The 245,381-nt window shown below is 39.3% G+C and overlaps 2 protein-coding genes across 3 annotated transcripts; both read right to left on the bottom strand.

The window, feature by feature from the left end:
• Nucleotides 1-19,160: 19,160 nt before the first annotated feature.
• syt9b (synaptotagmin IXb) lies at nt 19,161-77,889 on the bottom strand. 2 transcript variants are annotated; one of them, XM_053506594.1, is made up of 8 exons: nt 77,474-77,889; nt 56,929-57,295; nt 54,157-54,703; nt 31,436-31,556; nt 30,314-30,485; nt 24,767-24,896; nt 23,563-23,649; nt 19,784-19,863 (listed from the first exon to the last, which is right to left on the bottom strand). In XM_053506594.1, exons 1-7 carry the CDS (start codon nt 77,619-77,621, stop codon nt 23,602-23,604), a joined length of 1,533 nt encoding a protein of 510 aa, XP_053362569.1. In that variant the 5' UTR covers nt 77,622-77,889; the 3' UTR covers nt 19,784-19,863; nt 23,563-23,601. The 2 variants fall into 2 exon arrangements, with proteins under 2 accessions (XP_053362568.1, XP_053362569.1); XM_053506593.1 differs by lacking the exon at nt 23,563-23,649 and having other exon boundaries at nt 19,161-19,863.
• A 38,772-nt stretch (nt 77,890-116,661) lies between these two features.
• spon1b (spondin 1b) lies at nt 116,662-244,972 on the bottom strand. Its single transcript, XM_053505694.1, has 16 exons — nt 244,433-244,972; nt 243,085-243,191; nt 229,338-229,471; nt 213,851-213,924; nt 213,521-213,637; nt 206,085-206,233; nt 151,088-151,152; nt 146,711-146,912; nt 144,364-144,504; nt 142,106-142,181; nt 139,562-139,744; nt 130,409-130,579; nt 128,590-128,757; nt 123,292-123,456; nt 121,884-122,150; nt 116,662-120,420 (listed from the first exon to the last, which is right to left on the bottom strand). Exons 1-16 carry the CDS (start codon nt 244,632-244,634, stop codon nt 120,266-120,268), a joined length of 2,376 nt encoding a protein of 791 aa, XP_053361669.1. The 5' UTR covers nt 244,635-244,972; the 3' UTR covers nt 116,662-120,265.
• Between the last annotated feature and the right edge of the window lie 409 nt (nt 244,973-245,381).

Genomic DNA, 245,381 nt, shown 5'->3' with positions numbered 1-245,381 from the left:
GCGCATCTCACCGCGAGTCAAACCGCGTAGGTGAGATAGGGGTATAATATTCGCAAAATTCGCTATAAAGTAATTTTCATGTCCTTACAAAGTTATTTAAATCATTAATGGCTTGATGTGGAGTAAATACGCTTGAAAAAATTTACTAAATTAGCAATGACTGCAGCGACTTCAGAGCTGATTTCGAATTGGAAAACGTCGGGAGACATCAATAGCAAATTCAACTAAGTGAAAAGGGAGTATCAAAAACCAGGAAGTGCACAGGACGTAATTGTTAGAGGTTGTGATTAAACTCTGATGGCTGCCCCCTCTGCTGGCAGGGAGGAGATGTGTCCTGTCGTCAAAACATTGTGGTTACACTCATTTGTAACCACATTGTTACGGATATCTGGATAACACTGGTATTAGGTTGTTTTTGAAAGTTTGAGTTACTTTGAGAAATTGAAGTTGAAACAACTTTTAGTACATGACAGTTGTGTAACGCTGCCCCATAACAATTTCAAAACAATATTACTATGGCCTAAACAGAAGAGAACACCAAATGCAGAATGTGGACCATAGATAGTATGGACAACGGCAATCTTAATTAAGTATTACATTGAATAGCAGCCACACCCGATTATATATGGAATATAGGAAGCTGTTGTGTCCGTCCTTATCTGTGATCGATTACAATTTTGTTGATTTTGTATTTGTAACATTGGGTTTGGGTCATTCATTCAACATCTGATTTCATCAAAGTCAATTTATCTTTAAATGTGAAGTCAACGCATTAGACTCAGAGGAAAGTCCTCACTACAGATATAATAAAACTTCAGTTTTCAGCGCTTTCCATTCAAGGCTACTGTCTCCCTGGTCACTGCTGTGCAGGTGTGAACATGTTATATCAGTTTCTTTTGTAATTGCATTTAAAAATGGATGCCCACTTGTGAAATGCTTGATAGAAGTGCAGCGGACAAATTATTCGTTTTTTGTGGTTTAAAGGTGTACTAAATGGGCGATGGTATTTTGGTAATTATTTTGATTACATGTTTAGTTCAGTTCACCTGCATCAGCCTCCACAATTTTGTTCCATGTAACGTCCTTCAAATTGCATACAGAACTTAATAGACAGTCATGAGGGTTTTTTTTTTTTTTTAAATCAGACCATAAAGAAAAAAACTTTATAGTTTACATAAAATATGGTTGTGGCATTTACAAAAAAACATGAATACTGCTGCAAACATTAATACTGTTGCTGTGGCTATACCGAAGGGGCACATATGCCTTATCCTCTGATCCTTTAGTTCTTAATCAACATGATCATTTGACTTGGTGAGTGCTGCTACAAAAAAACAAAACAAAAAAATCCTGTTTGTGTTATTTGTGGTTTTATATACCTACATGAAACTTTATTAATATATGTAATTGATAATCAATTCATTAGTCAGACACTCAATCAAGTGCAAAAGAATCACACACTTCACATGGAATAGCACAAAGGCTTGTTTACCCCTGTATAAGAGCTATAACAAAAAGATAAAACTATTTCTTCTGAGCTTCGCACCGATCCTTAATCACACTTCCTGTATCGTACAGTACCTCAGGGCCGGTGGGAAGACGAGCGCTCTACTTTCTCCCATTTGAATATTCATGATGTATACAGATGCTTACACGCACCCAGGTTTTGTTGCAAATGTTCGCCTAAATTATTGCAGAAAAGACTGAAATAACTTGTCCAGGTCGCAGAGTTGCGTTAGGGCTCCCACTGCTGTCATTGTGGCATTATGACTGTCTGAATTTGTCTTGTGGGTAATGAAAGGTGTAAGAGACGATGACAGATGTCTATACAGGTAGCACACATCACACACTTGTATAGTATTGAGAGTTATGAACATCGTCCTGACCCTTATTGCTTTCACGGAGGCTGAAAGTTCTTCCCCTAGGTGTGACTGAGTATTATTAATGACCTGTGAGAGTTCACGCCGTGCCTCACGACCGTGCTGCGTCTGCAGCGGGAAGCCTGAATCGACTGGCTTTTATTTCACCATTTGTCAAAAACTAATACAAAACTTTGCTTTGCTTTCTTAATACATTATTTATGACCTAGGGTGTTTTAACGCTACTAAATCCTTATATACAGTAAAACTTTCTTTTAGTCAAACCTGTACTACCTGCCCACTCCTAACACAGCGTTTAATTCATTGTCTTATAATGACTAACCTGATATCGACTCCTCTGTGCATTATACCTTATCCTCTCTACTGCCTGCCTTGCAGGTAATATGAACACACTTTAGACATTTATCTGTGAAGAAAGGTGAGAACTTGTTTGAGATTTGGTTTGAGAGAGTGCTGATAAAAGACTGCTTGTAGTCTAAAGCTGCAAAGATCACTCACTCTGCGTCTATACCGCGTTATCCTGTATACAGGGGGAGCCTATCCCAGGACACACACACACACACACACTACTGGTAATTTGGGAATGCCAATGGGCCTAATCAACCCTAATCTTGAAAGGTCTCGTTAAAGGTCTTTAACTCTGTTATTCTAACTATTCAATTCTTTAACAAGCTAACACAGATCTCAGAGCTTCCACAAAGTGTATGTGTGTTAATGCAAAAGGTGAAATACCCCATAGATAACGATTTTTTTTGTTAACCGTTAGATTCACTCCCTATCCAAACATGCCATTTCAGTGTCTATTTAAATGAGATTCCTGAGCCACACCCCTCTAACAGCAGTGCTAAGCAGCCAGCCTGGAAGGATTTCCCTTTTAGATGAGGTTACATTTGGGGTACAAAAATTACAAAAATATTATTTTTTTTTGTCAAAAATAACTAAAAAGCAAGTTTGTCCGTCCTTAGAAACCCTTCTGTCCTGTTGCCCTAGACAGCTGCCTGCCTTACCTGAAGCTATACTCTTAATTTGTCCTTCAAACACATTTTAGAGGGAACAAAAACTCTTAAAAAACACTTTTTTTAATTTTTATTTTTTTTTTTACCATTATTACACCTGAAACTGTGACTGGAAAAAAAGGGGTCATAAATGTTAGCCTCTAACACCTAAGGGTGTTTCACTCTTTTTAATCACCTCTCATGACTGTCACTGATTGGCTGAATGAATCGGTTTCATTATGCTTGTTATGGCTAATTGGTCCTAGCCCTCAGCATCATTTTATAGAATACTGATTTACCTTAAAACTGGTGGTGGTGTTGTTGTGCTCAGTTCTGGACAGGTCCGAACTAATCTACTGGTTAACCACTGATAACCTGATGTAAAGATAAACAAATGATTGAAAATATTATTAGTTTAAAAAAGAAATCTTTGCAAATTTCTTATGAGCACTCTTAATGTAGCTGTGATGCAACAGATGCAATAGTTTTCACGATCGTGCCATCACGTTCACCGTGTTTAGAAAGTGACAGCATGGGATTTAAATGCATCTCATTTGTTTTTGCTTTGCTTAAGTGAGAGTGAAAGGCTTTTGACGGAACATAAATCTAACACATTTATCGCCTGTCTAATAAAGCCATTGTATTTTGTTAAAGTGGACAAATAACTGTGTGTGATGCATGTCTTTTGTGCATTGTGAATTGGCCTTAAGTGAAGTCATTAATCACAATATTTTAGCACGTCTGAGTGCTTTAACGACAGATTTACTGTTAGACGACTACTCCATATACTCAATTTTATGAAGGACTAGGTGCTGGTAATGGCTCAAATAGTATATCTGTCACCCCCGGGCCACACATTAGCTTAATGTCATAGCTTAAGCACATTAACCCTGGTGCCACGTAAAGTCAAAATCTTTCTAATTTGGATAGATAAGTACTGACACCTTTGAAGTCTAGTGCCATCATTAAGTAGCAGTTTCCTCCAGCATTTGGGAATTGATGCCTCATTTAAGATAAATTCCTCCCAGAGTCTCAGTATTTCTTTATTTCTTTATTTTTTTTTTTTTGGAGTTGTGTGTCTGATTTTTTATGAATACCTCATTTCTTTGGTGTAAAGGATTTATCAAAAGTGAGGCCCTTGGATACTTTGGTCCTGGATCTAAAGAACAGAGGACTTTGATCTGGACTGAAGAGCCTCTGATTGGACACACTGATGATTAAATATATAGAGCTCTTCAAGATGGACCTCAGGACCCTTCATTGAAAACAAATCTGTGTCTGTGAAGTCGTTTTTCCCAGGTCTGGGAAAAGTCCAAGCATCAGGTGTACACTGTATGTACAGTATGTGTGTGTCATCTCTGAGTCCTTCTTCATGAACTAAATTTGGTTCTGAGGTTTTTGGAACTAATGACTCACTGAGCAAACACATAATGATATTCATGAAAGATTGTTGTGGCATTTTCAAGAAATATTAATAGCACATCTTTCTTTGAGGTTTCATTTTTTTTCTTGACCCTGGAGAAAAACAAAGGTCTTAGTCTTTTGAGACTCTATGTGAGAATGTTAATAAAGCAGCAGTCAAAAGTAGATATAATTTACTTATTAATAATACTACATATAGTTTTATATAATTTTAAAGAGATTTCTACTTTACGTATATCTAAAAAAATCTATTACTTACAAACACATCTTACCTTTTGTATTTATGTATTTAGATTTTTATCCCATGTACTAATTAAATCACTTGTATTTTCAATTTAATCACATAAGAAGTAATTATATGAAAGTGTAGAAATGTAAAAATATAGTGTTGAGTTTGTTAGCAACAGTATGATTTAAAACATGAAACGATATGAGATGTGTGTCAGCAGCAGTGCCTTAAAGTACAAGATAGTCTGCATTTTATGTCCAATTACATGCAAAAAAAGTTTATGCGAGAAATGTGCTACATCATAATTCTGATGTCTTAGCAGGAATGTAGGGTTTGTGTGTTAATTGCGTAAAAAATGTAAATATACATAACACATTAAATATAAATCATGTATAATAAAATAATATATAAAATAATACAATAGTGCATGGTGGCCTAGTGGTTAGTGGTGTCGCCTTGCACATTCAGCGTCCGGGTTCGATCTTCAGGTCTGTTTGCATAGAGTTTTACGGGATAAAGCGGTATAGAAGATGAATAGATGAATCAATAAAATATTACATAATACAGTAAAGATAAAAAAATACTTTTATATATTATGCTTAAACATTTCTGTCGATTTAATTGTGGACACTTAGAAACAATTAAATTCTTTATAAAAAGGTATGGCGTACTGTACGAAAATCATGACTAAATATTTTGACTTTTACTTATGTTTTTAATTTAATACCTATAATGTGACATAGCTTTTTATTCATTTCATAAAATCACAAGACACAAAAAACATCCCCAGCATTTATTAAACATTTTAGGGCTATTACGTTATTAAGCTAGCCACCTAGCTAGCTTTTGTTGTTTCCATTTTCAGTGTGAGATTTTTTTCTCTCTATTTTGAGACACTTCATGCTATGACAAGTTAAATTATTTCTTTTCCTTGTGTAATTGCTTTTTACAGTATTTTCAGAGCAATTTTATGCTGTTTGGAGAAAACCCTGCTAGCTAAGATAACCTGGCTCTCCTGAGGTAAACATTCGGTTATAAAGATTAAAGATCATGCTAGCTTGATTTAGCAACAGGCAACAAATATTTGAGTTTGGTCATGTGTGTGTGTGTGTGTGTGTGTGTCCTGTTTATGTGTGTATTAGCACTGCAGTTAGTCACTAATGGCAGTTATTGGCTAACTGTGGGCTGCCCTGGTGGTTAAAATGGAAATCTGTGCATTCTGGCTAAGTGACACATGCTAATGGCAAAGGCCCAATTTCCTATAATCCTCTCTGAGTTATATGTCATAAACTCATTCACATAAACATTATAAAACCACAGGTCTATTTATGCTGCACTGTATGGTGAGAGCTAACAGGGCCACACTTCCCTTTTTAATCTGTAACGAGGGAAGAGTCGGGCATGGAGATGACAACCCATTAAAAACACGATGAGAGGGGGAGATAAAGCTATAAAGGCTCCAGATGTGCTAAGTGAAGGGTCTCACTGAGAAATTGGATTTGTTTAAATGGAACACTTTCATACCACTAAGATGCGGAGAGGCAAGTACGTGTGTAAGAACTCAATATTCATAAAACCGGCAGCATGTGTGTCTGTGTGTGTGCGTGTGAGATTGAGATGATCCTCCCAGAGGTGAACTATAATTCCCATGGAACAAATTTTTTCAAGTTTTTCACCAGTTGATGACAGTGACCCAGCTAAGCTTATTATAGCGTGTATTATTATTATTATTATTATTATTATTATTAAATAACTTTACAGACAAAGTTACATTGGGTTATTTGGATTTACTCATTTGGATTATTTTTTTTTTCATTAAGACCTTACCTTGTGTCAATTTTAATTATTTTAAAAGTTGATAAGCTAATTTCACTCATTCTCTATATCGCTTATCCTGTACAGATATCGCAGGAAGCCTGAAGCCTACAGTATGCCAGGGACTCAGATCGGTACACTCTGGATTGGGTGCTATTCAACAGGACACACATGTCCACTACCCTAATCTGCATGTCTTTGGAATGTGGGGAAAAAACGGAGCACCCGGAGGAAACCCACCCAGAGCAGGGAAGAACATGAAAACTCCATGCACGCAGACCCGAGCTGGGAATCAAACCCGAACCCCGAAAGTGCATGATCATAGTGCTAACTGCTAGACTACTGTGCCGCTTTAAACAGGATGTTTGTTTGTTTGTTTAGATTTGTACTATTAAATGCCTGGAAACACTGGAAAACAAAAGGCCATTGGGGCAAAACCCATCAGTAGAAACGTCAGCATTGCCCTGAGCATGCATTAATTAAGAATTAATAAATGATAAATGCACCCAATTGACATCCTAAACTTTCAAAAAATATTTTAACGACAGTTTTTCGATTTGAATCACTGTGCATCTGTTCTCGAAAGCCTTTGAACAAGCTGGTCTTAGCTCTTTTCCTGTGTTGTGCACAGCAAAAATATGCTTTTTTTCTCATTTCACCTTCCTAATTAGATCTTTTCTAATCACGCTTAACATTTCCTTCCTCAAAAATGTAATAATCATTTTCTAACTACATTTTGAAAGACACTATAAGCCCAGAGTAGATTTTTTTATGGCTTAATTAGATAATTCCCTCACTCAGAGCGGCTTTAATTTGGATTTGTAAGAGCAGAAATATAAAAGTAATTGCACCCGACATCCAGGGAAATGGCATCCAAATCCTGGCACAAACAGAACACACATGCAGTTCTGCTGTTCAAGGAGGCCTCAGGACACTTTGTATGAAGCACATATAAATAGAAATCATTATAATGGCTTTAATTATTCTTTACAATCATCAGTAATGCTTTAGAAATCTCTATGAATATTATAATGAATTCTTTAATGCCATGTTCTGTAGTACACAATTTTCATAAACAATATTGTCTGTATAGTGCATAATTACACTGAAAGTAATACTAAACAGATTAATAACATTTACAATGTCATCATTATGTAAATCAAGTAAACAAGCAATTGCATTCTTTATTATTTAAGGGGTAAGATGGTATTTATTTATTTATTTATTTATTTATGGGTGGTATTATATGTGATGCTGTATATAACCGGCAAACATCTTTTTAATCAACCTCACTCATTTTTTTATAGCGCTTATTCTGTACAGGGTCACAGGAGGCCTGGAGCCTATCCCAGGAGACTCAGGACACTAACAGGCAGGGTGCATCCTGGAAGGGGTCTCAATACATCTAGGGAACAAGCACACCCACACTGTGGGAGATAACCGGAGTACCAGGAGGAAAACCACCAAGCAGGCACACAGACCCTGGAGGTGCAAGGGCACAAAGCTAACCACTATGCCGCCATTTTTTAAATAATTTAAATCCTAATTATTCTAAACATTTAATTTCATACTAATTGTAAAAAAAACAAAAAAAACATACACCTACGAATACAGATGAGTAGTTAAAAGATGGATTAATCTGAAAGTGCTGTTTTTGTCCTTGATATTTAAGGTTATTGGGTTATTAAAAAGTGCAATATTGTATTCATATGTGATTTTCTGTTTCTAATACTTATATTTTTTATTGCACAATATTGCATTGTAAAACTAATGTATAATTATAATACTTTAGTTTATAAGGTACTAAGCTATAATGAGACATCATATCTCATTAATTTTACTCAAATGATTCAATCATGACAAGTAAATATTACATGTGATCAGGGGTGAGCAAAGTACACAAATCCTGTACTTAAAAGTAAATAAACATATATATTCCCTAGGGCAAATATTACTCAAGTACAAGTAGAAGTCCTCCATTTACTTATGTACTTGAGTAAAAGTACAGAAGTATTAGTTTTAATATTAAGTTAAATATCAAATTGTTTGGGATTGTATTAACTCACAAAAGCTTTTTCATAATTAAAATCCTCAGTTTTTTCCCTCTTCTCCTGAACATGCTGCTTTTATCACTAGTTGCATAATTATATATTGATAGACGCCATGCAGAAATGTCGTTAAATAAAAAGTACAGATATCTGCTGTTATATCTGCTGCTATATGTTGTTCTTAAGAAGTGTTACTGTACGTGCTGACTCTTCCTCATCCAAAGTCTCACTAATGTCAGAGCGCCATAACCTAATGCTCCAGAGACCACCGTAAAAGCCAGCCTGTTAATGGTGTTCTGTGTGACTGTGCTCTTCTTTAGCTCCAGGGCGCCGCTTTTCCACTTTGAGGTACTGTATCACAGAGGAGACAGCCCTGCTATCCAGCATGGGGAAAGAATAACGTGGAAATTGAGCTCCCTAAATCGCTCACAGCCCCGCCACCTGAGTAATTGAAGTAGTAGGCCTATTGAAGTGTAAGCCTCTGTCCTGCTGATTGCCCGTGAATCATCAAGCTGCTCGTGGAGATCCATCCTCCTGCTGAGATTAGCTCAAACCCCAATATAACACATTCTGATGTTGCTGAAAATTATAGTCGGATCAAATATGTTAGATCGGGGCTCGAGCCAAATCCTGAAGGATAGAAGCTGTCGAGCAAGTGTCCTGGGTGGTTTGTTAAATATAATGGAATTTTAATTCAGTGTAAACCTTGGAGATTTATGTCATGCTGCACCATCTGCATACTGCCAAATGTGCAAATGTTTATAATTTATACTACAGCACTGGTCTTTTTTTTTTTGTCTGAATGACCAGAAGGTGATGATTAATTTTGTATGCAAGTAATAGCATGAAGTGATTGTCTAACAGATGTTTCACAACATTAAATATAACCATGGATTGATTCAAAATCATGACGTTTCAATAGATTTATTTTATTTATTTTATAAAAAATTTTCTGAGAATTGTCTTTGCACAGGTTTTTGCGCTGGATGCCCTTCCTGTCACAACCCACCTACTGTAATTTCTCTTGACTTGGGACTGGTACTGAGTCTCAGAGGCTGGGTATACATTTAAGCAGTTAAGAGTTAAGGACCTTGGCTCAAGGGCCAAGAAGTGGCAACCTGGTGATGGCGTAGTCACCACTGCCCCCTTCACTGCCTAATTCATTGTTAATTGAGTTCCCATAACAAAACCATAAATAGCGTTATTCCTTTCTTAATCAAATACATTACACTTACGAGTGTTTTAGTTCGGCTATCTTTTACCAAGGGCTTCGGAAATACGCATAAATTGTATGTTTTTTATATTTATTATTAGGCCAGATACTGATTATCGTGGACGCCATGTCTGTATCATTTTCTTTATACATTTAAAAATGGATTTGATGATTCCCCATGAGGTTGGATTTTCTTCTCTTTTCTGAATGACCTTTCTCTGGTTGATACTTTCTTCCCCCCAGACAGTTCTTGTTGTGATAGCCCTTGGTCTTCAGGATGATGACATACTCTAACAAACTTTCACTTGCACATTAACGGCCACCTTTTTTTTTTCTTTCTTTCCCAGCAACAGGTGCATTTATATTAAGGTTGTATCACTGAGCCACTTTTATTGCACACAGATTGACTCTATTCAAGTGAAATGACTGAAGGAATTCACCGTAATGGGGTTGAATACTTTTGCAACCACACCTTCTAATTTAAAATGATAATGAATATTATTTGTGCCAACATTTCCCATTTCCCCCCAACATTCAAGAGTTATGTTAATTAAATTAAATAATAAATTAAGGCAATTTCAGCCTGTTACTTTGTACGTTGTTCGATTACAAAATATAAGGGATGAAGTTTAAAGATGGTGAATACGTCATCTACAAGGCACTGCACCTACAAGACCCGGACTCTGTGGACCATCTGTGGAAAGAGATCACCACAGGACCACCCTCAGGAACCCTGCCACTGCTGATACACTCACACACTCTCACCACACACTGCTGTGCTGAAAATGAACCGCGGTGTTCTGTGATAGCCCAGTGCTGGTCACTTTTTGATGACGGACAGGGTGGGGAGGAGGTGGGATGGTGGGTGTTGAGCTTGGCAAGCCCTCAAAGCAACAAATGAAGCAACAGGCTCATCACTGTACACCTACAAAGTGCATTATTCATATATTATTCATGTACAATAAATAATACTCTAAAAAAAAAAACACACACATTCAAAAAAAAAAAAAAAAAACATGAATGCATTATGTAATATTGCTGTAATTATTACCAGAAAAGCAGATTTAGCCTGAACATGATTTCAAACGGCAGTGTAGGAGGAGATCAGAAAATATGAATGTTTTCTCTCCCACGCAGCATCATTCATCATTGTTATTTGGTTCAGACAAACTGAGATGACTTTCCCGTTGATGGGACTCGCCATCAGTGAGCTGCATTCAAGCCGAACCACACAACATTATTCACCCAAAATGAGCACCACTTTAGCGAAGTGCTCAGCTGCACAATTTCGACAAATCGCCCGAACGGTTAGCTGCTTGTTTTTTCCCCATTCAGGATCATTTGTTTCCGTTAAGCATCCAGCCGCAGCGTTCGAGTAGCGATTCAAACCGGGGCCTTGTACTGTATCCCTGTGGCCTGTAAGCCATGCGCTCATAAAGACCCTGACCCGTCCAGGATTATTGCTTTCCTGAGTACTGCTCACACTCTGCAGGAATGATTCCACAGATCAGAGATATCTCATAGTATTTTTGAGTGTACAAGGCGTCAGATGATGATGATAATGATGATGATGCTTAAGATGCTTACGCTCCCACAGGCTCTGTGCTAAATACGCAGCCAAGAGCGGCGCATCAGGGCTGACAAACCACTTTAGCAGGGCACATATTTGTCTGGATATTTGCACTTCACAGAGATGGCTTCGTTAAATAATTCATGTCTCGAGTAGTTAGCGGTGGTGCCTACAGAGTAAAGTCCTTAATGGGAACAGGGTTACTCTCTCAACCAGATGATGGTCCTCATCATGAGCCACTAGCGTTCAGGCCTGTTGCATGTATTTCCAAATCACATAATGGAAGATGATTGTTCTTCCCATGTTTGGTGGGTTTCCTCCGGGTACTCCGGTTTCCTCCCACAGTCTCCCCAGACATGTAGATCAGGCTAACTGGCTTTCCCAAATTGCCTGTAGTGTGTGAACGTTTACTGGAGGTCCTACCACAGGCATGAAAAAATGGGAATAAATACAACAGTAAGCACCACTGTCCTAGTTTCTAGATGGATGGATGGATGGATGGATGAAGTGTAAGACGATACTATTATTTAACTAACTGCCATTTTGGTGGTGTGATGGTACTGTACAAGCGGTAGTCTGACTTCACTGTGGCAGATTCAAGCTCAGGTTAATGTCTGACTGCAGTAACATATGGTCTTCCTGTGGCCATGTGGGTTGCTCATAAGTGGACCAATGACTCTAAGTTCTCATTCTAAGCCATGTTTGTTTTGTTCAGATATGATTTGTGTGTCATAACAGTTCACATTCCTAAATGCAAGTGACTTTTATCTGACTCTAATGTGGATGCGTCTGTCCCCTAAAATGCCATGCATGCACACACATCCATACGTGTTGTCTTAGGGAAATTGTCTCAGACTGCGCTATTTCTGTAGGTTCTCGCTTGGACAGATTAATTGCCCCAAATATCGATTCGATAATTTATCTGCTGTCCTCTATTATTGAAATAAAATTTCCGCGCTGCCAGTGCTGACTGATGACGTCAGTAGGTGCACCAAGTATTTGCAGAGGCAAAACGTCACATGAATTCCGACCTGACCTTTCTCCTTCAAGTTGCATGACCACTTATCGAATTGAACCAAACTAAACGTCGTGCATATATATGGAAGCAGTTCAAAACTTGTTTGCATCAGTGGAAAGCCAAGCAAAGCAAGTTTACATGTTTTTTTTTGTTTTTTTTTTGTGTTATTGTGCAAGATTTAGTAAAGACATAGCACCATGGGCCCCAAGAATGTTAGCAACCACGGTAGTAAAAAGAAAACGGAACCACTTTGGGGTTTTTTTGTATTTAAAGCAGCCGGGGCCAAGAGGAATCATAAATTAAGGTTAAGTGATGTTTAATGTCTGTCTGTTTTATATTTTACGTAATTTATGTCTTTTCTAAATGTTTTGATCGTTTTATATGCAAAAATATGATTATAGTGTTGGAAATTGGTAATATAACAATTTTTGACTGGCTGCAACAAATGATCTGCATTTACATTATTTCATATGGAAAAATGAATTTCTCATTGCAAAATTTGACCTGGAGTACTAAAATACCTGTGTCGATGAAACAGTATAATATAATGCACACAGAAACAGACAGGTTGAAATTCTTGCTAAATAAACACTATTTCATTTCCCAGATTGCACTAAAATCACATAAAACCGGAATGCATTTAAACAGACCACTGCATTTACTTTCTCATGCTAAAAACAACTCCACACTACATGGCTGATGGTATGCTTTTAGAGTTAACTGTCTTGCTGAGGTTTTCTGTAAGTGTTGATTCCTAGCGTTCCGGGAAAGATCTTGAAAATGGACCTGGCCAATATGATTTTACTCCCAAAGCACTCATAAACCCTGTGCACACATTTCTGTGTCTAATGTATCAGTGTTATGTTAGCCTAAATATCCCCCTAGCAATTTTACAGAACTTATGAACATCATAAATAAATTTGAAATGTACAGTACCTGACTCGAGCATCGACCAATATTACTTTAGCTAAATAAATAATAAAAAAAAAACAAGCTTAACTAATACAACTGTTTAGTCATGTAATGCTGTCTGTCAAGCCAGACATGTACAACCTATAAAAGGTTTACACTGTACTCTGTTACAGTAAATTAACTATACCAAATGAGAAACGCCATTTGGTGCATTTTGACACTTAGGATTGCTTGAAAAAAAAAACATGCACATGTGGTGTTTGAATCAAATGTGCTTAATAGCAATAAGGGAAGGGAGAAAAAATTTACACAAGAGCAAAACGCAGTTACCTTCTGTATATGGCTTAATGGACAGTTCAGGACTGGTTCCGGTAAATCTCCTTTACTTATAACCTAATCAGGTCGCTCACCATGTTCCCGCAGATACAGTCGTAATTCGCTGTGAGTGAACCTGGCTGTTAATTTGAAATAAGCTATAAGTTTCCGCTCAAAAGCAGTGCAAGTAGTGGGGAGCAGAGCGCTTGTGAAAGGCATCACATGAAATCATTGCCACTAGGGTTGATAGTTAAATAAATGTAAATGTCTTAGACCTGAAAAAAAAACAACAACATAAAAACAATGCAATATATGGCCAAAAATACACTATATTGGCAAAAGTATTCACGTGCCTGCCTTCACATGCATTTTTGACCATTCCTCCGGAAGCGCATCAGAAACTGATGTAGGACGAGAAGGCCTGTCTCCGCTCTAATTCGTCCCAAATATGTTCAGGTTGCAGGCCATTCAAGTTCTTTTACACCAAACTTGCCTTTATGGACCTTGCCTTGTGCACTGGTGTGAAGTCATGTTGGAACTGGTTTCAGCTCCGTACCTTCAGTAAAAGGAACTCTTAATGCTTCAGCATACAGTAGTAAGACATTTTGGACAACTTCATGCTCCCAAATTTTAGGAAGAGTAAAGGGATGGACCCTTCCTGTTCCAACATGACTGTGCACTTTAAACTTCGGTTCGGTTTCATTTTACATAGATAGATATCCAAGCGTACCATATTGCTTCACTATGAGTCATGTGAGAATGGATGCGCTCATTGATTAAATGAGTCTGGGGGAAATGATGACAACATAAAGACAGCATTCACGTTCTGTACTTGTGAATATTCCTGTGAAAGAAATTTGCTTTGCAACATGTGAAAAGACGCAAATGGCATTTGCTCATAACTGTTGTAATTATATGGGCCGCTACAGAATGCTGAATTGACGTCAGGATGAAGTCTTGAAAATACAAGGCTGTTTTACACTTGGCAAAGAAGATGTCCAGCCTAAAACTGATTGATCAACTTAATGATAATATTTATGTACTGTAGTACGGCACCATTGTATGTGTACAACACTAATAAAATACCTACCATGGTGTTCAAGTCTGGTGGTACATATGGTAGTACTGCCATCTTACCCAATGAAATGCCATTGAACACACCCTGGTACTCTAAAAAGCCCTATGGTAATGTCTAAAGTACCATGGGAATAATATGGTACATTCTGGTATGTTTACTATAGTACGTTATAGTACATACATACGGTACAAACCACAATCAAATTTTGTTCGGGTGTGTTTAAACTTGCTTAAAACAAGCTGCAATAAGACGATATTGAACCAGAGTTTGATTCAACTGGACTAACCAAAGCAGGGCAGCAAGACAGCGCCGACGGGCACAAAGCAGGCTCCATGAAGCTTCAGGACGTGTGAAGGTTGGAAAAGAAGAACTCAAGTGTCCTGCACAGAGCCCTCACCTTATTCCCTTTGGGATAAACTGAAATGCTGACTGCTCCCCTGGCATTTTCACTTGACAGCATTGTTTAAGAGGATGAGTGAGAAAATTCCTCATAGCCACATTTCAAACAGTATAGTAGTGGAAAGCCTTACAAGAAGATTAGAGCTTATTATAAGAGCAAAGGGGAACTAAATCTGGAATGGAATGTTCAACAAGCACATATGGGGGGTGATGGTTGGGTGTCCCCAAACTTTAGGCTATAAAAATATTTGAAAAATATCTTGTACCACTATCTATTAATTGATCAACAATAGCCATTTAACAAAAGCAGTTAATTTATATTACTCAATTAAATTTTATTCAATTTTATTTATATAGCGCTTTTAACAATGGTCATTGTCTCAAAGCAGCTTCACAAAAATATATATATATATTTTTTTTTTTTAGAAAAGAAAAGAAAATATTTGGAAGTGTGTATGTGTGAGAAAAATGTGTCTAGATAATAATTAGATGAATGAATGATGAATGAAATGTCTCTGATGAGCAAGCCAAGGGTGACGGCGACGGTGGCAAGGAAAAACTCCCTGAGATGGCAATAGGAAGAAACCTTGAGAGGAACCAGACTCAATCAGGGAACCCATCCTCATCTGGGTGATAACAGATAGAAATAACATCATGTGTGTTGTGCAGGTGAAAGTTCAATATAACAGAAGTTGTGTAGATTAACATGAAGTCCAGTTCAGCACAGGGAGTCAGTAGGTGCTATTACACTCTCTAATTGGTATCAGGTACAGTATAAGGTACATTAGTAGGTTATGCTTTGTAATTTATTTTAGTATATTATATTGTCAATTTAATTTCCAATTATACAGTGTTTCATCAATCCTTATAGTTTTCCTTTGGTAGGACCTAGAGCGATCATGGTGAAGAAGGTCTTTTTGTACAAACCATGACTTATGATGAAATTTCTTATTAATGGCGGCATAAAGCCAATTGACATTTACAGAAGACTTCAAACACAGTACTTGATGAGACTCTTAGCCGGAATAAAACATTTAAATGGTGCAATTTTTTAAAGGAGGCTGTACGTCCATAAATGACGAACCTGGTTTACGGTAGGTGGACATTACCGTGACATTCAGCGAGTGTAATGCCTAATTCTTGAAAATCTATTACAAACACAGACTCATTCATGAATGCCATTTGCACATTACCGTAACTCCGCTTGGTGTTATTGCCATATTCCCCGTACAGTCCAAGCCATTTCCATTATCATTCTGCGGTTTGACATGAACACTCCTTGCATGTAGTACATAGTAGAAATCCATTGAAGAAAAACTCATCAACTAACAAGAATCTCGGAAGGATGCATGAATGCTCAGGCAAATTTAAAGTCATATGGCTGCTTTCCTGTAGTCCCCGAAATTCTATTATTTGATTACATAATTTGTTGTTGGGTTGGTGATTCAAAAATACCATGATCACAAAAATAAATAAATAAATAAATCACAATTAAAGTTATCGTGTGAAAAACATGAGGCTAGCATACAAACTAAAAAGTTTTATGCCTGATTTACAGTACTTATGACTTCCTAAACATTGAGAAAACCAGAATAAAAAAAAAAACCCACTACTTTGGGCCTTGATGGTACACCTGCTACTTGGGCATCTTATTTATTGTTCAGGATGTGGTTTGAGACACAGCTCTGCATTTTCGTTGACTGTGCATTTCTTGTCTTTCGACCTTCAGATTAGTCCAACATGCTAAGAACAACAGTATGAAGCACAACACCAATTGACTTCCAGCATCTTTATATTGAACCTACTGTATATATTATCGTTGCCTGTATAGCGAGGATTGTTTCTGCACTTTGGAAACACTGGGACGTTTCAGTTAGGAGATTTTCAGACTGATGTGGTTAATCAGCGAACATGCACTACCTGCTGTCTGTAATTGTGTGCACCACCTGTTTAATGGCAGGAATACATCCGCCATCTCCCGCTGACCCCGGTACAGCGCAGCGTGTGATTGATGTTATTCTAAAAAGCTTCCATTCTTCCTGTGGATCTGAACCCACGTTGCAAAACACATCCGTCACCCTTTGTGCCTAAGGACTTTGATGAAAGGTCGTGGATGACAATTTGATTGGCACCTCTAATCCTAATCACAGTTTATAACCCACTCAGTTCAGTTACCCAATTCAAAGTGTGTCCACTAGCCAGGAATGTTTTTTTTTGGATTTCCCAGTGCGAGTTAAACCCGGAAACACAATTGACCAATTTGGCGACATTGCAGGTGTTTGTGACTGAGGTTTGATCGCATAATTAAAAAAAGGACAAATGACTTTACGGAAGTAAAGGTGCTTGAAGAAATTGAATTGTGATTAGAGAAAAGTCGTGCTAAGCGAGGACACACAGAAGGCTTCAGTCTTTTTTCATCAGAGTCTATTGTGACTGTACTACATGTAATACAATCAAGCAAGGACATCTCATTCAGCAAATACTATCTTATCCTTGGAGCCCTTCGGAGGGACGCATCCTCAGAGGGAGAAACGACGACGTGAGACGAGGACACAAACAAATAAAATGAAGTAGTAAAAAAAGGAAGAGCAGAACACAAAGTCTTGACAGTAAAGTAAGCAAGGAGTGAAATGATGTCAGTACTGCCTGTGAAAGGAATAAGTCACAATGCTCCCAAGATGGAAATATGATTTCATAATTATTTCATATAGATATGGGATGTGATCAGAAACTTGGATTTTGGCAAGGTCATGGATAGCAGATATGCCTCCCTGATGAGAAAGGTCAGAGGTGAAGATAAATGGGTCAGAAATATGAATCTGAGGCGACAGTGAGCACAGGCTCACAAAGAATCTAGATAGACTGGAAGAAAGAATAAAAAAACATCAAGCAGTCTTCAGGTTGGTGAGGAAATCACAGTGCGTTTTAGACAATTAAACTGTGGGATTTTTTTATATTTTGTGTAAATAACAGATTGCGGTGGTAAGCAATTTGTTATTTCATTACGTGAAATAAAAAAAAATCATGATACCAATCAGTTGTATCACTGAAGCTGGTACACAGTGAAATGCAATTAGGCAAGAAAGGTATTCGCTAGACAACCATGAATAACATATTAGAACTTTAATTAAATATTTCTGCTATGTAACTACATGATGGCACATTTTTTTGTTCCGGTTATAAAAGTTGTTTGGCACATTACTGACATTCCTTCGTCGAGGCGGCTTTAAGCTTCTACTGTATACTGCCTGGCTGAAAAAAAGTCACACACTTCACTTAACATTTCATTCGACCTTCTTTAGCTTTTCTGGATGTTGAGTCATGTCAACTGGACGTCATAGTTGAGTTTAGTAAAAATGTTCCATCCAAGCAGCTTCTTCACTCTAAGATAAGTTGGAAAGTTCCTGGTATTTAATAAGTCCCCCAAGGTCAAATGGTCCTCCCCTATATGAAAGGTCTTGTTTACGTGAACAATGGAGAAGGTGAGAATAGGAGGGAGGATCGTTAGAGAGTAGAGTGGAGAGAGCTGTCATGGAGACAATAGAGAGAGATTAGAGAGAGTCGTTAAGGTGTAACGACCAAAAAGTGTGAGGGGAGTCCTGAAGCGTGGCTTTCTCAGTGGATTTGTGAGGAGCTCTCGATCTTCCATGGGATAGATGAAACGGCAGCATGAAAAATAGGAGACAGGTTGTGTTGAAGACCTTCACCTCTGTTGAGTGAAAGGTTGCACATAATTGGACTCCCTAATAGACTGCTCAATGTACTGTACATAAATGATGACTCTTCTCACTATTTCTGGCCAATTCATGTGTAAAAACCTTTAGATGTGAAGCAGACTCTGATCATGGCTCGGGCATACTGGGAAAACGCTCTACCTTGATGGTATCCAACACTGGGATGAGTGCATTAGTGTAACAGGGAATTATATAAAGAAATAAACTGACAGTTTGTTTTTAATCTCATAACCGTGTGCTGTTATTCTGCTTAATCAAAAATCCCAGTTTGTTTTGAACGCACCCCATATTGACCTGCCTAGTTCCATTATAGCATTATAGGTCCAGTACTGACAAATTAATTTACAAATCATTGTTTTATACTGTTTTTTTTACATTACAACAAATATTATTCAGCAATTACAATTATTATTATTTTTTTATTAAATTTGAATAGGTTGTAGAAGGTTGTAGATAGTTCACATGTATTTCCATTAAATGTAATACTGTAATTTACATCTATAACCAACGCTGAAAACTTGTAGCTCCATGTAAAGGCTTAGTGTGACACCAAAATTCAAATTAACCAAAAATACCCATAGTGTTGCTTGTGTAGATGGATTTGTGGCTCATCTGGCGAGACAATTTATTACTGATAACGCAAAGAATACTCCAATATCATCCAGGCGAGTTTTGTCTGAAGAGTGTGTTTCGATACGCAGTAATCACAACCAGCAACTCTGCTATTGAACTTCTTATGTATTTTCATACAGAATGATTTAACACTGTAAAATCTGATACCATAAGAACAAAATTACACAAAATAGATGCCATGCACTGCACTCGAAAAACATCAAGAAGTTATTACAAGGTGTTATACAGATACAGAAAACATGTCAAAAATACTTACCTCTCAAATAGAGTTTGAACCAAACTGTAACCATGTAAGGATTTTTTTTTTGTTTAAACAGAAGCCTACAGACACGGTCACTTTGGCATGCAGTAGAACAGACACACACCATTTCCCCATGAGAAAAAAAGTCCAGTGTCATTTTTTTTTTCGCGCGCACCACTTTATCAAGCATGTGCACAGGTTTTCAGTGACCTTTAGCTGAAATGTCTAACTCTCTTTACTCCCCCAGCATTTCCTCCACAGAGCTGTGCGCCGTGATCAGATGGATGCGTCAGGGTGACGGTGGTGTTTTGAGGGAGTTGCAGGAGCCCTGGCTTCCTCCTGGATTTCCCTCGCTGCTCCACTGAAAAGAAAAAAGAGTAAATTGGTTGGTTTAGGAGTTCCAAGGATCTGCTTAGACCACTGGGAAAAGGGAAGAAATCTTGTTGTAGAAAGGTGGTAGACTAAACTTTCCTTCTGATTATGAGATAACGAGTCTGATTTTTCCACTGGTCAACCTTTAAAAGTCCACGATTAGTATCTTTTTGGATTAGATTTACTGCTTTGGTTTTGGTTCTGTTCACTCTCTTGCCAGAATTCCCTCTACACCTACTGTACGATCAGCTCGCAGCTGCGTCACACACTTCCAGGTAGGGATTTCCCTATATGTGAACAAAAGCAGTTGGAGTTTCAAGGTATTGTTGTCTACTATCCTGTCAACACAGACTTATCCCCGACTGACTTTAATACAGCGGTACCACAGCACACAAATACAATCCATTCCTGAGGCGAGTTCTTAAGGCGAAAATTCTTATTGTGAAACGCATTTCCTCATAGGAAATAATGTAAATGCAGATAATCCGTTCCAGCCACCCAAAAATATTACCAATATTACCAAATTCCAACATTATAACCATATTTCAGCATATAAAACAATTAAAACATTTAGAAAAACATGTAAATGAAGTAAAATATGAAATAAATAGACATTAAACCTTACTAAATTTATGATTCCTCTTGGCACTGGCTGCTTTAAAAACTAAACTGAAAGCTGCTCTTTTTTACTTGCTACCATCATTGCTAACATTTCTGGTGCACACTGTGCTATGTCTTCACGAAATTTTTCACAAAATGCAAAAAAAAACAAAAAAACAAAACAAAAAAAACACAAAAAATATGTAAACTTGCTTTGCTCGGCTTCCCACTGACACAAACAAGTTTTAAACATCTCCTGGACGTACGCGCAACTTAGCCGGCGTTGCAATATTTCAGTTCTTAAGGAGAAAATACTTAAGACTATCGAGTTCGTATGCCAAGATATCACTGTACACTTTTGAAGATTATTTGTGCTTCAATGTCTGCTATCGAGTCAACCTGATCTATCTGGAAAAGCCGGACCTTGACAGCTAGAAGATGCGACAGGTTATCTGGTTAACACATATCTTTCAGGCATCCTCTGAATATTTTTGAGAGCTATTTGAAAGGCCAATCTGTGAATACATATAAAGGCTTAAACCCAGTGGGTATGGACAGGATTACAGGATCATCCTAACTCACGGGGGACCTAACGGGGACGCCCATTAATGTTAACACATTTTCAGGACTAAATTTCTCATAAAGGTCCTCATAAAAAAGTCATCTTTATGGTGTCCTTCAATTTAATAGAGTTATTAGTAATAGCTTATTTCTGTGATGATGACCTAAAGTCGGTTTAAGGAGTCTTTAGTTTTAAAGACCTTCTCCAGATGACATGAGGGTTAGAGCCCTGGTTATTGGAAAAGCCTTCTCAGCTTCATGTCCTCCTCTGAATAATGCACTGGACCTTAAAATACTCTGTGTCTGGCTCCACACACCAAAGAGAGCAATGAGCCTGTGCAATATAACGATCAACTCAGCACTTTAACTCAATTTTTTTAAATCACCCTTGGGGTGCTGAGATCTTTAGCAGGTGTTATTTCAGCCCTCATCCTAAATTGTCCATTGCGCTTGTGGGGAAAGTCCATGATAGCCCCCACCTCCCTTCTTCTCCTTTTAGCCAAGCAAACAACATCCCTTATTTGATTTGCCTTCTTTTTTTCCCGGCTTCACTTTGGTCTTCTCGGCGGTGCTCAGCTTTTTCAGAGCTTGTGTTATGAATAGAGCTCGAGCAGACATCAAAATAAAGTCCCTTTTATAAGCCGAAGAAAGACGAGGTGCAGAGTATTTAACCTTGGCTTGAGTAGCTAGGGAATTGAATGATCAAGAAACACAGACTAAGGTTATGAGAGGGCAGCTCAGCACATGGCTAAGATTTCCAGACAGGCAGTGTGTGAAAAGCCTTGAAAGGGAAAGATGAAAAGGTGTGAGGAGTCCTTTTGGGGTTGTTCAGTGTGGAACGAGCTCAGAGGCAAATACAGCCTTCAAGCCCACGAGAGCCTTCTTCATGGTTAACATCAGTGTTTTGAAACTACAGTCATGTTCAAAGGTTAGCATTTAATTCAATGCTTTTTTTTTGGTAAAAACATAATAAAAATAATCTGATCGTAGCAGGTCTCTGAATTAGGCAGATGCAACCTCAGACGAACAGCAACATGTACCTTTTTTTTACATTGCCATTACAAAAACGAAGCATGTTGGCAATACCAAGTATGATTTAATAGCTTTTAGATCCACCATTAGCAGCAATAACGAGAAGTAAATATTTTCTATATGACTTTATCAGTCTCTCACATCGTTGTTGAGGAATTTTGGCCCAACATTGAACTTAGTTGAGTTCATTGTGGTTTTTGAGCATTCGCTTATACACAGCTCTCTTCAGGTTCTGCCACAGCATTTCAATTGGGTTAAGATCTGGACTTTGACTTGACCATTCCAAAGCCTTGATTCTTTTATTTTTCAGTCATTCTGATGTAGATTTACTGGTGTGCTTCAGATCATTCTCCTGTTGCATGACCCATGCTTTAGCTGTTGGACAGACATATTTGCCTATAAGAATACTTTGGATACAGAGAAGTTAATGCTTAACTCAATGACTGCAAGATGCCCTGAACCTGTGGCTGAAAAAAAAGAAAAAGAAAAAAAAACAGGGCCAGGGGTAGCTCAGAGGTTAAGGCATTGGACTACGGTTTGGAAGATCCCAGGTTCAAACCCCACAACCACCAAGTTGCCACTGTTGGGCCCTTGAGCAAGGCCCTTAACCCTCAACTGCTCAGATGTGTAATGAGATAAAAATGTAAGGTGCTCTGGATAAGAGCGTCTGCCAAATGCCTAAATGTAAATGTACCCCATCGCTGTGCATGACCTGGCACGGGTTAATACATAACGTTACATCAGTCTACTGCTTAAGCACTGCAGTATATGTGAGAGTGCAACAGAACATTATAAGACATGGTTATCTGTCTAAAGCTCTATTTGGACCTCATAAGTTTTACACTGGTGAAAAACATATGTTCCATAATGTTAATAATTTTCACAGACTGCATGTTTCTGCTTATGGAAAGATTTCCTGTTTTATTCCTTCTATAAAAGTCTATGTAGAAACAAGAACAGATAATGTATAGTACGCATACGGTATACTGTATATATCACGTGGCAATGCTCCTTGAAGCTATAGGTCAAAAACGGTCAAATCAGTCAGTTTGTATTAAAGATACAAATGGTATAGAGTCCGTGTGTACACTACGAAGACAATCGTAATCCTGTGATTTAGCCAGAGATGACCTGTCCTGTGTGAATCGATCCTAATTATTACAGACAACCTCCCGTAGCGCAGACATACATCCGGTAATCTGATTCCGGTCTGAACAGAACTAAATGTAGGACTGCATGCATACGTTACTTGTAACATAATAAGATTTGTATGAAATGTTTATGGTATGTTTAATTAACCTTCTTTATTCATCCATAACCCGAAACTATGTAAATTTCTAGCTTACGCTGCATACAGTAATGCGTAACGCTGCAAAATGATGCACTAATGTTTTCTTAGGTCCCACTGTTCCCACTGAGGTGTTCACATGATGCAGTTCGATTCGGGATGTAATTCTGATTGTTATTGGAATATTAGCGTCCATGTAAAACGCACCTATTGGTTCGGATTGCAGCTAGCTTTTCATTTTTCATTTCATCTGAAGCGTGTCCAGGTGAAGTCATTTGTATCTAGGAAACACATCTGCCAAAACAACAGATGATAACAACACATGGGAGCTTAAATGAATTCAGACTGAAAAATACATGTAATAAATGATGAAAGAAAGCACATGAGGATTAAAAAAAACACATGCACATTGAGGCACTATACTGTACATGAGGAAAATACAAACACTAGTGTACATGTACCAAAAATCACTGCACTATACACATGGCATGGTTTGATATACAAAGAGTTTTAAGTTTATTTATTATTTTGTTTTTAGAAATAATGACCTCATTTAAGCCATTTGGTCATTTAGTCAATTCCTAACGACTATTTAACAACTGTATGCTATAGGAGAAGTCTAGCATGTGCTCCCCTTGAGAAATGTGTAGCCAGCTGTAAAACAGCTGGAGGAAAGCGCTGTCTGCTCTCTTCTGCACAGACAAGATCACAGATGGAAAAAAATGAATGTCTGACCCTATGATTGACAGAAGAGAGAGCGCTACTGTCTGTCCCACCCATTTTGCGCCAATTAAAAATAGTGATTTATTAATGATAAGGCCTTTTTCTTTTTATTTGAGCTACTAAGGAGCAGAGGTAGTGAAGTACAATTATCCGTTACTGTAGATCGGTTAGCGCGCCAATGTGATTGGTGGTTACCCAGGCAACAGATCCTACCCACTTGGTCTCTGGGCTGCAGATAAAATCAGGTAAAATCAGAAGTGATCAACTTAACTAGCTAACACAGTGAACAAAAGAGTTATAAACTCTCAGGCAATCTGATTTGTTTTTCATGCCATCGTTGCTTCCTTAACATAAATTAGGCCCATAATGATATTTTTTTTTGGTGCATCCTTTAACCGTGCTGTAATCGGGATGATTGCAGCATGCCCATGTTTAACGGCTTAGGTACTTTTGTATTTAAAGTACATTGTAGAGCATGTACTGTACCTCAAGTGGAATACATTTTTAAGCGAGTACTTAAACTTCTACCCGAGTATGGATTTTGTGTACTTCTGCCACCTCTGTTCAGGAGTCTGGATTAAAGATTGTGAGACAGGGTTGGGTACCAGGAGCTTACAAACTAATAGTGTTAACCAAGTAAAGTCACAACCCTTAAGCCATGTGGTGTGAGGTTGTGTTTCATCATTACCTCTACGAGCGAGTGCCAGTGGGCGATGGGTTTCCGTGGGTACGTCAGCATCTCGTTCCAGTGATCCCGGCCCAGGCCCTCAGCCATGTTCCCCACTCGACACACACCGATGATCTCGTTATGGCCGACACTATGGACAAACAGAGGATTTTGTTCATTTGAGACCTCAAACTTCACTTTGTTATAAAGCTACAAAAGGTAAATACTGTACGAATAACCCCCGTGGAATTGTGAGGCGCACAGAGCACAATTTACTGAAGTTGTTTAATAGTTTTGTGTCATAGTGAAATCGATATGAGGCTAATCAATTCAGTCTGTAATCAGATACCCGCTGTCTGCAATGTTCTTGTACCACACATCATCATCATCATCATCATCATCATCATTATCATTTTGTTTAGACAGCAAAACATTTTTTTTTAATTTAAGAAATTAAACCAACAGATCAGAACTGAGTGTAAAACTCCAGTCAACTGAAGAGATTTAGAAAGAGGACATTCGGTAGTATTGTAGAGAACATAAACGTCACGGCAGGCATGGAGTCTTTGAGAGGAATCACAAAATATTTAAATGCAAATTTCTCTGTCTTTTTACTTTTGTAACCTGATTTCAAGAATTTTTTTTAAAAAATTTGCTTTTTTTTTTTTTACAATTTGCATAATTTCATTGTACTATAATGCCAAATAAACTAAATAACATCGATTATCAATTAACCTGATAATGTGGGAACCAAAGGCCAACCCATCTGCTCTGATCTCACAGAAAAACCAATGTAGCAAAAAAAAAAAAAAACAACGTTAATGCTGTCTATTATAGAAAGGTACCAGAACTCCCGGTGCATCACAGCCTGGTGTGTATGAGGCCAAAGGTTGTTAACCCATCAGTTCTCAATCCTACTGAGCACCCACATGGGATTCACCGGATAAACAAGCCCAATCCCTGGAGCCCCCACCGCGCAACCCACAGCACACACCCAGAGATCCTGTAGAGCCTCAGCTACCCAAGTGGCACAAGGAGGACTTACACAATGCCGATCTTAATGCTTCGGGGGTTAATGTTATGGCTGATCGGTATATTTTACATAAAATGATATACAATATATGTGTTATCATTTTAATGGCTGAATTTTCAAACAATAATTAAAACAATTTGTGCAACATTAAAAGTCCCCGCAAAATTAATATGGTTAAAAAAAAAAAAATTGGTTATTTATTATTTAAAAAGTGACAAATTTTTTTTTTACAAACAATTCCAAAAGGCCTATTTAGTCATGTAAGGCCTCATTATAATATTATAATAATATTTGAGACAGAAATACAGCCAAAGAGCTGAAAAGAAAAAGACAGAGTACCAGTACCAGATTCTGCCCCCCGCACACTTTTTTAATTTGTTTATTTTTTTAAAGAGTTTACACAGGAGAGCAATTTGAAAGATGCCGATTGAGGGATTTTTACTCACTTTGCATATATTTGCATTAATTGATATTGCACGATACTTTCCGTTTAGGGCAAATCCTGCAAGTCAGGGACATTTTGCAATAAAAATGCAACGTTTTTATGCCTGTGTCGTATTTATCTCGTACATTTACTATCCCAAAGCATTTTAGGTGCTGTATATGTGAAAACCTGTCAAGATAAACTGAATGCACGTTTAACATTAACTGTTGCATGCTTGTGCCTGTTTTAGCCTGTCCTCTGTCTTGTTTTCGCTTTAACCTTCCGGGACCCAGAGTGTGTATTTACATTTAAACATTTTGGCAGACGCCCTTATCCAGAGCGAGCTCCTACATTTTCATCTCTTTATACACCTGTGCAGTTGAGGGTTAAGGGCCTTGCTCAAGGGCGCAACAGGGACCGTAGTGGGATTTGAACCTAGGACCTTCTGAACCGTAGTCCACTGAGCACTACCCCTGACATATTTTGTCTTCATAGGTGGATTTTTGGGTCTGAAGTGGTTAAATCCCATTTGTTCTCTTTTCAGTTCACGGTTGTAGTGCAATGTCTTGAAAAAATGCTTCAAGTTGTGTTTTTGTGTGTATTTTCTTCAATAGTAATGGTGCATTATCCTTATGTATCTTTTTCCCTATGCCAAGGGTTATGACACACCCATTCTTCATAGACAGCCTGCTAACTTTATATGCTTTTATCTTGTCTTTTCAACTTACAACACATTACAAGAACCCCATAACAGAAGCCTTATTGTATGAGAGGGTTCCAAGTAAAACCGTTCTGACATGCCTAAGACTTTCCAAAAAAAAAAAAACCCTTTGAGGAACTCTGCTTCTCCAAGGGTGAAGGTTTTCTATGTGGTATTAAATATATATAAGCACGGGTATTGTATTATTGGCATGTCCGATTCAATACAACGGTGTGACATTTTAAAGGTTGCCATGGAGAGTCCGGATTGTGCACTGAAATGCATCCTCATCATTAATTTAAAAACCCTGTTTCCATCAGCCTTGATTGCGTTTTCTCTTAAACACCAGGCCAATATGAAATATTTAGGACATTCTTGACATCTGTCCAGGTGTCCTCACATGCAGAATAAAAGGTCACGTATAAATATGTGCATAATTAACCGTTCTTTAGGAATACAACTGTGCAGGCTCTGGCTTGTGAACGATGCCGTAGTTCCGCTATCCTTTAAGAGCCATGGGAGGCTTTAAATGCTCCTCTCTTACACAGGGTTTCCTCAGAATGCTCTTTACTCTCCCCAGACATCAGAGAGTCCATCTCGTTCGAAAGACTAGCAGCACTTCTTGATTGAGACCTTAATGTGTGTTTTCCCAGTGAGCGCTGTGGGCTGAGGCTGAGTGGCCTTGAGGATGGGAGCACAGGGATGTTCGCCGGATGATATCATCTCATAAAATATTCACTCTTAACAATGCTTTAGCTGACGCCCACATCATTTCCTTTCCTTTATCTCGGTGTGCGTTTCTTCCTTTCTTCCTTTCGTGCATTCGAGATCTTACGCTGGAAATAGTAATTCAGAGATCAATGTACATTTAAATTAAGGACTGAATTTCCACTTAAGTAAAGCATTAGTTCTGGAATGACCCACTGATTGCATAAAAATGAAGGGCGTTCATGTCAACCAGGAAATTTCAGATAAATGAAGGCTTTAAACCAGTAGACAAGAGTTCAAACATCGTACGGTGATGAGACTCTCAGTAAGCCACAGTAAGGCATTTATACGGTGAAAACGTTTAAAGAGGGCCGTACTTCCATGATCGTTGAAAATAGACGGATACCTTGTCACCAACTTGCGAAGAGACGCGTCTGTCTGTGGGAACTCAACACACAATCATTCACCAACACCACGTGTACATTACAGGAACTCGGGAAGAGCTGACTTTCAGACAATAACTCGATGGACGACTCACTAAAGCAGATGCTAATTGCATTTGCAAGTTGTAAGCAGATTGTTTATGCACATATAGACTTATAAAAACTAAGCAACTTAGCTTCCCGGTAACAGTACACTGTAACTTAATGTACGCATTAAAGCAATGCATTTCCGATTACAATCAGCACTGGCTATGGAATATATATATATATACTATCGTTCGAAAGTTTGGTGTCACTTGCAAATTTCTTTGTTTTTGTTTGGTGATTTATTTTCTACATTCTACAACAATACTGGGGATTTCAAAACTATAAAATAACACATATGGGATTAGGTAATTACGTAACAACAACAAAAACAACAGTTAGTTGTTATTTTAAGACACAGAGGTCAGCCTTTCTGTAATAGTTCTTGCAAGAACAGTATTGTCAAGTGCATTTGCGAAATCCGTCAAGCACCATAATGAAACTGGCTCTCATGAAGTTCATTTAGAGTTATCGGCCTGAAAAATGACCAATTAACAGCACCTCAGATTAGAGGCGTTATGAAGTCTTTACAGAGCAGAAGTAGCAGAAACATCTCATTATTAACTGTTCAAAGGAGATTAATGCGTTTTTTGGACGCCTTCAGCATTCCTTTACAATGTAGAAAGAAATAAAAATCAGGAACGAAAGTGACCCCAAACTTTTGAACGGTAGTGTATGTATGTATATATATATGAAAACGCGCACCACACACACATGCAAATATGTATATAATATATATACTTTAATGAAAAGAAATATTGACTTTGTAATGCAATATTTAGTCCATTAAACATATTTATAGTATTTAATTAAAATATATAATATACTTATAATATATAATAATATAATAATATATATTTATAGCATTTAAGAGAAAATGCTTAAATAAAAGGTTGAAATGGTAGAAACAGAAGAACAGAAAATCATGGTCATATCACCTGGAAAATAATTAATTAATCAATAAAATGTGTACCTTTATGAAATGTATATTAAACAATAAGGCAAATTATGGCAGGTTTAACTTAAATTCCTTTGACAGATATTATATGTTCATTTATGAACTTAATTTACTGTAGTAACATGGACTCTACATAAAAATAAAATGGTGTAATGCTGTATAAGGATATATAAAAAAAAGACTTTTTATTTGGTCTTATTAAATTTAATAGAACGCTTTATATTGTACTAAGTGTAAGTGATAACAGGAACCCGTTTTCTGGATGTTCCACAACATGAAATATTTTTTAATTACAAAAGGATAAAAAGTCTAACCTGGTATTAGTTCATAAGTAACAGGTGTACGGTAACTGTTGTTCATTTACAGTAATATGTAAGCAATAAAGCATCTAAAGCACAGTGGTTTACTGTTCTAAGACCGTACTTTATTGAGATTTAATGGCGGAGGGATTTAATTGACGGAGCTAACTTCATATATTTTTTTTAAATGTCCATCTATTACGTCTTGTGCATGTAACGAGACAGCAACCGACACATCTGTTGGCCCTTCTGTGCCTTTCCAGATCATTAGGTCCTGCTGTTTCCTTCCAGTTTACTCAATACTGTATGATACAGCTGGAACCTTTGGGATTAGATGAGCAGTCTGTAGAAACATCTGACCCATAAGAAATTTTACCATGATTTTGATGGTATTAGATACCATGGTGGACTAATAATACCATTTTTGACAGTACCATCAAGTGTTAATATAGTTTTTATACTCCACTATGGTACGGTGGATCACAAGATAATACTAATATGGTACCCACCAAAGTGCCATAGTACTAGCCCTAGTATTCTATAGTCCTATGGTGCCTACTATGGTATTGTCCAAGGTACCACTGTAATACTACAGTATATTATGATATATACCATAATATATATTTACCCTGGTGCACTATTGTATATACCATAATAAACCATAGTATCAGTGTGATACCTCATTACCACCATGGTAGGCAGTTTACCATGAGAGTGAATGTTTTGCTCACTTTGTGTTAGAAGTAAAGGAGTACATCTGCCACTGCTACTAAATCCTAGGCTGAGCCAAAAGATTTTTAAATGAGACGCCTCCACACTTCTGGCTTTGACCCTGGGCAGAATTTATCGGCTTCTGAGGGAAAAAAAAAAAAAGGAAAAATCTTGGCATGGCAAGTGTTGCGGCTATAGGATTTCTTACCGATCGTAGTCCATCACTGCTATTAACAGACTTATTTGGTCTATGTTCTCGGGAGGGACATCGAAAACTATGGCTTCGTTGTAAATGGGGTTCAGGGTGTTCCTCTTGGTCGACGTTTTCCGCTTTTTTAATCTCCGTCCATCACACATGAGGGAGACTTTCACGTAAGGGTCTGCAACGGATCATAAACATCAAAAGTTTGCACACACTTAAAACAAAAATAAATAAATAAATAAATAAATAAATAAAATAATGATCATAGCATGCTAGGTTTTGATGATGATGTTCGTGCATTTATTGTTACTTTGTTTCTCTTTTTTTTTTGATCGAATAACATGTCTGTCTACTCATCGCTCGAACCACCTGTCTCGATCCGCTGGGCAGCTTTTGACTGAATGACATTTGAGCTAGCATTATCACTTCACAGCTCCAGGGTCCCTGGTTCAGCCATGACTTTGGGTTATTGTCACATGTCGCCTCTGGTTTCCCACTCACTCATTATGTATACCGCTTTATCTTATATTCAGGGTCGCCGGGGGCCTCATTCACACACTACGGGCAATTTGGGAACATCAAACAGCATAACCTGCATGTCTTTGAACTGTGGGATTAAACCGAGTACCTTGAGGAAACCCACTAAGCGCCGTGAGAACATGCAAACTCCATGCATACAGACCTGAGGTGGGAATCGAACCATGACCCTGGAGGTGCAAGCGACAGAGATGACCACTATGTCACCGTGCCACCCAACCAGACGTGAATAAATTTGTTGCCATATATATTTTTTATACAAAGACTCACACACTCATTCATCTTCTATACCGCTTAATCCTGTATTTAGGGTCGCGAGGACCTGGAGCCTATTTCAGGAGGCTTAGGGCACGAGGCAGGGAACACCCTCATAGGACAGGCACACACACATACACTCACTCACACATTCATTCACACACTTCGGGCAATTTGGGAACGCCAATTAGCCTAACCTGCATATCTTTGGGAGGAAACCGGAGAATCCGGAGGAAACCCACCAAGAACGAGGAGAACATGCTAAACAAAGACTAATACGCAAAGTATCACGGTTAGTATCAGGTTGATTGAGATATTAACGAAGACTTAGAATACCTGAGGCTCCTGTGATGTCCATGGCTTTCAGGTTTCTGGCTTTGATGATCGTAATGGTCAGTCGGCCCGCGGTCGGGAGATAGCAGAGTGAAAACATCAGGTCTCCCAAGTCCACGTTATCCTGCAACACACACAGATTTCCTTAACAACTAACGCCTTCTAATATGATAGAAGTATTACAGTACAACATATCAAAGCAAATGATTTCCATTACGCCATAAAACAAATTGCTCTGAGCTCATTATCAGTGCCAGATAAACAACGACACCTTCTCACGCTTTCTTCAGAAGGTGTCAGGAATCCAGATGAGATCCCTGATCTGATCAGAAGTAAAGAAAAAAAACAAAAAGAAACCACCCAGCTGCTGGAACACCCAAGCCCTGGAGCTACGGATGCCCTTCTGAGAGATTCTGACCCGAGGACGAGAGGAGGAGGAGGTAATCGGGCCTGTGTTAACCTGACCGGTTGGTTGTGTTTAAACGCTTTCTGTTAATCAGGGAATCCTGCACCTTTGCCTACTTTCGATTTCCATTTGACACCCACAGGAGGAGCGGGGCTCTCTTATTAATTAACGCCTGTTTAAAAATAGGACAATTTTCACAAGAACACCAGACAATGGATTCACAGAAACACAGAAGTGCTTTGATTACGAATAAAAAGGTAAGCAGTCCATAAGTAACGAGCGCTGGGGCTGTCTGACGTGGTACCTTATGAGGGATTCAGCATTTGTGCTAAAATTTGATTTGTGAGCTGAAGGTTTTGGAATGGCCATCGCCGCTCCCTGATTGAAACATCCTTGAAAATTTGTGGGTAGATCTTTAAAAAAAACTGTGCATGCAATACGACCAAAGAACATTTCAGAACTAGAAGCCTTTTGCAAGGAAGAATGGGAGAAAATCCCAAGTACAAGAACTAAAAAACTTAGGAGGAAACTACATACTGATTATGAAGGGTGCCCAAACTTTTGCACAGTGCCAGGGTAATGTTTTAATTTTTTATCTTTGCTTAAATTATGACATAAAAAGTAACTATGCATTGATGTTTGCTGAAAATATTGTGCATTTTTTTCATTTCCAACACCAAAATGTTATTTATTAAGGGGTGCCTAAACTTTTGCATAAGACTGCATAATGATGGAACCTATCTCAAGAATTTTTTGGGAAAGAAATGACGGCAAACACAGAACCCGAAGACATGCATTATATGAAAATGAAGTACAACTTTTTTATAATAAATAACTTACATGAAAATGACTTAATGAGAGACACGTTTTCATAAAATATGGTGCGCTTATACGTGTACGACATCGACGTCTGCGTCCGACCTAGGCCAATATATTAACTATGATCTTTGTGATTTTACAGATAATTTATATAGCACTTTATATATTTTACTGACACGACTGTAGGACCATAAACATCTGGGCTGGTGAGACAAGTAGGAAGTCCTCCATAGTCAGCAAAGACCATTTCCCTATGAAGACCGTGTTCTTTGACGGATACGATCCCCAGGTTGAGACATACCAAAAGAGTCTTGAACCTGGCTTTGTAAAATTCTTATTGTGTCTTGCATTTGGTAAAAATCTTGGCCTTCAGGCCCCCAAGTGCTCGCGCTATCATCAGGAGGTCGCTGGTTCGCTTCCCGGGTGTTGCTGTAGCCTCTCGCAGCCGGGAGCCTAGAGAGAGCTGATTGGCCGAGCTCTCTCAGCAGGGTGGGATGGGATGGGAGATCACATTGTCATCAGACAGTCTTCAGCCATCCCTGACTGACTAGAAGTAGTAGCCTTAATGTGGGCGCCCCCTAGTGACGGGGAGGAATTGGACACGACTAAATTAGGGAGAAAATCTGAGAAAAAACAAAAAAAAAACAATCTTGGCCTTTAACTCAACAGAGATATCCTCAAGCTTTGAATTGTCCATCCGCATCCTGGCTGTGCATCAGTGCATAAGTTGTAAATCATTCTGCCCTTAAGCTTAAATTGCTTTCTAATGCGCACTTGCACAAGCACACAGATATAGTAGCAGAACTTCCACTGGCTCCTAATTTTTCACTGATACACCTACATTAATGGAAACCACAAGATTAGAGCAGATGATAATGTTCCTAAGAGCAGATTAGATCTCGTTTTATGAATATTACCGAGAGTCGGCTCGGTCTGTACCATCCTAATGCAGTCCTATGTGAAAGCCTTTCTCGTGCTGTATATCTCAAGGCACTCATACAGAATACAAATATCAATTCAAAAGGCCAACTTCTACAGAGATTCCGGACTCCTGCCTCACACATCCATCTCCTGCGTGTACCCGGAGAGCTCCAAGGGTGGATTAAGGTAAATGATCCCCTCGTTATGGGGGTTCGCGGAGGTCTGGGACCCTCAGGTCTTTCTCTCAGTAGGATATTTTATTTATTATCAGTAGTGAAAGGTCATGCAGGCCTAGGCGCAGAGACAGACTCATTATCAGGATGGGTCCCCCTGACTGTGCCTGTCAGACTGGGAACAACGCTTATTACCACCCAACAGGGGGGATATCCTGCTGCAGCTGCAGTCAGGTACAATACATGTAGATTAATTTATAGCAACATTTAAACACAGAATATCTTTATTTGGGATGGCTGAAATTGTTCACGAAAGTTTCTATGAACCTTTAAAAGTCTGACAACAAAACAAAAAAAATGCCCACATCCAGGACTTTGCGTCCGCCAGGGTGAGTCTGGTTCGAACGCAAAAATCCTATTAAATAATATATAATGTTTTCTGTAAGTTCAGTTGTGGGTCGGAAGTCAGTTGTTTGGCGTGTTAAATAAAGAGCAAGAGTTCACATCATTATTACAAACACTAATCACTAAGTAAATTTGATCATTTTGTATCATTGTAATTAAAGTCTAAAAGCGTGTCTATGAAGTGACTCTAATCTGTGATGTGTTTTCCATCATAAACAAAAGAGCAAAGGGTTGCTTCATTTTCAACAAGTTAAAAATAGAGAATAAAGCACTCATATGCCGTTGCTGCCTACTCTATTCTAATGTCGAGTGGGAACCCAGGGGAGGATATAACTTCAGCTATTCTGAACTCCAAACTATGAATGTAACAGTGTGAAATGAATTATATGTTATACAGCACATAACCGGTCTACTCCGAAAGTATTGGAACAGCAAGGCCAATATAGAGGTACCTCGGCAAGCAAAAAAAAAAAAAATTTCGGCATGCGAAAATTTGAAAGAAATTTGTCTCGGCATACAAAGCACTTTTGGCATACCAGCGAACAAAACAAACACCGGCTAAGTTGTGTCAATGGGAAACCAAGCGAAGGGAGTTTACATATTTCATGATAATTTTTTTGAGTATTTTTTACTTTTTGTGCAAGATTTAGAGAAGACATAGCATCATGGGTGCCAAGAATGTTAGCAAGGACGATAGCAAGAATAAAGGGAGCCACTTTCTGTTTTGTTTTTAAAGCAGCCGGTGCCAAGTGGAGTCATAAATTAACATTAAGTGAAATTTAATATCTTCTTATTCCATATTTCAGTTAATTTACAATTAACGTTTTGATTGTTTTTAACATGCAAAAATAGGATTGTAATGTTGAAAATTGGAATAATTGGTAATATTTTTGTGTTGCTGGAACAAATTATTGGCATTTACATCATTTCCTACGGGAAAATGCATTTCGCAATAAATGGTACCCATATTTTGTGGGTAATTACGCTTATGATCTACTATTCTAATGAACCAAATGTATACCGTATGATATAGTGTGCCATTCCCATGATTTTGGAGGGTACTGTACTTTTATAAAAGCCTGGATGCTCCACACATAGGCTACATGTTTATTTACAGTAACATACCTCCCCGTTGTTGATTCTTTTCCTATAACATAACGCAACAAACATATTTAGTACGAATGCAGAGTGCCAGTTTTTTGTAACTGCGTAAACGTTTCCAGCCTCTTTCTGCCCGCTTGGCGAATCCAAGGGCTGGGCTTCTGCAAATCCACCGCTCCTCTCAGTCTCGCTAATTCAATCACGCCCTTCCGTCTGTAGACTATAGGATAACAGTCGCCTCCATTCTCATAAGCACTTAAATCAAGTCAGCTGTGAAATTATGGTCACTCGCGAGCTGTCAATGAGATTACAGCACGGTTGTGCAGAGGTTCAATATTGGCTAAGAGAGAGTGCAGGCAGTCCATCTTGGGTGATTATCTGGACTCACAAGTCCCTCTGGAGCTCCTCAAACACTTCTAGTCTGTTTTAAGAACCCTTTAAAGGTGTGCGTCATCGCAAAATACTGACACGGACTGCTTATGATAAGCGCAAATGAATAGGGGTATGTACTGTAAGAATAATATAAATGTAACCAGGCTACTGTATGTTCATATCACTGACTCTACAGTGGAAGGTGTTTATGTGATCTAATAAATATATCTATGCACATAGGATTTATTAAAACAATACATAGTGTTCAAAAGGCTTATAAGTCAAAACAGTTACGACCTATTATTGAGGATTTGTTTTTCTTGATTTTAATTAAATGTTTTTTTTTCTGTTGATTTTGCTATTTTTGTAATATCATTTTATGTATATACTGTAGTTACAAAGCTGTTTATTAATACAAAACACTAAATAAAGCAAACAAACAAAAAACTTAGCTACAAATATGTTACAATTTAAATTCTGAGATTCAATCTAACATTTCAGCAATTTGGAATAGACATTAACTATATTTAACTACATTTCTTCTCAGCAAAAAAAGCTCAAATTTACCATTAGCGCCTTAAATTAATGTGCGATCTGAAGTTTATGTTTTTGTTATATATTTTTCTTTAAGTAAATTTTAAACAAACAAAATGTTAAGTAAAAGTGATGTTATGAACAGTTACAGTTATGTGCTGGATAATAATCTACTCTAAAATTAGCTACAAATGAGATACTTTCTCAATGTAAACAAACACCTGCTTCCATTGATATTAATTAGAAAGCTAAACAGAGATCTTTTTTTTTTTTTTTTAGATTAATTTTTACTGGGAGAAGTTAATGGTTTCACCACGAAAATAATAGTGATTTTTTTTTTTTTTTACGTGTTGGTGTAAGGGTCCTCCACTAGAGGTCACTGTTTTTATTTTGTAGTTTTTGTTGGCCGACTCAGTTTCCCAGCAGGCACCTCGGTCAGGTGATGCAGTGCACACCTGAACCGAGGTAGCCATCAATTAATCTATAAATAGCTGTTTAAACTGGGAAACTGGGTCGAGCATTTTTTGGGTATTACCACTGTCACATGTGTGGGCTTTTTGTTCTGTTTAGTTATATGTTTAGTTTGTGTTTTGATTTTAGTTGTGTTGACTTGGGCTCTTTTACCGGCAATGTCTCTGTGTATGTTTTGTGTGTCTGTGTTGGTGGAGCTGATTCAGTCCTGTCCTCCTGTGTTCTTGTGGTTAGCTAGAGCAGGTAAGTAGTTAGGTGTGTGTGTGGCTAGGAGCGTGCTTAGCTAAGATCTATATGGTGTTACAGTAACTAGCATGCTTCTAGCCATAACCCCTTTGTGTCTCTAGCTATCCTGTGTTTCCTCTCCCCCGAGTTGCCCAGTGAGCCTAGCCTTTAGGTGTCCCCTAGCCTAGCCTTTGATGTGTCCTCAGCCTAGCCTTTGATGTTTCCTGAACCTAGCCTTTGATGTGTCCTGAGCCTAGCCTTTGCTGGTCCCCTAGCTTAGCCTATGATGGTCCCCTAGCCTAGCCTATGATGGTCCCCTAGCCTAGCCTTGGATGGTCCCCTAGCCTAGCCTTGGATGGTCCCCTAGCCTAGCATATGATGGTCCCCTAGCCTAGCCTTTGATGGTCCCCTAGCCTAGCCTATGATGGTCCCCTAGCCTAGCCTTTGATGGTCCCCTAGCCTAGCCTGTGAGGGCCCCCTAGCCTAGCCACTGGGTATCCCTTGTCTGTGTTTCCTCTCCCCCTAGCGTCCCAGTGTGCCTAGGTTTAGAGTGCGGTCCCTCCGGGCTTTGGAGTAACGACTAGCTTGTGAGTGCTGCCTCGCTTAGCCTTGGAGGGCTGCCTCGCCTAGCCACTGGGTAGTCTTTGTCTGTGTTTCTGTGCCCCTATTCCCTAGTGTGTTTAAGCTAGTAGGTAAGTATAGCTTAGTGCATGTTGGGGCTGAAGACATGCTTAGCTAGGTGTATGTGTAGCTAACTGCCATGGTTAAGCAATGCTTAACCATGTTTAGCTAGAAGCCATGCCTAGCTGATTGCCATGTCTTTAGCCCTTGTCCTGTCCCTCTCTTGGTCTCTCGTCTCGTCTTTACGTGTCTCCTGTCCTCTCCAGTGTCTCCCGTGTCTCCCGTGTCTCCCGTGTCTCCAGTGTCTCCAGTGTCTCCCGTGTCTCCAGTGTCTCGTTTCAGCTCCACACCTCGTTTATGTCCTGTTGTGTTTGTCCCCCTGTTATGTGTCTCGCCGCAGGGCGTGTTATGTGTCTCGCCGCAGGGCGTGTTATGTGTCTCGCCGCAGGGCGTGTTATGTGTCTCGCCGCAGGGCGTGTTATGTGTCTCGCCGCAGGGCGTGTTATGTGTCTCGCCGCAGGGCGTGTTATGTGTCTCGCCGCAGGGCGTGTTATGTGTCTCGCCGCAGGGCGTGTTATGTGTCTCGCCGCAGGGCGTGTTATGTGTCTCGCCGCAGGGCGTGTTATGTGTCTCGCCGCAGGGCGTGTTATGTGTCTCGCCGCAGGGCGTGTTATGTGTCTCGCCGCAGGGCGTGTTATGTGTCTCGCCGCAGGGCGTGTTATGTGTCTCGCCGCAGGGCGTGTTATGTGTCTCGCCGCAGGGCGTGTTATGTGTCTCGCCGCAGGGCGTGTTATGTGTCTCGCCGCAGGGCGTGTTATGTGTCTCGCCGCAGGGCGTGTTATGTGTCTTGCCCTGTCTGTGTCTTACCAGAGAGCCCCTGTCAGCACAAAGTTAAGTATCGTTTAAGTTTGTTTGTTTCTTTGTTTGTATCTTTATTTATATTTTGTTTAATTATTATTAAAAAGACTCTTTTTTGATTACACCACCCCTCTGCCTCTATGCCTGCTCCTTCCGCCCACGGCGTCAACACCTGCCGATACACCCAGATCGTGACAGAATGCTCGACCTTCAAGGCATAGCAGAGGGGGCTGGGACTTTAAAGCGAGCGCCTCACGGGGAGGTCCCGGCTGCAGCGTCGTCGTGCGCCTCACGGGGAGGTCCCGGCTGCAGCGTCGTCGAGCGCCTCACGGGGAGGTCCCGGCTGCAGCGTCGTGGTGCGCCTCACGGGGAGGTCCCGGCTGCAGCGTCGTCGAGCGCCTCACGGGGAGGTCCCGGCTGCAGCGTCGTCGAGCGCCTCACGGGGAGGTCCCGGCTGCAGCGTCGTGGAGCGCCTCACGGGGAGGTCCCGGCTGCAGCGTCGTGGTGCGCCTCACGGGGAGGTCCCGGCTGCAGCGTCGTCGAGCGCCTCACGTGGAGGTCCCGGCTGCAGCGTCGTGGTGCGCCTCACGGGGAGGTCCCGGCTGCAGCGTCGTCGAGCGCCTCACGGGGAGGTCCCGGCTGCAGCGTCGTCGAGCGCCTCACGGGGAGGTCCCGGCTGCAGCGTCGTGGTGCGCCTCACGTGGAGGTCCCGGCTGCAGCGTCGTCGTGCGCCTCACGGGGAGGTCCCAGCAACACCAGCAGGCCTCATGTGGAGGTCCCCACCTTCGTCCAGTAGCCCTTATTCAAGGCTCGCCGCCTTCGGAGCAACACCCCAGCACAGCGTCCAGCACCCGGCTTCGAGGTCGGGCACCCACCACTGCACGGCGGAGGAAAAGCCAGTACTGCATCGGCCGCCCGGATTGGGGGACAACACAGCACTGTCTTCAGGGGCTCTACTTCTCAGAGCAATACAGTGCTGCCCCCTCCGCCCGGCCTACAACAGCGATCCGGTGCTGCCTCCGCCACACAGTTGACTACGGGAGCTAGCCCATCGGGTGAAGGGACACCAGGGAAGTGCCTTGGGACCACCAATAGCGCTCCGGAGGAGCGGTTTAAGGGGGGGGGGTACTGTAAGGGTCCTCCACTAGAGGTCACTGTTTTTATTTTGTAGTTTTTGTTGGCCGACTCAGTTTCCCAGCAGGCACCTCGGTCAGGTGATGCAGTGCACACCTGAACCGAGGTAGCAATCAATTAATCTATAAATAGCTGTTTAAACTGGGAAACTGGGTCGAGCATTTTTTGGGTATTACCACTGTCACATGTGTGGGCTTTTTGTTCTGTTTAGTTATATGTTTAGTTTGTGTTTTGATTTTAGTTGTGTTGACTTGGGCTCTTTTACCGGCAATGTCTCTGTGTATGTTTTGTGTGTCTGTGTTGGTGGAGCTGATTCAGTCCTGTCCTCCTGTGTTCTTGTGGTTAGCTAGAGCAGGTAAGTAGTTAGGTGTGTGTGTGGCTAGGAGCGTGCTTAGCTAAGATCTATATGGTGTTACAGTAACTAGCATGCTCCTAGCCATAACCCCTTTGTGTCTCTAGCTATCCTGTGTTTCCTCTCCCCCGAGTTGCCCAGTGAGCCTAGCCTTTGATGTGTCCTCAGCCTAGCCTTTGATGTTTCCTGAACCTAGCCTTTGATGTTTCCTGAACCTAGCCTTTGATGTTTCCTGAACCTAGCCTTTGATGTGTCCTGAACCTAGCCTTTGATGTGTCCTGAGCCTAGCCTTTGATGTGTCCTGAGCCTAGCCTTTGCTGGTCCCCTAGCTTAGCCTTTGATGGTCCCCTAGCTTAGCCTATGATGGTCCCCTAGCCTAGCCTATGATGGTCCCCTAGCCTAGCATATGATGGTCCCCTAGCCTAGCCTATGATGGTCCCCTAGCCTAGCCTATGATGGTCCCCTAGCCTAGCCTTTGATGGTCCCCTAGCCTAGCCTGTGAGGGCCCCCTAGCCTAGCCACTGGGTATCCCTTGTCTGTGTTTCCTCTCCCCCTAGCGTCCCAGTGTGCCTAGGTTTAGAGTGCGGTCCCTCCGGGCTTTGGAGTAACGACTAGCTTGTGAGTGCTGCCTCGCTTAGCCTTGGAGGGCTGCCTCGCCTAGCCACTGGGTAGTCTTTGTCTGTGTTTCTGTGCCCCTATTCCCTAGTGTGTTTAAGCTAGTAGGTAAGTATAGCTTAGTGCATGTTGGGGCTGAAGACATGCTTAGCTAGGTGTATGTGTAGCTAACTGCCATGGTTAAGCAATGCTTAACCATGTTTAGCTAGAAGCCATGCCTAGCTGATTGCCATGTCTTTAGCCCTTGTCCTGTCCCTCTCTTGGTCTCTCGTCTCGTCTTTACGTGTCTCCTGTCCTCTCCAGTGTCTCCAGTGTCTCCAGTGTCTCCAGTGTCTCCCGTTCTCCCTAGTGTCTCGTTTCAGCTCCACACCTCGTTTATGTCCTGTTGTGTTTGTCCCCCTGTTATGTGTCTCGCCGCAGGGCGTGTTATGTGTCTCGCCGCAGGGCGTGTTATGTGTCTCGCCGCAGGGCGTGTTATGTGTCTCGCCGCAGGGCGTGTTATGTGTCTCGCCGCAGGGCGTGTTATGTGTCTCGCCGCAGGGCGTGTTATGTGTCTCGCCGCAGGGCGTGTTATGTGTCTTGCCCTGTCTGTGTCTTACCAGAGAGCCCCTGTCAGCACAAAGTTAAGTATCGTTTAAGTTTGTTTGTTTCTTTGTTTGTATCTTTATTTATATTTTGTTTAATTATTATTAAAAAGACTCTTTTTTGATTACACCACCCCTCTGCCTCTATGTCTGCTCCTTCCGCCCACGGCGTCAACACCTGCCGATACACCCAGATCGTGACAGTTGGAGAGTCGTTTAAGACAAAACTTTTTCTGATCTAATTTTTAGATTACTCCTCTGTGTGTATGTCTGACGATAAAAGTACAACTTAGCAGATTCAAAATCTTGCTGTGAAATAGGTAAGGTTTGTACAATTTCATAATATTTTGCCACCAATCCATTGGAAACCAAAACCATATAATAGAGTCACACCAAACAAAATTTGGTAAAATTACAGTATACCCCTTATAAAAAATTAAGGGGTTCACCTTAGTTACAGACAGACATGTACTGTACATGGGCTTTAACCTTAAATAATGATTCAATTATTAAATAACTACATTTGCTTTGTTGTTGCCCGGGTTGCCAGATCACACCGATAGAATTCTGCATAGGCAGTGTTAAAAAAAAAACACGCACTCTAAAATATAAATAAATAAATAAACACTTTGAATAATAGATACCTCAGTATTATAACTCATAGCATAGGTTAATTATGTATATGTACATACATTGTTTCATTCAAATTTGCCTTTTTGTAACCCACCGGAAACAGATTATTCCAGCAGAAGATGAGAACAAAGCAGCCTAATTACTTGGAAACCACCCAAGTAGACACAGGCCATTTTTCTATTATTTTCATTTCATTGCTGTTCAAAGCAAAAAGGTTCTGACCTCGTTCCTTTGAACAACACAGAATGAAAAAATAACGCGTCTACATCATCTTCAAAAAAAAAAAAAAAAAAACAACAAAGGGAAAAAGGCATTATGCCTTATGTCGTCATGCCCCGTCAAATTTTAGAATATTTTAATAAATAAAATACTGGATGTCTTAAATGTTGATTTCATTTAAGAACATGGACAAAATTTTTTTTTTTTTTTTACACTATGCAAGTAAGAAAGGGAATGAAAAGTGAAGACCTTTAGAACTTTTGACCTCTGAACATTTCATCCAGTAGTCCTGACGTCTGTCGTTGCTTAAACACAGCCATATACTGGTCCTGCAGGGAGCGTCTCTGTATATGTATGCGAATATAATTCCTGCAGAATGTCATCATGTATCTTAGGGCTGGAAAATATCCCTTTTTGCAGATGTGAACATTCCTGACAACTCATTCGGTATCAGTAAATCATCCTGATTGACCTTTCACTCGTCCTTCAATATCTGTCTTTGTGTCTCCTTCTCTCTAGCTGGGGGTAATGGATTGACCTTTACCTATATTAACTGTGTTGTCTTTTATTTATAGGTGGCCCCAGGATTACAGGATAAATGCGACTGATCAAACACGATGATTTACATGCGGTACAGCAGAACGTTATTACAGATTTTGTGTCTGGGTTTGAAATGTCAGTAAGGAAAGTATTCATTTATTTTAAAAGCATTTTTATCTCTTTAAATTGACTTGCCATGCTAAATACAAATCAGTCTTATTTATACCAATACAAAGGATGAATAAAAGCTTAACTACGTCAATACAATTGATTAGACCAGATTGGTGGAAATAAAAGGACATATACTCTTAGAATCTTTTTTCCAATAATGTAAACAGAGTGCAAAGTAAAGAGTCAGGTTTGTTAATGGGTGATGATTGATTATTTAAAATAGTCTTTATAAAAAGACTTTTGGACTAAAGTCTTTGTAAATTATTGCTTGTCAAAACTGAGATGATCCTAATTAAGATCTTTTCTGCATTCTATAAAACACTGTGTAATAACTTTTACTCCATGTTGATGAAGCTCGATAACGTTCACCTAATGATAGACAAGACAATAATTACGGAGTACAAAGTAAAGCCGGCTTTACAAATCTTCTGCTCTATTCTCTGCCTAAGAGATCAAAACCGGTCCTGGTTCTATGATATTTGATAGTAACAGCATCACAGAATATAAATCTTTTATCGCTCTCTAATTACACACTAATGCTAGTCACAACGTACAAAATAAATCATTATCATTCAGTTCTGGTTTATCCAGTGTTTCATCAGCGGTACCTCTGCATAGGAAATTGGTCTGTTATGTAGGCAAGTTCATATGGCGAAATTTTGTTTTGCGAAGCGCATTTTGCCATAGGAAATAATGTAAAAGCAGATAATCCGCTCCAGCCACCCAAATATATTACCAATATTACCTATTTCCAACACTATAATCATATTTTTGCATATAATAACAGTCAAAACATTTTCATATTTAATGAAGTAAAATATGATTTAAATAGGCATTAAACCTCACTTAACCTTAATTTTTGATTCCTCTTGCAACTGAATGCTTTAAAAACCAAACTGAAAGTGGCTCCCCAGTTTTTCTTGCTGATGTGCTTCATAACTTTCTAGGGATCCATGCTGCTGTGTTTTCACAAAATCTTGCACAAAATGCAAAATGCAAAAAAAAAAAAAATTGGAAACTCTTTTCTCTTGGCTGTCCACTGACCAAAACTAGTTTTGAACAGCTCCTGGACGCACACGAAACTGCATGCATGCACGCTCAGGTGGACGGCTCACATTTCTCGAGAATGCTTCGTATGCAGAAGCAGGTTTCTTGCAAAATTACAGTTCTTAAGGGGAAAATTAAAAAGGCCGGGTGATTAAATGCCGTGGTACCCCCGTGTTGTTTTTCTTTGTAGGGGGAGTGGTGTCTCAATGTGTTAAGGCGCTGAGTTTCTGATCAGAAGGTCAGCAGTTCGAGCCCCAGATTTACTAGGTTGCTACTATTGGCCCCTAGAGCAAGACCCTTAACCCTGTCTGCTCCAGGGGTGCCGTAAATCCTGTTTTATGACCTTAAACTAATCAAAGCTGGAATATGTAAAAAATAAATAATTTCACTGTGTATTAATGTATATGTGAAGAAGAATAAAGCCTGAGCTTGAGAACTATAGGGCTCAGAATTGTGCAGTATAGAGTCACATCCTTTTGACCTATGCTGTTGCCGACACAGAACTGTCCCGCTTAAATTTAACACAACCCACCTATCATACAAACATTTTAACATTTTTTCCTGCTTCTAAAAGCTGTCTACTCATGACTTGGAGGGGACTAGACTTGTTTTAACCTCTAAATGTGAAAATGAGGACGATTAAAGTGCACTAAAACCTTAATCATAGAATTGAGAACTGTGTACAAAGGGTGTGAAAAGCACGTGCGAACACCAAGCGTTTTCGTCTTCCTCAACAGACCTGACATCACTTTCATCTTTCGGAGGAACAGGGAAACACTTTCCTCTGTAGTATTACCGTCGGGGATCTTACGCCCACTTGTGCCATGCGACTGTGAAAGTAGAAAAAGTGTAACTAAGGAAAACCACAAGCAAATTTCAAATATCCTCTGATGACTTCTGATAAACGAGCGTTAGCATGTGCACACTTCAAATCAATACATTTAACCTATTTATGTCTAATATAATAATTACTTAATGCAGATACAGTATGAAGCCAAATCCAAAATATAGGGTTTTCTTTTGCATGTAGGGCATCATATACATAATCAGGTCTCTTGAAAAATGATTTATGTATTTATGAAGATAATCTAGCTGGTCTAAATCAGCATGTCCCAACAGATATGACCTATATATGAGCCCTGGAAAGGTCTCAGATGCTTGCTTCTGTAAGACTTTGAAGCAAACATCTGGGATGCCGAACAAGACGCCATTGCCTGTTTAGAAGGCTGCAACACATTAAAATCAAACCCTGTATAACTATCCCCAGTGGTTTTCGTCCCTTTTGTGTCTTGCTTTGCCAGCCGTCCCATTGGTCTTAACCCTAAATCCCTCTACGGCAACCTCCATTTCTTCACCATGATGGTAGAAACTGCACTGTAGTACATTTACGCAGGGTTTTACATTTACATTTAGGCATTTGGCAGACGCTCTTATCCAGAGCGACTTACATTTTTTATCTTCTTATACATCTGAGCAGTTGAGGGTTAAGGGCCTTGCTCAAGGGCCCAACAGTGGCAACTTGGTGGTTGTGGGATTCGATCCTGGGATCTTCCGAACCGTAGTCCAATGCCTTAACCACTGAGCTACCCCTGGCCCATGTACCTACCTGGGTTTTAGGTGCTCATGGGAAAAAAAAAACATTCTCCAAGTACCGTGCAATCCGCTACTGCATTAAACATGTTTCATTGCCACTTCTTGCTGCTGTTTAGAGAATGTTCCTGACTTTATCAAACAAAGAAAATGTTGCTCCAGACCAAGTGTAAGAGATTTCCTAAGAAAAGTTATTACATCGTGTATAAGATTGTGAAAAAAAAGATCGTTTGTTCAACCAGCTTGTGTGATACTATGGACACCGTTATACATTTTTTTTAGACCAGGTTATCAGACCATGAATACAGTATTTCACACACTCCTACTACGCTCTCGCACGTTTCACAAGTGCTAACAGATGCTAAGGGGTGAGCCATCAATGCTGGATGAAGGCAAGCGACGGTACCGACATATGTTCAGGAATCTAGCCAACTGTTTTTAATAACCATCCTGTGTAATCTTATGTGGGAGGTTTTTGTACTGTAAGTGGATCTCCTCTCCTATCTTCTCCACAACCCAGATCAGCCTGAATATGTAGACGGTTACTGATAGCAGCAGAAAGAGAGGGGATTGGTATTTGCACAGGGTTTGGCTCGATGGGCAAATTAATCGCCTTGCTGGCACATTTCCATAGGAAAAGTGGATCCTCACTTATCTCAGTTAGAGCCACTTATCTCAGCCATAAACAAGACAGTTTCCCATTTGTGTTTAAGAGCTTCATGGACCAGGAAGTGTTCAAATTGGACAGAAACAGCGACTTTTATTGCCGTTTGACTTTTATCACCATTTAAGTATATCCGAACTACCACGCAGTATAAAATATACAGTACTCTATACTCATAACATATCGCCTTTGCGCTCCCCTCTCCAGTACTATGGATAGCACCTGAATCATACATGTAATGGTATGTGTTGAATTGGTGCAACCTAGTACAAAATATCTTATTAAATGCTGTACAGGTAAATAGTTTAAGTTGTTGTGATAGTGAGAAACTCTTGCCAACCCCAAGCCCTTTACGTTAGTAAAGTCGGCGGCAGACCAGCAGATTTTTTTGTGCTAAGAATCAACTCTGTTGCTGTAGCAATGAACGAGGCCACCGGAGAACTCCTGCTGAACCCTTGAGCAAGACTCTCAACTCTAAGCTGTAAAGCTCGATGAAAATGTACAGTACGCTATACAAAAAAAAATAATAAAATAAAAGCACTAGAGGGCTTCTCGAAGAAGAGCTTTTAAAAGGTAGAAAGGCCAAACCATTATTTTATAATGTAAACAGAATATCTTGGGTTTCTGTTTGCCTGAATGTCTGTCAAGTGAATATATTTAATTTCTAAATCTTTTATCAATTATGCAGTTATTCATCATACAGCATAATAATAATGTGGGGAAAAAATGACTTGTCAGTGTAAAGACTTTTAAGAACGAGTTATAAAATATTGGAAAGACAATGACCTATAAATTGAATGCATGGTAAATAGTTACATTTTATATATAATATCCGTATTTTATCTTTAACCTGAATCTCAAAAACAAGTGCTTTATTAATGAGTCCATTAATGAGGTGTCCCCCTGCTATACTGTACTGTTCAAAGGAAATTCGGAACTTAGAAGCAATTACTAAAGAGACAAAGTGTTATATACAGCGGTGTGAAAAACTATTTGCCCCCTTCCTGATTTCTTATTCTTTTGCATGTTTGTCACACAAAATGTTTCTGATCGTCAAACACATTTAACTATTAGTCAAAGATAACACAAGTAAACACAAAATGCAGTTTTTAAATGATGGTTTTTATTATTTAGGGAGAAAAAAAAAAAAAACCTGTGTGAAAAAGTAATTGCCCCCTGAACCTAATAACTGGTTGGGCCACCCTTAGCAGCAATAACTGCAATCAAGCGTTTGCGATAACTTGCAGCGAGTCTTTTACAGCGCTCTGGAGGAATTTTGGCCCACTCATCTTTGCAGAATTGTTGTAATTCAGCTTTATTCGAGGGTTTTTTTTTTAGCATGAACCGCCTTTTTAAGGTCATGCCACAACATCTCAATAGGATTCAGGTCAGGACTTTGACTAGGCCACTCCAAAGTCTTCATTTTGTTTTTCTTCAGCCATTCAGAGGTGGATTTGCTGGTGTGTTTTGGGTCATTGTCCTGCTGCAGCACCTAAGATCGCTTCAGTTTGAGTTGACGAACAGATGGCCGGACTTTCTCCTTTAGGATTTTTTGGTAGACAGTAGAATTCATGGTTCCATCTATCACAGCAAGCCTTCCAGGTCCTGAAGCAGCAAAACAACCCCAGACCATCACACTACCACCACCATATTATGATGTTCTTTTTCTGAAATGCTGTGTGACTTTTACGCCAGATGTAACGGGACATGCACCTTCCAAAAAGTTCAACTTTTGTCTCGTCGGTCCACAAGGTATTTTCCCAAAAGTCTTGGCAATCATTGAAATGTTTTTTAGCAAAATTGAGACGAGCCTTAATGTTCTTTTTGCTTAAAAGTGGTTTGCGCCTTGGAAATCTGCCATGCAGGCCGTTTTTGCCCAGTCTCTTTCTTATGGTGGAGTCGTGAACACTGACCTTAATTGAGGCAAGTGAGGCCTGCAGTTCTTCAGATGTTGTCCTGGGGTCTTTTGTGGCCTCTTGGATGAGTTGTCCCTGGGGTAATTTTGGTCGGCCGGCCACTCCTGGGAAGGTTCACCACTGTTCCATGTTTTTGCCATTTGTGGATAATGGCTCTCACTGTGGGTCGCTGGAGTCCCAAAGCTTTAGAAATGGCTTTATGTCCTTTACCAGACTGATAGATCTCAATTACTTTTGTTCTCATTTGTTCCTGAATTTCTTTGGATCTTGGCATGATGTCTAGCTTTTAAGGTGCTTTTGGTCTACTTCTCTGTGTCAGGTAGCTCATATTTAAGTGATTTCTTGATTGAAACAGGTGTGGCAGTAATCAGGCCTGGGGGTGACTACAGAAATTTGAACTCAGGTGTGATAAACCACAGTTAAGTTATTTTTTAACAAGGGGGGCAATCACTTTTTCACACAGGGCCATGTAGATTTGGAGATTTTTTCTCCCTTAATAACGTAAACCTTCATTTAAAAACTGCATTTTGTGTTCAATTATGTTATCTTTGACTAATAGTTAACGGTTTTTGATGAGCAGAAACATTTAAGTGTGACAAACATGCAAAAGAATAAGAAATCAGGAAGGGGGCAAATAGTTTTTCACACCACTATATATAGGATGACATAACATTATCAGATGTGTTTTCTTGCTGAAAGTGCTTCTGTGGTTAGTTTTGAATGGGTGTTTTGGCAGGTACCTGCTCTCCCCTCTTTCCAGTACTATGGACAGCAACTAAATCTTTTACTGCTACACAGTACTGGGCCGTCCAGGTTTTACTTTCACCTGTGTTGCTACAGCATTTTAAACAATGTGTGAATATATACCATTTATAACACTCTTGCTTGAAATATCCCTTTTTCATGAGTCATCTATTATAAATAATGTACTTTTTGATTTATTTCACCTTGCTACCTGAACACATTTAGCCCTAGAATAATATTCTAAAATATTTTACAAGGCATTCAAATTTTCTTAAGATCACATTGAAGATTCAACCCATCGTCAGTCAGTTTTTATTATATCACTGAAAAATACTTTTACTTTCCACTGATATTAAGAAATTGACTGATGGTGGGTTGAGTGGAATGAATGGGTTCAAACCCATTACCCAAATTATACGCTGATTTATTGATTTAACAAATTAAATAACAAACGATTAGACTGTCCCTGAATGTCTTTAGTACGTTAACAAGGATGCTAATTTTGTGTAATTCTTAAAATCTTTTTCAAACATGATTAGTTATTTTAAAGCAAAGTAAATTAAACACATTTTGTGTGTGTGTGTGTGTGTGTGTGTCATAATACCTTTACTACAAGTTGTGTTATATACAGTATGTTTATCATGTCTGTATTATTATGTACAAAACCATTCTTTTCTTTCCAACATAACTTAAAACTTGATAAATAAATAACATTACAGAAGAATATTTAATGAAATAACTTCTAGAACATATTAACTTAAACATTCTAACACAAAGTATGACAGAAAAAAAAATCTCTGCCATCCATTATCACCTTAATGAGGATCCTGTTGAGGCTGGTTTCTCTCAAGGTTTCTCTCCTTTGACATCTCAGGGTGTTTTTCCTTGCCACCATCGTCCTCGGCTTGCTCATCAGTGGGAAACTGATAACTATAATTTATACATTTTTCCTTACACTTTTTAAACTCATTTCCTTAGAGAGGAATAGAAATATAATATTTGCATAACGCGGTCTAGAGAGAGCTGATTGGCCAAGCTCTCTCAGCGGGGAGGGATGAGTGCTGAGTGCTCCCACATTAATCACGGCTCTACAGCCAATCAGAGCTCACCCAAACGAAAGGGGCGGATAGCGCTGTCCTCCGAGTGTGTTACGCCACCCCCAATGATGCGTGAGCAAACAGTTTCAAAAGATGCCAGATGGGCCAGGGGTAGCTCAGTGGATAAGGCATTGGACTACGGTTCAGAAGATCCCAGGTTCAAACCCCACAACCACCAAGTTGCCACTGTTGGGCCCTTGAGCGTGGCCCTTAACCCTCAACTGCTCAGATGTATAATAAGATAAAAATGTAAGTTGCTCTGGATAAGAGCGTCTGCCAAATGCCTAAATGTAAAAGATGCGATCGGCTGGCGTCAGGTCGTTCGGAGGAAACATGTGAAACACGGCCCTCCTGACTGAGTGGTAATCAGGAAAAATAAAATCAAAAATCAAAAATCAACATATTAAAGGACTGACCAGTTTTCAGATGAAACAAAAAACACCTAACAGCAAGAAGCAAGTATAATAAAGTTACCAAAAGAACTCATATTCTCCAGCACGTTTAGCAAAACCTACTCACTGTTTAAATCGCAGTACTGTGCAAACATCCTGGGAACATTAAAACAAAATTATTTAAGTGAAGATGCTTTTGAAAACATTTAAAAACATAAAAGAAACTTCTATAAAGTGCACTAAAGAGTGAGAGTCAATAATTGGTATGAAAGCTCTTCGCTTGGTAATGGTGTCAAATACAGATTTGTTCCGTTTTACAAGCACAACAGCTAGTAGGTTTTACTGAGCATGCTGGAGAAAATGCGGAAGTTCTTCAGGTAACTTTGTCAAATTTGATGCTTTCTGTTTTCATGGATTTCACTAATTTTTTGAAATAGTGAATGGTTTTGTACATAAAAATGCAGACATAATAAACACATTTTATATAGTTCTATGCCTGTTTTCAAAGACTGGAAAATATTTGTAAGAATTCAATCGCAGTATGCAATCACTCAATTCTCAAGCCAAACCACTAAGCCATCGTTCCTTCCAGTAGTAACCTTCCAAATACTTTTATTTCTTTAAGCACGAGAGTGATCAGGGAGGGACAGACACCTAGCATCACTTCTACGGTTCTTCCTGAACATGGTTTAGATGAGATTCTGTACTGCTTTTTACACACAGTTACACATGATCCTCTATTGTACAAAATGGTCAGGATGACTAACAAGCTGAAGGCAGGAGTCTGTGACACTAATTGGCTGAGCTGTCACGTTTGCGAAACCTACCAAGCTCTCATTATAAGAAGTCTTGTGGGTAAACTGCTCCTAAATGTTTATACGGCATATTGTTTCCGCTCGGAATGTGTCCTGTTTAATGATAAAAAAATAAAAATAAAAAATAAATAAAAACTTGACACCTCTAAGCACCCGGAGTCTCATTACGGCCCCATTAGCTTTCCGACATTCGCAGTCCGCGGTGAAATAACGCTGAGAGCTGCTAGCATCACAACAGTGTAATTAGCATAATTTCATGGCCAGTCTCCATTTTTATTGCTTAACAAGGATGTGTTTGAGAACGCCACAGTGACTTGGCCTCGTAATCATGATGCTAATTAAAAAATAATTAAGAAATAATCCATGCCCTTCAAGCAACAGCGATAAATAAATAAATAAATAAATAAATAAACAAACACTCTCATTTCCGTCGCTGTAAACCCTCAGCGCTCGTTTTAGCCCGGATCTTGGATTCATTCAGACCTTTGCTTCCTTTTAATGTCAGTTGATGACCTCATTTCCTGTAATTAAGAGCAAACAACATATATTCAAACTCTATATGGAACAGTAACAGCCTTTTACAGGACCGCTGATGAAACGATGAATGAAGACGCGCTATACGCCATCTCTCTGGTAATTACCCTCTTCATGATGTCACACAGAGACGATTCCTTTAAAGCGGTGCAGCATTAAGCTGCATCCATTCTACAAGTCCTTCAGCAATTATCGATCTGGTTGTAATATCTCCATGCCGGTGTCAGCTGGCTTTGCGCCTTCTCTGAAAAAGTTGTTTTTAAAATTAAATAAAAACAATCGAGAGCCATTAAGGCATCCTTCCGTATTATTGACCCAATTATGCATCGATTCTTTTGCATGCTGCCGTCAAAGTATGCAATTTTTTTTTGTGGTTTGTATAATCATACCTGGCACTTATGTCAATGCACAGATTCATCCTATCGATTTCCAATACGTGTTCGAGGCACAGACTAGGCTGGATAATAACGTAACATCAGCTTTCTTAAAACTGTTATATGGTACTGTTGATGCAAACACCTCTAATGAAAACTGAAAAGGACTCCAACAAAGATAAAGTCTCGAGTAGCTACCTCTTTTGATCTTAGATCAAAATATTTCATAGTTAGCAGTTGTTTTTTTTAACGCTGTTGTGACGGTGCATGCTTCACACACAGCTTAAATCTGTGTTTATGAGACAATTTATCAAGTGGTGCAACATACGGTTAAAGCATTAAAGGGACAGCAAATTCCTAAATCAGAATTGAGGTGCATATAAAGTGCATTACAATAGGTCTTGGTCGTTATAAGTTTACCTTCTTAGCACAAAGAGCGTGCAGTTTGTAACCCGGAACGTGAGTACAATGTTAGTAAAGAGGGCAAAAATCCACAACCCTCATTCCTTGCAAAAATGCGTTCCAAAGTTCAGCTGAGACTCAAACTAAGCTTCTGCAGACTTACTGTATTTAAAAATGTATTTAGTGTGGATTTAATGTTTTTTTTTCTCTAGACATACTGTAGCTGTGTGGCTAACTGGAACTAGATAAGATTTAACTAAATACACCATAAGCTCTGAAAGCTCTGAACTGGACTTAGCTCAGAAGGAGTGCAGAAGCTCCATATGTCCCTCAGATAAACTTTGGAATGCATTTCTGAATTTGGCCCCAATCACTTACATTGCAGAGGTGTCAAGTAACGAAGTACAAATACTTCGTTACTTTACTTAAGTAGAAATGTTGGGTATCTATACTTTACTGGAGTAATTAATTTTCAGCCGACTTTTTATTTCTACTCCTTACATTTTAAAAATAGTTACTCTTGTTACTCCTATTTTATTTCAGCTCGCCATTCAAAAAACAAACAAAAAAACAACAACAACCGGATAAATCGCGCCATCCTGATGGAGTAAATTTGATTGTGGTTGGATGAGAAGTATAAACATACCATTCCGACACCCTATTGGTTGGTGCGCGATCCATCGCACCTGCACATGACGTCACGTCACACACTCCAGCAAGGACGTTAGAATAAAATAGCATTTTGATAAGAGCATTTGAATAGATGTCCGTGATAGAGACTCAAGATTCGAGCGAAATGGCAAAACCAAGCACCAGCAAGGAACGTAACAGGAATGATATATATATATATATATATTTTTTTTTTATTATTTTTTTTTATTAATTACTTGGATTACTTTTACTTTTATACTTTAAGTAGTTTTGAAACCAGTACTTTTACACTTTTACTTGAGTAACAAGCTTGAGTTGATACTTCAACTTCTAAAGAAGTCTTTTTAAACCCTAGCATCTATACTTCTACTCAAGTAATGAATGTGAATACTTTCGACACCACCTCACTCACAAACTTCACAATCGGTGCGCAGAACATACAACACCTATGGTAATGTACTTACATGCACCTAGATTTTGATTTAAGACAGACTTGAAAAAATACTTTCTCACTTTAACCCTAAATTATGAGTTTAAATCTGAATGATGCCAAAGCGTTCCATGGCTAGGGGTACAAGAAAGCAAATTTGGCCCAGTGCTCAGAGAGGGAGGAGTGGCGTACTGTCTCTGCCCTTTAGCCGCAGCGATACTAGCCAGTCATGGACATCTTTAAACTTATGAGCAGACAATCTATTCCTGATACTGTATAATAGTCTTCCCTCTCTTATTGTTATATGATACGTTAGACATCCAATGAACTGGAGAGGAAATCAGGAACCAACAAAAAACTAAACAAACCAGTGCTCATTTTTATGAAGTTAACTTTAGGGGTGTGATCATGCAATCAATGTTTCATTTAAAACTTTCCACATTAATATCCAATTGTAATTTTAGAAAACTTTCTAATTACGGAGGCATCCTGTCGAGAAGGGTTCTTAATACAACAAGCCATGTCAAATTGGTTTCTAACAGTTCAATACTTGCCCTTCAGGTGTATTCATTTACACACACAATTAAATCAATTTGTGCAGAAAACATCCTCTATTTAGTTAAAAGCCCCAATTTGCATATTCATTAAGGCCAGCGTGCACACGAGGGAGGCTATTTCGCTCATTTGTAACACAATCCTGCGTACATTCTCTTAGTACATCAGCTTCAACTTGTGTTCCCCTAAATAAAGTTTGGACATGCTTTTAATCTCTCTGTGTACCGTGTTTGTTGGCATGGCTCTCACCCTCAGTTAGTTGATTTGATCCACATTATGCATATCGCCTTTTAACAAACGTGAAAAAAAAAGTAAAGCACACCAAGCACCAGCTCTAACTGAGAAAAAAAAAGACCTACCGCAGTGACGTAGATAATTTCTCTGCAGAGTTTTGTCTCTCCGGGGAAGTCTGGCAAATCCAGGAAGTTGTCCACCACTACTTGGCCAATGAGATCGTGCCGTGAGAAGCGGTCAAAATCATAGACGCTGAAGTGCAGCTTGCGTGAATGTAGCTCGCCGTACGCAACGGGAAATAAGAAGACCTCGTCGAACACAGGGTTCAGGGTCTTGCGGTGCACTTTGGTCTGATGTTTGGTCTTGCGCTCAGGCAGTAGATAGATCTTCACGTACGGATCCGACGTTCCCGAGAAGTCCTTGGCTGGAAGATCCTCAGCTTTGTGGATCTTTACGATCAGTTGTTCCAGGTCACAGTCATACTTAAGGACGAAGTGTAGACGACCACAGCTGTCCGGTCTCCTACTGTCATCCGTGTCCACCGAGCGTTGCTTGTAGAGTTCTGGCTTAATCCGGCCCAGACCTGGCCCGGATAATGATTCCTGTCTCTGGAACTGACCCGGGCTGAACTCGGGGCTTGAAAGGTTCATTTGTCTCCGGATGGAGTTATGTCTGCAGGAAAGAGACAAACAGTTCTGTTAGTTATTCACAGTCCTTTACATCAAGAAATCTTTTTAAGCCAAGTTTTATTTTTGCTAATGGACATCTAACATCAGTCAGCCTGACAGAAATTACCAGATAGACAAGTCGGTATGTTTTCAATCTACACATTAGCAATGTACTATTGTCAGAGGTGAAATCAGTTGTAAACTCTTGCCGCTGTTATGTAGCTAAAAGGCGACCATGTTGATGGTGGACCATCTCGTAAATCTCATAAGTTTTTTAGTTATGTCTACACTTAGTCCTCTTTAGAATAGCCTCGGCTAACTAACTATTGTTGAATCAGAAACAGTGTAAAGTGGAAAGTAGTGCCCTTGTTCAGGGGTTAAATAGGGATTTGGTACCAAATAGTACGCTTGTTCAGAGGTAAAAAAAAAAAAAGGGATTTGGTACCAAGTAGTGCCCTTGTTCAGGGGTTAAATAATGATTTGGTACCAAGTAGTGCTCTTGTTCAGGGGTTAAATAGGGATTTGGGACCAACCCCTGAACAAGAGCACTACTTGGTATATGGAACAAGGGATTGTAAAGTGCCCTTGTTCAGGGGTAAAAAGGGATTTGGGATTCAGCCTTGTGTCAAGTTAGCTTTGTAGAACACATTGGACATGGGGCCTCCGAGTGGCGCAGTGGTAAAGTGCTCGTCCTATCATTCGGAAATTGCTGGTTCGATTCCCGGGTGATGCTGTGACCTCTCACAGGCCTAGAGAGAGCTGATTGCCCCCCCCCCCCGCTAATTTAGTGCTCCCACATTAATCACGGCTCTACAGCCAATCAGGGGCGTCTGTAAGCTCGCGCACGCGGAAGAAGCGGCTAGCGCTTTCCTCCGAGTGTGTTACTCCGCCCCTAACGGTGCGTGAGCAAGCAGTTCGAAAAGATGTGGTCGGCTGGCGTCACGCGGTTTAGAGGAAACACGTGATAATCTTCGGTCCTCCCGGCTGAATGGTAGTAGTAGCCTTAATGTGGGAGCCCCCTAGTGACGGGGAGGAATTGGCCACGACTAAATTAGGGAGAAAAAAAAAAAAACACATTGGCCATAAACAAAGCCATGAAGTGAGTCATGAACCTTTGATCGTGTTGCCATAAGCTCGCACTCAAACTAACTAGAAGAAATTAAAGATACAACATTGATGGTTCGGAGGCAAGGCGAAACAACTTAGGAGCAATTACTAGACAAGAGACAAGTGTTGATTAAGATATGTTTAGGCAGTCGTTCCTACACATGAGCGGGCCACCCAAGTATATTGACGTCCAGGTATATTTGATCCTTTTTAAAAATCTGTCTTTTCGCCATTGATTAACTAGTAGTGGACAGTTACCGCTTGCGCTAGCAGAATAAACAGGTACAGGAGCAGTAGCGAAAGCACGGTGTACTGAGACACAGTAAACACAGCAGATGCCAGCTGCCTGAAAATGCATAAACATCCATCACACACTTCTTTTTAAAAAAAACTTAAAGACTTAAAACTCAAGCAGCGGATCTGTGCTGCAACACAGTACTGGACAGGTTTACAAAAAACAACCGCTCTTGCTTCAGACATCACATTGTGCACTTGGGTTTCCTGAAAAAAAAATGTTGAGTGCTGTTTGTTTCCCCATTTTCCCCAGAAAATAGTTAATCAGTAGTTTAAACAGAGTTTAATGTAGTTTTGCTCTTTGAACAACCCTAAATTTCTCTTTTCTTAATGAACACTGGTTTCATTTTGTGCAAAGAGTTCAGAGCTAGCCTAAAGCTAACGTTAGCAAATTATATTATGACTCAGCGTTTAACATGAAAATAATATACCCTTAGTATTTACCCTCTGTAATTGCTATTTGAAAATGAAAAGCCTAATAGAAGTCTATAGCCTAATGGCAAGGTTTAATGCAAGTGTACAAGTTATTGTGTAACCTTGACATTCCTGGTGTGTACAGTAGCTGCATTGCAAAATTGTCTTACCAAACTTTAGATACTAAACTCCGCTTGGCCAAATGATGAACTATAGGGTGAACGGAAAACCGATTAAATTATTTTTTTTAAATCTTTCTGGGATTAATGTGCACACTGTCGCTCAAGTTGTTCAATGTCAATTTTCTGAATGTATTTGCTTCCCGATAATGACAATCAATGTCCAGCAACCAAACGATCCTAGAGTACAAATATTATTTTATTCAGGTTTTAGAAACGCACCACCAGGGCTTACCGGACGGATGAAGTGGGGTCGGTGATCTGCCTCTGCACACGTGCAATGTGCACATGGTTGTGCTCCTTGGCTTTGGTCTGTGCCTCCAGTTGGATGTCCGGTGACGTGTGGCTGATCTTCATGGCCGACTCGGGCACCAACGTGGCCACTGAGTTGTCCTTGTAGAAGTCTGCGCTGTACTCGCGCTCCAAAAGTTCCTCCTCGGTCAGCACAGGCTGCTGCTCGCCATGCTGCTCCTTCAGGCTGGACGGCCAGAAGCGGTCGCGCCACGGTACCCAAAACAACTTCCATGACACGAAGAGCGAGACACCAAACAGGGCCAGGCCACATGAGGTCACCATCAATGACAGCAGGCTCACAGACACATCTGGCCACAAAAAAACGGAGGACATGATAACTTGTTATTTACTGTTAGACACTTTGTGTATGAGCAAATTCAAATCCTAATCCAATTTATAAATCCAAAAATAAATGCTTTTAATTGAAGCATCTTACATACTGAGGAATATAAATTCCTATATAAATTGAGGAATCTACCAATAGTAATAAAAAATAAATAACAAGAAACAGAACCAGTACTCGAGTTAAGTGAAGTCACTGAAGTTGTTCCCTCACGAGCCCTCAATTTCTATGCCTTAAAGTTAATTTTAAAAACAACCAACAAACAAACATAGAAATCATGTTATGGAGAATCAATAAGAAAAAGCACAAACTCAAAGACATTTCTGTCTATACAAATGCTGAACATAACAATATTTGGTCAATATTCCTTCTAAAAAGGATCATCATGAATCCGTTTGATCTATTTTAACCTCCATTTGTGTACAAATTAGTTGTGATTAGTTAGAAATAGTGCATTAATATAACCCTGTCCAGAGTGTTAGAGATGCTGTTAGAAAATTAACCAACTAATCAGAATAGAAAGTTTTTGGAATATTAAGAAATGTATCAAAGGTTGTAAACATTAACTTTAAAAGAAAGAAAAGTATGAGCAATATGTTCTGCTGCACACGCAATGTACCATCTGAGATGTGTCACAACGGATACTGCCCTGTTTGATGTATCTGAGCCAGAATATTAATGATTCGGTTGATCTCAGAGGAAATGAGACTAGCAAGAGCATAAGTCATTCATCCAGCACATACTGATTTACATATGTACATTTGCATTTAGTCATTAGGCAAAACAAAGCACAACAGAGGCGGAACACAGCTTCAACATCATACTGTTTCGAGGGAATCAAACCTACTATAAAGTAGCCATGTATTAACATATATCAACCATAGCCAGTGTGCAGAAAGACTTTTAACATATTTCACTTGACCTGCTCTAACACTAGGCTTCACATTGACTTAATGCATAGAACTGATTGTATTAGTTTTTTGTTTTAGGTATTAACGTCAATCACTATTCAGAAGTAATATATTAATTTATACACTATTATTTCAGACATAATACAGATTGTAAAAAGCAGTTTAGGTTATGAATGTGTATATTAGAAAAAAGAAAAATGCATGAACAAACAAAACATACTGGGGCTGTTCAAGTCAAACCAAGACGTTTAATTGTCCTTAATAACAGAACACAATTATGAAAGTAAAAACGCCCTTAATTTCTCTAAACTAATGCACTTATTCCAGCGTTTTACTAGTGCTTGTATACCATTGCGGTAGAAAGTTTTCTGGTTCTGGTTCACAGCTGAAACGCTGGCCTCTCAGGAAGTCGTTTAATGGACCAATTATATGGAAATGGCTTAGAGTGAGGTCAATGTGGCAATAACTGTAAAAAATAATTTTTTTTCCAGTATACATAGAGTTTAGTGCTTTATTACTGTAAGTCTGTAATATAAAAGATAAACCTATGCACTAACTTTCCACTATGATACTTAAGGGTATATACTGTATACTACTAAATATCAGCGGTGCAAAGTAAAGAATTACATTTACCTGCGTTACAGTAATTGAGTAGTTTTTGGTGTACTTCTACTTCTTAAAGTAGTTTTTAAAAATGTAATTTTACTTTTACTTAAGTATGTTTTGTTAGAAGTATTGTACTTCGCTACATTTTAAATCATATTTGTCACTGAGTAAAAAATAAATGAATAAATGAAATGAAAAAATGGTAACTTTACTTGTACTTCACTGACGTAACAGTACTTTTACTTGAGTACAACATTTCATTACTCTTTCCACCTCTGCTAAATATCAAGTATTACTCTGTGTATTTACTTTAGTATGTAGAACGTATTTGAAGGTTGTATGCAATTTAAAACCTTGCCTTTTAATTGACCACACTTTTTTCTTGGGCTTATTTCCTTTCTCTGAGTTGCCACAATCAGATCATTCGAGCCGCAAGTTGTAAGTAAGCCGGATGCCCTTCTTGCCGCAACCCACCTATTTCCCAAGGCCTAGGACTGGCACTGAGGATGCCCAGAAGATCAAGTGGCTGGGTAATTTAGATAGACCTAGGGTTAAGGGCCTTGCCCAAGGGCCAACAGTGGCAACCCACGGGGGCGAGACTCGAACCGATGACCCTTCAATCAGTAATCCAGAGAATCTACCACCTGAATCTCCTTGATTACCCACATGAGCTATATTAAAACAGGCAATACTGGAAATGCTGTAAAAATAAACATCTCCAGAAATAGAGGTAGGTAGCCATGACATCAGGACATCTCTCTAAACAAACAGAAATAAATATTATCTTTGCTTGTTATTCATCGCCCCCCTACCGTCTCTCTTTCACTCGTCCTTCCTTCTCGTCTCGTCTTACTTCCTCTTCCTTCCGTTTCAAGCTTCTTTCTTTCCCTCATTCAAAATAACCCTCCTTCGTTCTGCCACACGTCTTTCTTCATCTTTCTTCTCGCACCCTTCCCTGTGTGTGCATCCATTCATCCCGGCAACTCACTCACACCCCTTCCTTCTCTTCCTCCCGCCACTATCTATTCCACCATCGTCTACTCCCATGCATCTTTCCCTCTGTTCCTCTCCATTCATGGCATTTGGCCACTCTCGAGAGATGCTCGCTCTCTGAATTAGGGCACACAGACAGAGAACCAGCTTATAGTGTGGACTGAATGAGCCACAGTCTCTCCCATCCTTTCATCTCTGTATCTCTTCTCACTCTTTTATAAACCAGAGGAAGAGACCGAGCTTTGTGCTTGGCTCTGTGTCTAGAGATGAGAAAGGATACAGGGCATCCACAGTGAATCACAATAGCTATAACATCCCTGGTATAAAGATCAAAGAGAGCAAGAGAGAGATAATTACACTGTGTTTCAAAGCGTAAGTTACCGAACTATGTAAAAGCCTGAACATGGATGTGGCATGGGTCAGGTCCACCTTATAGCCATGAATCCGGCAATCAAAGTCTGGAGAAATGAACATGACCTATAATACTGCTCTGTGCATCTCAATCAGAATGGTTCTTTTAATATTTTTAGCTTGGGATACACCCTGGACAGGGTGCCAATCCACTGCAGGCCACACACACATACTATGGACAATTTGGGAATGCCTGTTAACCTTATCTCCATGTCTTTGTACTGAGGGATGAAAACCGGAGTACCCGGACAAAACCCACCAAGCAAGGGCGAGTGAGTGAAAACTCAGACGCTGAGGCGGGAATCGAACCCAGATCCTGGAGGTGCAAGGCGACAGTGCTAATCACTAAGCCACTGTGACGCCCTTTATAAGTAATCTCATCATTTTAATTAATAGATAAATAGCTTTCTGAAGGTTTATAAGGTAAAAATAAATGAATAAACTAAAAACCCACTAAAACAGAACTAGTGCTGGATTTGAGTCTCAATTAGTAGCAGCACCAGATTGTGGTGCAGAAAGCACAGTTGCTCAGCATGCTCTCCAGTGAGATGGCTTCTGTTCCTCTTTTACATTGTAGAGAGTTCGCTAAAGACGTGCTCACTCTGAACAAAAATCGATCCCGATAAAAAAAATTGCTGATATTGATAATTGTAAAAATGCTAATTATCGGTCAAGTCGATAATCGGTCGACCCCTAATAAATTAAGATCATTATTTGTCACATGTACTGTACCATACAGGCACAGTGAAAGTTTTTTGTTTTTACCACATATCCCAGTTAGGAAGCTCGAGTCAGAGTGTAGGGTCAGCCAGGAAAGGGTTAAGTCCCTTGCTCAAGGGCTTACAGTGACTGAGTGGTGGTGGGGCTCGAAACCCCAACTTTCCGAACAGGGACCCAGAGCCTCAACCGTTTGAGCCACCCCTGTCCTTATTGTAGACCTGCTTGTGAAGTGGGAATAAACAATAGAAGAACATGAAGACATTTACTATACAAGTAGCAGTGATTTAGCATGAATAATCCACCAACTGGCATATTTTTGAGAGGTGGGATGAAACAAGAAAACCCAGAAGAAACTGATGAGTTTTATATCGCCACTTCTTTATCCTCCATAGGTGCTTCACTTTCTTGTCTTTAGCACTTAATGTGACTTTTATACAATTTAGAATCTCTGCTTAGGAGACATAAAAAGAAAATATGACAGCAACCTCACAGAGGATACACACTGCACACTAGGTGAGGATTAAGACCACTGAGTGAACTAACAAGAACATAGACCTGGGCTTGCAAAACACACTGTGAGGTTTTACAACATTATGAGATCAGGACACGTGGTCCGATCTGGTTTCTGCAGCCACAATAAGATGAAGCGTCTGAATAAACCAAGCTGACAGCGAGGTTTCTGTTCCTCCAAAAAAACAGAGCTGCACAATATTTAAGGTTCAGTAAATATTGTTTAAATGCAATTCCTTTAGAAAGGCCAGGGCATCTACCAGACCTCTGGATGATGTTCATTTAAGGTTGTATACAGTGTATATGATTAATGGTCCCTCCTTTTTCTTTCTTTCTATTTTTTCTGCTCTTGACTTCATGGTGTCAGGATGGCCAAGTGGCCTAAGGCACTGCATTAAGTCACGCTTCTGACAACAGCTCTGTTTTTTAGAGGCGGTGGTGTTTCAGTGTTCTACACAGATCTCATTAAATGTTGAAATGGTAAATGGTTTAAGAATGAGCGGATTTCTTACGGATTGGCTAATACACTCATTAGCATATGGCATCCGCAACTGGGTAAAAAGGAAATAATTTATTACACATCGAGAAGACCGGGCCGGATCAAACAGCATGTAAAAATCAGCAATAAGATGTAATGGGTTTTGGTGTCAACAGCGTCGTGCTGTGGTTTCATATAAAAGTCTTATTAATGTTGTTGGGGCACTACTCAGCAGCCCATAAACCATAAAAATGTGTCACTTAGGCTTTTTAACTGACGCAGTGTGAAATTTGTAGGAAGTGTTATTGCCGCTGCTGTTCCAAAGCCACTATGAATGCTACCTAAAGACGATCCTGTCTGGTCTTGTGCTTTAGATCATATTTATAAGGAAGTTGGGATGGGGGGGGGCGGGGGGGGGAGTATAGAGGGTGTAAACCCTGTCACCCACGCACTTTCTTTTGTAATGCATGACAAGGTGTTATCGACCTAATTAAACAAAGTACCGGTCTCCGACAGAAAAGGGACCCGGGAATTCAGTGAGCTTTACTAATTGCATGCTACGTCTGGAGAAAAGCAAAGACAAGTTTAATTGCCTTAACTTAATTTGCATAGAAAATGCATTGTTTCTAATGAATGGATACTCATCAAAGAGGAAAAGCAACAATGAAGCACTTCAAGCTCAGACAGGAGCGTGATCTGAATGAAGCGTCTGAGAGTAGGGTTCTCATCAATTAAATTCTACTAAGAGCTTTTTAACTGAGTTATTCAATCTTGGATATTTTGTACATATACATTTATATAGACATGCGACCATGCACGTCAATCTCAGTGGACGCATGATGTGGCTTTTGTTAGTGGCGTGGAGGCGTGGCCAATGTCAATGTCAGTTAAGGTGAAGAGGCATGGCCAGGGTTTATATGAGAAGAGCTTCAGAGAAGAAGATGTGGCCAATGTCTTTACTGGACAGTTTTAATGTCAGTTCCAGTGAAGAAGGCATGGCCAGTATTCTTAGTAAGATGTGTGGCACGGAAGTTCAATGTCAGTTCTAGTAAAGGAGAAGGGGACAGTTTTAATGTTAGTTCTAGCAGAAAAGAAGGGGACAGTGTTCATGTTAGTTCCAGTAAAAAAGGAGAAATCAATGTCTTTGCAAGTTCCAGGAAAGTAGAAGGGGACAGAGTTAAAGAAAAAGTCAATGTCAGTCCTAGTACAGAAGGTGTGGCCAAGGTTCATGTTAGTTCCAGTAAAGAAGGAGTAGTCAATGTCCTTGACAGTTCCAGTGAAGAAGCTCATGTTAGTGTCCAGTATTCATGTCAAGTTTATTACAGTAGCCTTAGTACCTGCCCCACTCACTAAAGATGGGGCCTGTGTCTCTGTCAGTTCAAGGGACGGAGACATGGTCACTGTCCATGTTAGTTTCCGTGAAGAGAGCATTGTCAAGTGTGTACCTTAGTTACAGTAAAGTGGGTGTGGCCTTAGTGCCTAAGTGAATAAGGCATGAATTCTAGTAAAAATGACATCATTCCATTAGTGTAGGACAGGTGGCTGTTTAGTCTCAGTACAGCAGGCGTGGCCTCTGTTTTGACCAAATGAAGTAGGTGTGGCCTCTGTTCTATCCTCCCTAAAGAACAAAGTTTGGTCTATGTGGTGGTCTATGAGCGAGGTGTCACTTTCAATTAAAAACACTGTTGTTAAGAAATTACTTTTTCTTTCGTGTACATTATGTGCTTAACGTTTACCAAAATCTGCTTTGTATAATGTCTGAAGAAGGGACACACCCCATCCTGTAATGACACTGTTGTTAGTGTTTAATAGTCTTGATCCCCCTTTCAACCAGTACAAGGTAACAAGTCTCAGCAGACTTCCTCAACTCCACTATCATCAGTAAAAGAAACCTCAGATCACATTAATAATTGAAACAGTCAGAAAAGCCAGCTTTAAGAATTTGCCATTACTGCAGGCTACCTGTTCAGCACAGCGCATCTAGCATTCACGTGCCGCTGTTTTCAGGGGGCGATTAACAAAGTACTGCACGGCAACAGTGAGAATCATAGGAACTAGACAACAGCATGCCGGCTATAAAAATGTCTCTATCATCTCAGACTCATGCAGATTAGTTCCTAGAGGACACGGCAATTGCAGTGATTATGATTATGGCTGACATGAGAGCAGATAAATAAATCTACCAATCGATAAGAAGGAAGAGGAAATAAATCATTAAATAAGTGTATAAAAAAAAAGAAAGAGAAAATGCAAATAAACAACATTTATTTGCATTTGCATTTTAAATAATACAATGGAAGCTCGGCATATGAACTTGCTAACACTATTCTGTGATAAAGTCTCTCGAGGGTTAAAACGTAGAAGCAGAACAACTGATAGGGCAATACATCATATGAGGGAACAGATTATAAAGTATACAACACCATATAAAAAAAATTATTGACAGCTTTATAAAAAAAAAATCTGTTATGTGGCTGCGCTACATGTTAACCAGGACGGCATCAAGAGGAAAACAGAGCCGCTTTCAGTTTGGTTTTTAAAGCAGCCGGTGCCAAGAGGAATCATAAATTAAGCCTAAGTAAGGTTTAATATGTGCTTATTTCATATTTTACTTCATTTACATTTCTTTTCTAAATGTTTTTGATTGTTATTAAATGCAGAAATATGATTATAGTGTTAGAAATTGGTAATATTTTTGGGTGGCTGGAACGGATTATCTGCATTTACCATCTTGCCTAAGGGAAAATGCAATTCGCAATACAAAACTCGCCACCGGAATACATTAAATTTCTATTCTGTATTATGAAAAGCAGCGTTTATAGATAAATGATAAAAAAGATTTAGATGATTAATGAAACCCTAAAGCTACATTTAGACCTCATTAAACATCTGAGCAGTTAAGGGCCTTGCTCGAGGGCCCAACAGGGACAACTTGGTGGTCATGGGATTTGAACCTAGGACCTTCCTGAACCATAGTCCAATGTCTTAACCACTGATCTAACCCTGACCCCTCTTAGACTCTGGATGGTTTGAATTTTTTTCTACATACGACAGAAATTAACAGCCAAATCACTTGGCAACAGGAGATCCTCAGTTAATTTAACCCTGCGTTTAGTTTGCGTATTCTTCACTGCTAGCTCTGTGCTGTTCTTGGTGCTAGCACTTACTTTTAGTAGCTGATATTTCCATTAAACATTTTTAACCAGGCATCTTATTGAACACATTTTTATGATTCAATATTAAATTAATCATTGCTTTTCCTTGGATACCTTTGAAAGAACATCTCAAAATCTCGCTAAGCATAAAAAGAGCGTATAAACGCCATGAAAGCTAGCTTTGTTCCAGGTTCGGGGATGATTAACATGCCTTTTGAGCTGTACTTCAAAGAGGTCTCTGTGTTTCCGTCTTTATCTCCCTCTCACCCACACCGCTCCCAAAACCAGCACAGGCATGCACTGTGCTCTGTAAAGAGAACACCAGCGGCCTCGCTAAAGCTGGTATATTTCCTTAAAGCCTTGACTCTAAACACCACTTTAAATTCAAATGCATTCAAGTGCCTCTCACCTCCTTATTTATTGCCTACGGAAGACCCGGAGTGCAAAACAAATGAATAATCCGGAGAGAAAAAGACATCAGCAAATCCAAAGGCAATGATTAAGGCTGCTAGGAAATCTCAGATAAATAGAATAAAAGGTTAAACCACAGCAACAAATTTTTAAGATAAGAGCAGCAAATCAAATTTTTAAGATAAGAGCAGCAAATCAGCAAAAAAACATCGTCAAGTCGCTCAATTCGCTTGTATTGTAGTTACTCTCTTTTTTGGTGTGTAGCGATCGCTAACACTGTCATGTGCATTCTTTTATCTAAAAACGTAGATACTATTCATCCCACTATACATTATATACACACTATTTATATACATTAGCTTCGTACTTACTTCATATTGAGATTAACAAAGCAAGCTAACTAGCGGCCTAGCTACATAATGGAGATGAGGAAAATCAATTCACTTATTTATCGCAGGTCTTTCATGTCGCAATTTATTTAGCACACTCACTCACTTATTGTATATACGGCTCTGTTCTGTACAGGGTAGCAGGGGGTGTGGAGCCTATCCCACACATACATGCTCTTTAACATACTACGGGCGATTTTAGGAACCCCAATTAGCCTAATTTGCATATCTTTAGACAGTGGGAGGAAACTGGAGAAAATCCACCAAGCATGGGGAGAACATGCAAACTCCATGCACGCAGACCCGAGGTGGGAATCGAACCCAACCCCTAGTGCTCCAAGGCCACAATGCTGACCACTACGTCACCGTGTCGCCTCCATTTTTGCAAATTCATTTTTAATCTAATTTGCATTTAAGGTGGCAAAGAGTTGTAGTTGCTTTATAATCCTGTAGGTGGCATGCTCTTAAATATTCACACAGCACAGCATCCTGTGTGGTGTGAGTAAATTATTTACCATGTTTGTTTAGAATTGTAACAAAATCTAAAACAAAAATTTATATTCAGTCAAAATTACAATACAACTCAAATTCACAGCAAGGTATCGTTATGATATAGTTTCAGGTGATCCCTGATGATTCCTCCCTTCTACTGTACGTACACTCAGAGATCCATCGTTCCAAGCTTTATTTCTCTTTCATAATGTTTCTCGTCACATATACAGCAATAAAAGGCTGTATTTAACACCAAACCATGAACCCAAGCTCTACAGTATTTCCTTTACTGCATAACAAGCAGTAAATAGAACCAGATTACAAGTATTAAGTGAAGAACTGAGGAAACAACGGACAATAAGCAAAAGGATTAGTTGTAGGATTAGTAAGGATTAGTCGGAGAAATCATTTGAGCCAATTATTTTCATTTGCCGCTTCACCATGTTGTAACTAATTTGCATAGAATTGAATTAAACCCAGTGCTGATGCCGCTTGTCATTTGTATTGTAATTGTGCCTGATTTTGCTCGTGTATACAGGATAGGAAATGAATGATCACTTGTCGCTGTTGCATTTTGTCACAATTTCCCTCATTGTGTGGTGTTACTCACTTCGTTTCCGACACAAAGTGGTGGCCAATTCATGTGTGTAAATGATTCCTCATGCTCCCAGAAACCCTCCCACACATTCCTGGAGTGCTGGGATATACTCATGGCATCATGGGAGGACTCTATAGATGTGATGATCTGGTCATTCAGTACATTCAGGTCGTCAGCTGACTTCATTTTATTGCCACATAATGTTGTTGAGTCTAGACCTGAGCGACTGATCAACCCCAGATCATAACACTGTCTCCAGAGGCTCGTACAGTGAACACTATGTATGATGGGTACACCGCTCTATGAGCTTCCCTTCTTACCCTGACACGCCCATCACTCTGGAAAAGGGTCTCATCGGACCACGTGACCTTTTTCCATTTCTGCAAAGTCCAATATTTATGCCCCCCAGCAAGTGAAGCCTTTCTTCCTGATTAGTTCACTAACAAGTGGTTTTCTTTTGGCCACACAGCTGTTTAGTCCTGATCCTTTAAGTTCTCTTCACATTATGTGTGTATGAAAATGCTCTTACTTTTCCTATTAAACTTAACTCTGATTCCTACTGGTGATTTTTTTTTTACTATGCAACATCACATAAGTATTTAAGTGATCTTAATTAATGTTTGCGTCAATTGAAAGCCAAGTAAAGTGAGTTTACTTTTTTTTGGTTTAGATTTAGAGAATATATTGCAAAATTGAAAGAAGCAAGAACAAAACTAAGCCACTTTCAGTTTGGTTTTTAAACGGTGCCAAGAGGAATCACAAATTAAGGTTATGTCCATTTATTTCATATTGCACTTAATTAACATGTTTTTTGTAAATGTTTTCGATTGTTTTTATATGCAAAAATATGATTAGAGTGTTGATATTGGTAATATTGGTCATATTTATTGGGTGGCTGGAACGGATTATCTGCATTTACATTACTTCCTATGGGAAAATGTCTTTCGCAATAAAAATAATTTTGCCTTATGTGCAGAGGTCCCACTATAATTTGTTTTACAGAAATTGCATAATGTTAACATTATAAACATGGTGTTCTAAACACTGGCAAATAGCTGTAGTAATTGCACCACTATTCTATTGATTATGTTCTTATAAAATTCACGATTAAGCTTTATTCCTCACTTAACAAACATTTATGCACAACCTATTCTTGTCCAACTCATTTATAAATTAATAAAGTAGTTTTATAAATGAACATCTAAATCTAGAGCACAGACTACTATACTATACTATACTATACTATACTATACTTTAGATAAATGAAGCTTGGGAAGGCCCAGAAGTGGCATTATGTAATAATGTATTTCAAATATTTAACCACTTCCCCCAGGAAGTACTCTATAAGTGAAATTTTAAGTAAATGGGCTTTCTTAGGTACAGAGAAATGTGACGGTTTTTATGACGGATGCTATAGAGACTATGATGAAAAACCCTCGGGGTCATAAAAGCACTCTGGATTTCACACGCCAGCTCTCTTTTGAAGGTGCTACTGTACATTTTATCTTTACACACAGCCTGCATTCACAAAAAAAAAAAAAAAAAAGCTGCTTGACGAACCAAACACAGATCATTTCCCACAGTCTCCAAACAGGTAAAATTCTCACTCACGCCCCACTAAATAATTCACACGAAACACAATCATAACGTTTAAAAGTTTTCTGTAGGCCAAAGCAGGTAAAAAGGGAACACATCGGAATTGTGAATTGCAGCTTTTATTGCAATCATTCTGAAGGTCGTTGAGAGAAAGGTGTACAATGAGGGATGAGACCTTGCATGCTCATAACATGCACTGCTTTGAAGGAGCTTAAAAAATTAAATAAAGTATAAATAATTCAGATGCTCTTTTGGTGTATTGGTGCCAAAGGCTGCAGCTTGGCCTTCAAAGCTTGGGTATTTGAATGCCTACAATAAAGTCTGAAAGCTTTTTTTTTTTTTTTAATGCAAATGATTAATCTTTTACTTAAATGTACACTGTACTGTATGACTGTTTTTTATGCATTTTAATGATAAAGGAATAAAACACTTTTATTGGAAATTAGTCAATGGTGAGGTCATGTGATCTGGCCAGGAATACTGTTCTGTGGATTCTTTTCCTAAATTCCTACCTGAATTGGTTAATTCCCTTCTAATATCCACAGCGATTTGCAGAATCGACTTAATTTAAGTCGAAATTAGTTTCTGATTTCATTTATGCACCAGGCTCACATTTTCCCTCTTAAAGTTATTAAAATGTTATTTACTGTATCTTGAACTTACAACCAAAAAACCTGGTATTTGGTGCTAAAAAGTTAAGCTTTTCACCTAGGTGAAAAGGTGAATTATTTGTTAGGATAACACCATTTTTCTATATTTAAAGCTACTTATCTCCCGATCCATGTTTCGTTTTTTTTGTAAATGTAGTATACTTCACATTTATATTTTTATCAGATAAAAAGCAACACATTTGTTAAATATAAAACAGTTTCATGCCCTTTTATGTCTGTTGTGTCAGTTACATTTTTGGAATTTAAATCCTTCAACAGTCTTAACTGTCATTCAGATGAAACTTGGCCGATTTAGATTTCACATGAAAAGACATAAACCTGAAAAGTGTACTATTTTAAATAGTTAAGATATCGCAACATGAAATTGACCAGTGTTGGGTGTAATACATTATAAACTAACGCGTTAGAGCACTTGGATTACTTTTTTGATGTAATGAGTAATCTAACGCGGTTGGTCCTCCATTTAAGTACTCACTTATTTAGTTACTTTTTCAAAAATGTAATCCGTTTTTAGACAATTTATAAAATCCGTGAACCAGACAGCAGTCATTCCCAATCCATTAGTGTATGTGTGTGTATGTAAAAGTCATCCTACAAGCCCCGCCCCCTCTGTTATAGGACGTGCGGAAAGAGGGAAACCTAATCACAGCGCCAAAACTGGCGGTGAATCATGATGAACCATACTTACGGCCACCGCGCTAAACTGTGTACGTGTGATGGGGGTATTAGTAGTTAACAGATTATGGGCCAAACTTGGCTGAGTGATGATGGTAGAATAAATATAAAGGTCTAGACTAAAACAACATGCATGAGGAATCACAAAGGAGTTTTCATTTTCTGCAATAGAAAAAGTACTTGAACTAATTACTTTCATCCGAAAGTAACGCTGTAATGTAACTGATAACTTTTTAAAGACAGTAATTTTGTAATGTAATTAATTACTTTAAAAATTAACGTCCCCCAACACTAAATTTGACATGGTTACGGACACTACAAATTTTATTTACTTTTTAGGCTTTTACCAAAAACAAATTTAAGCAACAATTTTTGCGGGTCATATGCTTCTAGAAGCCAATTTAAGTATTAATACTTATATGAACACAGGATGCTGTGCGGCCGGCCAGTTTGTGAATAGTTTAGAGTGCTCCACCTGTAGGTTAATAAAGGAACAGCAACATTTTACCACCTTAAACGCAAAAAAATATATATATTGCTTTTGGAGCGTGGCGAGAGGTGAGAATCGCAATAGGTTTCTGAATCGTTTTTTTTCCCATGTCTACTATATAGTATCAATGCTTATACGTTTGTATCCCACATAATGTTACATTCATTTGCCAAACAATTTTTTATGACTGAGATATTACAGTATAATAGAAAAAAAATACTTTTAGACCAGCTCCTATAGAAAATAATGCCTTCTGACCAATGACCTTCTTTTGTCAGAGTAAATATTCTGTGCATGTTAGGGTAACATTATGTAAGGTGACGAGGTAGGACATTTTGGATAGAGCACTGATTGGCTCACATTTCACATGCAGTAAATTATCTAACCAATCACAGATGAGACTAAATTCTTGTAACCAATCATAACACAAAAGGCGGGATTTATCAAGAAAAGATGGCAAGCCTAATCTAACCTCAAAGTTGGGGAAAACTACTTCTTCTTCTTCTTCTTCCTCCTCCTTTTTTTTACCTTGTGTTATATTTCCACAGATAAAACACTTCACAGAGAGCGAAGCCACATGTCAAAGAAATTACCTTCTGATTAAATTCCTTGAGCATGTAAACACTCAGCGACATCGGAATCACTAACTGGATCGGATTCAATCAAATTGAAGAAACATTGTCTGTGTACACATAGCAAATCATAGGCAGTGAATAAGACATTACGATGCCCTTTTTTCCCCCATATAGTGGCATGCAGAGCCCAAATTTAAACAAGGAATTAAATCAGTGTTCGCTATTTGCTTAAGTGTCTTTTATTTGTTTTATGTGTTTTTGATTTGCTGATGTGTTTTTTTTTCTTCACGCAAATTTTAACTGAAAATATGATGTATATATAGGTCTTCACCCACAGCCCTGCTTGATCATATGGTGTTGCATAAAACAACGTTCCCGGAGTTCAATCCCTTATCATCAGCTGCTGTGAATTTTCCCACCTCTGTCAACCGCTGATCTAAATTTGAACGTGTGACGTGAGACGTAAATCGAATCGCATCACGTGTTCAGTAGCAATGCCGATTCTGGGAGATTTTCAGTCACACCAGGAAATAAGACTAGCTCTCACCCTTTATATTAAATACACAGCTTAAAGAAATAAAAACCATTCACTGCCTTGTATACAAAATGCTGTCTTTGTATTGTGATTTCTTTGCAGTGAAGTTATAACTGTATGATATCGAGTCAGATTACAATACATAGCGTCTCAAGCCAGATTATTATTCTGTTGTAGTAGTAGTATTACTATTATTAATTTATTATTAAATGATTGCCCAGAATTATCATTTTGTTATATATGTTATAATTCATAATTCTTCAGGACTAAATAATATCTACTCAGTCCCATGTCAGGTCAGCCTCAGCTGCACGCTTTAATTAAAGTGTACCTCTTCTTATGGGAAATGAACGATGTGCACGGTTCACTGGCGGCGGTCACATCTGGGAGACATGCAGTGCACTCTCTACTGACAAAATGAAGACGTGATCCAGTATACAATCACAAAGAACTAAACATGACACTATGAAAGGTTTTTTGTTTTGCCTATAAAAATCATTGATGTAATTCAAATAATTTCGTATAATCATTGATACTGTACAGTAAAAATAAGAAGAAAAAAAACATTAATTCAGTAATGTATTGTGATTCATTTGTGTGAAAATTGACAATTAAAAAAAATTTCTAATTACGCCTTTGAGGTAGTAAAATGTTGCTGTTCCTTTATAATCCTGCAGGTGGCGCACTCTAAACTATTTACACATTGGCAGGCAGTGCAGCATTCTGTGTGGTCGGAGCAATTTAATTTTTTAACCTTGTTTAAAATTGTAACAAAAGCTATCAGAATATCATCAAAATCAGCTCTTACTAGTTTCCTGATTTAATAGGCTTCATTTCGATATTAAATTTATTACCCCACTATATCATGTTTGGTTCCTGAGATACGGCCAGTGAAAGTTTTGTATCGAGGATGGCCTCGGAAAAACGGTTAAAATCCTTTTAATAGAAAAATTATGTGACGTAATAAGAAAGAGGGAACGCTCTCTCTCTCAGTTTGGCTCCAGGATTCCCCTGCTCCTCCTAAAAATAACTGCCAGCAGTACCAATTTTATAGTGAAAAAATATGCCTAATTCTCTAACACAGATTAAACAACCAGTCTGGATATGGTTCATGTGTTCAAGAGCTTTAAAACTATATTCAAAATGTAAACATTCTCAATTCAAAATAAGAATGTATCAACATATCTCTGCTGACATTGAAGATTTCACCTCCTGCACTCGATCAGCCGTAGCACAAAACTAACCTGTGCAACTTAATATCTGATTCGATATGATGGGTCACATTTATGATGACACCAAAAAAAAAGCTCACAGAAAAACAAAACAACGTACAAGAACAAACAAGTTCCACTTTGAATTGCTAGTCTTAATTTTCCTTTTTAAGTCCATCCATTTGTCTATGACTCTTATCCTGTGTAGTGGCACATGGGGCACATCTCAAGTAACCTTGGGCACAAGGCAGGGTACGCTCTTAAACGTGTGCCAACTCATCACAAGCCCACACACTCACACACCCAATCATATACAGTTCCATGAACAATTTCTTAACTTTCTTATTAACAATTTCTTATTATTACACTGACTTTAAAATCAATTTTGCAAATAATGTTTGAGGCGGTAATATGTGGAAATATATATCTACATTCTTAAAGATGGCACACTTTATACTATGTTCACATTGGCACTTAATACAGCAACCTGGAGAGAATGAGTTGCTGAGTTTGTTTAGAATTGTAACAGAATCTAAAAGGATTAAGAATAAATATATTAATAATATAATATATGTATATATATATATAATATATATATATATATATATATATATATATATACCAACTTTGGCGCTGTGACTTAGTTGGTTAAAGCGCCTGTCTAGTATACAGGAGATCCTGGTGGTGCCTTTCCTAGAAGTATAATAACTTTTTAGAGTTGTTCATTTTATGGTGCAGTGGTGACTTAAATGATTAAGGCTCTGGGTTATTAATTGCAAGGTTGGGGGTTCAAGCCCCAGAAATGCCAAGTTGCCACTATTGGGCCCTTGGCCGAGGCTGTTAACCCTTTCTGCTCCAGTGATGCTGTATCCTGGCTGACCCTGTGCTCTGATCCCAGCTTTCCTACTGGGATATGCAGAAAAAAAAACATTTGAATGTGCTGTAGGGTATATGTGACAAAGTATTGAATCTTATATTATATATAAATCAGGATGTTTATAAAATTGTGGTACAGAATCGATTCGGCACCTAGGTGTGATGATTTATATAGTATCAAAAGGTCACTGTCGTTTCACTAAACTACCTCCGTCCACAACATCGTTAATATAAAATAAGTATTTTAGTAAGTTTTATATTAACGGTGATGGCCAAAATTGTTGGCACCCCTGAAATTTTTCCAGAAAGTCAAGTATTTCTCACAGAAAATTATTGCATTATTACATTTTTCTATACACATGTTTATTCCCTTTGTGTGTATTTGAACAAAACAAAAATGGAAGGAAAAAAGCTAATTTGACATAAAGTCACATAAAACTCCAAAATGGGCTGGACATAATTATTGGCACCCTTTCAGAAATGTGGATAAATAAAATAGTTTCAGGCATGTGATGCCTCTTTAAACTCACCTGGGGCAAGTAACAGAAGAGGGCAATATAAAAATCAGTGAGAGAGAAGTGTGTCTGTGTGTGCCACACTAAGCATGGACAACAGAAAGTGGAAAAGAGAACCGTGTGAGGACCTGAGAACCAAAATTGTGGAAAAATATCAACAATCTCAAGGTTACAAGTCCATCTCCAGAGATCTAGATTTGCCTTTGTCCACAGTGCGCAAAATTATCAAGACGTTCGCAACCCATGGCACTGTAGCTAATCTCCCTGGGCGTGGACGGAAGAGAAAAATTGATGAAAGGTTGCAACGCAGGATAGTCCGGATGGTAGATAAGCAGCCCCAAACAAGATCCAAAGAAATTGCACACGGAAGGAGGCCTACAAAGAAAAGGACACAGTACCTAGAGTCAAATGTGGTGGAGGTTCAAAGATGTTTTGGGGTTTGTTTTGCTTCCTCTGGCACTGGGTGCCTTGACTGTGTCCAAGGCATCATGAAATCTGAGGATTACCAAAGGATTTTGGGTCGCACTGTAGGGCTCAGTGTCAGAAAGCTGGGTTTGCGTCCGAGATCTTGGGTCTTCCAGCAGGACGATGACCTCAAATATACTTCAAAAATAACCCAGAAATGGATGGCAACAAATCACTGCGGAGATCTGAAGAGTCCAGATCTAAATCCCATTGAACACCTGTGGAGAGATCTTAAAATTGCTGTTGGAAAAAGGCGCACTTCCAATATGAGAGACCTGGAGCAGTTTGCAAAGGAAGAGTGGTGCAAAATTCTGTGTGAGAGGTGTAAGAAGCTTATTAATGATTATAGGAAGCGACTGATTTCAGTTATTTTTTTCCAAAGGGTGTGCAACCAAATATTAAGTTAAGGGTGCCAATAATTTTGTCCAGTTTTGTGTGACATTAGGTCAAATTAGCTTTTTTCCCCTTTTTTTTGTTTTGTTCCAAAACACACAAAGAGAATAATCATGTTTACAGCAAAACATGTGTTAATGCAATACTTTTCTGTAAGAAATACTTGATTTTCTGAAGAACAAAAAATAAAAAATTCAGGGGTGCCAACAATTTTGGCCATGACTGTATACAAAACTCACCAATCCCACAACTGAAAAATGATCAACGAAGCTCTCTTTTAAAGTGACATAAATTAAGGTGTTCTCTTTAATGAGACAAATTTATTTAAATCTCCTCCAACAGTTTATTCATCATTTACAAGATGATAAATGAGGCCCATGGAGCAGCATTTTACTAATGAAAACAAAAAAAGTTTACAACTATGTTCTGAAGGCAACCTAATGTAATAAGAGCTGATCATTTCTTTGGATCGAGGCGAATAAAAAGCAATGAACGCGTCTCAAATCTGAGCCAATATTAGACCATTGCATTCGCACGTTTCTTATCTATCACACTCAGCAGTACACCACAACTGATGAAAATTGATTTGACAATGTGTGTGTGTGTGTGTGTGTGTGTGTTTCGTTTTTTCTTTTTTTTTTCTTGTGTTCTCTTGTTGCATCATCCGGGTGTGACCCTGCATAAATCCGGCTGTAAAAGATTGTGAATAAAAGATGATGACCTTTTAAAGACATGAATCAAGAGTAGTTTAAACTGCTGACAATTTTCTGATAAAGTTCAAGTACAAATTGTCAGAGTGCAGGAATAAGGATTGTTGCTCTTCTGCTCAGCTTTCTAACATTATAATGATGATATTAAGCAGTTTTCATTTAGAAAGCTTTTACAAAATGTGCAAACAGCTACACACAGGACAAGGATAATATTGCTCATCTGCATGCATGAAATGATTTGTTAGTATGTCAGAATAAAAAACTAAGCTCAGGATTTCTCATGATTGAGTTGAATGAAGGGCAATTGATTCTTCTTATCTTGAATCAAGTGATAAAACTCCGCAGTTTGGCACTGTTGTATCATACGTTTCTGAAAAATCATACTGCATGGGTGTGCATTAAAATATATAAGATGGTTACATGGGAATGGACAAAATTGTGGCCAGATTTTTAAAAGGATTAGTAGTATTTTCATGTCAGGATGTTGGACAAGTGTCCAAAAAGGTTCCATCTTCCTTTAGGAGCAATTACACTATATAAAGATCCATTCATTCATTAATCTTCAGTCAGCGCTTTATCCTAGTCAGAGTTTTGCTGGATCCGGAGCCTATCCCATTACCAATTAAGATGAGGCGGAGAGAGTTTGAAGGAGACACACCCTGGAAGGGATATGAGTCTATCACAAGGCACCATGCACATACACATTCGTACATGCATTTAATTCAGAGTACTTCACTTACAGACATGTTTTTGGGAAATAGGAGGAAACCCAAGCAGATATATGAAGAACATATGAAACCCTACCCAGGCAATAGAGGATGAGCTCAGGATTGCATCTGGTACAGGTTTATACATTATAATATATATTGCTATAAATTGCTATAATTTTTTTTTTCTTCTCTGCATAAAGCTATTTGTATTAGTTTTTTAGAAAGGTCGCGAAAAAAGAATCAGGAACACTAATGAACCTTTGTTAGCTGCTTTATCCTCTGTTCTGGTTGCCAGTTCATCTGCTGGCATGTTTTATGAGGTAGGAAGAAACCGGAAAGGCCCAGAGGAACTTCAAGCTTAGGATCAAGGATCAAACCAGAGGTAAAAGCTTAGAGGAAACATTAAGAAGAAGAAAGAGGAAAGCCAGGAACATGGAGGACACCCAAGCAGATACGTGGAAAATACAGTATATGAAACTCTATACAGAGAGTATAATGACTCAGGATTGCATCTGGTGGATGCAATCTAATTATGTAGAGATGTACATCTAGTAAAATAATATCATGCAAAAACAAATTAAATATTTATCTATAATAATAATTTTTCTGCATAATGCTATATGCATTAGTTTTAGGGAGTTTGCAAAAAGGAAACAGGGATAGTAATGTTGCTATAAAGCATGATGAGATGTTTGAAAGCATATTAATGGTCAGCAAAAGGGTGTGGCTTTCACTACTCTACAAAGTCCATCCTCAGTCTTGCAGACTTTAATAGCTTTTGTGATTTTGTTTTTTTTTCCTGGAGCTGAGAGAAGCATGTAAGAAAGAGACAAAATCTAATCCAGCATCAGTTTCAATAGGTTTTCCACCCTATGCTTGATTTTTTTTTTTTTTTACATATCAAGCATAGAGTTGGAGACCTATGAATCTTAAAGAACAAAAACTATGCATGCACTATTTAGGAATGCCAATGCATCAGTGTTAAAACTCAATGGACAACTCTATGGCTGGGAGGGAAAAGTGAAAGCTTTGAGAGTCGGAACTTACCGGAGTCTGAGTAGTCCGGTCTGCCCAGATCGCGGAAAGAGTAGATGAAGTCGGCGCACTTGTCGCTTTGCACCTCTCCACGTGAGCAGAGCTCAGAGAGCAGCTCGAGCGCCTTCCCGCACATCTCATCCTCCCTTCCCGCAGGCATTTCCACGCAGCATCCTCGTGAAGCGCGCGCGCCGCTCCGGCTCGGCCGCGCTCATCCAAAAGCGCAGTACCGGAGTCGCTCCTACGGCGGGCACGCGCTGTCACAGCCGGTCCGTCCAAACCACATAGCGCGGGCAAAGGACAAGAAGTTTTATTTTTTTTTAATAAAAATTTTAATTAGTTTTATTAAATTACTAAAGTGCGAAAAGTAGCGCGGGCGGTCGAATCGGCGGTGCGCTCGTGCTGCTGGACGAGCGCGCGACGGGAACTGCGCGAGCGCACGAGGAAGGGAGTGGAATGAAGAAGCCCGCGCGGGCGCGCGAGAGTTATTTCCAAACGCACGAGCCCTGGAGTCCCCGGTCTGCGCGACTCAACAGCGAGGCTCCGCCCCTCACCTCCCCCCACCCCCCATCCCCCCATCCTTTGCTCCTCCTGTTGATGTTTTATCATCTGCTGTATTACTGTTACAAAAACATGTCATTTCAGCTCATCATGCCTACTACAAGACTTGTGCATTGGATCTGAGCAAACAATATTAACCCAAACAACAATAACAGCAATAATAATAATAATATAATCTTTTGTAGCTGCTTCATCCTGGGTTAGGGGTTGGCTACTGGTTACCTATTGGCATGTTTTTTTCGAGTTAGGAGAAAACAGGAAATCCCAGAGGAACTCCAAGCTCAGGATCAAGCCAAAAATAAAGATCAGGGATAATAATCATAATAATAATAATATAATCTTTTGTAGCTGCTTCATCCTGGGTTAGGGGTTGGGTCAGTTTACCTTTTGGCATTTTTTGTGAGATGGGAGGAAACCGGAAAGCCCAGGGGATAAAGCGCAGGAATAAGAAGGAGAAGAAGAAGAAGAATGAGAAAAATAATTAATCAGTTCATTCATCTATATCGCTTATCTTGTACAGGATTGCAGGGGTGGGGGCGGATAGGGGGGCTGCGGGGACTGGAGCCTTTCCCGGGACACTTAGGGCACGAGGCGGGGTACACCCTGGACGGAGTGCCAATCAATAATAATAATAATAATAATAATAATAATAATCCCACTACCTCCATCAATTATACTTAAAGTTACCTTATTTGTGTAAAACACAAAGTGAAATTGATACCGCAGTGATTTTAAAATAAATAACATCAAAGTCCTGCCTCAGGTATGTGTGTGTAGAGTTTGCATGTTCTCCCCATGCTTGGTGGGTTTCCTCCAGGTACTCTGATTTCCTCCCACAGTCCAGTGTAGGCTAATTGGCATTTCCAAATTGCCCCTAGTGTGTGACTCAGTGTGACTCAGTTAGAGAGAGAGAGAGAGAGAGAGAGAGTGTGTGTGTGTGTGTGTGTGTGTGTGTGTGTGTGTGCCCGGCAATGGATTGGCACCCTACTGCCACACGGCCCCTGGGACGGTTTCCAAGCCTCCCGCAACCCAGCAGATAAGCAGTATAGTAGATGAAAGAGTAAAATAAACATTCCCAAACTCCTTTTGCTTTGCAATGACAGTAGATGTTTATTTAGATTTTTATGGTTATTGTATGCAAATTGCGAACAATGTTATCCTTCTTCAAGCTGTTTTTATTTCATTACAAACATGGAAACATTTTGTTTCTCTTTGCTGTTGCTTACATACAGTATGAGCAAGTTTCTGTCAGATAGAAAAGCACAAAGAAGTGTGTACAGCCAGAGTGTCACATGGTACTACAGTGTGATGTTACTTTTTATTTCCGTCATTTCATACCAATTAAATAAATGCTTTATTGAAAATATGCTAACAAAGAAAGTTTTGTAGTGGAGCTTCCTATTTGTATATTCATAGTGTCAGCAAACAGAATGGTGGATCAGTCAGACCGAACTTTAATAACTGCGAACAAATACATGAATCAGAACTTGGAAACATTACACAGCAGTCAGGAGAGCAGTATGAAAGCGTAGTAATAACTGAAACCAATGAATGCAGGATGCATAATCAACATGATTATGGATGTGAAAGTCCTTTTGTGCTGTGTCTTTTAGTGTGTGATAGAGTTTGGGTGTTTTGGAACATGTTCCCTCCATCCATCTATTACATATCTATACTGCTTATCCTGTGTAGGCTGGCAAGGGTTTTAAAGTCTATACCTGGGAATTTAGGGTTTACAATGCAGGAAACACCAATCAGCCCACATTGCATGTCTTTAGACTGTGGGAGGAAATCTGAAAAAACCCACCAAGAACGGGAAGAAAACACACAACCTTCACACTCACAGGACTGGAAGTGAGATTCACACCTGCATCCCTGGAAGTGGAAGGTGATAGTGCCAACCACTAAGCTGTCATGCCATCCCTATTCAATTCAAAAAGGAATTGTCTCCAAGCAAACTATGTCTGATAATCCCTGCGTTTTCTCATTATTGATTTAACAATTGTGCATGTCCGGTAAGTGAAAACTGCCCCAAAATCGAATCACGGAGGCGATTAGCAGATTAGTCGCTTCTAATTGATGTGAGTATAAATAATGTTATGGTGAGCGGGTTAGTGTATTAGTGCATGTGTGATGTTGAGGCAAAATAGAAGATAAGTAAAGAAGAAAAAAGCTTATTTAAAAAAAATTTTTTATAAAAAATACCCAGACAAAGACTGTGTGTGATACAAACTATCACAAGTAGTTTTATTTATCTTTTAATACATTCGCATGAAAATGTTTTCATAGGTCAAACCCACAGACTGTATTAAAAAAACTGGACTAACCCACTGTGACATCACCCACAGGCTTTTTGAAGAGCGCTTTTGAAGCTCAACTGTGGGAACTGTGGGAAGACACCAGCTTAGCAGGAGCCGACTCCAGCTAAACCCAGTTTAATCCATAAATGGGCATATGGGCGGAGCAAACAGAGCCTGGTTGTTGGCTGGAACATGCTTACCTTCTTCAGTTACCACAAGCCAGCTAGCTTAGCTTTAGCTTAGTTAAAATGCTAAAGTGGATAATATTGATTAATATGCTAACATGACTTTGCATTTGATTGAACACCATCATACATAACTGACCAGTATGGTATTTTATTATGGTATGGGGATTGACTCACTTCTGGAGCCAGCAACCAGTGGTCATTTGTGGAACTGCACTTTTTGGGGCTTCAATGCTGGCTTCATTTTTTAAGAACCAGACCAAACCAAACCAAACCAGAACCAGACCCTTGACCAAAACAAAGAAACAAACGAACGAACGAACAAACAAACAAACAAAAACATTTCTGCTTGTTCCTTGTAATCCAAAATGTATATTTATAAATGCCAATCAGCTCTAAAATTCCAAAGCATGTTTATGGCACAGCTGATTTTAATATAATGACTCAGACAAAGCAATATAAAGGCAGAGCTCACAGAAGAGTGAAACCTTGGATTACTAACATAAGTCGTTCCGGAAGTGGGCTCGTATTCCAAAACACTCGTAAAGCAAATTTAATTTTCCCATAAGAAATAATGAAAACTTAAATTATTCGTTCTACAGCCCAAAAAATAAATACATAAAAATAATTAATACAAAATATAAAGTAAAAATAAAACAAATTAACCTGCACTTTACCTTTCAAAAAAGTAAAAAATAAATGCCGGCAGATAAGTGTTTCCATTTTTGCACGCAGGCGCTGTGTGTGTTTCTTGCTTTCAGACCCTCCTGTCTCCCCCTCCTCATCATACACATTAAAACTTTCTCCTCTCGTTTAAACACACACACACATTAACAGAAAGACTGTTGTTCTCTACTAAATTATTAAAGCTTCTCTAATTTATTTTAATGTTTCTCACGACAGCGTAACAGTCCGTTAATTTATGCTGGTGTAATGATGAGATGGACAACCTGGTTGATGCCCGTTCTTTTATTTGCTACATTGTCAGGTTATAGAACAAACTTCCGGCTGGTTCCTGCACTTAAATTCAACTAAAAAAACTACTGAAGAACAAAACTTAGACTCTATATCCTAGCTTACATCTCGCATTCGCGTTCACACACACACAGGACTGCATTACCCACCATGCTTCTCCCGCACTGGACAGTTCGCTCAGTTGTGATCACGTGATGCTCGGTGTCAAAACAAGAAGCGCATGCGTGAAACATTATACTCGGTGCTCGTAAACCAAGACAATGCTCGTTTTTCAAGTAAAAATGTATTAAAAATCTTTGCTCGTCTTGCGGAACACTCGTAAACCGTGTTACCCGTAATCCGAGGTTCCACTGTAAACTGTGCTCTGGGATCGCCCCCTAAGTGAGGGGTGCACCAAATCATCTAATATTGCAACTCAACCATTGCAGCGCTTGCAGCCACAGACAACCAACAACTGTCTTCTTTTGTCCTAGTTTAAGGTTTTTTACCTGTTTTCTTACAAATAATTTATGAGTTTCACAAACTCTTTGTTAAATTAGTGTATGTGTGTGATTGAAATAAATATGTGATTTACTGTAGATCAAAGTAACTTTTCAAATTTGTTAGTTTTCTTAGCAATTTTCTGAACAAATCACAAAAAGAAAGTTTTTCTGAACAATCATATTGTCATGAATACCGCAAATGCTCCTCTGAATGCTTCAGGAATAAATCGATTTATATCTAGTCTGATAAATGACACCCACTATGTCTGGTCCAACCTGCAGCTACAGTACATAAATATGATAATGACTCTCTAAGTGAACTCAGACATTTAACGTGCACATGTACTATATCCTAATGTATTACTTTGACAAATGCATTTTGTTTGTTTTGTGATTTTCTATCTGACTCTCATTCATCTCTTGTTGTCTATGGCAACTAACAGAGTGAACTTCCACACAGAGAGATTCCCTGAGCTGCTACATAAACTATTCATGGCTGACACTGACACACACACACACACACACACACACAAATTCAAATTCAAATTTTATTTGTCACATACACAAACATACACAGTACGAAATGTAGTGAAATGCATTATACGACTGCCATTGACCCTAAAAGAGAGTTAAATTTTACAAATAAGAAATAAATATGAATAAAAGAAATACAATAGAAATTAAATTAAAAAATTAAATTAAACTAGGAAAAATAGAACTAAAAATAAAAATAGAAATGTGCTAGGAAAAAAATAGAACTAGAAATAAAAATAGAAATATGATGTACAAAATAGAAATATACTGTGCAAATTGAAATATACTGTACGGTGTGTGCAAATATGCATAGAGCAAAGTGTCTTAGTGCAGAGGTTATTAAAGTGTCTTTGTGCACTGGTCCAGGATGTAAACGTAAAACTGTAAAATGTAGTGTAGTTGTGAAGGTAGGTGTGCAAGGTTATTAAAGTGTCTTTGTGCAATGGTCCAGGATGTAACGTACGACATGTAGTGTATATATGAAGGAAGGTGAGCGTGTAATTGTCCATAGTGTTCATGGATGTAAGAAGATTGATAGGTTTGACCAATTATGAAAATATTGTGTAGTTCTGCATAGTGGTGTGGTTGTGGTTGAGAGACCTTATCGCCTGCGGGAAGAAGCTCCTCCTCAGTCTCTCTGTGTTGGCCTTCAAGGAGCGGAATCGCTTCCCAGACCGCAACAGAGTAAACAGTCCATTATTGGAGTGGCTGAGGTCCTTCACGATCTTCCTGGCCTTGGTCAAGCACCGCTTGCTGTAAATCGATTGCAGGTCAGGGAGCTCGATGCGGATGATGCGCTCAGCTGATCGCACCACCCTCTGTAGAGCTCGTCTGTCCTGCATGGTGCTGTTCCCGAACCAGGTCGTGATATTTCCCGTCAGGATGCTCTCGATGGTGCAGGAGTAGAAGTTCCTGAGCACCTTGGAGGGCAGTCTAAAGTCTCTCAAGCGTCTGAGGTGGTAGAGACGCTGTCGGGCCTTTTTTACCACGGTGTTGATGTGACAGGACCATGCCAGGTCCTGCGTGATGTGAACACCGAGGTATCTGAAGCTGTCCACTCTCTCCACTGGGCTCCTGTTGATGACGGGGGTCTGGTAGTTCCTCACCTGCTTTGTACTAAAGTCCACTATCAGCTCCTTTGTCTTACTGACGTTCAGGAGGAGATTGTTTCTCTGGCACCAGTTCTCCAGATTTCCAACCTCCTCCAGGTAGGCCGTCTCATCGTTGTTCGTGATCAGGCCCACCACAACAGTGTCGTCAGCAAACTTGATGATGGTGGTGGAGCTGGTAGTGGCCACGCAGTCGTGGGTGTACAGAGAGTACAGCAGGGGGCTCAGAACACAACCCTGGGGGGCTCCAGTGCTGAGAGTGAGGGAGGCTGAGACATGTCCGCCCATCCTTACTGCCTGTGGTCTGCCAGTTAGGAAGTTGGAGATCCACTGACATATAGATGAGCTGAGTCCCAGGTGCTCCAGCTTGGTGGTAAGTGTGGAGGCAATTATGGTATTAAATGCAGAACTGTAGTCGATGAAGAGCATTTTCACATAATTCCCCCTCCGAGTGTCCAGGTGAGTGAGAGATGTATGGAGGAGATGAGAGATTGCATCGTCCGTGGAACGGTTTGGACGATAAGCAAACTGTAGTGGGTCGAGTGTGTCTGGTAGTGAAGAGATGATGAAGTCTCTGACCAGGCGTTCAAAGCACTTCATCACTACTGAGGTGAGGGCTACAGGGCGATAGTCATTAAGGGAAGCAGGATGAGGTTTCTTTGGGACAGGAACAATGATGGATTCTTTGAAGCATGTGGGGATCACCGACTGAGATAAAGAGATGTTGAATATCTCAGTGAACACAGGTGCTAGCTGGTCTGCGCAGGCTCTGAGGATCCGTCCTGAGATGCCGTCTGGTCCTGCTGCTTTCCTGGTGTTCACTCTCTTGAAGGCTCTCCTCACGTCATGCTCGGTGATGATGAACGCGCTTCCGGTGCTGGCAGTGACTTCCTGTCTGCAGCCGTTAGCGCCGCTAGCATTAGCATCGCTAGCGTCCTTAGCTGCAGCCTCGAAGCGAGCATAGAAAGTTTTCAGCTCGTCTGCCAGAGACACGTCTGCGTTTATCATACCGGATGTTGGTGCTTTATAATCCGTTATTGTCCTTAGTCCCTGCCACAGGCTCCTAGAGTCACTCTGTTGGAGCTGTGACTCTAGTTTCCTCCCGTAGCGCTGCTTCGCCTCTTTCACCGCCTTCCGGACGCTGTATGACGCAGCCTTGTACGGTTCCATGTCCCCCGACGCGAGTCCCGTGTTGTAAGCAGCGGTGCGAGATCTCAGAGCGTCGCGGATGGTTTTATCCACCCACGGCTTCTGGTTGGGAAACGTTTTAATAGTCTTTTTTTCTACGGTATCGTCCGCTAATTTCCCGATGAATCCCACAACCGCTTCCGTAAACACGCTGACGTCACCATCGGAGCTGTTTCTGAACATGTCCCAGTCTGCGTCATCGAGTGCGTCCTGTAACGCGGCCACCGATTGGTCCGTCCAGCGCGCGACCTCCCTCTGAACCGGAACTTCCTGTTTCAGCCTTTGTTTGTATTTTGGCATGAGGAAGATGGCGGCATGGTCGGATTTACCAAACGGTGGACAAGATTGTGCCTTGTAACCGTCCTTGACTGTGGTGTAGCAATGATCCAGTGTCCTTTCGCCCCTGGTGGGGCAGGTGATGTGCTGATAAAAGTTTGGCGCTGCACGTTTGAGGTTGGCACTATTAAAGTCCCCTGCCACAATAAGCGCAGCGTCCCGATGTTGTGTCTGGTGCTGTGTGAGTGCCTCATGCAGTTCGCATAAGGCAGTGTCCGTGTCCGCTTGTGGTGGAATATAAACGGCGCTGATTATGACCGATGTAAACTCCCGAGGAAGGTAAAAAGGACGACACATGATGGACAGTAGTTCCAGGTTTGGTGTGCAGGAGCGTGTGAGAGGAACAACGCTCGCGCTGTTGCACCAGCTGCTGTTCACCATTAAACACACGCCGCCTCCCCTTGACTTCCCCGAGTCCCGCGTCCTGTCCATGCGGTGAACCGAGAAGAACTCGGCCGGCTGGATGGCGTGGTCCGGCACCGCTGGGTTCAGCCATGTCTCGGTGAAGCAGAGGAGATTGCAGTCCCGAATGTCTCTCTGGAACTTTATCCTGGCCCTGAGGTCATCGAGCTTGTTTTCCAGTGACTGGACGTTGGCGAGCAGGATGCTAGGCAGAGGTGTGCGGTGTGCACGTGCTCTCAGCCTGTTCCTGACGCCGGCTCGTTTCCCTCGGGGCCGCCGCTTCGCGTCGCGTCCTTTGTTGTCCCTCAGGATCTCACTCTGCCAGCTCGGATCCGGAGTTAAAAACGTCGAATTGTGAGTACATTGTATACCAATAGAAACAAGAGTGTCTCTATCATAACTAATGTACCCCATGGTGGTAATTTTGCCGGTTTTAAAACGCTATAAACTAACTTAACACACACACACACACACTCTTCCCTTGTCTGTATAAACAGAGTCTATAGTTTACAGTCTAATGTACTGTATGTCACGTGATCATTTAAATTATGTGATGTAATGACATTCTTTAAAAAGTAAACTGCAACAACAGCCAATTACTTTGTCTAGCCTAAACAAATTAAATACTTAAACTTCCTACTTAAAAAAAAACTTCACTTGAATTTCATACTTAAAAAAATGTTTGGCACTGTCACCTTGTACCGCCAGGGTTCGGGTTCAAACTTTGCATTCGGTCTAAGTTTTCTTGTTTGACCCATAGACTGTATTTAAAAAACTGGACAAACCCTCCATGGCGTTAACCACAGGTTTTCTAAAGCTTTTGAGGCTCAACTCTGGGACCTCTGGTTGTCGCCATCTTGGCAATAACAGATTCAGTGTACATTAAACCCCGGCTAACACGCCTACTTACCCCAGTTACCACAAACTAGCTATAGTGGAGGCTGCCTCCTGTGCTCCCTCATCTCTTACTTCTCTGTTGTGCCTTCCGTTGACACTACATGCTCCATCATATTCCAAAAATACTATAGTTAAAGCCAGTCTTAAGATCTGGACCCAATTTAGGCGACACTTTGGACTCCAGGCCATACCTTTGTCATCTTCCCTACACTTACATCCTTTATTCCCCCCCTCTCTTACAGATGAAACGTTTGGGATTTGGAAAGATTATGGGATTGTTTCAGTTGAGCATCTGTACATTAATGGTATCTTGCTTCTTTCGACCAATTAAAAGATGCTTTTTAACTACCGAGCACTCACTTTTTCAGATACTTACAGGCCCGGGATTTTACTCGAACTCATTTTTCCACTTTCCATGCTATTCCTTCTTCTAACCCACTTGATTCTGTTCTTAAACTGGATCCTAACCTTAAAGGTGCGATCTCAGAATTATATTCTATTGCCCTCTCACTTCATTCTTCTGTTTCAGACGGTCTGCGATATGTTTGGTCCATAGACCTTGGTATTGATATTAGTCTTTCGGTTTGGCAGCTAGTCTTAAAAAGAATACATACCTCTTCTATTTGTGCTCATCATGGAGTTCTGCAGTGCAAAGTGGTGCACAGAGTCCACTGGTCCAAAAGTAAACTGGCCCGTATATATCCTGGCACTGTCTCTAACTGTGATAAACGTCATTGCGGTCCTACTGATCTCATCCATATGTTTTGGGCCTGACCGGTTATATTCTCATTTTGGACATCTGTTTTTGACTCTCTGTCAGCCATTACCTCAGTTAAGATCCTCCCAGAACCTTTGATTGGCCTGTTTGGGGTTTTACTCAGTGGGTACTCCATGCCCTCTTACTTTGTTGAACTTGTTGCATTTCTTACTCTCCTGGCAAGACGTGTTATTTTAATGCACTGGAAGGTCTCTAACCCTCCACTACTCACTCTCTCTGGATAAAAGATGCCCTTACTTTTATGAAGTTGGAGAAGATTAAACACTCACTGCATGATACTCAGGGTAAATTTTCTAAAATTTGGCAACCCGTTCTTAATTATGTTGATTCTGCAGTAGTTTAGGAAGACTTTGGCATGTATGTCTGTGCTCCACCCCCCTCCCCCCCTCCCCCCCTTGTACTCTCTGTTTCACTTGTCCTTATAATGGTATTCATTCCAATATTACTGTTTTTGTAATTTTCTCCATAACTTTTCATTGTAGCGTATCTTTCTAATGTCTTGTGTAATTGTGTTTTTTGTATGTTTTGATTGTTTATTTTTGTGTTGTGTATTTGTTATAAATAAATCATACATAAAAAAACTAGCTATAGTGGTGTAAATAATAATGGAGGGAGCTGAAAGCGACAGGCCGACAAGACACCTTAAGGATTTAGACTTTTTTTTATTTTTTTAAAGAAGATTGGACCTAAATCCCTTTTGAGTTCTGTTCAAACCTGGTAAACCAACTACAAGTAACATTATCTCTATGCTTGCCAACGAGGGTTTCTCCACCAAGTACTAAGTCATGTTATGCTCTGGGATCAAATATTTATTTTCATCACTGAAATGCAAATCATTTATAACATTTGTATCATGTGCTTTTTCTGTTTGATATTCTGTCTCTATCCTTTATAACAAACCAGGATAAAAATTAAAGACCTTAAATTTCTTTGTAAGTGGGCGAGCTTGCAAAATCCGCATGGGATCAAATAATTATTTTCCTCACTGTAGCTTAGCCTTAGCTTAGTGACAATGCTAAGGTGGCTAATATTAATTTATATTCTAATGTTATTGTGCATTTCATGGACCATTAATAAAAATTCAATAGAATTTGTTGCCTGTACCTTATACACCATCCTGCATCAACTCCTACATTTCTTGTGTTAAGTTAAACTACAATGAGTTCAGCTAACTGCTTAGCTAAAGTGATGCATGGCAGACAGCTAGCGGTTTAACACCTGCACTTCAACTGTCTTGCAAATTATCCACACCCATACATTTACATTTAAAAAATGACATACAAATGGCAGCTGTTTGTTTTTATGTCTGTTGTAAAGTTGGCCATTTTAACATGGGAATTGACTCAGTTGTAAATCCTGGTGGTGATTCAAGGAACTGCATGTTTTGGCAGTCCATTTTGGACTCATTTTTTAGAACTTAAGGTTCCTTGGTTCTACTCTGTGTCTTGTGAGATTACTTTGGTTTCCTTCCACAGGGTGTACCCCGATCTGTGTCCTGAGGTACCTGGGTAAGACATAAGGGCCCCTCACAACCTACACAGGATAAGTGGTTCAGAACATGGATGGATGGATGGATCCCAACCTTTAGTATTTCAGGCAAGGATGAAGAGCTGTTTGTTTAGCCAGGCCTCAATAGAGTTGAATGTTGAATGATGAACTTGCAAATTGTTTGCAACTGGAGCATCTTCAACTATAAGATAAGCATGCTATAATACTGCTGGGAATTTATTCCCTTTTGCTGATGCTGCCCTGTCATAGTGGGGAGTGCAGTGAGCAGCAGACATGGCTGCTCCAGGCAGGAGCAGAAACAGGTGAAAGACTTGGTGTTCTGATCCACTGATAGGTAAAGGGTAAGTGCCTATACTGCATTACAATGCAGAGTAGAGGACCTGGCAGTGGGCATGAGGCAAGAGCTGTCAGTGGGAATGCACCGCTCTAATGAGGGGCAGAGCTTGGAGAAGATTAGTGTAGACAGAAATGGGCCCAGATGCACTTTTTAACAGCTGCATCTTTTTCTCGAAGCGGTAGGTAGGCCAGGAGTCTGGTGACTGGAGCACAATTAAGAAGTCCAACTTAACAGTAAGTTGGAAATACAGTAAGTGTGGCGATTGGCACAAATAAAACTTGCACATATACAACCGTATTCTTCACCTGACATAATACCTGAACCAAGATGCTAAAAATTGTATGCATCATAATTAAAAAGAGATCTCAGCTCATTGACCTGATAATAGTAATAATAATAATAATAGCAACATGGCATGTGTATTGTCTGTGATGGCAGATGATGAACTGATATTATAACTGATATTAATACTTCTGGCGGAGAAACTGGTCGTCCCACTAGTGGTATACAGTACAGTATGTAAATACATCCTGTATAATGTTCTCTATACAGCTTGAATACAAAACACCTAAAAAAGAATATGACACACTGGTTTATGCTAAGAATATGATACTCTAGGAGCCATAGCAACGAAGTGCACTAAATGACTGGGTCTGTTAAAATAGAGAGAGAAGACAAGTTTGGCTGGCCGAAATGCCACTGAGGAGCATGATTCATCAAAAGTTTACCCTTCAGCAACTGAAACACTGGAGTTTGATAACATCAGTGCGCTGGCTATTCAGTATGGTGCCCATGGGGGGGGGGAGGTTATTGCATTGTCAAAGTGTTGGGTAATGGGTGCAACATCCAAGCCATCTAGTTACACAGCCTGCACAAGTGCAATTGCTAGTTTTAAAGAGGACCAGAGTTTGAGTGTTTTTCAAGATACTGTCTCATTCTTAAAAACGAGACCGTAATTACAAGTTCCTGAAGAGCACATGAAACCCCATGGCCAGTGTGGTCTCTCTTATCTTATCTGGATGGACTGGTGCGTAGACTTTACAACTACAAATCATGAGGCAGACAGAGTTCTTGATCTTATATTTACAGGCTCTCAGGCGAAAAAAGGCAGAGTGATTTGACTCGCACAAGTTCAGAGGCACCTGGCTTGACTAACATGGACTCCAATCCACCTTGATAGCCCGACCCACCTTGGTCACAGATGCAGTTGAGAAATTATGAATGGCCATAGGTAGCTTTTGAACATTTGGCTTAAATGTTGCAGCAGCAACTACAGAAGTAATGCTGCACCTCGGGGTCATTTCAGTGTTGAATTCCCGTCAGCAATGTCACAGATGAATGTGTCAGTAAAAGTGACAGAATCATGTGTGTGAATCTTATGGGTTTGCTCTAGGGCATGTTTTCTCCTTAGCTGCATGCCCTTAGGTGTTCTCCTTGAAACAAATTGATGTAATAACCACAGATCACTCCCATAGAAAGACTATGTGGGAAAAATGTGTGTGAGAGGGAATGAGTGGTCTAAAATCATCAACACTTTCAAGCTCCTGAGTGGTGTTTTAAAAGGTTCCATAATTTATATATTATTCAAAAAAAAGTTCTCTCACTTTGTGCCTGTTTCTGGTCCTTTATTTAAACTCCCCTTATTTCACTCCTTCTCTAAATTAAGATGTAAATGAGCTGGGGGGAGGGGATCTTCTTATATGAGGTCACAACAGGGGAAAGATTTAATTGGCTTGTTTAAATCCCGGCCAATACAAAAATAGATAAAGGACTAAAAGCAGGAATATTATCAGAATCAGAATCAGAATTACTTTATTGATCCCCGTGGGGAAATTCTCTTTTATTACAGAACAAACTCCTGATGAAAATCAAGATTTAAGAAGACATATAAAGATGGTAGAAAAGATTTAAATAAAAATAAAACAATAAAGTAATTAAAATAAAAATAATAAAAATAGAATAATATAAACATAAAAATGAAATAAAAATAATAAAGAAATAGTCAAATAACCAATAAAAGTAAAACCTATAGCAACCTATTATGTGTGAACAAACATTTTTGTATGTTTATTTATGCAAACTTGATACCCATCTGAATGTCTAAAAATGACTTAAAAGTACATTTTGTATAAGGGGTCCCATTTTAGTCAAGCACCATGGATGGGTCCCAAACGCATATGCTCTGCTGAAGTGAGGAAGTTCTTGAAGTTAGCAGATCCTCATTTCCATTCTCTAAGACTGGATTATTTTAGAAGCCAAGCTCAAATATTGCCAAATTCACAAGACACATGAACAAAATATCTATTGTAGTGCACGGGGAGGTCAGAGACAGATGCTCTAGGCCTACACCACTGGGCAAATCTTCCGCTTTGTAATTCTTTAGTTTATCCAACAGTCTATAGAACCAATGCTACTGTATATTCTGGCCAAACTGGTCATGGTTCTACCTGAAATTGAGGTTATTAATAGGCTGCAAGTTTTGAGACAATACAATACAATTGAATTCCTCAAACATACTGTATACTTGTACTGTATTTTGTATTAAATCTAAAGTGTTAATGCAATTAATCTATAATAATCTCTCCATCTTTATCTGTAAACAGTATGTTTAATGCATAATCCATAATTTTCATTTTTAAGTCCCAATGCTGAACCTTTCTGGCTGGTACAAACATGAACACGGCACCTTTTCATATTTGTATCATTGAACACTGGACATCATCTGTTCATTTTAAATAATGTATTTATATTAGGTTACATAATGCAACCACGGGGGGGCGCAATCCAGTGTCTTCTTGTGCCAGTCCCAAGTCTGGATAAATGCAGAGGGTTGTGTCAGGAAGGGCATCCGACGTAAAACATTTGCCAAATCAACGATGCGAATCAAGAATATAATTCCCATACCGGATCGGTCGTGGCCCGGGTTAACAACGACCGCCACTGGTGCTGTTGACCTACAGGGTGCTGGTGGAAATTGGGCTACTGTTGGTCGAAGAAGGAGAGGAGGAAGGCGTGTTCGTAAGCAGAGAGAGAAGAGGAAAGGCAGGAGTTTAGGAGTGATAGTAGGGACTTTGAATGTTGGGACCATGACAGGAAAGGGAAGAGAGTTAATTGATATGATGCAGAGAAGAAAGGTGGATATACTGTGTGTACAGGAGACCAGGTGGAAAGGTAGCAAGGCTAGAAGCTTAGGATCAGGGTTCAAATTGTTTTACCATGGTGTGGATAGGAAAAGAAATGGAGTAGGAGTTATCCTAAAAGAGGAGTTTGTAAGGAATGTTCTAGAGGTGAAGAGAGTATCAGATAGGGTGATGAGTCTGAAGCTGGAAATTGAAGGGATAATGTTCAATGTTGTTAGTGGTTATGCCCCACAGGTAGGATGTGAGTTAAAAGAGAAGGAGAAATTCTGGATTGAGTTAGATGAAGTAATGCAGAGCATCCCCAGAGGTGAGAGAGTGGTGATTGGTGCAGACTTCAATGGACATGTTGGGGAAGGGAACAGAGGTGATGAAAATGTGATGGGCAGGTTTGGTCTTCAGGACAGGAATGTAGAAGGACAGATGGTGGTGGACTTTGCAAAGAGGATGGAAATGGCAGTAGTAAATACTTTCTTCCAGAAGAGGCAGGAACATAGGGTGACATATAAGAGTGGAGGCAGAAGCACTCAGGTCGACTACATCTTGTGTCGACGTTGTAACCTGAAAGAGATCAGTGACTGCAAAGTGTTGGTAGGGGAGAGTGTAGCCAGACAACACAGAATGGTGGTGTGTAAAATAACCCTGGTGGTGAGGAAGGCGAAGAGGACAAAGGCAGAGCAGAGGACAAAGTGGTGGAAGCTGAGAAAGGAAGAATGTTGTGAAGTCTTTAGGGAGGAGTTGAGACAGGCTATGGGTGGTCAGGAGGTGCTTTCAGTTGACTGGACAACTACAGCCAATGTGATCAGGGAGACAGGTAGGAGGGTACTTGGTGTATCATCAGGTAAGGGGAAAGTGGACAAGGAGACTTGGTGGTGGAATGAGGAAGTCCAGGAGTGTATACAGGGAAAGAGGCTAGCTAAGAAGAAGTGGGACACTGAGAGGACTGAAGAGAGTAGACGGGAGTACAGGGAGATGCAGAGTAAGGTGAAGGTAGAGGTGGCAAAGGCCAAACAAAGAGCATATGAGGACTTGTATGCTAGGCTTGACAGTAAGGAGGGAGAGGTGGATCTGTACAGGTTGGCAAGGCAGAGAGATATAGATGGGAAGGATGTGCAGCAGGTTAGAGTGATTAAAGATAGAGATGGAAATGTACTGACAGATGCCAGGAGGGTGATGGGAAGATGGAAGGAGTACTTTAAGGAGTTGATGAATGAGGAAAACGAAAGAGAACAAAGAGTAGAAGAGGTGACTGTTGTGGAACAGGAAGTAGCAAATATTGGTAGAAGTGAGGTGAGAAGGGCGTTGAAGAGGATGAAGAGTGGAAAGGCTGTTGGTCCTGATGACATACCTGTGGAGGTATGGAAGTGCTTAGGAGAGGTGGCAGTAGAGTTTTTGACAAGTTTGTTTAACAAGATCTTGGAGAGTGAGAGGATTCCAGAGGAATGGAGGAGAAGTGTATTGGTGCCAATTTTTAAGAACAAGGGAGATGTGCAAAGCTGTGGCAATTATAGAGGTATAAAGCTAATGAGCCAGACAATGAAGCTGTGGGAAAGAGTAGTGGAAGCTAGGTTAAGGGCAGAGGTGAGCATTTGTGAGCAGCAATATGGTTTTATGCCTAGAAAAAGTACATCAGATGCATTATTTGCTTTGAGGATGCTGGCGGAGAAGTACAGAGAAGGTAACAGGGAGTTGCATTGTGTCTTTTTAGATTTAGAGAAAGCGTATGACAGGGTGCCAAGAGAGGAGCTGTGGTATTGTATGAGGAAGTCTGGAGTGGCAGAGAAGTATGTTAGAGTGGTGCAGGACATGTATGAGAGCTGTAAGACAGTGGTAAGATGTGCTGTAGGTGTGACAGAAGAGTTTAAGGTGGAGGTGGGTCTGCATCAAGGATCGGCTCTAAGCCCCTTTTTGTTTGCTCTGGTGATGGACAGGATGACAGATGAGGTAAGACAGGAGTCCCCATGGACTATGATGTTTGCAGATGACATTGTGCTCTGTAGCGAGAGCAGGGAACAGGTGGAGGAAAATTTGGAGAGGTGGAGGTATGCTCTGGAAAGCAGAGGAATGAAGGTTAGCCGCAGCAAGACGGAATACATGTGTGTAAATGAGAGGGACCCAGGAGGATCGGTGAGGCTACAGGGAGCAGAGGTAAAGAAGGTGCAGGATTTTAAGTACTTAGGGTCAACGGTCCAGAGCAACGGAGAGTGTGAAAAGGAGGTGAAGAGGCGGGTACAGGCAGGTTGGAATGGGTGGAGAAAAGTGTCAGGTGTGTTGTGCGATAAAAGAGTATCAGCGAGAATGAAAGGTAAGGTGTACAGGACAGTGGTGAGACCAGCGATGCTCTACGGCTTAGAGACAGTGGCGCTGAAGAAAAGACAGGAGGCAGAGTTGGAGGTAGCAGAGCTGAAGATGTTGAGGTTCTCTTTGGGAGTGACAAGGATGGATAGGATTAAGAATGAGTTTATCAGAGGGACAACCCACGTTAGATGTTTTGGAGATAAAGTCAGAGAGGCCAGATTGAGGTGGTTTGGGCATGTTCAGAGAAGAGATTGCGAATATATCGGTAGAAAGATGCTGAGGTTGGAACTGCCAGGCAGGAGGTCTAGAGGAAGACCAAAGAGGAGATTTATGGATGCAGTGAGAGAGGACATGAAGTTAGTTGGTGTGAGAGAAGAGGATGCAGAGGATAGGGTTAGATGGAGGCAGATAATTCGCTGTGGCGACCCCTGAAAGGGAACAGCCGAAAGACAAAGAAGAAGATTTATATTAGGTTACATGCCTAGGATTACTTGTGCATTCACGATATTATTATATTTGAGCACCAAGCTTCTCCTTCTAAAAATACAATTATTTAAATACCTTCCCCAGCGTTTTAATTAGACAGCATAAAGTCCTTAGTAAAAACCCATCATCAGTCTAAATAGACAGGACAGGCACAGCTTCTCTCTGTGGCAATAAAGATGCAGCAGATCCTCCTGGATTATTTATAGAAAGAGCAGCCAGACCATTTTTAGCCCAGAACAGATGATCCTAGATCAGTTTGATGGCCTGATATTGAGCACCTCTGTCTTTGGTTCGAGCATTATTCAGTTTAACACGAGACTTGCAAGACATGACATTTCAGCTATATTGATATACACCTGTACCTCACTACATTTTATTTTATCGACACAGCTGACAAAGTTGTTCATTTTATTTGTAGCATGATGTTTTTCTTATTTCACTGGGTGGCCCAGAAGGACAGGTCGCTTTCAAAATGACTTTGATCTATTCTGGGAGAGAGCAATTAGAGCCGTAATTCTAGATGAAGCTCAGTTTTTTGTGCTCTGTAAGGTTGCGCTCGACTACGTGGAAGACACCAACATGAATTGTAAGATGTGCATGAAAGAGTTTGAGTCCTTTGAATTCTGCTCTAATAAACGATCGCTTTTTTAATGAAGTGCCTCATGTTGATAAGAACAGCCGATCTGGTTAGAAATTCATTCACTGCATAACAAGTCGCTGCTTTGTTGGCACTGGATCACCAAAGTGCACCTCTAAATCTGGCACTTCTTATAGTATTTTCCTTGGTAGAAAAGGACAAATTGTCCAGGTTTGTTCTTGCAACACTCTGGTGACTGTAATAACCCGACCGAGTACACGGCATGCTTGTGGGCATGCTTAGCCGCCCAGACAGATAGCTGTCACTTATTCATACAGAATGTGAGGACCTGGAACGACTCTGATCAACATTTTGTGTACCTGAACTTGTAAACCCAGATAAGGTCTGGTTATAAAACAAACAATGGATAAAAGATCATGGAATCATGTCCATATACAGTAAATGCAAATCCTTGCAACAATTTACTGTAGATCGTTTACGAAGCATGCAAATTTAGAAAAAAAAAACAGCTGTTTGACATCACTAACACTCTGCAAAAAATCATTTATCTCATTAAAACTTTTATTTATAAAGGTTACCCAACTCACACGACCGGTGAACTAGATTCAGTTTTTGCCCTGTTTTATATCACGACAAGACTCTCCCAACAGATTTCTACTAGCTCTAAGCTAGGTGCAGAGTCATATTTTAAAACCAGTTTAAACCAGTCAGGGGAATGCTTTTTTCTCTTTTTCATAATCCCTATGGACTCATTAAATTTGCATTGCCTGAAGTACAAACAGACATCTAAATGCTATTACTTCTGCCAGTTTGGATGTCGTACGATAAGGGAGGGAGGAACTGTGTATTTGCTTTATGCTCTGAATGAAAAGACTTAAGAACACAACAAGGTGCTGGAAACATTGCTTAAAGATTTCAGTCTATGTTGACATGATAGCATCACACGGGTGCTGCACATGCATGATGCGAGTCATCGTTCCACCACATCCAAATGGTTCTCTGTTGGATGGAGATCTGTTAACTGTGGAGGTCGTTGGAGTACAGTGAACTCATTGTCATGTTCAAGAATACTAATCTGAGATGAGTTTTTATGCTTTGAAACAAGGCGTGTTATTCTTGGCCCAAAGTGTGCCAAGAAATATCGCCAAACCATTACACCACCACCAGCCTGAAACGTTGCTACAAGGCAGGATTGATTCGTGCTTTCATGTTTCTGTATTTACGCCAAATTCTGACCCTACCATCTGATTGGCACCATAGAAATCTTAGACTTAGACTTAAGGAATCAGACCAGGAAACGTTTTTCCAATCTTCTGTTGTCCAAGTATGGTGAACCCATGCAAAGTGTAGTCTCGTTTGGTCTTCTAATACTGTAGGGCATCTGCTTCAAGGTGTGACGTGTTGTATATACCTCAGTTGCAGTGAGATGTTATTTGAGTTAATATTGCCTTTCAATCAGCTTGAACCAGTCTGGACATTTTTCTCTGACCTCTGCTATCAACATTGCATTTTCTTCCAGAGAACTGCCCTCACAGGATTTTCACTTTTTTTAGACCATTCTCTAAAAACCCTAGAGATGAATATGCATAACAATTCCAGCAGGTCAGCAATTTCATAAATCCTCAGACCAAACCATGCCACATTCAAAGTCACCTTTCTTCTGCATTCCGATTCTTGGTTTGTTCTTCCGCAGATCATCTTGACCATGCCTACATGCCTAAGTGCACTGAGTTGCTGCCATATGATTGACTGATTAGATATTCAGAGTAATGACCAATTGAACAGTGAACCTAATGAAGTCCTTGGTGAGGGTAAACCAAACAACAAATACATGTATAGGTTTCTGTCCCTATTGTGTAAGTTGGAGGCGATGGTGTTGATGACCTGACATGAGAAACAAACTAAGAGAAACCAGATTCAAAAGCAAGCCCATTCTCATTTGGGTGATACGAACATTAACTTTTTTATAATGTTGTTTTACTGAGGTGCTTAACATTAAGTGAGTCTTTATTCAAATGAAGCATCCTTACAATAGAACTTGTGCAATCAGTACAATTTGGTAATTGGATTTAGATGCATAACCTATACTGTACAGTATGCATAACATCATTAACTTTGTTGTGTAATAAAGTGTAACGAGGACTTTTTACATCTCCGTCTTCAAGGAACAGACAAAGTCGGTTCATTTTTGACCTTTCATAAATTCTCCAACAATACATTATAACTTATTTATGCAGTGCATATAAATGTGAAACAAAGGCCATATTTATAGTAGGTACTTCAAATAAAGTGCAGGCTTGGAAAAAACTGGTTTAAAAAAAAAGCTTGGAATGTCTTCCAGTCTTCAGGCCTAATCAAAAGTGTGTGCATTTGATGAATTTCAAAAACCTAAAAAGCTGCCCGAAGGATCCAAAACATGTTGTAAGCAGAGTTATAAGGAAAAGATTGAACATACTGTATTGTATAATAATTGCAAACAGACATGGTGTATAGTAGCATATTGAATTGAGCGTTAAACAGCTTTATTTATTTGCCTTCTTTGGTATTTACATTTGGAATGCGTCATTCGGCTCCCGCGTGTATGTGAGTCTTATTTAGTTTGCCTTATACCTCGTGTTCAGTAAAGCTCCTGAAAGGACAAATCCCGCGAGAAGCTGAAAGATGCCATGGCCATGCTTCGTTACCATGGCAACAGAGTCTCTTCTGCCAGAGGTGCATCTGCGGCTAACAAGGTTAAAACATATTTTCCTATTCTAATCATTTGTTCCCATAGCACCCATGTTCATTCAGCAATACAGCATGATTCATAAAACAAACCCTCAATGAAAGAATCTAACATACTGTAAAGAGCTAGTCACTGCACTCAGAAACATCAAATAGGACAACCTGGCTTTGCAAAGTAGCTATCATGTCGGTCTGGTCAATGGCTGAGGGCCAAAAGAGCTCTCTTTCTATTGAGAGTTTCTCTGGAAACAAGTTCAGGCTTCTGTTGTATTTTTATATTTCCATGGAAACAGGTTTTAACATGTGCTGAAGCTCGAGAAGCTCTTCCTCGAAACTATTTAAAAAAATAAAACAAAGTGAAAAAAGTATACATTTATAAGCCTAAAATAGCGCATTTCAAGTGATTTTATGAATCATCATTAAAAAAAAAAATAAATAAATAAAAAGATAAGAACAATCTACAAAACCGATAAGTCAAGAGTGTTGGTGTACGTATCCGGCTGCTTCGGATGATTATTCATCGTGTCTGTGGTGTTTTATGATTTATCCTTCCTTTGGCAGTTTGACTTACAGTTTGGGGGTGGAAACAGTCAATCCAATTTGGCAACTGTTCACCGACAAGCCTGGAGCAGGCTGTGTGCTTTTTTTGTTTGTTTGTTTGTTCGTTTCTTGCACAGATTTGTCCTCAAATTGCGAATCTCCGTATGCATCAAACCTACAGTAAATGTCACATGTTGTCCAAGCTAAACTCGTTTCTGTTATTATTATCCCCCCTCAAATGTCATCTCAGCTGCAGCACCAGAGCCTGACATTTGCTAAAAAACAAAAAACAAACCATTCAGAGGAAAACAGTCTAGGTATTTAGTTAATGCTTAACTGCAACAAGTGATGAATACATGGACGATGTGGTGGTCTGTTCATGTGTGGAATTTACGGGGGATGTGGCACTAACTCCCAGCCATGTGTTCCTGTAATGTGTAAGTAGTGTTTGTGAATGACTGTGTGTACAGTTCCTACAGAGAGAGAGAGAGAGAGAGACGCATCCCAGACAGGGTTGGACACTCACACGCTACGGGCAATTCGGGAGCACCAATTTGCCTAAACGCCATGTCTTTGGACTGTGAGAGGAAACCGGAGTACCCAGAGGAGACCAACCAAACCTGGGGGAAGAACATACTGTACAACACCATGCACACAAACCCTTGACCATGGAGATGCGAAGAGAAAGGGCCAACCACTACGCCACCATACCTCCCAGGCGACAAGTTATCCATCGATTTTCAAGAATCAGGCGTTCCACTCGCTGAACATTCACGGGAACGGCGGCAGTGGGTTCTGCGTCACCTTGACCGAGATCATTCACAGACGTAATGCTTCTTTAACACGTTTACACCATTGAAATGTTTTACTATGACTAAGAGCCTGATCATTTTACTGTGCTTAAAGTAAATGTCAATCACTTTTACATCTTTATTCACAAGAAATTTCATCACAAGTCGCGGTTTGACCTGAACGTCCCTCGTATATACTGTATGAAGCTAAATGGTAGACTCTTAGTGGACCTCAGACGTGACATCTGCGAAAAATCCAGGAAAAGCTCTCAAGTTACTGGTTAGGAATTCTCAAGTCACCATTCAACTGTTAAAGACTGCTAAGAGTCGCTGTTGACAGGGTTTGTGACATAACCATGCCTGCACAAAATAGCCACAATTAGAGAGGAAAGTATCCTACCCAGGAGATCAACAACCCCCTGATGTAGTGGATCCAATTACTGCGAACTGCCCGGAAGGCAGGGGCTGTGAGACAAGTCACTGCTGAATTATTTCCCGAAAAGTTACTTTTAGACATCAGACATTCAACTGTCAAAAATATTGAGGAATATATATATAATATACAAAAATAACATAGCCCAATTCAATATATCTTTTTTACATGCTCCTAAGTCCAGCTTTTATTGAATGTTTAACACCAAAGGCTTTTCTTCCACTGACGAATCCAAGCTTTAAAGAAAATCAATGCAGCATTTCATATTAGAAGTTTAAAGGTTTGAAACTCCAGCTCTACTGGATACTTAAACCTGATTGGTCAAAAAGTGTTGATTCATAATGGATGTAAGGCAACCAATAGGTTTATACATTGTCTTGGCAAAAATAAATGAATGAATAAATAAATAATCCCCATTTCAGGAAGGTTATTGATCTGCATCAAACAAAGAAAACAAATAAGGAGATTTAAAAGTACTGGAACTGGGTTAAGAACCCTTCAACACATTATTAAATGCTGGAAGGATATTGCTAAACCATTAACATTATGGAAGAAATGTGGTCAGAAAAAATAAATCATAAATGGAGATCATTTATTAAACAATTAATGAAGAGTTTTACAGTTTTACTACAGTATGTTCAATCATAAACATAGAAGGATTTCCATAGACACACAATGTGATGAGAACTCACAGGATCGGAACTAAACAGCTGTGTGTCCGTAAGAAAACCACTTGTTTCAGAAAAAAAAAATGCTCTAAATTGCTATGGAGCGTAAAGATTGGACTTTGGAGCAACCGAAACAAGTCATGTGGCTGATGAGTTCAGACTGACCCTATTCCAGAGTGATGGGCGCATCAGGGTACAGTAAGAAGGAAAGTGCATGAAGCGATATCATGCATAGTGTCCACTGTACAAGCCTCTGAAGACAGTGTTATGATCTGGGGTTGCTTCAGTTACTCAGGTCTACTGTAGACTCTAGACAGCTGAAGACCTGAATGTACTGAATGACCAGGTTATCACATCCATGTAGTTTTCTTCCCTGATAGAAAGAGTATATCCCAAAACACAAATTGTGAAAAAGTGGTTCTGGGAGCATGATGAACTATTTTCACACATGAACTGGCCCACATTGTGTGCTTTGAATGAAATCTCAGAGTGTACTTTTTTTTTTTTGACCAGGCACTGCGCTGTACTAATGCACTTGTTCTAATACATTAGTATTTTATAGTAATCGCCAAGTCAAGGTTCTATAACAGACATACATCATCAGTTCTCAGAAGTGCATTGATACAAATGTGTTACAGAATTTCCTGGAAAATTAGTCTGGTTTCACTAACTTAAAGTGACATAACAGTCAAACATATTGGTGTTACTTCAAAAGTACAGAAGACACCTGAGACCTGATATATTTTACAAAATCAAGCATTTTCAAAGACTTTTAAGGATCAGTACAAACCCTGTTAATATGGAACCGGTGACTGACTCTTCCTAACAGCTTCTCAGAGCACAAAATGATCCCAGTTCTCATCCTGTTCAGATAGTTCCTCCTTTAATCAACACTGAAGAAAAATGCACTGATGACACATCCTTGCGTCCTACAAAAGATCTCAGTCAATTCTGAATGGAAACCCGGTTCAGTTTGACTGTAGCATGTGGGTTGGCCTTGGACTGCAAATAAAGAAAAGTAATTTACAACTGATTTTTGTAAGAAATTTGTGCCCTTATAACTCCCACTCGATGAAAGACTGATTGCTCTGGTCGTTGCTTTATTGTGGAATGACCATGATTTTTTGCCAAGGTCCTAAGGTCAAATAGTGCGTAATCTAGAGGTGGACATTTGTCTCTCTGTTGGCTGAAATGCTCAGGCAAGATTTCACCACATTGTATATTTCTGGTCTGAATATTTCTGCTGCCAAAACCATGGAATTTATTTGTACTATGCAAGGGATTCATATACTCCATAGTTTTCACATAACATTAAACATCAACATTCATTCATTAGACTGTGTGATATACTGTACTGTACACTGCCTGGCTCTTAGAGAAGAACAACTCCACACTAGGTAATAACCAAAGATCATAACACTGCCTCCAGAGGCCTGTACAGTGGGCACTATGCATGATGGTTCATGCACTTCCCTTCTTACGCACTCATCGCTCTGGAACAGTTTCCATCTAGTTTTATCAGATCACATGACTAGTATCTTTATGTCTTCTACTGTACCAAACTGAAACCACTGAATCCTTGATTGTTCAACTCAATGTGTGGAAATGCGGTCACTATCACTATAAAGCATTGCTCTGATTTCTATTGATGTTTTTTATTTATGATGCAACTTCACCAAGCATTTAAGTAATCTCAGATCAAGCTCATTCATGATTTTTGTCACCCATTTTATGCTTATACATTGAATTTCTTTTCTCAATATTGTCACATTTTACTGTTTTTAAAACAGTTCAAGACCCTGTGAAGCAAGAAAAATTATTATGTTACTCCTGTCCCAGGCCACACCCAGTACCTATAGGTTCTCTGAAAGGTAGGCAAATAATTACTATAGAGATAAGGTGTTTACTCCACTAGATAGATGGATGGATGGATAGATAGATAGATAGATAGATGGATGGATGGATGGATGGATGGATGGATGGATGGATAGATAGATAGATAGATAGATAGATAGATAGATAGATAGATAGATAGATAGATAGATGGATGGATGGATGGATAGATAGATAGATGGATAGATGGATGGATAGATGGATGGATAGATAGATAGATGGATAGATGGATAGATGGATGGATAGATGGATAGATAGATGGATGACTAACACTGGCTTCCTTCGAGACACATGAAGCCAGTAAGCCACATCTTTCCAAACCAGGTCATTTCCTGGAGCAGTGTGACGCCCTCAGAGTAAAGTGCTATTTATCCTCTTCTACATACCCGAGTTCACAGATGCCCATGAATGGAAAGGAGAAGTTATAAAATTGTACATGAATGTAATAAAGCCATAATTGCATGCATGAATTTACAGAATTGTCTCAGCCCTCTTATAGGTTGTGCATTTACACTATTAGCTATTTTCCCCCAAATGTATTATTGCCTTTAGGTATTGCTGTTGTAAAATCTTTAAACTCTTACTGGCTGTGTATTATTATTATTGACTTCTTTAATATTCTTCATTTTCCAGCAACCACTTAAGTCAGGATAAGGTTATGAAAGGACTTGTTTAAAAAAATCTTGGGGGCATTAATTAAATCATTAGATAAGCGGATGCAAAGAAATGCTGTTTTTTTTTCTTTCCTTTTCTTTTGAGCTTCCCTCATGGAATCGTCCTCTGGAGCATTTTATCCATCCGACTGCCAGAACCAAATGTACGCGTGAAATGTTTTGGCTCCGGGTTCAACCTTTACTCGATGTACTTCAACTGCACAGCTCAAGCTGTCTATAAAGACACAGAGCCTCTTCTCTGCAATGTGCCTTCTGGAATGGAATAGTGGATTTGGGACACGGAAAAGATGAGATTTCTTTTCCCCCATGCAGAAAGTAAACAATAAAAAAAAGGGAGAGAGCAGCAGACAATTTATCCCGCGAGACAGATAGTGAGTTACGGTGCAATTAAGTTTAACTTTACCCAGTACACTTGAAGCAAAGAGAAATTATTTTAAAAGAAAGATGGATAGAGAGAGAGAGAGAGAGAGAGAGAGAGAGAGAGAGAGAGAGTCACTATTGTCTGCATGGAATAACAAAGAGGATTCATTAAAAGATGTACCTACTGACACAATCATCATCATCATCATCATCATCATCAAGAGTGACTCCAGTCTCACTTCACAATTACAATAAATCATAGAATAAACATAGATCCAGATTGTTAAGTTTTGTAGTATAGTATAAGCACAATTATCTTCCACAGTGCTGTGCCAGGGCTATAACACAATTTCCCGCACTTGTCTTGAGCCACCCCATATTTCTTCATATTCAATTTAATTAAATGATTTAATAAAGAGATTAAATAAAAGAAATGTTTTACTGCGACAGTGTGCTTAAATTATGAAAAAGATAAAAAAAAAAATTCCTGGTTTATGTAACAACCTCAGCAGCAACCTCATTTCCCGTCTCGTCTGTTCCAACCACTCAGCATCCAGCATCACCAGTATACTAATCACCGGCCTGATCATCTCTCATCATCTGGACCTGTTTCTCACTGGTTAAGTTAAAAGTTTTTTTTTATTTTATATGTCTGTATGATTCACTGTGTGGAAAAACATTCCTCTGTAACTGCTCAGGCACAGACTGAAAATGTGAGCAAAAAGGCCTTCAGGAATACTGGAGAACTTTTCCTCAAGGCTACATTAAAAAATTCAGGAAAGTCTGGTTCGTTAGAAGCAAAATATGAAGAAATTGTTTTCTCAAAGCTGAAACAAACACAATGCAGGATAACGAGTTTTCTTAGTCTGTATTTATTAACTTAATTAGCAAACCATTTATCTTGCATTACACTACAGTACATTATCCTTTCCCCCCCTTGGTTTGTTACGTTTCCCAACAAGTCATGGGACTAGAGCTTGTACTTTCCCAGTGACCAAGCTAACGGATTTTTGATTTATGGTACATACATGTGCGCCACAGAGCTTTGACCGTGATTCTATCAGGGAAAAAAAAGAATAAACCACCATAAATAAAACATGCTATGAACGTGTCATGTACGCAGTCTTGGGCTGTAACTTATTTAAAATACAAGACAAAAAGTCTTAGAGTTAAACTTACAGTTGAAAAAAGTTTACTTTATCATTACTAAACTCAATATTATTACCATCATTACTTGATATTTTTGTAATATTGCATGCATGTAATATTCTCCGTCATTTTCCTGCTGCTGTAATGCAGGATGATCTATTTATCTTTCCCAAAATTATTGCCCACTTTTACATGCTCCCCACTGCTTCGCCGTGTACATAGTCCTCGAGTCGCCATGAATTATGACCTGATTCAGGTATTTCTGCGGCGCCCTGCTTTTTTCCGGAGGAGTCTCAGGCCGAACAATAAAAGCGAAATTACTCTGAACATGTGGCCTGCTGAAATGACGAGGAAACCTTATTCCCTCCAAAGCTCATATTCATAAATCACACCAGGTCATTCCATGGTTTTGGCTTAAAAAGAAAAGAAAAAAAGAATTAATCAACTATCAAGAAGCGCCTTACGAACCATCTGTATTAATTCTACCAGCTTCTGTATTTACATAGGGGTCTGTGTAAAGCTTGAGAGGGCGTCTTGCAGATTTCCCACTTGTTCGTCAGTCATGGGGTTTGTCAACATAAGGACTTGGAAGGTGCCAGACGTCTTGGAGCTGTACCTTACGAGCTGAAAAACTCTCAAGACTCAATCAGCACACCTGGGACGTGGCCTTCAAGTGGATCTCTGGTTTATGGTAGAACTATTACACTGATGCTTGTCTTATTGAAGGCAAGAACACATGACCTAATGAATACTGTATATGGACAGGTACTGAAAATCCCCCAAGCAACAATTCACTCAACTCAATATGCATGCAAGTAATGTATTTTATAGCTTTCCTTCATCTCTGTTCATATGAAAAACACCGATCAGCCACAACAGTGGCAGGTTAATTGAATAATCTTAATTATCAATTACATGCCAGTAAACTGGTGACAGAATCAGGGACACCCACGGCTCATGGGGTGGGAACCAAAGCCCAACACAATAGTAATGGATCGTTCATACGTAAATGATTCGTTCTTTTTGAACAAGTCTTTAACATGACTCAAAAGAACGAATAGTCTCTGAGAGTAATTCGTTAATTTTCCACTGGGCGTTTCAACCTCCGTAGGTTAAGCACAGAAAACAGAAATAAAGAGTTACCTTTAAGTCTTTTGGTCCGAATCATTAATTATTTTGTCACGTGACTTCCATAGACGCTATGCAGTGCAATAGATTTAAAAGAACGAACGACTCAGACTAGAAGATGTAAGAGATGAGCTGCTCATTCTGTTTAATATAATATTTCCTTAGCTGCATTGTAATATTTTCGTTACTGGAACTATAGCCAAAATTTGTGTATGTAGACACTTTGGAGGGTCTGTTTATTAAAAATTTTTACATTTTATTTTATTTCTGAAAAAACTAAATGATCTAAACGACTCAAAAATTATTTGCTCATTTTAGTGAGCCGAGTCATAAAATGATTCAAACGTCCCATCACTACAGCATGACTGGTTTAATCCCACAGAAATGCTAATGCAGCACAAATTGCTGAAGAAAATGGATGCTGGCTATGATAGAAAGGTATCAGAACTCCAAGTGCATCATACTGTAGCTTGCTGTGTAGCCGGAAAAGTGTCGAAGGTTGTTGATCCAGCCTCCAAATTCCCAAGATCTCAATCCAACCGAACATCCATGGGGATCCTAATGCCATGACTTCAGAGGTGGAATCATGCCGGAGGAGTCAGAGTCAGACTCAGGCTTTAATGTTAATGTCTGTCTTGTTTAAGCCAGTTATAGCCACTTGATCTTCTCTCTCTCTCTCTCTCTCTCTCTCTCTCACACACACACACAGTTAATAAAGCAATAACATGAAGCTTGTCATGTTACCAAGAACGCTTCCTGTTGCAAAGACTTTCTCACGTTACCGCATACATAGGAGTTACAGCTTTATCATCTCTGTCTGTTCCACAGCAATGAAATTTGAGACTCCTTCCATGACCCTATTGACTTATATCTTGAGAAATCAATATTTGCATTTGTTCTAAATTGGTTTATAAGGAGCATACACCATACATGTAATGTGTTACTTTTGAAACGATAAAGTATCAGAATAAAAGCATTAATACACTTTTAGCAGACATCAAAATCAAAAGCATTTTAAATGCACAATCCTAGAGTGTGATTTGTGATATTTCATGGCAGGACATCTCTTCCCACTTTCCACACTGGGAAATATCAGGTGAGCATGACTGCATGGAGAATTGCATTAGTGTGTCATGATGCTATAACTACATGGGTAAGATTTCAAATAAGGTTTCCAGCAAAGGGCTTTTTGTCTCCTCAGTGTCTAACACTTCTTCCATATGTTTCTGTCCTGTGTCCCGCTACATGACACATACAAAGATGTATATTTTATTAAAATGAGTCTAAATCAGCTTGATTTATATTTATATTCGTTCATAAGGCACTTTTTTTGTGCTGAATGGTGCCATCCTGTGTTCAAAGTGAATTTCGGATTTAAAGCACAGTATGTCCGTTTGGCTTCGCAGTTTGCATGAAGCACAGCCTCTTCAGGTAGATGAGACATGCACTACCTAGCTTGTCTCTTCATATCCAGACATGCTATTGATTTCTGTGTGTTTCCAAACAGATAATGAAATATTTAGAGCCTATGGTTATGTCTGTTCAAGGTCAACATGCACGAAATGGTTATTCAGGAACTGACAGCTTAAATTGATCTGTGCAAAATGTCCATAATGTAGATGTCTGTCAGGTAAAAAATAAAACACTTGGGATGTGCTGTAGAGGGAAATACTGTATATGGAAAAATAACAATTGACTGATGTGTTTAAGAGTTACTGTGACAACCCTAAAGTTGAGTATTTTGAATACTTTTAAATAAGTGTTGCATTTCCTTAAACCAATAATTACCGTTAGTTAGGTAATAAATACAGTACATCTGTTACTTATGCTCTGGAAAGCCTTTATAGCGGCTCTAATCCAAGATGCTGTTTATTTGTGATTTTCTAAATATAATAGGGTTTTGCTTTCCTGGGATGGTCTTGATGAGAGCGAGTTTCATCATGGTGCTTGATGGGTTTTGCCAATGCACTTGACAATACTGTTCTTGCAAGAGCTATTGCAGAACCGCTGACCTTTATGTCTTAAACTAACGACTTTTTGTTGTTGACGTTGTTGTTGTTTTTAGTTATAATGCAATATGTGTTATTTGATAGTTTTAAAAAAATTCATTATTGTTCTAGGAAGTACAATTTACAACATTAGAAACATTAACATTAAAACCAACTAGGTTTTGTGTTCACTGGCTCCTGAAGGTAGATGTGCTGTGGTGACCAAAACCAGGACATTGGCAGAGGATACTTTCATTATTTCATTACAGCACTTGGCACATCTACTTATCCAGAGCGACTTACATTTGTATCTCATTATACATTTGAGCAGTTGAAGGTTAAGGGCCTTGCTCAAGGGCCCAACAGTGGCATCTTGGTGGTCGTGGGGTTTGGACCTGGGACCTTCTGAACCATAGTCCAATGCCTTAACCTCAGAGCTACCCCTGAACCCCAATGGGTTGTCTAGTGGTGCCTTAATGGACTGGACTTGTTTTCTTGTGCATCCAACAAGCCCTTAATCGGATCGGGATCTGGGGTGTTTGAAGCCCAAGGGTTGACAGCCTTGCGCTTTTTACCTGCTGGGCGCTGTGTGTGGTGAACTGCTCTGGATGTTCTTCTGCCTTTCTATTATGGCCAACACCGACTTTTTCAGCAATTTGCATTGGCTTGTCCGGACAGGCTGACCTATGGTCCAAACGGGCATGGGTTTGCCTTGGGTGTCCATGATCCTGTCACTGGTACTGTCTGAACTGATAATCAATGTTATTCAATTCTCTTGACTGTGGTGTTAGTGTTGTGGCTGATCAATTTTTCATATGAAACAAAATGAAGAAAAGCTATAAAAGTTCTTCATGTACGTACATGAGTTGGAGGAATTTTCAGCACCAGTTCATATACAGTAGAAGAATAGTTTATTACTCAGGTCTAATATACGAAATCCACATGTGTACTTAAAGATGAATCTTTTAAAAGACGAAAGACAAACTTTTAAAAGTCTAAAAAAAGCTAAAAAAAAAAAAAAAAAGAAGCAAAACCACCCATATTATTGAAACCTGCAATCAGAAACCCTATTATGTCAAATTCAATTGCTCAAATTTCAATGAAATTGCCAGTATCTAATTTTTCTATGGTAATCTCTGCATTGCCAGAAATGCTGTATTCATCATTATCTCCCTTACGTTTTAGGGGGAAAAAAAAAAACCTTAAAGAACCAAGTATTGTGATTTCCTCGATCAACCAATGCTTTTTTTTTTTTTTTAGCTGAATTAAAAAGCTTACCTTATTACTTATAAAGATGTGGCTTGAATTCCTCAAGCAGAGTCCACAACTGACCGATCACTACATCCTTTAAATAATAGAATGTATGACACTGTTGACTAGAACTAAATAATTTATGTGCTTCAGACCTCAAATCTGTGCCAGCAGTGCAGATCTGGGGCAAATTATCATCCAAGAGCGTACTAACAATTATGTGCAGAGATGCGTTATGATTCATTCAAAAATCATTTATTTCATCTGGGTTGCCTTCACTTGATTTAGATGTGTCAATCAATGCTTGTTTAATACATTAAGCAGACATTTTTTTAATTTCAATATCCTGAATTAATAGGGCATTGCAGGCTCCTGTTGTTTTTTTAAGCACCAGGGTTAAATGTGAAAATTACTTCATCGCATGCACACAATAAACCAAGGTAAAAGCTTTCTGGATGATATATCCTGTCAGTTAGCCTGCTATAGGTTTTCACTCTGTGTGCTCTGATCACAAGTGTACATTCTTTCAAGCCACTGCAGGATAAGATCACACCTAATAATTTGTCCAGTCTCTTTTATTTAAGCTGACGCAGTGAAGATGCTTCATATACTGTAAGGTCATCGTGAGATCATAATACACTTCAACTGCTGTGCCTGATCCATCTTGATGCTCCACTTCTGCACCCTGGCTTACTTTTTAGTGCTGTGGATCCCCATAGATCCCCAAACTGAACTTCCTCTTCACAGTTTCATCTGGCTTGCTTATTAGGAATCTAATTCCAGACTGATTCAAACTGAAGCATCTCAGTACTTTTGTCTGTCACACTTATTGTAAGTATAGCATAAGCGGCTGCTTTTAGCACAACTGTAGGATTATGTATACATTTTAAATTGGTGATATTGATTTGATTTGATATTTTGATTTGGTGTTTTTAGAGAATCGCCATTGACAGCAAACACAACTTAAAAGATACATAAGAAATGGCCAAACAGGGGGGTTCTGCCATTTCTAGCATCTTTAATTCAAAACCTTTTTTTTCATTGCTACACTCCATTCCAGTTCATCCAAAAGGTGCTCAATGGGGTTGAGGTCAGGGTTTTGTTTGGGCCAGTCAAGTTCTTTCACACTAACCCTATTAAACCATTGAACTTTTGTCTTTATAGTCCTTGCTTGTGTGCTGGGGCACAGTCATGTTGAAATAAAAAAGGGCCCTCCCAAAACTGATTGCACAAAGTTGGAAGCATACATCTGGTATGCTGACGCATTAAATTTGCCCTTCATAAGGGGCCTGATTGAAACACCTGAATTCAATTATCAACAGGTTTGGCCAAATACTTTGGTCCATAAAGCGTATCTTGGAGATTAAGGCCATGTCCACACGTAGCCGGGTATTTTTTTAAAACTGTGATTTTTCTTTGTGGTTTTCATTTTCGTCCACACGCAAACGCCGTTTTCATCATTTAAATGCATGCACAGTTACTTACACATTATGTTAATGAACAGAGAGGCCTGACTGTACAACTAAGCTCAATGCTGCTACATACTGTACAAAACTCTGACCACACACAGACTCCGCAGACAGTGACTGCTGTTTCGGACAAGACCCGTCGAATTTCTACAAAGCGAAACAGGTACAGTATTGACATTTAGTCTAGGCTTCCTGTTGAATAGGGAGGCTCCTAATAGCAGTTAACAGGGTGTTTTGCGTTTTCATGTGGACAAATATATTTTTAAAATGCAAATCATGTGGACAGAATTATTTTTAAAAATGAAGAAGAAAAATCTACGTTTTTAAACGTTGAACATGGCCTAACCCACACTGAAATCACTTTCCACCACAAAACTCCCTTTGCTTAATTTGCATTTATTTATTTTCATATTTCTGAAATTACAAGTGTAACTGAATTCCTAATGGAAATAGTGTTAATTGTCTGGGATTTAACCATCTGAACAGTTAAAAGCTCCAACATTTGATGCTGAAATGAAATTACTAATGCTTTGGTAATGAGATTGGTTTGGTAGTCTATTGATAACTAGCTGGTAACAAACTAAAGTGCCAGCTTGCTAGATTTCCACCCACGATAAATACCAGCTTGAGTTCATCCTAGCCTTTTTGGTAACTAGTTAGTGTTTATTATAACCTGTTAAGTAACTAGTTCGTTCTCATTCTAGCCTTGGTAGCTAGTGTTGGTTAATTCTAGCCTGTTTGGAAACTAGTGTTCATCCTAGCTAGGGCCAGTGGTAGCTTAGTGGTTAAAGCATTGGATTACAGTACTATCACCAGAAGGTCCCAGGTTCAAACCCTTAACATCAACAAGTTGCTGCTATTGGGCCCATGAGCAAGGCCCTCAACTGCTCAGATGTATAATAAGATAAAACATAAGTCGCTTTGAAGTGTAACAATCTATCGTGTTTGGTAACTAGTAAGTGTTCATTTTAGCCTAGTGTCCTAATTAGCTTTTACTCAACCTAGCCTGTTGGGTAAAAAATGGCAAAGGGTATTCGATGTTTTGAAATGATAACAGTACTGGACTTTATAAACAGCATTCGAAAATTATAAAAAAAATAAATAAAAAAAATTTAAAAACCAAATAGGATTTCCTTATAACATGACTGTTTAACCAGTTGTTATCTGTCGTGCAATTAACATTTGTTTATTGAGCTTTTAATACTTTGAGTCACATGGAGGAATGAAAAGATGCTACGGTAACTTTATGTTTAAAAAATATTATAAATCAACTTATATAAAAGAATGGGTAACTTAATAACTTTGACTTTCTGACTGTTACTGTAGCTTTTGTTGTGGTTTGTCTATTTTTCGGTTTTAAATGTTTTCCACTTCTTTCTTTTCTTGTTCTGCTTTAGTTCTTCCTCTGCTGTGATATAAGTCCTGCCTGCTTATGGCGCCCCCAGTGGCTCGGAGGTCACAAAGTTACTGCTTACACAGTGATACAGCATTCCCCTGACAATAGAATAGAACATACATATTTCCAGACTAATTTTTCTTTTATTTGTGGTCAGTTATTTCTGCTTTGTCACTCAGGTCCAGTGAGGAATGTGGTTTGCTCTGTGCACTTTGCACATGATGCTTCCTTCATTCTCCTTCCTCTCAGTAGATGCTTCTACCTCGGCCTTGATATTTATACATAATGCATTAGGAAAATGTCTCGCAGTGAATGTTTCATGAGCTTGCAGTGTGGGCCTCTGTCTCTCTGTGTGTGTGTGTGTGTGTGTGGATGCAGTAAGAGGTGATTGTGTGTGATGAGCAGCACAGTCACAGGTCATGACTTCAGCATTATGTAGGCCTATGCTGAGATCTTTTTTCCGGAAACATCTGGGTTAAAAGTTTTTGAGCAACCACTAATTAGCACTAAATTATCATCCAAGGACACAAGGGTTAAAATGAGCAGCTTTTATTAACCTGAGAAATGTAAAACCTTTTTCTCTTTTGTGTTGCTTGTTTGCCTTTTCAGTTGCTTTATTGATTTTTTTGCATTTAGATTGTATTTTTCTCGTGTTTGGTTTTTCTTTCTCTTTTCTCTTTGACTTACTTTAATTTATTACTTTTTTTCCTTGATTGCTTTTTTATTTTTGCTATGCTTGTTCACTTTTTTAGTTATTTTTTGTACTTATTTGTTGCACTTACATTTTATTTCTCTTTTTGCTTTTCTTTCTATCTTATTGATTATTTTTGTTACTTTCTTTTGTATTTGTTTGTCTTTTATATTTTTTTCTCTCACTTTCTCTTAATTACTCTTCTGTGGATTTTTTTTTTTTTTTACACAATTTTCTCAGTTAAAAAACCTTTTATTGATTGCTCTTTCTTGTTTATTTTTGTTCCTCTTTTTTGGTATTGCTTTACTTTTTCTTTCTTTCTTTCTTTCTTTCTTTCCTTGTTTAATTGTTCTGTTACTCCTTTTTCCTTCTTTATCTTTTTAGCTAAAAAAGGATGTGTTCATAGCTTTACTTCCAGCTTCTTTCTTCCTCCGAGTGCACCAGACTGAGCACAGAAATCAACTTCTATTAACCGCACACAGGTGTAGACATTTTCTCATTATCTGCTTGCCACCATGACTCCTTCCCAATTACTGCTCTTACACTATTAATGTAGATAAAGAATTAATTCACTGTGAATTCCTCACTATGTGAGACTTGGTTCTAGGGTTTTCAAAAACATCCTCATCTGTAAATCTGGGCAAAGCGTACTGTATATTGCAAACTGTTGCTTTCGGTCCCATTTTGCACATAAGTCCTTTAACGTTCGGAAATAAAATTGGCTTAAAGAGTATGTGCATGTTTAAAGCAATGAGTGTACACTCCTATGCTACAGCAATTTAATGGAGACAAGGACAAATGTCCCAGTGTTTCTGTCACTATACAAGATACATTTTCTTTGTTCCTTAAGTTGATAAACTGTAAAATACACTATATCTGTCAGAAACTGTAGTAAACAATACATATCACAGAAATGTCTTAATGTGCTTTGTGGGAAACATAACTGTACTAAAATAAAAAACATTTAAAAAGAGTATTAGTCCCTGTGTAATTTTTTTTTTATCTAAATTTAATGAAATTTTTTATTTCTACCTGCCGGTGCAGAGCTTTAATCCACCTTTATTCCAACTAGTACCTGTCTTAAAATTAATTGCTTATAAATAAAATAAAGTTGTGTAGTTCAGTGCAAGAAATTTTATAAAGCAAAGACACCTTCAAAAACATTTTAATAACAAAAAAAAAGAAACATTTGTGTATACAAAAATTATCAAAGGCAATAATAAGTATTAGACTTAAATTTGGTCAATATTAAGTGTAAAAAAGGAAATTATGCCAAGTTCTTCTGAGCAGTTTTACGTACTGTATCTGCTACAGTGTTCTGTTTTTGCAGATGAATTCTGTATAGACATTTGTCTGAAAAGTACTGTATTATCTAATACACTGCCTGTCCAAAAATTAATCAAATCACCCTTAGCTTTGATTACATACATATATGGTGTTCTGTTCATGTGTGTAACTGATTCCTCGTGCTCCCAGAACCTCTCTGTCACAATTTGAATCCTGGAATATGCCACCAGGGAAGAAAAACTCTGGTAATAGATCTGATAACCTCGTCATTTAGTGCATTCAGGTCGTCAGCTGACGTTATTTTATTGCCACATTACGTTGCTGAGTCTAGACCTGAGCAACTGAAGCAACCCCAGATCATAACCCTGTCTCCAGAGGCTTGTACAGTGGACCCTATGCATGATGAATTTTAATAACAATAGGAAAAAGTAATTTTAACAACAATAGGAAACTTATGTTGTTGGTCTTTTGGCTGCTCCTGTCAAGGGGTCACCACAGCGGACCATCCGGTCCATACAACAACTTGCCACAAGTTTTACACCAGATGCCCTTCCTGATGCAGCTCTGACATTTTATTCGGGTTTGGGAACGGCACTGCATACAGGGGCTGAGGTTTGGGCATTGGGTGGGAATTGAACGCGGGCCTTCCACATAGCAGGAGAGCAACCCACTGTGCCACTACAGTACCCTAATAGTAAACTTCTGTGACAGTTAAGCAAGTTATTTGAGCTTTTTTTTTTTTTTTTTTTTTTTAAATATGAACGTTAACATCGCAGTTAAATTTCATTTTATACAGTATTTATATTGATTTTGGATGATTGATTTATTTAAACAGCCTCCATGTGACCAGTCAGTTAGGTCTTCAGTTATGTTAGCTAAAAATACTTACTTATTCAAAGAAAGTAACATAATAATTATAAGGGGTGAAAAGGATTTAATAATATTACAATATTTAATGTAATATTCTGTGCATTTCCCTTTTTGTGTGCTGTATCCACTGTCTAAGAAGTGCAGTGCTTAAATACCTTTACTGTACTGCCATCTGCTGGAGAATGATAAATTTACAGGAAAATGGAATAATGTTACTTATTATATTTTAAGCTTTGTCTCCATCTAGCGGCCAAGCTGTAATACCACACCCAGTACATTAGCAGATAAAGAATTTAAAAAAAAAAATTCCTTGGACTTGCTTTTATACTGTATCTGTAGTTTCAGCAAAGTTTTGTAATAAATGGTGCCAAGGAATCAATCCACAAACATTCTGGCTATTAGATAAGGTTAGACAGTATAGGTGGAAATGACAATTCTGAGTAATTCTGAGTAATTGTCAGGATTATTTAAAGCATCTACTGTATAATAAACTGTAGTAATAAAATGTTCAGGACTTTAACAGAAATTGGTTTCATATTATACACGTGTATTGCACGTCAATATTGGTACTAAATAAATGTTACAGATTTTACGCAACATACTGTGTAGGGAAAATACATTACTGTTGAGATCTTTCAGTGTCTGAAGCCTAGTAACCTTGAGTAACCTTATGTTTAAAAAGCCCTGTTACAATAACTTTGCCAACCAAAATTACATAATACAGCTGTGAAAATATTTGTAACAGTACAAATGATATCATTACACAATAGACAGTGATTTAGCCAATTTGTAAGTAAAGGAAAATAATATTTATTTTCATCTTTTCTGGAAGCCATTAAATTAAAATTTTCTTCGATTATTATTTTTTTTCCTTTTTGCTAGTCCTAAAGATTTTTGCATGGTGCTGTATGCGAGTGTATGTGTCTTTATGATATACAAAGCCTGGTTAAAAAAAAAGTTGCCATTTGGATTTAAATATCCAAATACTTAAGAGTTTTTAAATAAGATAATTACTGTTGTGATTGATGTTTTAGCTGGATAGAATTCTTTTAACCCTAACTGATGTATTGAGTAGCTTCTTTGATGTTTCCTGTGGTTTTGAAAAAGATGTTACTGTGTTTCAGAAAAGTTCAATTATTACCTCTTATATTTATATTAATTATTAACTCTAATAATTATAGTATAATTATTGTTAGTGTCCCAACCTTAACCCCATTAAAAGTGAGAAGACATTTCAGAGTGGTTCGACTCCTCTCCCATCCTCACTATAGTATTAGGACTAAAAACGAATGCACTGAAATGTACATATATGGATTACATGTGCTATCGGATTGGTCTTGTCATTTCATTGCATAATAATCATTTTTCTTTTAATGAAACATGTTAGTGTTAACGAGGGGTAAATTATATATAATATTGTGTGATCAGTCATTATTTTGTGTAGAATTGTAGGTAACATGATTCACGGTAACCTTGGGGCAAGGGTGTCTTGGTGGTTAAGGTGCTGGCCTGCTGATCAGAAGGTCGCTGAATCAAACCCCAGTGCCACGAAGCTCGATCCCTTAAGCAACATCCTTCATCCTCAACCGCTGCAGCTACAATCAAGCATCAAGATGGCCACTGAAATAAGGGATATCTCTCAGGCCTGGAGAGCCTAATGGCATGTGGATGGACCCTCACTTAAACCGCGATCAGATTTATCAACTCTTATTAAACAGAATAGTGATAGTAAGGCTTGGTAAAGCACGGTAAACAAGAAGAAGCAATACGCTGAGACTTTGTCACATTTACTTTTATTGTAAAGGTGATTTATTCCAAAATAGTAATATATTGTAGAGGAGAGGGGAAAAAAAAACAACAACAGAGAGATTGACAAAGAGATCTACACATGACCTTGGCGAGTCCTGGGTGTTGGATATATCAAAATTCCACAGCAAAAGTTATAAAGTGTCTAAAATGAATACTGTACTCTACGTCCTACAGCTGAGAGATACTGTGCCTCTACATGGATTACGGAGGATTAAAAAGGTCACAACATAGCTATTTTCAGGCTAAAATAATAAAAAAAAAAAATTTTTACACAAGTCTTGGAACTATTGTTCTTACCTGTGCTTTCTGTTTAGCAGTGTCATTTTGCACCATCCATGGGTTATTATATATATATATATGTGTGTGTGTGTGTGTTCCCCTTTGTACATGTAACCACAAGAAAGAAAGAACCCGTTTGTCAGCTGCGAATCTTTTGAGAGGATATGACAAAACTGCTTTGTAGTGACAGGAGAAAATCGATCCTTCCTCGCCAGATGGTCGCTGTCCAAATCGATCGGTCATTGATCACGGCCGACCCACCTTGATAGTGCTCGATAGAGGAGGCTCGATAGAGGAGGCTTGATGTGGCGCCGCTCACCTCGGATTAGAGGCAGGGATGGGACAAGTGGATGAGTTTAGGGTGGAGGAGGGGACTCGATTGAAATGCAAATTCTGCCCGGTGTCCTTGACCAAGAAGAGCACAGTGCAGCGTTTGTCATTCTACTGAAACTCTATCATGATTGTAGAAACTCAGTTGTACGGATAATGGAATAGAAATAAAACTCAACTTGACTAGGATGGGTCCACATTTGGGAGAGATGATAAGATTATTCTTAGAATGTTTCCAATGGTGGTCTTTTGGTCATCACTTGAGTCCTCAGAGACAAACTGTAACTAGCATTATAAATATAGTTGACTTGTAAGTGGTCAAATAAATGGTGCTTCTTTTAAGGGGCTACATCTGCCCCAATAGCGCCATTTGGTGACGCCTGTGTCGATACAGTATCCATGCTGTATTGGTTGGGACCAGTGATGGTGGGTAAGGGTTTTAAAAGCACAAAGCAACTTCATCAACAATATTAAATATGTGATATTAGTAATTCCTCCTACGGTGTCTTATATGATCACTTTAACTTAATTTTATCATTGGATTTAATTTCTAATTTAAAGGTTCAAACTCCATAACAGCCCTCCATGAAGCCTACACTGATACTAACCTGTAGGTTGGTAGGAATCAAGTCTGATGAGTTTGTTAAGCGCAAAGAGCACCAATGTAAACCAACACTAATGAAGGCAAAGCTATATAAATGGGTTTTGAAGTGTTTCATCATCAATCTGACCTGACACTTCTCCTTTTGGTGGTCAGAGGGTGGTTCTAAGTGGCCATGTGTGCCCTAAAATGTGCCTTTTGGTGAATACTACAGTATATCGATACTTACTTTATCTGAAAACCTTCGTGGAACTGGTTGAGACCAATCATGGCAGATGAGACCAAGATATTCAAGCGGGTCTCTTATCACTATGCATTTCTTATATTTTCTTGGTCCAATTAGTGCTCCTGAGCCCTAAACATAAGACTAATTAAACATACATCAACTCTAACTTAACTGCAGTCTGTTATAACCGAAATCCCTTGTAGTACTGGTTGGGAGCAATCACGGCAGCACAGAAAGCCTCACAGCGGTAAAGAACGATACTCCGAATGAGTGTGTGGATGAGTTAAAGTCCATTTCCAGGACTGATGCTGCATCCGAGATTACTGTAATGAATTCTTCTGCCTTTCTCAGGATAGACTCCAGATCCACTGACCAGGATCACGCCTTTACTAATGAACGACTGAATAAATTCATAGTAGTTTTATTTTATCCCATGGTGCGGTAAATTCTCGAATCTGATTGGTCAGAAGGCTGCAAAGCAAATCACAGGTTTACACGAGGGGGTTCAAGTCAAACCGGGACTTTTGATCGTAGACAGTAGACATAAGACAGTTAAAAGAGAAAAAAACTCTCTTTATTTCTCTACACTAATGCACTTATCCCAGCGTTTCACTAGTGCTTGGATACCATCAAGGTAGAAAGTTTTCTCCATATGCCGGAGCCATGATCATAATGCCTGCTTCATGTATGAAACGCTGGCCTCCCAGGAACTCCTTTAATGTGGAAAACATGTGGAAATAGCTTAGTGCGAGGTCAGGACTGCACAGGGGATGTGGCAATAACTCCCAGACGAGTTCCTGTAATGTGCAAGTGGTGTTTGTGAATGAGTGTGTGTACAGTTCACACAGATAGACGCGTCTCTTTTACAAGTTAGTAACAAGTTATCTGTCGAATTTTCAAGGATCAGGCGTTCCACTCGTGGGAATCTCGTGGCGGATCATCATTCACGGACATTCGGTCTTCAAAATGTCTGCACAGTTCACCGTACTGTGCCTGACGTCTTCTGTAAATGTCGATCGCTTTTATGCCAAGTTTGACTTGAATGCCCCATGCATTAATGCACTCACTCTGATATGTACAGTAATCATCTTGATGGCAGCCGCTAATTTATAAAAAAACAACAACATTAAAGTATTTTCTATGTAAAGATTTTTGTTTGGAATGAGTCTCCAGTGTTAGCACTTTGGAACACTTTGTTATCCGCCATAGCAATGGATGAAGTGTTTAGGATGGAGGAGTTACTTAATACCCTGACAAGCTCAATTTTTTTGTCCTATCAATTAATTAGAGAGAAAAAAAACCAAGGAAAATGATAAAGGTGACAACATGAAATAACGTGTTAGGCAACAAGTGCGGTAACTATAAACTATAAACAGGGCACAAAAAAAGGAAGAAAAAAAACAGGTTGGTGTCGATGTGGCAGGTTGCTGTAGTATAAGAGGAACATGCTGTTATGGTAAAATAATCAACTTGAACGGGGTAACAGTAAATCTTTCCCAACTTTACGGCACAATTTGTGATTCCGGTAACATTTAAGCGTTTAATTCCTTTCTTGTATTTCTTCTTCTTCTTATTATTATTATTCTTATATAAAATTACAACTATGAATTGTTTAGTACAGCTTAACTAAAAGCACAGGCGTAGAGTTACAAGAGCAGGGACTGCACTGATGTCCGGACCCATGGTGGGAGTTTTGGAAGTTTAATACCATGATCTTCAGGCTAGACCTAATCAGGATTAGGATGGGAATTTAGCCCTTTCAGCACTGCAATGCTGTCTGTGTAAATGGGCAACTTATGGTGTAAAAAGCAGACTTTAATATCATCAGTACTGTAAATGTAAACAGAGAATTAGTGTAATTAAAATACCAAAAACAAAATAATATTAATTAAAGAAAGCTCGGTGTCTTACTGTGATATTGGCTGGTTAGATAGTAATACATATAGCTGCTAAAAAGGCAACTAAAACTAATCACAGACGTCTGTGTGGTCTTCTCTAGCCGTATGTGTACTAGTCTAAAATCCTCCAGACACCATCTAAACATCCCGGAATGACCGCTCCTCTGTGTGTTTGTGTGTGTGTGTGTGTGTGTGTGTGTTTGGTGTTATGTCTGTGTTTAGGAAATGCAGAGTTCTTTAGCAGGAATGCTCATTGCACATCCGCTTCTCTATGAGGGGTCTGCATTTGTCTTTGTTTTTCTTCTTCACAGGCCTCACACGATCCTGGACCCCCCCGCCGCACTGCTTGGTACACTCCGACCAGCTGGACCACTGGCCTAGTTTGCAACCTTCTGGAGGATGTACAGAGAAAGGCGATTAATGTCACATACGGTACAGTGGTGCTGAAATGTATTAAGACAGTACATAACATGTATTATAGTTCTCATCTGTGCACAAAACGGGTGATGTCACTCATTACAGTACTTCTAGATTGAATAGTTGTTAAATTAACTTAATTATTATTGATAAACTGTATGTGACAGTGATATTCAGCTTCTAAATCTGAGCCATGGCCTAAATCACCTCCAGACCTAAACCCGATAGACAATTGCTGGACCGTTGTGAAGAATTAAGATCTTCAAGAAGTAATCAAACAGGCATGGATCAAACAAGTGACACCAGAGTACTGAAGACCTCTTTTTGACTTCTTCAACCGGATCCAGCAGGTTTTGAAGGATAAATAACTTTGTATTAAATATTATTTGGTAGAGAGCAATCAATTTCATTGCATAAAAGAACACATTATTTTTATGTTCTTAGTTGGTATTATTTAAAAAATTTGAGAACGTCATTTCAAAATTTTATTTCACTTTAGTCTCAGCACTGCACATTAAAAGAAAGCAATAGTCACTTCTCTCTCTTTTCTTCACGCTCTTTAAAGAAATAATAAAAAAAATAATATATATATATATTCTGTACTTTAACCTTTTTGAAGTTTAAAGCCACAGTGGTACCTTGCTATACGAACACCACGCCTTGTGAATTTTCTCCTTAAAACCTAAAATTTTGCCTCTGCATACATTTTTTGACCGAGCTGGTCGCATGTACTTTTGGTCACACGTACATCCGTTCGCATGTCCTGTATGTCTGGTAGGTGAACCAGAAACTTGTTTGTGTCAGTGCAAAACCAAGTTTTTTGTGCAAGATTCAGTGAACACATAGCACCATGGGTCTCAAGAATGTTATCAAGGACGGTGGCAAGAAGAGAAGGGAGCAGCTTTCAGTTTGGTTTTTAAAGCAGCCGGTGCCATAAATCCATAAACAGGAATCATAAATTAAGGTTAAGTGAGGCTTAATGTCTATTTATTCCATGATTTGCTCTTGTTTAAATGATTTAATTTTTTTTAATATTATGATTATATTTTTGGGTGGCTGGAATGGATTATCAGCATTTACATTATTTCCTATGGGACAACGCATTTCGCAATACAAAATTTCACCGTAAGAACTTGCCTCAGGAACTAATTAAATTCATATACCGAGGTACAACTGTAATTAAGGTGATCAGTTTTTTTTTTAAAGATTGGTGCTAATGACAAAAAGCCTGAGTTCTAATCCTTGTCCAATTAATAAATAAATCAATCTCTATTTTACATGTTATTGTAAGCTGATGTTAAACACCATTTTTGCCTCATTATAATAAATAACTTTTAAACAATTTGACAAATTGTCTATAAAGAAAATAATTAAAAAAACTGTATTCATTTATTAATTTTTACATGTGCTTCTTTGAGGAAACTGTTAAATGTCAGACCTGGTATGGCCTCAAACTCAAACTCCCGTTCCACTTTTCCTCTCCGCCGCTCTGTGGCGTCTTGCTTGGCCTTTTTGTGGTTGCTGGCTCGTGGGCCCCGTGTGCACTTCCTGATCTTACATTTCTTCCTCTGCACCGTTTCAGGACACGGGAGTCCGCCGAACTCAGGTTCTTGCTTCACCATGCGAGAGCGGATCATGTGACCCTTCCCACAAGACTTATTACATTCGGACCACTCGCTCCACTCAGACAGCATACAGTCCACAGCTGGAGGAGAGACAAAGGAAAGGCAAAGGGGATTAGGGCGACATATGAAGACGTTAATATCACACTAATGGTGTGGTCCATGATGAATTGATGGTGTCTTAACCCCTGCAAATCCTTGTATTAAGAACTTTGATGAGTCCTTTACTGCAAGTAAAGGAAAGAGAAATTAACAGTGAGAGCACGTCATTGCTGAGCCAGTTGGACTGTTGCAGAATCAGTTAATTTGTCTACTGATAATGATATGGAATTTTTGAAAAAAGTTCTCTAAGCAACAGATACAGTATTACACTGGGAACACCTGGTTCATCACCTGGTTATAGGTCTTCCTGAATGTTATAATTTATGTAATTGATAAAATATAATATAATGGTTATAACATAGTAAAGCATATTTAAAAAAGAAAAACTCGAACTCGTCTTTCTACATATTAATATAAATGAGATTGAAGCAAACATATGATGAAATTCATGTATGAGGCAGATGCAACTTGCAAAACACATTATTGGTGCTGATTTAATTATTTTTTTAGTTATACAGTATAATACAGAAAATGTGTGTGGCCAAAGAAGCTATTTCTGAAGCTAATGCAACATGGAAGTGACCGATCTTGCTTCCCTAAAAATTTCAAGTTGCTCACTTCAGCCATTTTCGAGAGATGTGCCCCACAAAAAGCCAATTTTTCACCATTATTATGTCTCCCTTCAAACAACAATTATTAAAAATGCTAATTATTCATATTTCTTTATGAGTATTGACACTAAAACTGCTGTAAGCCTCTAGAAGCATACGACCAGTACAATTATTGCTTAAATGAAAGCATTCCGTGCAAAATTAGGGTCCCCCCTCCAAAAAAAAAAAGCTGTAGTGTCCGTAACCATGTCAAATTCATGTTTCAATATCTGTTCAATTTTGCATTATAGAATAATATACTTTTTCATTTTTTTTTATATCTGAATGACAGTTAAGATCGTTAAAAGATTTGAATATGGAAAGGTTACGGACACTACGCCTACAGTAGGTGAGACACTTTAGCACCAATACCACATTTTGGCACATTTGGGAATTAGGCTGAAAATGGTGGAGTATTCCTTTTAATTTTATTGGGTTACATATTGTGTGCATGTTTTTGTGCGTTACTCACGGCACTCGGGCATCATGCACTTCTCCACTTGCTCCAGCTGTTCTGTGCACTGGCCGGGCAGCGCCGGAGTCTTCAACATGCGGCGCCGCACGCGCATCCCCACCCCACACGACACGCTGCAGTGACCCCAGTCTGACCACTCTGACACCATACAGGACAAGGCATCTACACACACACACACACACACACGTAAACACATTACTAATACATCATAAAAGTGCATCCCCTGTCTTCCCTCATTCATTCCGCTGACCTTCACTAAGTTTGGTTAATTTCTGTCAAACAGTCTGCGATCATTTTATTTGATGTGGAACAGCAATTTCATACACAAGCTATAAAAAGAAGAACAAAGCTAATAAAGACACCAGCAAGAAAATAACAAATCAATAAAACATTACAGACCTGAAACAGAACAGTTACTCACTGTCAGGTTTTTAAATCAGAGGCAGTCAAGTGATTCTGGCTCACAGCGAGATAGTTAATAATTTGCTCGACTGCAGGGGGGATTGGGGACAGTGTGCTGAGGTGACTGAGGATAAGGGTGGATAAATCAGTGTTCAGTTTACTGGTAAAGTGATGCATATTTCGAGGAAAATGCCAAACGGGACTCTCTTATAAACATAGTTAAAACCATTCTTCTTTACTTTCACGACAAGCTATCAGGACAGTCAACCTTCTAACCTATTCTGAGCCCACTTCTCTTCCCAACTTTATCACACACACACACACACACACACACACACACACACACACACACACACACACACACACACACAGCTATTGGCTTGTGCTAGGACACACAAATTTTTTTAAGAGCTGTCCAAATCAATAATGCAACTCGATCAAACATTTTTTGTTCGACTAATTAAATCAATAAGTAATTTTTCGAATCCAAAATAAAAAAAAAACAAAAAAAACAATTGGATGTAAACATTAAAATATTAAATACTTAAAGTGTTAAATTGACAAACTCCTTAAAAATATACCACAATTTTTTGCAAAAAAAGCGAAACTACTTCTGTCTTTTGAGAAACACAAGTATCCCTTCTATGGACAGAATCACCAGGGACCACCCGATATGATAAAATCACGATACCTACTCGCTGAAACAATTTGTTTGGAGATTCTGTAAGTATCACGATTTTATAAATATTTATATCTTTTTTTCCACTTCTTCCATAAAGGATGCTGTGCTGCCTGTCGATGTGTGAATAGTATAAGCACTCAAGATTATGGCTGTGGGTTACTAATCGGAAGGTCAGGGGTTCCAGCCCCATCACCGTCAAGTCGAGCCCTTGAGCAAGTCAGTGGTGCTGTATCCTGACAGTTAGCACTGTCGCCTTACAGCTCCAGGGTCTGTCTTTGATTCCCGGCTCGAAAAGTTGAGTTGAATTTAACAGCAGTGATAGCTTAGAGGGTTAAGGCACTACGTTACTGAAGGTCGGCGGTTCGAGTCCCAGCTCCAGCAGGTTGCTGATATTAGGTCCTTAACCCTCTATACTCCAGGGGCTGACCCTGCGCTCTGAATGCAGCTACACTAAGATATGAGGAAAAAAAAAAAAGTACAAATAAATGTTTGATTTGGTGCAATGCTGCCACCTACTGGACTGGAGAGGTGTGAGGAGGAAAAACGTTCTGACTTTGTACAAGATGTGACGTTTAAAAACAATCAACAATGAAAGTTACACAGGATTCCAATCCATTTTAATTAAGTTTAGTAGATTTTAATACTTAAAAGCCTGGAAAACATTTAAAGAATTACGGCGGTTTGTGAGAAATAAATAAAGTGCAATATGAATCAAATTGAATAGAAAATCGGCATTGATTCATTTGAATTGGATTAAATTAAGTGTTTTCTATGTTTGGTTTCTGGGTAAACCTAGAACATCATTAAAGGATTACTGAAATATGTGTCGTGTAAATAATAACAATAAAAACAAAAATCCCTCAAAATGCCTCCAATTACATTGTTTATTACAGTAGGTAAAACTTTAAACATAACTTTCATACTGTAGTTACGTTTACGTTACAGTCGCTTCTGTTATCAGTCACGTTATAGCAGCTATAAACAGTCCCGACTTCACCAGCATCTTTTTTTCCTTCATTAATTAGTAAAAAGTTCCAGCTTGTCATGTTACCCTGAAACAGAGTCTGTTGCGTCTGAAAATCCCCGGAGATTTGCAGTTTCTGAAATACTCAAACCGGCCCATCTGGCAAGCGCCACTCGTGCTAACTTTTTCTTCATTTTGATGTTTGATGTAAAAACTACCTAAAACTCTTGACCCATATGTGTGAAATGTGCTGCTGCCACATAATTAACTGATTAGGTAACTGCATGAACATGTGTGTGTGTGTGTGTGTGTGTGTGTGTGTGTGTGTGTGCGCGCAGGTGTTCCTAATAAAGTGGACGATGTGTGTAACATCTATAAGTCTGTCGAATTGACTTTAAATTCCATGTAGACTTTCACAAAAAACACTGCAAACCAAAGCGGTGCTACATGAATGTTTAATTTTAAGTTAAATTGCTGGTCACGATTTGCTTCACAAGTTGCAAATTAAAAAAAAAAAGAAACAATCACAGAAACAGTCTTAAACACAAAAACAAAATAATAACAGTTACTATCACAAATAGCGAAGCTCATTAAACAGAGAGCCTCATGGTTTTTACTTGAAATAAAATCAATACCAGAAATGGAAGGTTTTTATAAAGTATATGGTGCGGATCTCCTCATCTTAAAGACGAGCTGCTACACATGGATTGTTTGTTAAGGAAAGTAATCAGCCACTTTGTCCGAATGCTCATTCATGTAATTATCTAAATAGCTAACAACTATGTGACAGCGATGCATGTAGATACAGGACAAGCGTTTTTAATTAATGTATACAACAACACACCAGACAAGCCTGAAGAAGGACGGCTAGACTACGTCAAGGTAAAAGGAAGTAAACAGTAAATCCTAAATCAACAGTCTTTACAACCATGCTGAGCATCTCAAACTACACAACACTATTTTACTCACCAATTAGCCTAATGTGCATGTCTTTGGAAGTGGGCGGAAACCAGAGCACCCAGAGGAACCCCACCAAGCACAGGGAGAACATGCAAACTCCATGCACACAGACCTGAGTCAGGACTTGACCCTGTGCTAATCAACATGCCACCGTGGTAAATCTTAAAGTGACTGCAGTCATGAGCCATTACACCAAAACTTGTTTGTATCTAATGAGGTCCAAATAGCCATCTTTATGGTTTCCAAGTTGAACCGTCCTGTATCTTTAAAGAGAACATACACTGATCAGCCATAACATTAAGCCAGGTGATTTAAATAACACTTACTGTAGTAGCAATTACACTACCGCTTAAAAGTTTGGGATCACTTGCAAATTTCTTCATTTTTGTTCAAACTCAAAACCCTGGTGCTTGCCTACAAGGCTAAAAAGGGCCCAGCACCCACCCACATACCTCTCAGCTCTAATCACACAACCTTCCCTCCAATCCTCCAGCACTGCCCGGCTGGTCCCACCATCTCTCAGAGATCAAGGAAGACGTGAATCTAGACTCTTTTCTGCTCTGGCACCTACGTAGGTGGTGGAATGAACATCCTGTAGGTGTCCGTACAGCTGAGTCTCTGGAAATCGTTAAACGACGACTTAAAATAAATATCTGTTTCTTCAATACTTGGGTTAAGCCCTATCCCTTTCAAAAATTTCAATACTTAACAGTGTTTTAACTGGTTCTTATTTAGTAACCAAGTAACCCAGTGTAAGGATCTATCCAATAATGGAAACTTACCAGTTTTGTAAGTCGCTCTACATAAGAGCGTCTGCTACTATAAATGCCTAAATGTAAATCTTCTACTTCCTACTGTATATAGCAATACTGGGAATTTCAAAACTATAAAATAACATATATGAAATTAGGTAATTATGGAACAACAAGAACAACAGCCAGGTGTTATTTCAAGACACTGATGTCAGCCTTTCTGGGACAGTTCTTGCCAGAACAGTATTGTGTCAAGTGCATGTGCGAAACCCATCAAGCTCCATGATGAACCGTCTCTCATGAAGACCTTCCCAGGAAAGCAAGACCAAAACTTACCTCGGCTGCAGAGGAGAAGTTCATTTAGAGTCACCAGCCTTAGAAATCACCAATTAACAAACAGCACCTCAGATTAGAGACGTTATGAAGACTTCACAGAACATAAGAAAAAGATACGTCTTAATATCGACTGTTCAAAGGGAAGATCATGGACATCCAATGCTTATCTATTCCTCAGGAGACCGAAGGCCAGCCTGACTGGTCTGATCCCATACTGGAGAAAACCCAGGGCATCACAGTTTGCTGTGTACAGGGCTTAGCAGGCAAAGAGTTCAAGATGTTGACTCGTCCTCATGGTCTGATCCATGGAGGCCCTACCTTGTAATCTACAGCACTGCTGCTCACATCATGGTGCCATCAGATATGACAGCACAGCACTCCTCTAGCTTGCAGAAAAAACGAAAAGAAACCTTTTCTAAAACGTAATTAAAGTTCTTTTCAGATATCTTGTGTGTGTGTGTGTGTGACAGCGAAATGTTTGTTGTAAGTGATGGTGCGGCCAAACAGGCAGACTTGTGGGCAACCAGACACACTACATGATTCTCATACCGACTATATCCTATATAAAACACAATGTCAACCCCATTCTTAACACACACACACATATATACACACACGCGCACGCACCACCCTGGCCGAAGCACTCTAGACATCACTCCTTTTAAACGGACATGTTTAGTGGCAAGCATTACAATTCAGGGTGTCTATGAACTCAAGGGCATCTCTGCAGTAACGTCAGTCTACGAGACAAGTGTTGTTTTTTTGTAGCGCGGTTGCATGGCTGAGTGTCTTTTAGATAAAGCGTGTGTTGAGATAAGCAAGAAGGAATGCCATTTTGCTGAGCGCAGATTCAAACAGATGGGAAAAAACAAGGCAGTTATACAGTCAAGTAATATAACCGCACTAAGAGCTTCTCGCACTGAAGGCTACAATCACTTGTCTGCCTTTCATTTTAAATGAGACTCATACAACGAGAGTGCTCAACCCTGAGAAAACATGATGAGAGTTCAAGCTTGGCTAGCGAGCGTACTTGGGAAAGGGCCAAAGCAAAATATATATATATATATACGACGTAGGTAATTTTTCCCAGATTTGAGGGAATCTCGACCCGTGAACCACATTAAATATGTTTATTTACAAGAAATATCTCATATCTCTGATAGTAGTGGTTCTGGTGAGAGCGTGTTGGCGATACTCACTGCACTCGGGCATCATGCACTTCTCCACCTGCTCCAGCTCGGCTCGGCACTGAGAGCCGTCAGACGCAGGCATCTTCATCATCCTCGCCCTTTTCTTCATCCCTACTCCGCAGCTCACGCTGCACGGCTCCCAGTCGGCCCACTCCGTCACGATACAGCTACTGGGAGCTAGTACATGCAACACACACACACACACATGCTTTTAGCCACCAAGTACGGTACATAATATACATTGTGAGCAATTCTTTCTTGGTCAAACTTTTTATGAAGTGAATAAAACATCCAGCACAAGCGAAACAATGTGTCTGGTGATTAGTTTGTTCAGTTACATCATAAACATCAGCCTTCTGTGTTTCTACTGATTACAGCTTTCATTTGTGTAGGATAGGGTGAGGGATGTGTGTAGGAAGAAGAGCCATTAATGACAGCCTGAAGAAAGAAATCGCTGCGGTGATGTTGAGTTTCAGGTTCACTGAGTAAACACTTGGAACACTTGCCAGAATTTATGTTACTTGATTATTTTAGGATGAGAATGTTATGAAATCAGAATGTGAAATCCAATTCTTTGTGTATCTCAAGCAGGGTCAGACCTCATACAGCGCCGAGAGGGTTACGGAGCTTGCTCAGGAGCCCGACAATGGTAGTTTGGCTATGCCGGGGTTTGAACCAACCAACCTTCTGACCCTTAAAGGGATATACATATACAGTATACACTACCAGTCAAATGGTTTAATCACACCTTCTAATTCCATGGTCTTTCCTAATTTCTTTTCTTTCTACATTCTAAAGCAAAGCTAAATGTGTCCAAAAAATGCAACAATTTCCTTTGAACTGTTAATATTGAGATGCGTCTGCTACTTACTGTATGCTCTGTCATCCGAGGTGTTGTTTGGTAAAGTGGTAATTTCTAAAGTTTTGGTCTTGCTTTCCTGCAAAGGTCTTTATGGTGTCCGGTTTCATCATGGTGTTTGATGGGTTTTGGAAACGCACTTGACACAATACTGTTCTTGCAAGAACTATTCCAGAACAGCTGATCTTCATCTCTTAAAATAACACCTGACTATTGTTGTTCTGCTGTTATTTAATTTCCCGCTGCCGTATTTTTTTTATATAGTTTTGAAATCTCCAAACTATAATTGTACTAGAGTGTAGCAAATAAATAAAAAAAACTTTAAATTAGAAGGTGTGTCCAAACTTTTGACTGGCACTGTACAGTATGTACTGTACATTATAGCAGGCTTCCTGCTGTGCACACCGATCATGAAACTTCTGATAGAAAGCTTTTGTAGTCCAACTGGTATCTTTCAAAGTTCCAGTTCCCAGGAAAGAAAATAATTTATATTATACTAAATAGATTTAGCTCAGTGGGTGTCATATAGCTCATGAAAAAAATTGCCTAGTTATAGGCTAGCTTAAAAACATCTTAATTTATTCAGTTAAGGATAAAAATTTATGTAACCGTATTAAAGTAACTATAAATAGCCTGCAACCTATCTCTGAATTGTTTAATCATGCAGCTGTTCCACGCTTTTTTCTACTGTTGTCACTTTTCTCCACAGATTATTTTTATTCGAAAATGTACGAAATACTTGTATGAGTTCACTACCTAAATATGTTTTAATACTGTACCAAACTGATTGATTAAAAATCAGCTTATGATTAACAAAAAAACATGTACTTTATGTATGATATCTAATTATAAAGTATGTTTATAATTTCTAGGAATGGTAACAAAAAGAGACACTCAAATGACTTTACAAGTGTATTTTTGTTTGTGCTTAATCAAACTTTACAAACACAAACTAGCATCTTGACTCACAGCAGTCCTCGTTGACCACACACTTCTCTGTTTCCTCCGTGGGCTCCCTGCAGCTCGAGCCGTCCTCGGGAAACACTTTAATGTAGCGCTCTCTGGATCTCATGCCCATCCCACACGTCGCACTGCACGGAGACCAGCTGATCCACTCGGACAGCATGCACGGAGACGCCTCTGCACAACAGCACACATGTTTGCTTATTGCTCCGTAAAGGTCACAAGGTCTTGTACAAACCCAGAGGAAAGCCTGAAGCAAAACTTGTCTATCATAAGAGATAAAGGAGAAATTACTCATTTATAATGCAGAAAACATGCAATGAAAAAAAACCCAGGGACCGTCTGACAGCATGCCACTGTAGGATTGTCAGGATCATGGATAAATCTTTTGCATAATAATGTGCAATGTGTACTCATGAGGTTTACAACACATGCGGAATATAACACATATACAGAGTTAGTTCAAACATTTCAGATATTTTCTCCATGCACCATCACAAACACGTGTCCTATTATTTTCTGCATGTATACTGATGTCAGGATGAATCTGCACGACAATGCAATGCATAATACCATTTTTGCACTAGCCTAATTGCAATAAACCTAGGGGAGTGTTTTCACTGCAGACATTCTGCTGGCAATTACAGGAAGATGTAAAATGTGAAAATGCATGGTACTATTAGATTGGTGCTAATAAAACCAGAAATTAGTGTTATTAATACAGCGGTGATAAAATCTCCAAATAAAGGGAATTGAGTTTAATTGAAGTTTTTATTAAGCACTGCAATATATTTGCTTATTTGTATAGTTTAATTTAAATATAGATAAGTATTACAGCAAAGACTTTTCAGCTCTAATCGGCAACAATAATGGGACAAAACCTATACTGCACTGGTGTCACAATATTGAAAGGGTTCCTGTTATGTAAAATCCACTATTTAGTCATTTTAGACATTTTTATGTACAATCATGACCAACCAAAAATGTCAGGAAAAATATATTTCCTGTATTTTGTCATTTTTTTCTTTTGCTAGAACGTACTACACAAACCAGTTACATTTCTCCCTAATGTGACCTCATATACAGTAAGAAGATGGGGGGGCAGTGGTGATTCAAATGATTAAGGCTCTGGGTTACTGATTGCAATGTTGGGGGTTCAAGCCCCAGCAATGCCAAGCTGCCACTGTTGAGCCCTTAAGCAAAGCCCATAACCTTATCTGCTCCAGTGGAGCTGTGTCTTGGCTAATCCTGCATTCTGAACCCAGCTTCCCAACTAGGATATATAAAAAAAAATGTGACAAAAAAATAATATTAATAATAAAAATGCCTTATCTGATGGGTATTTCAGCTGGGATATTAAAACACACACACACACACACACCAGAGGAGCTTTTTGTTTTGTTACTATTTTTGAACTTAGCAAGCCAATTAGATTTTCACTCTAATGTGACATCATACGGGGGCAGCCCTTCCCTGGCTTCTCCCTTCTGTTCTGTAAGGGGCGGGGCTAAGCAGTAGCTCATTTACATAAACACTGAAATAGTGTGTCTGGAAGAGGAAGAAAAGTGAAACAGAAAGAGTTGTGGGTTTAAAACTATCTGATGGAGTATTAACAGACAAACTTTCTATGCTAACTTGTTAAAGAAATAGTACAATACTAGATGTGCTTTTTCTCGTGGAATTTAATTGCACACTCATAAGCACATTTTTGTTTTATTTTAATAAATGTACAACACCTGTTAATGCCATTTAAAATGAACTAAAATTATTACGTGTTACTGTGAACTGCACGGAATGAAGAGGTGAGATCACGTTTATTAAATAGATTTCAATCGCCCACTTATAAGCATGTATTAAAAAATGTACAGCGCCATCTGCTGAGTTCTAAAATGAAGTATTGATTTTTTTTTAATTAGCAAATATTCTCTTCCTGTGGGCCGAGTGCGATGCAACAAAGCCTATATGTTACCTCAAGCTCTGCCAAATACATTTGTGAAAACCCTGGAAAAATTCCTTCAGTAGTTTTTACATGATGCATGCACAAAGAAACAGACAAACGGAGACAAAAATTTAACTTACATTCTCCCAATTTTTTTTCTTTCAAAAATATCTTCAATGTACAGACACGCCAACTTTACAGTTTTATTATATGTATAGATGTGACCTTTAAAAAGTCCACGAAAATGCATTCAATAGCACAGAATAACATTTTCGTGTAACTCTCAACTTTGTACGCCAAATTAATACGGCTGTAACATTCATTGTAAAAGTAACCGATTATGTAATTTGGAAACTGCTTTAGGACATGTGAGTAATGTTGTAATAACTGCACTTCACCACTTTCTTCCCTGAAGCAAAGACGCTCAAAATGTGCTAATGAACGCTGCATTACAACAGCTATTTAGATTAACATGTGAGACAACAAAGCACTCCTAACACCCTGATGGAAACCATATCAATTATTTCGCTTTCTTTCTTTTTTCTTGTATAAAACATACTCAGCTTATCTCTGTGGAGCCTTTCCCAAAGCCCAAAGCCAGAGCTTGTAAATAGATTTCACATCGCACAGAATGAATGAACTTTGGCCAACTCTCAATAGATTTCCCCATACTGTTGCCTTATGGGACTGACTGGCAAGCTGCATTAATGAAGCACAACTAAGAGAATCATTAATAAGAGATGTAGATTAATAATGCCTTGCCGTGTAGGGACTCCAGTAGCAGTCCCACCATCCCCAGTGCCAGTCATGGCCATCATGAATCAATATGACCAGCTAACGGACCATTAAATAAAAACACAAAGCAACACAGCTTGCAGTGTCAATCGATGGGGAGCTTCAGAGGGAAAACTAAAGCCTCCAATGACTGGAACAGGACACAGAGGAGAAGCTGAAACAATGTGGACAAATAGCTGGGTCAAAGGACAGAGAGAGTCAAAGATGCACTAAGAATAACAAAATGGGTCTGGGACTTTAACATCTTAGAAAGCATATGCGAATGTCTATGTGTAACTACAGAATTTACCAATCATTTGTGATAAACTCATACAAAGGTTGCACAAGTCAAACCAGGACTTGTAGTGAAATTTCTAGTGAATATAAAGCATAAAGCACAGTGTGGATAACCTGTTTGTGGGAACAGCACACATCATCATCCAAGAACATCACTAGCACGGCTGGGAGTTATTGCCACATCCCTGTATAGTCCTGACCTTGCTCCAAGCCATTTGCACATGTTTGGGCAATTAACAGAATTCCTTAGAGGCCAGTGTTTCAGACATGAAGCAGGTAGTCCAAGATCATGGCACCGTCGTACTGAGAAAAGTTTCTACCTTGAAGGTATCCAAGCACTAGTGAAACACTGGGATAAATGCATTAGTGTAGCAGGGGATTATATAGAAAAATAAAGGTTGTTTCAGAACTGAACAGAAACGAATGCAGGCTAAGTTGTGCGTACGCCCGGGAGCCGTTCAAAACTTGATTACATCAGAGAAAAGCCAAGCAAAGCAAGGGTTTTTGCTGTTTTTTTGCATTTTGTGCAAGATTTAATAAAAATGTACTGTAGCACCATGGATCCCGAGAAAGTTAGCAAGGACAGTTGATGAAGATGTAGCCAAAGAATTATTATTTTCATCACTTTGTCCAAAAACTGAAGTGATTGTTCGTTGATTTGTGTCAGATTTTAATTTATTTTTTGATGGCATGATGATAACTGAAGAAGTAAGCAAAAAAACAAATCTTACTTTAAATCGCAGAGCGATTTCATTGGCTGAAACTAGGAGATTGACCAATCAAAAAGTACATTCCATCAGCCTAAAACCACACAACCACCTCGGAGGATAAAAGAGCCGGTTATGTTGTGTTACTGCCATCTGTACTTCAGTTCTTGTAGGAATGTGTCTCACAGGAGGCAGGTACTGTAAACTTACTTAAAAAAAATGTATATATATATAATTTTTTTTTTTTTTACAAATTTATGTGTGAAATCCAGGATGCATATGGAAAAGTATCACTGTACTAGTAAAAATCTCTGCTAAGCTGCTAGCATGTGCAAATTTCTGCAGGGAAAAACAGCAAACTCTATATTGAAAAACAGCTAACATGACCTAGATTAACATGGATTCTGAGAAGACTTTCAATTTATAATGACTAATAATCTCTTCTAATGCTATAGTCAGTTAGCTAACATGAAATAACCTGAAAGGATTGCTAATCGGATTTTCAAGTCATATTCTTTAATGTTATTAATCATTTAATGCTAGTAAGATAGCTAAAATGAACCACAAGTTTGAGTGTCCTACAGTAGATATTAGGAGATTTAATTGATTTTTCTGGTCATATTTTCTGGTCATATTTCCAGTTTTAACTGCTAAAAGGTTAGGCAAAGCGACATTTTGCCAAAGGTTTGCTAACATCACATTCGTAAATCTCTTTTAACAATAGTCAGCTGCCTAGCATGACAATCTGACAGGATTTTCAACTAGCTAACATAAAACTGACAAGATGAAAGTGAATTTTTAATATTTAATATTAAGATTTAGGAATTAATAATAAAATACTTAGTTTTATACACAATATACAGTAAGTTCCTAATACTTTGGCTAATTATTTCATAATTTCAACAAGTCCTGAATGCAGTCCATGGCTTGAATGCAGAAAAAGCAAATTTTTAGTTCTTAAGGTAAACATTTGTGAGGCGGGGCATTCACATGTCCTTAAGTACCACTGTATCATGATGTTGGTATATGTTAAGAAGTTAGTGTACAAGTATTCCTTGCCTATGAAATCTCTTTTAATTTCCACTACCTGAATTTTTATGAATGAAATTTTAAACCAATTTAGTATGATATCATGGTGCTATTTTGGCTTGAACTCAAAGTGTCTAAAATTTATTCTCTTTTTAATACATACATTTAAACATTAAAAAAAACATCTTTTCCAGAAAAATGCTTGTTTTAGCTTCCATGCAGAGTACTTTGAATTAGTATTCAGTTCATTGAACTTTGGCAGATTTTCTAGCATTACAACCTGGATATTACATTTCCTGGGGAATAGATATCATGAGTCTCATAATGAGTATGAAATGGTTGTGTGTGCGCGTGTGTGTGTGTGTTAATGTTTAGGAGAGTATACTTATTCACTCATCGTCTATATCGCTTTATTCTGCATACAGGGTCACGGGGGGGGGCTATCCCAGGAGACTTAGAGACTTACAACCTGGACGGAGTGCCAATCCATTGCAGGACACACACATAAAGTACACACACTCCAGGCAATTTGGGATCACCAATTAGTCTAATCCACATGTCCTTTGGACAGTGAAAGGAAACCGTAGTACCCGGAGGAAACCCACCAAGCATAGGGAGAACATGCAAACTTCATGCACACAAACCCGAGGTGGAAATCAAACCCAAGACCTGGAGGTGCAAGGCAACAGTGCTAACCATTAATCCACCATGCCACCTTGGAGGGTACAATTTAGCTTTATTTGGATATAACAAAATGTTAAAGTATTAACTGTAATGATTTTAGCCCCTTGCGGATTTCCCCCCTGTCCAGGGTGGCCCCGTGCCTCGTGTCCAAAGTCTCCTAGGATAGTCTACAGGCCCCCACAACCCTGTATCAGGATAAGTAGTATAGAAGATGAAAGAGTGAATTATGAATGTAATGATTTTCTCATTCGTACCAATTTCCATTGAGGGTTTCTGACGAGTCTACTATTATTAAATCTGTTAATTTGCCTCCGTAAAATCGAACAATTCCCATCTGATTCTGCAGTCAGCTTTGCTTTTCTTAATTAAGCAGCTACCTTATTTTACTTCCAAAGAAAAGCAGAGACACAAACTGAAATACACCCGACTGCATTAACGTGGTCCATACTGTCGTATGCTGTGTCTCTGGCCGAAAGGTCATTTGGCTAAGGTGTAAATATATGATACACCATTCCTATAAACACCGTTCCGAGTTTCTTTGTTTACCAGAAGGAAATCAATTCTCTGTACTAGTGTGGGTGGATAATCCACAACTTACTGACAACACTCAAGATCAGAAGAGGTTGCCTGAATCCATAACACATCAGAAACTTTTTTATACTTTTAACCTCAGGAGAAAAAAAAATAGACTGAAATTTATAGCATATGTTCAAAATCTAAAGGTGACAAACTTCTACTTCCATAAAACCTTTTGACATCTTTGCATCTGTACAAGAAGAGCAACTCAATTTAAAGTTTTCTCCACAAACACATTAGTAAAAGAAGACTGACTTAGAGATTTTGATATCTTCATTTCAAACAGTAAGAATCCAATCTAAAGTTACACCCATGGAAAAAGCTTTTTTTTTATTCTCAATTTGTTCACACTTTATTTCTCAACTTTTTTTATTTTTACCTGTCAAACCACTTCAGCGAAAAATAATAATTCTCTATTTCTCTCCTCTACCCTCCACTCGTCTCGCTCTCCTCTTTTTGTGTACTCTAAGATATTCGGTACAACACAGTACACACTTCAGAGTCTTGAAGAGACTGCAATGTGAAGATGATACACACTAAACCTGCTGTCAGCACTTTGCTCTAACCAGAATCCTTCGTTAGATTCAATTCAGCTAAATTTCTTTTCGCATTCTCAACTCTGATTACGGTTCCACTTCACCTTCAGCTGAGATGTTTATCGCACGGCTTCAAGTAATACAAATCAGACGTATTTCAGCCCTGTACCAAAAATACGCTTTTGCACATTGTGAGTGCGATTATCTATTAACTGATGGTATTTAATACGAGCAATCTAAAAAAAATTTATGCTAATGATCAGATTTTGCTGTTGACTCTAGAAAAAACAAAAAAGCAAAAGCTTTTTATCTCACTCAATATTTTCCAGCAGTCATATAATAAATAGAAGAGTGCAAAATTGCACTTTAAGTACAAGCGTGCATTGCAAGTGAATAATGTAGTTGAGTTGGAGTAAGACAGAAATTTATCACGGCTAATTAGAGATCTATAAGATGATAAAGAGAATAATGCTGATGTCAGTATTCACAGAAAAGTCTTAGAAGGTAACCTGTTTAACAGTAGACAAATGATGAGACAGACAGCATGATGGTTTTAAAGTGCTGCTGCATTGGTTTCAATGAGTAGCGATAAACACTAGGGTCACTGCTTTAACTATCAGAAGGTTAAATAGCATATTGTGTAATGAAAGAAACTGCTAACCAATGTGACAATAGAACAACAAACTTTTGTAATTTTATCCAGACAAGACCATAGACGGTATAAAAATAACTGGACAAACTTTCTGTTACATCACGTATAGGTTTTCTGGAGAGCGGTTTTGAAGAAAAGTAGTTTCTATGTTGGCGGAGGCTGAACTCCGACTAAACCCCAGTTAATACATAAATGGGCAAATGTGCAGAACGAACAGCACCTGTTGGGTGGAATGCATCAAAATACCTCAGTTACGTAGAGTAAACTTAGCTAAAATCCTAAGATGGTCAATAGTAATTTATAAGCTAATGGTACTCTTAGTTAATTGAACTCATCCGTACCCAACACGTCATCCTGTGTCAACTCCTACATTTCCTGTGCTAAATTAACCTATAACGATTCTGTTATAACGACACATAGCAGTCAGCTAGGAGTTTGAGCTAGGTGCCACTCAATTAGTCATGCCCATAATTATGCATCATTTTGTGGTTTAATATAATGTTACATGATGAGTTACAAAAAAATTTACCCTGTATAGTCATCCTGAACAGGAATTCTAGCTATTGAGACAAATATGATTTTTGTTCCAGTCTACAAACATAGGTTTAACATTGTAAAGTTGGGGATTTTAACATGGGGGTCTATGGGGATTGACTCACTTTTGGAGCCAGCTCTTAGTGGTCATTCGAGAGACTGCACATTTTGTTACTGCCATGTTGGACCCATTTTTCAAAATTAAAAGTTGCCCCTTGAACAAGATAAGGCTACTGTATAAAGTGGGGTTCAAAAGTCTAGGACCACGTGTAAAATACTTCTATGCTCCAATACAATTTTTTTTATTTAATAACAAAAAAAAAATAAGAAATAATTTTCTATATAAATTAGCAGTTTGACAGCAAAATGCAATAAACAGTACTTTCAAAAATTTACAGAAGCTTTAAACGGCCATGATTTATTCAAAATTAACATGGACATGGAAAAGCCAATCACATTGCTTCCTCCTGTCAAGCTGCTTGGCAAAATTGTGACAGCAGTGAGTGAACTTAATGTCTCCAGTGGATGTTTGGAGAAGGTTGTAGCCAAGAAAAAGCATGTTTACACTCAATGCTTACACTGATGCTACTGTCATTGCAGTTACCCCAGCATTAATGGACTACAGGTACTGTAGGTGTCACTTAACATATAAAATATGTTCTGTTTAATAGAACATTACATGATTTAAATTTTGTGCTAACATGTGTAAATAATAAATCTGTGCAGGATACTGTAATGCAATGTAATGTAATGTAATGCAATGCTTCATTTTCACATTATTAGTTAATACTTTTTGTTTTTTTATGCATCTGCTATCATTTGCACTGGTTTTGCTGGAGCTTTAATGCAGCAATATTTCCAAACGAACATTAAGCACAGAGAGAATGTTACATCACTTAAGAGACGCCTTAGTTGTGAACCTTTGGTATTATTTTCAATGTTTTGTAACAAATTTTGTAATTAAAAAGATTTTGTGTGCAACTAAAGCCTTTTTTTCTTGTTTGGGATTATTTTTTTAAAAAATTGACATTTGTGCTTTTTAACAACATTGTGTCTAAAAAAAACCATACACATATATTCTCTAACAGTTTCCAATACTTCTTGCTTAATTTTTTCTTAAAACTGCAAAACTGAGTTTTTCTGTTTAACTGTTCAAATTATACTGTATTATTGGCTAGTGGCTTGAGAATTAGAACATTTAAAATATTTACATGAATTTCTGAGTTGCAATAATTAACGCGATTATTGATTTCCTTTGAAATATTACATTTCTTTTGTTACTTCTCCTTCTCTCTTCTTTTGTATATAAGAGTGTGGTGTATGAAGATGACTCAGCATCACACACTTGGATTTCCTGCTCTAAACACCACTTGTCTGTCTGTGTGCTTTTGCTTTTGTATGTGTGTGTGTGTTTGTTTAACCTGCACTCACCCTCTTCACTACAGCCAGGTGCCATGCAGGGCTCGAAGTCCTGTGTTTGAGGGCACGGCACAACGGGGTCAAGCTGAGCCTTCAACATCCTCTGTCTCATACGCAGACCTTTTGTACACGTGGATGAGCTGCATGCTGACCACGGAGACCAGTTCGAGTATATACACGTCTCTGGAGTGCTGTCTAATGTGGAGGGGATAGACAGAGAAGATAATTCTTATTTATAGATGTAGATAACTTAAAGTGAGGCAGGAATTAAACCCGTCCCCTGGAAGTGCAAGGCGACATTGCTAACCACTAAGCCCCCTGATTAAAGCTCTGTACTTAAAATAAAAAGTACAAAACCATCCTGGGTGTAGGCATTTTGCCATTTGGTTAATAAGCAGTAAATATTCTGGTGTTACTCGAAAGACATAAATGTCATTTGCACAAAACATACTACTGTTATATGCAGTTGGCTATAAAAGTTATTTATTTATTTTTCAATTACAGTGAGCTTTTTCCAATTTCAGAAAAAAAAAAAAATGTGTTGTACTCCGATGAGAGCAGAATCAAATCTGGCCTGTGCCAGCATGGGGTTTGTCTCAGGCCTATTTTATTTCCCCTCATTTCGATCCTGCTGATGCGGCTTCGTGTCGGTTTCCTCGCTTGCAGCATTAGGGACTTAAAGCACTCACAGTTGTAGGAATGGATACAGGGACTTGAAATGAGAATGAGACAGGGAAGGAAATCGAAAGAAATTTAAGGTTTAAATTTTTTGCTCCTGTTTTTTTTTTTTCTCAAAGAGAGAAACAGCAGGAAATAAATTTTAAAAAATGATATGAATTGTGGCATTGAACCTGAGTTGTAGCTTCCAGAGATCCTTTTGCTCTTAATTTTGTCTTGAGCAGTGTCAGCCAACTTAAAACCTGCTTATACAGTAAAATAGCCTGGTGGTTCACTGATCATTTTTTATTGATTTTTAATTGAATTTATTAAATCAGCACATGACAATAAATTATGTATAGAGCCTTAATTGTTTGAAAATTATACGTTGTTAATGTTTTTTCAGCTTCTCCAGTCGAAGGGTCGCCACAGCAACCCATTTGATCCGCACACAACTTGGCACACAACAGGTTTTACACTGGATGCCGTTCCTGACCAGTGTTGGGGGACGTTAGTTTTTAAAGTAACTAATTACATTACAAAATTACTATCATTAAAATGTAATCAGTTACATTACAGCGTTACCTTCTGATAAAAGTAACTAGTTCGAGTATTTTTTCACTGCAAAAAAATGAAAACTCCTTTGTGATTCCTCATGCATGTTGTTTTAGTCGAGACCTTTATAATTATTCTACCATCATCACTCAGCGAAGTTTGGCTCATAATCTCTTAACTACTAATACCCCTATCTCACCTACTAATACCCCTATCTCACCTACGCGGTTTTGCACGGTGGCCATAAATACGGTTCCTTATGATATGAATCACTGTAAGTTTTGGCGCTGTGATTATGTTTCCATCTTTCCGCGCGTCGATTCTCACGAAAGCTCACAGGCCTTGCAGAACTTCATGGAACGTCGGGTGGTCACTCGCCATGGCTAACACCGCTGCTCACCGCGAGTCAAACCACATCGGTGAGATAGGGGTATAACAGCAGGAATAACAAAGAGGGGCGGGTTATCGAGGACAAGGCTTGTAGGATGACTTTCACACACACACTAACGGCACTAAGCCATGACTGCTGTCTGGCTTATATTTTTTTATAATGTAGATTATAAAGATTATATAAAGATGTATTAGATTATATAAATTGTCTAAATAATGGATTGCATTTTTGAAAATATAACTAAATAACTGAGTATTTAAATGGTGGACCTTTTATATATTTCCTGACCCTATGTTCTGATCTCAGCTTCTAACCGAGCTGGGGTATACAATGATGATGATGTATGTGACAAAAAAAATGCTTTTTGTATAGACTGCATTTACAAAATAAAAACCAGCATTTAAATTTTTTGAAAGCAGCCGGTAAAATTTACATATGCACAAAATAGCACAGTGTACTGTCACTGTAGCTGTCAATGCTTAAACTCCCTAATGACACACATAAAAGCTTGTTGAGTAATGCCTCGCTCCTCGTGGGGAAACTTTAGCCTATTAAACCTGCATGTGTCAGTGAGTTACAATCCAGGTCCATCTATTAGGTGCAAGGTGTCTAAGATGCTCGCCAATCTTTGCTTTTGTTTTCTCCAATTAGCTGACAGAACATCAAGGTGGTATTTAGAAAAGTTTCTAAAAGGCCTTAACAAATGATCTTTCGTTTTTTGATCCCTCTGTTCCGAGCAGCTGAATCATCCGGACAGCTACGGCATCTAATATACAAGGCCTGCAAATTAGCGCCGGAGCCGTTCCTGAACATAAATCACAGCTGGCTGCATGAGCTTATCGCGGCGAGAGACACCTCCGGAGGTTTACACAAGGAATCCTGCTAGCTTGTCTTGTTAATTAAACTGTCCAGGAACTATGGGAACGGAGATAAGAAAGTGAGGCTCTACGCACCCTCGTCAGGCAGCCCAGGTGTTATCTCAGTCACGATATCGTCCACCGTGTCAGGAACCGTGCTGCACTGCTCTCCCTGAGGATTTGAGGAACACACAAGATCATCATTAGATTGATAAACAAGAGCAGATCTTTCTGTGAGCCGTAAAGCCTCATCCCCGTTCCTAAACCTTTCCGAGTGCCAGCAGTTGTCCCGGCAGTGACGCAGACACGAAACATCTGTACGTGCTGAGCTCCAGATCTGAAAAAAAAAAGAGTAGCTGGGAAGAGAAGTGTAAGCAAGCCCGGAATGGCCTAACGCCTCGTTTTGTACTTTTTGCATTTGTCAGTAATACCAGTATGATTTTCAGATGTTGATGTTCTGCCTCATGGTTGAACTTTGTAGAACAAATGAACTGTGCGTGACTCGGCAGGTCCAGCGGACTCCATCGGCATGCAACAGGGTGCAGCTGCTCACGCTAATGCGCACGACAAATGACTCATTGCTTTAGCAATCGCGGAAAAAAGGGGGGGAAAAAATCCAAAAACATGGGAATACAGGAAACCACAGACAATATTACAGGCAAAATTTGCCCACACTTATGGAGTTTTTTTGTACGATATAAAAAATTTCAACATAATTAATATTTTAGATGCGCCAATTCTATTAGTAACTAATACAGACAAGTGTATAACAGTAAATATTAGATTACATTACATAGCATTAGATCCAGTATCAGGTGTTATACCAGAAAAACCTTCCCCTGAAACTGTCTTTGTGCAAAGCTATCTCATAATAATCAACCTTAAACATACTGTACACACTTCTGCGTTCTTCCCAATACAGTCTCTCCCTCATTCAACAGCAGTGTTTTACACTCTATTTCTGCAAGAGCTTCTGAAGTTGAACATTGATGCCCTTCATCAAATCTAAATCTTTTTTTATATATACATATTAATCATAAACACCTTACAGGAATGAAGAATAACACTTATAACACCTGAAGGACAAGTTGCTGTCTCACTCTACTGACAAATGTAAACTGCAACACAAAACGTACATTCGAGCCGCACTAATTCAAAACTTAAAAGCGTCATAGTGTATGCTGTCTGCGAGATTGTAATCCATCACTAAATAACTGATATTTGAGCCAACTGGCAAGCACTAGCACCACTGATGGCAGTGACAATAGAATATTGACTAGCAGCCAGTACCAGGAAACTCACAAGTGCACAAGGAGGGGGGGGGGGGGGGGGGCACGCTAGAAGGAGTGCCAACTTATTGCAGGGCACAAGCACACACCCAATTAGACACTACGGGCAATTTGGACACGTTAATCAGCCTACAGGCATGGCTTTGGACTGTGGGAGGAAACCGGAGAACCCGGATGGAAATCCAATAAGCGCGGGGAGTTTTCTTTACAGAGCTTTAAAGTGATTTTGAGTTTGAGACTGAATGTCGAATATATAGAAGAGTGAGTGCATTCGCGGTTCACATTTTTTTTTTTTTTGGATTTTTCCCCGATTTTCTCCATAATTTAGTCGTGTCCAATTCCACCCAGTCACTAGGGGGCTGCTACATTAAGCTTCTACTACCACTCAGTCGGGAGTTTCCTCCGACCCACGTGACATCACCGACTGCATCTTTTCGAACTGCTTGCTCACGCCCCGTTAATGGTGGGGTAACAAACTCGGAGAACAGCGCTAGACGCCCCTGATTGGCTGTAGAGTCGTGATTAATGTGGGAGCACAAATTACCCTTAACCCCTTCCCTGTAAGAGAGCTCGGCCAATCAGCTCTCTCTAGGCCTCCGGCTGCGAGAGGTTACAGCATCACCCAGGAACCGAACTCGCGATCTCCGGATGATAGGGCAAACACTTTACCACTGCGCCACTCGAAGGCGTAAAACATTTTTTTAAATAAGAGAATATGAAAGTTTGTTTCAGTGAGTTAAGCAAGGAGCTTATGTCAAAAAATTGTCTTTTCTAAAATTAATAATTAAAAATATATGAATTTTACAGTAAAAGTTGCAGATGATTTTTGATTCACCCTCATATTTAAATTTAATCAAGAATCTTTATTACAGTTCCAAAAAAAAAATGTTTTTCCAATTCTAATTTCAATCAGTTTTACTTAATACAGCACCTGATCCACCGGTTTTTTTTTTTTGGTGGTACTGGCACGGCTGATGATCTGAGATGTCATCACTCAGAGCTAAAAGGAAAAAAAACATACACACAATAGTAGAGGCGTCATCTTAATGACAGTAAAGTAACCACCTTCCGGGCTATCCTCTCCACCAGCAACCGGGCCAAGGGTGTTATCGGGCCTCCTGAAGGGTCATAGAAGGGGCTCTGTGGGTGATCGAGGCTGGTCAGGGGCCGGATCCGCTCCTGAGGAACTGTTGGTCTGTTGGGGGACTAAAATACAGAGAGACACATAAAGAGATAGAGAGAGAAAAAGAGAGAGACAGAAGAAAAAAAAGAATGAGTCATTGCTGAATGCCATCTGCCAGGGGCTCCCACCTTTCATTTCCATCTGCATCGTTCATTCTCTGCGTAATATTTCTTCTCCGAGTGATTTATTGCGCTTCTTTCCTCCGAGCGTGCCCCGAGAGTCACCTGTTCGCTCCAGTCGTTTCGCACTAGCGACTTCACAGAGGGGTAAAAATCAAACGCCAACTGTTCTTGTTTGCTGAAGTTTTCACAAACAGTTTTCGTCAAGTTTCTTAAAAAAAAAAAAAAAAAAAAAACATTGAATTGATATTGCACAGCCTATAAGCGCGTTCATGCGGGAAGGACGCTGCTTTTGGTTTACCAGCAGGGGGCATCGTCAGGGACGCTTTACCTTTAAAGCGCTGACATTTAAACAAAGTAAAAGCTTCTAAGTAACACAAACAGACCTGATTGCCTTAAAGCTTATTTACCTACTATCTGTTTATCTCTGTCTGCACTCTCCCACTCCTCACGCTCTCGTCTTTTAATGTCATTCACGTCCTCTCCATTTCCTTCTCTTACCTTCCATTTAATTCCTGCTGGGCGTACATATTCATGAGCGATAAACAAAAAGAAAACGCAAAGCAACTCAGCAGGCGTGTTACGAAACAATACACCTGCACCTTGTCATTATAAACATATTAATCTGTCATAATGTTGACTGCTTGATTTGATGATTGCTAATGGATTATTGTAAAACTGCAATAACGGCATACAAAACATTTCTTCCACACCTGTTTATGTAATTATTTTAAAATCTGTGCTTTGTATATTTAGTAGTGAGTGCATGCTGGTTGAATACTAATCACGTTTTTAAATAATATTTACATACTTGAATGCTCTACTCTTTTAAAACACATTTTGTAAATTTATTGCCAACGCTTATTTTCCCCAATTTATCCATTTTCTAATCAAACAAGTCTCACACTCTAATAATTAAATGAAGAGCTTTTTGCTTTGATTACGGCCTTGGCATAATTTAGAAAAGCTCATGCAACGTCGCAACATTTATTTCCTTCCAGAGTCGCATAAATTTCTCCTTAATATCTTGTATAGATGATGGGACATAGCACATTCCAAAAATTCTCAGTGCAGTCAAGGTCTGGACTCTCTGGTGGCCAATCCATGTGTGAAAATGATGTCTCATGCTCCCTGAACCAAACTTTTACAATTTGCGTTTGATGAATCATCTTGGAATATAATCGTGCCATCAAGGAAGAAAAAATCCACTGATGGAAAATCCTGGTCATTCAGTACATTCAGGTCGTCAGATGACCTCATTTTCTTTGGGAACATAACGTTGCTAATCCTAGACCTAGACCAAACGGAGGAACTCCAGACAATAACAACTGCCTCCGCAGGTTTATATATTAGACCATATTAGACTAGGCATGATGCACCCATCATTCTGGACCAAGGTAAATCTGGACTCTCTAGTCTACAGTCCAATCTTTATGCTTCATAGAAAACTGAACCCTTCATTTCTGATGTGTTTTTCTTCAGGCTACACAGCTGTTTAGTCCCAATCCCTTGAGGTTTCTGTGCATTGTGCGAGTGGAAATGCTGTTACTTTACTATTAAACATAGCCAGGAGTTTTACTGTTTTTTTTATTTTTTTTTATTAACTAAGCATTTAAATGATCTCCCGTCACGCTCATTCAGGATGTTTTTCCGACGACCACATTTCGTCCTTGAAGATGATGGTTCAGTACTATCCTTCCAGATTTTAATAATGCATTGAATAATGTAATTCAATTTTAATAGTTCCAACAATCTAATTAGTTATTTTATTTTCCTGATGCAAGACAATAATTTGACCCTTCTGAAACAAAGTAACATCTTTGCCATGACCACAGGATATGTCTTTTGACATGGTTGTTAAAGAAATGAGACGCTACATCAGTTAGGGTTAAATAATATTAATCACTGCAGTAATTATCCAGTGGAAGGCTCATTTTGTTTGGTTAAATCCAGGGCGCGGTGACAAGTCGCTCCCTTATGTTATACCCTATGAAGCGAGCATATATAGTGAGTAAGCCCTTTAGGACTCCACATTTCTGTACTGCACGTTAAAAAGAATTGGAGAAAAGTCCATTGCTTTTTTTGTAAACGTGGTGGACGGAAGACTGACCTCATAGCTGTGTCCGCTGTCTGTTCCGGCGTCCCACGGGAGCAGGTCTTTAGTGAGTCTCTGCACCCAGCCGCACTCAGCCGTGCACAGATCCTCAGCGCTCAGGCCAACGTTCCAGTCAGGACTCGGGCCGAGCATGGTCAAAAAAGACATGAGGTGACGGGATCGGTCCACGGAGAACTCGGCCGAGGGAGCAGCACGACTGCGAGAGAGAGAGAGGGAGAGAGAGAGAGAGTAGAAACAATGACAAACCAAGACAAAGAAGGAGATGTACAGAAAAAAAAGATAAAGACAGAGGCAAGAGAATGATCAAGAAAAAAGCAGGGGTAAAACGATATATATACATGAGATGAGAAGAAGATGGAGAGAGCGAGAGAGATAGAGAGCAAAATCAAGAAAAAAACATAAACAAATAAATATATAAATAAATGTTAGCAAATGATGGAACATATACAGAAAACAAGAAACAGGAAGGTGAATGGAGCAATAGAGGAAAAGACAAAAAAAAGAAAGGAAAAATGACAGAAATAAAGAAAGGTAAGGGGGAATACATGAAGGGTGAGGAAGTTTAAGACAGAAATGGTACAAAGAGAGAAAGAACATCAAAAGAAAGAAGTATTGAGTGAAAAGAGACGTATAGAGAGGTAGAATGTGAGTAACAGTGAATTGAACATAGAGCCGAGATAAATGAGCAGAGAACACAGACACCAAGACAAAGAAAGAAATTGACAGAAGAAAAGAAAGGGAAAAAGAAATCAAGTCAACAATACAAAGAAACTAATACAAAAGGAAAAAGGTAAAAATTTATAAATAAATAAAAAATAAATGAGAAGAGGAGAGGAGTGGGAGAGCCACGGTAAATTGTAGGATTTTAATCAGCTATAAAAAAAAACGCTTGTAGTTCTGATGGGTCAACATATCCCTCCACCCTTATCGACAAGAACAAAATTATCCTAGATTTCTATTTAATACTGCAGTGAAATTAGCTAAGAATAAGACCACAACATAAACATGCACAACAACAAGTAGTGGTAACTTCATGACAAAATTGAGGAAAATATCAGGGGGACAAAAAAAAAAAAAAAGACTTTAAATTTAATATTCATAAAATGTCAGACCTCATCAAATGATTTAGGCCTCATCATAGAGACAGCACTGGTTAAAGTGGTAAATTACTACTGGCCCCTGATCAATGTTGTGTCTCCTTGCTTGACTCGCAGCTTTTAACACTATAGATCATTTTATTATTCTTTATAGACTAGCAAATGTTTTAGGAGTCAGAGGAAAGGTCTTCTCTTGGTTTAGGTCTTATTTGACTGATTGTTATTAGTGTGTAGATGTAAATGGTGAGTTTTAAATTAAAGTTTGGTGTTCCACAAAGTTCTGTTTTAGGCTCAATGATTTTTCTTTCTCCCTCTGCATGCTTCCTCTAGGCAACATAATTTAAAAGCATGGAATTCGTTACTAATGTTATGCTGAAAACATGCAGTTACATGTTTTAGCAAAGCCTGAAGAGAGACACAACATGAGGAATAAACGTGAGAAATATGTCAAGGACATCAGACTTTGCATGCTTATCAACTTCCTCCTACTTAATTCTAATAAGACACGTACTAGTGGTACAGTACAAGTAAAACATGCATCTAAAAGTTTTCTGATCACATCTGATTATCATGTTCAGCAGTTAAAGACTTTGGTTCGATTATTGATTCCAGTATTTCTTATAAAGCCCATGTAGATAATATTGCTTATACTGTTATAATAATATTAATCCTTTTTTGCTAATATAAGTTTTCCTTCTTGGATCTCAGAAATATTGCTAAAATAAGAAATATAATGTCAGTATTATTACAGGCATTATTGTAATGCCTTATGGATGTTCCACCACAGTAGGTACAAAGAACCTCCCTTTATTCTAGTCCTTACTAGAACCAAAATATAACAGAACATCACCCCTGTCTTATCCACACTGCACTGGCTCTCAGTGAAAGGTTACTGACATGTTACTTCTACTGACCGACAAAGCACTGAATGGTCATGCACGACATTGCCTGAGTGAACTGCTTGTGTTTCACAACCCGTCACACCTACTTTGAAGAAAAAGTCCAGGCTATTTGTTGGTACCTCATACAGTAAAAGCTGAGTTTTTTCTTACACAGCCCACAGTTGTAAAATAGCATTTTTACTAGAGTTCAGAAATCAGACACAGCGTCTGTGTTTACGTCTGGGTTGATGACTTTTTTTTTTTTGTCAGTATTTTTGTGAATAGGTTTTGCTTAGACGAAGGAGCAGATGTGGGGATACATGGGGATAGAGCGTTATGCATAACTCCCCTGTTTGGAAGCTGTCTTCTGCTACTGTCACTTAGGTTTGTGGAGGTGAAGTGACTGGTTGCCCAGGGAGCCCTTATTTCAGGTCTATGTTGACCTTATTCATTAATCGACAATGAGCATACCTAATTATGTGTTTCTATCTCATGCTCTCTCTTTCCCTCTCTCATGCTCCCACACACACTCTCTCTCTCTTTTTTTTTCTCTGTGTCCCTCTTAAGGTTTCTTACTTATGTCATGTCAGGGACGTTTCCTTCCTGCCTCCACTGCCTCTGGCTTGCTCATACGGAACAAATGGGTAAAGCTATAAATTTGTAAATCTGCACATTACTTAATATTTTTTATTTAGATCCATAACTTTAACGTTTGTAAATTTCTGTCTAATAAATTTAACCAACTTATCTCGAATTTATATAAAAGAAAGAAAGAAAAAGAAACAGTCCAAGTTAATGAAAGAGACAAGAGCAGATGGAGTGCTGGAGGGACAGAAAAATAGAATAAAGCAAAAAGTTCAACCAACAGAAAAGAGAGGTTGAGTGATGAAGTAGAATAACCAATAAAAAATTAAAGAAAGTGACAAAGACAAAAGAAACAAGCACCAGGGTAAGACAAATAACAAAAAAGAGAGAAAGACAGAAGACAATGATAGCAATTAAATGGCAGCAAAAGAGAATGATGGAGAAAGAGATAATGGAAATGAATTAAGGCCATGACAAAAGAGAAAGAAAGAGAAAAATAAGCAGGTGAATGGAGGGATGGAGGGGAAAAAGGAACCGAGATATAAAAATGAGAAAAACGAGAGACAAAGACGACGAATGAAAGAGACAGAGGAACAAAAAGGAGCGAAGAAATGAGGTTTGCATTTTGTAATAAGCATGTCGTCGCATCAGCGAGCATTAAAATGAGAATCTTTTGTTGAGTTCTTTATCCGGAAGCCGAGGCGTGGTGTTCGGGGAGTTCAGGTCTTTATGTGAAAGTGTGCTGCATGTTTCTATGATGCTGTCTGGGTGGCCGACTGAGCACTCTCGCGTAATTTCCATCGAGATAGCGCTTTGTAAGACACCACAGATGGTAATTAATCATGCTAATTGTCCTGATTAGAAGCCCATCTCCAATGCAACTGTTGCCTCTACGGCGGCGCAGGGCCGAGGCCTGGATTATGCAGCTCCTGACGCTATCGATTAACGGGCATAAAATATTCATCATATGACTTCCACTAGCGACACTTCACACGCTAGGACTTCAAAACCGCAAGACGGTTCCCTTTCTGTACAAACACACACACGCTCATATTTGCAGCTGTTTGATGAGTGTGAAGCGTCCATGCTGGCTATAAAACCCCCATGTGGCCGGATGGCTGGTTCACACGCTTCTGAACATGACTAGCATGCCAAACACTACGGCGTGGAATAATTTAGCCTTCTACACACCTGAACATGCTCCAGAGGCCCAGCGTGAATGTGTTAACTGAAGTGAGCTTAAAGCAGAAGACCGTAGATTGAAGTGCACTTGGCTGCAAATGTATCGCTTATCAAAAGCAGAAGCCTGCTCTTTATCTCGAAAAAGTAAAAAAAAAAAAAAACACCACATAAAATATTTAACAGCATCGTTAATGAACGCGGGGGAAAAACTAGCACATGGCCAGCAGGTGCCAGACACCAGGGGCCAGGAAAATCTGTCAGCCGCAAGGAGAAAAACTCGTCTCCTGTCAGCGAGGGTGAGGATCACACACAGGGCAGAGAAACATTTCAGGACAAAAAGGGAGTTTTTTTTCCCTCTATTACAATGCTAATGTAGCTAATAACAAACGTCTCACCTATTTTTTGTCCGTAAGCCTTTTTCTCACTCATTATTAGTCATTATCCATACAGTTTAATCTGTGTCACGAGAGACAATCCGAATCCTTTTCATGCTCAGTAATTATTTGTGAATTTGTTATTGGGTCATATAATGGACTGGAATGGACTACTAATGGTTTATGGCTCACTGGTCAAGGTGTGTGACTGACGCAGAGACAGGAAGCGGAGCTGGACATGGAATTACTCACATATTCAAAGGTTGCCAGGCCGGCCACTGAGCTTTCGTCTTGATCACAGTCATGACGTCATCACCCTGTGTGTGAGAGAGACACAAAGAGAGAGAGAGAGAGAGAGAGCCAAAGAGAGAGAGAGAGAGACAAAGACAGAGAGAGAGAGATAAAGAGAGAGAGAGAGAGACAAAGAGAAAGGATACATTTAATCACTGTTGGGGAGGGGGATTAAGATTGACATATCTGTAGCAGAAAAGCAAATGCCGAGCTAAAGACACACACTGATGCTAAGCGCAGCATGGATGATGTGTCCTGAGATTTTAACAGCAGATTCCTGGAGGTTTCTGTGATATTACAGAGGAAAGAAAACTCAAACAGGAACTCAACTGAAATAGGGATTTTTTTTTTCCTTACTGGTAAAAGCAGGTCAAAACTTAAGCAACTCGAAATACAGGTAAACCTGTGGGCTCCATGGGAGGCATTTATAAAATTCATGACAGACAGACAGACAGAGACAGACAGACAGAAGTAAGGATACAGAAAAATAGAGATAAAGAGATACATTTTTGGGGCAGATGGACAGACAGACAGACAGACAGACAGTCAGATAGATAGATAGATAGATAGATAGATAGATAGATAGATAGATAGATAGATAGATAGATAAAGGTACAGGCATGCAGACAGACAGAAGTACAGACATACAGAAAATAGAGATAGAGATAGTTTAATAAATTTTTTGGACAGACAGACAGACAGACAGACAGTCAGATAGATAGATAGATAGATAGATAGATAGATAGATAGATAGATAGATAGATAGATAGATAAAGGTACAGTCATGCAGACAGAGAGAAGTACAGACATACAGAAAATAGAGATAGAGATAGTTTAATGAATTTTTTGGACAGACAGACAGACAGACAGATAGCAAGACAGACAGACAGACAGACAGTAAGACAGACAGACAGACAGACAAACAGACAGACAGACAGATAGATAGATAGATAGATCTTATGAAAAGAGCTATGTTAGAACTTGTGGAAACAACTAATTTCTTCATTACACAATTAAAGGTGGTCAATAATTAATTCAGAATCTTCTACACTTCCCTTCATTCTCACACACAGTGTACAGCATTTAGATCATTGTATACTGTACGCTAAATAGTGTAGAACTGTAATGGATATGGACACTCCTGGAATTTTGAGTAACCACTGTTCTCCATTGCAGGGTCCCCAAACGTACTGTCTCAGAAATACTGCATTCTTAATCTCAGGCTCTTGTGATTCGGCCGACCAATTAACAGCTGGCTCGTAGTAATTAAGCAATCAGTCTCTGACCTGGCTGAACTGATGAATATATTTCGGAGTGGCAGATGGCCAAGCGTACAGACGGAGATATTAATTCATGGTGAAACTCTCGGCCCCTCTGCATCGTCATCCAAAATGGATTTTTTTCTTTTCTTTTCTTTTTCTTTTATTTTATGCAAAAGACCACGTTAAGGTTTTCGACAACACACATTGACACTATGTACCGATCAGGAAAAGTGCTGCAACTGAAATGTAAGCAATGCTTTATAGTTATATAAAGATATCGAATCTAGCTTCTCTGTGTGTGTGTGTGTGTGTGTGCTGTTTACTGGCTATGTGTGAAATATACACAAAGAGAAAATATGTACACAGTGAGAAAGGTTAGAGCTGCAATACAATTATATGACATGACAAAGAGATATGTGTGAGTGTGTGTGTGAGTGTGTGAGTGTGTGTGTGTGTGATGAGAGTTGAACAAACCTCTGCAGTTAATCCAAACCATGTTATTAAATTAACTTCACTGACTTCCCTTTGCCTCATGGAAGGCCCTAGGGATCTTAATTTATCAATTGATTTATTATTCGTTATTTGTAATATTTTTAAAATATTGTTTTACATTTTATCTTTAAGCGTATTCAGTGGATTTCTGATTCATGCTTTTTTTTTTCTTCTGAAAGCCAGTGAAAGTCAGTATGTAATTTAAACAAAGGTGTTTGGTCATGAGGAGTGAAGGCGAGGAAAATAATGAAACAGGTCAGCGTCGACAGCGTCCTGGAGTCCACGTCTCATCTTTTCTTCCATTTTGAGCAAGAGCCACATGTTAAAAATTAATCAGGTTGACTAGCTGGCCTTTAAGGATTCAGAACGGTTGTGACCGAAGACAACGGATGACAGTTCTGGCAGCGTTTGAAATGTTTTTTCAATTAAAATCTCGGAGTGTGAGCACTGCTGCAAAGTTCATCTTCGTCATATAATCTGACACAGAGGACATTACTGTATACTCTGTTACAGACTCACGTGGTTTTATACGGGCTTCGGCTCGCTACAGTACGCTTAGCCGTGGGGAAACTAGCAAGCCACTAACATAGCGTTAATCTAAACCTAAAACAAATCAGACTTGCAGTTTCCCTCCATTCTGGCCTTCGACCCGAACTGATTTCAGACTAATACCACGATTGTGTTCAGTAAAAAAATAAATAAATAAAAGAAGAGATATTTAAAAATTGAGCCAGAAAGACATAAAGCTATAATACGCTGCTTTCTGAATAAAAAATGAGCTTCAGCTCAGGGTCGGACAAATGAACCAAGAGTACTGCCTTCTTATTCAGCCTCCACCCGTTAGTAAGACTTCACGTAAATAATTTATGCTAGTTATTAAAACTATATATATTGTAAAATGAACAATATGCCTGAACTTTAATAGCCTCTAAATGTGAGCCGATGATTATAATGTACTCTAGAATGCTGATTAATGATTGAGTATCCAGTGCTGATTATGTGCTGAGAGACCTGGGACCATAAAGAGATGAATTAGCACAAACATGTCGCCATATGGGGGAGAAAAGGAGACGTGTTTGTACACAACGTTTCATTATTCTCAGTACTTATGATATAATCAGTGTGTATGGCTCACGAGGACACACAACACTCTTTAATTATTACTGGCCTGTTATTTAGAAACATAATAAAAAGAACAATGTGGCGCTGTGTATGTTCTTCCCATCTCTCCCTGTGCACGAGTCAATTTAACTGAAGAAGGCGTGGCCTCTTCTTATGTCAGTCACAGTGAAGAAAGGAGGTGTGGCCTGCTTTTATGTCAATCCTCGTTAAGTAATTAGGTGTGGCCTGCTTTTATGTCAATCACAGTGAAGGTAGTGGGTGTGGCCTGTTTTTATTTCAATCCTTGTTAAGTAGGTAGGTGTGGCTTGTTGTTATGTCAATCCTTGTTAAAGAAGGAGGTGTGGCCTGTTGTTATGTCAATCCTTGTTAAAGAAGGAGGTGTGGCCTGTTGTTATGTCAATCTTTGTTAAAGAAGGAGGTGTGGCCTGTTGTTATGTCAATCCTTGTTAAAAAGGAGGTGTGGCCTGTTGTTATGTCAATCCTTGTTAAAGAAGGAGGTGTGGCCTGTTGTTATGTCAATCCTTGTTAACAAGGAGCTGCGACCTGTTTTCATGTCAGTTCTAGTTAAGAAAGGAGGTGTGGCTTGTTGTTATGTCAATCCTGGTTAAGTAAGTAGGTGTGGCCTGTTGTTATGTCAATCCTCGTTAAAAAGGAGGTGTGGCCTGTTATGCCAATCCTTGTTAAAAAGGAGGTGTGGCCTGTTTTCATGTCAGTCCTAGTAGGTGTGGCCTGTTTTCTTGTCAGTCCTAGTAAAGGAGGTGTGGTCTGTCTTCAAGTCGGTCCTAGTAAAGGAGGTGGGGCTTCTCTGGTTTCTGCTTCAAGTCTTATTTCTCAGCTGGCTGCTTTGTACATTGGCTCAAGGATTTTATATAAAGACACACAGATGCACACCATCGTAACATTTCCCCTTACAGGCCATCACACTGTTTCTGACACATTGTGTGCTCGTTATTTCCCCATGTGCTTTTGTTCATGTTTTGAAATGTGGTTTTGATCCTGTCTTTGATCTGTGTTTATTTGCTGACCCTGGTGTGCCTACGTCTCATTGCAAATTCTCATTGAGTGTTTCATACCAAGCTGTAGTTCCGCGTGTTATACATCATGCTAGTCATGGTTTTTGACTCCTGACTGTTTATTCAAACTGAGACCCAGCCTATATGCACTAATATCTCTCGTTATGTTTCAAGAACACAACTCTTGGACTTCATATAATAAAAAACACATCAACATATCGAGTGTACTGTACCGGCACTAACATGTGTTTCACACATTCTTGTATTTCTACCATAAAAGATATGCAAAATATTTATGTATGTGTATGTATAAAACTGTTCTCCTTCATCTTAACCTAAACAGCTTAAATCCAGATTTTTTAAATTTATTTATTTTTTATCGGGGACAATAAAAAAGCATGGAAATTCTTGACCCTGTCCTTTTAAGATGAAGACAGCGGCTGTTTCCCAGGAACCTGCCCCTAAACCATGAGAAGCAAGGACTGGCATGATGGTTGGCAGTGGTTCCTGCAGCATCACTTTGAGGTGAGGAGCTCTCTGAGCAGATTCAGCTCCAGCGCCCCAGGGGAAAATCCACCACTAAGTCTTCTGTTCTCATGGTTACAAAGTTTTATATGAAAAACTTCTTTGTCCCTTCTATCTGCAATTCTTTTTGTTGGTCTTGAAACACAGGTCAGTGTTTTGGTTGCCTGGAAACCTAATTGTTGCGGCTAAAATGTAGGTAACGTAACGTAACAGGGTCTCACAAGCCTGACAAAAATTTTTTGCAAGTAGTTCGTGAAAGACCCAAGCGCTTTGTATTTAAAGATGGCACAAAAAATTGTAAAAAGTTACATATAGAGTTTCTTCGTGTGGCAATCTATGGATCGCCCCACTGCCTCGAAAACTTTTTTTATTTTTTATAAATGTAATAAATTTATATACTGTATGTATGACTTCGGTGGCATGGTGGCGTCGTGGTTAGCATTGTAGTCTCGCATCTCCAGGGTCGAGGGTTCAATAATTCCCGCCTCTGGTTTGTGTGTAGGTGTTGAGTGTGCATGTTCTACCCCTGCCTGGTGGGTTTCCTCCAGGTACTCCGGTTTTCTCCCACAGCCCAATGACATGCAAATTCGCGTTTCCAAAAATTGCCTGTACTGTACGGGCGTGTTTGTTTGTGCCCTGCAATTGATTGACACCCTACCTCATGCCCCAAAACTCCTGGGATAGGCTTCAGGCCCTCATATTCACAAAAACTATATTGCCAAAAGTATGCCCTTACATGCATATGAACTTGAGTAACTCTCAATTCTTAAACCATAGGGTTTAATATGATGCTGGCCCACCTTTTGCAGCTATAACAGCTTCAACTCTTCTCCAAGGCTTTCCACAGGGTTTAGGTGTGCGTTCATAAGAATCTTTGACCGTGGTTTGATCGAGGTTGAAGTCAGAACCATGTGCTACTTTATAGATCTTGTAGACCTTACATAGTCTTTGTCAGACTTTGTTGGACTTGGCCCCTTACTTCCAGTGTAAGGGACTCTTAATGCTTCCGCATGCCAAGACATTTTGGACAACTTCATGCTCTTCCAACAGGTTGGGGACAACCCCTTTCTGTTCCAACATGACTGCGCACCAGTGCACAAAGCAAAGTCCATAAACATGTACAGTATGAGCGAGTTTGGAGTTTGGTGTGAAAGAATTTGACTTGAGTCCTGAACTCAACCCGATCAAACACCTCTGGGTATTAGATGTTACTCAAGTTCATATGCATGTAAATACTTTGGAAATATATTGTGTGTGTGTGTATACAGTATATGTATATTGGTACCTACAGTAGGTATCATGATAAGAAGCCTGGAGTTCCTGGTGATTCCCATCTATCTATCAAAAGCTGTGGTATATTTTCAAAGAATTTAAAATAAATGAATACATTTTAGACTGTTTAATGTTTGTAAGTTTATGATTTTGATAGTGTGACAAATTTACTCGTCAATTCAGTTAAAAACCGGTTGACCATCAAAAAAGTTTCATGAAAATGTATAACCAATTTATAATTTCTAATAAATCTCACCGAACCACCTGTGCAACATGAGATTTTTGCGAATGCTCAAATTCACCCTTTAATTCCGTTCATTCACTATTTTATCTCGCAAATACAAGTGAACCCGAGCACACTTCGTGTTCAGATGAAGGCCGAAACCTCATAAAAGCTTCTTTATGAGTATATAAAAAAAAGTGGCTCATAGTAAAGCTACACAGGCACAGCAATTATAACTTAGTTTACGCGTGAGAAAATGAGAATGCTGTGTAGAAAATGAGAATCGCTGCAGGTTCCTGGCTCTTTTATACCGAGGCCATGTTTTATGCTTTACAGCCAAGTGCCCTAGACTCACCCCGACTGATAGAACAGCGCCAGAAGGACAGAAGGAGGAGTGGAAGGAAAGACGAGAGGAGGGGGAGTGCAAGTGTGGCCGAGTGCTTGCAGAGAGCTGTCAAAGGAGCAGCGGAGTAGCTGCACCGGAAAGGTCACTCACACACACACACACACAAATTCAACCACACACCTTTCAGATGTTGCTGCCTTGAAAGAGGCTTATATGGCCACACAAACAGTGAAACCGCACATACACACACGCGCACAAATCTACAAGCTAACAATCCAAAACTGTGTGTGTGTGTGTGTGATCAGAAATCAGCAACCTGTGCCGTCAATAAAGCAGAACCAGAGCTATTAAATCTGTTATGAGAATTGTTTTCGGTTTTAAGTGATGAATGAATTTAATTTAAGGATGATATCAAAGTAGCGCCTTATCAGTACTTTGACGATACAGACTACATATTTCCGATATTTATATTATATGTGTGTTTTTTTTGCCTACAGTACCCATTTTCATCGATCCTTTACATCTATTTTGCTTTCACTCATCAGAGAGCGACGGTTTATTTGAGATTATGTTCAACCCTAAAGCAACATGACATCTTGCATTATAAACGCAGCTCCAGTGTTGAATGACTCATACTTTCTGATTTAATAAATCCATAAATCCTTTTAATCATATTAGTGCTTCCGATTAAGAAGAAATTAATTTAGAATGAAAAAAAAAAAAAGATTTTCCTCTCACTTTGAAAAAGTCACCATCTTTCCTTTTCTTTTAAAAACGCTTTGTACAGCGGTGTACATAAACTCACCAGCCACTTTTTTAAGTTCACCTTGCCAGTACTAGGTTGGACTCCCCTTTTGGTGTGACAACAAGTCAAATAAGTCTCACGTTCCCAATGGTGCTCTACTGCATTGAGATTTGGTGACTGTGGTTTCTATTAAACTAAGAAGAAATCCAGTTGACATGACTCAACATGGACATGGTCAGCAACTCAGGTAGACTGTGGTACTCAACTGGTACTAAGTGGCCCAAAGTGTTTCAAGAAATCCATATAATTGCTCCACACTATTACACCACCACCACCAGCCTAAACCACTGATACAAGGCAGGATGGATCCATGCTTTCATGTTCTTTATGTCTAATTCAGACCCTACGATCCAAAGGTCACAGCAGAAATCAAGCCTCATCAGACCAGGCAATGTTTTTCCCAATCTTCTATTGTCCAGCTTTGGTGAGCCCATGGGAATTGCCACCTCAGGTTCCAGTTCTTAGCTTACAGGAGTACCACCCGGTGTGTTCTTCTGCTGCTTCAAGTGTTTTGCGACCGGAGATGCTCTTCAGCATACCTCGCCTATAACGAGATTTTATATTAGAGTTACTGTTGCTATTTTATCAGTTTGAACCTGTCTGCTTTGACTTCCAGCATTAGTAAGGCATTTTCTCCCAGAGAACTGCTGCTCACTGGATTTTTCTCTTTTTCAGGTCATTCTCTGTAAACCCCTAGACATGGTTGTGTGTAAAAAACCCAGTAGATCAGCGGTTTTGGGAAACATTTAGACCAGCCCCAGATCTGGTATCACCAACCATGCTAAATCCAAAGTCAATTAAAATCACCTTCCTTCCCCATTTTGATGCTTGGCTCGAACTTTAGCCAGATCATCTTGGCAATGTCTATATGCCTAAATGCATTGAGCTGCTGCCATGTAATTGGCTCATTAGATATATTTCTTGACGAGCACTTGAAGAGGTATACTTAATGGGGTGGACAATGAAAGGTGAGCCATTGCTCAAACCAAGAGAGCATGGATAACTGTGCTCCTACGAGTTCCAGCCATGGATGGCCGTGCCATTCTCCACATTCAAACCAGTGCTCTCTTGATGATAGGGTGAGAGCTTCTTTTGTTGTGGCACACAAAATCCTTTTGTGATATTTCAATCGTGCTTGAGTCTAATTGAGTGTTTCGTTGAGTAATAAAGCATGCTGTTTCTCAAACAGTTTGCACTAAATCTGATGTAGGACAAAAAGCCTGTTGTTAACCAGACAGCTTTGGTGGTCTGGCAAATTTTACAGTCACACGGCAGAGAATCAACCCCTTATGGACATCATCGCTGCTTCAACTCAGATCATAAAACCTTCCATCTGCAGTGCTGCTCTTTTTTACCCCCTACAGACAATAAACACAATGTCTCGAACCCACATACACACAAAGACCTCTCATACACACTGCGACCTTGAGCAACCCCTTTCAGTGCACTCCAGCCAGAACTCCATTCTCCCTGGCTAGGTATTGTTAAAGTTTTGACCTTGTGTGACCTTGCGTGAAACAAAATTCTATGCTTTGGGGAAAGAGAGTGAAAAAAAACGGCTTATATTCACAACCTGTAAGCGAATCATGCGGCCAGGGGCAGCTCTGTCGAGGCGAGTGGTGTGGCTGTAGTCGATGTGATTTGTGGGATTGTGTTAGTCAGGGCAGGCCTCTAGCCTGGGGCTGAGGGAAATGAGCTGATGAGGTGACTTCGCCAGCTCAGGAGTGAGCATTAGTACCAAACTATATACAATACTGTGCAAAAGCCTTGAGCCCCCTTCATTTCTTCATAGCTTGCTTCAGACTTTCTTGTATTTTTAATGTAGTCTTGAGGAATAGTTCTCCAGGCTTCCTGAAGGCCTTTTTGTCTCGGATTTTCAGTCCAGTCCCCAGTCCCTGTAGCTGAGCAGTTTCAGAAGAACTTCTGTTGAGTGAACCAGTGAGAAACAGTGTACAAACAGTGTGCCTCAAATCTGATGAAGGACAAAAAGCCTGTTGTTAACCAGACAGCTTTGGTGGTCTGGCAGACCTTACTGTCACACAGAACGGAATCAACCCTCATGGACATCATCACTGCTTCAATTCAGACCATAAAACCCTCCATCCCAGTGGTGCTCTTTTTATGGGGTATGCTGATTGCTGAGTGGTTGGAACAGACGAGAGGGGAAATGAGGTCGCTGCTGAGGTTGTTACATAAACAACCAATTTTTAAATTGTATCTTTGGGCACTTTGACGCCTGTCAGAATTAAATTACCGGTCCCCTTTTATTTAAATTTAATACAAAGAAATTCTGGGTCCCTTAAGACTTTTGCACAGTACTGTAAGAGTAATAGCTCAATTGGTTAAGGCACTGGGATACTGTAAGGTTGGGGGTTCAAGCCTGTTAAGGCCCTTAACCCTAACAGTATTTCTTAACCAGTAAAAAAAAATCTGCTGTAAGGTACATGTGACAAGTAATTGAATCATAATCTTTAGACTTTTGCATAGTGATGTATATTAAAAAATAAATAGTTGAGTCTGGAATGGAATGAGTCTCCAGTGTCAGAGGAAAGTCTTGGTTTGCAGATGCTATAAAGTTTACTAGCTTGCATTGAATTACTGTTTGGAAGGTCACAGGTTCAAACCCCACCACCACCAAGTTGTAACTGTTGGACCCTTGAGCAAGGCCTTTAACCCCCAACTGCTCAGACTAAGAAGATAAAAATGTAAGTCACTTTGGAAAAGGGCGCCAGCCAAAAAGTAATTGCTTGCTTAGATGCTCCACAACACTAAGTGTAACTTAAACCTTACGTGTGAATTGTATGATGTATCATTCTTTAAAAAAAAAAGACAAATAAAACTGCACTCCTGGTTGCATCACACCACATTGTTGTTGATTATTTTCCTGTGTTGGAATTAAGTTTTTCACACTGCTCTTGTCTAGCACTCAATGTACGCCGGCAACTGAGGCTTTGTTTCAGACTGCTCAGGCTTGAACGTTTATGACAGGGAGTTTCGCATAAACCAGGACAGCGTCTTCCTCGCACGCTTCCCCTAACTGCTTGACATTCTGGCTGCTCTGAAACACCTCGGGAGAACTTCTAGCCTCGTCCTCTGTCTAATTGGTCCTTCTGTTCATCTGTTAGAGACGGAGAACTGATCAAACGTCACTTCCCTCATTCTTCTAATTCGGAGCAGCCGTGTTCAACTGCCGGATTCGATGCTGGAGAGAAAAGACGTTTTTAGGGTTTGACATTAAATTTAATTGGTGATGTTGAGTGTGGAACGCGTGCGTGCGTGCGCCGCTGCGGTGCTGTGAGTTTATAATCCTGGGCGCAGGTTGAGACATGATGACAGATTTCACACCACTTAAAGGATGCGTGTTGTTTCCGACACCATTGTACCGAGATCGGAATTATCAGCAGGTTCTCATGAGGTTTAGTCGAACTCTGTTCAGCTCCTTATCGCACATCAGCATGGCAGTTCGCTTTTTTAAAAGATAAAACCCCTGCTGTGTGGAGTCTCAATGTAAGTTGTGATTTGTTTAAGAATATTTTTTCACAGCTTTTTTTTTTACACTGCAGCACAGCTAACTTTTGGATTCCGATTGGTGTGAAGGTACTGATTAAGTAAGCGACAAAACACACAACAAACTTCGCTCACACATTCTCTATGCCACTAAAAAGGGAAGCCTGGAGGAAGCTTGGGGACTCAGGGTACAAGGCTGTACACTCTGGACATGCTGGCAATCCATCAAAGGGCACAATTTGAAAAAAAAAAAATCAATTATTTGGACTCTGGGAGGAAACCCACCAAGCACAGGGGGAACATCTTAACCACAAACCCGCGGCATAAACCGAACCCTCGAACCTGAAGGTGTGGGGCCACAGTGCTAACCACTACACCACTGGGCTGTTACTGTTTAATATTAATCTAAAGTGAGCAGTCACCTTAGAAATGATAACGTTAAGGGCCTCCAAGTGGCGCAGTGGTAATGTGCTCGCCCTATCATCCGGAGATCGTGAGTTCAATTCCCGGGAGATGCTATAACCTCTCGCAGCCAGAGGTCTAGAGAGAGCTGATTGGCCGAGCTCTTTCAGTGGGGAGGAATGAGAGGTACATTAAGCCCTTACAATAATCACAACTCTACAGCCAATCAGGGGTGTCTGTGAGCTCATGCAAGCAGAAGGAGCGGATAGCGCTGTCCTCTGAGTGTGTTATGACCCCCCAACGGTGGAGGAGTTCGAAAAGATGCGTGTTTCAGAAGAAACACATGATAGTCTTCGGCCCTCCTGACTAAGTGGAAATCAGGGAAAAGAAATGATAAAGTAATAAAACAAGCGCATCGATATAAACCTAAAGTTCATGTTATAGCCAGAACTACTTTACTTTTCACTACTCACTCACTCATCGTCTATACCACTAAAAACAGCGTCACGGGGGGCCATGAGATGGGGTACACACCGGACAGGGTGCCAATCCATCGCAGGGCACACACACATACAATTTGGAAACGCCAATAAGTCTAATCTGCATGTCTTCGAAAACCTGGATGAAACCCACCAAGCACAGCGAAAACATACAAACCATGCACACAGAGGCGGGAACTGAACCCGGACAGGAATCAAACCCAAACCTGGACAGGAATCAAACCCAGACCCTGGAAGTGCAAGGTGACAGTGCTAAACACTAAGCCACCGTGCCGCCCCAGACTTGTGCTGTTATAAATAAAATAATGCACACCTTCTGACCAAATCATATTTATGAATTCAGTCTTACTCTATACGATATACTTTTTTCTAACAGTAGTAGTTATAATTTTTATGGGTCTTGTGTTATGGTTTCTATAGTAATGGATAATTTACAGGGACATAATATAACCATATGAACTAGCCTATTTTCTATACCTATTCTGTATATATAATGCCTTGCATGCAGTTGGGGGAACCGAATCCGGCAACCTTCCGCACGGCGGATGAGAAGTCTACCCATGACGGTCCCTGGTTTTACTGCTCACATATCGCAAATTATTCTGTAATGGCTCCAAGCAAATCAGACTTCATTACTAAACTTAGAAATTGAACGCCATTATTATTTATATAACTGATTAGGCACTTCAGCGCATAAGTACGGCAATGATGCAATGTTTTGATTAACATGTTAAATGAAGATTAGAAGCAATTAATTGCAGACTAAATGTAAGGTTTTTTTTTTTATTCTGCGTAGGCCTCAAGACTGTGACGTAATCAAGCTCATCTGAGAGACAATGGGAATAGAACTGGAACGGGGATCTTGATGGGAAAATAGCTCGAAACTTGGCAGGGAGGGAGACAGAAGGCGAAAGAAAGAGAGAGAGAGAGAGAGAGAGAGAGAGCAATATATAACATTATTCTAACAAATAACTACCTCATACCAGAAAAACATTCATGACTTAATGTAATCTCTAAAAAAAAACAAAAAAAAAAACATCACCACCAATATCTTCGACATTTATGCAGTGTTCTCACACTTTCTCCCACCATACATACAAACACAACAAGCAAGAGAGAGAAAGAGAGAGAGAGAGAGAGAGAGAGAGAGAAAAATCATCATTCTAATAATAACTACATCGTACCAAAAACACATCCAATGCCTTTATGCAATCTCTGGAAGACAAACACAAACAACACCAACACCATCTCCCATTTACAGTATGCATTATGTGCTCCTTCTTCCTCTCAAGCACACACACACACGCACACACACACACACACACACAGCTTCTATATATGCGTGTGATTCTGTCTTGCTGCTACGCTCTTAAAAGGCTTTTGTTGTTGATGCTACAGTACGGCTAAAATAAGAAAATGGGACAATTATATAAGCCTACTTTCTTTTCCCTTTGCTCTTTGCATCATTGTTTTTGTCCCACATCTGCCTTTCTATTGCAGGAAGCTCCGACCGACAGCTCCTCCACTCTTCTTGACTCTGTCAGAGGCCTGGAATCAAAACAAAAGTTCTCTCGCTCTCGGCATAAAAGAAGCACTAAGATATTTCTAGCATAAGTGCAGACCTTATTTTTATTTATTTATTTATTTAATTATTTATTTGCATATAAATTTTTTTTTTTTCCGTTGGCAAAAGTGAGAAGGAACCAGGCCGACGCTTTCAGAAGAGGAGAGAGAATGCTCTTTGAGTGCTTTGGATGTAAATATATCCGGTCTCATTTCTTCATATTGAAAGGTCCAATTAAAGAATGTTGGTTAAATGAAAGAAATGAGAACAAATAATTACTGTGACAGATTGCAATAAAAGAAAAAAGAAAAAAAATCTGCAGCAACCTCATTTCCCGTCTCGTCTGTTCCAACCACTCAGCATTAAGCATCACTAGTACTGTATCTAACCTGCCAGTCTGATCATCTGTCATCATCTGCACCTGTTTCTCATTGGTTCATGCCTTAAGTTTTAAGACATTTTGTTAATGCTTGAATGGTGTGTGGCTTAATAAAGAAAAAACATTAATGTGAAACTGCTTGGGTACAGGGACCGGACTAAAAATGAGATGCGAAAAAAAAAGTCCTTCAGGAAGCCTAGGGAACTATTACAGAAGACGACATTAAAAATACAAGAAAGTCTGGAGCTTTAAACCAGAATATAAAGAAATGTGTGTGTGTGTGTGTTCCAAGACTTTTGCACAGTCCTTTACATTGCTATGTGTAATATGTAATTAGGACAGAAACAAACATATCATATTAAAAAAACACTTATTAGTCTATCAGTAAGTGTATACACGTTTCATGATGATAAAACCGCTTCACTCCTCTGACGCTGACTGACACTGTGGACTTGCTTCATCACTTTAATTGTCCCTAATAATTTGTAAGCTGGCATTTACTCTACAGTAGATGTCGTTTCTCTAAGATTCATTAAATCAACTCCTCCAAACGGTAGAAAGCCCAGACATCGCCGTCCATGTTGGCGCTATCGGTTTCCCCAGAGGGCCATTAGTGTTCGCAATTAAAGCCGTTCCTTTAGGTGAAATAAGAAAGCTTCTGTAGCAGGATGAGCTGTCCAAAAAAAAAAAGGTGTTCAGGTAAGAAGCATAAAGTATCCTTGGAAAAAAAGGGAATTCATCAAGACGTGTTCTGAAAAGCTGAACTTTCTGCAGAGCAACAGGATCGATACATCCAGGAGCAAATCTAATCTCCGATAGGACTATAATTCATTGATCTGCTGTACATTAGGGAAAATGCAGACTGGCGGAAAAAAAAAAACCCAAACATTTTCCCTAACAAGTTTTTCAAAACACCGATGCGAAAGTGTGATGTGCGGCTTCGGAGCTACAAATCTAAAATGCGCAATCTGTTCCGAGCCACAGGAACAAAACTGACGAGCAACATGACAACTGGGCGTTAAATGAAAATTTATGTGACCGATCGAGTTGCCACGCGAGGTTCCAGGCGCTGGTTGGGAGGGGAAAGAATGAAGCTTTAATTGACACTCGAAACACCAGCATCAATCTGTCCCCTCAATTAGAGCGGATTATTTGGCGCAGGCACGCTTGCACGCTGCAGATGATTTCCTTGCCATTGTTGCTATATTCATTAGCTCTCGGGCATGACTCGATTTAATTAGGGCGAAAGAATTGGAATAATTGCAGATGTTGCGGCAAATCTTAGCAACGTGAGGTCCGCTTTTTATTTGTGCTTCAGAAGAAGGAATAGAGCTCCAGATGGCCCACATTTAGAGGCCTATTTCTCACTAATAAGGGCAGCCAAGACTTTAACGTCTGACTTTCCATTTCTAGGAAACGCCGGTTGTGCATCAAACTTTTATACAACATGATTAGCCTGTAAAAATCTGTTTCCCTATTAGTCCTCGTACCGGTTAAATTGTAGGAATTAGCACCTACTGTAAAAAAACACCCAGGCAATCTTTTCTTTGGAAATTGCCTGCACTTCTTATGACGAATTCATTACCGTACTTAAGCGCTCAGTTTTAGAACCGCACTTCTGGCGATTCCTGTAAATGCCTTGACCTTCGCCGTAATGCACTTTATCCAGACCCGAGTTTTGCAATTAGTTTTAAATCTGTGTGTCGTTTCCATAGAACGGAACTATTAGTCGAGAGAATGACCCGATGGAGCTCTGAGGTCGACCTCCCTCTGGAATAACTGGAAAGCTACAGGTACAGTAACAAGAGCTCACCGTTCCTCCATTTGGCAAATCATATAACTTTTCTGAACGCAATTATGTTGAAAATGTTCTCTTATTCCAACCGTTTTTCTTTCTCCGTGGGCGAGGGGAATGTCAAATTACCAAGGTTCGAAAGTTTAGGCTTTCGTTTTTAATGGGTTACTGAAATCTAGATGAGCAGCTTTAATGACACTGTTCGAGGCTGTAATTGATCATTTTCTCCACTGAACTGTGAGGAGGAACCGAGTCGTAAAAATCCACTGGTCGAAATACAGTATGCTAAATGTGGACTAATTGAAAACTACTGCCCATATGCGACAGCACTGTAACTACAGATAAAGGCTTCGATCGTAATAATATATAATATTATTTAGTATAATTTTCCACTAGAACTTTGCCTCCTCATTGTACTTTAATGCATTCAAAGTGAACTTGATTGTAACCTGCCGATGGCACTCAACTCAAATCTGACCAGTATTGTATGTAATTGCTGGCTAAATGCAAGTTTAATTATAATATAAGTTAAATAATAAACCATACATTATCTACAGCAATGTAGAATTTCAGCTGCTTAAAATATGTTGGAAAAATATGAGACCCTAACCTAATGGTAGATTAAAAATTTTTCCCACATCCCCAACCAAGCAAAAACACAAATAGACATAAAGAGGAAATAGCGTGGTGAGGTCTTAATATCTGTCTTTTCTTCCATTCAATTGATTTACTTTAAGATAATCTTAAACAATTTAAAAGTAATGCATACAGAATTCATTTGCATTTAAATGCACTTTAATATTATATAGGATTTTTAATAGTACCGTAGTGCTCTATGAGGAGCGTTTAAGACAAACCTTGTGGGGCTTGTGATGAAATTTCTCATGAATGAAGGCGTAAGCGCAGTTGACATTTACATAAGACTTGAGGCAGAGTACGGTAATGTGACTCTTAGCCGCAGTAAAACATTTGGATGGCACAAATGTTTTTAAAAAGGCCGTACGCTCGTGAATAATGATTAACACTCATGAACATTCATAGAGCGGAACGCCTGATACTTGAAAATCTGTACTTAACTTGTTGCCAACATGTGGAAGAGACACATTTGTCTTTGGGAACCGTACACACAATCATTCACTATCACCACTTGCACATTACAGAAAATCAAACTGGGAGTTACTGCCACATCCTCCGGACAGTCCGAGCCAAATCCACATGTTTGAGCCATTAAAGGAGTTCCTGGGAGGCCAACACTCCAGATGTGAAGCATTTTTTATTTTATTTCTCAACCCAACTTTAAAATCGTTGAAAGTGGTGATCCCAAAAAGCAACTCTTCATTCATTATTTGACTGAGCTAAAATGTCAAAGGTCATAGGAACATTCTCATGAGATGATAAATTAATAATACTGCAGTCAGGTGCATGCATTTATGTATGAGTTGTGTTAAAACGTAGATAGTTTATATAGAGTCGCTAATATGAAGTGACATAGCAGGAACTCACCGGCGGCTCTCAGTCCGCTGTAAGCTAAATTTGTCAGCAATTTAATAGTGAAAAAGACAATCAAATATGATTTGTTTGAATCAACATTAAAATAACTTCGAACAAATCACTGAGCAGGATGCTGCACCTACTTGAAAGTTTCAACTTAAAGCCCAAGCTTGGGGTAAACTCAAAAACTTTGAGTCATCATTTTCTCAACAAACCTTCATCAAAATCAATTCCGTTGCATGTCAGATTTTGACGCAGAATAAAATCATGGTCTATCAGGAAAGTCCCGACTTTCTGAGCTGTTTCCGACAATCTCTTCGGTCCTCATACTGTATACATCCGTTTTATTATCATTAGTTCCATTAGTTCCCATAGGCATCGTCTAAGTTCTAGACGCTAACTGAAAGCCTGAGCGTTGCATTCAGAACTCAAGCGCATAGACTCTTCGAATCCGGGACACCATAGAGATGCAAATAAGCCTTTCACTGTCTGTCATCTTGGCCTGTCTGAGGTGTTCAACTGCAATTATCTTGTCTTCCCTGCTCTCGAGGTCTAAACTCACATAATGGGAAGTAATGCCCGAGGTGAGCCAGTCGAGCAATTAAACCTGAGTAGGGTTAACGGACCTGGCAACCTGCTCACACAGAATGTGTCAAATACAAATAAGTGTTTAAGTAAAGAGGAATCAAAGGGCGACTCAGTCCAATTTATGAGTTTAAGAATCCCTTACACTGGCAGACAAATATGCAGACTGTCTGTGAGGAATGGCAGTCTCTGAATCTATAACCTAAAAGTTCTGTTAAAAGGTAACAGGATTGATTTGAAAGGGTGTGATGATGTAGGACTACACGTATATGGTAGATTACTTATCTAAAAACTTATTCTGCAATACTGGATCATGGTGGAACAAAGGGGTTTAGAGAGGTTTAGAGCTGCCTCATAGATTCCAAGATCGATTAGAACTTGGGTTTGGATCTATTTAGTAGTTTGCAGGGTTTCCCCTTGTTTCTGTGGGTTTCTGGTTGTAATAATTATTATAACAATATTGAATCTATCGCACACAACACTCATTTTCAACCAAGTAATCTAATTAAATTAGGGGCCTTCCACATGCAGTGATAATAGAGCATGAAAGCACTGGAATGTATATCTATATGTTTAGTGTAACTATAATGATGACGGTTTTTCTAACTATCCTCAATTACACTAATTGTCGGTCGCCCGTATGAGTGAATATACAGTAGGTCAGTACGGTTCGCAGTACTGCATGAGGGAAAGAGCAGCTGCTTGCTATGTCATCTTAAAGAACACTTTGTCTTCTTAATAACTGCGTCGAAGTTGTTCTGAATTACCATTGAACCAGCAATCTTTTATTGTTGACGGGTAATGCAAGCTACTGTACCAAGCTAACTAGTTTCTGTTTTTCTTACCCATCATTTCTCCCACATCAAGGCTACAACTACCAGTCGGGGAGGGCGAAGACTAACACTTGTTTATAGGACGTCTAAGCCACGTAACGCCACCAACCACATTTTTTCGAACGGCAAGTGGCCAATAGGCAGGCTATAGCACAACCCGGAATACAAACTTGTGATCTCTGGATGATAGGGGAGTGCTTTACTGCTGCGACTAGTTACTAGGGCACTTGTGGAATAAGGGCTTGAACAGCTTTTCATTTTACAATATTTGGGATTCAACCCCAGAAACCTTGATGTTATCATATATTCTAAAGCAAATAAGTAAAAATAATAATAAAGTAAACGTCATTACCGTCTTAGGACTGTCCACTAACTCCATGGTTTATTCTTCTCACCTTCTGACTACATAGGCCGACATTCAAGGTCCCTCAGGTTTCTAAGAGGGTTCAGAGTTCCGAACAGAGATTGAGAAAAACACAACAGGCCCCCGCACATACTGTAGAGTGTGTATCCCATGGTACGCATCTCTACAGTAAGTGTTGTAATGTTATCTCTCTGTTTTTTTTCTTTCAGAATTATTACAGTGAACCCCAGATAGCTCCCAGATTTCTCTCCTCTAATATGAGTTCAAACTGCATCACGCCCACTTCAACTGAACAGATCTCAGACGATTAGCAGGTTTTTTCTTTCGGCTGCTTTTCAATGTAACATTGCAATACATTGCTGTTGTTCGTGGCATGACATCGACAGCATGTTCCCTTACTGGTTTATGGGTAAGCACACAGTGATCTCACCATGGCGACCAGAGGTCGGGTCCTTTTTGGGCCATCAGTTTAAATTTAATATTGTTGTAAAGTAAATTTTTGCAACATTGGGTTAGAGACATTCATTCAACATTAATCCTATCATCATGCGGCCAACATTGTTCCAACGTCATTTCATCGCAGTAAACTTAACTTTCAAAAACAATCTAATCCCAACATACAAAAATGTCCCATCTGAATAATAAAAAAAAAATCCCAAATTTTAACAACACATCTAAGCACAATTGAGTCTATTAATACATGGAACATGGAAGGAATAAAGCACAAACATGATCTTGTGTAGCTAAAACTATCCACCAATGGTCAGTAAGCGGATGGAAGGGATAAGTCAGAGAAGCAACCAAAGAGACCATATAGTTCATCACATTTAATCCAAGCAGTAGAGAAGGTAAATCCTGCAAGGCATTGTAAGATTTTTATGTATAAAGCCATTTGCGTTAGCGCCAACTGTGACAATGCTTTCAGACCTGTAAATTCTCTGGAGCTTAACAAAAAATCGATAACAAAATAATATAAGAATTAGTATGCACAAAGAGCTACTTTATATTCCCAATGCTCCAGTTAGAGGTTTGGTGTTTTTTTGTGTACTTCTTTGTTCAGTGATTTTGTCTGGCAGCATCAGTCAAAAGCCCAAATTAAACCCTGCCACTCTTTTTTGTTCGATAACACGGGCAACGGCGAGGACAATTAAAAAGCTGTGTGAGAGAGAAAATCTTTTAATCTTCCCTCTAAACGAATGCAAGCTCACAGACCCTCAAGAGAATAAAGAAGTCGAAGTTCATGGATGCTCACGAGAAAAAACAAGTACCCTTATCACTCCTACTACCACCACCACCACCATCACCATCACCGTTCGTCTTGCCCTACTACTATTTGCAAGTAAAAATTATTATCCTTATTACAATTACATACATTTTATGAAATAATATTCGGGGTCAAGGCAGCTTACTGGTTAGCACTGTTGCCTTGCACCTCCAGGGCTTGGGTTCGATTCCCGTCTCAGGGTCTGTGTGCATGGAGTTTGCATGTTCTCCCAGTGCTTGCTGGGTTTCCTCTGGGTACTTCGGTTTCCTTTTGCATATCTTTGGACTGTGAGGTAGGCTACTCCCTGGTACACCCAATCCATACACATTCACACACACATACACACACTCACACGCTCATTCTCAAACTTTGGGAACGCGACTTAGCCTAGTGGGTGTGTATGTGTGTGTCCTGTGCTATATTGGGTGTATTGGGGTGTAACCTGCCTCCAGGCCCCCTATGACCCTGTATACAAAATAAAACAGTATAGACAATGACTGAGTAAATGAGTAACTGAGTGTGTGGTATTTAGAATCCCTGTGGTATAGTATATTTAAAACTATATATATATATATATATATATATATACTATATTTGAACTATAACTATTCAAAAAATGTCTGATAATGCTACTCTCTAATACAAACAAAAGAAAACAACATACAGTTCATATATGGTAGTCGCTTTCGTTATATACTGTATACATACTGTACATATATAGGTAGTACCCGACTTAAGAACACGTCCCATTCTGAGAGCATGTTCATAAGTCGGATTTGTTCTTAAGTCTGATAAAGTGGGTCTTATATGCCTTTTACACGAATATACAATGTAAAGCAAACAAATCCACTTGACTTCATCTCTATTCCCTTTCCCAATTTTGCCATCAATGGCCAAAAACTGTAAACGAACTGGCCTACGAAAAAAAATTATCTCCTTTAAATTGCGAGGGGACTCCCGGATGCCATTTTGTCTCAGAGCTGTTTTCCACTGTTTAGGACTGTGAATTATTCACCATTAGGAAAGCTTTAAAGGACAGCCTTTTTCTATCATGATGATTCTGGACTGATTTATCAAACCGGTGAGGCCAACGCATTTCTCCCGGACATTTTATACATTCACTTACACACAAAAAATATTGTATATAACTGTAAATATTGGTATCTGGTGTACTGCAGTGTCTATTTTTTGACAATTTTTTCACAATACACGTGAGCTACTTCGGTGCTTAAACCGGAAGTAGAACCGTGTCCGTTCGTATCTATGGAAATCCATAACTCAAATGTAGTCAAAACTACATGGATAGTTATGGATAAATTTCAGAATATATAAACATATATATGCAGATTCGTTGAAGAGCAACACATCACTAGTGATCACAGTTAATAGTAAATAGCAGTATGCTATTAACCGGTAGGTTATGAGTTTGCATCCATGATACAAAGAGTCTGTCCAGACTTGTGATCACCTTCACTTGCACTACAAGCCAGTGTGAATAAAAATATCTTGAAAAACATGAGATGTAAATGTAGATGAAGCTTGAAACCCTTACGTGCTCACAAATGAATAGCACCGTGCATTAAAGAAGCAAAAAAGTCTTGAATATTTAATCATAATGGATTGTTTGTTTGTGTTTCTTGCTCCTTGGTGATTTTTTTTTTAGCTCCATGAGACACAATTCTGTTGACAGGTTCATTTGGTCCAGATAATAAATTCCTTGCAGAAAGAGTGCCTGTCGAGAAGAAGTGGCTGTGCAGTGAACAAAAACCACAAGGTTGAAGGAAATAAGATTAATTTAGCATTTATAATTCAGATTAGACAGGAACAAGCTGATTGATTTTTCATTCACAATGCTCACTTCCCAATTCATAATCTGCTCGCAGACGGGTTGAAAGACATTACAAGAAGCAGAAAAATGTCTCGGCTTGTTAAATCACTGTCACCGTACAGTAGGTGAGGTTTAACACTTACACCAACACGACAGAAAAAAGTCTGTTTTTTTCCCCCAAATACAGAACAATATCATTCCTCATTCTAGATTATTTTAATCTATTATCTCTGAATAAATATCCATTTAATGTAACAAAACAAAACCCTCATCTGTGACACAAACACACACACAGTTTAAAGAAGGCGTCATGATGAGCCTGAGCTAATCATTATGCTAAAAAGATCATTAGCTTGTATTGCTATGCAAATCCCCTCATCGTTCATTCAACTAATTTAATAAGGGGTGGAAATCTCGATTGTCAAATGATGTCTGTGTGTCATCCGCCTCGGTGCTTGACACTCCATTTGAGGAATATAAATTGATTAAATCTTGATCCCTGACACCTGTATTTGAATATGCATATTTTGTGTCAAATTCTCGTGCCTAGCCTCGACAAATACTCCGGCTGTGATCGAAATTGGAGATAATGCTGGAAAAAAGTCTGACGAGTTTTCTTTCTGAGTAGGAAGTGTAAATCTAGCACATAAAAAAGCACATGTTTCATAATAAAGTATGAAGTCAGTATGAATGAGCTAGAGAGATTCCTAGTAGATACAACCGCCGGCTATTTTTTACAGACAATGTAGTTAACTTCATGCTTTATTGCATTATGTAGTCATTTCAATGTTGGATCCACGAAATTGTATTCAAACTGACATGTTCTCTAAGCGTTATGAGAATACGTACATCTAACACTTGAATATGATACGACATCTTGATAAAAACTGATTCGATGCATCAGAATGTAATTTTTCAAAATGCCTGGTGGCGTAGTAAACCTCGGAATATGAAACATATAATTCAGTAGCTTTTATGCATTTTGAATTATTCACTAGCTACCATAAATTTAAATATTTCCAATAGAAAATCCTTAAGAAAAAACAGGAAAAACAGGGTTCTACCATAAAAATCCAAGTGTGTGTTGAAAATACACTCACCTAAAGGATTATTAGGAACACCATACTAATACAGTACGGTATTTGACCCTCTTTCGCCTTCAGAACTGCCTTAATTCTACGTGGCATTGATTCAACAAGGTGATGAAAGCATTCTTTAGAAATGTTGGCCCGTATTGATAGGATAGCATCTTGCGGTTGATGGAGATTCATGGGGTGCACATCCAGGGCACGAAGCTCCCATTCCACCACATCCCAAAGATGCTCTATTGGGTTGAGATCTGGTGACTGTGGGGGCCAAGCTTTGTGACATGGTGCATTATCCTCCTGGAAGTAGACATGGTGGTTATAAAGGGATGGACATGGTCAGAAACAATGCTCAGGTAGCCCATGGCATTTAAACAATGCCCAATTGGCACTAAGGGGCCTAAAGTGTGCCAAGAAAACATCCTCCACACCATTACACCACAACCAGCAGCCTGCACGATGGTAACAAGGCATGATGGATCCATGTTCTCATTCTGTTTAAGCCAAATTCTGACTCTACCATTTGAATGTCTCAACAGAAAATGAGACTCGGCAATTGGTCTCTGTCCAATTTTGGTGAGCTCGTGCAAATTGTAGCCTCTTCTTCCTATTTGTAGTGGAGATGAGTGGTACCCGATGGGGTCTTCTGCTGTTGTAGCCCATCCGCCTCAAGGTTGTGCGTGTTGTGGCTTCACAAATGCTTTGCTGCATACCTTGGTGGTTATTTCAGTCAAAGTTCTATCAGCTTAAATCAGTTGGCCCTTTCTCCTCTGACCTCTAGCATCAACAAGGCATTTTTCCGCCCACAGGACTGCTGCATACTGGATGTTTTTTTTTTTTTCATACTAAAAGCCCTGCTTTCCTTACTAACTGTAAATTTGACATTTCTTTAATTTCTGCAACTTCTGATTTAAAACACCTGCTACATGATTAAGCATTTCATGCAGGAAAGACAAATCATGCAATTACATATAAAATAGTCAGCAGGTAGTGGTTCTACTTGTTCTCCTAATGTAGTGAAGTAGAAAATTCAGATATTTGTTGTAGGATGCAGTGGACGGGATGAGGCATGACATTTACAACACAAGTTACACACCATCCCAATGGTTTTTAGATACTTGAAGCTGTTTTAAATACTTAATATAGTAGCTATAAGAAATATAGCTACTTGATACATATCAGACATTTATGCTATTAAATTTAATTAAAAATCGCAATACAACAAAATCGAATAGAGTCAAACTAACTGTTGACCTATAGTTTACAGCTCTACAAGAAACCGCAACTGTTCCCATTTTGTGAACTGCCTTTTCCTCTAGATAAAGTTTTGAGAGTCTCTATATAAAAAAAAACTTTAATAAATTAACCATATATGATGGCGTATCTGCAAACAAGAAAAATAAGGAATAAGAATCTGAATACAACAGTAGATATTGATGTAGAAGTCTTTAAAACCGTTGTAGTTTGCTTTATCCTAAATTCTAATTCAGATCCTGATACGGTTAATTAAGTGACACAATCAAATGTCATGATTTCTTAAAACATTCTGCATTGACAGGAAAAAATAGGGATGGTGTTTTTTTAAACAGTTTTTAAACAGTTTTTTTTTTTAATTAGGCAGGTTTGAAAGCTGTTTAGCCACACAGACACGCAGTGATGTATAATATGTTGGAAACAGGATGCATGCTGTTGGAGGCGGCAGGTAGTGGAGAACATTAACGTCAAGAAGTCAAACTAGCACCACATTTTTTTATAGGTGACATTTTGAAACAAATTGTAGGTGTTCTAAGGTCAATGGGGGAAAAAAAAAGAAAAGAAACAGCCTGGCAAAGGGTTCTGTAAATTGAAGCCCTGCGACTTAAAGATGAAATACCAATTCGACAAATGGCATCAGGCATTTCCACCAGAGCTAGCACTACCAGGAAATTCCGTTCTGCCTAACCAGAAAATGCTGCAATAAGAACCTGTGTGAAGTTTGACACCCAACCCTGATAGGGCAAAGAGACGGATCATTAAAATTTTTTGCAATGTCTATTCCTAAGGATCTGTGTCCTTTGTAGAAAAGCAAGACTTTGGATTTCTTGGAACCAAGGTGCAATATCATCCTGGAGGTTCTTCACTGACAATGTGCGTAGGAATGTTGCACAGAGACAGAGTAATGGAGTCAAAAATAAATGCAGGTTGATCTGAAGTAACCTGTAACTCCTGGATGTCTTTCTGGAAGGCAGTATTTGTAGGTAGCTACAAAGGTACGTATGACAAAACAGATTAAGAGGGCCTTCAAAAGCAATATGCCACAATATTTCCGAGATATTAAAGGTCTTGTACGTTAACATTTAGTTTGACTGCCTTTAGTCTTTATTACGGCACACAATGTGGTGGCTAGTTTATGTGTAAAAATGATTCCTTATGCTTCTCTTTCGCAATTTGAGTCAGCTGACTTCATTTATGGTCTAGACCTGAGCAACGGAAACAACCCCAGATTATGCCTCACTGCCTCCAGAGGCTTGTACAGTGGACACATGCATGAGGGGTGCATCAATTTATGTGCTTCTCTTCTTACCCTGATGCACACATCACTCTTTAATAGACTCAATCTAGACTCATTAGACCACCTTTTTCAATTGCTCCAAAGTCTAATCTTTATGATTTATAAGCAATCTTTTGTCTGATTAATCTCACTATCAAGTGGTTTTCTCATGGGCACAAAGCTTCCAGCTTATTGCATGTGGAAATGCCTTTACTTCACTATTAGATCACTATTAGATCTAATGTCAGGTGTTTTTTTTCCAGGTATTAATGATGTTGGTCTTTTGGCTGCTCTTCCATCGAGGGGTCGCTACAGCAGACCATGCGATGATCCGCACAAGATTTTAACAGGTTTTACGCTGGATGCCCTTTCTGAAGCAACCTTCCCATGTTTATCTGGGCTTTGGACCGGCACTGCATTGGGTGGAAATTGAACCCAGGCCTTCCACATGGCAGGCAAGAAACCTACGACTGAGCCACCAGTACCCTTTCCAAGTATTAATAATGTGTTAAAGAGTTCCCAACCCAATTCCAGTCATTTTGAATCATTTTAGTTATTTTCTTTACTTGATGAAGAGCCTTGTGAAATGACGACTTTTGTTTTTATTTTTTTTAACCAGGCAGTGTACCAACCTTGATTAATGGTTACGACCACCAAAAGTTATCTACAGTACCATGGCTCGATGCCACGTGTGATAATTTTAATTCCTGTCCTCTCTCCTCATATGTCCATCTATTCATCATCTTCCTAACGTTTTCTAATCGTTCACAGCTGTTTCCGATTTCCATGGCTGATAACCTCAGAATTTAAACCCTCATGTTTCATGGTCTAATTGAGAGGCATTACATCATGTCTGTATGTCTGTGCTTATAGAGCTATTTTTGCGCCCTGGTTATAGTTCTAGTATTGACCCTGTTTTTTGTTCCTGATTTTGATCTTGTCTTGCCCTCATATTGCTGTTTGCTGCACACCAATTGGGATTGTATTGCCTTTTTTCTTTTTTTTTTTGTTAATAAAACACCTTTTACCTGCAATTGCAGTCTTCTCAGCTCCATAAAGCATATCAGTCACCTTCAACTGCCAACTCTGAACTGGCTTCTACTCCAAAGCTGAGGAATGGGATTAAACCATACTGCCTTCTCTCAGATCTTATGGGGCAGCGTTCTATGCAAAAACCTTCATTTTTGGACATGACTTCATATTATCCTGCTTCTGTTCAGCGTCTGAGTAGGAAGCTTTTACAATGTTCCAACATCAAGGTACATGCTAGAAAAATAGATATACCAAAAGACTAGGACGTCAGATAATTCTTCAGACAGATTATTCCTTTTTAAAGGCAAATGCAATTGAATCAGCATGATGTTTCATGAAAGGAATACAGTACCATCTTTTTCTGCATCAAAGACCTGAGGAGCAAAAGTGCCTCAAACACAACGACAACGTTGATTCCATCAAGTTTGAAGGATGACTGAATTTGAGGACTAAAACCAATTCCAAAGCACCAACCCCATTAGAATGTTCTTCCAGGCTTGAGAAATGTCACAATATGCTGAAGTGCCAATGTTTCCATCCCCCAGAGTTGCACAATGTTAGTCTGCGCTGTCTATCAAAGCAACCCGCAAGAATGAAATCGTAAAGCTGAGCCCGACAGCCTGGTTATTAATAGATAACATTCACCGGTAAAAGTTCCTCTTGTTTCCAAGCCCTCAGGTGTTCAATTAATTTTCATTCCAGTAACAAAAAAGCGAAGGAGTGGTCAATGAGATTTATAGTTAACAGATGAGAAATTAGGCAATTACAGCAAAACTGTAGCGTCCACTGTTCTATTCATTTGAAAAAAAGATAACGAATGCTTTCTAAGTTTTCTACGCCTATAAAACATTTCTTCTGAAAATTTATCACTTTAATGTTTTAAAATGAGAAACAGTAAAGATTATGGAATCCTCCATTAAGAGATGGAAGGGTTAGGATTACAGATAATTTTTCCATCATAACCAGATCCATCTCCTCTCCCTCAGCTTATTAAAAACTTTTACATATGTAATGCTTTGCTTCGAGTTAATTACATCTGAAAACTTGCTCGGATGAAGTTTCTGAATGATCGTTTTGCCTGAAAGCGAGTGAAAACTCATTACTGAGAGAACCCTAACTGGTAGTTTTGCCTGCTAACTCCGCTTCTCTTGATGTGAGGATTATGATCTGTCTAGGTCATTACTGGACATAAGCCTCCCTCTGTCCAGGACATTTACATAAGACAGTTCCTGAGAATGACATGGAGGACGATCAAGGACCCAGCAAATGAACTACAGCCCGTTCACATTCCTGCCTTCTGGCAGACGGTACGGCGGTATTGGGATTTGCACAAACACACTTTCTACAGCCCACAAAACTGATGAATTTTTTATTAATTTATATTCATCAAGTTAGCACTTGATCCAAGGATTGGTACTGTTGGTGGTGGTAATGGGCCAAGAACCTGTCCCTGGGATAGTGAGTGGGAATGACTTGGTAATGAAAATAAAAACATAAAAGGAAAAAAAAAAACAGCAAGGATTATAACAGAAATAATGATCACAGTAAAACAATGTGCACCAATTACACTTATTAGAGTGTGTTACAATCCATACACAGAAAAAAAAATATGTATAATATGTAAAAAAAAAAAACATGTACTCAGAACTCAGATCTACAGAAACCATCAATTTGCTGACGTGTTTAAAGGAGGTGGTTGCAAACCAAATAATGTGAGAACAGGCGAAACCCTACACAGACTGTAAGGGGACTTTCACATCTTTTCAATGATTTTTTATAATGTTTATATCCTTTTAAGTTCTCTTGCTTGCTGTAATGTATTCTGGTACTTAGCAAATATATTATTGTTAGACAGGTTACCCAACTTAACTGCTTCAAGCTGTAGACGCGATCTGAGACGGTACTGGGCTCAAATCAAAGGTGTCGGGATGTCCTTCTATATGCAGAAGCCCTGAGAAATGTCCCAGTATTTTGAAGTGCCAATGTGTCCATTATTAGTTGCACAATGTCGATCTGCACTGTCTTTCAAAGCGAACTGCAGGAATGCAATCAGAAAGCCCGAGCCAAACAGGCTGGTTATTAATAGATAACATTTACCAATAGGGTTCCTCCTGCCTCTATGTCCTCAGGTGTTCAATTAATTTCCATTCCAGTTGCAAAAAAAAGAAAAAAAAAAAGAAGTGGTCCTTGAGACGCGCAGCTCATAAATGCAGAACGAGGCGATAAATTATGTATAAAGGCAACTACCAATAAAGAGTAAAAACAAAACAAGGATGCTATTGAGATTCCTCCAGCAACAGATCGTGTTAGAATTATAGCTAATTGTCCATCTCCTTTTCCAAGTATGTAAAGATATTAGTATGTGATGTACAGTAGACGTACTTCTTTACTATTTAAACACATTTTATGGGTAAAATTATATTACACCCAAAATTTCCCGAAACTAAAATTGGAGGAAAACAAATGTCTAGGATGTCTTTGTAAGCATTCACTGTAGCGTTAAAATGTCCTTTTTATTGGCACTAAGAAGCTCAAACCTGTTCCAGCATGAAAAAGTGCACAAAGCCAGCTCCATAAAAACAACAGCGAATGGTTGTGACGGTCAGAAGTCCTCGAACTTTTAGTGTGTATGATAAAGTGTATTTCTAAACTTGCTGTAACAAAGTTCATAACCAGAGGCTGCATCAATACAAATCCGTGAAATATTCAATTTTGTGTTAAAAGCACAGACCAGACTTCAGTTAGAATACTGCCATTTCCCCTCCTCTTTAAAAATCTCCTGGCTGTCAGGCTGCGCTCGACCTCCCGAACTCACAACCGAGGCTTCCTGCCTTGCCATCAACACTGTGAATATGTGTGTGTGTGTGTGTGTGCGCGTGTTATGCGTGAGAGTGTGTGCGTTATCATCTTCCTCATCACAGAAAGCTCTAGAGCTCTAGGCCTAGATTAAGTCATCTCTTTTTGACTGTAATAGTGCCATGAGAAGGCCGAAACGATGCAGGACTGCAGGTAATGGTTCCAATTTGCACATTTATAGCAATTATTTTCAGAAAAGTCACACTTTATTTCTTCTCATACCACCTCCCTCATTACTTCACACGCACATGCTGTTTTTTTTTGCTTTGTTTTTTTTAAAGCTCTTGAACGTCGAAACATCCTTGTTGGTTATTAAATTTTAGATTTATTCAGGCAGTTTTTCCCTCTTTGGCTATTTAGAAGTGTGATTATTTCTGTGCGTGAGGCTTTGAGACTCGCCTCTTATGTGCCCGTGCCAGCAGCCTTACCGACTGCTTCCTTTCCCGGATTGAAGCCATCACAATCCGTCCTCACCCCCCCCCCCCTCCTCCCCGCCGCCCACCACCACCACCACCCCCTGCATTTAATACCCCTATGGCATCCTTCATAGTCCATTCAAGTACTCCACCTAATCAGAGCGAAACTCCAGCTCCAGGGAGGCGGAGATGTGATGGAATTATTATTAACGGTGGTAACAAGTATGAAGAACTGTAATTACTATTGTTACTCGAACAGCGTGGCTTTATTGAGAGGGCAGTTTTACAAAATAGGGCACAAGAACGAGATGCGGCAGAAAGATCTTTGAATCAGAATCTTTAAATAGATTTTTTTTTTATTTTCCACTCTTGCTTTAAACTATAATATAAGCTTGTGTAGCGTAGATTTATACTAAACTGTCCCAGTGTTCGATCGTTACGATATGCTTTGGACTCGATACGATACAGTGATCATGGATCGATACAAGTGTACATGACTGCACTGAAGAATTCTTGCACTTTATTTCTTTTTCTATTTTTTGTTCCAATGGTTTGAATACGTCAACAGAAAGAGAAAGACAGACAAAATGCAAAAAATATGACCAATTATACAAAAAAATAATAAAATATAATACTTCCATACCCAGGCGTCACGTGGCTTAGTGGTTAGCACTGTGGCCTCGCACCTCCAGGGCTGGATTCAATTCCTGAATCAGATTTGTGTGTGTGTGTAGTGTTTGCATGTTCTCCCCGTGCTTGGTGGGTTTCCTCCAGGTACTTTCTCTCACAGTCCAAAAACATGCAAATTAGGCTAATTGATGTTTTCAAATTGCCCCATAGTGTGTGAATGAGTGTGTGAGTGTGTGTGCCCTGCGATGGATTGGCACCCTGTCCAGGATGTACCCCATCTCATGCCCGTAAACAGGGTCTGTGGCCTTGCACTTCTAGGTCCCGTGTTTCCTCCAGGTACTCTGGTTTCCTCCAACAATCCAAAGACATGCAGATTAGGCTAACTGGTGTTCCCAAATTGCCCGTAGCGAATGAGCATGTGAATGTTGAGCGAATGGTCCTACCATGAATGTACAAATAGGAATAAATACAGTGGTCACCATTGGCCTCAACGGTTTCTATTTGGACTACAGAAGGTCCTAGATGGATGGGAGGGGTGACTTCCATACCCATGACAGCGTCACCTCTCACTGCTGCCATCTGTGACAAGTGTAGGCACCAGGACATTGTTTATGTATAAACATAAAATGTGTACTTTGCTGAGATAGTATTGAAATGGTGAGGAAAAGCACTGTCTATTATTATAACGGCAAAAATAAGGAAATAGATGACAATTTAATGAGAACACAATGCGTCTCGCGAGAACAAACGATATATTTCGTGTCATTTTTGTATTACAATATATAGAATTTCAATATATTTTCCCATCCCTATGTATTATGCTTGTTAAACACAGATTGGCTGACACAAATCGTACATTTGTCATCCTGGAATGTGTCAGTGTTGTATTATACTTGGATATAAAGCACAAGTCCAAAGTCCTGGCTGACCAACTGCTGGTGCTCCTTCTGGCCAGTGGAACTCATATTACACTACTTTCTTAAGAACTTCTTTCTTTATCAAAAAAAGGCATCGGGGTGAGGTTCAACTGTGAGCTTGCGACGAAGATGAGCGAGACAGATATGATGCTAAAAATAGCAACGCTATTAGTTTAAGGGCATTCTTCAGTGGTGCGGTGGAAGCGTTGTTGCTTTTAAATCACGTACTGTATCAATTTCACTACCCATGAAGTAGTGGAGTGTTGATAAATGCTGTATCATTTAATTTTCTTAGTATGCACTATATGGATGCAATATATCTAATCAAGATGTGAATGTCTTGTCAGTAGGCTTGACATGCTTTACTGCTTTATTTCAATGCATTGGTCACGGGGAGTCTGTGTTAAGAATAAGGTTTTTATTTATGTCTTGGTAATAAAGTGGTAACAAAAATGTTCAGCTAAAAATAAAGCACAGAACATATTCGTAACGTTTGTATACTGTAAGTTAGAGTACTATTTCTATGGTACACGGGTGAGTAAAAATGAAATCAAACTGAAATGATCAGTTGAAGTGAATCATGGGATCCAGACACACATGACTGCCTGTTTCATGTCTGAAACGCTGGCCTCCCAGGAACTCCTTTAAACATGTCGAAATGGCTTGGAGCAAGGTCAGGATTGTATGCAGGATGTAGCAATAACTTTTTTTTCTCCCACCACCATTACAACTCCCTCCTGTACTTAACACGGTGATGCAGATCAAAGAGAACCCTCTATCATGATAGATGGAGTGTACCTATTCTTTATAAACATATAAAATCCCATTTATAAATCTATTTATATACAATATTACCTTTACAAATTCTGCCTTCATGAGGTCATGAATGAACCGACTGAGGAAGCAACAGAATCTAACCAAGAATCTAAAAGCTGCAATTTTCCACCAAGTGAACAACCAAAACAAACGAGCATATAAAAGTATTTCAGGAAACCAGAGGTCAAACAGAGGTCATCAAGTACAAATGCACACTCAGTCAGAGGGGAAATGGGGCTGAAGTGTTTTCAGAATTGACAGTAAAGTGCTCTGAGAGGAGCTTCAGATAGTTTCTCGAGGTCTGTGAGGACTAGTACAGTACACGCCACAGCCAAAAACTGCATGCTGTGATTCTAGCTTTATTGCTGATTATATCATTATATAAATGTTATAAAATTCATGATATACAGTTAATGTTATAAAACTGGTAAAATCTTATAAAAACAGCTATAAAAATCTCCACTCAAACATCTACTGTTCGACCAGATGTTGAACGTGGCTGTGTGGATTTGTGTTCGTTTGGCTACAAGACCGTTAGTGAGCTCAGAACCTGATGTTGGGATGTCATGGCTTTTCCACCAAGGCGGCTCCGACACAAGACATGAACTAGCACCTGGTTCTCTTTGGTGGAAAAGGTTCTAAACTGGTTCGAAATTGGGCACCGGTTCCAAACTAGCTTCTTGTTTTCCTATGTTACAGCAGACAGGTTTAAAGCTTCTAAAGTCTACACGGCACAATTACTACAAAGATCAGAATACATTAATACCTAATAAAAATTTAATTTTTGTATTACACCGCCTTGGTGGTGGAAAAGGAGGCTCCAGTTCCAGTTCATCTTAAAGCTGCTCATTGAGGTTGAGCTCAGGGTTCTGTGCAGGTCACCTCCGAACCAGTGGTGTGCCTAAAGATACAACTTAAAATTGGTTGTTTCTGTACCAACCTCAGCAGCAACCTCATTTCCCAGCTCATCTTGTTCACATCTGTCATTATCTGCACCTGTTTCTCACTGGTTCCTGCCTTAAGGTAGATGCTTTGTGTCACTGTGTGGCTTAACAAACAAACAAAAAACATTCCTCTGAAACTTCAGATGGAAAAAAGAAGCCAAGAACCAGAGCCAAAAAAGTTCTTCACTAAGCCTGGAGAACTACTCCTCAAGACTATGTAAAAAAAAAAAAAAAAAGACAATCTGGCTCTTTGCTCTTTACATTTAGTGCTTAATTTCTATGCTGGGTTTTTTCACTCTTAAAAGCAAGTGAAATGCCAGTGGAAACCTTCCTCTTGGAAGCTTTAAGACAGATCTGGCAACCTCGGAGCCAATATGAATAATTGCATACGGGTAATTTGCATAAGCTGATTGCATGAAATTCTCCCTGCGAAAATATTGACATATATTTTGGTTCATAATCATTGACGCAAATGGTTTATTGTATTGTAAAAAAAATTTTTTATCCATATATATATATATATATATATATATATATATAAATATTTTTTTATAAGCTTACCAACCCATGCCTCCTTTATACCTCTTTATTCCTTTATGGAGTAAGCTAGCCTCCTGGCTGTCACTCACCCAGCTCTTATATGTGTGTGAGGCACCTCCATATGAAGACGTGCCTGTGTGCTGGCATCGAGCTCGTCGCATCGAGTTACACGAGAACACTTACAGGTGTCGAGGGCTCATTTACATCGGGAAAACCGTAGCAGGAGAAAGAGCGGCTTATTGAAAACAGATTTATGAGGGCTCCCTCATGAATTGGAAAAAGCAGGGTGCATAATGGGAGCGTTGTGTTGTTTTTCTGTGTGTGTGTCTGTGTGTGTGTGTGTGTGTGTGTGTTATGAAGCCTGTAGTGGATAAGAGGGACTCGAGGGACCGGGCCACATTGGCTGAATCATATTACAGGAATATTCTGGCTGCACAGCTGGAGCGAGGATCCTTTCTGAGAACAATTTGTGTCCCTAAGGGGATTGAGAAGTGCACCGTGTCCTAATACACACCACTACGCTGCTGAAATACCTCAAGACGTTGTCATTTTACACAAACACACATGCACACCAGGGGAGCTGGTGCTGTCTGGTAAAGCTTCTTCAGACAGACCTCTCAGCATTTTTATCGTCTCAAATCAGCATGCCTGACAGGTGGCAATATGTGCAGCGCTTTATTGCGATCTGCCATTAAGTATGTATGTGTGTGTGTTTGTGTGTGTGTGTTTGTTTAGTCTCTTTGTGAGAAACTAAAGATGCGCACTCATGACATACACAAAAATGTGCGCGCGTCCTGAAGGATGCTGTCACACGTCGGCCACGTTATACCGATCACTCATTCGCGCCGATGCAATTTCTTCTGAAACAGATGAAACTGATGAAAGGATGGAGATGAGAGCGGGCGAGTTTCCCCTTGATCTCTCCATAGAACGCGTCTCCGAAAATGAATCCTCAGAGGGATACGGCGTGGCAGGACGGAAATCTCGAGGATTTGTTTAGTAAAGAGGTGAAGCCGCAAGCCAGTGGAAGGCATTCGCGGACTCTCGCGACACCGAAAGAAATAGAGGTGTCCATCACACTCAGAACAGACAAAGCCGAACAACAGCGTGCGACTTCGGGCTCCCGAGTTCATATTTTGCAATCTATCTTCATCCATCAATGTCCTTTAGCTTCCTCTGCAGATCTCCCGCGTTGAAGAAGATGAAGTGTTTACGCTTTCCAGATGTCAACTGATTTCCAAATCACGCGGGCGTTGGTTTCCCCGCGTAAAGCCGTAGTTTCCAAACGTTTGGATTTAATGCAGGTTTGAGAGCGTCAGGATGTGCAAACTTTCCAGCACATGCTACTTTCACTTTATGAGAATAAATGAACTGCAGATAAGTGCAAAAAAAAAAATATTAATAATAAAAATTTAAAAATAAATGCTTGTTGGGAAATCCAAAATGTTCACATGAGGGCAATTCATTTACTCTGAATTTCATTTTGAAATGGAACTGCATGTGCAATGTAATGAGAATCCAGGGCATTATTCAAATTATTATTACATTTGTATGGGAAAAAACCTGTTTCCATAAATTCCATGAACATATATCAGGGATACACTCTTAATAATGTAAAAAGAAAATCATACCACTGTTTTAAGCAATGACTTAAGATCACAGTGGTGAAGTTTGCTTCATATTAGATATTCATAAAAATGTTCATGGCGAGTCTCTGAAAAGATTATATTCATATTTACTTTATAAGAGGACACCTATTATGCACAATTCACTTTTTAGTCACTGTTTGGTCGTTTTTCAATGTGAGCATTCATCAAAAAACATGAGAAAAATACATTTCTTGTTTCTTTTTATCATTTTCGTATTGGCTGCAGTTTATGCAAGTCAATTAGATTTCCCCTAATGTGACCTCACATAAGAGAAGCGCTCTGGTGGGTTGGGGTTTGGCAATAGTGTTATTTGAGAGATATTTTAGCTGGAACATTAACAGACACACTTTGGGGGGCTCCTGAGACCTGGGTTGCAGAAATAGCATGACATGGAACCTAATACAGTAGGTGTACTACTACTAACTACTCTACTATCTACCTGTTTTTAAATACACATTTTTTTTTTTTTTACTAATTAATTAACTTTCTTTGGTATCTGAAATCTCAATAGATGAAGATTGTACATGAACCAATGGAAAAAGGTCACTTGGCCTGATGAGTCCACAGCGATGCACCCATCATGCATAGTGTCCACTGTACGAGCCTCTGGAGGCAGTCTTGATGATCTGGGGTTGCTTCAACCCTGGAGTTTTTCTTCCCTGATGGCACGGGGTATGTTCCAGAACTCAGATTGTGAAAGAGTAGTTCTGGGAGGATGAGGAACCATTTTTACACATGAACTGGCCACATATTGAAAGTCTTTGGTATGCGCTTGAGAAGACTTTATGAAGTGGTTGATTTCCAGCAAAAATAAAAGCAACATTGGATGGAAATAAATGTTGAGCCCTTGCATAAGGTTGCAAGAGGTGGTTCAAGGAGATTTTTTAAAATCTTTAAGAGTGCAGGGTTTTTTTTTTTTTGGTCAGGCCGTGTATTACACAGTGACTAAATACTAAAGGATTTAGTCTTATAAAATACATTTTTGCTTTTTCCTAAACTAAACCAAAAATGTCATATGGCAAATGAATAAAATGGAGCTAGATCTTTACAAATTCAGTTTGATGATTTAGACAAGGCATACTGTACCTTCGAGGTTACATCCACCTGGCTCGAAACAGGTCTTGGAAATGAATTAGATTCGATCTGGACACGTGGCTACCAGGTGCGGCGCGAGAAATAATCGCCTCCGGTCTCACAATAAGACGTCCAGGCCACCATGAGACACGAGATAATTCCTCATCAATGCAATATCCAGTTCTCACAGCAATATTTGGCCTGCTAACCTCTGGATCCACCGCGTGCCATACACAATTAAAGCTTGTGTTTCATATTACACAAGGAGAAAAAAAAAATCACCCCCTGCAAAATTACCTGTCAGAAAGATTAAAGGAGATGACTAGCCCACACTGAGACTCATCATATAACTATCTGCATACACACACACCCCTCCCCCCGCCACCCCCCGCTTCACACACATACAGGCACATACACACACACACACATCATGAGCTTAGTGTTCATATTATTGGAACAAAGTCCTCTATGAATGTTTGGGATTTCTGTGTAATCCTCAAGCTTACTGAAGCCTGAGAGCTACACACACTCACTCACACACACACACACACTCAAACCCTTACACGCACTACAGGCTCCGCTGTATTCTACATTCTGATTGGTCATAAGCCGCTGACGTATTCCTAAAAAATTGTCCCTGGTCCTGGTATCGCCGGCTCGAAATTCACATTGCAGGAGTTTTATTCTGTTTCTGTAGGAACAGCTTCTTCAGAGTGAGTTGTACTGTGGAGGCTTGGCATCTCCTGTACGACTCGAGTACTAAGCCTTAAAATCATCCATGGTGAAGTTTTCTGTAAGGAGATGTTTATTTTACGTTAACGTGCGGTGTCTCAATTCTCTGATTTTATAATGATAAGTTTTCCACCACAGGAACATCTTTAGGAGCCTTTTTTAGGTCTCCTTGCACCTCCAGGGTTCTGGTTTGATTCCTGGGCAGGTTCAATGTGTGCATGGAGTGTGCATGTTCTCCCCGTGCTTGGTGGTTTCCTCTGCGATTCTGGTTTCCAAAGACATGCAGATTAGGTTCATTGATGTTCTCCACTTGCCTGTAGTGTGTGAATTTGAATGTAAGTGTGATGTTCAGGATGTACCCCGCCTTGTGCCCCAAGTCTCCTGGGATAGGCTCCCGTCTGCACCATGAGTACAGGATAATGCCGAATAAACCATGAGTGAGTAGATCTAACACACAATGGATAAAAAAAGCTGCGTCGTTGGTCAGTTTAAAAACAAATCATTGACAACAACATTCATCGAACGGAGTTGTTACTACATCTATTCAGATCTCACCATGCTCTTAACCAGGTGCTTATCAAACACTTTGGGGTTTACACATTAGGCATGATTGATTTGTAACATGCGCTAAAACGATTGATACCCCCCCCCATCCCCCCTGCGCTCGCCACTCCTCCACTGTCCAGCGTTCACATTATTTTTGCTCTCCGTTCTCGGGTACGCTTGCGTATTTACACTCTAGCATGGCTTCCTACTTCATCACCTCCTTCATATAGCTGTGTAGGTCAGAGGCTGAGAATGGCTCGTGCACAAATTATTTTTAAAGGAGACACAGATGGCACTGATGATGTCTAAACAGCGATCTACTTTGATATTCCCTCCTGAGTATGCTATATCATTCTCGAAACTCCCTTTTCCAGTGGACACGATTACGGTAACTAACGTGAAAAATGCATCTAGTGGCTTGGCATATGTATATACTGTACCATGACACTCACAGTGTTTTTCATTACAAAGTGATGGTACGAGGAATCGGATGCTCGGAGTATTCAAACTAAATAACCTGCTGCAGGTGCATCACCAACATGGTAAGCACCAGAAGAAGAAGAACATCGCGTGGACCTACAGTACCATGGTCATAGCACAAGCCTGAAGTGGTCATTATGAGAACTGCAACATCGCAGTGACATCCCCGTGACAAGTCAGTCAAAACACCATCCAGTCTTTCCCGTCTGCACCATGCTTGCAGTATATCAGTGAAGTCCCTAAGAGGCATTAACTTCATTGTTAACTGGTCAGTGCTGTCATTACTATACATTTCTGCATCTTGCTTAAACCATGGCTTCTCCTGGCTTTTTTTTTTTTAAACATGTCCAAAAAAAGGTGTGTCAGCTTCACGTTAAGGGAAGACCACTGCGTTTTTGTTCTTGTGTTATGTTCTTACTGCATTCCACACAAGTCTTTGTGGACGTGATGGGAGCGTGGCTCGGCGTGAAGGGGGTAGGTACAGTGAGTGTTTCATCCTTTACTCCTTAACGTCACTGTTACTGTTACAGACAAATCAAATAATTAAAAACAATCCAGAATGACAAAAACAGGACACTAGTGTCCCACTAAACACCTAATTATTGTTAATAAATTATTCACAGCGCTAGTCTGATTTAGTTATTTGTCGTCTCATGTAGTTCTGTCTTGTGTACTGTACCAGACGTAGTGTAAATTGCGAAATAATAATAAAAGCCTTGGACACATTCCTCGCTTGTGTAACTAAACACTATAAGGATGCATTAATTGTCTGTGCTCGTTCCCTAACGAGAACGTAATCGTAAAGCAGTTAACGTTTTAGATAAAAAAAGACTTAGTACAAGCGTCTAATTAGACTGATCAAGATCTTACGCATTTCTAATTACAACCTGATGTTTTTAAACAATTTTTTTTTTTAATTACAGAAAAATTCTCTTAGCCCTCCAGTAACATTAATGTTTAGAATCTACTCCAGTGGTGCCGCGGTTTAGAGGTTAACACAGTTAATCGGTGTCGTCTCACACCTCCAGCACCGGGGGTTTGAATCTTGCCTCTATGTGTGTGTGTGGAGGTTGTGTGGTCTTTCCATGGTTTTAGAGTAGAATAGAATAAACTATCCAGTCATAAGTAGCTTAAAGTAGAGCGTTTAGCAATACAGGCTGTGTAGCTTATCTGACATTACAATATTTCATGGTGAGGTATTCATCCATATGCTATATTGAAACATTGCTTACTGTATATATTGTGATTTTATAATTAAAAAACATTTTTAACTATTAAAAGTCGAGCAGGACAGACACAATAATAATTAAAAAAAAAAAAGAAAAAAGAGATCCTCATATAGACTTCCTGGCAGTGTGTGTCGACGGGGAAAACTTCTGAACTCAAACTGTGCATTTGATATTGCATTTAAAACTAGTATTTACCATTACTTTTAAATTTTACCTCTACCAGGATAAGGGAATGACAAAAATGTTGCAAAAATGCTCAGTCATGTTTATCCATCCATCTAGAAACCTCTGTAGTCCAACTAGAGACCACTGAGGCCAATGGTGAACACAGTACAGTATTTATTCCCATGTTACGACCTCCAATCAACATTCACACTTTATGGGCAATTTGGGAATGTGAATTGGCAAATCTGCATGAAACCGGAATACCTGCACGGGGAGAACATGCAAACTCCATGCACACAGATCCCGAGGCGGGAATCGAACCCGGACCCTGAAGGTGCAAGTTGTCAGTGCTAACCACTAAACCACTAAGGCACCGTGCCACCGTATCATGTTTATATAGCTGGTTACAATTAACTAAAATTTATTTCAACACATTGAGTAGGTTGTGCAACAAAAAGTATATGACACGCTACTGTATATCGCACAACTCATTAAAATATAGTTATTTTTGTAGCTATCATGAAACATTTTTTGCGTGATTTTCACAGGAATTCCGATATTTGTATCATTATATGATATTTTTGTCTTGTCGCCCGTCTCCACATCTCCAGTGCATGGATCAGAATTATTTAACTCACATTTGTTGAAAGTCCACTTACATCAAATTTTTTGCTCCTATAAGATAATTATCGATAATTAGTTCATGGCTGTTAATAGGCTCAACTTCTCAAGTTGTGTCCTGTAGCACATAAACTTGAAACAGATGAGATTGATCTGCTATCGGTTTGATATACAGTACTAGATCCCGCTCTCATTTCTTCATATTTCACTGACTCAAAGAGCCAGACTTTTTTGTATTTTTAATTAAGTCTTTCTGAGGGACTTCCTGAACGTTCCTCCAAGTTCCTGTACCTGAACAGATAAATATTTTTCTTTGTTAAACCACACAGTGACTTATGAATCTTTTAAGCATAACAAAATACATCTAACTTAAGTCATGAACCAGTGAGAAACAGGTGCAGATGATGTCAGATGATCAGGCCGGTGATTAGTATACTGGTGATGCTGAGTGGTTACAACAGATGAGAGGGGAAATGAGGTCGCTGTCAGCAAATGCACCTGGCCTGGAGGACAATCTCAAGGCACCGTGGACTATAAAGAGGGACCGGGGAGTACAGCTTAGTATAGCTAGTTTTGGCTCTCATGAGATACCTTCAGAGAAATCATTTACAGTACATAAATATGTGCGACCAAACCAGAAGATCCGTACTGGTTCGTGTTTAGAAAATTAGGTCTGCTGAAAGATGGATGGTTTTGTTTTGTATATAATATTTTTCCCTTCATACGACTCCATTGTACTGTATCTTCTGGAATCCTTCAGTTGATTAACCCTGAACTATTAAAATAGTGTAGCAACCTAAAATAATACAAACTTTGCTTTTCCTATCAGAAATTCCAGATATAAACGCCAGTGTTTGTGCTACAGTTGTTTTTGCATCGCGATTCATTCAGATTCTGATTTAATTAGCGCTGCATTTCTTTAGACCACACATTAGGGAATGCAGCCAAGGAAGAGTTCACAGCACCGGTGACAGAATGACAAGAAGGCCTGCAGAAAGCCACACAGAATTCGAGCTTTCAGCAAAGAAAAACAAATCTTTAGCCACAAAAGGACTCCAGACACCTCACTGAACTGTCAGCTTTTTTTTCCCCCCTTCGTTCTTTGGTAAAGTTGCGTCTGTCTGAATCGTAGCCAGAAGAAGCATTAGTCTAGTTTTTTTGTTCTTGCTTGTCTCAACAGAACGGCCAAAGCTGAGCTGACAGACCTCCCGAAAACCCGTCAGCCATGCTGAAACGAGGCGATTGTTCCGCCGTAAAACTGATGAAACGCATTTTTCACATACAAAACAAGCAGCTCGAACCCAAACAATGGCAGCTCGTCTAGTCTGCAGGAGTCCTATGGCTGCTGTCCAAGCACTGGTTATCTTGAATTGTGGGTATGCGTTACAGGATCTCCGTGCTGTCATTTCTTTGTTCACAGTTGTAGACTGAGAAAGGTAAAAGTTCTACTCATCCTGTTCTTCTCTTCAAATAGGCTTATTTACTCCGTTCAGGCTCTGTGCTGGATCAACCCGACCCGCCTTAACAAGAAGAGAAACCTCGTCTAACGGGAGTTGGATGAACTTTGGGCCAGCTTTATACACAATTGGGTTTATATACAGTTCAGTAAAACTGAATAATAAGAACTCTCCCACTTGAGCAGAACTTGTGTAACCTTGTGTACATTTACATTAGCAGCATTTAGCACATGCCCTGTGTGGTCTCTGCAGATACATATCCATGCTAAGACAAATACAGTGGAGGCCAATGGTATTGATACAGACCTGAAATTCAATGTTTTTTTACTTCTACAGTTTTCTATTAAGTTTAGGTCTGGAGATGACCCAGGCTCCGGATAATCAGTTGTTGTTGTTAGACTTTTGGCTGCTTCCTTGCGGGGTCGCCACCATCCGATCCGCACCCAACTAGGCACAGGTTTTATGTCGGATGCCCTTCCTGACGCAACCTTCCCATTTTTCTCCAGGCTTGGGACCGGCACTATATTCAGTGGCTGGAGTTTGGGCACTGGATGGGAATTGAACCCGGGCTTTCTGCGTGGCATAAATACTAAAAAAAAACTTACCATTGAGCCACGTAAATTCACCCAGAAGCTACTTGGTTAATTGGCACAAATCCTGAGCCACATAGGCTGGAACTAATTAGTAGCCGTCACGTGTGCATATGTTGTCTTAATATTTTTTGGCCACCACCGTAAGTCGAAGGCTAAGAATACCATCGAGCTAAAAATTGGTACAATTAGCGTATGTTGCAGTGTTAATTAAGTAGCAACACAAAATAACAACCATCTGGACCTATTTCATGATTTATGCATCCAAGCTGATACAAATGTACGATATTTAGGAAAAAACCTCAGTATAAAAAGGATTTTAGCAGGTAAGAGGGAAACATTGACAGAGATGCAATGAAGACAAATGAGCGATTTTTCTTACAGCTTTACAGAAGCGCTCTTCTAAGGTGAAACCAAACCCGCCCTCCTCCACCAATCCAAGCTAATTAACAGAGCTAGCTAATGCATTTTATTGCAAATCAACCAGCTAACAATGTATTACGTAATTAATGTTTATTTATTAAATATTTTTTTCCCATTTATTAGTTCTAGAACTTAAACACTTAAAGCAAGGAAACTTTACCCATGAACTGAATAAAAACATTCAAAATGTCAAATGTTTAAATAAAATCATATAACAAGTTAAAAATAACAGTTAAATTTTTTAGCAATCATAGGGCCATCCACACTTTCCTTATAAAAAAATAAAATAAAATAGAATATGCTGCCTGTAAAAGTTTTCAACCATTTTCTATTGTCTGTGGTTGTTTATAATAATAATGGTTCAGAAAGCTCAAGCACAGATAACAAGATCATAAAGTATCATCTAGCAACTTAACGTTAAACTGCACTGGGATTGTGATCACAGATTAATATTAAATCAGAACCGATCTTTCACAAACTACGCCTACGTCAGCCATCATTTGCTCACGTTTTAGTTTACCTGTGCTTTTAATTCGTATCCAACAACGTTAAACTGTCATGCAATCTCTGTCTCCCATACAGCCCCATTATATATTTCCATTCAATGCCTCCCTTTATTTTCTATTCCTTCCCACTGGCATGCAGACTACTAACGTTATGTAAACTATGCTGCTGCCTACAATATATAATAGGTATACAATATAATAGGTGTAAACCTTTAGCTAAACATTAATTTTTGGTTGTGACTCTAAGAAGATTGGAGCATATTTAGGGGTGCTAAGATTAAATTTACAGATCACAAAACAGGATCTAGAACCACCTCTGATTTGTACTCTTGTGAAAAAAGCTAGCAGTGCATCCCTAGATCATTTAAAAATTAAAAGCATTGTTCAAATGTAAAAATTAAAAGAAGAGATTTTTTTTTATCCCTTATGCTGATCTTTCAAAAGCATGCAAATGAGCTGCAGGTCGTTTAGAACTAAGGGACGGACAGAAAGAAAAGAGCAGACTGTTTTAATAAATGCTGCAATACGCAATCAATGTTTTAAATGTGTTCTTTGAAGACTAAATCTGTCAAAAGAGTGAAATACAACTTCAAAGAACATCACGATTTGTTCTATCAGCCATGTAACAGCCGTACTTTTGTTCTACCAAAAAAGTTTTACAGGTGAGCAATAATAAATTATTGCACTGGATAGAGTTTTTTTTTTTTTTTTTTACCGTTAAAAACAGAACAAATATTTAAGCATTTTAAAGAAGGCTTTAAGCAATGGGTTTATTTTAAATATAGTAAACCATTATTGAAAAAATCTGAAACATTCACTTTTGATCAGACTAATGAAGCACATAAAGTACAACAACTATTTGTCGTAAATTATATTGGTTTTTATATACTGTATATACAGGCTAAAGTTCTACTGCTCAATAAAACACCTATTTGGAAAATCTGATGTAGAAAACTTAATACCCTACATAGCCAAAAGTACAAAAAAAACCAAAAAAACAGAAACTTTAGAACATTACTGATCTGATACTTATAAAAATAGGAATGTACTGGCGAGCTCAGCAACATCAAAAGGCCCGGAAGACTACAGAAGATAATAAAGTGGATGAACACAGAATTCTTTCCTCAGTGGAGAAAAGGCCGTTAATGACACCTAGTCGACTCATTAACACGCAGGAGGAGGCGTGTCATTGTTAAAGTCTACAATCAAGAGACAGCTTCAAGAATGTAAATAAGGAGGGTTTAGGTCAAGATACAAGAGCAAATTCTGATACAATATTAACTTGCAACAGTACGATAGGATGAGAAAAATATGGGGAAGGAACGAAAGGGCTCGTTTTCCAAATCATAGCACATCAGGTGTCAGATGCTACTACGGTCACTGGCAAAAGCGAGGGCTTGAGGCACCAGGCCAGAAGGAAGGCCCAAGAAGACCTAAAGCAACTTCAATGTGGCCGGCACAATAGCCTTGTATTTATCACCGTCGCCTTGCACCTACAGGGTTTGGTTCAAATTTCTTTTTCTGGGTCTGTGTACATGGAGATTGCATGCTCTCCCCATGTTTGGTGGGTTTCCTCCAGGTACTCCGGTTTCCTCCATCAGTCCAAAGACATGCAAATTAGGCTAATTAGCCTTCTCGAATTGCCCGTAGTGTGTGAGTGTGTGTGTAGCACCCTGCGCACACTATAATTGGCACCCTGTTCAGGGTGTACTCCACCTCACGCCCTTAGTCTCCTAGGATAGGCTCCAGGCCCCCCGCGACCCTGTATACAGGATAAAGCGATATAGGCGACGAGTGAATGAGGGAAACACTTGGTCAATCACATTACCAGGTGATAATTGCAAAAAAATCTTGTGAAATAAATATTTCCTGTTGGTGTATGGTGTTATTTATTTGAGCACATTCTTGATCCAAAACTCTAAATTCTATTTTCAGTTGCTCAATCTTTCTTGCATGCACTAATGAAATGTATTCACCCCCAGGCAAAACGAGGTTTTATGTTCTTTAAATTTATATAATGCAAATAATACTGTAAAATTTGGACCCAGAAGAGTTTAGGCTTTGCTTTTTTTTTCTATGGTGTCAGATTATTTATAAGATAAGAGTAATGAATGCTTTTTGGAGAGGCCCCATGCAGATGTTTGCCTGGGACTCTAACAGACTCTCGAACTGCCATTGGTCACTGGTGTTTATTGATGAAGTGATTTATGGTAACAGAAGCAGAATAAGTTCTAAATAGCCTAACTTTCTGCTCAGATTCAGTAAAATGACGCCGAACTGAAAGAGCTTTACGGTACAGATGGATAATGAACCAAAAGCAACCCAAGACAAAGAAATTAAAATGTTCCTAAGCGGCAGCGTCAGTCGCCTGATCTCAACCCAAACGAGCTGCTTTTCACTTACGGAAGAGAAAACTGAAGGGAGAAAGACAAACAAACAAGCAGCACCTGAAGGCGACTGCAGTAAAGAGCAAAGTATCTCAAGGGAGGAAACCCAGCATTCTGTGATGTCCATGGCTTTCAGACTCCAGGCAGAAAATGATGGTGGAAAAAAAGAGCTGTATTTTCTAAAGACACCTTAGAAACCTCTAATTCTGGAAGTCTACACTTCAATCAGAAATGGTGTCGCTTTCCAAACACTGTATGCAATTTACTCACCAATTTACAACTCAGGGTTGCAGGGGGGCCTGAGCCTATCCCAGGAGACTTAGGGCACACTTACACACTACAGGCAACCCCAATTAGTCTAATCTGCATGTATTTTGACTGTGAGAGGTAACCAGAGAACCTGGAGGAAACCCACCAAGCACAGGGAGAACATTATAAACTCCATGCACACAGAGGTGGGAATCGAACCTGGCTGGTAATCCAACCAGGACCCTGGAGGTGCAAGGACACAGTGCTAACCACTACATCACCGTGCCACATGTATGCAGTTTAAGTCATTTCTATTACCAGATAAAGGATAAACTAAAAGCAGCTATTAAATTTGTGCCATTTCTGTTTTTTCTGCCCCTAAATTAAATATACTATTATTTTATTCACATTTCTAAATAAATATTTACACACCAGTGTCTATAGGTTTCAATTGTATGTTTTTTTTTTTCACATCCCATAACCGTTATTTTGTATTACAGTTACCTGTAGCAAGCTTCAGTTTGACTCTTCTGGGAAATCTTCTGAATACTCAAAAGCAATTTCAGATGCAAACAAACCCTTATTTATACCCTGTTTACTCCCTGTACTTTGCATGTGACCTCGTTTTCCCAGCTATTCTTGGCGTATACATGCAAATTAGCAGAATTTATTGCAGATTGATTTGGGTTTCAGTAAACAGTTGTAAAACCTGGTGAGAAAGTAAGGCGCATCTCAAGTTCGAATCCGAAAGATGCCACAGCTATGCGTATCCAGGAGCCAAGAGATTAAATTAGCTGTGCTGTTCGTGTGAGAGGGATAGCATTCTCTCTCTCTCTCGCGCGCGCGCTCGCTCTCTCTCTCTCTCTCTCCTGCCAGTCACATTGACAACAGCCAATTGTGGACTTCTGTGGACTTCTCCTTGGAGGTGGCAAGATGAAAAGGCTCAAACCAACTTCAAGAGTACTGAAACTATTTGTCTTAAACATGAAGATAAATGTTCTAATTGTAAATGTAAAAATGTAAAAATCAGGATCCTTTAAAGATCGCATGTTGACCTTTGAAGGCAAAAAGCGCTCAAGCCAAACAACGTATCTATGAATTAGCTGTTTTGTGTTTATTTCTTATCCATTAGCCGAGTCCTGTAGTCATGGCCTGTGAAGACGAATGGTGGCGTCAAAATAAACCAAGCGGCAACATCGAGACGGAAACCAAGCAAGCGAGAAAATCCCCAGAGGGCATCACAAGCCAAAAAACAGCAGTATGACAAATGGACGAGACGCAAAAGTCAACCACAGCATTGATAGAGTGGCTGACAGACGAATGACTCCACGTTGGAAAAAAAAAATCATGACAACGCTGATGTATGACGACGCCAGAAAACAAGGACTCAGGGCACGGATCGATGAAACTGATGGAGGACGGAACGCAGTGGCCGTCGTCACAACAAATGCAAATCAACCCGGAAAGCCCACGTAACAGCTGGCGGGTAAAAGATAAGATAATCCTATGAGCAAACAACACTGAGAGATGATTTCAATTATAAATGAATTATGATATGAGAAAGAATCCTGTAAATGAATTCCATTCACATACAGGGTTAATAAAGCCAAGGACAAATATTCACCTTTTACACCACAGCAGAGGTGAATTCTTAATCAGACTGGGCATAAGGTGTCGATTCATTTCCCAAAACAGTAGCTCTGGCAATAGGGCCTAGTGCATAGCTCTGCCCTATCTTTATATCATGTCTATAGTAACATGCTCAGTCAAAGGGAACTTCATAACGCATTATAGATAAGTGTAAGGAATGTAACAGCACAAGGCATGCTGTTATTGGAAAACAATCAAGGATGGAATTCTGCTGTACACGAAACCCCTGCAACAGAAGTTTCAAAATCTAAATACTATTTAAATGATCCTAACATGCTCTCCATAGATAATTACAATAAAAAGCACCTAAGAAATCCATTGCACCAGACACAGTTGTATACTGGCATCTACACTTAAGAATACCTAATAAACAGGCCAATATTCCTAATAAAGTGGCAACTTGATGTGACGTGACATGATATCAAAGTTAACTGCAAATTATGTGATTATTTATGCTCAAAATTAGAGTAGGTAATTAAAATATAAAAGAAATAAGAAATTATAAAAGATAATCATAAGGGGTGTTCAAGCCAAACTGACTTGTGATATAATTTCTCATGAAGGCAGCCGTAAAACCGATTGACATTTAAAGAATACTTCAAGCACAGTACGGTAATAAGACACAGTGAAATACATTAAATGGTACAAAAGTTTTTTGGCCGTACTTCCGTAAATGACGATCCCGGCTGAGGTGGCTCAGCGCAGACTGCAGTCGTCCCATGAACATTCAGCGAGTGGATGACTGATCCTTGAAAATCAACAAATAACTTGTCACCAACTTGTGGAAGAGATGCATCTGTCTGTAGGAACTGTACACACAAATCATTTACCAACACCACTTGTGCATTACAGGAATTTGGCTTGGAGTTTTTACCGTACAGTTCTGACCTCGCTCCAAGCCGATTCCACGTTTAGTTCATTTAAGGAGGTACTGGGAGGCCTGCATTCCAGACGCGAAGCAGGCATCTTAAGGCTCTAGAATACTGAGAAAACCTTCTATGTTGATGGTATCCAGGCACTAGTGAAACACTGGAATGAGTGCATTAGAGTGGCAGGGGATTATATACAGTATAGAAATAAAAGGACTCTTGTTTACTCTTATAACTTGTCACGGCGGGCACCTGTGATGGACGTGCATGACTACGCGGACTTTACTAGCACTCAAAGAGGCGAGTACGCCTTTGATTAACGCGACAAGGACAGCCACAAGATCACTTTCACAATGGAGCCAGATTATGGTGACCCTGCTGCCAAAGAGGAAAAGGCCGCAAGGAGGATCACATCACGGCCCTTGTTCCCAGCTGGGGAAAGCCGCCGAGCCGCCGAATGTCAGGGAGGACTCCCGTCTGGGGCCACGCCCACAGAGAGAGCTGGGAGGGGCCGGTCCGGCCATCACAGAGAGAAGAGTCAGCGCGAGCGGATTAAGGCAGGAGCTGCCGTCCACGCGGGACCACTGCCCACCAGACCTGCACGTGCACATTCATTCCGTCCTCTTTCTTTCCTTTAACCCTTTCCTTCCCTATTTATCCTAAATAAATTACTCTTTTTTCCATAAGACCTCGCCTCGTGTCCGTGCTTTATGGTGTTGCCTATGCAAAAAGGGTTTGCATCCAGCTTTGACTTGAACGGCCCTCGTTTAAGCTGCGAACGTCTCTTATTTAAACACGAAACAGAAAAATTGCTGACTGAATTTCCTCTGAACAGACGATACTGGCAATGAGGAAGGAAACGTATCTATGATCAATCTGTCAGTCTGAGGCCATTGGAATGCGACTCATGTCGGCGTGTGAAAAGACGAATGGGGACATGTAGGGGATGAACCTTTCTAGGTGCCCTTTAAATCCATTCTTGCTCTTGTCTCAGTGTTAAAAAGGTGCACGGTTTGACACAAGCTACACCTGACCTTCTCGATCTCATCTCCCTCTGTCTCCCTCCTACTGCCTGCTCGTTTTTCGCTGGGAGGGAATTAGAGCAAAAATTAAAGGCTTTGTTAAAACCCGGACCATAATGACTAATCAGGCTAATTCAGATGCATAGCAAAGCTCCACCTCCACTTGAACCGACTGACCTTTGACACGCTATTTCCGAGGCCTAGGACTGCATGGGCGATATTGAAGTGTTCAGCAAAGTAATTTTGACAGCATAATGGCACAAGGAATACTAATGAAGGTGTTAGAACTTCAGTCAGAACTCAAGGAGCAGCAAAACAGAAACACTTTTGGGTTGAAAGACTTGTTTCAGGTCTGGTTAATTCCTTCGTCCTGTTTACATTTGGTCATTTTGGTGCGTTTCCACTCACTTAATGAGTTTGATCCTGAACCGATACAATCGATCAAGATTTTACAAAATCAAAGAGCTTATGTCAAGAAGTTTGTCACAATTTGGTAAGATGCTGTGTGGGTTGGGAGAATTTTTTTTTTTTTTTAATAAAGCTGACAACTAAAAAAACACTGTGGAACTTATTTAAAGCTGGAATGTAGCGGTTCTTATGTGGTTTGTGGATTGTGATTTGTGTTCATATGTGGTTAAATGTGATTGATGAGTCCAGAAATATGCCAACCCCTATACACTGAACTACTAAAGTAGTACTCTATAATGGATACTACACAGCCTAAGGTGGTGTTTAGCACGTAAGTGCATGGTTCATAGCTTCTGTAGTGACAAGTATACAAAACTCAGGATGTGTCCAGGTTACTGGTAACAGGTAAGAAATCCTAGCAGTTCTTGACAAAATCATGAAATTTAGTAGGTAGTTTGTAACAATTGGTGGGTAAATCTTGACAGTCCTTGGACAGTTCTTGACAGCTCAGCGTGAGTTTGGCCTGTTTCGCAGTAGGGTCAATTCTACAAAGGTGTAGATACTTTATGATTCAAAGCAAGTGATGCCACAGAGTCGAGCAACTAAGACCTCAAAAGGACTCTTTCTTTTACCCAGATTGTGGCCTGGTGGCCCTTGTCTCTGGGGGATCTCTAACTCCTTGAGGCATGACACCACAAGACCTCTGGAGCTGTTCTCTGTTGCCTGGAGAATCCCATGGGTGCTCGATTGGATTGGGATCTGGGGTGTTTGGAGACTATGTTAGTTGCCTTGGGCTTGTTGCCTGCTGGGTGTGCCAGTTATGCCTTGGCTGTTCTGATGCCTTTCTATTGTGGCCAGAATACAATATTTTGTGGCCAAATTACCTCTTTGGGTATTTTTCTGCCGCTTTGGCTTTTCTATTGAATTCTTTGGTCTGTGTAGGAATGGGTGGGGCTTGAATGCCCATGATTCTGTCACCGGTTTACCTGTATGTAATTGGTGATCAATGTCAATGTGTTAATGTTATGACTGATCAGGGTACACTATATACTACTGTATATACAAGGGCTGAACTGAAAGTAATGCAAAATTGGGCATAATCTTTTTATTGACTGAAATAGTTTGTTCAAATTGTTGTGTTGTCTACAATATATACAAAGATATGGCAATGGGAGGCCAAGAGGAAATCAATTTAAGTTGCTATCATTTGCAGCAAATTCCTGAATTTCAGATTTTCATCATTTAAATGGGACATCAATGACCTAATATGCGTGCAAAAATACATGTTTTTTGGGCTGTGAAAGTTGTTAAAAAAAGCAAAAATATAATGGTAAACAAACATAATTCCTGTTGCCACACCATCTATTTTTTTTTTACATTTTATACATTAAGATCTTTGAGGCCAGAATGAAATAATGCCCTTTTCAATTTATGTGCATTAGTCATGCAGTGAGCTAACTCCTACAGAGCAAGACAGATGCAACATAGAAATAAAATGCTTTGTGTTGGAGCACTTTGAAATTGAAATGATTTGATTCCAAGAAAGAGCAAACTATTATCTATACAAACAAGGTTTTACTTACCATATCACAACTTCAAATACGCCCCTAATGGGATGCCATTATTCTCGCAGGTTGACATTTTTAATGAAATATTTGCATGACTTTAACACGCCAAAGTTCTCGCATCCACACAGCTGTGAATTAACGCTGCAGGAAGAGTTTCCAGGAGGTGTAATTGTGTCACACAGGGGGGTATAAAAACACATTCGGGATTATATTTTTATTTCTAAAATATGAAATAATTGAGATGTCTGTCCAGGTAAACAGATCATACTTGAGTGACTGAAAAAAAAAAAAAAAAAAAACAGTCTAAGGTAAAGGGTGAAACGTAATCAATCTGGTTGGAAATAACGCTTTTGTCTAGCACTTGAAACGCACAGAATTGCTGTAGTGTCCGCGGTCTAAACCTTTTGAAGGGTTATGGCATAATACTCCAAGCAAGCAAGTGTGTCAGTTGTTGGCACCATACTTTTTTGCTAACCCTTTCTTTTTTTCGGTCTTACTCTCTGCAGGTGTTTTGAAATCTCTTATATTAAGTGTCACTGGCAAAAAACCCTGCCTTCTTACCGTAATCTCAAACACTTAAGCCTGGACTTGCAGGGAGTCCTTGCTTTCTGGCATGATAAATAAAGCATGCTTTGCCCTCAGTTATAGAAAACATTAATTTATCACTGTAGATTCAACTTATAACTGATATACAGTACTGTGAGAAAGTCTTCAGACACCCTTTATATCTTTATATCTAATTGAATTAAATGACATACAATAAATTAAATGAATAGGTATTAATAGGTTTAAATATATGACTTAAAAGTGGTTTGTTTGTGTAAAAACCTCAGCAGCAACCTCATTTCCCCTCTCAACTCTTCTAACCACTCAGCATTCAGCATCAGCAGTATACTAATCACCAGCCTGATCATCTGCATCTGTTTCTCACTGCATCATGCCTTAAGTTAGATGTCTTCTTTTATGCTTGAATGATTCATAGGTCACTGTTTGGCTTAACAAGTAATAACATTCCTCTGACACTGCTCCGGTACAGGGACTGGAATGAAAATGAGAGACAATAGTTTGCCAAAACTGAGAGCCAAAAGAAAGACTGGCTCTTTGGAAGCAAATTATGAGGTTGGGAGGGGGGTCATGACTTTTACACAGTACTGGATATACTTAGTAGAATATCAGCCATGCAATTTATCAGTTAAAAAGGAGCATTATGAACCTTTTACAAAAAAATTAACTGTAATTAAGTGATTAAAGGTCAACTATCCAGAAATCCAAATCCAGCTGTGGTTTTCATTGCGACTGCCAGCAAACAGTTCCTGATTGCATTGCTAGTAATCTCACTAATCCCCCCCCCTCCCCTTCTTCAACCCGAAATGGTAAAAATAGCTCATTTATATATATATATATATATATATATATATATATATATATATAGGTTAATAAAAACAACAACAATATATACAGCCTATGTCACCACAACAATTACAGTACTTCTGCTATAATACTATAAGCATGGCCAGTGAGACCCCCATCATGCCTACACAAGTCCATTAATTTTAATCTAATACCATCCATTGTATACTTATAGGGACATAATCCTTTGTGTTTGGGCTCTCTGTCAGGGGCCTCTCCCCATCTCTGCTCCCTGTTTCAACCTAAATATGTTTGATGTACCATTGACAGCAAAGGTAAACAAAACAAACACACACGGGAACAGTCTTGTGCATGAACGTGCTCATTTTCTGGTCAATGGAAAACTAAACGGATCATTTTTAACAAAAAATGTGAACATCAGTAACATTCGGAGACATGGAGATGATTTGTCCATTCGATTTCAAATACCGCTAATACAGACATCATGGACATTGATAGCAGCTCTCCGATGCCCGCAAATCATGTACAGTACAACGTCCCGGAAACGTCACTCATGGAAAGCTTTTTAACTCTGTAGTAACTAACTGTTGCATAATACTGTATAATATAATAGTGCATGTATTCCATGTTATATTTTCTGCATAACATTATACATTTTAATTGAATCATTCTTGTGACTACAGAAGCTATGAACCTGTCATGCACGTCCTTACTAAACATAACCCTCCCCTCCATTTTACGATTTTAGTATATTTGTTCCACTTTCTGTATGAGAGGTTTTTGCTCCAGTCATGACAGCTCAAAGCTCTTGACATTAACACTAAACAAGGAGTTTGGCACTCTATAATCAATTTTGCAGAAGCTTGGATCGTAGTTAACATCCACAAATCACATATAAACCTATGAAATTGTTTATTCAAACTTCTTTGATTGTGATGTAATTGGTAACTTTGACAGTTACTTGTGTGCAAAAAAACATCCTCTAAATTTTCTCTTGGTTTTGCTTGACCTTTACACTTGCATGGAAATTACCAACCAAATATACAAACCCAGCAGGCACGGGGAGAACATGCAAACTCCACGCACACAGACCCTGGGTCGGGAATCAAACCCGGACCTTGGAGGTGCAACGCGACAGTGCTAACTACTTTGTCACCAAAATATATATTTGTATACACACACACACACACACACACACACACACACACACACACACACACACACATATATATATATATTTCTGTTTCATTTCTAAATATTCATTTCAAAGTTAGCAAAGATTTTGGAGTGTCAGCTCTGACTGTTTTTTTTTTTTTTATCCGCTGGTCCTATATTCTCAGTTATACAAATACGTGATCCGTTTTATAAGTACGTTCACTTGTTTGATTAGCTTTCATCGCGGCATGTCTCAGTCACAATTACATTCTAGCCTACAGCAACAAAGCTTACTCTGGTATAAAGCCTGTTTTGGTGCTCAGCAATTCTTAATCACTCATTAAAATGCTGTTTAAAAAAAATGTAGTTCTGATTACATTAAATTAAGAAAGAAATCTGTTCAGGTTTTTTTTTTTTTTCATTCCACCTAAATGTCACAATTTTCCAACTTATGATGTCCCAGAGTAAACGTACAATCATTCAGCTGAGGACACCACAGGCCTGTTGAACCCAGAAAAAAAACACTAAGCATGCAATTCCATCAACTGTCCTTACAGTATGTGCAATTTATGCCTTAAAACAAAAGTTTTGCACATGTTCATTTGTTTATTTGTGTTCAGTATGAGGGGCGTTCAAGTCAATCCAGGACTTTTGATTGTGCAGAATAACAGAACACAGTTATGAGAATAACAACTCCTTTTATTTCTTGATATAATCCCCTGCTAAACTAATGCACTTATCCTAGTGTATGACTAGTGCTTGGATACCATCAAGGTAGAAATTTTTCTCAGTACGCCTGAGCCATGATCGGACTGCCTGCTTTATGTCTGAAACACTGGCCTCCCAGGAACTCCTTCAATGTCCCAAACATATGGAAATGGCTTGGACCCAGCTGAGTCCCTGTAATGTGCAAGTGCTGTGGGTGAACGATTGTGTGTACAGTTCCTAAACACTGTTGCATTTCATTCACAAGTTGAAGACAAGTTATCCATCGATTTTCAAAAATCAGGCGCTGAATGTTCACAGGAGTGACTGCAGTGAGCTCAGAGCCACCTCAGCCGGGATCATCATTCACAGACCAATGGCGTTAAAATGTTTACACCATACAGATGTTTTACTGCAGATGAGAGTCTCATCACCATACTGTGATTGAAGTCTTCTGCAAATGTCAATCGCTTTTACGCCTTTATTTACCAAAATTTTCATCAAGTCCCTATTTTATTCGAATGACACCTGGAACATTTAAGTTGTAGTAGTAATAATAATAATAAAAAATAATAGTGACTATTAGTGTTGTGGTTGTTTATACTGCAAACACTGGAAAAACTTACAAACCCCAATGCAAGACTTTCTCTGTGGCTGAAGATGCAGGACCCTGGGGATATCTTGACCTATATTGACATGTTTTTCTCCTGCATCTGATGGACACTAATCTGCAAAGACGATGCCGCCGAAACTTCATGTCCTACCTTCTGACGGATCTCTTCCTCCATTTTGACAGGCGAGCCGAACTCAGCCACCTGACGCACACCCTCGCTGGCATATCCTCCGTACTCCCACAGCATGTAATTGCTGGAGTGAGAGGCGCCGATCAGAGCTGACCAGTGATTGGCTCGCCCTGTTAGAAACAAAAGCACTTATCAGGAATGTGGCAGTCAGCTGTGATTTGACTAAGAGCTGTTAAAAGAAACTGCTTAGGAATTCCTTAGAAATCCCATAATTCTGAATGCTATAGAATGAGAAATCATTATATACAACATAATAGTGTTACAAATGAAGTGGATGATGTTGAACATTGCAGCAGTGTAAGGCATGAAAGCTTTAGTCAAGAGTCCTGCTAGAACATGTTCGACTTATTTGGAAATATTGTGCTTAGCTCAGCACGCAGTCATGTTTCACAACAATAAGCTGATCCTTATCTGATTTGGGCAGTTGACTAATTGTTTTCTTTTCATCTTTGGCATGCAGTATTTATTCTCTATACTGTATGTGTATATTTATTTATTTTTAACCTCTTCCTTTTTTCTATTTCTAAAATTTGTTTACATAACATTTTTCTCTACATAATTAGCTTAAACTTTGTATCTTCATTATTAATTTTCTTTTACTTTTTCATGTGTATTGTTTTAGGGGGGAAATGACAATTATATTGTAATTAAAAGAGAATCCAATATTATGAATTTCACTCAAAATTTTATGTCGCGCTATAATAATTTTGGCAGCACGGTGAGCACTGTTGCCTTGCACCTCAATAGTCCAGGTTCGATTCCCACTTGGGGGTCTATGTGCATGAAGTTGCATGTTCTCCCCGTGTTTCTTCGGTTTCCTCCCACAGACCAAAGACATGCAAATTCGGCTACTGGCGTTTCCAAATTGCACATGGTGTGTGAAAGCGTAAGTGAATGTTGACTGGATAAATAGTAATTATCGATGGTCTTGGACTACAGAGGTTCCTAGATGGATGGATAGATAGATAAGCACTTCAGGACAATAATCAGGTTATTTTATGCCTATATAACAGTAATCAAATATTACACAGATATAAACACAAGTGGAAGTAAAACATTTTGTATTTTACACCCTTCTTTTTTTTATTTAATTGTTAACTGACTTATAGACTTTTTTTTTCCTGAATCTGAACTGTATCCTAATTAATATTTTTACCCATATGCATTTAAAAGCTTTTTTTCATTTTCCTGATTGGTAGTTAATATGCAAATACCATGACATTCAGCTGCAAATTATTTTATTTTTATTTAGTTATCTAGTTTAGGATTTTATGCAAAATACATTCGGGATGTTTGTAATAGGTTTGTAATATTGGTCAGCCAAACACACTGATAATATTGTAATCAGCCAAACACACTGATCAGCCTTTACATTAACACCACTGCTTGATAAATTGAATAACATTGGTTATAAATTGTATGCCAGTAAACTAGTGACAGCATCAGGAGCACCCAAGACTCACTTATACCTTTAAGGACCAAAGGCCAGCCTGATTGGCCTTAACAAATTGCTGAAAAAAGTCAATAAAACATATCAGAACACCCAGCGCATCACAGCCTGCGCGTATGGGGACGAGCATTTATGGAATTTATGGACCCCACAAACCACAGAACCCAAAGGATCCACCGCTAATTTCCGGGTGTCACAGCACAGAGGACCCTCGAGGGGTCAGAGCCGCCCCGGTGGCACAAGGGCTCCTGGAACTTACTCAATTAGGCATGATGTTTTGTATTTTAATGTTATGGCTGATTGGTGTATACTGTATGAAATCAATAACCTCTAAAGCACTCCAATGTAGATATACATTATATCCAATGTAGATATATGCTGACTTTTTTTTTGCCAAAAAAGTGGCCATTTGTATTTAAATAAGCAAAAATGTAAGAGCTTTTACTTTGAGAATTACATCTATGATTGATACAGAATATTTTATCTGGCAGCAAATATTTTAACCCTAACTGATGCAGAGAGTCATGAAAAAAATGTTCCTGTGTTTCAGAAAGGTCTAATTACTCGGTTTGATTAAGCAAAGAAAACACCTATGGAGATAACTGGAATTGAGTTAAGAAATGTCCAACACATTATTAAACCATAAATGACTGTGATCAGAGATGGCTTAAATATAGGGTGAAGTTGCATCATAATAAAATGACAATAAAAATCATAGCTATGTTTAATAATAGTGAAAGCAAGAGCATTACCATCCTTCATACAACTCCATCTGAAAAAAATTATCGACACCTTAAAATCAAACTGGGAATTTGATAAAATAATAAACAGCACTATGGTATGAAGCATAAGAAATAATAATAATAATAATAATAATAATAATAATAATAATAGAATAACAATTTCAGCTTTCTTTGAACAAAGGCAATGAAATCCAACAGAGCTGCTGTTCTCTAATTGCTACTTGCTATTAAAGAAACAGCATGATATCTCACGAAATACATGATTATATCAATAATTCCTTTAAGGTTTAGGTCAGTGGTCCTGCTCTCTCCCTCTCTGTCTCTCTCTACTGTTTCATACAAGTCATACTGCTGTTTTCCCTCTGACCTTATGCTTTTAAACACACACACACACACACACACACACACATCTGTAATGACTAATAGAAAGCTACAGTTCCCACTTCCTGTCGTCATAATCACCCACACGGGAGGCATAATTATGAGATGAGCTATAATTTGATTATACATTAGCTCACTGTTTACTAATGAACACAGGAACAAGCCATTTTATGTTCTGGCTCTGTTACAATGCTCTTTTTAAGAGGACTTTAATGATAAAAATGGGAAATAAATGATGTTTTAATAATGTTGCCTTGGTCTTTTTATCCAAAAATAGCAGACAAAGCTGTAAAACTGTAAAACTATATTGAAAAAAATAACGCAGTAAAATACTGTAAGTCTACTATATCTACATGCAGCTTTCTCCTTTTCTGCTATTTAGAAACCTTGTTTTTATGCTAGCAAAGTTTCAGGTAGTTAGCTAGCTATCAAGTTAACAACAAAGCAACTGCTGTTGAGATTATTACTTTTTTTTAACAGTTTAAAACTGCAGGCAAAGTTGAACAGAACTATTAAAATCAGCAACAAAATAAACCTTAATTAATTACAAGATGCAGATATAGCAGTTTTCCTAGAAGCTAGTTAGAAGACTTGCTATGTTTTAATGCTTCCTATATGAGATATATATATTTTTTTGCATAAAAACAGTATAAGAATAGCAGATTAAGCTATACAGACATATTAAAGTCAGCAAATAAAATAAACTTTAAATAGTTTTCCTGCAAGCTAGTCAGACGTTTTGCTATGTTTTCATACATGCTAGCTCTTGTCTCTGCTAGCCAGCTAACTAGGCATCTTAGTTAGCTTGTTTGCACATTTGCACGTACACTTTATGTTGTCTGTTGTCTGTAAAATCTGTAGATAGTCTTTCTTGGTTAGTTAGTTTTAGTTAGTTTTTGTTAATTTATGTTGTAATTTATGTTAGGACTATCTGTCTTGTCTCTGCGGGCCAGCTAACTAGGCCTCTTAGTTAGCTAGTTTAGCTTCTCTGTTAATTTATGTTGTAAGTTTATGTTGCATGTAGCACCTTGGTCCTGTAGGAACGTTGTTTCGTTTCACTGTGTACTAACTGTACTGTATATGGTTGAAGTGACAATAAAGCCTACTTGAACTTGAACTAGCTGTCAAAGTTAGCAATCAATCAGGTTGCCAACCGTCTCAAAAATGTTGCACGGAATCGCCCTGTATTTGGGAACTAAAAGATCTGTTTGTGGAGTTTGCATGTTCTCCCCATGATGGTGGAGTTTCCTCCGGTTTCCTCCCACAGTCCAAAAACATACAGATTAGGCTAATTGGTACTCCCAAATTGCAGTAGTATGTAAATGAGCGTGTGTGTATGTGTGTGTGCCCTGCGATGGATCGGCACCCTGTTCAGGGTGTACCACATCTTTTACCATAAGTCTCCTGGGATAGGCTCCAAGCTCTCTGCGACCCTGTATACATGATAAAGCGGTATAGACATTTACATTTATGGCATTTGGAAGACATCCTTAGAATGATTTTTATCTCATTACACATTTGAGTAGTTGAGGGTTTAAGCGCCTTGCTCAAGGGCCCAACAATGGCAACTTGGTGGTAGTGGGGTTTGAACTTGGGACATTCCAGACCATATTTTAATGTCTTAGTCACTGAGTTACCCCTGCTAGTCGATGAGTGAGAATACCTGCTCCTTGTTGAATCGATATGGGACGCCATTCGTCCTTATTTTTGAGAACCAAAGTAAAATCTACAGGATAGAAATATTACAGGTTGAACTACTAAGACAGGGTGATTTGTACATTAGAAGCGAAAAGACAGTGGATAGAAGGAAAAAAAAAAACTCCTCTCCCTCAGCCTGTCTGTTATATTTTCTACCAAAAACAGAGAATAAAGAATTTGTTTCTCACTGGTTTGGACTCACGAGCCAGAGCAGAATATTGCCGGAAGGCGGCACTGAGCGTGTGTAAATGAAATTAAAGTTAAGAATGATGATAAAATTTGCATGATCGGTTTTCAGTCACTCATTTGAACATCCATTTTTCTTTAGTGGACATCTACCCACTAGAAGCAGTGGGAGCAAAAAAAAAAGATGCACGTCTAACTTTTTACAGCAATGCAAAATGCTCCTGAATAAACCACAGTTCATTCATAATACTGTAAGTATACTGTATACTGTAGAGTTTCACAGGCATATTTCAGTCTTGCTTTTGTGTGAAATCGGTAAGCTTAATATATAACCAGTCAACACACCCCCAAGGTTTCATTTCGGCTCTTAATTGGGAGTGTGTAATGTCCTGGTGCACATCAAATAAAAGTAAATATATAAATAAGGAAAGGTCAAAGCCATTATCTGCCCAGTTTGGAGAAAAAAGAAGAAAAAAAGGAAGGAAAGATAATGGTATGCAGCTGTTATCTCTTTATGAGTATAATATTATGCATGTACTGTAGTAAATAGGACAGTAACACATGGTTGTTAAACTGCCTTGCTGCATTGCTAGTTTTAATAATGTTGGATATATTTTCATATCCAGTGTTTTAAGTCATAACGTTGAGCAAAGTTAAGGCAATTCTTTTATTATTATTATTATTATTATTATTATTATTATTATTATTATTTTATAACCTTTTCATCAATGTGAGATACAGTAGCTCTTCTATTGGATTGGACATCACAGGCCAGCCTTCTCTCCCCATGTGCCTCAGTGAGCCTTGGCCACCCATGACCCTGTCACTAGTTCCCTGGTTTTCCTTCTTTGGATCACTTTTGGTAGGTCATGACCACTGCACCCTGGGAACATCCCCCAAGATTTGGAGTTGCTCTGATCCAGTCAACTATTCATCACAATAAAGAAAGAAAAAAAAAAAACGATGAATTGGCGACAGGGTCATGGGTGGCCAAGGCTCACTGATGCAAATGCGGCTTGAAGGCTGGCCCGTGTAGTCTAATCCGATAGAAGACCTTAGGTAGCTCATCTTGACGAAAAGGTAAATGCTGGTTCTGATAAAAAGGTGTCAGAACGCTGTGCATCACTGTTCTGGTGGGAAAAAGAAGGGACCTTGTCGATATTAGGTGTGTGGACATAAAGTTATGGCTGATCGGTGAATATAATTCAATGTTGTGAGTGAATTAAAAAAACAAAAGGATAATTTTTTAAGCTTTAGGAAAGTAACACGTTTTTTATCTGTGGTTTATACCATACAAGCACAACACAGCACTGTTACTGTAAATCTGTGGCAGCATAAAATATTTTATGAATAGTATTTGCACAACCTCCACACAACGAACACACGCACGCATTGTTGTCGGTTTTCCGTGATTTGCACGTGCATTTTTGAAAAAAGTATTCCTCATTAGTAGCGCATTCCTAAAACAAGAACCACTGAGCAATTCGGTGAACCACAATCCAAATAGTCGATTCCTTTTTCAGTAATTAAAACTTACTCAATGATTAAAACAAACATTAGCTGCACCCCCAGGAGATACACACAAGATTGGAAAGAGATTGTGGTTATAAGAATAAAGGATATTAAAAACTATTTATCACATTAAGAAAGGAAAACTAATTTTTCAAAGCTTTTGAGCCATGTAACATGTTGGTACAGAGATGGATGCAAATGCAATTCAAAGGTTTTAATGACAAAAAGACAAGTTCAAAACAGGATTTACACAGCGACACGCAAAGAACATTCACTCATTCATTTATCTTCTATACCTCTTAACCTGTACAGGGTCGCAGGGAGGCTCGAGCCTATTCCAGAAGACTGTTGGCACAAGGAGGGGTACACCCTGGATATGGTGCCAATCCATTGCAGGACGCACACTACAGGCAATTTGGAAACGCCAGTTTGCCTAATCTGCATGTCTTTGGACTGTGAGAAGAAACCAGAGTACCTGGAGGAAACCCACCAAGCACGGGGAGAACATGCAAACTCCACACACACAGACCCGAGATGGGAATCTAACCCTTTCCCCGCCAAGGTGAAAGGCAACGGCAATAATCACTACGACACCATGCCAGGAAAAAGATAATCAAATTCAAAATCATAAACAGAGGGTAAGCAAAGTTAAAAAAAAAAAAAACTTGGTGAATTCAGGCAGAAAGAAATTCTTTATATATGGGTTTGTAGATAATGGCGAATAGATGTGCGTGTGTGTGAGTGTGTGTGTAATCAGAACAGGCGCATGCTGGGTGATATTTGTAGGCCGCAGTGGCTGCTGGGACCTAAAGTTTCTGGTCAAAGCTGCTTGCTGACCTGCTGACAATTGTGAATATTTTGAATGTATTTTTTAAATATTGTTTGTATGAACACACAAAAACATGAGACGAAAAAAATACCTGATGTTTGTACTTTTATTCATTTTATTTTATTTTTCATTTTTGTATCAGCTGGGGCCTAAAAATATCCAATCAGATTTCCCCCCTACTGTGACCTCATATACCAAGAGTCCCCTCCTGACTCAATGCTCAGGGGCGGTTCGTTTAAAACTTTGGACACTGAAACAGTACATTTAGAAAAAGGGGTGAAACATAAAGAATTATCAAGCATGCCAAAATGCAGGTTGTCTTTCAGCTTGAAAAATGAATAGAGACATTTTAGGGATATAATATATGGGTATAATATGTATAATGTGTGACCTCAAAGATACACAATTTACCTATCATGTCCTGCTGTTGGATTTTTTTTTTCCACTTTAGTTTTATATAAGGTACTGTAAGTATACATCTGCACCCTATCATCTATTTAGACAAACAGTGCGTAGACAGCAGCTGCTACTAATTGACATTAACGGCCATGTGTAAAATGAATGAAAAAAAATCACACTACAAGTGTGATTCACTCACGGGGATAATCTTTGGGATGCACTTTCTCGCTCCAGTTCCCGTAGAAGGTGAGCCGGTATTTGGCCGTTCCACACGCGCAGCACTCCTGCAGAGGCTTCTCGGTGGTTCTAAGAGGATCTGCGGAACAAGAGTGGTAGATTAGTTACAGACCAGGCTGACACGAGGTCTCACCGAGCCAAGCACGGTCTGCACGAGTTGCGCACACACACTCACGCTCGCGCTCACACATGGTACAATGGGCTGAGCAAATTGCACTGAATTGTCCAAAAGGGAAAAAAAATGTAATTATAAGGTTCTAGCCGCATAGCTGAGGCAAACTTTTGTAATTACCTTTCTCGCACAGCCTCCTGGTGAGAGAGCCCTCATCCTGGAAGGATATTATCTTCCTCTGTACCACGCTTGCCCTGTGAAGAAAAAAATATATATAAAAAAAAAAAAGAGGTTACATTGCTTTCACATATTTCTCCACTTTTATCTTAGACAAAACGCCTCCGCTGTGAGAACAGATGCTCGCTGAAGTATCGGGAACAGTCATGCTGTTTTTCTAGGTATAACACGCAACTTTTCAAGCTACTAGAATACTGTACACCCCACCAAGCACTGGGAGAACATACGCATGAGACCGGAGATGAAAGTCGAACCCCCAACCCTTGAGGAGCGAGCAACAGTGCTATCCAATAAGCTAAACACGTCAAGTATTAAAACATATGCTAGATGTACAAAACTGCTTACTGAACTATGATTACTGTATATTGGTCCTTAAAAGTTTAGAAAAACGAGCTCCTAAGTCAAAAACCTATTAACTTACAAGGAATCAATGTTTATGTCAAGTACACATGTAACCTTAAAGCCATTTTGACAGTCTTAAGAGTCTTCATAAAAATAAAAATAATAATGCCAAAAAATACTTTTTAGTGTTTACATTATACATTTTACGAGGGGCGTTCAAGACAAACCGGGACTGGTGATGACATTTCTGCTGAACGACAGCATAAAAACAAGTGACATTTACAGAAGGCTTCAAGCACAGTGCACAATGTGATGATGAGACTCTTAGTGCGTAGTAAAACATTTTATAGAGATGGATGGATAAATAGATAGATAGATACTTTATTGATCCCAAAGCAAATTCCAGACATACAGATGGAGCCACTGGAAGGGCTGCCAATCACAAAGAGTTTTACAGCAAAATGAGATAACGGGATTTTTACAGTTCGAATCACAGCACGTCGATGCGCCTCTTAGCTGCGGCAAAACATTTCAACGATGCAAACATTTTAAAGAAGGCCATTTGTCCGTGGATGACGATCCCGGCCAAGGTGGCAAATCTGTCTGTAGGAACTGTACACACAATCATTCTGAACCCTACTCGCAACATTCCACCAAAACTCAGTTACGTGCTTTTTTGGCGCTAGTAAATTATTGTCGACATTTTGTCCCTAACTTCTCCTCTGTCTCTGCCCAACTTTGGGATTTACAAAAAAAAAGAAGACCAAAAGGAAAAGTGCAGTGGGCCGCAGAAACAGAACGCATGTTTCAGCAGCTGAAATCCCAATTCACCTGTTTACCCATCCTCTGAAACCCAGACTTTAAACGACCCTTTGTGGTGTGCACAGATACCTTGAAAGAAAAAAAACTTTAATGTACAGAAGCATCCCATCTTGTACACGAGTAGGAAACTTATACCAGCGGAACAGTGCTAAGCAACAGTAGAGCGTGTAGCCCTTGCCATCAAATGGACCATAAAGGAGCCACGATATTATCTAGCGGGACAGCATTTCACTCTGGTTACTCAACAATCGTTCCTGCCATAGATGGCATCGGCTAAAGACATCGATTTTTCATACCCTATTCATCGTTATAATCTATAAATCAGTTACTTATAAAAGATATTCAGATTAAACCGTCTTGTAAATGAAGGTGTAAAATCGGTTGACATTTACAGAAGACTTCAAGCTCAGGACGGTAATGAGACTCTTAGCCGGAGTAAAATATATGAATGGTGCAAATGTTTTAAAGAGGGCCGTATATTCCAAATTGGCTCATAGCTCACCGAACATTCAGTGTGTGGAACACCTGATCCTTGAAAATCAACGGATCACCTGTTGCCAACTTGCGGAACTTCTGTCTGTGGGAACTGTACACACAATCATTCACCAACACCATGTTGCAGGAACTCGACTGGTAGTTATTGCCACATCCCCTGTACAGTCCTGACCTCGCTCCAAGCCATTTCCACATGTTTGGGGCATTAAGGGAGTTCCTGGGAGGCCAGCCTTTCAGACTTGAAGCAGACAAGCAGCCCGATCATGGCTCCAGCACACCGAGAAATCTTTCTAAGTGCATCCGAACACTAGTGCATTAGTGTAGCAGGGGAATATATAGAGAAATAAAGGTATTTTTACTGTGTTCTGTTATTCTGTGCAGTCAAAAGTCCCTTTTTGACTTTATACCCCTCGTATAAAGTCCAACCTATGGTTTAGAAAGACACAGCATAAGCAGCACTAAGTGTTCCTTTTTTAATTAATAGCCATTTATACTGTAACCTGCTAATTAGGTAGCACTATTTAAAGCATCGTTTATGATACAGCTACACAGACCAATTTTTCTTTTTATTAAAAAAAAAATATATATATATAAATCTTTGGAGAAAATCTGCACTGAGGACATCCAGATGTCTATGTATCTCTAAAATTCATTTACCACATGTCTATTTTTTTAATTATTAATGAAACATCATCAACTGAGTCCATGTTGGCGCTGTGCTTTATGGTTTCATCTGTCAGAGGTGTGGCCTCTGCATCTGTCAGCACCTGGTTTAGGAGGCGTGGCCTCTGTGTATGTCAGTACCAGTGTATTAGACTGTGGATCAGTACCTCTTTTAAAGCTGTCTAAGTAATTTCATATAGCATTTATAGCTGTGGCCAAACTTTGGAGAATGACAATTTTTTTTTTTATATTACTATTATTATCACAATGTCTGCTTCTAGTAGACTGTTATTTACTAAAGAAAGGTTTAACCAAAAAAAATTGGGTTTACTATCACACTATTGTGTACCTTTCCTAAGCCTCTCCAAACTTAAGCATTCGGACACTATTGGACATTTCACAGCCCTGAGTTACAACGATGCCTGTAAATCTGTCCGATATTCTTGAACAGCTGTTCCCAGGAGTTTAAAGCAGAGCGGGATCACATAGCTCCTTGCCACACCTCCACTATCTCTACCGCATGCTAATGCAGCCTAACAGAGTTCCAGTGGCGCTTACAAATTATATAACTCGCAGATATTGTGAAGAGCTGTCCATCTGTACTAACACACATACACACACACACACACACACAGCTCAAACGAGATTTAACTCATAGAAATGATAGTGATTGTGAAACATATTCACACACTCACCCCAGGAGCAAAGTCATTTTTTTATTTCAATTCAGCTAATTTAACATCACGAAACATTCACACACAAGCAATTTTGCCGTCATGCAAATGATGAGAAATCATCTGCGAACCCAAATGGTCAGGAATGCAACCGTAGGTGTGGATTATGGGCCGTGCTGTTGCCAATGGTAGTGCCTGGGATTTTGAAAAGAAGAAACCCTTGGTAGTGTGCTGTTTTTGGAAAAATAATGAACAAAACTGTGACACAATTCCTGATGCAAGCGGCGTCATGGTTACCGTGAAGAAACTGATTATTTCCCAATAGCACATCCTAAAGTTTCCCACCTCTTACACCATAGGAGTTTCCAACAATTACTGAATTTTAGTTATTAAATTGACACATTACACTTTTTAACCTGGATAGTTACATACAGGTATAACATACTGTAGCACACTGTCTTCCATTTCGGATGGATGGATGGATGGATAGATAGATAGATAGATAGATAGATAGATAGATAGATAGATAGATAGATAGATAGATAGATAGATATTTTATTGATCTAAAAAGAAATCCCAGAAAAACACAGATGGACCTCTTGGCGGGGCTGCCAATTGCTTTGGAGCATGTGAACATTTATTTTGAAAGCAAAATGATATAACTCCATTTTTTGCGGTTTTGATCTATCAGTATTGCAAACTGATAAAAAATATTTTTTGCATGTTTTTTTTTTAACAAGAGTGGATTATTATAAATTTTTTTGAGGGGGGTTGGTGTTTCTAAGCTTATTTTTCAAAAAGCCATAGTTCTACCTCCCATAGTTTTGTCACATTGGATAAATCAGCCTGTGGTTATGGTTTAGTATCAGTAATATGATGGTAAAGTTTTAATAAAAACTGATGCACAAAACGTTTTTAATTACTAAAATTGTTAAAGATCATCACAAAAATTTTAGTTTAGAGCATCGTCACCCTCCTCCTCTACTTTTTATAGTTGTACTCTGGTACATGAGGACAATTCAGTATTATGGTTTAGGCATCCACCATTAAACCAACAGCTGCCCACACACAGCATGTGCACCTCAATGTCACAAATCACTTGTGCATATTTTTGTTTTGTAACATAATTTATTTACAGTACTTACACTACAGTATCCCACATAGTTTTGTTGAGTATATAACATGATACAACATCTAAATTACATAATGTCCTATTTAACAGAACGTATTGCAGATGTTTAGTAATGCTCAAATTTACATTTAGGCATTTGGCAGACGCTCTTATCCAGAGCGACTTACATTTTTATCTCATTGTACATCTGAGCAGTTGAGGGTTAAGGGCCGCGCTCAAGGGCCCAACAGTGGCAACTTGGTGGTTGTGGAGTTTAAACCTGGGATCTTCCGAACCGTAGTCCAATGCCTTATCCACTGAGCTACCCCTGGCACACCCATTATTTATTACTGCCTGAGTGACTGCGATGGCAGTAACAGAGTGTCAACATCTTTTCTTGGCTTCAACATCCAAAAACCCTTTGAACACATTTCAACCACTGACGGAACTGTTCACATTGTTCGTATATGTCTATGTATGTATGTGTATATGTGTATATATGTGTGTGTGTGTACGTATGTATGTATATATATATATATATATATATATATAGTAGCGTTTTTACGCCGGAAAGGATGGTGGAGAGACGAGTGAGCTTATTTGGTGCCCAATGCAATTGCTGGGAGTACTTTATTAGACACACAGCAGGTATGGCATGAGCAGCACCTTCACTCAGGAGCCTACATCCAATTCAGCATCAGCCTGAACTGGAACACATTTCACACGTCACACCCCCCACACACAAACAGGGCCGAAGCCACTAACCCAAACACCTTTCCCCATCATGGTGAACACACCGACATCCCCGCAAGGCATGCTGGTCGCCAGCCGCCGCCCCGCCCACGCCACAATATATATATATATGTGCATGTGTGTATGTATGTATGTATGTATATATATATATATTACACACACACACACACACACACACACACACACACACACACACAATTTTTCATTTAATTTTATTTATTTATTTATTTTTTATATGTAACTTATTTACTGTTTTTTGCTTTTTTTTCGTCATTTCTTAAAATGTTTTATTTTTATCAGTTCCCCTACTTCCCCCAAAAGGCTTAGCCTTTGCCAGGCCACAGTTGTAAATAAGAAATCTGTTCTTTATCTGTCTTGCCTGGTTAAATAAAGGTAAATAAATAAAATAAATAAAATAAATAAACGGAAGCTACTTTGTTGCACAGAAGGTAACTATACCTTCTTGATCATGAAGCAAAGAAGTGATGCGTTTGGCTCATCACAAGGTGTCGGCTTCTGCTTGAAATGTAGAAGTTTAAAACTTTTGAAATAAGGTTATATAACAGTTTTGAATATAGACAAGTGTGTTTCAGATATTAAGAATTTGGCAATAAATTAAAAGTCTGCAAATGGGGTTTATCCCATTCTGCTGGCAAACTTTTTATATTTTGTGGGTTAGACGCACGACTATTATACAGTAGTATATCACAGTGATATGCCAGTTTCCAATAACTTGCATATAAATGGCCAACTATTATTTTATATTTAAATAACCGGATTTAAATTAAAATAAATTTGCCCGCGGAGTAAATGTTTGAAACCCTGTGATATATTTGTCAGTAATTAACCCTGAACGTTGACTTGCCATGATCATTATTTTTACATTTTTCCCCCAGAAACAATTTCCCCGAGTCTTCTCTTCTCATATTCTAACTGATTCAGTCCATCTGTGTGGCTGCACACGCCAGTCGTAGTCTGCCTTCCTTCCTCCCTCCTTTATTGACTCCCCCGTGTTCAGTATTCAGCATGCGCCTTTACTTCTTAAGGCTGAATGATGTGACCGCCTTCCTAATAAAGGTGGCTATTTATTTTAAACTTCTCCTTCTCTCCTTCCCCTATGTGATTTTGCTTGCACGGTACAGGTACCCCCGTCAGCACCGTCTCTCACTGCAGAAACTGCAAATTTATAAGGACGTTCGAGTAAAACTGTCCTGCTCAGCACATCACATCTTACAGCAGGCTTCTGCAAACACGAGCCCCAGGGTCAAATCTGACACACTAAAAGGACTTTTTATTTGATGTACGAGAGAAATACAGACTTGCGCTCCGCAAAAACCCGAGCCATCTCCCGTAGAGTTTAGATCCATCTATCACATCTGGTTTTAATATTGGAAGCAGGTCGCACATCTGTAAAGGAACTAAGAGAGATTCTACAGATTTTCTTTCTTTTCTTTTTTTCAGCAATCATCTGTGCAAGTTGTGTTTATTCATTTTAGGGTTAAATTTAAAAATCTCAGTTTTAAACATGTCATTTCATATAAGTTAGCATCATTCTCTTGTTTTATATTAAACATCAAACAGGGTGTTCATTTATAACAGGTTTTGTGTTCCTCGTTAGCAGAAATGTGGAGCAAGTTAAATTGGTTATTTGATTACGAGACTATAAGGACTTACCAAAACCAGTGTGGCTGTATCTAATATTTCATTCATTAGGATAACCCCATAATATAAATTTTCTATCCTATAGTATATACAATTCTGCAAACTTGCCCAAACTTTTACAGTTCAAATCCCGGGTGATGCTAAAGCCTCCCATAACCAGGGAGCTTAGAGAGAACTGATTTACCGAGCTCTCTCAGTGGGGAGCGACGGGTGGGATTCGAGCACTCCACATCAATCATGGCGACGCAAGCCAATTTGTGAGCTTAGCACTGTCTTCCAAGTGTGTTACGCAAATCCCTACAGTGAGTGAGCAAGCAGTGCAAAAAGACGCCACTGGCTGGCATCATGTGTCTCAGGGGAAAGCCTTCTTTAGTAAGGTTGGGAATTGGCTATAATTAAAAAATTGGGGACACGCTGGTGTAGTGGTTAGCACTGTTGCCTTGCACCTTAAGGGTTTGGGTTTGATCTGTGTGCATAGAGTTTGCATGTTTTCCCCCTGCTTGGTAGGTTTCCTCCGGGTACTCCGGTTTCCTCCCACAGTCCAAAGGCATTCAGATTAGCCTAATTGGCTTTTCCAAATTGCGCGTAATGTGTGTGAGTGTGTGCCCTGCAAGGGATTGGCACCCTGTCCAGAGTGTACCCTGCCTCGTGCCCTAAGTCTCCTGGGATAGGCTCCAGGCCCGCCGCAACACTGAATACAGAATGGTGAGTGATTGAGTAAAAAATTAGGGAAAATGTTTGATTGGACGAGGGACATTAGACGAGTGCCAATAATTGGCAGCAACAGCACTGGAATGTTTAACCATATGTATCACTCTGATTTTACAATCGTTAACTGCGCTAACCTTCAATCGCATCATGGGTGAAATTAGGTCTATATGGTCCGCATTTTTGGTATTCACTTTTTACCTTTCAGCGTTTTTAATGTTATGGCTGATTGGTGTATAATTAAAACCAATATTAGAACACTACAGCTTATAGATAAAAAATTTACCCTTTTTTTTTTTTGCAGCACTATGACATAATAATTCTTTTATGATAGTTTGCATTAATGCATCATATTAATCAACAACAATATGTTAGATACTTCTATTCAGTCTTGTTAGTTTGGTTTCCAAGTCACATAAAGATGAGTCTGAGTTTTGACATGCTGGAGGGCTAGCTAATGAATTTGTGATGTACATCTGTATCAGTGTTCTGGCCTACAGGCTACATTTTGCTTTTATGTGCCTGAGAGCAAATACAGTACATAGCAACCACTGACCAACCTTTGTAAAACTAGAACACATGTGGTGCGGGTGCTTAGAAGGGTCTCACTTTTTCATGCTATCATGTCGAGTATTTCTTCAAGTTCAAGGCGACCAGCCATGAACTGATGAAGCTCCTAACAAACGTCTGACTGATTCTACCAAACAAAGTCACCTTGACTTATATTGGACTTTACACAAATAAAAAAAAACACAGGCCAGAAGACCTTGAGAAGATGAAGGTATTACATTGCAGTCAGAATAAAACCACAGAGAAGAGAATGTCTGTTTCCAGGAGCAGCCTTATACATTTCCATCTCAAATCCAATATAGTATGGGGAAGAAAAAAAAAAAAATCACAAATATTCCCAGTATAATCACCGCAGGCCATTTCCACACACATGTTCACCTTATGTTGTGCAGGTCATATACTAAATTAGGGGTCGCAGATGCTTCCTGTTTGTCTCATGTTTAACATTCAGTTTCTGCTTCAAGGTGACTCAGTGTGATACAGTATCATACCAGACTGAATATAAGGAACACATTCAACATAAATTCCCTCCCAAATATATGGCAAAGCTTTGGAAGCCGTTTTAAAATCATTAGTAATACTTATACATTGCCATGCAAAAATATTAATACCCCTTAAACTTCTTTACTACCTTATCACTGGTGTGTTCCTTGGACTTCATGATGCTGTTTGTTCACTAATGTTCTCTAACAAACCTCTGAGGGCTTCACAGAACAGCTGTATTTATACTGAGATTAAATTACACACAGGTGGACTCTATATACTAATAAGGTGACTTCTGAAGGCAGTTGGCAACATCCAGGGTCTGGGTTCGATTTCCAGCCAGGCTCGATTCCCGTCTCTGTGTGCATGGAGTCTCCCTGTGCTTGGTGGGTTTCCTCCCACAGTTCAAAGACATGTAGGTTAGGCTAATTGGCGTTCCCAAATAGCCCGTTGTGTGTACAGTATATTTGTGTGTGCCCTGCGATAGTTTGGCACCCTGTCCAGGGTGTACCTTGCCTGGTGCCCTAAGGCTCCAGGCCTCCCACGACTCTGAATACAGGATAAAACGGTATAGACGATGAGTGAGTGAAAACGAGTGTAATGTCCCAGACGGCATGGTGGCCACTGTTGTTGCCTTCCACCTCCCAGGTCCAGGTTCGATTCCCGCCTCAGGGTCTGCGTGCATTAAGTTTGCATATTCTTCCCATGATTGGTGGGTTTCCTCCTGGTACTCCAGTGTCCTCCCACAGTCCAAAGAAATACAGATTAGGCTGGTTGGTGTTTCCAAATTGCCCATAGTGTGTGAATGAACTTCAGTGTGTATGCCCTGAGCCCCCTGCGACCCTGTATACAGGGTAAAGCAGTATAGACCATGAATAAGTGAGTGAAATATCCCATTTCAATCCAGCCGGAGTCCGGACCTGAACCCAACAGAGCATCTCTACAGGGACCTGGAAATGGCTGTGCACCAATGCTGAATGTCCAACCTGGTTAAGCTTGAGGGATTCTGCCAAAGAAAGGTGTGCCAAGCTTGAAGCATCATTCAAAAGCACACTTGAGGCTGACATTGTGCCAAAGGCTGAGCTCTAAGTCATGGGTCTGAATACTTATGTAAATTTGAAAAAAAACTATATATACCTATAACTATATAAACCTGTTTTTACTTAATCATTGTGGAGTATTGTGTGTAACCGTACAATGAACATAAAAGTATATAAATTATAATTAAAGTAAAACCTTTTTTTGAAGCAAATTTTTTAAAATTAAATTCTGGACTAACACAAAACCAAAAAGATGCCATCTGGGGCTGATCGAGGCACAGTATCTGGGGTAACAGATTGGCCGCTGGTTCCTAAAGCCCCCAGGAATAAAAGGTTGAGGCAGTGCGCACCTCCCCTTGACCCTCCACCAAAACTCAGGTACGTGCTTTTCTGGCGCCAGTGAATTATTATCGACATTTTGTCCCTAACTTCTCCTTTGTCTCAGCCCAACATACAGATTTACTAAAGAAAGACCAACCAGTAAAAAAAGTGCAGTTGGCCGCAGAATCAGAACGTGTGTTTCAGCAGCTGAAATCCCAATTCGCCTGTTTCCCCATCCTCTGAAACCCAAAGCATCCCATCTTGTACATGTGTAGGAAACTCATATCAGCGGAACAGTGCTACGCGACAGTAGAGCGTGAAGCCATTGCCATTAAATGGGCCATGGAGGAGCCGCGATACTATCTAGCGGGACAGCATTTCACTCTGGTTACTAAAGTGGATGGCAACAGCAAAAGACATGGATTTTCATATACTAGTCATCATTATGATCTATAAATCACTTACTTATACAGTATGAGGGGCATTCAGATTAAACCGTCTTGTGAATGAAGGCGTGAAATCGATTGACATTTACAGAAGACGGTGATGAGACTCTTAGCCGGAGTACAACATTTAAACTGTGCAAACATTTTAAAGAAGTCTGTACTTTTATGAATGGGCCATTAAAGGAGTTCCTGGGAGGCCATCGTTTTAAACGTGTGCAATCTTCATCCTGCATCCTTTCCCCATTGGGTCACTACTACTCCAGATCTACTTCTATTTCACGGATTTCATTTCCGTGGCTATCTTTGTGCATGAATTAACACCATCTTTTTTTTTTTTTGGCTCTCACAATGAAATACTTGCACGCAGTTCGCTCCAAACGAATGCAAGAAAAAAACAAAGGCGGCATAAAAAACAAAACAATTTCACAAACACATCACTAGGAACATTCTGGGCACGCAACGTCAAATCTATCACAGTGTCCAAACAGCAGCAATGTTAAAAAAAAAAAAAATGCATCTCTCTCTCCACTACTGTAAAATGCATCCGTTACTGACAGCTTGACTCTGGAGGAGTCTTGGCCGTCTCCCAAAAGTAATTGGACCTATATTTAATGGCCGCGCGGCGCTGCCAGGCACGTTTCATGGCCTTTCAACTGGCCCGACGCCCAGGACCGCGCCAAGTCGGAGTGAAGGAAGTCTTAGCGCAGCAGATGTTTCTGAGTGCCACAGCAGATGTTTTGGAGGGATCCAGAATAAAACCGTACACAGGAACAGGCTGGGAGGGAGACAGGAGAGACATATCGAGACAGGAAATATTTCCTATTCAGAATGGAAGAGAAATGTGACAGCGACCTGGCTGAGGCTGAGCAGGGATGTGGCTGCTCATTATATTCAGTACAGAGGAAGGAAAAAGAAACGAGACGAGAAAGGTGTGTAGGCTGTGTTGCGCGTGGGGGGAGGGGGGGTAATAAGGACAAGGCGGTTCTGATGTAAACCATCCATGATGGAGGATTTTTATTGTCTGGACACATCAGTGTGCACTCATAACCTCCTTCTAAGTGATAAGCTGTAATCAGGATCACCAACGCTCTTCGGCTTCCTATTGAGGTTTCAGCGAGAGTGTGTGTGTGTGTGTGTGTGTGTGTGTGAGATATCTCATTATGGTCTGACTCACCTGGCGTATTTGCGAATCGGTCAAAAGTGTGAGTGTGTGAAACCAAGAGAAACGCAAGGGAGAAGTGTGTATTTATCCCAACAGACACGCGCACACACACACACACACACACACACACACACACATACACAATGTGGAAGTGCATGTCTTATATACAGTAGGTGGGCGGTGTGAAAATGTATACACGCATACATAACAAGATTGAAATTCCTCATAATCCAGGGGAACAGAATTCTGTTGGCAGAAACGTCTTTCCGTCAGGTTTAATCTCACAGCTTGCTATGTGACAGCTATTTGAATGAATATGAGCAGAAACGATGGGAAGGGACTGTACTTAGAAGCTGGAAAAGCCTAAAACAGAAGGTTCTGCAAGTGCATCATTACAGATAACAGCCTATTTCTGATCTGTCAGATAAAAAAAAAAAAAAAAAACAGACACTGAACTGAAATATACTTTAGATATTTATATCATAACAATTATGACTAAACGGAAGGTGTTAATTGATTACTTTTTTGTTTGTTATTATAACAGGAGCTGTGAGCTCTTGACGTTCATGATGGATGCTCATGTACAGGAGGTCGAACACATTTTATTATCGCGAGTAAAGAGACATTTGCGAAAGACGTCCTCACTGTCAGTGCTTTGTAGACATTAGAGCTGTGCAACTTGATCGATCGTGCAATTTAATGGCTCGCTTGTTGGTCTGCGATTTTCAAAATGATTCAGGTACGGCGTTCAAATCAAACCGGGACTTTTGATTCCCCTGCTACACTAATGCACTTATCCCAGTGTTTCACTACTGCTTGGATACCATCAAGGTTTTAAAGAGCCAGGACTCGTCTGAAACGCTGAGTTAAAGTAAAGGAGTTCCTGGGAGGCCGGGCGTTCCGCTCGCTTTGGGCTCCGAGCCACCTTACCTGGGATCATCATTCACAGACGTACAGCCTACTGTAAAACATTTCAACCGTTCAAACCGTCTCAGACTCACTTTTATGCACCAGAAAGTCCAGGTTTGACTCGAACGCCCTTCATATAAGTAAAGAAAACTGAAGAATTGCGAAACTGCTCCATTTTCCGCTTTTCGCGTCATGATTGGTTACAAGAATTCACTTTCGTCTCTTATTGGTTAAGTTTTTTGTGACTCCTTTAAGAAGCTACAACACATTTAAACCTGGAAGACACATTTGTCTCTTGGTGATTGTGCACATTCAAGTATCAGCATTACTAATTGCAGGAAAGGTTGTTCCCAGATTTTCTTTTATACACTCTCGACTGTGTTTGTTTTTCCCAAATGAGCACATAATTAGTTAAATCGTGCATTTACTTTAATTAGTTCTGCACATTTAAAGCACCCATTTGGGGGTCGCTTCTGTTTTATTACACATATTGACATACAATGTCCTAATTTAACACTCATGTATTTCCCTTAACCTGTAAGCATCCATCAGCCCATACCGAGGGCTACACGTACACACGTTGATGCGAAATGCCCTCCCAGTGCACATGAAACTGGAGTTCACTTCATTAAATGCACTCTGCATGAAGCACAAATTGCACTTTAAAAGCCGCGGTGAAGGGGCAGAAATGGTCAACCACAGAGCTGTCAAACGCTCAGGACTACAGACGAGCCGCTTGAGAAAAGGAAGAGGAAGTCCAGCACGAAAAATACCAAATAAAGATATATAATGTGTTTATAAATGCATACAGCCGGGAGGTGGACTGACCCCGCGCCCGGAGTGCCGCATGACGGAGAACCAGAAATCCATTTACTACATGACTGGTGAGTGAGAGCAGAGACCATGTGGTTAACTCTGCCTTTGTTGAGCGTGTTTATACGCAGAGCTTTGAGGTTCTCGACATGGTGGAGGTTTTTAATAAGTACTGAGTTTAACAGCTGAGGGGATTTGAGGACAAGGCCCTGGTCTCCGTCACCAAACAGGGCCCGAAGCTGTCTGAGAATGAGGAGGAGATGGACGAGGACAAGGCCAAGTTTTAGAGCCTTTAAGAAGATAAGAAAGTATAAAATGTACTTTTGGTCAATCTAAGTTTTCTTTCCGCACATCATATGAGCTTAAGGAACGTCTAACTGATTTAAAAGCTTTAAAGTTCAGAAATGAAATATATATATACAGTATTGTGCACAAGTCTTCATCTGAAAACAAATGAAATGATGAGTAAACAACTGTTTACTGCAACAGGCTGCAATAAAATAATTGGCAAAATGCCTAAAGGCACAATTATTTCAAATCCGGTCATTTATGGCCAAACCTCAGCAGCAACCTCATTTCCCCTCTCATCTGTTCCAAGCATTCAGCATCACCATTAAAAATACAAGGAAGTCTGGGCTCTTTGGAAGCAAAATATAAATAAAGAAATAAACTCTTGCACAAAACTCTACATATAAATAATCGGAAATCGAAAACTGGAAACATAGACATGCCAACTCGCATGTTTATTTATATAGCAAGTTTATGTGATAGCTAACATAAAATTAATGTTGGGATTAATGTTGTTTTCTGATTTTTTTATTTTATTTTTAACCAACCTTCCCAAGAACGAGAGATAAAAATGACACCTTAAAAATGTTACAGTTACAAATTCAACATGAGTGCAAATTTACAGTACATATCTGTGAAAACATATCTAGGCTAAAATACTGTAATATCTCATACAGTAAACAAAATATAGAATACTGGATTCTAATTATGTTTTTGAAAAAAAAAGAATTCTATAAAGAAAGATACAAGAACTGAATGTTAAAAGTAACCAGGGCTGGTTAGCAGAAATGGGGAGAAAAAAATGATACATACAGTTATGTATTGTACACCGGCTCCGAAATCATGTTTAGTAAATAACATTTTTAAAATTTTTATATGATTTGGGTTTGCAACATGTTACAGTTCTTCTATAATCCTACAGAAGGTGCACTCTAAACAATTCACACACTGGCAAGCAGCGTGTGCTAGGAGCAAATAATTTGCTACTGTACGTTTCTTTGGAATTGTTACAAAATCTCTGAAAATATTTAATACTGAATCTGGACATTTATATAACTGAGATACTTGCATAATTGCAATACAAATCGAATCGACACTTAGGTACTATTATAATATCGTATCGGGAGGTCCCAGGTGATTCCCAGGCCTACTGTTTAGTGGTGCTGAGATTTGAACACGCAACCTTATGATTTGTGTCATCAAAACTAGCTCATATTGTTGCAAAAAAGAATGCACGGAATGCAGTGCAAGAAAAAATGACTTTAGTTGAGTCACAATCTGGAGGTTGTGTGTTCAAATCCCAGCATCACGAAACTGCCATGTTCGTGTCCTTAAACAAAAACCCATAAACATCAACACAGTTATTTTCTGCATCTGTTTTATCATGTCTTGTTGTAGATTTTATATCTGTTTTAGAGTTGTGAGCCAGAAAAGGCTCGTTTACATGATAAATCCTGAGATTGATATTGATGATATTTTCCTGTTAATTAAATTAATTAAATAGAATGCAAAAAAAGGTATTGGCATGGGTTTTATGTCAGATGCCCTTCATGCCGCAACCCACCCATTTCTCTAAGTTTGGTGACACTGAGGATGCCCTGCATTTCCAGTAGCCGGTATTATGTGCGGATAGAGTTAAGGTCCTTCCCCAAGGGCCCACCAGTGGCAACCTGATCGTGGCGGTGCTTACACCAGCGCAGAGTCTAAACCACATGATCCACCGCTGGCATATGCTTTAAACATTAAACAAGCCATAACCAATCCAACTGCCTGCAACAGCAGTTTAGCACACAATTTTTTTTTTGACACATTTATACACATTAGTTAAAAGCAACAACATTCTGTAGGAAACCCTTCACCTGGAAACACTGCCTATACTGTTCAGCAACACACATGGTGCTAATTTACATCTTCAAACTAAATTGCATGCCACTTACTGCTTGAAAATTTAATATACATTAAGGAAGATGTAATCAACTGCACTTTGCATTTTTTCCTATTTTCTGTGACCTCTAAAATTCTTGCACAGCACTTTCGTGATAAGTATGCAAACAAACAGGAGCATCAGCTCAGAGGTCTAGTCAGTTTGTAACTCACACTCTGCAGATTTGCATCTGTTGACTTGATTACAGTTGAAAGCTCCGAAACGCACAAAACCGATCACTTACTTGAGTATGACGCAGCCGCTGCCTAAAGGTGGCGCTGTCCAGAACACCTGGATCCGTGTGCGTCTCCGGGGAACACTCTCTGTGACGGCAGGTGGGCAGTTGGTCATGAACTGGGAGTCTTCTTTATCAATAATCTGTGTGGAAGAGAAACATACTGCACCATAACGCCGCCTTAATGACAGATAAGCTTCCTTGCCGGATTATTACTAACATCAACACTAAGACTGATTTGTTAAGCATTAGTCAGGTATTAACTACGCTTGTGATGTCTCCATTGGCCTCCATTTAAATGCTATTATAATCCAGAAATAAAATGTTAATAGTAGAAATGAGGGAAGAAATATATTTAGTTACATATCATGATTTTTTTGGTGTCTTTCTGCTTTAAATAATAATATAACGACATAAAGAAGTCATCTTATAGTCTATACCACTTTATTTTTTCATGCAGGGTCACATGGGGGGTGAGGGGTATTAGGGGTAGGAGACTTAGGACATGAGGTGTGGTGCCAATCCATCTCAGGGCACACACATTCCCACTCATTCACACCAAATGGGCACCAATTACACCAATTAGCCTACTCTGCACGTCTTCGGACTGTGGGAGGAAACCGGAGTACCCAGGGGAAACCCACCAACCACGGGGAGAACAACAAACTTCATGCACACAGACCCGAGGTGGGAATCAAACCCAGTGTTAAAATTGATTGTTTACGTAGCGACCTCATTTCCCCTCTTGTCTGTTCCAACCCCTCAGTCTCCAGCATCAGCAGTATACTTATCACCAGCCTGACCATTGGTCATCATATCATCTGCACCTGTTCCTCGGTATGAGAAAATGCTTAGGTACAGGGACTGGATTAAAAATAAGAGACAAAAAAGTTTTTCAGGAAGCCTGGAGAACGATTCCTCAAAACCACATTAAAAATACAAGAAAGTCTGGCTTTTTGGAAGCAAAATGTGAAGAAGTGGAAGGCAGTCTGGCTATGACAATGGTGTGTGGAGCCAGGGCCTGGGTCATGTCCAGACCTAAAGCCAGCAGAACTTTATAATAAATACTGATTGCTGTAAGGCAAATTTAACTGCATTAAATAACAAATTATTTCAAAAGTGCATTGAATGTCTCAATACTTCTGGCGATCACCGTACGCTCGGCGCTCGGAACGTACACTGTAATCACAGATAAACTACAATTCCTATTCACACCCTCTCCTACTGGCATGTTTAAACATTCCCCAAAGTCAGCTAGACACTACAGTACAAACTTTTAAAAAATTTGGCAGTCAAGATGAACTGCTTTTTTTGTACCAAAGCAATAATTCTGCCATTATTCTGTTCAATAAAAAAAAAAAAGCATTAGATCAGTTCAGGTCCTTAGAAACAGAATCATCTTAACGTCTCCAATATCTAAAGCAGAAGTCATGAGCACGGTAATGTCATCCTCAGGTAATCCCTTAAAACAACCCAGACGTGAAGGGCTTCATTTACACAAAGGCGAATTAGCTTTTTGTTTTCCGTCTATCTGCTCGTTAGATATAACAGGGTGATTTGGGTTGTGATTTGCACCACATTGAGAACCACCACAGTCATTTCTGCACATTATCACGCCGCTGTTAACACGGCCAAAAGCCCGGAATTTAATCAGGTACAGCAAACAAAAGCTAATCTGAGAATTCCGCTTTGTTGCAGTAATGCGGCTAAACTGTGTGTAATTACTAAGTGTTAAAATGTTAATAACTTTGAAAGAGGAATTGCTTTGGAAAGTCAGTGAAATGTTGCAGTGAGACTGAATGAAAAATCACTTTCAAATTCTGCCGTTTTTCCTGCAGCGCTGGCTGTAATACAAATCATCAGTTTATATTAATGTGCTAATTTAGATACTTTATGCTATAGAACCAGTTTAAAAACACAGATATAATGGTGGACCTGGATGGTGACTGAGCTACGTAATCCAAGTCTGATTAAAAAACTATGAAAAAAATTTGCTATTTAAGAAAAGTTTGCCTTAAGAAGATGTTTATTAAAGTGTTATGGAAGGAGTCTCCAGTGTCAGCACTGTGTAGCAGACAGGAGGTTTTCCACCATTTTTTTTTTTTTTGACAACAAAGAGATCAATTATTTTGTACGTACAGTAAGTTTTAGACACCCAGTTAAGGTTTATTTTTTTACAGTAGTACAAAAAAAGTTCTGATTTCCAAACATTAGTATCCCAGCAAAGAAAAAAAAAAGAAAACAAGAAAGCAGCATATTATGTAAAAGACCACTTTTCAGACAAAAAGCATAAATAAATAAAATAAAAAGAAAGCTTCTGGGTTTTGCTGCATAAACAACCAACTGATCCACACTTGGCACAGGTTGTATGCCGGATGCCCTTACTGACACAAACTTCCTTTTTTTATCCAAGTTTGGGACCGGCACTGCCTCCGGTGGCCGAGATTTGGGCGTTGGCGAGGTATTGAACCTGGGCCTTTCACGTGGTAGGTGAGAAAACTACCAATGAGCCACCAATGCCCTGTGGCTTAATAAAAACTAAGCAGCTCATTTCCTTATAAGACTGCACAACTCGTACCTGAGACTATATATATATTTATAAGAAATATATTTAAGGGTCATCACTCCATTTATTGATTTTCTTTCATTAATTATTATTTACTGCTTTTTATAGTATCCTTTTAATGTAGAAACAAGACTTTTGCACAGTACTGGATATAAAACTTTAAGTAAATTAGGTATGACAAGATGAAGCGACCAATCCGGACTATTGGATGAACCAGTCCTTTGGATTCACTCAGTGTTTTCCCGCTCCACTCTCGCATCTTTAGTTCCTGGTAGCTTCCCAGCAGGAATCCTGATGCTGAATGGCGGTTGTAAAACAGCTGTAACGACTCTGCGATGACGTCCGTTGTTCTTAGGACAGTGTTGTTTTTGAAAGTTGGAATGACTTTGATAGAATGACGTTGAGATAACGTTGAATGAACGCACCATTGCAAACACAACCTCAAAACAACAATTGTTATTTGAACCTTTTAATTGGAGCATTGATTATGATTACTATCCATTTGCAACATCATTACAACATGCCAATGTTCGATCAGATCCATGATCCATGTTCCCGTACGTTTCTAACAGGGTTTAGAATTCTGATTGGAGCGTATATATCTCATGTCACTCATCACTTAGCGTTGTAATGTTACTTTTCTGTTTCTATTTCCTTTTTGACATATTACGTTGAGCTGCATCTTAGCTCTCAAATCATTATAGGTCCCATCACATTGACCTGGTTTCGAGTCGCACTTAAACCCTACGTTTGGGCATTAATATTGTTTTGAAGTCGTTTTTGCAACATTGTGTTATCCCATTATCATGTAGCCAGTGTTGTTCCGACCTCATTTCAAAAACAACCTTCCGTAACATTGCCAAATTAACGTGACCACAATGTTCTGGCCAACCAAAATTTCCTACTTTGGTCCTACGGGCCATAAACTGATCCTATTTTCTCATATACAAGCTCTTATAAAACATATTTAGAGGCATCACTAAGGCAATAAAGCTTTAAAGATGAGTGATGTTACTGAAGAGTGATTGCCGTACAGTTATGTTTGAGCTGATAGTATGTAATAAAAAATACGTCTGGTAAAACGAGCTTTTCCTGCTTATTTTCCTTTTCCTTTAGACTTATGCCAATAGAACATTTTAAAGACAAATTGTGTGTTGTGGAGTGTCCCTGGTTCTCATCAGACGGTACACATCGACGAGAGACAACAGTAGCGAGATGTGAACCTGAATCTTAGTGCTTGCTAGGGTGAGCGCAGGGTTACCGTTAACTATGACCTGCTTTACATCACATACACGAAAGAGCCTTAGACTTTCCCCTTAGCTGCTCTAAGAGAGGAAGTGCAGCCATGTTTAGTTTTCCCATGAGCCTCAGTCATGGCTGCTGCTTATGCACTCCAGACACAAGGAGCAAAAAGCAGCTGTTGACCTCTGTGCTCTCTGAATGCCCACCATATGTTCTGACCTCACAATAACCTCCCTGCTTCCCACAGACTGAGGAAAGAGACAAATTAAGATCTTCAGACTGCATTTGTTCAGGCTTAGAAGCCTAAATATACCATTTGGTTACACAACACATCTTTTAACGTGTTGAACAGTGACTTGAGTCTTTGGGTTACGGAATCACTTGTGTATGAAAGCCTCCTGAAATAGTTCCTGTTTTGGCTTTGAAGGAGAAGAAGTCTTTATCTGTCACATGCACGTTACAGTATAGTGAAATTGTTTCTTCACATTTCCCAGGAAACTCAGGGTAAGAGTGCGGGGTCAACTACAATACAACGCCCTTAGAGGTGACAGGTTTAAGGGCGTTAAGGGTTAAGGACGTTGCTCAACAACTCAACAATGGCAACTTGGAGGAGCTGGGGCTTGAACCACCAACCTTCTGATCAGTAACCTGATGCCTTAACCACTGAAGGACAAAAGCCTTCATAAACAACTCAGTGACTTTTCTAAAACTCAAGAACTTACTCTAGTCCCTAGAACTTATAACAGTTTTCAAGAACTTTAGGGCTTTTTAATCAAATCAGTGGCCGTAATGAAAACGAAAGAAACTCTTTAGAAACTCCAGACATTTTTAAGTAACTGGATTTGTTCTACAGCTTAAGAACTCTCTGGTCCCCACTTTTTTTTCTAATAAATTCAGAAGTTCTTCTCTTTTCAATAAGACTTTGGCATTTAAACACCTTTTTATGGAATCTATAAACGTTATGTGCACCTCAGAAACTTTGCCCTTTGTCCAGAAACTCTGAAATGTTTTAAGCAAATCTGTTGCTTTTCTGAGAACTCAAGAACTTTCCCTAAACCTCATTAACAATTTAGCACCTCAGGAACCTTTTCAGAACGAAAAAATTCTTTAGGCATCTCTGTGTCCTTTTTACTTCTAAAATTTGACATTAGAAACCTTGTTTTTCAGATTCGTTCAGATTTGTGTTCAGTTGTATTAAAGTCTAGGCAGCGAAAAAAAAGACCAAACATATGATTTACATAATTTTACCCTCATTCAATGAGCTGTTGTGGCCTGTTGGTGTGGGCGGAGTCATTCTGGAAGAGACCACCTTCTTTAGGATAGAACTGTCCAGGTTTTGAAGTGAAGCCAGTAAAAAAAAAGTCATGGACACCTTCTTACTTTAACATAACAGTTTTTTTTATTTTTTATCAGTGATCTACGCCAGAGCTTTTTAATCTTGAATTTCCAGTTATAATTTTACCATGTAAACATAATAAAACTCATATGACCTCAAACAAACTATAAAAATTACTAAAAAACATATGAGCAATACTAAGTACCCCATGATTTAATGGCCTGTTTGTTGTTTGTTTAGTCGTTAAGTTGTGTCCAGCTATTCGCGACCTCATAGACCACGGCACGCCAGGCCTTCCTAGACGCTGTCCATGGGGTTCTCTTGGCAAGGATACTGGGTAGGCTGGCAATTTGGAAACGCTAATCTGCATGGCTTTGGACTGTGGAAGGAAACCAGAGAACCCGGAGGAAACCCACCAAGCACAGGGAACATGCTAACTCCATGCATGTCAGTTGCCAATTTAAAATATCCCAACATCTATTTTCCTTTATTTTAATATTTTATATTAAAGCTGTTTTCTGTTGGAGAAGTTCATCTAAAAAAACTGCTGTACATCTACAAGACATTTTTATTTCCTTTGATTTCTGGAGGCATTTGGTTCCAGAAACAAACTTTTGTGGAAGAAAGATTAATTTCTTCATCATCTATATCACTTATACTGTATTGCGTCGCGGAGCCTTGGAAACTTAGGGCACTTGGCAGGGTACTCTGTGGACAGGGTGCCAATCCATTGCAGGGCACACATACACGCACACTACAAGCAATTTGCAAATGACAATTAGCCTAACCTACATGTCCTTTGGATTGTTTAGATGGAGAACATGCAAACTCCACGCACACATACTGTACCCAGAGGCGGGAATTGAACCCGGATCCTGGCTGTGCGAAGTCATCGTGCCACCTGGAGAAAAGACGCTCATTTAATTTTTTAGCTTGAAGTCCACTGTTTTATTCCTTTGCTATCCATACTTTCTTTCTTGTTAATTAAAAGCAAATCCAATGAAAATACTGGATATTTGCTCAGATCAGAGTCAAGTTAACGCTGAGCCGAGATGTGCTTTAAGGTCCAAAACAAAAAAAAGGTTCTTGGTTCCTGGATTTTCTAAAAAGAAACGTTAAAAAACACACATTTTGGTAAATGCTTTTACAAGCAAATCTAATAACAGCTTCCCAGTTCGAATATTTCTATCCGATTAACGTGATTGACTTCTGTAAAAAAAAAAAAAAAAATTATAAAAAAGGAAAAAGAAAAAAGTTTCTAGGTTCCTGAAAAGGTTTGAGGAAGACCTTTTTTTGCGCGCAACTCTTATTAGAAAATCCAATAAAAGTGATGAGCCAACTTTTGATATTTATAGGCTTTAACAAATGAAAGCATGTTATCATTATGGGAAAGTGGGATATTTAGTTCTGCATATTTCAGACACTCCCTGAGCACTGCTTCACAGCCCCTCTCTCCCCTCCTCATGTGTCTAAAGCATCCACTGCAATACTATCCTGCTTTTTTTTTTCATTTTATTTTATTTTATTTTATCCTGCTGCAGGATTTGTCACTCTGCTTTAGAGTGGCAGAGCTGTGATCCGTTTCCTGGAAAGAAGAATAAAAAATAAATAAATAAAAAAAAGCAAGCAGGACTCTAAGTAGCTGTCATAACAGCACTCGCAGGGGAACAGGAGGAGGGAAGTGTGTTTGTTTTAATTGTGGCTCTTGGCGTGGCCATGTGACCGCTCTTGGCTCTCGCTCATCTCTCAGCATGCACGCAAAAACTCGCGGAGATGCCGTGACCAAAGTAAACACGCGTCTCCTAGAGGGACTGGCAGAAACTCCGGCTTTCCAAAAAGCCACAGAGTTCTTACCGCTTAAAACAAATGGAATAAATTAATAGCAAGATGTTTCGTTTATTGCTTTAGCCTCACCGGTTACTCTTAATCGAAAGAACTCAAAGCAAGCCATTTACCTAAAATGCAATTATACACAGACTTCATGCTTGTGTATGTTTGTAGAGCTGATAAGTGCTGTATTTTGACATTTTTCTTTAAGCGAAACACGGTAAACAGACTCGCTCTACAAACAGCTCCGGATGAGGTCGAGCAGAGAAATCGTCTGGCTGGAGTTCTGGGTGAATGCAGTTTTGCAATTCGCAGTTCTTTCGTGAAACCACGCATTTGGAAGAAGAAGAAGAAGCAAAACACAGTGTCCTGGTCTCTAAAAGCTGGCCAGTATCATGTACTTTTAAGTGTGAATGTGTCACCATGCAGTTCCAGAAAAACACATTGGGCTTCAACAGAACATCAATTTCTTCGAAGCTATTATCATGCCGGGTTGAACCTGAGGTCAGTAAAAAAAAAATTAATAATAAAGCATCTGCTTAAAACATTAACAACTTGGTCAGGAGAGCCTGTTGTTTTATTCGAGGTCAGAAAGTGTTGGTTTTTCTTCTAAAGCAGCAGATCTGGCGACTTTACGAGGTTATTTTAATCCTTTAACGTTCAGCTCAACTTTTTTGTAGAGTCACTATCGAAAAATGATGCTGAACACAACTGAGCCTAAAAAATTATAATAATCCAATAAATGATGCATACCACAATAAATATTTTCCTAACTATATTGATTCTTACCATAAAGCAACATCTCAAGCATTGAAAAAAAAAAAAAACCTATACTGGGTTCTGTTAAAAATAACATTGTTGTTGTTGTTGTTGTTGTTATTGCCCCAAGGAAATAATGCAAATAAAATGCTTTGTTCTAAGTGAGGATTGTTAAGGGTTAAAGTTCCTCTATAACTTTTCAAATGAAAGAGGTTATGGTGCATTTCCCCCCCAGAAGATATAAATGTACAGTAATACCCTTGGAAGGAGTCTCAAGTGTCAAGGCTCAGAGATAAGACAGGAAATTGTCTGGAAATTCCCAGGCGTTTCCTGGAAACAAGCTGCAACTTTGTTGTATTTACTTACCAACAGTCGGAAAACAAAAGGCTGGTCTATTAGTGACCGCTTACGGCTGATCTCACACTGCTAAACTCCGCAATACACCGTTATACCACTTAAACCACTTACACCTTACATACATACTTCAATATACCTTATATACGCTAAATTTGTTTGGGTAAAATTTAACTGCACACTCATGAGCGCATTTTAAAAAATGTACAGCGCCATCTGTTGAACTTTGGGATGAATTAAAATTTTTACGTGTTACTGTGAAGTGCACGAAATGAAGGTGTGGAATTGCATTTATTAAGTAGATTTCAATTGCACACTTATAATTGAATATTAAAAAATGTACAGTGCCATCTATTGAATTTTTACAATGAACGAATTATTTTTTTCAAAGTTAATTTTTTATGATACAGTATAAGGGCGTTTTTCATTTAAATTCAAAAAGTCGCATATCTTCTCTTCCCGTGTGCCTAGATGTTAGCTCAAGCGCGGCCAAATGCACCCCATTAAAATTCATTCAGTAGTTTTTACCTGATGCATGCACAAACAAACAGACAAACAGACCAACAGACAAAAAAATCATCTTGATGTGTTCTATTACTCATCTTACGTCGCCCCAAATATTTTTTTCTCAAATATACAGACACGCCAACTTTAAGGTTTTATTATATGTGTAGATAAATATAAATTAATGTATATTTGTCAGAAAAGTAAATATGCCAAAACAAATTAACTTATTTATTTATTTATTTATTTACTATTGGCAAAACATTTTGGTAAAGTTATCCATTTTAAACATAACTGGTATTTAAACATAAACCAGCATTTAAGCCCCTTCTCTGACCGGGACTCGAACCCGTGCTTTGGTGATAAGAGAGCTGAATGTTAGCCACTGGTTCAGTGGGGGACCTGCTTTTCTTTTGTGGTCCAGAAAAAGTAACACAGGAATGGGAATCTCTTCCATCTAATTAGGTTAGAAGCAATGTTTTTAAAAACAATGTGGAAGACATCCTGTCGACAGAACAGTTACTAAAAGGGGCGTTCAAGTTAAACCACGACTTTGGATTGTTCAGAATAACAGAACACAGTTATGATATAAAAAAAACTCGCTTTATTTCTCTATATAATCCCCTGACACACTAACACACTTATACTGTGTTTCACTAGTGCTTGGACATCATCAAGGTAGAAAGTTTTTTTTCTGCTTTTCTGTGTTTTCTGGCCCCCCAGGAACTCCTTTAAATGTTTCCAGACATGTGGAAATGTCTAGGAGCGAGGTCAGGACTGTACGTGGGATGTGGCAATAACTTTCAGTCGAGTTCCTGTAATGTGCGTGTGGTGTTTATGAATGAGAGTGTGTACAGTTCCCACAGACAGATGCGTCTCTTCCACAATCTGGCAACACTGATTAAAACTTTTGCACTATTTAAATGTTTTACTGTGGCTTAAAGTGGCCTAGAAATGACTTGTGATGCTTGCAAGAAGTACTATAGATGTTTCTGTTAAATATGAAATGTGTAATGTTCCTTACAAAAAGTACAACTAGTGTTATACTTTCTTATATGTTATGTTTTTTTTTTCTTTTTTACCAACATTAGCCTTGTAGTTTCAGTGGAAAAGTGAAAAGACAAAAATAAAAAACAAACAATTTTTAAAAAACATAGTTTGTCTGATCACTATTATTTTAGCAAATAAAAAGAAAGGATAGAGACTAGATTTCTCCAATGCAGTTTTGCTTCCATGGCATGACTCATCTATCCCAGATTTTAATAGGGAGCTGAGCTTTACTTTTGCTGTTTCGTTCTCTAATAAAATCCTATTTGGAGCACTTACAATAGATTTCAAATTAGTTTGTATCTGATAAACTATAGGAGCTTAAAGCAATTGAGAGCGTGGGGAACATCATGTTCTGTAGGAAATGAGTTTTCAACCTTGCAAGGCACACGAGGAAATGCTTACTCTTTCCTATCATCTCCCAAAACAAAATGAGGCACTGGAGGAACTTAAAACACCAAAATAAAGATGATGTTTAAAAAGTTTTAGGTACGTTACAGCTCCGGGACCATTACATATACACAGATACAGATACAGATACAGCTACAGTGTGTCCTTAAATCTTATCGTCATCCAAAGGGTACTTTTTATGCACTGCATGGAAGAGAGGTGACCGGGAAAATATCTGTGACTGGAGATCACTTGAACGCTTGGTGACCTAACTTGCATCATAAAAATCGTCAGTAGAAATCGTGGTCTGATGAGTTCCACTGATTCAGAGCAATGCATAGAGACCACTGTACAAGACTCTGGAGGCAGTGTTATGATCTGGTGTTGCTTCAGTTACTCAGGTCCAGACTCACCAACGTTATGTGGCAATAAAATGAAGTCAGCTGACGACCTGAAAGTACTGAATGACCAGGTTATCACTTCTATGCACCCCCCCCCCCTCCCCTGATAGTACAGGCATATTTCAGTACTCCAGGATTGGAAAAGAGATCATAAGAACAACGCATGAGAAAACTGTACTGAGAGCACGGATGTCTAATCGCAGGTTTGTTTTTTCATGTGAAAAAATCGACCACACGGTTCCAGACATCATTTGCGTTTTTTTGCACATGCATGTTTGCAAAACGGTACGCACTAGACTCATGCACTAGATTCAAAAGCCTGGAATTTCTGTTTTCTGTGTTCTCATGTCATCTCCATTTTGCTATTAAGATGCATTGAAACAAGCCATTTCCACTGCACTCTGAAGCTTTTAGAGCCTACCTAACTGCTCTGTTGGGAACCTTTTATGCAAAGAAATACACTTCAATAGCACAGAAAAAAAAGTCATTCATGTGTGAGAAACCACTTTATCCTCCTGTGTGTCAGAGTTGATAGATGTGTATTAGCAGATAGTTGAATATATAAGAAGGAGCAGTTTAAAGCTTTCCTTAATAATAGTGCAATATGATAGGCAGAAGGTATAAAGCAGCAAAGGACATTTTTTATGCAAAAGAATTTACCCGGTTCAGCTTTTGCATGCCGACATAATGTGCAAAAGGGGGTTCCATACATTTTAAAGGCACAGATTTTGCATACACAATGAATCAATTATTTATGGAACAGCAAAAAGTGTCACAATCTCAGTTAAAGTCTGCCACTCGTTCGAGGGCGAACTCCAAAAATAAACCAAACCATAAACGAAAGGTTTGTTTGAAACGCTTCTCGAAAATATTATTATTAAAATATTAAAATACACCACCGCTCATACCTCTATATTTGTCTCATGAACAAACACAAGCCGAGAAAAGTCTAGACATGAACTCGCACAAGTTTCCGAACAACGTCGCACTCTCTCATCATCTACCATGTGTCTCATGTAAATATCTAACATCTGCATCTTCTTAGGTGGTGAAGCCCTGCTTCAGAAAGCCATCTGCTTGCACTGAAACGCTATCTCCAGAAGGCACGATCACGTCATGAACGAGAAACAAGACGGAAAAGGCTCGAAACTTAATAACATCGAGTACTAAAGAGTATCAGGACATCATCATCATTTTCTATACAGCTTATCCAGGGTCAGAAGAGCCCTGGAGCCTAACTCGGGAGATTTTGGGAACAAGGTGGGGTACATCCCAGACGGGGTGCCAATCCATCACAGATCAGACACACACACACTATGGTCAAATTTGGGGTCTTTGGGTTATGGGAGGAAACCGGAGTACCCGGAGGAAACCCACCAATCACAGGGAGATTTCTTTACACCATGGTTAAAGATTCTGAAGAGTTTATTTACACTAGGAATCGACTTTACCTATGACTTGTGATTTTATGTTCCCACTAGTTTTGGTTTGTTTATGTCAAAGCAGAGAATCTATTTTAATATAGATTCAGTCTCGGATGCTCTGCACATATCTCCGGCTGTATAAAGTTGTTGTTTTTTTGTGCAATTTTATAGCCACAAGCTTTGGAATCTTAAAGGTTATACTCCAACACTTCTCTGTTTGTTGTTTCCAACAGGGAATCAAAGTTCACGGCACAATGTGCTCATCAAAGTTTTTAGGTTTAGCGGTTTGACACTGGATTGAGAGAAGTGGACTTTTTTTTTTTTTTTTAAAGAAAGAAAAAAATCTTTTTAGTGTTTTAGAGAGAAATTAAGTCGAAAGGTCTCTTTGTTTAAAAGTACACTTCTTTGCATAGACTGTCTGGAAAAAGCTAAAGGTCTGAGTCTCGAGGCAAGTTCTGACATGATGTGTTGATAGACTTTATTTGTTCGTACAGTGTAGTATTGCTGGCCAAGCGAGTCCCATAATGCAGTGTGACTTAAATGTTTTAAATGCCATGTTTCTATGAGAATGTTTGTCTTTTTACCACCATTGGAACACCAACTATGCCTTCTGATGGAATAATGCGTAATAGAGGTACACAGAGGATGGGGTGGTGGTGGCCCAGCGTGTTAAGGCTCTAAGTTACTGATCAGAATGTCAGCGGTTCGAGCCCCAGCTCCACCAGGTTGGGCTCTTAAGCAAGACCCATGAGCCTGCTTACAGCCTACTTACAAAGCTGAAATATGTAAAGAATAAGGATTTCACTGTCCAGTAATGTACTGTATATGTGATGAATAAAGACTAAACTTTTTAAAACTAGCATGAGTCCCCAGGTCGATCCTAATCACTCTAGGATCTCCGGTATTCCTGCACCTCCCAAAAGATAGGTAGGCTTGCTAGACGACATCACCCCTAGGTGTGAACAAGTGTGTGTGTGTGTGTGCTTAATGTCCTGCAATCCATCCAGGATGTATCCCTGCCTCACACCCCGTGTTCCCTGAATCTACCAAAACACCGGCCATAATAAAAGTACTTGCTGGGAGAAAAATGACTGAATGTATATTTCAGCAAGGGATTTGTGAACTTGTTTTATCTGCATGTTTAGATATAATTAAGGATAATGAGCCTTTATTTACAAGAGAATTATAAATGTAAAAATTTTAACTAATTCTAATTAATCAGCCAACAATGTTGGAAAGAATCTTTTGAAGGACGCATACCAGAAGAAGAGGCAAAGAGAAAAGTTTTTGTTTTCTTGAACATTAGATTTGGGACTTGTGATCTTCATGAGCATAAATACACATCTGTCTATCTTTCTACCAAGCCAGATGTTTAAACTCATATTGAAAAGTCACACACTTTCTATACTTTTGTTCTCTTTCCGTCACAGTAATTAATTTTTCGGGCTAACCTGCAGGTCTAACAGTTTTCGGTTTCACATCTGTGTGACCTTTTCTTCCTTTCAGAGCTTCATTTGCGTTCAATTAGCCCTGACTAACCCATTTGTCCTGCTTTTTAAACTTGCCAAGGTGTGAATCTGACAGACTCCCAGGAAACTCAGGACGTTCAAAACAATGGTGCTTATGAAGGGAGTAGAAGTGTGGACTGTGGGTTGAGTTTTGGCATCAAAAAACAATTGCACAGAATTTCCCATGAAAACCCTCTTTAATTTTGATTCGATTTGAATTTATGAGATGAAGGTGCCGGATGACGAAACACAGACGTGATGGTCAGAATGTCAGCAGGAATCCAAAACTTTTTCTAGTGAAGTGAAAAAGACCACTTCGATACAAGGAAAAAAAAAGTCATGCAAGGTTTGCAAGAGTCAGGGTGGTAAAAAGAGGCCACGGGAATACTTCCGCTCACCTCGAAATTGCCAGCATAATCATCAGGACTGCTTCCTTCCTTTCCTTCCTTCAGAGCAATCAGAGTGAAACCTCGGAAGTAAGACGGACTGGAGGCGTATAAACTCACTGGAGAGGCAAATATGAAAAGACAGAGATATAGGTCAGGACACAGCAGCAGCATTTAACCAAACAGCAGGTCAGGTCTCTGAAGTGTGTGTGTACAGTATGTGTGTATGTGTGTGTGTCAGGGCAAGTTGCAAACTGGCAGAGCTGCCAATGCAAGTTCAAGTGTCTTAAACGTCTTTGAATGTTTTTATTTCACTTTGAACCATCTGAAAGGGAATGCAAGCGCAGACACGCTTCACACAAACTCTTCAATGGGGGGATCTGGTGCATAATACGGGCCATTTACACCATTATTACCTTTAATTGCTGTCATGATTCATTTGGGTAAAATTTATTTGTGCAAATCAGTGTAGCCAATTCTAATGCACCGTGTATCTAATGATAGAGATTTTCTTTAGTATTAGGAAAATATGCACTCACTCACACACTCTGCAGACTTAGGGCACAAGGCGGGGCACACCCTGAATGAGGTGCCAAGCCATCGCACGCACAAACACAAGCACACACACACTTCAAGCAAATTTGGAATCACGATTTAGCCTAATGTGCATGTCTTTGGACTGTAGGAGGAAACTGGAGTACCCGGAGGAAACCCACCAAGCACAGAGAGAACATGCAAACTTCATGCACAAACAAAGACCCAGAGGTGGGAAACGAACCTGGACCATGGAAGTGCCCAGGAAAATATACTTACTCTCTCACTCACTCATCATCTATACCACTTCATCCTGTATACATTGCGAGGGGACTGGAGCCTATCCCAGGAGACTTAGGGCATAAGGCATTAAGAGTACACACAGTGGATGCGGTGCCAACCCTTCGCAAGGCACACACATTCACACTTTGGGCAATTTGGAAACAACAATTATCCTAATCTACATGTAGGAGGAAACCGGAGAACATGCATGGGAATTGAACCCAGAGCCTGGAGGTGCCTATGCTCTCTCACTCACTTATTGTCTAAATTGTTTTATCCTGTGTACAGGGTCGCAGGGGCTTGGAGCCTATCCCAGGAGATATAGGGCACAAAGAACTAACCACACACACACACACACAATCAGACAAATGCATGGACAAAAGGCAGTCTTGATATGAAACACAGTGTGTGAGGAGAGTTTTTGATATTTTTGGAGACAGTCCAATGCGCACTGGGCAAACTCAAAGTTGTCAGTGATAAATGCAACCCGGAAGAAACGCAACATTGTTTCAAAATTGCAACTTTGATCCCCCCGTCACCTCACCTCTGTACGTGCTCGCGGGCTGGTAGGTCTCGGGATCTCCTTCCACCCGGAGTCGGAACTGGTTGTGATCTTCTCTGCGCGCGCCGCGGCTCGCGCTGCGGAGGCTCCTGCAGAAGCTCGAGCTCTCTCTGGAGAAAGCATGAACGCTGAAGAGATTGAGCACAAAGCAGAGCAAAAACCCTGCACCTGCATGCATGCCCATGCCTGGATGCCCACCGGTGCCAAGCAGTCAGGTAAAAATAAAAATAAAACTGAGTGGGGGGGAAAGAAACAAAAACAACAACAACAACAACAACAATGATCCAACCGCCAGACACTGAACTAATAAACCACTTTTCTAAATGACACAGAAATCCATTCCGAGCTTTAAGAATTGAAATCGCGGGCTCAACCAGTCCCCAAAGAGGATTCACATCCGGCTGCGAGGCGAATATTTCACTTTATCCAAGCTTCACAGAGAAAGAAGAGAAAAGAAAAAGAGCGAGACAGTCTCTCCTCCCAGACCGAGCAGTGATGATGTGCTGAGAAGAGAGAGGAGCAGCGGCGGGCATGACTACTGTGAGTCACTTCACTGATCCGATTCTTTTGAACACACCAGTAGAGCTGAATCGAATCTTATTTGATTCGTCTGATTCATCGTTATTCATTTATTCATCATTACAGAGAGGTTCAGCAATAGATGAAGGGCTAACTGAAAACACACACACACACACACACACACACACATCATTGAATTTGAATTTATGTGATAGAGCAACACAAAGTTGCACATCATTTTAAAGATAAATGGTTGAAAACTTTTGGTGTGCATTTGTATTTATCCCTCTTTACACTGATATCCCTAACTAAAATCCATTTGTAAGATCTATTTGCTAATTAGGTGACGTCTGAAGGCAATTGGTTTCGCTTGATTTTAGTTAGGGGTATCAGAGTAAAGGGGCTGAGGACA

Source organism: Clarias gariepinus, chromosome 10 (assembly GCF_024256425.1).
Source record: "Clarias gariepinus isolate MV-2021 ecotype Netherlands chromosome 10, CGAR_prim_01v2, whole genome shotgun sequence".
Classification (NCBI taxonomy): domain Eukaryota; kingdom Metazoa; phylum Chordata; class Actinopteri; order Siluriformes; family Clariidae; genus Clarias; species Clarias gariepinus.
The sequence above is the reverse complement of the archived record's forward strand: the minus strand, read 5'-3'. Positions and strand labels throughout refer to the sequence as shown.

Excerpts from the sequence above, each read along its gene's own strand:
- syt9b (XM_053506593.1), bottom strand. The coding sequence starts at position 77,621 with ATGCCTGCGGGAAGGGAGGATGAGATGTGCGGGAAGGCGCTCGAGCTG. Across the intron at positions 57,296-77,473 it reads ACCGGACTACTCAGACTCCG|ATGTGTCTGTGAGCCTGCTG; the intron begins GTAAGTTCCGAC and ends TTTTGTGGCCAG. Across the intron at positions 24,897-30,313 it reads GCAGTGATGGACTACGATCG|TGTCGGCCATAACGAGATCA; the intron begins GTAAGAAATCCT and ends GTTTGTCCATAG.
- spon1b (XM_053505694.1), bottom strand. The coding sequence starts at position 244,634 with ATGGGCATGCATGCAGGTGCAGGGTTTTTGCTCTGCTTTGTGCTCAAT. Across the intron at positions 213,638-213,850 it reads CAGGAGGCTGTGCGAGAAAG|ATCCTCTTAGAACCACCGAG; the intron begins GTAATTACAAAA and ends CTTGTTCCGCAG. Across the intron at positions 139,745-142,105 it reads ACCTGGGCTGCCTGACGAGG|ACAGCACTCCAGAGACGTGT; the intron begins GTGCGTAGAGCC and ends CCTCCACATTAG.